We start from the raw sequence: 256,482 nt of genomic DNA, 5'->3' as shown, positions 1-256,482 counted from the left end.
CCCTTGGTCTCAGGGGGCGGTGGGGGAGGCGGTGGCGGTGGCGGGGGCTGCTGGTGCTGGCCGGCCTGGATCAGGCCCAGCGGCTCTGTGTTCACCGTGGATGGCAGCTCAACCGGGGTCTTGCCGGGGTCCAGGCCCAGCCCGGGTGGCTCGGGACCCCCACTCGGCCCCCCAGGGCAGTAGGGACCATAGGGGTCATAGGCGGGTGGCCCCGGGGGGGCGGCTCCACCGCCCCCTCCTTTAGGGTCGGCCTCGTCCTCCGGGGGCCCAGCCTTGGCGTAGTCATCGCCGGTACCCCCGCCGAACATCTCCTCCATGGTGGGGAAGAAGCTCCGTTCCTCATCCTGGAGCAGCGAGTCGGGGAAGCAGATGGACGTCAAGGGCACAAAGCGGGGTGCCTTGGGCCCCTGTGGGCTGGGGCTGCGGTAGGCTCCGGCCGGGTCCTTGGCCTCTCCCGGCTGGGGGCCGCCCGCCTCGGTGGGGGGCGGGGGCAGGGGCTCCAGGGCACCCAGCAGGTCCTGCATGGCCCCCGGGGCCTCGAGTCCCTCGTCGGCCCGCAGCCGGGGGCTGGGGGAGGCCTCGAGGCCCGGCGGGCCCCGCAGGTGGGCCTCTAGCTGGAGAGGTCCAGGATCCCGGGGGGCCGGCTCGAGGAGGTGTACGCCCACCTTGCGGGGCGGGGGCGCTGGCGGCGGGGCCGGGGGGCTGGGTGCATGGCTCAGCACGGAAGGCAGAAGCTGGGGCGGGGGTGGGGGCGGAGGTGGGGGCAACACCAGGGGGAGCTCAGGGGCCCCCTCCAGGAGCAGGCTGTGGTGGGGGGGAGGCGGCGGGGCGGAAGCCGTGGGGGGGGGCGTCTTCTGCAGGTAGGCCCCCAGGTCCTTGGCCCCGGCCCCGTAGTGGACCACTGAGGTGGCCAGGGCCTCGGGGGTGCCCGCGCCCCGCTCGCCGCCGGCCGCCTTCTTCTTGTCCTTGAGCCGCCCCAGCCCCAGCTCGAGGGTGGCGCCATCGTCCAGGCTGGCGCTGGTGCGGATCACGCTCTGCAGGTGGTAGCGCTGCTGCTCTTCCTTGGCTAAGTCATAGGCGGCGGCCTTGGGGCCACCTGCGCCACCCGGTCCCTCGCCAGCCCTCTGCTCCTCGCACTCCAGCCCGTCGGGGCCCGAGCCCCGGGGCGGGCTGGGGGCCTGCAGCAAGTGCTGAATGAGGAACTCCTCGTCGTCCGTCCGCTGGCCCGTCCCCCCGCTGCCCGGCCCCCCCAGCAGCTCCCCTCCGTCTCCTTTGCCCTTGTAGCCCCCGGTTCCCCCCGCCCCAGGGTAGCCGCCGCCACCCCCGGGGGGGCCCAGGAAGGTGGGGGACGCCAGCACAGAGCTCAGGTACTTCCCAGGGGCGCCAGGGCTGGCCACTCCGGGGGGGCGGCCCCCCGCGGCTGGTGGAGACTGCAGGGGCCGGATGATGTGCGAGGGGCTGGCCTCCCCCCCGCCCCCCGCCCCCAGGGAAGCTGACGTGTGGCCCCAGGCCCCGCCGTGGCCCGAGAGCGCCGGGGAGTGGCCGGTGCTGTAGCTGAGCGAGGGGCTGGCCGTGGGCAGGCCCTGGGAGTGGGGGGCCGGCCCGGGGTAGCCCTCGCCCTGCACCCCGTAAGGGAGGCTCTGGAGCTGGTCGGGCGAGTAGCTTTGGCAGGTGGTCAGGCTGGGGGGAGGCTGCGGGGGGGGGCCGCCCGGCTGGGCCTGGGGAGGCCCCGCCGTGTAGCTGGGCCCCTTACTCAGGTCTTGGGCCTGGCTGGCTCCGAAACCCTGGCTATAGGCCTGGGGCCCAAGGAGACCCTGAGGCTGGCCTGGGGAATAGGCTTGGCCGCCCCCACTGCCTCCCCCGCTGGGCTTCCCGGTCCCTGTGGCGTAGCCCCCACCCCCCAGGCTCTGGCACTTGGGTGTGGCCGTGGAACGGGAAGGGGGGGGCCGCCCCGCCGCGGCCCCCGCCCCGTAGCCCCCCTTGGCCGCCTTGTACCCAGGCGACTGGATGATGGGCCGGTAGCCGCCCCCCGCCGCCCCGGCCCCCTGTCCCCCAGTCCCCGGCCCAGCCTCCGGGCCGGCCGCCCGACCCCCAGCCCCCGCGGCCCCCGCGCCGGCCCCCTGCCCGGCCTTGGCCGCCTCCCCGGCCCCAGGGGAGGGCTCCCCGCCCAGGGGGCTGCAGGCCAGGCCGGCCCTGTGGCCCATGGTGGGGGGCGGGTAGCTGCCCCCGCAACTCAGGTAGTGCTGCAGGGAGTGGGCCGCCGGCGGCGGGGGCGGCTGGGCGCTGGCCGGCCGCTGGTAGTGCTTGATGACGCTGTCCTGCCTCGGCAGGGCCCGCTCGGGAGGGGGCCCCGGAGGGGCGGCCCCCGAGAAATTGTACAGCTGCGGGGACGACTGCTCCGAGGACGACGACGCCAGCAGGTTGAACTGCGTGGGCAGGTGGCGCGGGGGCGGCGGCTCCGGGGGGCCCGGCCGGTAGGGGGGCGTCTGTGCCGGGCCCAGGCTGGCCGGCCCCAGCACGCCGCCCCCCGCCAGCCTCTCGAAGCCCAGCGAGGAGGGCACCGCCGGTGCCTGCGAGGGCTTCAGGTGCAGCACGTCGTGCGGCGACAGCAGCCCGTTGGCCGGGGGGCTGAAGGGAGGGTCCTGGAGGCTGAGGGACGACGGCACCGGGAAGGGGCGGCCCCCAAACGACGCCGGGTGCTGGTAGGCGGACAGGGCCGAGGACGACGGGAAGGTCCCCGAGCCGGGCAGGGCGCCCGAGATGAACAGCTCCGTGGGGCCGGGGGTGTGCATGGCTGGGGAGAGGGGCCGCGGTTAGGCAGGAAGAGGCGCCCACCCCAACCTCCCCTGCGGCCGCCGCCCGCCAGGCTACCTGTCTGCCAGGACGGGCTCCGGAACTGTGACAGGAGGGAAGAGGCGGACGGGCCCGGCTGGGGCGCCCGGGACTCCAGGGCCGAGATCAGGTTCATGACGGAGGCGTCCGGGCCCGCGGAGCCGGCGTGGTGAAGGCCCGTGTCAAACAAGCCGGAGAGCCCTGCGGAGGCCGAGTGAGTGAGGGGCCCTGCCCGGGCGCCCGGGGAGGACGAGGACAAGGAAGGCAGGCAGGTTCTGGGGGGTCCCAGAGACCTGGAGAAGTCACCTTCCAGAGGCTTTGTCCCAGGCACCCAGAGAATGGCAGAGGCCTGGGAGGACGGGGAAGGGAAGGCCGGCTCTCCGGGAACGGAAACCAGGAGGGGAAGGCCGCCCTCAAGAAGCGCCCATCGCCCTGGTCCTCGGAGGGGAGAATGAAGGGGACGGGACGGGTCAGCCAGCCCAGCCCTACCCTACCTGCGGGGTGATGGTTGGTGGCATAACCCTGAAGAGGGTGGGGGGCCGCATAAGCCTGTCGATGTAGGATGTCCGTCTCCGGGTGGGAAGTCCTGGAGCCGCCATATACCAAGCTGGGGAGGGGGGAGAGGCTGGAGAGTCATGGGGGCGCCGTGGGCCAGGAGCCCAGGAAGCCACTGGGGCTGAGAAATGCCCAGGGTGGAAAGCAGCAGGCCCCCAGCACAGGGGAGGGCCCGGATCCCGGCCCCGGGCTACACAATAGGCCCACTGTCACCCAGAGGCAGGAGCCGGCCCATCCCCTGCCAGCCCACAGAGACCCTTCCACGAGTCCGAGGCCGGAAGGCTCCAAGGGGCACCAAACAGGTGGCTGGGCAGCACCGCCCCCGGGCAGTGCCAGGCCCCCGGCCAGGGGAGAAGGACCGCCTCACGGTTGGTGACCCACAGGCCCTGGGAGCCCGCAGGTAAAGGTCACGGACACAAAGCCCCCGCTAGGGCTCCCACAGGCCCCCAGAAGCCTCCCTGCCTGGGGACAGATCCTGAGGCCAGCCTCCAGAAGGCAGCAACCAGGCAGGAATGGAGAGCAGAGGGGGCTGCTGGGAGCAGCCCATGTAAACAGGGAACAAGGCTGCTCCCACATGGAAATGCCAGCAAGGACCCCCAGAGGAAGCCTGGCCCCAGGGCCTGGGCACCCCAGAGTCCCGATTGCTAGGGGGAGGTGTGGCTGTCCTGGGGGGGCCTTCATCTGGGGCATGGAGGGAGTAGCCCAAGGTGGGGCCAGAGGCCTGCCTGCCCACCCTGCACTCACCCCTTCATAGTCTGGGGGGGCGGGGTCGCCCCGTCCCAGGGGGGGTGCGGGTGCCCGAACAGCGGCCAAACAATAGACCTGGGGGGAGGGGGTGGGCAGGAGGTGGGGGGGCTGCTCTTGTATTTTCTGGCATTCCGAAGATGTGCACCCCTAAGTGGGGACACGAAGGGCGAGGGGGGAGGGGAGAGGAGAGTTGCTGCCTAGGCAGCGACCAGGCCTTGGCCGAGATGGGGGGGGCCCAGTGGCTCCAAGCGACCCCCCCTCCCGCCCTGGGCCCGGCCCCGACTCCTCCCTGGCCTGGCTGGGCCTGGCCCGCCGCGCACCCCAGCCTCCTTACCTAGCTTTGGCTGACCTCTCGTAGCTCCATCCCGCCCCGGCGCCGAGCGGGTCCCCGAAGCCGGCGCTCGGGTAGTTCCTGTCCATGAAGGGGCCGCGGTGGGGGCGGGCGGGCCGGGATGGGGGTGGGAGGGGGAGGGGGCGCGGCGCGCTCACAGCCGCCGCCGCCGCCGCCGCCGCCGGGGGCCCGGGCCCGGGGCCTCTCTCCGCCGCCGCCGCCGCCTCTGCCGCCGCCGCGGGACCCGCGCCTACAGGGCCAGGAGGGTAGGGGGAGGCGGGGGGGGGGGGGGGAGGAGGAGTAGGAGGAGGAAGGGGAGGGGGAGGGGAGGCGGGGGGAGGGGAGGCGGGGGCCCGAGGCTCCCCGGGGCTCGGCGCGCTGCGGGGGGCGCCCCGCGGATCGGGGCCGGCCGCGCGGCCGCGGGGTACTGGGCGCTACGCTGCGCGGGGCCGCTGCGGGCGCTCTGTGCCGCTCGTCCGGCGACACCGCCGCCGCCTCCTCCTCCTCCTCCTCCTCCTCGCTCACCGTGCAGCCATCTTTGCACAAGGCGGCTGGCTGCGGGGAAGGAGGAGGGAGGAGGGAGGAGGGGGAGGGGAGGAGAAGGGGGCGGGGGGGGGCAGCGGGCGGGAGGGCTGGCTGCGCTCCGCTTCCTCCCACAATCCCGTGCAAATGCAAATACCCAAAGAGCCCGAACCCGAGAGCCGAGGCTGGAGCGCGAGCGAGGGAGCGAACAGCCCTCGGCGGGCGAGCGGGCGGGCGGGGAGGGGAGGAGGGAGGGGGAGGGAAGGAGGGGCCGGCCGGCTGGGCTGGAGAAAGGAGCCCCAGCCTGGCCCGCCCCTGCCGCAGCTACCGCGCAGCCGCGGCCCTCCCGCCCGACGTGCCGGAGCGAGGACGGCCTCTGCCCGAGCCCTTCTCCCACTGGGCCTGGGGCGAGCCGGCCCCTCCCCTCCCTCGAGCCGATTGGCACAGTCCAGAATCAGGCTTCGAGGCAAGGGGGCCCGGGCGTATCAGAGAAGTGGCAACACACCTAGCCCCCCTCCACGGGAGACTGGCAGCGGCCTCTAGGAGGATGGGGCGGGAGCGTCAGGAGATACGATGGGCACGGGCGGATATCTGGCCGCTCGCACCTCGGCCACTGGGGCAGCGGAGCTGGGATACGTGTGCACATTCGTGCCCCTAGTGCTCTAGGGAGCCTGTCAGGGTGGCCGAAGGGGGCCGGGGCCCGCGGGGGAGGGCAAATCCTTTCCAGCCCCGTCCGGGGCGGCCAGAGTAGCGTGGACTGGCCTGAGGGAGGGGGAGGTGGTCTTCTCCGCGGGCCCGCCGAGTGCTGGGGGAAGGGGAGGAGAAAAAGAGGAGTCAAAGGCGCGCCCGGGAGGGGCTTTCCGCGCCCAAGGCTTCTCCTCCAATCCCTGGTTGCCCTCACGGAGGCTCCGCCCCCGGGAAAGATTTCCTTCAGGCTCCGCCCCTTCGTGCAGGTACCTCTGATAGGGTGGGGGGGGCGCGTCGTGCACCCCTGAGGCTGCCAGTGCTTGTTCGTAAGTGGGGAGACCGGGGGGAGGTGGCAAGGGACTCAGGGGCAGCTCCTCCGTCACCAAGAAGGCTCTGTGGGTTGGCAGAGACACAGGATCAGTCCCAGGGTGGGAAGACCCCAAAGCAGAAGAGTTGGGGAGAGTAAGATCGGCAAGTGTGGCCTCTAAGAAATGTGGAAAGGGGTGATAAAAGATGGTAAAGCCTCCAAAGACGAGAGGAGAACACAGGCGGGCGGAAAGTATTAGTGAGTAAGAGCTGTGACATGGGGCGGTGGGGAGGGGGACCAAATGGAGGCTGAAGGAGAAAAAATGAGCCCTCCTCTCCCCAGGCTCTCACCTTTGAGGAGAGGTCCCGGGGCCTCGGCCCAACTGCCTCTGCCTATGCAGATACCAGAGTGTGCCCAGGGCTGCCAGGAGCAACACCAGTAGGCCAGCCCCCAGCCCCACAGTCAGCGCTGCTACATCCACGCGTCCCTGGGCTGTCAGAAAGAAAAGGCCACTGAGTCTCCCTTCACCAGGCTCTGAGCTCTGCCCCTTTGCTAGGGCACACACTTCCTTAAGATAAGGCCACTGCCGGCTGGGACTTCCCGGTGGCCTTCCAGCCTCCCCAGGCCGTGGCTTCCCATGAAAAGAGGGAAGGGGGGGTGAAAAAAGAATGGCTCCTCACCTCAATGGAACCTGTGCTTAGGAATGGGGGGGAGGTTCACCCTGGGGTGCAGGCTTTGTCAGCCTCTTTAGTCTCCTTACTTCCAATGCTGGGAGGGGCCATCTCTGGGCTTTCTCATTGGCTCACTGCTGCCTCCTAGAATCCCTGGCTCCCCCCAGGAGGTTCAGGTCCTAAAGGTCCTGCCTGATTCTGACACCTCCTCCCTTGTTAGTCCCCTCCCCAAAATTCCCCCTATTTTGCATAAAGGCTTGTCTACACCTGTATTATCTCTCCTGTTCTGCCATCTGCTCCCTCTCACCAGCGCCTGTTGTTATCTTTATTTTTCAATGAACCAGCATTTAAGTGGCAAGATGGGGCCAAGTCCTAGGCCAGGAGGAGGCCAAGACAGAAGGGCCAGGACGGTGTCTGCCCTTGAGAAGGGTCCCTGGCCAGAGGTGGACACAAAGTGTCTCTAAGCCGATTTCCCAAAGGTCTACAAAGTAAATGGGAATGGATACAGAGTAGATGCACTAGGGCTACAAGTGGATACAAAAGGCCCAAGCAAACCCAGGGGCTATGCCCTGTCAAAGGGACACACCAGCTGGAAGGATGGGAGAGAGCTGAGCTCAGCTTCCTAGGAGACTAGGCACCCGACAAAGTGGAGGGGAAGAGGAAGTCCACCCCCAGCCGGGAGGGCAAAGACAGGAAGCAGGATGTTACCCAGGACCACAGTAAGAGGGCCAGTTGGCGGGCCTGAGAATGGAAAGTGGCCGGGGGTGCGAAGGGTCTCAGATCTCCAGACCCAGGCTTGGCACAGAGTGAGGGCAGGGCCAGAGCAGGATTGCTAAGGAAGGGGAGGGCGCTGGGGTGTGGCTCCGCATGGGGTGGGATCCCCAGGTGTTAACCCAGAACTCACCAGCGCCGCCCTTCCCATTGTAGGGATAGGTCTCCCAGAACTTGTCCTGGAGCAGAAGCAGAGGCAGTTTCAGCCCCACCCTCTGTCCTGGCAGGCCTGCCCACTTAGTGCCACCCCCACTCCACTCCGGCCCATAATCTCCACCCCCTGCCAGGTTCTGCTCACCCAGAGTTTCAGGTCAGCTTCCACCTAGACCCTGGAATCAGGCCCCTCCCCTCCTGCAGACCTTGAAGAGCCCCAGATCCCCCCAACCCCCAAATGGATTTTCTGTCTTCTTCAATGACCCCTCAGAGGCCAGGTCTTTGCCCCACTACAGTGCCCACCCACTTTCTGGCACCTCTGCTCCCTACACTCACCGATGTCCCAATCCCTCCTTTCCCCATTCTCATCTAATGTTGACCCCTACCCTTTACAAACCCTGGTTACAAGCCTAGCCCTCCAGCTGCCCTCAGACCCACAGAGCACCCTCCCCCAAAAGTCACCCTAGTGAGAGTCAGTTAACTATCCTGCCCCATCCTTAGACATCCCTGCCTTTCCCCCAATTCCATCACCTTATCCCAAACTAAACTGACTTCAAAGTCCCAAGTTCCCTAGACTCGGGCCATCAAGGCCTGGACCCCACCCCCACCCTTAAATCTAGCCCATCAGGAGCGGAACTCTAGAATAATGATCCACCACTGGCGCTCGGCTGCCACTCCAGGGACCCTCCAGGCTCAGGTTTAAGGCTCAGTGTGCCCAACCCCAACTTCCCTCACATACCGTCAAGGCCTTGTTTTCAAAGACCTCCCGGGCTTCTTCCCAGGAACAGCGTTCCTCTAAGCATTCCCGTTCCAAGTTCCCAGGAGTTATCAGCTCCAAATCCCAGTGATTAGCCCGGGGAACACGCCTGGGTGCAGGCCCAACCCCCAGGAAACTCTGGGCTCTGGGGGCGCCTAAGAACACATCTGTGGGGTCTGGGCCAGCATCAGGACCTGAGGTCAGACAAGGCACTGTGAATACCTGGCCTGGGTCTCTGGGGAGGGGGTGGGGACGGTGGCAGAGAGCCTGGGAGCCTAGATATCTATTCAAGTGGCCTGGAAGGTAAAGGCATCTACTTAGATCTCTTGTGGGAGAACGGGGCTAGGGACACAAATGACTCCATATCTCCAGAGAGAATGGGGAGAAACCAGACATTTGCCTGTCTGTGATGAGGGCAGTGGCCAAAAAGACCTGAGAATTCTTCAGGGGATCCACTGTACAACATGGTCAAGGATCAGCTACTGGGACTCCAGAGGAGGGAGATCGCTGTGTCTGTGTCCACCCTTCCTCTCCCCTGATCCTCCCCCAAGCACTCACCATGACTTTTCCTCAGATCAGGCTGGGGAGCTGGAGAAGTCAGCCCAACATATAGCAGTAGCAGGAAGGGGGAGCCCCTCATATCGGGGTGGAAAGGACCAACCTAGGGAGCCCCCAAAAGGCAGCAGGTCATTCTGGCGATAGGGTTAGTGTCTGGGCTCCTGCACCTGTACACCTGAGTAGCACCAGAAGGAAATCCCCACTAGGGGGCCTCAGGGCCAGGGCTGAGCGGGCTGGCAGGCAGGCTTGCTGGCCGGCTGGCGGGCTGGCAGGCGGATCAGAGCCACTGGCTTCCAGCTCAGCCTCTCCACCCCCAACTCGGAATTCCCCGGACCTTGCTCCCTGACCCAGAGTCATATATCGCATCTCCTACTTGAGGCCAAAGATGAAGGGAGAGGCTCCGGCAGGGAAGGGCTCAGGAGTCAGAGGGACAAGCTTGGATACTGAGTCCAGGGACTTGCCTGACCAGGGAAGAGATGGCCCCTGGGTTCTGAGAGGGCTGGGGTCAAGGGAGAGCTCCTGGAAGGCAGGAGCTGAAGGCTCCAAGGTCTGGATTCATTTCGAGGAAGAGTGGAGGCAGGCAGGTGTCGGGACACCTAAGCCCCTAAGGGATGGAGGTGAGGAGTGTCCCCAAGGGGCGTCTCCCTCGTTCCCTCCCTCCCTCCTGCCCTCTCCCTCACTCACCTGCCCAGAGTAGACCCCCCGGACCCAGGCTGTGGGGGCTGGGTGGCCAGGAAGGGAGGAAGGGAGGGAGGAGGTTCCCAGTGGCCGTAGGTGGCCTGCCCAGCTGGGAAGGGGCGGGTCCCCCGAGCTCACCTAGGGGGCGGAGTCAGGGTGAACCCAGGTGCTTAAAGGAACCGCCCAGGAGACTGACCTTAGCCCAGATCATGACCCTGAGGGGGCGGGGGGCGTTTCCCAACACTAATGGTTCCCAGGCCAGGGGAGGAAATTGAGGCCGGATTGGCCCCGGGCCCCTAGCTCAGCACCCGCTGCTCCCCCAGAGCTACATGGGTCCCCGAGGGAAGAGGCGGGGCTGGGGGCTGCAGCCCCGCCCCCGCTTCCCGGAACTTTGGAGGCGTAGGCCACGGACCCGGGAGGACTGAAGCCAGAGGGGACATGTGGCGGAGGCTCCGGGGTAGTGCACTTCCGGGAGCGCCGGAAGTGGGCGGCCGAGCTGTAGGGGCGGGGTTGGGAGCGCCGCCGGGGCTTCACTTCCGGCCCTTAGTTGACGCTGGAATTGTTACCGGGCTGCGGTGAGAATAGGATTGCCTAGGCCTCCGAGCCGGTGCTTAGAGATCCCGGAACCAGGTGAGCGGGGTGCCCAGGACCTCCTCGGTGTTTGGAGATCCCCAGAGTGAACGATAGACCCTCGCCCTGTCAAGCCCAGACCCCGCTGGGGTGTCGGGTTCTTTGGGCGCTGCGGTTTGGAGGAATATAGAAGGCAAAAGGGGTGACAGGCTGGAGCGGGGGGATGGGACTGGGAAGGGAGAGGTGGAAGGCGCGGGGAGCTGAAGGGGGGGCAGCAAGCTGGATCAGGGGGAGGGGCGTTGGGGTGCTGGAAGGGGGGAATTGGGGAGACTGGAGCAGAGAGGGCAGAGGAGTGCTGGGTGGAGGGTGATGGGAGGGGGCGGGGCTATAGGGCAGGTGAGGAAGGGGCTAAAGAGAAGGATGGAGTTGTAGGGGCGCTGAAGGGGAAGGGGAGATGTGGAGGAAGCAGGGGTGTGTCGCATGGGGGCTCAGCCAAAAGGGACATTCCTAGGGGAGAAACTGGAGCCCTTTGGCCAGGAGGTGAGAAACCTTAGGGAGGACATGACGAACTGGGTCAGATGTTTGAAATTGGACTGTCCCTGAGACAGGGAGACTTCAGAGGAAAGTACCAGGAGCACTGGGTGGAAATGGCAGAGAGGCAAACTGAGGCTGTCAGGAAAAGCTTCCTGACTCGGTGTGGCATTGGCAGAGCATCCCTGAATCCTTGCTTCAACTCCTATGAAATGGGGGGGGGGGGGGGCAGATGGAAAGGCACCCGTGGGAACACCTAGGTGGCTCAGTGGATAGAGGGATAGGAACCCAGCCAGACTTGGATTTAAATCTGGTCTTAGATACTTCCTAGCTGTGTAACCCCAGGCTTAACCCCCATTGCCTATACCCTATTGCTCCTCTTCTTGGAACTGCTTCTTAGTATCTATTCTAAGACAAAAGGGCTTTAAAAGGGGAGGGGGGGGTTGGAGGTTGGTTCCTGGGCCTGTCAATGGTAAGATAGAGCAGAGCCCCTGAATGTCTCCCACATTTTCAGACTGGATGAGTTGGAAATCCCAGTATTTTTTTTTAAGCAAACAAAAAAAAATTGATGGTGGTGATTCAGGCTATCCCAGGGTGGAATGGGCTGCCTTGGGAAGCAGTCAGCTCTTTGTCATTCCAGATCCCCTGCCTTCCCCCATTTTATTGTGGGGTCCTTTATGACCCCATTTGAGGTTTTTTTGGCAAAGACCCCAGAGTCATTTGTTAATTCCTTCTCTGGTTCATTTTGCAGTGAGGAAACTAAGGCAAATGGTATTGAGTGACTTCCAGCATCACACAGACTCTGTCCATTGGCCATCTCTCTGCCCTATACTGGAATTTTAGAGGAGAGAAAACCCAGAACTTCAGAGGGCAGCCAGGCCAGTCCCTGCTGACCTGGGATCTCAGTAGCTTTGCCAGTGAGTCATCAAAGCCCAAACACCTCTGGGCATGAGAAGGCAACTAGTCCCCAAAGCTGGGCTGGTTCCCAGTTGGAGCCCAGAGCTGTCCCTCAGGCCTCACATTACTATAACACACCAGGTCTATGAGATAGGTAACTCAGGACCACAAACCTAGCACTGGAAGAGATCATGGAGGTACTCCAGGTTGAGGCACTCAGATTAAGGGATTTACCTGAGGTCCCAGGGCTGGGAAGTGGCAAAGGCAGGATTTGAACTCAAGGCATAGAGTTGGGAAGCCTTGTGTGAGGGACAAAACAAGGGAGGTTCCAGTTAGGCCATAGTGATTTCATCTGGTTCCCAAGCCTTCTTTGGGCTAACTCTGCCTCCTTCCTGTTGGCCTACTGGACCAACCACAGGTTTAGGGGCAAACCTGAGCTGAGCCTTGAAAGGGGCAAGCTTTGAGTAAAAAGGAAAGGAAATGCAGAACAGCTGGAGCACTAGAGGGAGCAGAAGAGGCCTGCTAGGGAGGTGAATGTCCAGGATGCCTGCTTGGGGGCCAGGAGGGGTTTCCTTAACAAAGGTGGATGACCCACAGGGCAAAGCATGAGACTGGGAAGTGGAGTGTAAAAGCCCTAAGTGTGGGACATTGGAGAAACAGGAGAGCCAGTTTAGGCAGGGAGGTGAATTGAGTTTGGGTCTGACTGAGTGAAGACCTGCCAGGATGCTTAACAAGCAGAGGTGGAGACCTTAGAACGAGGGCGAAGAGATTCAGTGGAGAGGCCTTTATTAAGTGGGCTGCACACAGTGCCAGAGACTGTACAGAAAGGAGGCTGAGGGAGGGACAGCCCTGCTCGAGGTGTGAAGGGGAGCAGCCAGAGAGATAAAGGGCAGAGCCAGGGGACTCTGATATCCTGGAAACAAGAGAGGAGAGCAGATGCAGCAGGAGGAATGAGGAGGGCCTGGGGGAAGGAGCTCAGTGGAGATGGTGAGGGCAGAGGGTCAGCCAAGTGGCCACAAGTGAAGCCAGCCTGAAGAATGAGAAGGACCGGTGTGGGCAAAACCTGGAGCTGGGGGGAGAGGCCCTGAGCCTCCAGAGCTGCCTCTCGTGATTTGTCTGCCTTGCTTTTTCTTCACTGAGTACAGTGACCACTCCTGGAAGGCAGGGACCACTGTGAAGAGAGAATTAAACTCTCCCTCTTTAATGTGAACTTTTTTTAAGTAAGTGACTTGTGAACTCTTATTGAGTGACTTAATAAGTGTTAAGTAAGTCACTCAATAAGAGAGTTCACAAGTCACTTACTAAAAAAAAAAGTTCACACCCGCAAAGGCCACAAGCACTGCCCCCAGCTTGGGCAGTGCTAGGCAGCTTGGGAGGCTGTGATTGGTTCACATGAGGTAGGAGAAAGACAGGAAGTGACATGGAAAAAGGACTAAAAGATGAGACGGAGGAGAAAATTGATTCCTTCCTTCCTTGGCTCTTTGACAAGGACTCTCCTCTCTCCTCTCTCTCTCTCTCAGTTGACGCTTCTCAGTGTGAGCTTTGGTGAGGTTCGTGGCAGTCTTAGGCTCGAGCGGGTGTGCTGGAGATTCTTGGTGGATTTTTCAGCATCTCCTGGCTCTTAGGATTTCAGCTTCCTAATTAGGACTTTGGAGCTGGTGAGATTCTCCTTCTGATCGGCTTTTGTGGCCTGGAGCCTTGAGGATTAGGATTTAGGTGATTTTTTTTTCTACCACTTTCCCATATTTCCTACCTTAGCATCTCTACCTTGTAAATAAAAGCTGCTTACAGTCATTTTCACTGGAGAAGTTAAATATTTTTAGAACATTTTTTAAAAATTCTTATCCGTGTCAAACCCATTTTTAATTGTTACACCACTGACTTTTCTGTCCCTGGTGTGTGTTGTGTCCACAACACCTAGTGGACATTCGAGGCACTTAATAAGTGCTTCTTGAATTGGATGTTGGAGGAGAACTGGAGGCCTTCTGATACTAAGACAGCTGTCGGGTCACAAAGGGCCCCCGAGCAGGAGACACAGATGTCTGCTGGGGTGAAGCCACCCATCATGGTGGTCAGGCCTGAGCTGAAGCGGCCGGCTCCCCTCCTCTCGCAGGTGCCCGTCTGCACCATTGTAGGGAAGATTCTTAGGCAGGAAGGAGAGACGGAAAGGCCTTGGTGGTCCCTCCTAACGCAAACTCTGGAATTCTCCAACCCACCCCCAGCCCTGAGCCTCTTCTCTTTCCTCCCAGGATGACACGCCACGGGAAGAACTGCACAGCAGGGGCTGTGTACACCTATCACGAGAAGAAGAAAGACACTGGTAAGGGGGACGGGAGCCATGCTAGCACCTTTGCAAGCCCCTCGGTGGTTCTGGGTCTGGGCTTCCTTTCCAGCCCTCACCCCTTTCTCCTCTTCCAGCTGCCTCCGGCTATGGAACCCAGAACGTGCGCCTGAGTCGGGACGCTGTCAAGGACTTCGACTGTTGCTGTCTGTCCCTGCAGCCCTGCCATGACCCTGTTGTCACGTGAGCCTCCGGGGAAGGGTCGGGTCTTAGTCCTTCTCTCCATTCTGTGCCCAGCCCCTAGCCCAGAGTCCCTCCAGTGGCACTCAGTACTCACACGCCCTCCCCTGTGAGCCCGCAGCCAGTGCATGGAGGTGGGAGCTGCCCCCTGCCCCTCCCAGCACGGTCGAGGCCCTGCCTGTGCTGTCTCTGAGGTGGTGGTGGGACGGGGGCCCTTGAGCATCCTGCTCTGTTGGGGGGGGGGGGGGCGAGGCTGTGCGTGGCCACGGGAGCTCCGGGGCTGACACTACCTGCCCACGTTCCTTGTAGCCCTGACGGCTTCCTGTATGAGAGGGAAGCAATTCTGGAGTATATCCTGCACCAGAAGCGAGAGATTGCCCGGCAGCGGAAGGTAAAGGGTTGCTGGAGGGTCCCCCAAGAGTGGAAAAAGGGGACCTGGGTCGGCGGGGGGGCAGCCAAGCCACGAGAAGAGGACTTGCACTTGTGGCCTGAGGATAAAGCGGTCTTCCTTGGCCCTCCTCACCACAGGCCTACGAGAAGCAGCGAGGGGCCCAGAAGGAGGAACGGCGGGAGCTGAGCCGAGCGGCTGCCCAGGACCAGCTCCGGGGCTTTCTGGAGAAGGAGGCGGCTATCGTCAGCCGGCCCCTCAACCCTTTCACCCCTCGGGCGGGAGCCAGCCCAGGTGAGCCCAGACCCCAACCCGCACCCTGCCCGGCGGAGCAGAGCTCCTCCACACCCCACCAGGGCAGCCTTTCTTCTCATTCCAGGAGAGCCACAGCCAGGGCCTACCTCGGCCCCCGAGGCAGTGGACAAGGACAAGGCCAAGGAGTTACCGAGTTTCTGGATCCCATCCCTGACCCCTGAAGCCAAGGCCACGAAGCTGGAGAAGCCGGTGAGAAGCCCGACCCCCTGTCCTCCCCGTCCCCAGGCCCTCCCCCGTGACCCCCACTGAGGCCGCCTGTCCTGTCTCCCTGTGTGTGGTGTGTCTGAAGCAGTCTCGGATCGTGACGTGCCCGATGTCAGGAAAGCCCCTGCGCATGTCGGACCTCATCTCTGTCCACTTCACGCCCGTGGACGGCTCCGTGGACCGCGTGGGGCTGATCACCCGCAGCGAGCGCTACGTCTGTGCGGTGACCCGGGACAGCCTGAGCAACTCCACCCCCTGTGCCGTGCTGAGGACCTCGTGAGTTAGGGGCGGCGTGGTGGGGCCGGGCAGGCCGGGGTGTCCGGCCTGGTCTCACCGGCCTCCTCTCCCTCCTTCCCAGGGGGGCCGTGGTAACGATGGAGTGTGTGGAGCGTCTGATCCGCAAGGACATGGTGGACCCCATAAGCGGGGTCCCCTTGACAGACAAGGACATCATCCCACTGCAGAGGGTAAGAGCTGCTCCTTGCCCTTCTCCCCTGGCCCCTGTGAGGCCATTCCCCCAACAGCCCCTCACCGTATCCCCGATTTCTCCTCTCCCCGTAGGGCGGCACCGGTTTTGCAGGTTCCGGAGTGCAACTGGAAGCGAAGAAGTCTCGCCCCGTGATGCAGGCCTGAAGGGGCGCGGGGCGCGCGGGGGGGTGGGGGCGGGGGGTTTGCTGGAGCAAACGGATAATAAACGTCCTGGCATCTGGTTGTAGTCCCCATGTGTCGGGCCCACGCATCCCTCCTCTAAAAGAGACAGACTCCAGGAGCTTGAGGCCTCAGCTTTTATTCCAGCCCCCGTCCCGCCCATCCGTGGGCTCAGAACATGGGGGTGCGGCCTCAAGGGAGGCATAAAGAGAATCGGTTCTTCCTGCCAGGTCGGGCTCAGATTTCCTACACTCGTGACTTTGGGGGTCCCAGTGCTCATCCTGACAGGCCTGGGAAAGGCTGGGAGGAGCCGGGAGGGGCCCGGACTTCTACACCCTGAAAGCTATGGTTGGTGGCTCCTGGGGCTCCCAGGATTGGGGGGGACAGACGGTCCCCAAGGAAAGCCCTTGAGTGAGGAAGGATTTTGTGGGGCTCCGTACCATCAGCCCCAGCCTGGCACAGCTGAGTAAAGGATATTTTGCCGAGTGGTGCGTGTCGTGTTATTTCTGGTCTTCTCTATGGGTGGGGAGGGAGAGTGTAGAATCGAAAAGAAACTCCATAAAAGGGGGAGAAAGTAGTCACTAAGTGCTGCTGGAGTCCAGGGCTTGGGGACTCTGGCTGGCTGGCTTCATAACCCCCGCCTTCTATCTTACAATGGATATGAACTTTGGTCCCACGGCAGTGGGGGTTCAGTGGCTTGGCCAGGCTCACCCAGCTAGGAAGTGTCTAAGGCTAGATTTGAACCCAGGACCTCCTGTCTCTAGCCTGGCTCTCCATCCTGTGAGCCACTCAGCTGCCCCCCCACGTTTGAGAATGCTGGGGAGCCCTGAGCTACGGGCGGGCGCGGAGGCGCTCAGAGCTCATCGTGGTGCCGTGTCAGATCCTCGCCGTAGTTGGTGGCCTGGCTGCCCACGAACATGTTCCAGTTTCCCAGGATCTCCTGTTTGCTCAGGCGCCCATCCTGGAGGGAGGTTTGGCTGGGCATCAGGCTCCAGTGCCCAGGGCTCCCCCCACCCCCACTGACAGGGCTCCCCCCACCCCCACTGACGGGCCTCCCCTGTGCCCCCTACCTTGTTGGTGTCGCTCTCCTGCAGCAGGTGATTGGCCTCAACCAGCGGCTGGTCCTGGGCTGGGGGCAGCACCCAGTGCCCCACCTCACGCCCATCCAGGTGCCCGTCCCCATTCAGATCCCGGAAGTCTCGGAATTGTTGCCGCTCCGTCTGTACCCAGGCCGGTTCCTCACCTCCCTCCGGCTCCGGGGAGTACAGGTCCGCTGGGCGGGTGGGGAGATGGGCAGAGGAGGTCAGCCTCCCTCCAGCACAGGGCCCGTTCCATTGCTCCCCAAGGTGGCGGCCCCCTCACCTATATACTCGTCCACTTGCACGTAGCCGTCTCCGTTCTTGTCCAAGTCCTCCATGGTCTCCTGGGGGGAGAGAAGGAGCCACGCTTAGGAGGCCACAGAGCTGGAATCGGCCCGAGGAGGGTCCCCAGGGAACAGGCACCCCGGGGCAGCCCGTGGGATGGAGGGAGAACAGCGGGACCCTCACGGCAATAACAGTGTCTCGCATGTGGGGAAACTCCTCTGGGTGCAGAAAGGCCGTGAACTCCTCCCTGGTGGCATGCAAGTCCCCGTCTTGGTCAGCCGCCCGGAACCGCCTCTCATCCCGAGCCAGCAGTTTCCTGTAGGTCTCGGCATCTTCCACGTCGGAGAATTCCTCTCCTGGGATGGGGGACGGCGGGGAGGAAACCGAGTCAGGGTTCCCAGGCTCCCCCCTTGGGAACGCCAACAAGGGAAGGCAAAGGAAGCCTCCAAAGGCCGGGCGGGACTCCATCCTCGGGCCACAGCCCAGAAGCCCGAAAGCGGGGGGCAGGGGTGGCGGCCAGGGCGAGACCCCAGGCAGGAGGGGCCGAGGGCACAGCCAGGAGGGAGGCGGCAGGAGCAGCCCAGGAGAGTGGGGCTCTGGGGCACAGCTGAGCCCTGCCCGCTCCCAGGTCCTCCATCCCTGGGGGCTTCAGGAGGATCTACCCTGTTTTTCATGGAGGAAGCCAGCCAGATTGAGCCAGTCAGGAGAAGGAGGTTCCGGTCCTGCCGGAGGGTGGACAATCGCTTCTCCGGTCTGTGTGCCTGGTGCGCGCAGGCAAGGGGGCTGCCCTGAGCAGGAGATCCGTGCACGGAGCCCCACTCCAGGAGCAGCTGGGTGGCTCATGGATGGAGAAGGGACCTCAGACCCTCTCCTGCCTGGGAGCCAATCGTGATTCTAAGACCAGGGAAGGCTTTAAAAGGGGGCGTCGCGGGGAAGGGCCTCACCAGGCTGGTAGTGGCCGTAGGTGACGTTGCGCAGCTCCTCCCAGCCCACGCGGCCGTCTCGGTCCGTGTCGTAGGTATCCCACGCGCTGGTGACCGAGTCTCGGATGTGGCGCTGTTGAGTGTGAGCGATCCAAGCCCGAAGTTCATCCAGGGACACCCAGCCATCCCCGTCCCCATCTCGGTCCATTCGGTCTACGATCCGCCTGCAGCAGGGGCGTTGCGGAGTCCAGGAGTCAGCCCCCCCCACGAGGGGCTCGAGCGCCCCAGGGTTCCACGAGGAGGAGGGAGGGAGGCCCCTTGGGGCCAGACTCTGAGGGGAGTCAATGGCTTCCCTGTGAGCGGGCTCCAGCCTGGGGCCTGGTTCTGCCCCCCCCCCCCTCTGAGGGTAAACTTCTCCTTCTATGGCCTGAGCCTCACGTCCCCACCCCCACCGGGAGTCCTACCCGAGCCCGGCTTTGCTCTCCTCCGGGCTGAGCTGGTCAAACTCAAGCGCTGCCTCCCTGCCCAGGAAGGCTTCGTGGTCAAACTGGAAGTCTCCGTGGGAGTCGTCGTGCTTGGCCTCACTCAGCGGCGCCTGCTGGTGTACCCGGCTGGAGAGGGGGACCCCGGCGTCCGGGGGGGGCTTGCCCCAGGCCCCTTGGCCCAGGCCTAGCCCTAGCAGCAGCAGCGACCACAGCCACGTCATCCCTGCAGGGAAGAGGCCAAGAATGCCTGAGCACAGCCTCCAGGCCAGTGGGGACTGCAGAGGGCCCGAGGGAAGGAAACGAGCCGGGGCCCAAGGGGCAAAGAGCCAAGGCAGAAGGGAGCCGGTCAGATGGGCCGAGGGCAGGAGAAGGGCCAGGCCTTGGGTCAGAGATCAGGAGACGGAGAAGCACCAAGAAGGAAATACCGGGATGGGGACTGCCGGGAGGCCCAGTGAGCAGGGAAGCGGACGGGTGTCCGGGATGAGGCTGGGGTGGGCAGGGGGGGGACAGGGTACCAGGGGAGGCCTGGACCAGGTTAGGGTGCATCGGGCCGGACCAGAGGGCTGGGCCAGGTCTTGGAGCCGCTAAGAGGGTGCCTGGGGTGAGTGCTGGCAAGAGGAGAGCCGGGGGCGCACCAAGAGGAGCTTCGGAGGAGCAGGTCAGGGACACGCCGGGCGGAAGATGGGCGAGAGGCAGAGGGGATGGCATGGCTGGGTGGGGGCGGCCCAGGGAGAGTCTGGGCCCAGAAGCGCTGAGGGACGGCAGGCGGGGCGCTGCAGCAAAGGGGCACAAAGGGGCAGGCGTCGGAGCAAGAGGACTGGCACGGCCCGGGGTAGAACAGAGAATGGAGGCCCGGGGACCGGAGGATGGAGGTGTGTTCGGGGCCCAGACAGAAACCGGGGGATGGGCTGGGAGCCAGAGAGAGGGTGGCCGATGGCCTGGGGGCACAGGGGGGGGGCGTGGGGGATGGGTTGGGGCCAGAGAAACGAGGGAGGACAGGCTGGGGCCCAGAAAGGGACAGAGGGAGGGCTCAGAGAGGGGCTGCCCAGAGGAGCCCTGGACGGGGAGGGGTGGGGGGTGCAGGGGCTCCGGCTGGTCCTCACCGCCCCGTCCCGTCCCGTCCCTCGGCGTTGGCTCAGAGGCAGCCCCACTCCCCTCTCCCTAGCTTCATCCCCAGCCTGAATCCCTCGTGGCTCCGCCCCTCGACCAATCAAGATGCGCAGGCTCCGGGCGGGGGCGGGGCCTAGTCCTTGTCCGGCGCTCATTGGGCATCCGACGCCACGTCCGCAGGGCGGGAGCCGAGAAAGGCCCGCAGGAGGAGCAGGGTCCGCGCGGGGCCCCCTCCCCTTCCCGAGCGAGCGTGGGCTCGCGCCCCGGAATTCAAGAAACTACAGCTCCCAGCAGCCCAGGGGTCGGGGGTGCAGCAAGGGATCCGGCCCCGAGGCGGTTGGGCAGGAATCCTGGGAGCCCCGCCCCTCTCCCCCTCCCCGCTGAACAGTCACGGCCGCGGCGGTCAGCGGCTTAGACTCGGGGAAGATGACCCTGCGGAGCTCCCCCGACAGAAACGCTCCTTTCTGGTTCAAGGACCACCCCCACTCCCCACCCCAACCCAGAATCTGGAAGAGACGGAGACAGCGGTGTTCTGGACCCAACAACATCTTGTTTTGTTTGCGGACAGGGACAGAGTACACAAACATTTCTAAACTGTCAGAATGAAATCCAGGAGGGCTGCCTGAAAGGGGCGGGGGAGACAGTGTCCTGAGGTCACAGCAATGAGCTAGAGCAGCAAGGGTCCACAAAAGCCAGGGCGTTGGACGGCAGACAGGCAGGGCGCTGGCTCTTAGGAGGGGCTGGAGTCCTGGAGGGGACCTGGGGCTGAGAGCAGGGCCCCCACATCGTCTGCTGCGCGGCCCCGGAAAATCCACGGTGCTAAAATGGGGAACAGAGAGAGAAAAGAAGGAACTGCATGAGACGCCGCTCAGGCTGGGAGTCTCGCTGGCTCGCGGGCTGGCTCAGGGTCTCTGGCCGCGGAGGCTTCCTTACCAGGCCGTCCTCTCTTCTTCCACATCACTAGGGCCACCACGGCTGCTATGGGCAGCAAGATGAGCAAGCAGGCCGCCACGAGGCCACCTATGACGGCCAGGGACAGGCCTGACGCCTCTGCGGGGACAGCAGAGACGAGGGTCAGCCGGCATCAAAGGTGCCCCGGGGCCCCCAAGAGCCCTGGGCTTACCGAAGCTCACGGTGAGGGGCGTGGCCAGGGCGGGGTGCCGCACCTCGCAGCTGTAGCGGGCCTCATCCCCCCGCTGGACCTGCAGAGTGGCCTGGGAGTGGAAGGCGCCATCCCTGTTGGGCCAGGGCTCGGCTCCCTTCTCAGGCTCCGGCACTGGCTTCCCCTCCCTCAAGAAGGTCAATTTCACTTCCGGTGGGAAGAAGGAGAAGGCCTGGCACGTGAGGGTAGACTGGGCGTCCCCTGGCCCGGGGTGGCCTCCAGCTCGCACCTCGGGGGCCTCTGAGGGAAACCGAGGAAAAGCGGGCCCAAGTCAATGGCCCCCCAGGCCCCTCGGGCTCCACCCCCATCCCCTGTGGATCCCGCCCTCCTCCCCTCCTCCAGGCCGCTGCCCACATGCCTTTCCACTGGAAGTTGCCCTTGCCGTTCTGCAGGTGACTCCGCAGCTTCTCCGGGCAGGTGGTGAGCAGGAACTGGGCCTCTCTGTCAGCCCGATGGGTCTCGTTGGCCCAGTGTCTCCTCACGGCCTGGGCCCCCTCGCTATTGCCCAGCCAATCTCTGGCCACGGGGTCAAAGGTCAGGAAGTCCATCCCATCCAGGGCGAATCGAGAAGTGGGATAAGCTGAGTTGTTGGGGTTCAGCTGGCAGCCCACCAAGCCCTGAAAAGTCTGGGCCCCTGGGGGAAGCCCGATGAGGCAGTGAAGGAGGGAAGCCCCCCTCTTGCCAGGAGCCCCCTCCAGCCTGGCCCGGCCCCCCGGGCTCACCCTTGGAGAGCCTCAAGGCTTCCTGCAGCAGCCGCTCTTGGGTCTTCAGGTACCACGTCTCCTTCTCCCAAAACCAGGCTTCCTGGTGCTCCCAACGCCAGGCCCCCCACGGCTCGGCGCTGCCCCCCGAGCTGTAGGTCAGGAAGAGCTGGGGCCCCAGCCACCCCGAGGCCCAGAAGCTGGGCGTCCCCGGGGGGGCGGCCGCCACCGCGGTGAGCTGGTAGAACAAGGACGGGGTCCCTGGAGGGCCAAGCACAGAGATGAGGCAGGAGAGGAAACAAGGGGCATCGGGCTAAGGGGGAGGGAGCTGCGCCCGGAGCTTTGGGGGCCCCGCTGCCCCCCTCACCTGCACTCAGCACTCTCAGCAGGGGCAGGAACAGCGCCAGGCGGAGGGGGAGACCCTGGGGGCTAGGAGAGGCGCTCCCCATTCTGAGACCTGCAGAGAGAGACTGAGTCAGGGGGGCGGGCAGAGGCCCTCCAGGCCAGGACTCCCAGGCGTCCAGGCCCGCTCAGCTCACCCTGGCTGGGGAGTCCCGTGACTGGCCCCCACCAGTTCCTCTGCAGCATCCTGCCTCGTCCCCCTGCGCCTAGCCCACCCTGGCTGCTGCTCGGGCCTCCCCTCGCTTCCGCTCCATCCAGAGGCTGCCCCTTGTCCCACTTTTCCGGCTGGGCGGGAGGAGACTGGCGAGCCCGCCCCGGGGCAGGAGGGGGCCAGGGACAGGGCGGGACCCTGCCCTGCGGTCAGCCAATCGGCCTCCAGGAGGGGAGGGGATCCGCCCTGTCCCTGGCCACTGGGGGGTTCGCACTCACAAAAACACCCCCCCCGGGTGGGGCGAGAGCTGCCTCCTCCTCCAGGGGAGGGATTGCCGCCGCCCCAGAGGAAACACCTGCGGGGTAGAGACTGGGAAGTCCCTGCTTCCCCAAAGTGCTGGCTTGGGGTGCGGGGGCTCCTCTGGGCCCTGTGCCGGCCACGGAGAGCCCCATCAGCCGGTGAGCTGCTGCGGGTCAGGGACTGGCTGCCTTTTTCTAGCCGGTCCCGGGTGTGAGCCAGTGCCCGGCACCCCGGGCAGCGAGGGGCTGCCTAGGGACGCACTCGGGGCCTGGAAGCAGGAAGCTGTGGGTTCCGATCTGACCCCTGACACTTCCCAGCCTCCGGACTCTGGGCAAGTCACTTCACCCTGTTGGCCTCAGTTTCCTCATCTGTCAAATGAGCCGCAGAAGAAAATGGCCGACCGCTCCGGATTTGTGCCCCCAAACCCCAAAAGGAGTCAGAGAGGGCAGAGCAGCCCCAGGGAGCAACAGCTAAATGTTTTCTGGAATGGCTGAATGGCTGGGCGGCTGTTTGATTGAATTTTCTTTTGGATCCAAGCCCTTCCCTGCTCTGGCGCTCCAGGCACTTGGTGTCCCCAAGGCAAAGAATAAACAGATACCAGGGAATGTAGATGATGTGGATGTGTGGTTTTAGTCATCCTCATTATCCCAGCAGAGCTCATCTTCCCCCAACGCCTGCTGCTCTGCCAAACTTGCCTCTTCATTCTACCTCCATTTGTACCTTCGCTTCTCTGGCATCCGTCCCCAGACAGCTACACTGAGCCGTGCATAGCACTGGACTTGGAGTCAGGAAGCCCTGGGTTCAAATCTAGTGGCACACACTAAGTGGGGGATCTGGGGTGAATCTCCTAACTTCTGCCTTAACTATAAAATGAGGACAATAACAGCATCTGCCTCGTGCAGTTGTTTTGAGGATCCAATGTGCGCTTAGCCTAGTGCCTGGCACATAGTAGGTGCTTAAGAAATACCTGCTTCCTTCCTTTCCGATTAGTCTTCTCATTGGTCTCTGTGCCTCCCCCACCCTTCCCACTCCCAGAAGGCTTTTCCTCAGACACAAATGTCCCCCCTGTCTGGAGTGCTCCCTCCTCACCTCGGCCTCCCACAGACTCTTGGGTTTTCTTCAAGACTCCGAGCAAGCTGCACTTTCTTTGGTGGGAAGCCAAGGGCTGGTAGAGGCTCCTAGCTCAGCCCTTAGTCCTGCACCATCTTAGCTCCAAAGACCCAGCCAGCCTGTCCTAGAAAGACTCCAAGGGCAGGAAACTCACTACTTTTTTAATAGATGACCCAACCCAGGCAGTAGAATTTTCTTTGGTTGGTTGGTTGGGGAGGGTTTGCTTACATCAGTGGGGCTCAAAACTGCCTCTTTCCAACTTCCCCTTGTTCGCCCCGCGCACACACACAGGACAAATGGACCAATATCCTTTTTCCACCCATCAGCCCTTGAAAAAGTCCAGCTCAGCAATTATGGGCGTCCTTGGACAGTCCCACCCTTGGGCTTCTCTTCTGCAGGGTAAACGTGCCCAGTTGCTTCAAGCATTTTTCCTATTGCCTGGCTGCGTCTGCACTCCTTTGCTGTCACCCAGCTCTCAACCGTGGCTCCAAGAAGCTGTAGTGTGGCCAAGTGGCCACATCCTGGTAAGCCATCTGGTGTTGAGGGTCACCGACGGTGAGTTCAAGGATGTCTAACCGGAGCATGAAAAGACTTCCCTTGGGAGAATGGGCACGTGAGAAGGATTTCTTCCAAGAGCCTCGAAGGTAGCTGAAACAGGCTGCCCATCGCTTGGAGCTTGGCCAGACACGGACCATCCATCCACTGCAGCCCAAGCCACCACCAGCCAACTCGACTCGACTTTGTCCTGCCACTAGCCTTGGTGAGGCCAAAGACTGTGCTCAGTAGGCTTACTTCAATCCAATTTATGTGCAAGTTAAAAGGTATCCCCCCAGGGACAGCATTTGGGTTCTCTTCCACTACTAAGGACAAAAGCATACCAAGCAATACCTCCTGGACCCCAGCCTGGGCCAAAAGCATGGTGGGTGGGGGGCGGAAAGGCCGTGACAGCCTAGCTTTTCAATATCTCTCGTAAGCCACAGTGCCCAGAAATGAGTACAGTGTCCTACAGGAAGTCTACTGAGGACAGAACATTGGAGCCCAACCTTTCTCAGCTACCATGTTCTAGAATTATGTTGAGGCTGCTGTCCACTAGGACCCCAGATCTTTTTTTAATTTTTTAATATGACCTGTTCTCTAGTCTCTCTGACCTTGTACTTGGGAAAGTGGAATTTTTTTTTTACTGCTGCCAAGTGGTTTATTTTTTATTTGAAAAAAAGTCTTTATTTAATTAATTAATTTAGAATATTTTCCCATGGTTACAAGATTCATATTCTTTCCCTCCCTTTTCCTCCCCTCCCTAGGCAACGCACAATTCCACTGGGTTTTCCATGTGTCATTGATCAAGCCCTATTTCCATATTATTGATATTTGCACTAGGATGTTCATTTAGAGTCTACATCCCCAATCATATCCCCATCAACCCATGTGATTAAGGAGGTGTTTTTCTTCTGTATTTCTGCTCCCACAGTTCTTCCTCTGGATGTGGATAACATTCTTTCTCATAAGTCCCTCAAAATTGATCTGGATCATCTCATTGCTTCTAGTAGAGAAGTCCATTACATTTGATTGTACCACAGTGTATCAGTCTCTGGTTCTCCTGGTTCTGCTCCTCTCACTCTGCATCAATTCCTAGAAGTTGTTCCAGTTCACATGGAATCCCTCCAGTTCATCATTCCTTTGAGCACAATAGTATTCCATCACCAACATATACCACAATGTGTTCAGCCATTCCCCAATTGAAGGGCATCCCCTCATTTTCTAATTTTTTGCCACCACAAAGAGCGCAGCTATGAATATTCTTGTACAAGTCTTTTTCCTTATTATCTCTTTGGGGTACAATCCCAGGGCAGACAGTCTTTTATCGCCCTTTGGGCATAGTTCCAAATTGCCCTCCAGAACAGTTGGATCAATTCACAACTCCACCAGCAATGCATCAGTGTCCCAACTTTGCTACATCCCCTCCAACATTCATTACTTTCCATTGCTTGATATCATATTAGCCAATCTGCTAGGTGTGAGGTGATAGCTCAGTTATTTAGATTTGCATTTCTCTGATTATAAGATTTAGAACAGAAAGTGGAATTTTTAAAGGAAGGGGAAGACTTTAAGTTGACCAGGTTGAATTTTGATGATTCCTCTAACGTAGGTGCTCTAGCAGAGGTACAGAGTGAAACATACCCACGTCTTCTCATCCTCTATCCATGTCCTTCTGTACCAAGATTCCACCCATCATTCTGAATGACTTCCTCTTTTTCTCTGAAAGATGCTCAGGCACAAATCTGGCCTCATATTCTTCCTAACTGGGTGACCCTGAGCAAGTCACTTAATTTCGATGGCCTAGCCCTTACCCCTCTTCTGCCTTGGAACCAATACACAGTATTGAGGCTCAGATGAAGGGTAAGGGGTTTTGTAAAAAATGCGTGGACATGAATAGCAAACCTGGTCTCTCCATCAGTTATCAGTCTATGGACTTCTGGTCCATATCCTTTTCCTGGCACATACGATCCCATGGCATACATTACTATGCTATTTTCCTGTGTCATTTCTCCTTAATGATGTTTCTCCATGCTCACCCCCACCATGAACAATAATTACTGAAAAAAAATGTATAGGGTTGCCCATTCACACAGGAAAAACCAGATGAAAAATGCCTACTGTACAAACTAAGATATGTTTTTGATAGATAGTACATAGTGTTCATTTATACTTGTGAAAGGAAATTCTTGGTTCTCTTTTTCTATTCTGAGTTTACACTTGTGAAAAGCGAAACCGGTATTCTCTTTGCCTAGCTGGAGTTAAAACTTTGGTTAACACTAACTTAAGTACCTCACTAGATTGTGAAGACAAGGTTAACTCTCCTTTGTCTACCTTTTGATTGAATCAACACAAATTTGAACTAGGTGGAGGAGCTCACAAAATACTGAGTGAATTCACACCCTATCTAGTGCTAGGTGTGAAACCAGCAAGATACTTGGAGAACTCCACCCTTTTTTCTAACTCAAACAGCCAGAAACTTTCAAATTCTTTCAAGAGTTCATATAGTCAGAAAAGGAGGAGAGTTAACACCTTTAGAGGTGAGAAGTCAATCCCACAGACACTGCCCCTGGGCAGTGCTGGACAATTTGGAAACTGTGATTGAAAAGGCTGACTCCTTTCCTAGTTTCCTAAGAGAGTAGCTTCCATCTTGGAGGAGGCCACATGGTTATTCACTATTCCTGAATGAGGACTAGTATAGGTATTTTCTCTAATCTCTTTCACATTGATCTACCTTATTGTTTCCCCTCTATTTTGGTAAATAAACTTCTGACCTGAGGTATAATTTTGGCGACCATGTTATTTCATATAATTTAAGTCCAACCATTAAATTTAGCCTTTACATACTCTTATGACAGGACATAACAAAACTGGGCCCAGAACAGAATAAGAGGAAGAGAGAGCCTTTGAAAAATTACATAGTGTTTCTTGAGACAAAATAGGATGAGCCTAACACTGGAACATTTAATTTTTTAAATTCATATGGATGACATTTGCCCCTACAGCATCCTTGCCTATTGGTGAGTTCTTCCCAGATCCTCCATTTTGAGGAAGTACTCAGAATGACTATATTTCATTCTTTGAACCATCCCATTCCCTCAGCATCTCTCCATCTCCCCCTTTTAATATCATATATTCATTAAAATATAAGCTCTGAGAGTAGCTAGGTGGTTCAGTGGATAGAGAACCACGCCTGTAGGTGGAAGATCCTGTGTTCAAATAGGAGCTCAGACACTTCCTAGCTGTGTGACCCTGGGCAAGTCACTTAACTCCCATTGCCTAGCTCCTACCACTATTATCTGCCCTAGAAACAATACTGACTTTGATCCTAAGAGAGAAGATAAGGGGTTAAAAAAATACAAACCCCCTTGGAGTAAGAGACTGACTTTTGGTTTCTCCAGCACAGTCGTTTCTTGATCTCTGTCCCTTCAATGAACACTACCCCCAGAACTTGTAATAAAGAAAAACTATTCAGCAGAACTGGACCAGAGAGAGCACATCTGCTCATGTACAAAACATTCAACATTCACCCCGAGTGGAAAACACTCTCTGTGGTCAGCTTTGGTGCATTGTTTTCATTTATATAATTAAAATGGAGAAGGTACAATATAAGCTAAGTGTATATTTGGGATTGTTGCAGAAACAATAGTAGCCCATACCTGGATCCTTTTTTTAATTTTTATTTTATTTAGTCAATTTCAAACATTATTCCTTGGTTACAAAAATAATATTCTATTCCTCCCTCCCCTCCCCCCACCCTTTCCATAGCTGACAAGAAATTCCACTGGGTATTACTTGTGTCCTTGATCCGAACCTATTTCCATGTTGTTGATGTTTGCACTAGGATGTTCATTAAGATTCTATATCGCCAATCATATCCCCATTGACCCAAGTGATCAAGCAGTTGTTTTTCTTCTGTGTTTCTACTCCCACAGTTCTTTCTCTGGATGTGGACAGTGATCTTTCTAGTAGATTCCTCCAAGTTGTTCAGGATCACTGCATTGCCACTAATGGAGAAGTCCGTTACATTGGATTGTGCCACAGTGTATCCATCTCTGTGTACAAGGTTCTCCTGGTTCTGTTCCTTTCACTCTGCATCACTTCCTGGAGGTTGTTCCAGTCTCCATGGAATTCCTTCAGTTCATTATTCCTTTGAGCACAATAGTATTCCATCACCAACAGATACCACAATCTGTTCAGCCATTCCCCAATTGAAGGGCATCCCCTCATTTTCTAATTTTTTGCCACCACAAAGAGCACAGCTATGAATATTCTTGTACAAGTCTTTTTCCTTATTATCTCTTTGGGGTACAAACCCAGCAGTGCTATGGCTGGATCAAAGGGCAGAGTCTTTTATCGCCCTTTGGGCATAGTTCCAAATTGCCCTCCAGAATGGTTGGGTCAATTCACAGCTCCACCAGCAATGCATCAGTGTCCCTACATTGCCACAAGCCCTCCAGCATTCATGACTTTCCATTACTGTCATGTTAGCCAATCTGCTAGGTGTGAGGTGATACCTCAGAGTTGTTTTGATTTGCATTTCTCTGATTACAAGAGATTTTGAACATTTTTTCATGTGCTTATTAATGGTTTTGATTTCTTTAACTGAAAATTGCCTATTCCTGTCCCTTGCCCATTTATCAACTGGGGAATGGCTTGATTTTTTGTACAACTGATTTAGCTCTTTATAAATTGGAGTAATTAGACCTTTGTCAGAGGTTTTTGTTATGAAGATTGTTTCCCAATTTGTTGCTTCCCTTCTAATTTTGGTTGCATTGGTTTTGTTTGTACAAAAACTTTTTAATTTGATGTAATCAAAATTATTTATTTTACATTTTGTGATTTTTTTCTAACTCTTATTTGGTTTTAAAATCTTTCCTTTCCCAAAGGTCTGACATTTATACTATTCTGTGTTATCCTAATTTACTTATAGTTTCCTTCTTTATGTTCAAGTCATTCACCCATTCTGAGTTTATCTTGGTGTAGGGTGTGAGATGTTGATCTAAACCTAGTCTCTCCCATACTGTCTTCCAATTTTCCCAAATAGTGGATTTTGGTCCCAAAAGCTGGGATCCTTGGGCTTATCATAGACTGTCTTGCTGAGGTCACTTACCCCAAGTCCATTCCACTGATCCTCCTTTCTGTCTCATAGCCAGTACCAAATTGTTTTGATGACCACTACTTTATAGTTTAAGATCTGGGACTGCAAGGCCACCTTCCTTCACATTTTTTTTCATTTTTCCCTGGATATCCTTAATCTTTTGTTCTTCAAAATGAACTTTGTTATGGTTTTTTCTAATTCAGTAAAAAAGTTTTTTGGCAGTTCGATGGGTATGGCACTAAATAAGTAAATAAGTTTGGGTAGGACCTAGATCCTTTCTGTAACCTACTGCTTGGCAGGCTGTCACTTAATTAATTATCCAGCAAGGGAGTAGGATATCATTTACCCACCAGGTGGTGCTATACTCAAGCCACAAGCCTAGGAGTTTCATCAGACATCCTATGGGTTTGTATGGGCTTTCTCAATGGCTATATTATCTCTACTGCATAAAGATCTTGCCTGCTAACTCATAGGCTGGTTTCTCCAAAGCAGTCTTTCTCCAAAGCTTTCTCCAAAGCAGTCTACTGCTTTGGACTCCTGGAGTGACCTGACTGGATTCAAAATTACAAGTAGAGGAAAGGAAATGGAACATCACTCTAAAAGATGGGAATCAGTGATAGTCTCTCGGTGATCGAGAATGACTATTGTCTTTGTGCAGTTTCATCTACGGTGTACCCTCATGTGGCTTTGGAGTCCAAAGGCTGAGGCGCAAATTTTGTGGCACATGGGGCATGGAACTCCAGTTGTTACGGGAGGTGCGGTTGTGGACTGGTGTCGCGTTCACGCGCAGCAGCAAGACGTCGATGTCGCTCATCTTCAAAGGTGGTGGTGGCATGATTAATGTGGGTTCGCCAGCTGCTTCTGTCAGAGGCAGCGAGTTCTAGTTGCTTTGGTGTAATGCCAGCCCACTTCAAGTTGGACTTTAGCTGATCCTTGAATCTGTTCTTTGGTCGGCCTTGTTTCCTGAGTCCAGCTGACAGTTCACCATAGAATACCTGTCTTGGTATTCGCTGTGGGTCCATGCGGATGACGTGTCCAGACCATTGTAGCTGGGTTTTGAGGACCATTACTTTGATGCTGGTGGAGTTGGCTCTGTCGAGGACTTCCTGATTGGTGATTCGGTCCTGCCATTGGATCCTCATGATTGACCGGAGGGAGCGTTGGTAGAATTGCTCCAGCTGTTTCATGTGCTTCCGGTACAGTGTCCATGTCCAAGGTTGTGACCTTACAGGAGCAAGCTGAGGACCATTGTGGTATACACTTTGAGCTTCGTCACAGTGCTTACACCTCTGTGTTGGAGGACTTTGCAGTACAGCTGCCCGAGTGCTTGGCTGGCCTTTTGGATCCTGGCATTGATCTCGTGGTCTAGGGACCCGTCGTTGGCGATGGTGCTTCCCAGGTACTTAAAAGTGTTGACATTAGAAAGCTGCATGCTGTCGATTGTAATGCATGGCTGGTTCGTTGGCCTCCCTGGTGTAGGTTGGAACAGCACCTCTGTTTTGCTGAGGCTGATAGTCAGGCCAAAGAGTTTTGTTGTGGTGGAGAACCTGTCCACAATGGTTTGGAGATGATTTTCTTGATGGGCCATGAGAGCACAGTCATCTGCGAAGAGAGCTTCCAGGATGAGTCTCTCTGTTGTCTTTGTTTTTGCAGTCAGGCGGCGAAGGTCAACTAGTGAGCCATCCAGTCGGTATTTGATATAGATGCCCAGGTATAGATCCATCACAGCATGTCGTAATACTTGGGTGAAAAATAGGTTGAATAGAACCGGAGCGAGGACACAGACTTGTTTCACGCCATTGGAGATGTTGAAGTGATTGGAAGTCTCTCCACCAGATAGGACTTCCCCTGTCATGTCGACATGAAAGAGCTGGATCAGTTTGACAAATTTTGCTGGGCAACCGAGCTTGCTGAGGATCACCCACAATGCGTCCCTGTTCACTGTGTCGAATGCCTTTGTCAGGTCTATGAAGACAATGTAGAGACTCAGGTTCTGCTCAAGGCATTTTTCCTGCATTTGCCTCACTGTGAAGACCATGTCCATGATGCTGTGATCTGGTCGGAAGCCACATTGTGATTCAGGCCTTTGTTCTTGTATAGGGCTACAATGGAGGCATTTCTGAGTTCTGGGGGCATGTTTTCCTCTTCCCATATGCTGGTCAGCACTATGTGGAATGCCTGGAGTGCCTTTCCATCTAAGGCCTTGTACACCTCGGTTGGGATCCCGTCTTTACCGGGTGCCTTGCCTGAACTCCTTTGTTCAATGGCTTTTTGGACTTCCTCTATTGAAGGAGGGACATCAAGTTGTTCAATGGTGCGGTTTTGGGGGATCTGGTCAAGGGCGCTTTGGTCGACTGAAGAGGGTCGGTTGAGAAGCTGACTGAAGCGTTCTTTCCACCTGTTGCTGATGCCTTTTTTAACTTTTATGAGTGTGTCACCATCAGAGGATAGCAAGGGAGCAGTGGTGGGTTTTAATGGCCCATAGACAGTCTTGAGGGCACTGAAAAATTGTTTGTAGTTTTTCATATCAGCAAACTGCTGGATTTCTTCTGCCTCTTTTTCCCACCATCGGTCTTGCATCTTCCTGATCTCACACTGCGCCGTGGCTTGGAGAGACTTGAATCTGTCCTTTTTAGGAGCAGAGTTTGGGTTATTTTACCACTCCATAAAGGCTTTGTTCTTCTTGCTCAATAGGTCTTCAATAGCAGTGTTGTTCTCGTCGAACCAGTCCTGGTGGTTGCGTTGTTTTGGGCCTAGGACTGCCTTTGATGTTTCCTTCACTGCGTCTCTGAACTGGTTCCTTTTCTCGATTGAGCTTCCAGTGAGTGGTTCCTTGGCAGACAGCTTGTCATCCAGGCAGGACTGGAGTGTTTGCAAATAAGATGGATCTCTAAGATGACTCAAGTTGTAAAATGTGCGAACTGTCTGGGCTCATTTTGGATGGCGAGGCGCAATGCGCATTTGAAGAGTCACTCTAGCCAATCGGTGGTCTGTCCAGCATTCAGCTCCTCTCATGGCTCTGGTGATCTGTACATCCTGGATGTCTCGCCGGCATACAATGATGTAGTCAATGAGATGCCACTGTTTTGATCTTGGGTGCATCCACGTTGTTTTATATTTGTTCGCCATTCTGAACACAGTGTTTGTGATGGTGAGTTTGAACTCTGAGCATTTGCTGAGTAGCAGTTGTTCATTTTGCCCACACCGTGTTTGCTGAGCACTCCTTTCCATCTTTCATGGTCCTGGCCAACGTGGGCTTTGAAGTCTCCCAGTAGTATCAGCTTGTCATTTGTGGGCACTGAGTGCAGGATGGCACTCAGGTCAGAGTAGAACTGCTCAGTGGTCTCCTCTGTGCTGGTCAGTGTTGGGGCATATGCGCTGATGATTGTGGCATACCAGTCTTTGCTGAGAGGCAAACGGATCTTCATGAGCCTCTCGCTGATGCCCACAGGCAAGTCTGGCAGCTGTTTGAGCAAACTGGTCTTGATAGCCAGACCAACACTGTGGATTCTGTCTTCATTTGAGGCTCTACCTTTCCAGAAGAAGGTGTATCCAGTGGTGGGTTCACTGAGTGATCCCTCTTCTGGTAAGCGTGTTTCGCTTAGGGCTGCGATGTCGATGTTATATCGCTCCAGTTCTTTACCGATTAGAGTTGTTCTTCTCTCAGGTCTTGGGGTATTCTCTCTGTCAAGTAATGTCCTGATGTTCCATGCTCCCAATAGGAGTTTCTTTGTATTTTTTCTTTGATTACGACCACTTAAAGGGGATGACCTGCCAGCTGCGGTGTGCTGACCGGGTGTTTGTAGGGCAGGCAATGTTTGGGACACCTTTTCTAGTCCCCTCCCTTGATTAGGGTGAGCAGTGCTGTCCTAGAGAGGGCTGCTCAGTCGCCCCGGATGCTGCCGAACGTCCCTGCTGCCCACAGGGCCGAGGGACCACTGGTCCATGGGCCGCCTATGTGCAGGATCGTGACTACAACTGCCAGTGGTCACCTTCACCTGTTGCGTCGCCCCTCTCCCATCACTGTAAGTCTTGAAGAGGGTGGACGGGGTCAGGATAGATGAGTGTGCAGAAAGATACTTGTGCGTGAAGGAGATTTAAGTGGAAAAGTCGATGCACAGAGACAGTCCCACTCTCTCAGCGTTGGAAGCCTTGGTCCAGTGGCACGAAAAATTGTTACGTCTAGAGACTTCCTCAGCTGCATTGGATGGCTGTGTTGTCCTTTGTGCTCCAACACGCCCTAAGCACTCCACAGTGCTTTGCTGCGTCGCCATCTCAGCTGTTGAACCTTCTTATTGGTTTCTTCTGTCTGTTCCACCAAAGCAGTCTTTACATGCTGGGTGAGCAAAGCCCTGGCTCACCGGGGGTCGATGACCCGATGGCTACCCTCATAAGGTTTGGCTGGCCTGTCGAAGCCTTTGCCCGAGGTGTGGCTGCTGCCGCATACTAGCAGCTACTGGGAGCCACAAGTGAGAGCTGGGTGTCAGGTGGGGGTCAGAGGCTGGAGAGTTGCCCTAGGAGGGCATGACAAGCCCTCCATACCAGAGATATTACCCCTCCCTGAGCACCCCATACACCCCATATCAACAAAACTGTCATTATCTCTGCCCTCCCTGCACATTTGGGAACTCTTGTGCTCTCAACCACAAGTTCTAATAGAAAAAGTATTGATTCTCAAGTCAGAAGATATGGGTCCAAATCCTGACTTTGCCACTTACTAGCAGTATGACCTTGGAGAAGTCTTTAGCAGATAAACAAGCATTTATTAAGTGCCAGCCACTGGACTTGGCACTAGGTATTGTGACAAGAAAATCACTTTTAAAAGACTGATATATAATAATTTAAGGTCACCAAGGAATTAAGCTATGTAATTCCTAAATGAAAACTCAAGTCAGCAGTCAACCTTTTATGGAGTTTAATTACAAACAGGAGGAAGAAAGGTATTAGAGAGAGAGAGAGAGAGAGAGAGAGAGAGAGAGAGACAGAGAGAGAGACAGAGAGAGAGAGAGAGAGACAGAGAGAGACAGAGACAGAGAGAGACAGAGACAGAGACAGAGAGAGAGAGGGAGAGAGAAAGGGGAGAGAAGGGAATAGGGCTTAAATACCCCTTCTGTTTAGGCTGGGCCAAAAGGCCCAAGCCCTTAGATAGCTGGGGCAAAGAAAAGAGATCACTCCCTATTACTCATGTGACCAAAATGAAGAAACAGTCTCAGCGGCCCCCACCTCCAGCTTCCTTCAGAGCAAGCTTCTCAGAGCACCTCTCCAACCACTCAGAGCCAAAACTCTCCAACCCCCTCCCAGTCCTCAGACCCCTCTCTCTTTAAGGAAACCATCCAAGTTCCCTCCCCTCAGTTCTCACATCTACCAATCACTGTCCATCAATTTCCCTGTGCCAATGGTGGCTCTAGCTTAACCCAGGACCGCCCAGAGGTCTGTGGCTTTGCACATGTCTGTTGAAGGTCATATTCTCAAATAATTAAATTTTGATCTATGCTGCAGCCCTTCCTAAATCCTGTTAGGACTGAGTGGGGTGGAAATTGTATTTTCCAAGACCTGATTCTGTCATTCCAAGTATCTCTATTGTATCAATTCTAAAATCAATCATGACTCAAAGAAATTCCTGTTCTATGCTTAAGCATAGGTCAAAGCCCTTTCCATTGTTCAGCAAAAGGTTTCTGTCCTAAAGTAATCTGAAGAAGGGAAGAGAAGGAACCTCCCATGCCAATGGGGTTCCCATTCCAATAGACTATCAGTAAGAAATTTTCCAAGTATGAAATATCCCAATGGTGAAATTTCCAACATTTATAAGTCTAAGAAATTTTAAGGTTTACAGTATACACATGCAAGCAAAAAGAAAAAGGTCCTTGCCCTCAAGGAGCTTACATTCTAAAGGGGCAAGATAAAACACAGGGAGAGTCATAACGAGGGGGTGAGTAAAGACATCCATAGGGTAGTAAAGTGTAGCCATTCAGCAGCATGACTGGGAGGGAAATGAAGGTGAACCTGGGTTGGAACTGGGTCTGACCTTAGTTCCTGGACTCTATGGTCCCTTGTAGCATCCCTGCTTCCTTGTCCCTCCGTGATGAGATTCAGAAAATGAACTTTGGCGTGGCTACCTGCTTTACTGAAGCACAGTAGAGGGATGATGGAGGAAGGGGCTATGACCCAGGAAGCCTTACATGAACAAAAACCCAAGGAAAGGCTTTTGTGGTGGCATCCCGCCCAGATTGACACTGTCTGCAATCGAAGGGGCCTGGCCTTTGGAATGGGTCTTCCAGCCCAATCCAAGCCATTTTCTGGGGAAAGCTAGTTGGTCACCTGATCCCATCTGCAGGGTCTTAATAATAATCAAAAGAGAGGGGAAAGAAAAAAGGTTCTTTCAGTCCAGTGAGCAGAGCAAAGAGAGCCAGACTCACACCTGGGGCACTTTACCCAAAGCACCAGCTCCGAAAAAGAGCCCCGCAGTGGGGGCGCAGCCAGATTGATCTCCTGAGCCTCCATACCTCCCATGAGGTCGGAACGTGAACGGATGCTGGGAATGTAGCCCCAGCTCTGAGGTCCCCAGAGCCCCGGTCTTCGGGGTCCTTCCCCCTTCCCACTTCACTGTGTGGCCGCCAACCCAGCAGTGGCATGGGAGAAAGGGCCAAAATGCAGTCTGTTGGAGAGGAGGACCCCGTCGTGGTTCCCCACCCACCCTCTGCTCCTCCACTCTTTCCAGCTTGCTCTGCTTCAGGCCCAGCAGTATTCTCCGGCTTGGCTCGTCTGAATTCCTCCTCTCCTCTCCTGACCACCAACCATCTCAGAGGAGGAGGGAGACAGCCTGGGACCTCGGCCTGGGCTGCTGTGACCTGGGAAAGCCAAAGACCCCTCGGGCAAGCAGAACTGGGAGAGTCGGGGCACGGGGTGGGGAAGTGCCTCCCAGGAGTCTGCCTGCACTCCAGAATCACAGCTTATGGGGGCAGCTGGGTGGCTCAGTGATGGAGAGGCAGGCCTAGAGAGGGAGGTCCTGGGTTCAAATCTGAACTCAGACACTTCCCAGCTGTGTGACCCTGGGCAAGTCACTTAACCCCCATTGCCTAGCCCTTTCCACCCTTCTGCCTTGGAACTTGATACACAGGATTGATTCTAAGATGGGATGTAAAGGATGTACTTTGTTTTGCTATCACATTAATGTCTAAATCAGACAGTCTGCCACCCTCCCCCTAACCACTGAGCTACCCCCTTGCAACAGAGTAAAAGAGGGGAAAAAAGGCACTTCAACAAAACTAATTAACCTCCAGGTGTGACAGCCACCCACACCCATAGTCCTTTGCTTCTGCCCGCCCTTACTTCTTTCTTGGCTGCTATTTTCTTAGCGCATTCACTTCTGGTTTCTGGGGATACTTCCTCCCCCCTTGACGCTGGGGCAGGCTGCCTTCTGGCTCTGCCCCTCCCTCCTTCTCAGTTCCATCACCTTCATGGACCAGATCTATTCCATCATTTCCTGGGGCTGGGCAGCTCCCTGGCTTTCATTTCTGATACCACATTGGGTGGTCCGCAGGGCCTTTCTGCCCTTACTCTCTTATACATGGCTAGTCAAGTCAGGCTTATGGGAAATTTAGTTATTTTTAGTTATTTTAGAAGCTGCTGGGTATTGATGTAGAAAAAGTGCCAGGTCTGGAGTCAGGAAGACCCAAGTTCAAATCCAGATATGGGCATCTGCTGACTATGTGACCTTGGGCAAGTTGCTTCTCCTCTGCCTCAGTTTCCTCATCTGTAAAATGCAGATAATAGCAGCATCTACCTCAAAGGATTCTTGTAAGGGTCTCCAGAGATAATAAGTGTAAAGCACTCAGCACAGTGCCTGGTACAAAGTAAGTACTACAGGCAGCTGGGTAGTGCAGTGGATAGAGCACTGAGCCTGGAGTTCAGACACTTCCTGGACAAATCATTTCACCGTTTGCCTCCTTCCTTCCTTCTGTCCAAAGTCAGGGGGGGTCACCAAATGGCGGTCAGCTTGGCGCCCATGAAGCCACGGCCCTCACCTCTCTCCTTGGATCCACCCGCCCCCTTGCCAGCTGGGCATCTCTGCCCTTCCTGAGCTCTCCAGTTCCCGTCCTGGCACTGCGGGGGAAGCAAGGGACGGCGAGCGCCTCACCACTGGCTGGTGGAAGGAGGTCCCTAAGCAGACCTGACTTCTCCAGTGAGGATGACAGCCTCCACTAGAGCATCAATCATGGCTTTTTGTCCTCAAAACCACTCCAGGGAGGCAGATGCTAGTAGCATCTCCCCCAGCTAGGTCCAACAGAGATAGAACAAAGCTCTGTGATTCCAGGCAAGTCTCAATCCTGTTTGCCTCAGTTTCCACATCTATAAAATGGAGGAAATGACAACCCACTCCAGTACCTATGCCAAGAAAACCCCAAAATGGGGACCTGAAGTAGGACGCAACCTTTGGGTTCCAGCCCATGCCCACTTTCTGCCACCCAAGGTCTGTGGGGAGGGCAGAGGAAGGGCATGCAGGCTGTGCCAGGCGCTGGGCAAAGAGGGCACCACAGGGTGCTAGAGAACTAAGGCCCTTTGGGGACAGGTGAAAAGGGGCTCTGAGCAGTTAAGAGACCAGAGTTGGGGGTGAGCAGTGGGGATGGAGAGCTCTGCTCAATGCCCCACTCAGGAGGGCGAGGAGGCTGGCCAGCCAAGTCAGATCCACTTTCTCCGAGACTCCTCAGGGTCTTCTGTCCCAAAGGTCTCCCTTCTTCGGGCCTCTCTGGTCAAGGCGGCCCCAAGGGTGGGGTCCTCCCACCCCCCCCTGCATCCTGAGCTGTTTTGGGGAGGTGGAGGGCGGGGTGTGGGCCAGGAGCACTTCCTGTGGCTCCCCAGGCTTTGATGTGGCCCCTCAGCTTCCTCTCACAGGAACCTGCCACACCCCCACCCTGGGCGGGGGTGGCAACGGATTGGTGTGGGGGGACCAGCTTAAAGGTGCTCCCGGGCCAGCAGCAGCAGGAACCCAGCCTGCCTCTGCCCAATCCCTCCGGGGCCCCTTCTCCCAACCCTTGTACCAGAGTCCATCAGAGACCCGGTACGGGCTGTGGGGGACGGGGAGTCGGGGCTGAGCCACCCGACCCAGGTCCTGTGATGCCACCTGCTCTGCCAGCATCCACCCTGAACATCTCTCTTCGTGGGCCCCTCCTGGTCTGCAGGCACCCAAACACGGCCTGTCCCGGCTGCTGTGAGATGGGGCTTTGGGGGGGGGGGGGGAAGACCCAGCCTGGGCCCTTGTGTCCCCAGATTCCCACCCATCAGGGTGGCCAGAGGGTTGGAGGGTTGGTTCCCAGGGGAAGCCACCTATCTGTCCTACCCCAGGGAACCTCAGGCATCCTGCAGGCAGAGCAGAGCCAGGAAGCCCCTCAGGGGTGGTGAGGGGGCAGACAAGCAGGGATGGGGGGGGGGGGGGGGTGTCCCAGGGCCTGGGGGGGTTCCACACAGCACACAGACACCGTGGCTAGGGGGTAGATGTCTTTATTAGCAGAATGGTGGGTCAGGGCACAATCAGTGCCCATGTGCCCACCCGCCTGCCAAGGGGAAGGGCTCAGAACTTCTGGAACTGCTTCTTGGTCCCTGCTGCCTTGGTGACCTTCAGCACGTTGAACCTCACAGTCTTGCTGAGAGGCCGGCACTCGCCCACAGTGACAATGTCTCCAATCTGGACGTCTCTGGGGGCACAGACAGAGGCTGGTCAGCAGGGACCCTCCCTCACTCAGAGATGGTGCCCGATTCCCTTCATCCCAGCAAAAGGGGAACTGAGGCTGAGAGAGAAAGGAAGCTCCGGGGGACAAACACTGTGGTGACCTCTTTTCTAGAATAACCTGGGTAGATCAAGCCCAGGAAAAGAAATGACGGTACAGCCACACTCATTTAGTCAGGGCAGGATTAGAACCCAGAGCACCCAGCTAGTGACCCAGAGGGCTGAACCTGGGGAAAGAGTTTCTGAAAGAAAACCTTGTATTTCATCCCCCTACCCAGGTGCTGGTGTGACCTTGGACCAGTCCAGCCCCTCCCCCAAAGCCTCACCTTGTGTTGGCTCCAAGGCAGAATAGCATTAAAGACTAGGCAGTGGGGGTAAAGGGATTAAGTGACATGCCGAGGAGAAGTGTCTGGGATTACATTTGAACCCAAGACCTCTGCCTTAGCTCTCATTCCTGTCAAACTAGCCTGGCTGTCCCCACGGAGCTTCTCCAGCCCCCACACCTTTGTACAATGCTGACACACTCGGCCCAGGAATCCCTGGCTTGTCCCGGAGCTCAGCTCTTACCGGAAGCAGGGGGACAGGTGCACGGACATGTTCTTGTGTCGCTTCTCGAAGCGGTTGTACTTGCGAATGTAGTGCAGGTAGTCTCGGCGGATGACGATGGTCCTCTGCATCTTCATCTTGGTGACCACACCTGGGGGGAGGGGAGAGATGAAGGGGGGCGGCGGGATGGGGCGGGCCTGGGCAGCTGCCCCCTCCCCCTCACTTCCCCCACTCACCAGACAGGATCCTGCCGCGGATGGACACGTTCCCGGTGAAGGGGCACTTCTTGTCGATGTAGGTGCCCTCGATGGCCTGGGGGAAAAGGGGGGGCGGATTAGCATGGGGAGGGGAGAGGGGGCGGGGGGGATCAGCCCGGGAAGGGGGCCCTCACCTCCTTGGGTGTCTTGAAGCCCAGACCGATGTTCTTGTAGTAGCGGGGCAGCTTCTCCTTGGCCGTGTCCCCCAACAGCACCCGCTTCTTGTTCTGGAAGATGGTCGGCTGCTTCTGGTAGGCACGCTCTGTCTGCGGGGTGGAAAAGCACACCTGGGGACTCAGCCGCGGGGCACACTTACGAGGTAGTAGGCTCTGTCCGCGGACGCGGCTCCGGGAACAGAGACCGACCCCATTCCCGACTCCCGGGGACCCCGCTGCCACGTGTGTGTATGTGTGGGGCGGCTAAGCAGCTTCCTTCACCCCCGAGCTCCGAGCCCACGCATGCGCGTACCTGAATGTCCGCCATGGCGCCGCTCCGATCGGCTTTCACTCTCCTCACTCAGGCGGCAGGACTGGAAAAGGCCGGAAAAACGCAACCAGGGGCTCCTTAAACACGAGGCGAGGGCCGCGCAGGAAGTGACGCGCTGCGCCGGCGCCGGTGGGCGGAGACCAAAAGTAGCGCCGGGCTGGACTTCCGGGCAGGAGCGGGAAGGGAAGGGGCATCACGTGGGCGGGACTTCCGGCGAGACGCAGGCCCTCCGCCAATCAGGGCACGACCGTCTTGAAACGTACCAGTGGCTGCTACGATGGGGACTTCAGCACAAGGTGTCTCTTGGGCTGGGAGAAGAAAAGGAAAGGGGCCACAAAGTACGCCGACGGACATAAACTTGTCCCTTTTTACAGATAAGGAGGCCGATGCAGAAATTGAGTGACCTGCCTAGGGTCCCAGCTGGGATGGGTCTGATCCGGTTTTGAACTCGGGTCTTTTTGCCTGGGCAGCTAAATTAAAAGCCAGGCTCTGGGTTCAAATTCAGCTGCCCTCATGATTGGGGTGTGTGTGGGGGGTCTGATAGTGGTGCCTGGCGGTAGGCATGTGATCCGGGAGTCCTTGTTTACTTCCCAGAGAGTATGGGCAGGGAGAAGACAGCAGGGACACCCCTGGGCTGGCGCTGCCCCTCAGGAAAGCCCCCGGGTTCAAATTCAGGCTCTGATAGTGCTTAGCTCTGTGACCCAGATCTACTCATGGAACCTCCCACAACCTTATCTGTAAAATGGGGTAGCAATAGCGCGGGCCTCCCCGGGAAGTTAGGAGGATCCCATGAGATTAACCTGGAAAGCTACACCACCTCTTGCCTACCCCGCCCCTTACAGCCGGTACTTCTCACCCTCCCTCAGTCCCGAAGCCAAAGCCCTGCGGCATCGCCCCTCTGGTGTGCTTCACCCCGGCACATCCTCTGCACCCCTCCCCACCTAGTCTATGGCCATCGCTGCCGGGAGTCTACCTGCCGCTGGCCCCCCCCCCCCCCCCGAACCTTTATAGCAGATCCGATGGCTGCCCCCCCCCACTAAACTCTAGTGGATCCCCATGGCCCCCATCCGCTGCCCCACAGGCGCCTCACTGCCTGTACCTCTTCTAACCCATACCTTCTACTTGAAGAGAGAAGAGCGCTAAGGGCTGGGCAAAGGAGGAGCAAGTGACTTGCCCAGAGTTCCACAGCTACAAGATCTGAGGAGCACTCTTGGATCGGAGCTCCTCTGCCTCGGAGCCTTCCCTATGCAGTCCCCCGTGCCCCGAGAGCTCTCCCTCATCTCCTCGGCCCCCAGCTTTCCTGGCCTCTCTCAAGTTACCCCCCAGAAAACTACTTTGTACTGGAAGCCCTTAGCAAGCCCTCTGCATGCTGGGGTCTTCCCAGGGTTCATCATTCACCCTGTTCATAGCTTGTTTGTCCCCTAGACTGGGAACTCCTTGAGGCCAGGATCTGCCTTTTGCCCCTCTGTATCCCTAGCACTTAGCTAGGTGCCTGGCACAGAGGTGCAGCTCAATAAACGTTTCTGGAGTGACAAGAGCAGCCTGTGTTAGTGAATGCTGGGAGCCTCTGAAAGGCCCTGCCATGCCTGGATGAGGAGTTCCAACTGCTGGCTGAAGTCAGACTGCAAAAAGCTGAGAAACGAGTGAGGGGAAATGGAGGCAGGAGGCAGAGCTTTCAGTGGTCACAGGCTCTGAAAGGTAGGAGCTAGTTTTATTGACAGAGGGGAAGGTTCCAGTAGCCAGGGAGAAAATTGAGAACCAGTCACTCGCCCTCCTCCTCCTCCAGACCCTGGCTCAGTCTTTCTATCCAGCTCATGCTGGGAGGCAAACCAACCAAACTGCTGCTCCCTCAAACTCCCCAGCCTCTGACCCTCCATATAGCTCTCTAGCACACTTCCTTTGGGTCCTCATCGAGGTTCCAAATTCCTCCCCGTTGACATTCAAACCGGTTACCCCTCTGTCCTGTGGCCAGCACGGCTATAAATGCCCACTTCTGTAACAGAAAGCTCTTCAGCAGCAGCTCCCTGTCCCTTCCCGTCTCTGAACCTTCTCCCCCTTTCCCAATCTCAGACTGGCTGGCCCACCTCCAGCCTCCCAGCCACCACTCTCCATCTGCTCTCCACATTTTCTTCTCCCACTCATCACCTCCTGAACCCCAGCTACTAACTTCAACTCTGGAAACCAGACTTCATTTGACAGTTAAAAAACTGAGGCAAAATTAATGACAGCAAGCAGAAGTCAGATTTGAAATTATAAATATTCCGGAGCCCAAGCAATGCAACCTAGTCATAAGTTACCCATACTGTCAATGAGGGCCAAGTGTCAGTCCCTTCCCTCTCTCCATGATGTGCCCAACCCTTTTCTATGCAGATTGATGGATCCAGCCCCTTCCTCACCTCAGCCTGCCACCCAGTGCTAGTTCAGGGCTTGTAACTCCAGGGATCCCCCCCCCATATGGATGCCATTGCAGTGAGGGGCCCAAAGCAGAACACAATCAGTTGCCTCAGGGTCACTCCCCTCTCCCTATGCCTTCTGCCAGTACAGTAACTCCTTCCCTCAGATTTCTTGTCACCAGAGGTCCTTCCCCTTAAATATCTATGGAACCCTCAGCCCGAACCAACTCTAGACTCCTGGTTGGCCACCTTTCTGCCCTCTGACCATCTCTCTGGACTCCCTACTTCCAGAATAAAATGACACGGACCTGCTGGGTTCTTTAAAGGGAAGACTACCTTCCCAATTCCACTTGCCAGTGGCTTCCCAAGTACTTGTTTTCCTTCCCTTTTGAAGGCAGACTAAGGGAGTGCTTCATGTTTGTACCCTACAGCTGGGATAGCACCAGGGAAGGGGCTCACATGGTGCCAGTAGGAAGGGCAGGGTGGGCCTTGTTAAAGGGTCAGCCTGGGAAGGCAGCTAAGAGAAGGCCCAGAGCACCATGAGCCAGCTTCCAGGAGTGGGCAAATGAGCAGGGACACTCTGGGGCCAGAAAGGGGAGGATGAGGATTCCAGAGATCAGGCAGCAGATTTTGTGGAAACCAAGTCTGATAAGGAATTTACAGTGAACTAGGGCTTTTGAAGACCCATGAGGAGGAAACGGGCAACACTGGGCCTTTTTAACCAAAGTATGCTTTAGAAGATTCAACGTTTTATTTATTAAGCACCTAGGCTGTAGGTACAAAGCAGCACCATAAAACAAACTGTCCTCAAAGGTTTTTTGGAGACCGAGAAGGATGGGGATCTTCCCTCCCTTCCACCTCCAAAGTCCCTTTCCAAAATCCCAGGGTCTCTCATCACAAATTGGAGCTATAGACCCATCTATAGTCTAGCCCCTCTCTACCGCCTTCCCAATGGTCTACTTTATCCCAGGAGGGGAAGCCACTCCTCAGAGGCAGGAAACCCACCTCCAAGCTTAGTGAAGGACACGCCCATAGCATTTAAAAGTCCTTCCCAGGCCCTGCCATTTCTGGAGGGGCTCCCAGAGGGCTCCCTGGGCCCACTTGAGGGAAACACTGGCCGAGGAGACAGAAGGAGGACCCAGGAGTCCAGTGGCCAGGAGAGCATAGACTTTATTGGACTCACACCAGCAGCCCGTGCTTCTTCAGCACTTTTGTATATTTGTGGATTTTGCCTTCCACATTCTTCTCTGCTTGCTTGCGTAGTTTCTGTGGGAGAAAGAACACAAGTTGTGACTGCAATTCAGGGAAACAGGCAGAAGAGCCAGGGCCCTCTTCCCACTCCTCCTGGCATCAGCTGAGCCTTGTGGCTTTGTCGGCAGGTACCCTTAGGCATCCGAAGACCATCGTGATGACAAACATCATCTGCCAGGTGCTGGCCCCCACCCCCAGGACCCAGATCTCACCGTGAGCTTCTTCTTCTTTCTATAGTGAATCTTGGCTTTCTCCTTCCTCTTCTCCTCTAATGTAGCAGTCACTGCCTGATACTTCCAGCCAACCTCATGAGCTAGGCGCCCCAGATAGGCAAACTGTGACAGAGGAAACAGATTAAAAACTTTTACCTCAAAAGAATAGGGTTCTGAAAGGAGCACTCCATTAGGAAAGGGAGTTCCCTTTCTTCTTGGACTTATACCCGCAGCACAGCCCCCAGCCCCCCTACCCAAGCCAGTCCCTTATTGGCACTTACCTTTCTAGTTGGCTTCAGCCTGACTACTTTGAGAGCAGCTGGGACAACCATGCGCTTTCGCTAAAATAGAGAAGGAACCAATCAGTGGGGATGCTGGGAGATAGGAAGGAGACAGAATGTCAGGGCAGCAGGCAATCTCCCTCTAGGGATCTAGTAGAAAGCGTCTCAGGCAACAATGTTTTCTCAGGGAGATGTCAAACAATGTAGGTAAAGGAGACATCACAGACGCCAGGGCAAAGGGCCCCCGGGATGGGCTCACCTTGTCATAGGGAGGAGGGATGCCATCGAACACCTTGAGGCGCTCCAGGGCGGCCTGGCCTCGCTTGGTCTTGTGGGGAAGCATCCCTAAAATAAGAAATCACATTCAAAGACAAGCCTACCCTGTTTCAGGCCCAGCTTAGAACCTGCCTGAGAGCTCAGATGGAGGTGCATGGAGCTTTTCATCTCATGGTCGCCAAACTCGAACGTGCTTTGGTAAGCATTATCATCACAGTCTCAGGCCCTAGGTTCCCAGATTGGGGGGGAATGAGTCCTCACCTCTCACAGTCCTCCAGAAAATGCGGCTGGGAGCTCTGAAGTGGTAGGGACCTCGAGATGGGTTAGTGTTCATTCGCTTCCGGAGGAAGGCCAGGTACTTCACTGAAAGACAAGAAAGGCGTCTCAGGGGCCCTGGATTAGTACTCTACCCACCCCCCCTTCGGCCCTAGTTGACATCGGCATCAGCTAAGCCCTGAGGCAGATCAGCAGTGACCCCAAGGGGGAGCCTCTGAAGACCATCGTGAGAAAAGCCATCACATGCCGCCTGCCCCAGCACTAACCCCTTGCGGGCCCTGCGCTGCGCTCCTGTTCACGCCTCCCCCCCCAAGTTGTTAACGGAAAAATTCGCACAAACTCACGTTTATTTCTGTAAAAATTGCCAGAAATGTTGATGCCCTCGCAGCGGACCACCACCACCTTCCGGCCTGGAGGGGGTAAAGGGTAGGGGTCAGCGGAGAGGAACGGGAAGGGAAGGGAGATGAGAGATTGGGTCCCCAGCGGGGGCCACACCGGGCCTCAGAGCGGTGCATGGTTTGGTCTCATAGTCGCGAGACTCGAACGAAAGATGGTGAAGATTCCTCGTCACCGGCCCGGCAGCCCCCTTACCGAGCCCACGTGCACTTACCCAAGAGAACTTGCTTGGCCACGATGGCCGCCAAGCGGCCCAGCAGATGGCCCCGCCCGTCGATCACCAGCACCTGAAGCCCAGCAGAGACACGGGATTTCAAGACCGGCCCGAGACCCCGGGCCACGTGACCCGGCCCCGAGACCTCGGGAGCCTCTCTCTGGCTCCCTCAGCCCAAACCCCGCTGCTCCTCACTGCCGGCAAGCCCGAACACAGCCGTGCGGAGCCACATTGCTGCTAGCCGAGGCCCCGGACGAGCAAGGGCCCGCCGCGAGGTTGGAGCACTAACCTGACCGTCTGCCATGGCCGCCGCCGCCCGGGAAAAGAAGGACGCGCTCCCAGTCGGGGCCTCCTTATCCACCTCGCAGGGGCGCCGGAACTGACGTAAAGCCGCCGAGGCTCCCTATAGGTGGAGAAACCCCTCGCCCCTCCCCTCACAGGCTTCGGCACTTGCGAAGAGACTGTGAGGCGCTGGACTTTGGCGCAGGCGCAAAGGCAGACGCTTCAGCCTAGGCCGACTCTTGGGCCTCTGATGGGGCGGGTCCCAGGACAGTCACGTGGTCTGCAAGCCTACAAGTTGGTGAAGGGCTGTTTCCGGGCGAGCTCCTGCCATCTTTGTGAGGGGCGATCTGCTATCCTCCGCGTCCGGGATCCCTACGGGCCTGCGACTTTGCCTTCCCGCTCCCTTTCTGGCCCCTCCCGCTCAGCCCTTTAGCCCGGCGTTCAATGCCGCCCACGGGCCGATCACCAAGCTCAGAGCCTAGTTACCAGCGCTGGGCCGGGAGTGTGGACGAGTTACCTCTCCCCCCACGGGCCTCAGTTTCCCCGTCCCCATTTTGCAGGAGACACTTCCAGACCTTTCGTGGGACCTGCCTGACCATGCAGCCTCTGTTGAAACCCTCCCGAGACTAGGAGCTCATTACCTGTCCCCAGGCTCAGTCTCTTCCCCTGGAGCCACAACGCAGGGGCGGGGCTGGGCAAATGGCCCCCTCCCATCCCCAGGGCCCGCCCCTCGCCCCAGGCCTTTTCTGCCCAGATCAAACATCCCTCCCCTTGGCCCCCCTTCTTCCTGGGGGTGTGTCGCCCGCTCCCACCCCTCCAACCCACACCCACCCCCTCCCCCCACGTGCCCTCCACAGATTCCACCCAACGAAAGATATTGGAAAACGTTTTATATACATCCTCAGGGCTGGCTCTGGGGGGCGCAGGGGACACTGCCAGCTCCCCCGTTCTGGAGGACAGAGAAGGGGCATCGGGTGCCTGTTGCCAAGGGCACCAGAACCCCGGGAAGAGAGGCACTGGGGCTTGCAAGAGATGCCACTGCCGCTGGTCTGAACTTGGGGGGCTCTTGGAGGGCTTCCTGCAGGTGACCCCAGCTCCTGGGCTTGGCCTTCAAGGTCCACCAGACACTGACATCTTCTTTCAAAGCACCATCAGCTGCCTTTCCTGGGGGACAGAGTCTGGGGGGCTCTAGCCACGACCCCCCAGCACGGGGTCAGCTGCTGTTTGCCCCCACTGGGGGCACCAACCTTCCTCCCCCCACTGAGCAGAGCCAAGCTCACCTGGGGTACGGGGGACATGGGGGATCCTGTGGGCCTCTGTTGCCTCTTCCTTTGCTTCCACCTCCAGGCAGCCCCCAGGATCAGGAGCAGCAGGATTGACAGCCCCCCCAGGGCCAGCAGAAGGAAGGTGGAGTGTTTGAGGGGGGCTGGAGTGTTTCCCAGGGCCCCGAGACCTCCAGGGGAGGGCGGTGTGGACTCGGTGGAGGGCTCTGTGGGGAGGCAGGCAGGGATGCTGGTGAGGGGCTGGAAGGGGCCCCAGGGAGCCCCCTACTCCCCTGTGGGAGTCTCAGGCCGGCCAACTGGCTGGGCACCTCACCTGGCTGGCAGCGGAGCCGCCGGCAGGGCCCAAAGTCCTGGCTGCTGATGAGGGGCTGCAGGGCCTCCAGGTGGCTGGAGATATCCAGGAGGAGGTGAGAGATGTTGGCCTTGCGGAAGTGGAGGCAGCCAGGAAGGGCCTGGGGAGCCGCGGACAGAGGGGTGGGGGTCACATGCCATACGGACCCCCCTTCCCAGGGCAGCTTCCTCATGCCTCTGAGGCCGCCCAGCCCCTTCAGCCACCCACGGTCACTAGGGAAGGCCAGGGCCCGGGCCCAAAGAGCCTGAGGCGGAGGCCGGAGTCCCTGGCGAGGGACTGACCTCGGAGAAGCATTTCCTGACAAAGCTGATCTCAGTGCACACTTTGTCCAGGAGTTTCTTCAGCTCCTTCCCGGCCACCAGCTCCAGGCGGTCGAGAGTCTTCTTGGCCAAAAACAGGTGCCACAGGGCCCGGCAGCGCTCATCCTGGGGACCGGTGCTCTTGAGGGAGGGCCGAGAAGCCCGGGGGCCCTGGGGCTGGCCGGGTCACCCCCCAACTCTCTCCCCTTCTCCCACCAGACTCACCACCTGGAGGTTATCAGGGACTTCCACAGGGTAATCCGTGAGCAAGTAGTCAGACTGGAGGGAGAGAAAGCAAGCTTTCAGGAGCCTGGGAGGCAGAGGCACACAGAGGCTGCAGGGGCGGGCCCTGCGGGGTCTGGCTCTCACCAGTCTGCCGATGGCCTGGAGGAACGTGGAGCTGATGGGGCTGTCAGGGAAGGTGCAGCTCGGAGGCTCAGCGGCCCTGCTGGGGTCCCGGGGCAGCAGGAGCAGGAGGAGCAGCAGCGTGGAGGCCTGGGGCGTTGGGAGACAGCATCCGGAGCCTCCTCAGCGCCCACATCTGTCCCCCTTCTGCGCTCTCCCATCCCTGTGTGTTCCCTTTCCCTCTCCGGCAGTGTGCATCCTCCTCTCATCCCTGCCCGCCTGGCCCTGTCTCCCATCCTCCTCAGGGCTGCTGATGCTTCTCCCATTGCTCTTGTCCCCACCTCCCACAGCCATCTCCATCTGTTGGGAATACGCACAGTGAGGGGCCAGGCTGGGGCTGGGCTGGTCATCTTGAATTGGGGCCCCTCATGCCGCTGCCGGGCCCTGGGGGGGACAGAGCCGGCTCAGCCAGGGACCCAGGCGTCCGGGTGCCCTCCCCCAGCCCCTTCATGTGGCTAAGTTTCCTCCCCCGCCCTGCTTCCTGCCCCTACCTCATTACTGCGAATTATGCCTAAGCTTCCAGGAAGGCATCCCATGCCTCAGTTCCCTTGGCAACCCCCTTTCTCAACCCCCTTGGAGAGCCAGGCATTCCCTCCCCCACCTCCCTCCTCAGGTATCCAAGCATCCCCCAGCCCTAATGGAGATCTAGGCAAGCCCTCCCTATCTTAGCCCAATCAAGAACCCAGGCACCTCCTCTTGGGGGCCTAGGTGTCCCCTCCCCCAGTCCCTCTGAGACGCAGACATGCTGTCCCAGCCCCGTACCAGGCATCCTGTCCAGGCTGGGAAGGCCCAGGGCAGGTCTGGGCCCAAACATCAGAGATCGAAAGTGAAAGATGATTTGGGGGAGAAAGTTTGGGAATCCAGGGGGGGAGCCCTCTGGTGGCTCTGAGTTGAGCTGCAGGAAGCAGGGGATGCCTGGGTCCTTCCTTAGGGTTGAATCAGCTGGGAGTCTGAGAGGTCCGAGTTCTAGCCTCTGCAGTCCCTGTTCCCAGCCCTATCCCAGGCTCTGTCCTCTTCCTGGAAAGGAAGGAGGTTGGACTGGGGAATTTCTCAAACCCTTGAAGCTCTGTGGGTGAGGCCAGAGGGAAAGTGACCAAATGGGCAGAAAGGGAAGTCCGTGAACTCTGGTCAGCAAGATGAGCGATGGCAACAAAAAAATAACAGAGAAGCAGTATAGATATTGCCATGGAGAAATAAACACATGACAGGAGATTCACTTAAAAAAACTAGGAGGGAAAGAGGCAGAGAAGGGATTATAGCCTGTCCAAGCCTGAATGCCTCCATATCATTTCTCTAATGAAATATGCAGCGGTTTGACATTTCATACCCTTTCCATTCCACTGGTACATTGTTGGTGGAGCTGTCAAACAGTATAACCTTCTGGTGAAAGCAATTTGGAATCACACAAACGAAACAAACCTTTTGACCCAGCCAGTACATTCTAGGCTTATACTCTAGGGAGGTCATTTACATACACCAAATTATTTCTAGAAACTTTTTATATTGGCCAAGAACTGGAAACAAGGTAGGCACTTATAGGTTAGGGAATAGCTAAACACTGGTATCTGAATGGAATGGAAGATCACTGTACTGTAATAAAGGCTGAATTGGGAATGAATTTGGAGAAGCCTGGAAGGATGTCCATGAACTGATGCATATTGGAGTCAGCAGAGATGAGAAAATAGACACAGTAACTCCAAAGATGTCAACAGAATTACCATAAACAGACAGATGGGAATCAAAAGAGAACGTAACAAAACTACAAAGCATGCATCAGGGTAGAAAGGAGAGATGGGAGATGATGTCCTGCTCAGCTCACCATCGTTTTTAGACTTTTTCGCTGTATTGAGCAGTGATTTCCCCCTTTTTGGGGAGGTGTGTAAAAATAGCAGTACTTGTTCTATGAGTCAGTTTCCTGGGAAGGTGATGGATTCTGGAGTAAATAACAGTAAATTATTTTTTAATTCATCAAAGACTTCATGAAACCTCCCAGCTCCGTCACAAACTGGATCCAGTTCTTGCTCTTCCATCTTTATTACACCTCACTCTTCTTTCAGGCATTATGTCCCAGCCCAGATGGCCTTGTTGCTCTTCTCCAACATCCCATCTCCCACCTCTATGCATTTGCATGCCCCGTCCCTGCCACTGTAGCCTTCTAGAGGCTATAGCTCCCTTTGGAGCTCAGCTCAAATACTTTGTATAGAAACATCACCTGCCACCCCCTTCCTCTCCCATCTAGAATGAGAGTTCCTAAAGGGCAGGGTTAGCTTCATCCTTGTGGGTGTTCCCAGGCTCAACCCAATGCCCAGCACTTAATGGTCATATTAATGGACATAAGTCAGGCCAAGGAGCCCCCAGGAAGTGACTAACTCTTCTTGGCAGGGTATGGAATGGAGGAGCTCAGAAGAAAATGGATTTCCACGTTGAGTCTTCTGGCCCAGAGCCCAAGCACAAAGAAGGGCCCTTTCCCCTCGAGCTGTCCAGAGCCCCAGTTTAGGAAGGGCCCTGAGTAGCTGGGCAAGGGGCCATACAGAGATTTAGGAACTAGCAAAGCTCAGGCTGCAGGAAGCAGGAACTCAGGAGTGGGTTTGTTTGGCTTGACACCAGGGGGCACCCTGAAGAATGCAGGGGGTCTCGGGGACCAGTGGCAGGGGCAGCCAGAAGAGAAGCTTCTCCACAGCTGGAAGAATGGACAGGCAGCCCCTCAGAGAAGTGAGTCCCCCCGCTGCCCAAGGAAGGAGGCCTTGAAGTTCTTGGAGCCTCTGAGGTTCCCTGCCCCATCCCCGGCCCATTCCTTTCCCCTCAGAAGCATATTAGGCATAAGTTAGATCATTTATTCAGCTGGAAGCCACGATTGGGGGTCAAGCCTGGGCTCCCTGGGCCTTTGGCCTTGATTCTCGCAGAGGCCCCACAGCACTGGGGTGCAGGAGTGGAAGTCGAGGCTCAGATGTCTCCCAAAGACAGCCACAGTGTCTTAGTCCGGGCTGCCCGAAGGCACAGCTCAGGTCCAGCCCCCTCTGGCTCTTGATCCCACGATCGGCTCTGACCCCCATTCACCCATATTGCCTTTAGGTTCCCGGCTGAAGCCCATTCCACAAACTGGGAACCCTGGGAAGAGAGAGGCTGAGGTCACGCAAGGCCAGGAGCGAGCCTGGGGCCTGGGCTCAGGATCCCCCTGGCTGGCTGCCACCTCCATGACAGGCCTCTGGGGATGGGGCTGGGGGACAGGGAGGAAGGGGGAGTACCTGGGCAGAGCCGAAATACCACAGGGCAGGCACGTCCTGATGAAGGGCCAGGCAGCGAGTGAGGTGGTCTCGGTCCCCTGGCACCACGTTCACCAGCCCTGGGGGGAGCAGGGAGGCCACATCCTGGGAGGGAGAAATGGGGACTAGAGAGGGATACGGCTATGGCTGAGGCACCATGGCGACAACCCGGGAAAGGACAGGAAAGCTGGTAGTTACGGGGGGAGTCGGGCCCCAGTACCTGCCAGTGGGCACGGGGGGATTGGGACCCAGTACCTGGCAGAACTGGAGGGCAGGCAGCGGGCAGGCCCCACTGGGCACCATTACAACTGCATTGCCGTGGGCCAAGGCTGGAGAAAGGAGGGACACGAAGGCGAGCAGGGGCCACTCCTCTGGGCAGATGATGGCTAGCACTCCCAGGGGCTCTCGGAGGCGCAGAAAAGGGCCTTGGTGCCCGGCACTCTGTGGGGGGGAAGGTCACCAGGTCAGGCACTGAGCAGGCCGGGAGGGCGAAGGATGGGGGCGGGAACGGACACCAGGCTTACGTGCAGGCCGGCTCCTTGGGCATGGACCCGGGCTCCCCAAGCCCGGAGCCGGGCAATGCTGAGCATCACTTCAGTCTGGGCTTCCGTGATGCCGACGCCCATCACCTCCGTCAGTTGTTCTGCCAGCACCTGGCTCCTCTGGGAGAGCGCGTCGGCCAGAGCCCACAGCATCGATACCCTCTTCCCTGGTGCTTGAGAAACCCAGCTAGAGGGCAGGGAAAAGAGAGCTGGGTAAGGGTGGCCTCCCCGAGGCCGGGTCAAGCCGGCCACCCGCGCCCGAGGCTACACTCACAGGGCCGCGGCCTGGTGGGCGGCTTCCACAGCCGTGCGGATATCCTTGGCGCCCCCCTCTGCAACGTGGGCGTAGACGGTCCCGCTGGAGCCCAGGATGGGCCTCGAGCTACGGCTGGAAGGATTCTGGAAGCGGCCGGCCAAGAAGATCCCGTATGGGGCAGTTTGGCTGAAGAGAGAGGCTGTGGTGAGGACCCCTGGCCTAGCGGGACCCCCTCGGACCCCATTTCCTCTGGGCGTCCCCCCTCAGCAGCCCGAGCAGGAGGAACTGACCTGGGAGGGGAGGTGTCGGGGCCAGAGGGCAAGACGGGTGGCGCGGACAGGCCAAACTTGTTGTAGTCCATGGCCTCTGGGAGCGCTACGGGCCGGGGCAGGAGGCCAGCAGGCCACAGATACTCGTAGAGTCCCTGTGGGGCCAGGGGGAGTGTCAGCAAGGGCACAAGGGGGAGGGCGGCTGGGAGCAAGGCCAGCAAGAGGGTCACTCACATCAGGGCCGCCGTGCCAGGAGGATCCAGTCTCCTTGCAGCCTCCCACGGGGGCAACCGCATCCTTTAGTCCGTGGGAGTTGATCCATACGGTGCCCATTCGGACCCTGGTGGGACAGACAGATGGGGGGTGGGGGTGACCAGGGGAGCGCTAAGCAGCCAGACTCGGGGCAGCCTGAGGCCGGATTTGCGGTTCTGGAGAAGGAGCGAGAGGGAGGGTGGCTGGCTAGGCACTAGCTTTGATCTCATGGGAGGGAGGTGGGGGCTATCATTGGACAGAGGAGGAAACTGAGGCAGGCAGCAGTGGAATGGCCATACCCATAGGCCAGGTCCAGGGCCAAGGTGATCCGCTCACTCCACACGCTGGCATTGCCCCCTCTCGGGGTACCGTTGATCATAGCCAGCGCCTCCTTTGCTGTGCGGAATGGGGAGATCACGACCACGGGCCACGGCACCTGCAACCACCACGGGGAGACTGAGAAGCCGCAGGCTCCAAAGGACCCAGGCCCTCCCGCCCCCCGCCCCAAGGGGCTCGCTCACCTCTCTCTGGGTGCATGGGCTTGCTGGGGCCAGACCCAGGACCAGCGTTGGGGGAAAGAAAGGGCTCTTTTGGGAGGCATTTCCGACCTGGAATACCTGCACAGAGGAAGGAGGCTGGAGCCTCGAGCTCCTCGGGGGGCTCCCCATCCCGGCAGGGCCCTCAAGCTCCTCGGGGGGCTCCCCATCCTGTCAGGGCATCAAGCTCCTTGGGGGGCTCCCCATCCCGGCAGGGCCCTCGAGCTCCTTGGGGGGCTCCCCATCCCGGCAGGGCCCTCGAGCTCCTTGGGGGGCTCCCCATCCCGGCAGGGCCCTCAAGCTCCTTGGGGGGCTCCCCATCCCGGCAGGGCCCTCGAGCTCCTCGGGGGGCACCAGGCGGCCCTCCCACCCCCCAACCCACGCGGGCTCCTCACCTGGGCTCCCTGGTTCTGGGCTTCCTGAATGTAGCTCTGGGCTTTCTCCCAGGCAGAGGTCCCCGGGCTGCCCATGTCCATGCCCCAGTCCAGGCTCCGGCCCTGCCGCAGCCCGCCCATGCGGGCCTTGAGTCTCCACAGCGTCCGTTCCCACTCAGACATCTGCACCAGCAGCCGCAGCCCACCCTGAGGCCCCCAGGCCACGGTCAGCGGCCGGCCCGGAGGACTCTGCCTGCCGCCCACCCCTTTCCCAGCCATCCACTCGCTCCCTGGACATGGGCCGGACACGTGCCGGCGTCGGCCTGGGGACCACTCACCGAGCTGCGGTCAGACCAGACCGCGTCCACCACCCCTTCCACCGCCGAGTCCAGGTCGGCCGTGTCTGTGATCACCATCAGAGACTCTGCGCCCAGGTTCAGGGACAGGTCGGCGCCGCTCCCGGCCAGGGCCTTCCGCAGGGCCTTCCCTTCCTGGGGGGGGCAAGCGCTCAGCGCCTCACCCAGGCCCAGACCTGGACCCGGCCGCCCCCCGCCGGGACACCGGGGTCCCCGCCCACCCCGTACCTCCACAGTCCCACAGAAGGAGATCTTGACGACGCCGGACAGTGAGGGCAGCAAGGTCTCCAGGGAGGTGGCCCCCATGACCACGTTGAGGACGCCCGGAGGCAGGCCGGACTCTTCGCTCAGCTGGGCCACAAGGAGTGAGGTCACAGAGGTTGGGCTGCCGAGGACCACCACCGTACACCCTGGCATGGAGGCCGGAAATCAGTCAGCCGGGCAACAAGCCTTTGTGAAACAAGCAGCTATTACAGGCCAGGCCCGTCCTTGTGACCTCTTAGAGCCTGGATGTGTGAGGAGCTACCGAGTGCCTCCAGGCAGACAGGCACAGGGGAGGTCCTGGCACATGAGGGGCTGCATGGAGAGAAAGGGAGGGAGGGAGGGAGGAGGAGGGACGGAGGGAGAGACGGCGGGAGGGAGGGAGAGAGAGAGGAGGAGGGAGGAGAAAGGGAGGGAGAGAGGAGGGAGGAGGAGGGAGGAGGGAGGGAGGAGGAGGGACGGAGGGAGAGATGGCGGGAGGGAGGGAGAGAGAGAGGAGGAGGGAGGAGAAAGGGAGGGAGAGAGAGAGGAGGAGGGAGGAGAAAGGGAGGGAGAGAGGAGGGAGGAGGAGGGAGGAGGGAGGGAGAGAGGAGGGAGGGAGAGAGGAGGAGGGAGGGAGGGAGGGAGGAGGGAGGGAGAGAGGAGGAGGGAGGGAGGGAGGGAGGAGGGAGGAGGAGGGAGGGAGAGGGGAGGAGGGAGGAGGGAGGGAAAGAGGAGGGAGGGAGAGAGGAGGGAGGGAGAGAGGAGGAGGGAGGGAGGGAGGGAGGAGGAGGGAGGGAGGGAGGGAGGAGGGAGGAGGAGGGAGGAGGGAGGGAGAGAGGAGGAGGGAGGAGGGAGGGAAAGAAGAGGGAGGGAGAGAGGAGGGAGGAGGAGGGAGGAGGGAGGGAAAGAGGAGGGAGGAGGAGGGAGGGAGGGAGAGAGGAGGAGGGAGGAGGAGGGAGAGAGGAGGGAGGGAGAGAGGAGGGAGGGAGGGAGAGAGAGAGGAGGAGGGAGGAAGAGAGGAGGAGGGAGGGAGGCAGAGATGGCAGGAGGGAGGGAGAGAGGAGAAAGGGAGGGAGAGATAGCAGGAGGGAAGGAGAGAGGAGAAAGGGAGGGAGGGAAAGAGGAGGGAGGGAGAGAGGAGGGAGGAGGAGGGAGGGAGGGAGGAGGGAGGAGGAGGGAGGAGGAGGGAAAGAGGAGGGAGGGAGAGAGGAGGGAGGAGGGAGGGAAAGAGGAGGAGGGAGGAGAAAGGGAGGGAGAGATGGCAGGAGGGAGGGAGGGAAAGAGGAGGGAGGAGAAAGGGAGGGAGAGAGGAGGAGGGAGTGAGGAGGGAGGGAGAGAGGAGGGAGGAGAAAGGGAGGGAGAGAGGAGGGGGAGAGATGGCAGGAGGGAGGGAGGGAGAGAGGAGGGAGGAGAAAGGGAGGGAGAGAAGAGGAGAGAGGAGAAAGGGAGGGAGAGATGGCAGGAGGGAGGGAGAGAAGGGAGAGGAGGGAGAGATGGAGGGAGGGAGGGTTTCCAAAGCCAAAAGGAAGCCTCTAGAATGTACTAAGTAGGGGTGGCTGGAGGACGGCCTGGAGTGGGGGAGCCTAGAGGAAGGCACACTATGGCGGCAGTTCAGGTGTGGGCTGATGGGGGCTCGCACCAGAGTACGGGCACAAACGTGGAATCACACGCCTTGGCTACGCCTCGGATGTGAGACGTGTGAGAGTGAGGAATCCAGGATGACTCCTAGACTGGTGACCAGCCTGAGGGACTTATGTTTCAAAGTGGTTAGAGTGCTAGCCATGAAGACGACGACGACTATGGGAGGACCCAAGTTCAAATCCAGCCTCAGACACTTACAAGGTCTGTGTCCTGGGCAAGTCACTTACCCTGTGTTTACCTCAGTTTCTCCCACTGTAAAGTAGGGATAATAAGAGCCCCCCCCCCCCCCCCCCCCCCGGGTTGTGGTGAGGATGAACACGGCATTTCTGTAACGTGCTTCACACAGGGCCTGGCAGAGGAAGTGCTGCAGAATACTGGCTCTCCCTGCTGGGAGGATGATGGCAGGGCCTCGACTGTACCGGGGAGCTTCCGAGGGAGGAGGCTTTGAAGGCAAAGATAACTAGCTCGGTTCGGGGGCGCTGTGGTACCTATGGGCCATCTGGGCTGAAAGACAGAGCAGGGCTGGCCACACGGATTTGGGTTCACTGAGATGGAGACTGAGTCCAGAGAACTGATGAGATCACCAAGGGAGAGCAGACAGAGAGAGAAGAGGGCCCAGGACAGAGTGCAGGATGGAGGGAAATCCAGCAAGAGGGACTGAGAAGGAGCAGTCAGACAGGTAGGAGGAAAACCAGGAGAGAGGGGGGTCCTGAAAACCTAGAGGAGAGAGCAGGCAGACAAGGGGGTCACCACCAGTGCCAAGGATGGAGGGAGGGAGGGGTCAGGAGGAGAAGGGGCCAGAAAAACACTAAGATTTAGGGGGCAGCTGGGTGGTTCAATGGATTGAGAGCCTGGTCTAGAGGTGGGAGGTCCTGGATTTAAATCTGGCCTCATACACTTCGCAGCTGTGTGACCCTGGACAAGTCACCTGGATAAAAGTATCACTTTTCTGTTTTGGAAAAAATACACAGTAGTGACTCTAAGACAGAAGGGAAGGGTTAAAAAAAAATAGAAAGATGGTTTGGCTACCAAGAGGTCACTGGCTGCCCTTGGAGTTAAAGAGTGAGGCTGGAAACCAAACTAGGGAGAGCTTGGTAAAAAACTAGAGGAGGGGGGAAGGAAGCAAAGGGGAGACAGCCTTTCTTCGGTGGTTTGGCTGAAGAGGGAAGAAAGGATCAGAGAGGAGAGTCTGAGGAAAACTGAAGTGTCAAAGTAGGAAAAGGGGAAACGGTTCTGGTCTCATCTGGTCTAGTCCTTCCCAGGACCGGGCCCTGGGACACAGGGAGACCCAGTGACTTGAGAGAAGGGTGGGATGGGGGCTTCGGATCACCCAAGAGGCAGGCAGGGTAGTGGTGGTGGGGGTGAGACATCCCCAACCAGGCCCCAAGGGCTCACGCGCTAGACCTGACTCACCCACGGCCAGAGCCGGGCTGACCCTCCACATCATCTCGATGAAGGAGAATGTTGGCGGGAGCACAATGACGGCCACTCCTGGGAAAAGGAAGGGCAAGGCTGGCAGAAAGCACAGTGGGGGGGGCAAGCCCGGGGGGAAGGCCTGGGGCAGGGGCTGGGGTCTCTCACCTATAGGTTGCCATCCCGACAGGGCCTGCTCCTGAGTCTGAGCCCAGCACGCATAGTACTGCAGCAGCTGATGGGCCAGAGGGATGTCCCCATCCCGGATCTCACGCACCACTCGGCCTGATGCGAGTGACTCAAGAGTCCACAGAAGCTTCTGGTGCTTATGGATGGCATCTGCCAGCCTGGGAGATGCAGGGGACGGAGGAAGTCAGCCTCTGGTTCATCTCCCTACCCTGCCTCTCCCTGGCTCCCCCAGAGGCTCATGGAAGAGGTCTCGTTCCAGTGGAATGAACAGAAGCTCCTCGAGGGCAGCAGCTTTGCTTCTGGTCACTTGGTATCCCCAGAGAAGGGCTTCTGGGCTCCCCAGGGCTGGCCATCCCAAAGGGGGTGGGGGGCATCTGGGTCTTCCCCACCTCCCCTCACCTAATCAGGTGCTGGGCACGAGTGGCCCCAGAGAGCTGGCTCCACTCTTCAAAAGTCCTCTTCGCCACATCCACAGCCAAAGCCACATCCTCATTCTTGGCCTGGAAGCAATTGGCCAGGAACTCGCCTAGCCACAGAGCTCTTAAATTCTATAGGAGATGATCAGGCCCCTGCCTTGTCCCCCAAATGGGGCATCCAACACCCGAGGACCAGAGGGGGCCAAGCTGGGCCTAGGACCCAGGGCTCCTGGAGGGGGCAGGGGGGACTCATGTGGGGCCCAGGGCCCCTGCTACCTGAGGATGGGTCCCTACAGGTGATGGTGCCTTGACCGTCGGGTTTCAGCCATTTCCCGTTCACAAAGTGGCCCAGGTTTGGGCCCTGGGTTTCCAGCCAGGCCTGAGTGAAATGGGGCATCGTCAGGGAGGATCCAAGCTTCCCAGACCCCCGCCCCGCCCCCCCACCCCACCCAGAGGCCCTCAAAGAGACCCAAGCATTTAGCACCTGGAGGAAAAAAGCAGAGTCCAGAACCTTCCTCCCTGAGGGCAGGGGTGGAGAAGGTTCTAAAGGTTCCAAAAGGAGCCAGGCCCTCGGTGAAGGACAAAGTCTAACAACCTCAAGGCCATGAGACCCAAACACTGAGATCGGGGGAGGAAGTTCAGGCCTCTGGGTCTGCAGAGCAAGAATGGTGCAAGTGCCCTGGCAGCAGCACAGGCTGCTCCCACTAGGTCAGGACAGCGCCTGCAGGGCAGGCTTTGGCAGGCCACACAAGCCCTGGCACCCAGCCACAACTCATGGTGGGTGCGGGTGGAGAGCAGGGGTTCATCGCCGGATATCCCAAGAGCCTGAACGTGTTGCCTGGGGACAGGGACTGGCATCGACCAGGGCAGGAGAATGCAGGGCTGGGGAAAGGAGCAGCTGACGCCGAGCGGGCAGCCACAGATTTCTGGGGAGGATGCCCAGGGCAGGGTCTGCAGGGGTGCCCGAGGCCCTCAGGGCAGGGCTGGCGTCCTGGACCGGGGCAGCCAGGGGCAAGCAGGGCTCTAGGGGACACGGGGAGAGGGGACCCAACGGTGGAGGCCGGGACAAGCAGGCTCGGCTGGGCCACAGAACAGCGGGACAAGGCTGGGGGGCCGGGGGAGCGCGGCTAGGGCTCACCAGCGCCGTGGAGGGGCTCTCCGGCGCAGGCCCGTAATCCAGGGAGAAGAAGATGGACTGGACGCTGGACTTCCCCATCGACTGCCCGGTCGCCGCTTCCCCGGTGACCGCCTCCCCCGCCCCCGTCGCTGCTGCCGCCGCCGCCGCCGCCGCCGCCGCCATGCCTCCCGCCAGCTCCAGGCCAGCCGCCCGGGCTGCTGCCCAGGGACACTGAGAGTGGCTCCGCCGGGCTCCGCCTCCCTCCGTTGCTCGCCCCGCCTCCCTTGCCCGCGGCCGCCTCTCATTGGCTCCCGGAGACAGACCGGAAGTGTGGCGCCGATAGCGGAGGGCGGGGCCTAATACAGGAAGTGTGGCCTAGTGCAGGAAGTGCTGCTTCCTAGGTGACGGCCGGCCTTGCTAGCCAACGAAGTCCGGGTCGTCCAGGGCTACGGTCTGAGCCGTTTGTTCGTGAGTCCCGCCTCCCCCCTCCCAGCCTCCGGTTACCCGGTCTGAAGGATTGGAATCCCCAAGAGTTCTTTATTCGGGAGCCCCTGGGATGCTGGGAAGGGGGCGGACGTCTCCCCCAATTACTCCCCCCCAGGAGTCCCATTCTACATCCCTAAGGCTCCTTTAGTTCTGGAACCAATGAGGATCTCTAATTTGTCCTTTACGTGGGGACGGGCAGCTTCCCCCTCCCATGGATCGCCAAGCACCCTTTGAACCCGACCGGGGAGGGGAGGAAGCAAGAGCTGGTCCCTTGGGGGGAGGGTCCCCAGAGCCCCTGGTGTGTCCAGCTAGAGGACCTCTGAGGGGGCGGTCCAGAAAAAGGGGGACGTCCCCACCCGCACCCCCGCGCTCTGTGTGAGCCCTGATCCCCCTGGTGTGTCCTGCAGGAGGTCTAGCTCTAAGTCCTTTCTGGGGCTGGCTGGGGCCTAGAGGATCTCTAAGCACCACAGCACCCCCCACCCCCCAGGACCATGGCTTCAGGCTCAGGCCCAGGCCGCGACAGCTCCTTGCTGGCTGCAGAGCTGAGGGAAGAGGCCCAGGCAGAGGCTGAGGAGGAGAACAGGGGCCTGTGTGAGGAGATGCTGCTGCAGGTGGGCAGGGGTCCAGGGAGGAATTGTGGGGTCCAGGTGGTGGAGGTTCAGGCCAGGTGACTCTGGGGTCCGTGTCCCCTCAGGCCATGCAGAAGATCCTGGATGCCCAGTCACCCATGCCGGACTCCCGGCAGATCCAGCCCAAGCCTGGTAAGGGGGGAAGGACCGGGCGCGGAGACAGGAAACATGGAGCAGGGGTGCAGGAGACCAGAGATCTGGCCACATAGGATGCCAGGAAGGGAAGGAGCACAGACACAGGTACAACAGAGGCAGGATCTAGGCTGGGGGCCGCAGCCCACTGAGCTGGGACTCCCCAGTCAGTATTTCAGTTTGCACATATTCTTTGCCTGTCTGTGCCTCTACCTGAACCGGTTTGAGGGATGGTCTCCAGCTCCCTGCCCCTTCCTCCGTTTGGGCACCCGCCTTGGTCTCTCTTGCCAGGTTTCTGTGTCAAGACTCGCTCCCCAGAGGGAAAGGTTTTCATCAACGTCTGTCAATCAGACTCCATCCCAGCCCCGGCCGATCTCAGTGAGCAGGAGCTGCTGTGCGTGCTCGAGGGAGACCAGGCTGCCTTCCGAATCCCCATGAGCCTAGGAGAGCCCCATGCAGAGCTGGACCGAGGTGGGCCTGGACCTCAGCCCCTCCCAGCCTCCCTCCCTGGCCCTGGCCTCTGCTCCCCAGTCAGGCCCCTCCCAGCACCTCCCAAGAACTGTGGGGTATCTCTGTGTCCCATCTGTCTGTCTCTGGTCTGGGTGGTTCTTTCCTTTCATCTCTGCCTCTTCATCCTCTTATCTCTGTTTTATTGCCCCAGGTCTCTTTATGTCCTCCCCACCCCTAGATCTCTGCCCTAGGCTTGTCCCATCCCCACACCTTTGTCTCTCTTGGTTCTCGGGCCAGGGCTGGGGGAGGCCTCACCCCTCAGCCTCCATCTTCCTCATCCCTGCTAGGAGGGAACGGCTGCACGGCCTATGACGTCGCCATCAACAGTGACTTCTATAAGAAGCTTCGGGTACGGCCAAGGGCTGCAGAGTGTCTGCAGGGTTGGGGGGGGGGGGCAGAGGAACTGTAGGATTTCAGGGCCTGGGGAGCAGGGAGGAGCAGGGGCAGCAGAGCTCCAGAAGCACCTGAGGGGTGCAGGCTCGGAGGAATGGCTCTTCTTCTTTCCCCAGAGTAATGACTTCTTCTTGGAGTTTTTTGTCACGGTGGCAATGGAGGGCTTAGAGGACAAATATGGGACTCAGCTCAGCCGAGGTGAGGCCTTCCTCTCGGGTCTGGGGTCTGGTGTTTACGAGGGCTCGGGGGAGGCCAGGCTCTGCCCCCTGATGCCCACGTTTCACTGCCCACAGAGTGGCGCCTGCTAAAGTACCGGCCCTTCCTGGGTTCCATCTCCCAGCAGAACATCCGAACCCAGAGCCAGCCACGGCCCCCGACTATCCAGGAACTGGGAGATGGGTGAGAAGGGCTGCGCCTGGGCACAAGGGACCCCCTGCCCGCACGCAGCCTGCTCCGTTCAGGCCTCCCGAACACCATCCAGGACTGGGCTTTGCTTGCCGTCCGTGCCTGCGGCGGGGGTTTTGTGAGGGGGCAGATGACAGGAGGCGGATCTGGGGAAAGAATGGAAGCTCTCTGCAGACAGCGCCTGTTCCATCTTGGCCTCTGTAGCCCCTTGGTAAGTGCTTGTGGATTGATCCATCCGTCTCTTCCCACCCCCAGCACTGCCGCTCCGCCTCTGAGGCTCTGGCTGGAGGCCCCAGACTTGCTCCTGGCTGAGGTGGTCCTGCCCAAGGTGGTAAGTGCACAGGGTGGCGCCTGTTTGGGATGGGGAGACGAGCCCAGAAGCCTCGGGGGCAAGGCCGGGACGTGTGTCTGTCTGTTCCAGGCCTCGGCCCGGGAGCTCTCACTTCAGCTGGGGGGGGACCGACTGATCTTGGGGGCACCAGGCGCTCCCTATCACATGGACATCTTTGTCCCCCATGACATTGACCAGGAACAGTGCCGAGCTGCCTTCAACCAGAAGAGCAAGGTAGGCCCCTGAGCCACTGGGGCTAGAGGTGGGCTGGGCTGGGCTCCAGGCCCTTCAGTGGCTTCTTCTCTCCTCCAGACCCTGATGATCTCCATGCCCCTGCAGACAGCCTGCGCCTAAGCAGCGGGACCGGGCCTCCGCGGAGGATTGCTGGGCATCGCCTGCAAGCTGCTTCTCCTTCCCCTGACTGAAATAAATTATTTTATCTGGAAGATCCCTTGTCTGAGTTGGGGCTGAGGCCTAGACAAGCAGGCCTCTTGGGGGGCTAGGAGGAAACCCCAGGGCAGGGGGGTGGCAGAGTTCAGGGACCTGCGGTGTGCCAGACCCGGTGAGGTCCCGGGAGTCCTGCCCTTGGGCACTTTTTATTCTCCTGGGGTCTGGGGAGACCCCAGAGACAGTCCAGTGAATGGAAGGTGTTTGGGGAGAGAAAGCCCTGATGGGAGGAGAAGACGAGGCAGGAAGCTGTGAGGAGGAAACGAATCTTCCAAATGGCGGTTTGTTAAGCAATTGTGCCAATTGTGACCAGCCGGAACACTAGGGGAGACACACAGTCTCCACACAGGGAAAGCAATCCGAAAGGCCCGTAATTAGAGGGAGACGCCACACGAGGGCTCTGGTTTCTGTTTGGAGCAAAGGTCAGGGACTGTCCGAGCTGGGGGTACAATTCCCTGAAGCCAGGAAGCGGTCTGAAGGACCTGGGAGCCATACCTGGTGGGTCCTGGGCCAGTTTCCAGGTAAGACAGATGGGAGACACACCTTGATGTTCATCTTTGGGCCCTCGACTCGGGGTCTCCGAACAGCAGGCGCAGGTGGCCCGGTTTCCCAGCCACAGGGCAGGGTTCAAACGATGCCACAAGCTTTCCTTCCAGTTCTCACAACTGAGGACACTTTCCTCAAGGCAGGACTCCGCCCAGGCCCATCGCCGAAATGGGGCCCGAGTCACGCCGAGGAGTCAGTGGGGTCCCCTTCTTTGCCATCTCGATCCCCTCGCTCCCTTCAGCTCCCTCACAAATGGGAGGCCAAGCCAGAGCACCAGGTGGCCAGCACGGAACAGCCTGGGGTGGGACGGCATGTTGGGGGAACAGCCCTGGTGCCAGCTTGGTTGGAATGTCTGGGAAGGGGGCTGGAGCTAAGACTCCAGACGGGGGGGGGGGGGGGGGGGGGGGCTCTGTTTTATCCTGGAACTAAGAGGGAGCAATGGATGGCTCCTGAGCGAGGGAGTGCCACAATCACACTGTGCTCCCCATTGCACCAGTCCCTTGGGCCTTTGGGAGGCCAAGTAGGAGGCTCTTTTAACACAGCAGGAGTGATGAGGGTGGGCCGGAGTGGAGGGAGGAGAGAGGAAGCGGGAATCTCAGAAGGCACATGGGCTGGTGAAGGGAGGCAGAGGAAGGAGGCCGGGGTGTGGGCCTGAGCGTGTGGAGGCTGGCTTCTGTCCTCTTTGGGACACAACCAATTGAAGATGCTGCTGGGTGGCCCCAGTGGGTGGATGGAGTTGATGATGGCCCACGTGAGGATCTGGGCTTTCCACTTGAGGGATCCTGGGACCCTGGAAGTTCTCCCAAATGGAATGCACTGGTCCAGGGGTTCAAACTTCCCTTTTGGCTTGCCCTTTGCGTTTGGGATACATTTCACTTAGTGGGCAGAGCTGCTTGGACCGGAGATGTCGGCCAGTCGTGTGACTCCAGGAGTTCGCCGTTCTATCTGCTTCTACCACTCACCGTCCCTAGCTCTGTGTCTTCCCTTCTTCTGTAGACAGAGAGGGGTTGAGAACTTGAGCAGTCCTTGGGTTCAACTTCCTCATTTTATAGTTGGGGAAACTGAGGCCTAAGAAAATAAAAGTGTTTGCTCCATTAGTCACACAATCAGTATGTAGCAGAGATGGGATTGTAACTGTGGATTGGACTCTAGACCCTGTGACTGTGAAAATGTGGGTTCAATGACTGTGAATTGCCTAAACTGTAAAAATAATTTTACTGTCTTGATTTTATAACAAGAATAAGTGGTCGCCATGGGAAAAATTCCCAAATATGAAATACCCAAGTCAGCTGGGTTTGTATGGAGATTTTAATTAATATGAATGAAGGAATTAAGGAAAGGGAGAGAGACAGAGAAAGAGGAAATAGTAGGAAAAGACCTAGGGCCTAGGCCAAATGGCCTAAGCCTGTCTCTTTAAGAGAGAAAACTAAGGCAGTCTTTTATCCACTCACCACAAGATTTTGTCCCAAGAAAAACTCCAACTAATTTCAGAGGCCCAGCTACTCCAACTAGTCTGAGATCCAACTCCCCCTAAGTTCAGAGAGCCAGCTCCTTTAAAGAAAAATTTCTCTTATGTCACCTCCCCTAAATTTTCACATCTACCAATCACAGTAGATGTTGCCCCTAGGACTGACCATTCTTAATTCACATCTTCTTTTGTTAATCACCTTCCCTGAGTAGACTAAAACTTCACACCTCTTGCTAAGCTTGCCCTTTGTAAGTTGCTTGACCTTTTAGTGATTAATTTGACCTTTATAGGTACTTAGCACCCTTTTGTATTAGATCTAAAAATAGACCTAGCTTAAGGTTTTGGCCTCACTATAAGTATGACTTAGGGACTTTTTCTCATTGTTCCATCATGAGTTTACAACTTCATTTTCCCCTAAAGTATGCCTAAGTATGGGTGGAGTCATGTTAAAATTCCCAATAGTTCCTGATCAAGTACTTCCATTGTTTAAATGGGGAATAGCCTTAACCAAATGTTCCAAGGTAGAGTCTGAGCAGTTTTAAGATTCACAACCCAGAGGATCTGAGCTGAGGAAGAGACTGTGCAGGTGGAAAACCTGCCACAGCTGAGCTACATTCCCAACATCCCTTTAAGTTACGTCCTCATTTTACAGAAGGAGGCTTGGGAGAGAAATCTGGCTGCACCCCCACTGCCAGGCTCTTTTTTCAGAGCTAGTACTTTGGGTAAAGTGCCCCAGGTGTCACTTGACTGAAAGAAGCTTTTTTCCTTTTCCCTCTCTTTTGATTTATTATTAAAATTTATATATATATATATATATATATATATATATATATATATACACCATTTTTAAAATTTAATTTCATTTTTTTGGTTACAATGCTCACTTTATTTCCCTCCCTCCCCTCCACCCACCCTTTCCACAGCCAATGCGCCATTTCATCGGGTATTACTTGTGTCCTCGATCAGAACCTATTTCCATGTTGTTGTTTGCATTAGGATGTTCATTTAGAGTCTCCATCCCCAACCATATCCCCTCAACCCATGTATTCAAGCAGTTGTTTTTCTTCTGTGTTTCTACTCCCACAGTATTTCCTCTGGATGTGGATAGTGTTCTTTCTTGTAAATCCCTCCAAGTTGTTCAGGATCACTGCATTGCTGCTAGTAGAGAAGTCCATTACATTCAATTGTGCCACAGTGTATCAGTCTCTGTATACAATGTTCTCCTGGTTCTGCTCCTCTCACTGCATCACTTCCTGGAGGTTGTTCCAGTCTCCATGGAATTCCTCCACTTTATTATTCCTTTTAGCACAATAGTATTCCATCACCAACATATACCACAATTTGTTCAGCCATTCCCCAATTGAAGGGCATCCCCTCATTTTCCAATGTTTTGCCACCACAAAGAGTGCAGCTATGAATATTCTTGTACAAGTCTTTTTCCTTATTATCTCTTTGGGGTACAAACCCAGCAGTGCTATGGCTGGATCAAAGGGCAGACAGTCTTTTAGCGCCCTTTGGGCAGTTCCAAATTGCCCACCTCAATGGTTGGAACAATTCACAACTCCACCAGCACTCACAAAGTGTTCCCACTTTGCCACATCCCCTCCAGCATTCATTACTTTTCTTTGCTGTCATGTTATATTTTTAAATACTAGGAGTATTTATTCATTTTTACTCCTACAATTTTTTGGCAACCACAAAGGGATTTCAGAACTAGAAGAACCAGATTTCTTCTCCTGCTATGGTTTTCCCTCTCTCCTCTCCCTTCTTCCTTCTCCCTCCTGGAAACCCTTCAAAACTTTATCAGGCTCATTGTATACACCGGCCCACCAGGAGAGCCAGGTAGCTGGGTCTCTTCCTTGCAGAGGCTGTTCCTGCTAACTCCTTCTGCTGTTACTGCTGTTTGCTGTTGCTGCTACTGGTAAGCTTTAAACCCCTTGCCCCAAGCCCCAGCCCAGTGGAGGGGGATCCATTTTCCCTTTTCAGGGGGTGGGTTCTGGTCCTCTCTCCTAAGTCCTTTTCCAAAACACCCAACTCAGCTTCCTATACTCCCTCTTAGGTAAAACAAAATAAAACAAAAAAACAAAAAACCTCTTCCCATTCCAGCTAAGAGGAGTCCTAACTCTTAAAACCAGCCCATAATCCTTGACTGAAACCTCCTCACCCCTGCCACTACAGGCTAGTATTGAGCACTCAGTTTTGTCTTTTTATTCAACTGTTAATAGCGAATGCTACTCTACAAGAAACCTTTTTGGCTTTCCTTCAGTTGGGAACCTTTAAGTTTTCAGAATGCCTCCTTCTCCTTATGTTGTTGGGAAATTTTCTTTATCAATTCTTAAATATTAAGGCACAACAGATTATGATGCACAAAATTCAAGCTAAAATGCAAGCTGACATTCAATTTCAACTGGACAATTTTAAACATTTCTTAAAAGGCAATTCTGAGAGACCTATGAAAAAGAACACCATCCACATTCAGAGGAAGAACTGTGGGAGCGGAAACAGAGAAGAAAAACACCTGCTTGATCACGTGGGTCGATGGGGATATGATTGGGGATATGATTGGGGATATAGACTCTACGCAATCAGCCTAGTGCAAATATCAATAATATGGAAATAGGTCTTGATCAATGACATATGTAAAACCCAGTGGAATCGTGTGCCAGCTATGGGAGGGGAGGAAAAGAACAAAAATCTTGTAATCATGGAAAAATATTCTAAATTAATTAAATAAAAATTTCCAAAACTTAAAAAAAATTAAATGGTCCCAATGGAAAATGAAGATTCCATCCAAAATATATCTGATTTTTCCAAACCTGTTCTTAAACTACTGAGAGAGGAAAATCCTATTTCTCCTGAAATAGCAACAACGTCTTGGATAGAAAACCTCCTCTCTCATATTGAGCAACTCCTGGCTAAACCTCCCTCCCCTGCTTCTTCTCCCAATGCCCCGTCCTACCCTGTCCCTTCTCCTACCCCATGACCAACCTTAGCTCCAAGGAATACTTGTCCTCCTACCATACAGATTCCTACCTGTATTATCTCAGTATCAACCTTCTGTTAATAATGAAAAATTGACTATTAATTTTATTTGACTCTTGATTGTGATAAGACTTGCCTATTGCTGGATCTGTATTATTTTGTTGCACTGGATTTGATCCTTCTACTTGAACAAATTGCCCTTATAGAATGATACATATATTACCTCAAAAAAGCAACAACAACTAAATTAGTGACCTATGTTGACCTGATGTGCCTTTTATAACATTTTGTACTTTCTGTAATTTTTTTTTCTCTTGAATGTATTATTGCTGCTATACCTCCATTGCTTTATCTACCTCATTTGCACTCATACTGCAGATCATGGCAAGTTAAAGAGGAAATGAATTTTATTTTTCACCAAGTAACCTCTATATTTTACCTCTTTAATTGTGAAATATATATAATTTTGATATTTTTTCATTATTGTTTTACTTCCTGCATGTGCAATACAGCATTTGATTTTTTTAATATTTGAAGCATGTCACCAATATTGAAAAGATTTTTTTAAACTGTTTTACTTTTTGCAATAGAATAAACTAAAATGTCCATTTGCCTAGCATATAGATGTATACCCAAAAAGCTTTGGACTATTGTAACCTGCCACTAACTTATATCACAAGACTTTTGCTCAATGAATATGTCTGAAGCAAGGCAAAAACAGACCACAAAGGAGCACAGAAGTTGACCTACAAAATGCTGCACAAGCACAAAAGGTAAAAAACCAAACCAATTCTGCAGGGATTGATGACATTCTGCACATAGAGCACAAGAACTTGATCATGTGTGAGACTAAAGGTTGTGGCTATTTAACATGTGTTAAATGCAGAACTTCCTTGTACCACACTCTTTATCAAGTATATAACAGCAATTGTTCTGGCTCCATTAGCCTTAAAAAAAAGGGGGGGGGGTCAAACAAGGGAATGCTATTTCCCATTTGTTTTGAGAGCTAGTCTTTTTTTTTTTCTATTTTCTTTCATGATGTGACAACTTACTATAGTCCAGACTGCTAAATTTGGTTAATGATTGTTGTTGCAGGCTTATGGAACATGGATTGCTACAAGAACCTGTTGTGATTTGTGAATTTTTTTCCTTTTTCCTATAATTTTTTCATGTTTTTGATATTCTATATTTTACTCAGAGGTTATTTTTTAATCTCTTTGGATTCTTTGATGTTTTTGATAATTGATTCATATGCCTTATGAGTTGACCAGGTATCCTTGTATCCTCCTCAGTGGGGGAATGTGTTGATATCCTCCTCAGGGGGAATTTTTTTTTTTTATTTTGTAATGAAAAGTTTTAAGTTCCTTTTGAGAAAAAAAAATTTTAAGGGTAAGACATTTGCTGCCTCCTCGAATCCAGAGCCTGATCTCCTTGTGGAAGATTCCATGGAGATGCCCATGGAGACCAAAACTGAATGTGCAGAATTGAACTTTAGGGGGTTGAATACATTTGTTTATATGTACTTTGTTGTACCAAAGGGGATTTCCCCCTAACTGATTATGTTCATGATTCCCTTTTTATTTCCATATCCCCAAGTTGTTGCATTTTCCCTGGGTAAAATTGTATGTACCTTAGTTAATTATATTTCAAATGATCCATTGGAGAGATCCGTCCTTGGATCACAGGGGGAAATGTGCAGGTGGAAAATTTGCCACAGCTGAGCTACATTCCCAGCATCCTTTTAAATTCTGTCCTCATTTTTCAGAAGGAGGCCTGGGAGATGAATTTGGCTGAGACCCACACTGTAGGGCTCTTTTGTGGGAGCTGGTGATTTTGGTAAAGTGCTGCAGGTGTGTGTCTCTGGCTCTTTGCTCGGCTCACTTGACTGAAAGAATCCTTTTTCTTTTCCCTCTCTTCTGATTTATTATTAAAATCCTTTATATTTTTACATACTAGACATATTTATTCATTTTTACTCCTACAAGACATAAAAGTTAGCGACAGAATTGTAGGAGTCAGATGCATCGAAGGACCCCTGTTTCTCCCAATCCACCACTTCTGCAGTTTCCAATGACGCGGGTCACTTCTAAAGCCACCAGCTTTTAGTGGCGCATCTGCACCTGGCAGGGGTTTCACCAGTGCTTTGAAGACTTCCTATTCATTCAGATTCTCTATTTGTTCGGTCCTCTCTCGGAGATGAGCACCTACTTGGCTTCCATTTCTTTGCTCCCATCAAATTCCTCTGTAAATAACTGTGGATGTGGGAAGCCTTTCATCCACTTGGGACACGGACTTTGTGGTATGTAGTGTGCCAAAAGGCACCGCCATTATAGTGGCTTCTTTGGTCAACTTCCCAGCCATTGGACAGACCATCTGGGTCCTGTTGCTGCTGCCCCAACAGGGCATTGATGTGCCCGTCTTCTGGCAGCCCTTCCAGCTGTTGTCATCTTCCCCTTGGGTCAACTTGGCCAATGTGATGGATGTGAGAGTCTGTAAGGACATCTTTTTCTCTTACTGTCAGTGCTGTAGGATTGGTGGCAGCCTGTGTCTCCTCTTTCAGAAAGTTTCTCTTCATAACTACGGATCACTTACCATTTGGAGAAGCTTTTTTGAAGATTGTTGAACCTGGAAGAATTAATGAGATTAGTTAGAAAGCAAGCATAGAGTAAGAGGAGAAGAGGATCCAGGACAGATCTGTGGGAGGCACTGGTGATGAGCCAGCAAGGCGACAGAGAAGGTACAGTCACTCATAGACCTGAGGGATCCTCACCATTGCTGTTGAAAGACCTCCAAGGACTGAGAAGGCCACCACTGCTTGAGGTGGCCCCATCCCACCTTGGGATCATTCTCATTATCAAAAAAGTTTTCTGGGGGGCAAGCCAGACGGCTCAGTGAATGGAGAGCCAGGCCTAGAGATGGGAAGTCCTGGGTTCAAATCTGGCCTCAGCCACTACCTAGCTGTATGACCCTGGACAAGTCACTTAACTCCCATTGTCTAGCCCTTACCAGTCTTCTGCCTTGGAACTGATACACAGTATTGATTTCAAGATGGAAGGGAAGGATTTTTTAAAAAAGTTTTCTAATATCAAGTCTAAGTTTGTATCCATACAACTTCTACTCGCCACCTATTGTTTTTCCCTCTGAGGGCACAAGATAGTTCTTTACATACTCAAGGGCACCTCTTGTGTGCCCCCTAACTCTTTTCTTTTCCACACTTAAACAACTTGGTCCCTTCCTATGTTATTTACTCAAAGTCTTTTTCCATTCTGGTAGCTTCCTCTGGATACTCTCTCATCAATGTCTATTCCTTCCTTCATTCTTTTCTTCCTTCCTTCTTTCCTTCCTTTCTTTTTCTCTCTCCCTCTCTCTTTCTCTCTCTTCCCCCCCTTCTTTTTCTTTCCCTTTATCTTCTGTCTTAGAATCAATACTAAGGATCATTTCCAAGGCAGAAAAACAGTAAGGGCTAGGCAATTAAAGTTCTTTCTTCCTCTCTCTTTCTCTCTCATTCTTCCTCTGTCTCTCTCTCCCTCCCTCCCTCCCTCCCTCTTTCTCCTTATCCCTCTCTCTCTCTCTCTCTCAGTGCTTACCTTTCATCTTAGAATCAATAGCGTATACTGGTCCCAAGGCAGGAGAGCAGTGAAGGCCAGGCAGTGGAGTAAAGTGACTTGCCCAGGGTCACCGAGCTAGGAAGTAACACCGGACCTCTCATCTCCAAGTCTTGCTCTCAATCTACTGAGCCACCTAGTTGCCCTACAAACTATTAACAGTTACTCTGACTCCTACCTTCCACCTTAATGATCTAATTTCACTATTATCCGGTCCATCTTCTTCATGAGAAAACTAGGAGATACTTTATCAAAATTTTGTATCAACAAAATGTATCCATGGCAGTTCCTCAGCTTAGTAGTACTGCCACGAATTTGAATGAGGTTGGTCTGGCATGACCTGTGCTCACTGAATCTGGGTTGGCTCTTCGGAATCGCTGCTGCCCTTTTTAGGCGTTTGATGACCATCTCTTGAATTATCTCTTCCAGAACTTTCCTAGGAATCCAAGTCCATAAGCTTATCACGGTTGGCAGACATATGTTCTCTTCTGTTTTTCCAGGGGAAAAAGGGCAACATTTACTGTACTCCCTCCTGCAATCTCATGACACCAAAATCCCTCAACTGTCCCTGACGGTGACCAAGTAATGATGCTTGTCAGTACTCTTAGGACCCAGGGATGAGGCTTATGTGGAACAGGAAATCTGAACTCCCCCAAAGAAGGGGAGGCCTCTCTGACTATCTCCTTACTCATGTTGGGGACCAACTCCCCATGAATCATGTTTGTTCTGGCATTTCCAGGACAAAGATCATTTTACTTGGCAGCCATACCCGAAACAAAACAGGAAGTTCTCTTTTCTGCATTTGCATTTATTAGTTTCCTGTCCGTTCCAAGCAAACTTTGTCCCTTCTCTGCTCATTCCTCCTTTTTATCCCCCTCAAGAAAGACAGCTGGGTAACATAGTATGGAGGGTAGATCCAAGTTCAACTTCTACCTGAGATCCTAATGGTGTAAGCTTCAGTAAGTCTCTCGTCTGCTCTCAGGCTCCTCATCTGTCAAAAGGGGATTATAGGACACCCCTAAGGACAGTGTTGTTGTTCTTGAGATGTTCCAGTTGCGTCTGACTCTTCATGACCCCACTGAAGGTCTTCTTGGCAAAGATACAAGAGTGGTTTGCCATTTCCTTCTATGAAGGGATTGAGAAGCTCAGGGCAGCAAGTGGTTAACTGTGAGATATGAGTGAGCCACACCGACTCCAATTTGTGGCTCAGTTCCCTTTTCATTCAATGATGGGCCCCTCTGGTGAGAAAAGTGTGTTCAGTTGTAGGAACTGAGAGAAAACCCAGCCCTGTGTGGCTGGGAAGTCAGACGGTCTGTGCATGGTGTTTAGAGACCCTAACCAAGAAACCAGGCTGTCTTGGCCAGAAATGCAGTCAGATCCTAAGACTGATTGATGCAAGGAGCTTCCCCCTAATTGTACAGGGCAAGCAACCCAGGTCTGATCAGGAAACTGGCTTGCCACAGATCTATCAGCGATTGTTTCCATGTTCCTTTGATTGTGTACAGATGCTGGGGGGAGGGAGGGCGGGAGGGAGGAAGGGAACATCTCTTTTCCTGAATTCAGGGAGAATGATGCCTGCTCATTCTCCCCCACCAACTTGGAAAGTCCCTAATCTCTCTCCAGTTAGAAATCAGATGACCTGATTTGTATTGTTTCCTTTTAATTATCTAGTTTTATTTGAGCATTTTAAAATATTGATTTATTTTTAGCATGTTTAATTCATAGAAGTCTGTCTCCTCCTGTAGTCCGGGTCCAGCTCTAAACTGAGGAAGGGCCCCTGTCCCGATTTGTTAGGCAATTGGCACGCATTGCTTAATAACTAAATAAATGCGCTCAGAAGAGCAGACCTCTGTTTCCTCAGTCATTTCATCTTTTGTGGGTTACATTTCTCCAGTTCATTTTACAGATGATGACCTGAGACAAACAGGGTAAAATACTTGCCCCTGGTCACATGGCTAATATGAGGCCGGATTTGAACTCGGGTCTTTCACTCTATCTGCTGTACCACTTAGCTAGGATCATTGTCACATTACATAATAAAACAATGTATTTAGAAGACATTTTTTAAAGCCTACCCCTTTTTGAGATCCTTAGTTGGCTCCTTGAAGCTCAGCTCATTCTGAATTTTAGCATCTTTTTTTTTTTAACCTTTGTGTCTGGGTTCCAGGGTAGAAGAGCAGTAAAGGCTAAGTAATTAGGGTTAAGTGACTTTCCCAGGGTCACACACCTAGGAAGTATTTGAGGCCACATTTGAACTCAAGACTCTAGGCCTGGCTCTATCCACCAAGTTGCTTTTTTCCACAAACTCTTTAAAATCTGCTTTCCCAGAGTCTAGAGATTCTCTCTCCTTAATAAAATAAAAATGGTTCTTCCATTGACTGAGGGATGAGATGATCGTTGGGACAAGCCAAGACTGTTTTTGGCGGAAAAGAGAGAGCAGCTGCGTGGAAGAGCCCAGCTGCTCGGAAGGCTGTGGGGAATGGGATTCCCTGGGAGCTGGAGAGCCTCCTTGTTTGGGGACCTCGTCCTGGTTGGCGCCATCCCCCTTTGCGCCACCAGGGGGCAGCAGAGGCTCTGATCCTCGTAACCTGGGCAACAGCCTCATCCCTGCAGCATCCTGGACCAGGCCGCTCACCTGGGAGACCCAGGGCACTGCTGGCATCCTCCTCTGCTTCCCGCTGATTGTTTCTCTGAAGCTCCTCTGAGACGCCAATGGGCCTGGTCGTCTTGGGTCTGCTGAGTCATGTCAAGGATGCCTGCAGCCACAAGTCAGGAAGACCCAAGTTCCAATCCAGCCTCGGACACTTGCTGGTTGGGTGACCCTGGGCAAGTCACTTTTCCTCCATCTGCCTTGATTTCCTCAGCTGCAAAATGGTTTAATAACATCTCCTACTTTGGGGGGGCTATTTTGAGGTTCAAAAGCACAAACCCCAGCATCTACTTACTGAACTCACTAAATCAGTCAGTTGTTACTTCCTAAAGGCTCCTTCCATCCTCTCCCCTGAGGGGCCCCGAGGACTCCTGCCCAGCAGAAGTGGGTCACACCTGGTCTCAGGGAGGCAGACAGACTCCAAGGGAAAGATCTGATGCCTGATTGGCCCGAGCTGAGCCGTGCCCTTTGCAACGCTTCCATGTCATTCAGGTCTGCGCCTTGCCTTCCTCGGCAGTTCTCTCCACACCCTTTACCTTCTGTTACCTAAACTAAGTATATGTTCCAAGGCAGAAGAGTGGGAAGGGCAGACACATAGGGTTAAGTGACTTGCCCAGGGTCACACAGCTAGGAAGTGTCAGAGGTCGGATTTGCACTTGGGGCTTCCTGATTCCAGGTCTAGGCCTTTGTGCATTGTGACTCCCCTTAGTGGCCTCTCTAATTGTCACCCGCATCAGAACTTGGTGCTTAGACAAAAAAAAGGGCGGCCCGTCCATTGTGTTGTCCTCCCTCTCTTGGCATCTAGGAAGAACTGAGAATCTGTCGGGGGGCAGGAAAGCTGGCCTCAGCCCCTGACCCAGACTTAGCCTCCTTCCTTGAGCATAGGGCATCCCACTCCTCAGTTTCACTGAATGAGCATCCCACTTTGGGACGGGATCAGCAGCCTTCTGTGGGTCCTTCAAGGCCTGAATGCAATCTGGGAGGCCTGGGAGGAGGCAGTGACTGATGGTCTGGGGGAGGCACACAGAGAAATACAGGCACTGGGCTGGAAAGAGAAGAGTAAAAAGCCTCTTGAGGGCTGGCGCTCTACGGAAGAGGGAAAACACTCAAGCTAACCTGCAGGAGTCACTCCTAGTTTGGGCGTGCGTAGGGAAGACCAGGAATTCTGAAGCAAAGAAGACATTCCAAGAGGTGAGGGCGGAAGGAGAGACTTCCAAGCATGGGGGAGGAGGATGGTCAGTGCGAAGACACCGTGATGGGAAACCGTGGGCCAGGGAGAACCCCAGAGAGCACAGGAAGGGAAGGGACGTCTGAATCTGGCTGTAGAACAGCAAACAGAGTCTAGATTCCAACCTGGGGCCGGGGGGTCTCCTGAGCAGGGATGTCCACCAGGATTACCACTTGGGCACTTGTGAGGAGCACTGAAGAGGGGAGATCGGAGGCAGGCGGGCCAATAAAGTGGCTTTTGATCAGACCAGGAGAGGGATGAAGCCCTGAACTACAGTCGTGGTCTTATCACTAGAAGGGATGGGGGTGAAGCCAAAGATATGGTGGAGGAAGAAGCCACATTTGGCAAGTGGCTGGCAATAGAGGGGGAGGAAGAGGGAGGGAGGGGAGAGCAGAGGCCCTGGAGAGTCTGGGGGCAGAGGGAGCACTTGGTTCAGTGGGGAGATGGTTCCAGAACACTGAGCATGGGGTTGCCCCTGCCCACAGCCCCTCCCTACCTTTTTTGCCAGGCTCAGCTCATCCTGTGGGTCCTACATTCTTCTCTGGGGACTCACATGCTCCTCGGCTCATCTTTAGGGTCTCTTCTTTCCTCCTCAGTACGACCCTCCTCGTATCTTTAGAATTTCATCTCGAGCATCTCCCATCCCTCGGTGCTCGGTTCCCCTCAGCGGTTTATTCTTTCATTTTTTTAAACCCCACCTTCCGTCTTGGAATCAGTACTCTGTATCGGTTCCAAGGCAGAAGAGTGGTCAGGGCTTGGCAATGGGGGTCAAGTGACTGGTCCAGGGTCACACAGCTGGGAAGTGTCTGAGGCCAGATTGGAACCGGGACCTCCTGTCTCGAGGCCTGACTCTCCATCCACTGAGCCCCCCAGCTGCCCCCCAGCAGTTTAGTCCGTGGGATCCTCCCTTTCTTTTTCCCTCTGAATTCTTTAGCATCTTGAGGGCATATCAGGCTCTCCCTAGCTTTCCCCTCCTCCCTCCCTCCGGTCCAGGATTCCTGTCATCTGCACATCAGCAGCAGGCCCTCCCGTTAGTAGGCATCAGGGTAGACTGTCTCCCCCTGCTGAAGGAGAAACTGACCCCTGGGGCAGACGTCTGCCCCTCTGCCCCCTCCTCTCCTCTGGACTGAGGCACTACCAAGGGCTGGCAATGGGGAGCTGCAGCGGCTGCAGGAGCCAAGAGTCCTGAAGGGGCGGCTGCTGCAAGTGATGCTCCTGGTATGCGCCCGCATCCCTTGGGGAGGCTGAAGGTGCTGGGCATGGGTGCGAGGTTTGCCCCAGGGCAGCCCGCTGAGGCAAGCCTGTGAGCCTCCCCATAGCACTGAAAGGCCTCTGTGGGCTGCAGGGGGCCACCCTGCCCTGTCTCTGGTCTTGAAGACCCAGGAGGCTGGAGAGTGCACTGGGCAGCCCAGGGAGGAGAGGCGGGCATGGCAAGCCTGAACTCCACAAGCAGCTGGGCCTACTTAAGCCGCTTCCCCTTCTTACCAGCATTTCCTCTCATTTCCAATTGCCTTTTAGTAACTTCCACTTAGTCTACCAAACTGGTTTGGGGGCTCTTCTGGGAAGGAAAAGCAAAGACATGATGGGAGCCCCAGCCAACGGGGAAGCACGGAGGGCTATAGGAAGGCAGGAGGCTGGCGGAGGCATCTGGGAGCCTGTGCCCCAATGTGGAATAGAGGCCAGAGCTGGAAGGGACCCCAAGCTAGCTAGGGCAACCCCATCCTTTTACAGATGGGGAAACTGAGGCCCCAGTCTCAAAGGTGTGACCTAAACTCTCCCCGCCTGCATCTCTGATGAGATTCCTCCTGGGGTTGGCTGTGACTCTCTGTGGTCCCCCGTGATGCCCATTGAGATCCCCCTGCCCCCCCCCCAGCCTATCAGGGCTCCCTCCTGGGCTCCCTCCGCCTCTCTGGGTCTCTGAGCCTGGCACTATCTCTTTCCAGTCCACTCCCTCAGTTTGGAAGGCCCTGGGGAGCCCAAAGGGAAGGAAGTGCAGCCAGGTCGGAATCAAGACCTGAAGAATGAAGTGATGGGGCTCCCAAGCTGGTCATCGCCTCCATGTATGCCTCAGTTTCTCACTCTCTGCTCCCTCCCACCCTACACGGGCTAAGAGTCAGGAGACCTGGGCACCGACCCTGGCTCTGCCACCTTTGTGGCCCTGAGCCAGTCGCTTCACCTGCCAGGCTCACAGTTTCTTCTTGGGTAAAAAGAGGCTCTTCAAGGACCTGGGATCCCATGGATGGGGGCGGGGGAGTGAAGAGGAGAAAACTACAACTCCCAAACGGCCCTGGTCAGCCTAGGCTTTTCTCAGGGCCTCCTCTGCCCAAAGGCTTCATGGGAGTTGTTGTTCCGTCTGTTCCTCCCGGCTTGGGAAGGTTTGGGAGGGCTGGGATCAGGAAGAAGAGGCGAAAACTGCGTGTGTGTGTGTGGGGAAGGTAGCACTTTATTGGGGACCAGCCCCACGCGGGCCGGGGTTGGGGGGCGTCACTCACACGCCAGCTTCCCATCGAAGCTGGACAGGCAGATGGCGAAGGCTTGGAGGGGACAGAGGGGGAATCGGAAATCCATGGTGAACGTGTCCGGAGACACGCGGCCGAACTGTAGCACCAAGTAGTCAGCTGCAAGACAGGAAAAGCAGCTGCGGAGACCCGCGGCCCCATCCCGACCCGAGGGACTACAACACCCAGCAGCCATCGCGGCCATCTCGGAGCGGGTCAAAGTGGGAACGGCGCCGGCTCTGCCGCCAGGGCTTCTGGGGGCTGTAGTCCGGGCCCCATCCCGGCCCAAGGACTACGGGGAGGGAGGTGGCGTCGAGAAAGGTGTGGCGGCGCTAGGATCTTGGGCTCATCCCAGGTTGGGGATGATATCCGGGCTCTCTTCCGGCCCCAGGGTTGAGGCCCTCGTTCTCTCTCCTAGTCAATTCCTGGAATGCTGTCTCCCTCCTCGTTCACCTTGGCTTCCTTCGAGTAAATTCCACCCTCTGCAAGAAGCCCTTCTTGATGCTAGTTGTGTCTTCCCTTTCTCCATTATCCCCGATGGATCCTGTCTCTAGCTTACATGGACGGAGTCGTTTGAGGGTAGCCTGGCGCTTTGCACTGGGAGCTCCTCCAGGGCAGGGGCTGCCTCCTAAGCTTACTAAGCGCTAGCTGACTTGACTGCTGTGCTGGCCCCATCTTCACTCTCCTGGCTCTTTTCTTGGCTCCCCGCCCCCAACTCCCGTGGTCCCGCCCCGTCGGCTGGCCCCGCCCCGGGCTCACGGTCATCTGGATGTACAATCTGGAAGTTTTTGACCGAGGCCCGAGTCACCCGCCCGTGGAAGTTGAGGACGTAGGCACCGCTCTCGTCACTCCAGGACGGGGCCTTGTTCTGCAGAAGGACCAGGCCCTGGCTGGCCCCTCTCTGCAGGCGGCTCAGAAGGGAGTCCTGCTCCTGGAGGAAGACAAGCACCGTCGGGTCAGCGGCAGCTTGTCCTCAGAGTCCAATCTCACTCGGGGGTGCCCGGCCCTGGGGGCCTCCCAGCTTCCTCTTTGGGGCCCCTTGCCCTTGGGATTTAATGGCTGCGTGTTCAGCCTCAGCCCTCAGGGACCCAGGAATCTGCCCCTTCCAGCGCTGCGTCCTCACATTCTGGGGCTGCACTTTAAGCCTCTGGTTCTGGGAGTCAATGCCGGGGATGATGACGGTCATCTTCCGGGGGCCCCTGAAGCCCAGCACATTGGTTTCCTGTGGGAAAGCCCCAGGATTTGTCTGTGCCCATTTCTGGCCTTCTTCCCTCTGCCCTCCCGGAGCAAACCTCAGCTCTCACATAGCACACAGCCCCCAGCTCTTCCCGGACCCGGGTAGACTCCGGCATGAAGGTTTTCCGCTCTGGGTTCACCCCATTGTCGAAGATGGTGAACTTCGTGCCCAGGACGTTAGACCTGCCAGGAGGACAGTACCTCTGGCAGTCTGGGCAACTGTCTCAGAAGCACTTCTGGGGACCCAGGCATCCCCTTCCTCCAGCCTCCCCCCTTAGAGACCCAGGATCCCCTCTCTCCAGCCTGTAGAGGGAGGGACTCGGGCTTCTGCCTCTTCCGCCCTGGCCCACCTGACTTTGCCCACAAAGTTGTCCCCATCTCGGGACAGGTCCGTGGGGTCCAGGGAAATGAGGTAGTTAGAAGTTTTGCTCCTCTTCCTCTTGCGCCCAGCCAGGAGGAAATGCTAGGAGTGGGGGTGGGGTGGAGGTCCTCAGTTAGATGTCTCAGCGTCTGCCTCCCCCCCATACACACACACGAAGGGCTGACGCTCCATTCTGGCCTCTGAGGATTCATCTCTTGGGGGCCAGGGGCTGGGAGGTCAGGGGTGGCACTGCTCAGGCCCAGGAAAGCCTGTGGGTGGCCCCAGGGAGGGTGCTGGTGAAGTTCCCAGAATCACGGGGTTAGGACTTTAGGGGAGGGGCGCCGCTGCCCACGGGGCCGGGGCCGGAGCCCGAGAGCTCTTGTGCTCACAAAGGGAAGAATCCCTAATTTGGGGCCGGTGCTCCCGAGGCACACCTTTCGGCCGTCCACCGTCTCCAGGTAGAGGTAGTAGAAGGGAAAGATGCCCTTGTCCACGCCCCGCTTGTCTCGGCTAATCCTGCACTGCACGGTCCGGCCGCGAGAAGCCGGCCGCAGCACGTAGGCTTCCATGTCCTCGTCGGGCCGCGGGGCAGGGGCGCGGGGCGGGGAGCGCGGCGCTCTTCCTGTGTCCCCTGCTCCAGCCCTGGTCCTGGGACCCTCGGGAGACTCCAGCGCCAAGGTCGCAGCCCCCTCCTCCTCGTCCTCCTCCTCATCCTGTGTGTTGGCCTAGGCGTGAGCCCCGCCCCGCGCGGACTGCCCTCCCGTGGGCCGCCCGGGGACCCTGGCTCCCGGCATCTTACGGCTATAACAGGTTAGGGCACCTGAGGCTCAGAGACGCACCCTACTTCCCTAATGTCGCACAGGTAAAGAGTGCCAGATCGGGGGCCTGCGAGGTCCCTGGGCTGGGCCCGCCCTAGCGCTCCCTTTGCTCACAGGTCCCTGGCAATGTCACTCCGAAGTTCTCCTACCCAGACACACCCACCGTAGCCCCGCCTCCTCTTCACTTAGCGCTCTGCATCTTGATTGGCCAAGAGTACAAACACTTTAAGAGTTCCGCACTCTAATTGGCGCTTTCCCGCCCCTCCGAGCTCTAATTGGCCCCTTCGTCCACCAGCCCCTCTTCAACTCGGAGCTGACCTTGCTGGACACCGAGTCTCCGTGGTCCCGGCCCCGCGGCAAGCTGCGTTCTATTCCCGAGTCCGAAGCCTCGTAGCTCCTGCTCTCCTCTCCGTCCGCCACCTCTGCCTCCTCTTCCTCTTCCTGCTCCTCTGGGGGCAACGGTGGCGGCGGCAGTGTCGGTCCTTAGCAGGCGGGAAGAGCACTGGGGGCTGGGACCGCTGGGTCCGGGACTCCCGGGACCTCTGGGTTGGGGCCTCCCAAGTCTGGGGTCCCGGAGGGCGCTGAGGGCTGGGGCTCCTGGGTCCAAAGAAGGACCCAAGGTAGCATCCACGAGCTGGGAGGCGCCATGCCGGGGGTCCGGCTTTCTGGGGCATCAGGATCCCAGCTCAGTCCTTCCCTAAGGGGCTGGCCAATGAGAAGCGCTCCAGCTGCAATGGGAGGCCTGGGGCTTGGGGGGGGGGGCAGGCGTGGGCGGCCCAAACGCGAGGCTCCTTCTAAGGAGCAACGGTGTGTGTGTATGTGTGCATGTGCGTGTGCGCGCGCTTGTGTGTATGGGGTGGGGGTGATGACGGAGTGGCCGCCGCCACCTGGCTTCGAGCTTACCTGGCCCCGAGGGCCTACTTTTCTCTGTCAAATCATTCTGGGATCCTTGGCTACCTCCCAGGCTGGGCTCTCGTAGCTCCTCGTCAGCGGTCTGGGACTCTGTGGGGCTTTCTAGCTCTGCCCAGGAAGACAGAGAGGCGACATCGGGGTTCTGGCCTGGAGCGGGGAGGGGCCGTTGGTGCTCCCTCAGCCAGAGCCCGCCTCCCCTCCCCCCCGGGCTTCCTCACCTTCCCGCTCCTCCTCCGGCGTCACCGCCTTCTCTTTCTCTGCTGTGTGCACCGGAGTCTTCGCGGACCTGCCTTCCCGCAGACTGTCTATTCTCCCTAGGGAGGTAGGGGTGCGAGGTAACCAGGGACCGCGGCCTCGGGTCCAGTGTCTCCGCCCTCCCTCCGGAAACGCCCTCTTCACCTTGCCGCTGCCGGGCGGGCCATCCGCGGCGCCGGGTCCCAGGCAGCTCCTTGCTGGGAGGTGGGGAGACCGGGCTGTCCTCCACCGAGACCTCTTCCAGTTCTGGGTCCGAGCTGTCTGTAAGCACAGAGTAAAACGTGAGAGCTGGAGGTTGGGCCGCCGGGATCTCAGACTGATGGAGTCCAGGGTCCTGAGCGGGAAAGAGCCCAGGACAGGGGCACCCTGGGGAAACGGCCAGTGGGGCTCGGGGGGAGGCGGGTCCCAGGAGGCAGAGGCAGGTCTCAAGGTTGCCAGGAGGAGAGATCTGGGTGGCCGGGACTTACCAGCCCCAGCTGGGACCTGGCGAAGGGTGCATTCGCTGCCACAGTCGCCACCGCAATTAACATTGCTCTGGATGCTGCGGATGCCCGCTCGTAGGTGTGCCTCAGGCACGTTCTCCAAGAGAAAGGGGTTCCCGGGACCTAGAGGAAGACAGTGGGTCTGCCACAGGCCACAGGCCGAAGAGCTATGCCCAGCAGGCTGCCCTCCAGACTCCCCTAGTTAGCCCTCACCACTCTCCCCCGGGCCGCGCTCCTCCCGCCGTCGGGGTCGCCGGGGCCGCAGGGAAGCATCGGGGTTGGCCTGGACCATCAGTGGCTCCTGGCGCTTGCGCCGCTGCTTCTTCTCAAACAGGCGCCTCTGAGGGAGGTCCTCAGGCGCTTTAGAGATCCTCTAGTCCTGAGGCTCTCACCTTGTCCCTCCCATTTCACAGAGGGAAAGACTGAGGCCCAGAGAGGCATAGTGGCCACTTCGAGGTCACACAGCAGGCAGGGGCATGGATTTGTCTGGAATTGGGAACAGGGAAAAAGGGAGGGGACTCTGTACCTGCTGCTCCAGCTTCTGCTGCCTCACAGCAGCCAGCTCATCACCCAGACTCCTGAGAAGAGAGACATGGAGATGGGGACAGGCTCTCCAAATCATCATCTGACTGTCTCCCCCACCCCACCTAAGCAGATCTTCTGTGAAATCACAAGGAAAAGAGCTCTGGTCACTGCCCTCTGGTGACCCAGGAGTCCCCTTGGGGGCTAGGGAACCAAGTATCTGTTCCTCCCCCAGGCTCCCCTTTCTCTAGCCTACTCCGTAGCACTAGGACACAGGCTTATGGTCTCTAGCCCCCCTCCCTTTCCCGGACCCCTGCAGAAAAAGGAGCAACTCACGAATCCTTCCTCCACATGTCACTGTCCTGAGACATCCTGGTGACATAGGGATCAGGCCTCAGGATATAGGATCCCCTATTCCTGAGGTCTGACCTCCTCCCTCAGTGACCTAGAAATGCAGCCCTCCAGTGCAAGCCTCCGGAGAAGCCAAGAGCATGGTCCTGCCATTTGAAGCCCCCTCAGGACCCAGGAATATGGCCTTCTGGTCTCAGCCCCTTTCAGGATGTGGGAGTGGGAGTGTGGCATCAGAGTTTTGGCCCTCTCAGATATGACATCAAGGCATCAGGACCTCTGTCTGCCTCCTGTGGAGGCCCCCCAGCCTTGACCCCCTACTTTGCTTTGTGCTTGTCCTCTGTTGATCTCCTGGCTAATCTATTTCGAGGCTGGAGAACAGTGATTAAGGATTGAGGCTAGAAAAGTACTTCCTCCTTCCTCTGCAGCTGGATGGGAAAGCCTTGGCTTTCAGCCTCTGGTCCTAGACCCCAATCACAGCTTGCTCCTTGCATCCTCCACTCCTATCTCCTAGTCTCTCCATTTCTTTCTCTGGGACCCTCTTTTTGTCCCTCAGCCAATGTGCCTATGACCTCTCTGCCCATTAGCTGCTTTCTCTCCTGACCTGGAAGGGAAAAGGGTGCTCCATGAGACGGGAGGGGCTGGGAGCTGTTCCAGGGGCAAACTCATAGTTCCTTACATGAACTGGAGCTCAAGGGTTTGGATTCTTGAGGTCTGGGAACTTTGCCCCAAGCTTGTGAGTGCTAAAGCAGATGGGCTGTGACAGCTGAATCCCAAGGGGGATGGGAGAGTGGGGGAGGGGCTCAGAGTCTTGGGTCCCTAAAACCGCAAAAATATGTGGGATTGGGACTGAGTCTCACTGAGAGTGGGAACTGGGAGGAACCAAATTCAGGGTTCCTGAAAGAAAGGGATATGTAGTCTGCTCAGCTCCTCTTCTGTCCTTCCTCCCTCATACCTGGCTTGCTCTCTCTCCCAAGGCCGGGCAGGTCCCTGGGTGGGGGGCTAGGTGCTAACTAGCTTCCCAGATCCTCTGAGCCCCAGTAGGGGTGATCCCCCCCAGGACCTGCCCCGCCCCCCACCCCCCGGCCTACTCCTCCTCCTCTTGGTCCCCACTACCGGGCTCCCTGGCAGCTACTGAGCCCCCCTCCCCTGTCCGCTGCCCAGCAACTAGCTCAAACTTCCAGCTTAGAATAGGGACGCCTAGGTTCCTTAAAGGGACCCCAGCTCCCCTTGGGAAGGTAAAACCAGATATACTACAACTCCCAGGAAGGCTTGCAGAGAAACACCCAATGGAAGCACAGAAAACTCCATCGTGCAGCCTGCTAGGAGTTGTAGTTGAATAGCCATCTCCACCCTCTTCAACCGGTTTTCCTCTATTAAGGCGACGAGGCGGGGCCAAAACTGGAAGAGGAGACTCCGCCCGGCTCACGCTTGGAGGGCGGAGCTCAAGCCTCTGACATCGCCACATCGCCGTTGGTCCTTTCGATTGGCTAGTTTGGAGGCGGAGGCGGGACGAGTTGAAACCCGGGGAGCCAACGAAGAAGCAGGAGACTGACCTTAGGCCGCAGTAAGGACTTAGAGACATCCTACTGGGCTCCCTCCCCCTCCCCCTGCTCCGAAATTGCTGAGAACCTCTGTCGACCTCCCGGCTCCTGTAGAGAGAGATGTAAGCAACTGGGAGCAGGGGTGTTGGGGTCGCTGTGAAGGGAGGGCTGGAGAGAAACGAGAGAGGCCGAGGCGTTCCCTTCGGGTTCTCCCCGGCGGTGTCAGGGTGGGACAGAACTACATTTCCCGGCAGCGCCGGGGACTCATTGGTAGTGATCCGCTGCGCCTCCGCTAGGAGGCCTCACGGGACTTGTAGTTTTTGCATCTCCAGGGCACGTGGGACTGGGGCGGGAGAGAGGTGGCAGAGGTGGCAGAGGCCGAGGCCCTGGGAAGGAGGAAGGCCTTGATCCCCAAGCCCAAACCCCCCCTGATTCTGTTCACTTGCTCTGGGTAGCCCGCAACATGTTGCTTTGGGGCCTGTGGGCCGCCTTGCTGCTGCTTCTGCTACCCCCACCTGCTCAGGTAGCACCCCTGGACCGTCCAGAGCCCAGGAAAGATGAGGCCCCTCCTTCGGTTCCAGAGACCCCGGTGAGACAGAGTTCGGCCCACCCCTTTGCTTCTGGAGAAGGTTGGAACTACAACTCCCAGCAGGCTTCTCAAGGTTTCCTGGCCTCCTGGGCACCTTAGTTTCACAGAGGCTTCTGGGAGTTGGAGTCATTCTGGGGTGGGGGCATGGATCCTCGATGGGAAAGCAAGGACCAGAAGCCAGGGCCAGGGCCACCATAACCATGGGACCTCTGGCGTCTAAAGTTGTAGTCAGGGAGGAAGGCTGGGCTCTCTCCTTGTGGGGATAGGGAGTGGGGGCAGGGCGTGGAGGCAGAGCACCCCCCTGGAAACTTCCGATGACTCCTAGGACACCCTTGAGACTTGGGCCTGGCCAGAGCCACTCTGAGTGTCCCAGGCTGGCCTTCTCTGGGCCCCCGGGGCAGGCTTGTACCCTCCGGGACTTCCTCTCTCCTTTGGAAGCCCAGCGGCCTCTCCAATGTCTTCCAGCCGCTATTATGCATTGTCAGATGTCCCTGGCTGCCTGGGCCCATTGGAGGTGAGCCCAGTGGGGAAGAAGGAAGGAGGGGGTGGCCGCTGGGCTCTCACCTCCGTCCATGCATCTGTCCGTCTTCTCAGGACACGGGGCTCTACTACCATCGCTACCTTCAGGAGGTGATCCAGGTCCTGGAGACGGACGGCCATTTCCGGGAGAGGCTGCAGGCAGCCAATGCCGAGGACATCAAGGTGGGCAGGGGCTGGGCGGGAGCCTCCGGCATTGGGCCGCCCCGTGGTTCCGAGCTGGCCCCCCCGGGACCCCTCTCATCGGCTTTTCTCTCCGTGTCTCCCCGCGGCCCAGAGCGGGAAGCTGAGCCGTGAGCTCGACTTTGTCAGCCACCACATTCGCACTAAGCTGGATGAACTCAAGAGGCAGGAGGTGTCCCGCCTGCGGATGCTGCTCAAGGCCAAGATGGATGCTTCCCAGGAGCCTGGTGAGGCCCGGGTGCCGGGGAAGGGGCCAGCAGCCCAGCTCCCTTCCGTCCCTTCTGAGCGTGTCCCTCTCTCCTGGGCTCCAGAGGTGCAAGTGGACCACCTGACCCTGCTGAAGCAGTTTGAGCACCTGGATCCTCAGAACCAGCACACATTTGAGGCCCGAGACCTGGAGCTGCTGATCCAGACGGTGAGACCCCTCCCTGGGCCCCGGGCCTCTGGCTTCCCGGCCTCACAAGAGGAGCAAGTGCGAGGCGGGGAGGCCAGGCCCACCTGACAAGGGCTGGGGATGTGCTGGCTCGTGGGGCCGGGCCAGGCTTCCTCTTCTGGGCCTGGGCTCACGGCCTGAGGCCGCAGAGAAAGCCAGGAGGCAGCAGAGCCCCTTTGACGAGCGATGGCGGGTCCCCAGGCCACGCGGGACCTGGCTCAGTATGATGCAGCCCACCACGAAGAATTCAAGCGTTACGAGATGCTTAAGGAGCACGAGCGGCGGCGCTACCTGGACTCCCTGGGCCAGGAGCAGCGGCTAGCAGAGGAGCGGAGGCTGGAGGAGCAGAGGCAAAGGCATCGGCAGCACCCCAGGCTCAATGTGCCAGTGAGGGCAGGGCCCTGGGGGTGGCCCGCGGCTCCCCTCTCCCCGGCACTGTCCACCCCCATTCTGGGCATCCCTGGGAGGCCTGGGGGTGACCTGCGGCTCCCCTCTCCCATTGCCCCTCCTGCTCCCGTCCGAGGGCCCCGGAGTGGCCCTTGGTCGCTAGCCCTGACTCTCCCTGGGCCCCACAGGGCAGCCAGGCCCAGCTGAAGGAGGTGTGGGAGGAGACGGATGGCTTGGACCCCACTGAATTCAACCCTAAGACCTTCTTCAGGCTGCACGGTGAGTCCTTGGCAGGACACCTCAGATCCGGCCCTTGGTACCCTGGAGGCCGGGGAGGCCTGGTCAGGCGGGGCCCCTGCTCAAGCCTCCCCTAGAAGGGATCCCCCTGAGGCCTGAGCCTCCCTGAGCCTCGGGCCTCCGTGCTGCCTCCCCCAGACACGAACAGTGACAGCGTCCTGGACGAGCAGGAGCTGGAGGCCCTCTTCACCAAGGAGGTGGGTTGGGCCCGGGCGGGCATGGGCGGGCGGCTGCCAGGCTCTGGCGCCCTCTGACCGCCGCCTCGGCCCTGCCCACGCAGCTGGAGAAGGTGTATGACCCCAAGAACGAGGACGACGACATGCGGGAGATGGAGGAGGAGCGGCTGCGGATGCGGGAGCACGTGATGAAGACGGTGAGCCCAGGAGCCCCGGGGCGGCCCCCGCCATCCCCGGCCCTCACTCACACCTAGCCCTGCCCCTTAGGTGGACACAAACCAGGACCGGTTGGTCACCCTCGAGGAGTTCCTGCTGTCCACACAGAGGAAGGATTTTGAAGAAGCCGCGCCGAAGGGCTGGGAGGTGACTGGAGGGGTCACACTGGGGGGTGGCGGGTCCCCTTGGCCAGCTTCCCCATCCCAGCGGGGCAGGCACAGGTGCTGGGCTGCCCCTCTGGGCACTCGCTTCCGGCCTCGCCGCTGACCCTTGGTGTGAGCAGCAAGGGCTTGGGGTTCCCCCCTGGAGGGCCGAGGAAGGGTGGCTCGTCCTCACTCTGCCCCCCCAGACCCTGGAGGAGCATCCGGCTTACACCGAGGAGGAGCTGCGTCACTTTGAGGCGGAGCTGGTGGCGAGGGAGGCCGAGCTGGCGGCGCAGGCCCAGCGGCTGAGCCAGGAGAGCCAGGCCCTGGACCACTCTCAGGGGCTGCTGGAAGCCCAGAAGAAGGAGCTGCAGCAGGTGCCGGGCTCATCCCCGGAGGCTCCCGGTGGGGCAGGGCATCCAGGCCCCCGGACCAGCTCGGCCCCCAACGCCCCGTCTTTGCCCCCCCTCTAGGCTGTCCTTCACATGGAGCAGAGGAAGCAGCAGCTGTCCCCAGACCCGCCGGTGCCAGGCCCCGAGGGGCAGCTCCTCTTCCAGCCCCAGACAGGTGCGCCTGAGCCCGCTGGCCCTTCCCTCCCTCCCAGGCCCTCCTCCTGGGCCCAGAGAATGGGGGGGGAGGGTTCCAGAGGGCGGGGGCTGGCGGCCAGGACGCCTGGGTCCAAATTTCCTCTCCGCCCGCCCTTGTATCCACAGAGATGGGCGCCCGAGCAGAGCCAGCTGTGGAAAAGGAGGGGCTGGCCCCGGGCCCAGACTCCCCCGCACCCGACTCCCAGCCCTAGTGATCACCGAGCCCCCAATAAAGGCTTTCTGGGCAGCGCCGCTGTCTCTTGTCTGCTCTACCCGGGCACGGAGGGCGGTTCTGGGGTGGCCTCCTTCAGGGCCTTTTCCCTCCACGTCTCCTCCCCCTCCCCCAAGTACGGCCTCTCTGCCTCTGGTCGGCTGGCTTTCTCTGGCTCTCTCTCCCTTTGGGGGGACCCAGGGTGGCCCCTTGGTGGGTGGAGGGAGGCAGCCTGGTTTCTGCCCACTTTGGCGCACTCGGTGCCTTGGCTCCAGCCTTCTCAGGCCTGGGAATGTGGAGGGAATCCAGGGCTGGGCCTCTGGGAGAGCCAAGGCCCCTTGGCTTGGGACGGGATTCCTTAAGGGGGACAAGATGGAGGAGCTCAAGCCTGGCAGCCTGCAAAGCTGGACACATGGAGGCAGGCTAGAACGTTCTGGTCAGCCCAAGAGGGCACCGGGTTTTAACCCCTCACCTTCCTAGGCAAGGGGGGTGATGTGACTTGGCCAGGGTCACACAGGCCCCGTTTGAACCCAGGACCTCCTGTCCCAGCGGCCTTCTATGAGCCTTGAGCACCAGGCACTGACCTGGCAGGCTGGAGCCTGGAGCCTGGAGGGCCGGTCCCAGGGCGGTGGGAGGGGCCTGAGAAGATGTCCGGGGAGAGCCCGGATGAACAGGGCTGGAAGAGGAGTGGCTTGGGGGAAGGGAGTGAGCGGCCTTTCAGGCAGGGCATCCAAGGGGCCTGTCTAGGCAGCTGGGGGGGCTGGGCTGGAGGGGGCTTTGGGGGCTGCCCCCGGGCCGGCACGGAGTGGAAGGTCCTGGGAGAGGAGGCTGGCGGGCCTGCTTGGTCACTAAGTAAGGGGAATGGACCGTGTGGAGCCTCCAAGCCTGCCGCATGGGTGGTCCGGGGCCGCCGAGCATGCTGGGAGGTCTGGAAGGGCGCTGCTCGGGTGGGGGCGGGGGCGGCTCCGTCTCTGGAGCTGGTCCGGGTTCGCACTTGGCCGCCACGGCTCCATTGGGTCGGCTGGAGCTCGTCGCTCCTGTGGTGTCACGTTCTTTAGTTAGGAGCAATGCGGGGAGAACCCTTAGGGCAGCAGCGGGGGCCAGAGGAGGCAGGACCTGGGTTCAAATGTCCCCGGGCAGGTCGCCAGCCCTGGCTGCTCTTCGGGGCTGAATAGGGCCAAAGGGGGCCGTGCGATCTCGGGCGGGGCTCCCGGGAAACAAACAGGCTTTTACATAACGGCTCCCTCCCCCAGGGCGGCCCGCGGCCTGGGCCAGCCCCACTTCCTAGGCTACCTCGCCTTCCCCGGCGGGACTCGGAGCCAGACGCTCCCACTGCCGAGGGCTGGAGGCCGAAGCCCGCGGATAAGGAAGGAGCCTCCGAGATGGCCCGAGCTCTGCGCTGGGGCGTCATGTCCGCCGGCCTTATCTCCCACGACTTCGTCACGGCCCTGAGGAGCCTGCCTCGCTCCGAGCACCAGGTCACGCCGCCTGCCCAGGCTTCCGGCGGCTGGGGCCGGGGACTTCCGGGTGCCTTTGGGGCGGGGGCTGGAGCTGGGGAGGGGGCGCCTCCGGGCACCGAGCGGAGGTGTCCTGTATGAGGGTGGAAAGGGATCTCCGTCCCCAGGTAGTAGCCGTGGCCGCCAGGGACCTTGGCCGGGCCCAGGACTTTGCCAGGAGGCATGACATCCCCAAGGCCTATGGCTCTTATGAGGACCTGCTGCGGAAGGAGCCCGACGTGGGTGAGGCCCGAACCTCGGCCCTAGGAGACGAGGAAGGGGCTGGGGGCGGGGCCCAGGGGGGGCCTGTGGACCGGGTCTCGCAGTTCCTCTTGGGGCGGGGCTCCTGCTGGGCCGCGGGGGCGGGGCCTCCAGGGAGGGCTGTCCTGGCCTCGCTGATTGGGGGGAGCTCTACGCGGCCCCGCCCCTTAGTTGGACGCTGGTCTCCACAGACGTGGTCTATGTGGGCACACAGAACCCGCAGCACTTTCAGGTGGTCCTGCAGAGCTTGGAGGCTGGCAAGCCGGTGCTGTGCGAGAAACCTCTCGGGGTCACTGCGGCTGAGGTCCGAGAGATGGTGGCGGCCGCCCGGGCCCGAGGCCTCTTCCTGATGGAGGTCAGAGGCAGGCCTGTGTGCAGCGTGGGGGTCGGTGTGGTGACTCCCCGGGGTTCAGGGGCGCTTCCCTAAGTCCTCCGCCCCCGCCTCCTCCTGCAGGCCATCTGGACCCGCTTCTTCCCCGCCACTGAGGCGCTGCGGGCTGTGCTGGCTCAGGGCACCCTCGGGGAGGTGCGCCTGGTCCGCGCCGACTTCGGAGTGCGCCCCGGATTGAATTTTCCGGCCCGCGTAACCGACTGGGCCCAGGCAGGGGGTGGGCTGCTGGACCTGGGCATCTACTGCCTCCAGTTCGTGTCCCTGGTGGCGGGGGCCCAGCGGCCGGAAAAGATCCATGCAGTGGGGCTGCTTCACGAGAAGGGTACGGCCTCGGTCTCCAGGGGGGCGGGGCAGGGGGGCGGGGTCTTTAGAGGCCTGGTGGCCTTCCCGCTGCAGGTGTGGATGACACAGTGACGGTGGCCCTCCAGTACCCCAGCGGGCTCCAGGCCTCCTTCAGCTCCAGCATCACCACTGTGCTGCCCAACTCCCTCCACGTGTTCGGAACCCAGGGCCAGGCGCAGGTGAGAGAACCCCAGCCCGGGGGCCCACAGGACGCCTGGGAGCAGAGGGGGGCCCAGGGAAGGCCGAGCCCTGGCCTGCGCTGCCTCCTCCCAGATTCCTTCCACCATGTGGTGCCCCACTGAGCTGCTCGTGAACGGGGAGCGCGCCGAGTTCCCGCTGCCCGCCGTTGCCAACACAGAGACGTTCAATTACCCCAAGTCCATCGGCCTGGTGTACGAGGCCCAGCACGTGCGGCAGTGCCTGCTGCAGGGTGAGCCTGGGCAGCTCGGGGAGGAACATGCCGGGAGAGCCAGGCTGGCCCGCTCATGATCCTCGGCCTCGGCCCCCTCTTCCCAGGTCTGAAGGAGAGCTCTGTCATGCCCCTGGCAGAGAGTGAGCTCCTGGCAGACATCCTGGAGGAGGTAAGGAGGCAGATCGGGCTCCGCTTCAGCCAGGACAGAACCTGACCTGCCAGACTATTCGCCAGAGAAGATAGCTGAGCGACTTCTCAGTGGACTGGGCCAAGGCCTGCCCTGCCTGCTGCTTCCGTAGTTTCCACACGCTCCCTCCCTCAGTTTCCTTATCTGTAAGATGAGGGAACCGGGAGGGCTATTGCTAGAATTCTTAATGAAGCACGATAAAGCCAGCTGGGTCCTGGGAAATTCTGCAAATGCTACCAATGGGCCTTGATTGCTTGTTCTGTTGATTGTTTGGACCTAAGAAAGTGGTGAAGAAAATGTTAATGATGCTGATTAAATGCTGACCAGCATTTTCTTGCTGTGAGCCTTTTGTTCAATGCAGTCAGGATCATTGAGATCCTAGAAAAGGGAAAAGCTTTTGAACTGATAAAATTGAGGCGGTTCAAATGAGAGAAACAGTTTTGGGGGGGGGGGGGCGGAATCTGCCTCCAGCATCCGGAGAAAAGTCCACCATCCAAGAGTCACATTCTGGGATTCCATGATACAAAGGGATCCCTGAGCATTCCCCAGGCTGGAGCCATTCCCCAATCCATTAGGTAGATGGAGAATGTAAACAGGAAGTTTTCCAAATAAATACAAGGTTTCAACTACCACATGAAAGAATGCTCCCAGTCAGGAATAGCAAGAAGTACAAATGAATGTTTTACCTCAAACCCAGGGCAGCTGGCTGGCACGACGATGGGTAGAGTGCCAGGCCTGGAGCTGGAAGGACCTGGGTACAAATCTGGCCTCAGACAACTTCTTGGCTTTGTGCTCTTGAGTGAGTCACTTAACCTCGGTCTTTACCCCTGGTCTGCCCTGGAATTGATACTGAGTTGAATTCAAAGACAGGAGGAAAGGGTTTAAAAAAAATAGGGGGCAGCTGGGTAGCTCAGTGGATTGAGAGGCAGGCCTAGAGATGGGAGGTCTTAGGTTCAAATCTGGCCTCAGACACTTCCCAGCTGGGTGACCCTGGGCAAGTCACTTGACCCCCATTGCCTAGCCCTTACCTCTCTTCTGCCTTGGAGCCAATACACAGTACTGACTCCAAGACGCTAGGTAAGGGTTTAAAAAAAAAAATTCACCTCAAACCCATCAGGTTGTCAAAGATGTCAGACAACGTGAGAGAGATTGAACTGTCTTTGAGAAGACAGGAATGCTCATACATTATCGGTGGAGCGCTAAATTGGTGTTGCCATTCTGGAAAACATTTTGGAGTTATAGGAAAATGATTCATCTGTCCTTTTGACCATTGATAATAAGCATTGTTAAGCAAATGCCTCAAGAAAAGCAAAGATAAGAGTAGAATACCCATGTAGGCAAACAGATTTCTAACAGCCCATTTCATAGCAGGGAAGACCTAGAAACAAAATAGGTGCAAGTCAATGTGGAGGATGGCTAAACAAATTGTATACACACCCCCCCCCCCATCCTTTCTCTAGCAGACTGCCCCCTCTATCATCCCCTCATTTCGCTTCATTCTCTCTTTTCTCCCTCCTCCTTCCTGATCTCTCTGCAGCCTTCGCCGCTGTCACTCACTGTCTTTTCATCGCCACTCTCCCTTGAATCTAGGTTTTCTGGGCACCGCTCTCCCCCGGTCTCCGAAGTGGCCATTCCTCCGTCTCCACTGCTGGATGTTCGCCCGGGTCACCGCACCGATCGGGGATCCCCCAGAGCTTTGCCATGGGCCCTCTTCTCTTCTCCTTCTAGAATACCTCGATGGGCCACCTCTCCAGCTCCCCAGGGTCGGAGGATCATCTCCAGACTGACGATTCTGAGATCTCTCGTCCAGCTCTGACCTTTCTCCGGTCTCCAGGCTCCCTGCTCTGGCTTCCTAGAAGACATCTTGAACTGGATGTCCCCAGGAAACGTTAAACCCAAGCCATGCGCCTTCCCGGAAGCCCTCCCCTCTTCCTATTTATTCTAGCAGCCAACCAATGGAGCAGGCGAGACCCTTCGCTCATAGGCAGTCTGTTTCCAAGGCCTGTAGATTTCCCTTGTCTCTTCCTCATCCCCTCCCCACTGGACTACTGCAGGAGCCTGCCGGTGGGCCTGCCTGGCAGGAGGGTCCCTTCTCTCGCCTCTCCTCTACGAGGGTGTCAGAGAGCTTCGTTTTTCTGCTTTATCCAAAGATATTTGACTTTCCATCCTTGGAATAGCAATTTTCCACGTGTGTTTTCTGAAGTTGCAAGATCCAGATGGTCTGCCTCTTTCCCTCCCTCCCTTCCTCTCCCCCTCACAGATGGCACCTGTATTGTGGAGCACCGTGCAAAACTGGTCCTTGTTGCGAGGGAAAACCAACGCCGTAGCCGTCCGGAGAGGAGAGTCTGCTTGGCTCTGGCTGCGGCTCCAGCGGCTCCTTCTCTGGAGGTGGGCAGCGGTCTGTCTGGGCCCTCGTACGGCTGATCGTGCCCCAAGATTGCCCTTGCAGTGCGCCTGCTCTCAGGTTCTGCTCATTTCAGTCCGCATCACGTCATGGAGGTTTTCGAGCCCTTTCTGAATCGTACAACAGCATTCCGTCAGCACCGTGTACCGCCGTGGGTTCAGCCATCCCCCAGCTGACGGGCAGCCCTTGGGCTACCAATTCTTTGCTGCCACCCAAAGGGCAGCTCCAGATATCTTTGTTCACGTGGGTCCTCGTCCCTCCCTTTTAAAAAATCTCTTCGGGATGAGCAGTGGTCGTGCTGGATCGCCGGGTGGGCCCAGTTTTATAGTCTTTGGCACAGCTCCGAATCGCTCTCCAGAACTGTTCGATCAGTCCAGAACTCCACCAGGAGGGCATCAGCGTCCCAATTTGGGCTTGTCCCCTCCGACGACATTTATCATTTTCCTTTAATGTCAGCCTGGCCAATCTGAGAGGTGTGAGGTGGTACCTCACGTGCATTTCCAGCTCTGACTATGCCACCCTCCCCTCTCCCTCAAACACTCCCAGTGACTCCCTGTTACCTCCTGGATCAAATTGAAACGCAAATGGCATTCAAGTTCTTAATAACCTGCCCAACTCCCTTCACATCTAGTCTTCCTACCCTTTGCCTGCCCCCAGCCCCACTCAAGTACTCTTAAAACACACACACACACACACACACACACACACACACACACAACCATTACCTTCTGTCTTAGAATTGATATAAAGCAGAAGAGTGGTAAAGTAAGAAGAGGTAGGTAATTGGGGTCAAGTGACTTGCCCAGGATCACACAGCTACAAAGCATCTGAGATCAAATTTGAACCCAGAACCTCCAGTCTCTGGGTCTGACTCTCAATCCACTGAGACACCTAGCTGCCTGCCTTGTACTTACTCTTAAGTCCTGGTGCACAAGCCTCAAAATGTTTCCTTGAACAAGAAACACCATCTCAAATCCAGGCACTTTTTCTTTTCTCTTTTTAAAACCCTCACCTACTGTCTTAGAATCAATACTATGTATTGGTTCTAAAGCAGAAGAGCAGTAAGAGCTAGGCAATGGGGGTGAAGTGACTTGCCCAAGGTCACATAAATAGGAAGTGTCTGAGGCCACATTTGAACCCAGGACCTCCTGTCTGTCAGCCTGGCTCTCCATCCACTGAGCCATCAAGCTGACCCTCACCCAGGCACTTTTTATTAATCCCGATTTCATATCCTTTACAGCTCATAGAATTGACTCCAAGACAGAAGGTAAAACCTTTTAAAATTATTTCAATGAGTTTAATAGTAGAAAACTGCTAAGTGGTTGTGTGACCCTGGGCAAGTCACTTTACCCTCATTGTCTAGCCCTCACTCATCTTCTGCCTTACCTTTTGTCTTGGAATTGATACTGAGTCCTGGTTCTAAGACAGAAATGTTAGGCAATGGGGGTGAAGTGACTTGCCCAGGGTCACATAGCTACAAAGTGTCCGAGATCACATTTTAACCCAGGACCTCCTATCTCCAGACCTGGTTCTCAATCTGCTGAACCACCTGGCTGCCCAGTAAGGCAGTAGGTTAGTTGGTTTTTTCAATAGTAGTCATCAGATCACATCTCCACAGGGATGATGAATGTGGGGAGTGGGCTGACCACAGGAAGGGGGTGCTGGTCTGGGAGATGATGCCCCTCTGAGGAGCTTGGATTTGCCTGCCCATGGGTGAGCTCTGTGAAAAGAAATTCTTGGTTCTCTTTGTCTATTCTGAGTTTATACTTGTGAAAAGGGAATACTTTGTTCTCTTTGCCTAGTTGGAGTTAAAACTTTGGTTAACACTAACTTAAGTACCCCTACTTAGTACCTCACTAGATTGTGAGGACAGGATTAACTCTCCTATCCTATACTTAACCCTAAAATAAGGGAAGTCCACAAACTTACTACAGGACTTACTTACTTACACTTACTTACACCTCCAAAAGGAAGACACCCCTACTTAAACTTAACTGGGGGAGATCTGCAACCCACATGCCAAACTGGGTGACAACTCAGAAACATGTGAATCCTAGGAGGAGAGTTAATACCTTTAGAGGTGAGAAATCAATTCCACAGACACTGCTCCTGGGCAGGGCTGCACAATATGGAAACTGTGATTGGCCTCTGTGAAGAGGGGCAGGGACACCATAAAAGCCATGAAATCCTTGGGCTGGGGCAGTCTGGTGAAGTTGAGTCTCCTGGAGATAGTCTTCAAGGGAATTTCACTGATTGTGACTTGGATCATGACTTCAACTTAGACTCCTGGACTACTTGGTTGGGTGAGAGAAAAGGCTGACTCCTTTCCTAGTTTCCTAAGAGACTAGCTTCCATCTTGGAGGAGGCCACATGGTTACTCACTATTGGCCCTCCTGGATGAGGACTAGGATAGGTATTTTCTCTAACCTCTTTCACATTTATCTACTTTATTGTTTCCCCTCTATTTTGGTAAAGAAACTTCTGACTTGAAATATAATAATTTTGGCGACCACGTTATTTCATATAATTTAAGTCCAACCATTAAATTTAACCTTAATAGCTCTCACTAATCTCCTCAGTCCAGTTCCCTCAGGGCATTTTTAGGGTCTCTAAGACAAGACTCCCAGGCAGGGAGAGATGACTTGGAGAAGATTCTTGGTCAGTCCTGGGGTTAGGACTGTAAACCTTAAAATTTCTTAGACTTGTGAATGTTGGAAATTTTACCATTGGAATGTGAACCCCATTGGCAAGGGAGGTTCCTCCTCCTCCCTTCTTAAGATTACTTTAGGACAGAAACCTTTTGCTGAACAATGGAAAGGGCTGCAGCATAGATCAAAATTTAAATATTCCAATCTCCACCCTACTCAGGGTAACAGGATTTAGGAAGGGCTGCAGCATAGATCAAAATTTAATTATTCCAATCTCCACCCTACTCAGGGTAACAGGATTTAGGAAGGGCTGCAGCATAGATCAAAATTTAATTATTCCAATCTCCACCCTACTCAGGGTAACAGGATTTAGGAAGGGCTGCAGCAAAGGATCAAGATTTAATTATTTGAGAATATGACCTTCAACAGACATGTGCAAAGCCACAGACCTCTGGGCGGTCCTGGGTTAAGGTAGAGCCACCATTGGCACAGGGAAGACATGGACAGTGATTGGTAGATGTGAGAACTGAGGGGAGGGAACTTGGTGGTTTTCCTTAAAGATAGCAGGGTCTGAGGTTGTGCTCGGAGAAGCTTGCTTGGAAGGAAGCTGGAGGTGGAGGCCCCTGAGACTGTTTCTCCATTTTGGTCATGTGAGTGATAGGGACTGATCTCTTTTCTTTGCCTCAGCTATCTAAGGGCTTGGGCCTTTTGGCCCAGCCTAAACAGAGGGGGTATTTAAGCCCTATTCCCTTCTCTCCCCTTTCTCTCTCCCTCTCTCTCTCTATCTCTAATACCTTTCTTCCTCCTGTTTGTAATTAAACTCCATAAAAGGTTGACTGCTGACTTGAGTTTTCATTTAGGAATTACATAGCTGAATTCCTTGGCGACCTTAAAATATATATATCAGTCTTTTAAAGTGATTTCCTTGTCACATTGTGGCTGACCACATGGGAGTCTAAAGAATTCCCTCAATAAACTTCTGAAATTCCTTGCCTTTTTACTCTACCGTCTCACCACTTAGTCCCTTTTAACAACAAACTTGGCTTAAAGACACAGCTGCTAGAACACGTGAGTAGAAAAAATTTTTTCTCTCTTCTCTTTTCTCCTTAAGTTAAATTGGAATCAGCAGTTTTTCTTTTTCTTCCCTTTAATCTTAAGGGCCAGCCAAGTAGCATAGTGGATAAAGAGCCAGGCCTAGAGACAGAAGGTCCTGGGTTCAAATCGGACCTTGGATACTTCCCAGCTGTGTGACTCTGATAGTTAGATAGAAAACAGCTGTTTTAAATCTCAGCAACAGGACCCTAAAGTCCTGGCTGGAAGAGCTGTTTCTAAATATCCTTTCCCTTAAGGAACAACTTCCTGGATTAAAAAAAAACCCCTGTGGAAAGTTTGTTGCTTTGCCCTGCTCCCCACGTGTTTTGTGAAATTACAAAATATATATATAAAAATGAGTACTACATTCTTTGACAATTATATGGCAGCTGAAGAATTAGGGGCATTGAGGAATGCAGGATACCTCCAAATTTTTATATTAATAGGTACTGTCATTTTTGTACTCCTCAATACTATATTTAGAGATGCTAAAATAAAAAAAATTGAGGATAAAATAGAAAAAAATGAGGATAAAATAGAAAATATTGAGGATAAAATAGAAAATATTGAGGATAAAATAGAAAATATTGAGGATAAAATAGAAAAAATGAGGATAAAATAGAAAATATTGAAGATAAAATAGGAAAAATTGAGGATAAAATGGGAAAAATTGAGGATAAAATGCAAGCCCAATTAGAAGATCTAAAAAGTTTCTTACAAGATCAATTGGCAAACACCCACTCTACCAGAAACAGACCTGTTTCTGAACCTTTGAATGAGGAAATTTCCTCCCCTGAAATAGAGATGGAAAACACCTTCCCTATAGCCCAGTTAACAGACTGCTTTTCTCATGCAGTGCAAATCTTGACTGAATTTAATCCCCAAAACCCTTCCTCTGCAATCCCAGTTTTTCATGTTCCCTCTCCTACAGAAAACCAAATTTCAACGCAAAGGAGATCTTGTCCTCCTAGAGAAACCTGTCCTTGTCAAACTGACCCACAGGTACAAAATTCAACTAGAGGCCTGTTTCCTCTAAGAGAAGTACCTGAAATAGGACGGAATGGGGATGTGGTGACTTTAAGACATAGGATACCGTTTACTCCCCAAGAAATAAATGAATTTACATGAAATATCCCCACATATGAACAAGATCCTTTTCAAGTAACAAAAAAGATGGGAGACATATTTTTTCAGTATAATCCATCTTACAAGGACGTTGAGAACTTACTACAGGCTTTTTTAAGTGAACGTGAAAAAAATAAAATAATTGCTCATGTCAACAAAACCCAGGGGCGTAATGCAGCACATTGGCCATCTCAGGATCCCGAATGGGACTATAACAATCCTGAGGATTATCTACAACTATACCGTTGTAGAGAGGCCATCCTCACGGCAATGAAGGAATGTGCAGACAGTACAGATAAGTGGATGGAACTGGAAAAAAATAAGCAAAAGGAAGAAGAATCACCCTCCAGATTTATGGATAGAATAATGGAGTTTGGGGACAGATACTTAGATTGGGATCTAACTAAAGAGAGTAGCTTAAGACAAGTTAGAAGGATCTTTGTAAATAACTCTTGCAAAGCAATTAAGAATTATTTTAGAACACAATGCCCAAGATAGTCAGATATGGACCTTGAAGAATTGTGAAAAACAGCTATATATGTTTTAAAGGGAAACAAAGAAAAGGAGGAAGAAAGGAATTAGAGAGAGAGAGAGAGAGGGAGAGAGAAAGGGGAGAGAAGGGAATAGGGCTTAAATACCCCCTCTGTTTAGGCTGGGCCAAAAGGCCCAAGCCCTTAGATAGCTGAGGCAAAGAAAAGAGATCAGTCCCTATCACTCACATGACCAAAATGGAGAAACAGTCTCAGGGGCCTCCACCTCCAGCTTCCTTCCAAGCAAGCTTCTCCGAGCACAACCTCAGACCCTGCTATCTTTAAGGAAAACCACCAAGTTCCCTCCCCTCAGTTCTCACATCTACCAATCACTGTCCATGTCTTCCCTGTGCCAATGGTGGCTCTACCTTAACCCAGGACCGCCCAGAGGTCTGTGGCTTTGCACATGTCTGTTGAAGGTCATATTCTCAAATAATTAAATCTTGATCCTTTGCTGCAGCCCTTCCTAAATCCTGTTACCCTGAGTAGGGTGGAGATTGGAATAATTAAATTTTGATCTATGCTGCAGCCCTTTCCATTGTTCAGCAAAAGGTTTCTGTCCTAAAGTAATCTTAAGAAGGGAGGAGGAGGAGGAACCTCCCTTGCCAATGGGGTTCACATTCCAATGGTGAAATTTCCAACATTCACAAGTCTAAGAAATTTTAAGGTTTACAGGACACAGCCCTTGGCTGAGGGAAGGTGCTGAGCAGAGCCAGGAGAGTGACATATATAGGGTAATGACAACATTATTGTGGAGATAAACAACTGGGAAAGGCTAGAGCTCAACCCCACACTGGCCAGTGGGGGTTCAGAGGACTGGCTGGGACTTGTGCTGCTCCTCCAGAGATGGAGCCCTTGGGGCCACTGGGGCCTTCGGTTCTGGCCTGTCCAGGAGCTTGTTTGTCAAGCTGGGAACCCAGAACTTGGTACTGGGATTCAAGACTTGAAGGAGAGGCCTAAGCTTTAGTGGGTGAATCTGGGGCAAGGGTTATGCTTAATGTAGCTGTGTGGTCTTAAAGAGTCAGTACCTTACTCCAGGTCTCAGTTTACCCTCCTGTAAAATCGGGGTAGGTTGAGGTTGAGGTTTAGATTGCCTGATGGCCGCAGCCCCACCTAGCTGACTTTCTTCCCATCTAGGAGCAGCTGCTGGAAGTTACTGAAAGGCAGATTTAGGCTTGAGATCAGGGAAAACCACCTAACCTTGAAAAGCATCCCCAAAGCAGAATCAGCTGCCTTCCTTAGTCTCTTAATAAACATGAATGAAGTATCTACTGTATGCCAGGTCTCCTCCTAAGAGCCAGGGATGCCAAGAAAAGCAGAAAATATTCCCTGCCCTCAAGGAGCTGCCTTCACAACCAAAGGGTCACCTCCCAGCCCATCTCTCTCTCCCTCCTCAGAATCAATCCCTGGTTTCATTCCCAACCCTGCTTAGGTCCCCTGCTGACTCCTTTCTCCACACAATTGTCTTTTCTGATCTGCCATGGGGCTGGTGCTCCCTCCCCTAGATTAGCTTCCTTTTCTTCTTTTTCTAATCACTCCCTCTCTCTAAATTATATATACATATATATATATATATATACATACATATATTTATTTATAAATGCCCAATTCCATGCAAAAACAATTTTAACATTAATTCTTAAGAATTTTGGGTTCTGGATTCTCTTTCTCTCTCCCTCCCACCATCCTTGAGAAGGCAAGTAATTTAATATAGGCCACACAAATGCAGTCATACACAATATATTTCCATAGTAGCCATATGGTAAAAGGAAATACAGATCTCTCTCTCTCTCTCTCTCTCTCTCTCTCTCTCTCTCACACACACACACACACACACACACACACACACACACACACACATGCAAACAATGCAGAAGAAAAGTAAGGTGAAAAAAAAAGTCTGCTTCCATCTGCCTTCATGCTCCATCACTTCTTTCTCTGGAGACAGATGCATTTCTTTGGACTTGTCTGGGATCATTGTATTGCTGAGAAGAGCTAAGTCTCTTACAGTTGATCATCAGACAATGCTGCTAGTATTGTGTAGTGTTTTGGTTCTGCTTATTTCACTTTGCATCAGTTCATGAAGGTTTTTCCAGGTTTTTCTGAAACTACCTTGTTCATCATTTCTATTATTATTATTATTACTATTATAATATTCCCCCAATGACTGAACAAACTGTGATATATAATGGTGCTGGAATACGATTGTGTTATAAAGGAATGATGAACTGCTTAATTTCTATAAGAACTAGAAAGATCTGCATGAACTGCTGCAAAGTGAAATAAGAACATTTCACACAGTAATTGAAACATTGTGGGACGATCAAATATGATTGACTTTGCTACTATCAGCAATGATCCAGGACAATTCTGAGGGACTTATAAGAAAGGATACTATCCACATCCAGAGAAAGAACTGTGGGAACGGAAACATAAAAGAAAACTATCTGTTTATTTTTATTTTTAAGTTTATTTTTAGTTTAAAAGATTATTCTATTACAAAAATGAATAATATGAAAATAGGTTTTGAGTGATAATACATGTATAATCCAGTGGAATTCCTTGCTAACTCTGGGAGGAGGGAAGGGAGACGGGAGAGGGACAACATGAATCATGTAACCACAGGAAAAATTAAAAAATATTAAAAAAAAAACAAAATTATTATATTCCCCCATTACATGGAAACAGAATTTTAAAAATTGTTTTCTGACATTTTGCAATCCATGATCTTTCCCTCCCTTCTTCCCCTTTCCGCTCCCCAAGATGGCAGGCAATATGATGTAATATATGTTATCATATAATACAGATTTCTACATTTATCATGTTATGAAAGAAGACATATCATTTATATTAGGGAAAAAAACTCATGAAGGAAATAAAGTAGAAAATGGTTTGCTTCAATCTGCATTCAGACTTCCTCAGTTCCTTCTAAGGCAATGAATAGCCTGTTTTACCCTTGGAGTCCCTTGGAGGTGTCTTGGATCCTTGTCTTGTTGATAATAGCTGTCATTCACAGTTGATCATGCATTATTGCTGTTACTGTATACAAAGTTCTCTTGCTTCTGCTCACTTCACTTTGTATTAGTTTATCCAAGTCTTTCCAGGATTTTATGTGAACCTCTTGTTTGTCATTTCTTATGGTACAGCAGGGTTCCACTGCAAGTATACATACTACAACTTGTTCAGTCATTCCCTCACTGATGGACAACCCTTCAGTTTCTAATTCTTTACCATCACAAAAAGAGCTGCTAGAAATATTTGGCATAAGTAGGTCCTTTTCTCCTCTCCTTGATCTCTTTGGGATATAGACCTAGTAGTAGTATTGCTGGGTATGCACAATTTAATAGCCCTTTGGGTATGGCTCCAAATTGCTCTCTGGAGTGGTTGTTTCTGTTCACAACTCCACCAACAATGTATTAGTGTCGCCAAATTTCCACCACCCCTCCAACTACTCATCACTTTTTATAGCACAATAGGATCTTATCACAAACATAACTCATTCAGCCATTCCCCAATGATGGGCACCACTTCAATTTCCAATGCTTTGCTACCCTAAAATGAGCTACTATATATATATATATATATATATATATTTACATATAGATCCTTCCTCCCCACCCTAACCCCCACATCTTTGGAATATAGACCTAACAGTGGCATAGCTGGGTCATAGGCTATGTACAGTACATACCCTTTGGGGCATGGTTCCCAATCGCTCTCCAGAATGGATAGCTCAGGACACAGCTCCACCAACAGTATATCAGGGTCACAGTTTTCTCACACCCCCTTCAACCACAGTCCTTTTCCTTTTCTGGCACATTCAGAGCGATAGTTTTGGTTCCTTGTTGCTTATTCTAATTCTTTCAGTTTCTTTTTCTTCTCTTGTGAATATAGGCAGCATCCCCAGTCCAATACTGAATAACAGTGCTGATAACAAGCATCCTTGCTGCATCCCTGATTTTACTGGGAAGGCTTCTAGCTTTTAGGGAGAGAATGTTTGCAGATAGTCAGAGAGAGATACTGCTTATCTTTTCAAAGAATGCTCCATTTATTCCTATGCTCTCCAGTGTCAAAAGCTTCTTCTGCATCAATTAGGTGGTCGCTGCTTTTGTTATTGATATGCTCAATCATGCCGATAGATAGTTTCCCCAATATTAAACCAGCCCTGCATTCCTGGTGTAAATCCCATGTTCAGAAAGAGCCTGAACATAGATCTGAGTTGATCAGACTTTATTGTGAGCTTGCAAGTCACACTCAGTCAGAGGTTTACACACCCAGCATGCCCCGAAACCCTGATCATTGTAGTTGACAGATATTTATAGATTCAAAAAGACATTACAGGAAGAGAGTTTATGTAAAAGACTTTCATTTCCCAAAGGGGTGAGGAGGTACACTTTTTGCCCAGGTTTCCCCATCTAGATGTATGTGATCTGATAAGATAGATCACAGAAGGACAACGAGAACATGATAAAGCCATAGAAAGTTTGGTCTTTGCACCAAGAAGCTTAGGCTTTGTACTAGAACTCAACTGTTTCTGTACCAGATCTTGGGGTGTAATTTTAAGGTCATCTTTCCGTGTGTCCCAAGATGCTGTGGCAAGACTTCAGGTATTTGTTAACAGACTCAAGCAACACTATGGCCTGTGGGTGTTTGTAAGGTCTGCCATCCCTCTCAAGGTCAGAGATTATAAAGATCAATATTCATATGTACTTAATTATCCTTACTATTCGATTGAATGACTTATGGTAACTTTCACAGTCAAGGAACAACTGAAACTATCACTTGCTATTAAATCAACAGTTATAACTCATCAACTTTCAACTAGAATTTATTGGATTATATGAAAAAGGGCTTAATTGAAACAATGATTATAATCCAGCTTAAGCTAATTTAATGAAGTTATTCTTTTTGCTGACTGGGTTATACTATATGATCCTTGTGACAGATTGCTGTTATCTCCTTGCTAGTATTTTATTTAAAATTTTTGCATCAATATTCATTAGAGAAATTGGTCTATAGTTTTCTTTCTCTGTTTTAGGGCTTCCTGGTTTAAGTATCAGAGCCCTTTTTAGAAAAGGAATTTAGTAGGACTCCTTTGCTTATTTCCCCACAAAGCTTATACAGTGTTGGAACTAATTTATTCTTTACATTTTTGGTAGCATTCAATTGTGAATCCATCTGGGTCCTTAGGGAGTTCAGGGATGACTCATTCAATTTCTTTTCTTAAGTCAACGTTATTTAAGTATTCTATTTCCTCTTCTATTTATCTGGGCAATTTATATTTTTGTAAATATTCATCTGTTTCACTTAGATTGTCACACTTATTGGCACATAATTTGGCAAAATAGCTCCTAATAATTGCTTTCATTTCCTCTTCATTGGTTTTCTTTTCAATCAATCTATGAGGAGCCATTCAAAGGCGTATCGATTTTATTGATTTTTTTCATAAAAACAGCTCCTAGTTTCATTAATTCACTGGGTTTTTTACTTTCACTTTTGCTCATCTCTCCTTTGATTTTCAAGATTTTCAATTTGATGTTGAAACAGAGATTTTTAATTGTTCTTTTTCCACTTGCATGGCCAATTCCTTATTGATCTGCTCTCTCTGTTTAATTAATGTAAGCCTTTAGTGATATACACCCCTCCCCCCTTGGTTACATCCCATAAACGTTGGTATTTTGTCTCAGGGTCAGCATCATTCTCTTTAGTGAAGTTATCTATGGTTTCTATGGCTATCCTTCTTTAGGATTATCTCCTTCAGTTTCCAGGAGTTTGTTATCTAGCTCTCCTTGACGTCATCTTTGCTGCATTCTCCCAACGCTGCGTTGGGCTGTTGCTCTGAGCTGGGGTCCCTGGGCCAATTCCCGCCTCCCCCTCCCAATGGAAGGGCCTTCGGGGTCCTGGAAGGTCCATCCTCCTGACCAGACCTGGAGGTTCAGGGTCCGAGTGCAGATCGGGGCAGGGCCTTTGGTCCCCGCAGAAGTCTTCTGGTGGCATCCTGGCTTCTGGGAAAATATGGGTTCTTCGTAACCTTTCCCCTCCGGGCACCTCCAGCGTTTATTATTCGCCTATTGCATGCCTGGTGTACAGAGGAGAACGAGCCCGGCCTGGCCACAAGGGCAGAATAGCCGGGCTGGGAGCTAACTTGGGAATGTTAGCCCCACGGGGGGGGGGGGGGGGGTGGCCCAGCACCTGGCCCACTTAAGGCACTTGTGGGATGCTAGTGGGAAGCACACGGATTGTACTGTACCCGGTCCCCGCGTGTGGGCTTCTCTGGGAACCTGCGAAAGGGGTGAGAGGGGGCGGTGACAGCGAACAAAGATGCGACCCCTTTAAGAGGAAAGCGCGGGAGCCCGAAAGGGGCGGGGCTTCCATAGACACGTGCGAAGTTTGCTTACCAGGGGCCGGGCGTGTCACGTGATAGGGGCGGTGCGCGGGCAGGGATGGGGCCGGGCTCGTCACGTGACGGACGGTGGGCGGGACCAAAGGGACGCTTTTGCCTCCCGGGCGCGCCCGGCCACAGGCGGCGGCAGCGGAGGCAGTGGAGCGATGGACGGCTCCGGAGAGCAGCCGCGAGGCGGGGGTGATCTGGGTACGGACGCGCTGGGGCAGTGGGGCCAAGGAGAAGCGAGGACAGGCCGCGGGGTCGGGGCTCGGTGGCTCCTTGCCGGGGTCCAGCCTCCGGCCCCTGCCCAGGTTGGGGCCTGCCCGGACTTGCCGCCGGATAGGGAGGGAGCGAGTCGGGGCCGGGCCGTCCCTCGACCCTCGCGTCTTCCTTCCGCAGGGGCCACAAGCTCGGAGCAGATCATGAGGACCGGAGCCGTGCTGCTGCAGGGGTGAGCGGGGAGTCCCGGGCTGGGGCGGGGCCGGGCCCGAGCGAGGGACCCGGGGGGCTCAGCGCCCCCTCCTCTACCTACAGGTTTATCCAGGACCGGGCGGGCCGAGTGGCGGGGGGTGCCCCCGAGCTGCTCCTGGACTCCATGGGGGACTCGGCCCCGCTGCCTTCAGACCCCAGGACCAAGCGGCTTACCGAGTGCCTGCGGAGGATCGGGGACGAGCTGGACAGCAACATGGAGCTTCAGAGGTAGCTGGCCCCTGGGGCCCCCTCAATGCTACCGCCCCCTGTGGCCTCCGGAGCTCGAACGTTGCCCCCCAGCCTTGCCCCGCCCCCTCTGCCTAGCCCTCCTGGAGTGGTACCCCCCCAGGGCCCCTCTCCACGTTGCTCCCCCTCCAGCCCCGCCCCACTCCCCATCTCAGTCCCCCGGGCCCCCTTCAGTGTCCCCCCCCCTCGCCCCAGGATGATCGCCGCGGTGGAGACCGACTCCCCCCGGGAGGTGTTCTTCCGAGTGGCAGCCGAGATGTTTTCCGATGGGAACTTCAACTGGGGGCGGGTGGTGGCCCTCTTCTATTTTGCCAGCAAGCTGGTGCTCAAGGTGCGTGTGGATGGGGGCGGGGGGCGGGGCCAGGGTGGGCCGCGCCTCTCCGCCTAACCCCTCACTCACGCCCCCAGGCGCTTTGCACCAAGGTCCCGGAGCTGATCCGAACCATAGTGGGCTGGACCCTAGATTTCTTGAGAGAACGGCTGCTCACCTGGATCCAGGAACAGGGTGGCTGGGTGAGCACCCGCCCCACCCCCTCTTCCCTCCTTCCTTTGGCCTCCCAGTGACCCCAAGTGCTGGCGGCCCCCCTCCCCTTCCCTCTTGGCCCTCGACTTCCTGGTAATCTCGAGGCCTCTCCCCGCAGGACGGCCTCCTCTCTTACTTCGGGACACCAACTTGGCAGACAGTGACCATCTTCGTGGCTGGCATCCTCACCGCTTCCCTTACCATCTGGAAGATGTCCTAGGGAGGGCTTGGGGGCCTGGCTGCCCCCACCCTCATGCGGGCTCTCTTTGGACTGTCTGTTTTTAGGCTAAATTATGGGTTTTCCAACGTGGGGGGAGGGGAGGGGAGGGAGAGAGGGAGGCACATTTTTCTTACTTTTGTAATTATTTTGGGGAGTGTCCCAGGGCCTCTGGTAGTGCCCCAAAGGATGTTTGGGCTAAGGGGTGGTGCCACGAGTGTTAACCTTGGCCAATAAACATCAGCTTTGGAGCAGGTTTTGCCGAGGTGCTTCTGTTACTGTGCTCCTGGGGTCCAGGCCTCAGTTTCCCCTTCTGTAAAAGCAGGCAGGGTGAGGCCAGGAGCTTTTCCTGCATCTGGGCCTGGACCAGTTCACTTCCCTGTTGGCACCTGGCTCCCGTGTGGCTGGGGCAGGAAGGTGGGGCCTGGCTCTGGTCAAAGGCCGTGCAGGAAGGTCCCTGCTAGGGCTGAGTGGGGGAGTTGGTGAATGGATAAACCGAAGCCCCCACTGACCCAGCTTAGAGGCAGCGGAAGAAAACTGGGGAGATTCTGGGGGCTCCCAGAGGCCAGACACAGCAACTACCAGGAAGAATTGAGGGGTCAGGCAGCCAATCAACAAACACCTGTTAAGGCTTCCTGTGAGCTAGGCACTCTGCTGAGGCAAGGAGATAAGAGTGCGAGCTCCCATTCTAATGGGGAGACAGCAAAGCCACAGCTGCGCCTATGATACACCGAGTGCTACATAGGGCAGACCGGCCGGCAGCCTGGGAGGAGGAGGCCATCTCTCCCCTCCATCGGATCAGCGTCCCCACACAAGGGGAAGTTCCTACTAATGAGGAGTCACACACCCCCCCCAGCTGCGCTGGGCATGACTCAGCACTGTCCCCTCTGTCCTGAGCTCAGCATGACTCAGCTCACCCCCCCCTCCATCCCGAACACATCAACAACAGCCCGGGGCTAGATCCAGAAACCCCTCATTCCCCACGGTCCTGGGGCCATGGCTACAGCAGAGACCCAGGGTCTGTGTTCAAGTTCGGCCCCCGGTGCCCACTGTCTACTTTCGGACAGTTCCCGACATTCTGGGTCTCGGTTTCCATTTGGTCCCATAAGGGACCATTTAAAGGTGGAGGGGGAAGAGCAGCCCTACAGAGTCCGTCTGGCCAGCCCCATCAATCCTTTCGTTCACCCCGCCCCTCTGGAGGTCTGAACTTGGCCCGGACCCGCACGTGACCGTCCCCCTCCTCCCCCCCCTCTAGCGCGCGCGCAGTCCCTCTCCCCGCTTTCCCGCCTCTAGTCCGGAGCAGCCCGAGCTCCTCCATTGGCTGCCTGTTCCCCGGATTCTCGCTCTGCGCTTCGGGATTGGACTGTGGCCCGCAGGCCCCGCCCTCGCCCCGCCCCATATATGGAGCTATAAGAACTCGGCCCCGGGCTACTGCTTTACACCGCGTTTCCCGGATCTGGTTCTTGCTTCAACAGTGTTTGGACGGAACCTATCCGGAACCTCTCGTCTTCCTGCAGCCCACCATCCCCTGGGGCTCCAGCCGTCACCAGCTTCCGGGACCAGCTGCCACTAGCATCCGGGACCAACCCCCTCTCCGCCGTCGGTGCCATGAGTTCCACATCCCAGATCCGCCAGAACTACTCCCCCGAGGCCGAGGCCGCTGTCAACCGCCTGGCCAACCTCTTCCTGCAGGCCTCCTACACCTACCTGTCCCTGGTGAGGCTCGGGACGCCCTTCCCCTAATTCCTCGGCCTGCGCGCCACCTTGGGCCCCGCGGCCAGGGCCCTTGCGCCCAGCACCCACCAGGACTGCGCATGCCCGAGCCCCGCGCGCGCCCCTCGTTCCTACGAAGCTCCTGTTCCTCTGCCGCGCGCCCTTTGTTCTTGTTTAGTCAGGGAGGAAAAATCGCGGGGGTGGCTGGAGTTGGCGCGCAGGCGCGCATCCCCTCCTTCCCTGCCACCCACCGCTTTGTTTACCCTAGGGTTTCTATTTCGACCGGGACGATGTCGCTCTGGCCAAGATGTCGAGCTTTTTCCGGGAACTGTCCCGGGAGAAGCGCGAGGCCGCTGAGCGCCTCCTCCGCCTCCAGAACCAACGTGGAGGCCGCGTGCACCTCCAAGCTGTGGTGGTAGGTAGCTGGACTACCAGCCTCAGGGGCCCCCAAGGGCTTTTGGGTAGTGAAGTTCCTTGGGCACTCCTGCTTCTAACTCCTGTCTTCTCCTCAGAAACCTGCCCAAGATGAGTGGGGCGGCAGCAGAGATGCCATTGAGTCCGCCCTCAACCTGGAAAAGGGCCTGAACCAGACCCTCCTGAAACTGCACGCCCTGGCTTCCAGCCAGGGGGATCCTCACGTAAGTAGCCCAGAGGCGGGCCTGGCAGGGTGCCCCACCCCCCTTTTCCCTCCATCCCGCTCATGGGCTCTTATCTCTCATAGCTCTGTGACTTCCTGGAAAGCCACTATCTGGAGGAGGAGGCGAAGCTGCTGAAGCGTCTGGGTGACCACCTGACCTCCCTGGGTCATGTGCAAAGCCAGGGCGGCCTGGGCGAGTACCTGTTTGAGAGACTGAGCCTGAATGACGACTAGGGGGGCTTAAGCAAAGGGGTGCAGTGCCCCCAAATAAAGCTCATTAGTTTGCCCTCAGTGGGGTGCCACCCGACCTGTGTGTTCTTCCTTGGGCTGGGCAACGCCCCTGTTTATAGTCCTGCCTGGGGCTCCAGATCAGATCCTAAGCCTTTGACTACAGCCGCTGGCCAGATAAGCAGCTCTGGCAGCACTCCGGTCTTGGGGTGCCTGGGCAGACGTGTGGGGGAGGGCAGCCACAGGTGCTGAAAATCCTTTTATTTGTTCCTTAAACATAGAAGCCTTGTCCAGGGATGGATCCATCAGGGTGAGAGGCCCCAGGCCACCCAAACCCCACCCTGCCCCTGGTTTGGGGCTGCCACAGGCACACTCAGCCCTCCATCACAGCCAGGGCTCTGGCCCTGAGCCAGCTTAAGGGGCCCAGGGTGGGGCATCTTCTGGGAGTGCTTGATAGCCAGCAGGGAGAGGGAGGCAGACCCCAAACTCAGGGCTCTGGAGTGTATGACTGGAGCTGCCAAGCAGGAGAAGAAAGAGGACCTCTAAGGCAGGGCCCCCCAACTCCCAGGCTGGACAGACCAAAGGTGGCAAAGCCTGGGAGGGAGGCTGTAGAAGGGGAGGCTCCAACTAGTTGCGCTCCTCCCCCAGAGAGCTGGCAGGGCTGAGGGGTTCGCTGGGGGTGCTGGGAGAACTGGAGGGGGCCGTATCAACAGAACCCCGTTTGGAGGCTGAGGCCCGCCGTGACCACTCAGGGGCCCGAATGTTCCTCCGGTCCTTCTCAGCCTCCTCTTCCTCGTTGTAGCGCTCGCTGTCCTCATCGAAGCCTGAGCTTCGGTTCCCGTTCTCCTCCCCTTCTTCCTCTTCCTCCCCCTCGCTCTGGTGGGGGCTGGAGTGGCGGGACAGGGATGGTGATGGGGGCACTGAGGCTGGGCGTGGGTAACGGAAGCCCTGCGTCTGGAGAACAAGAGAGTCCATAGGCAAAGGTCCTCCTGCAGGTACCCAGCCCCTTCCCCAGAGGCCCCTCCGCTACTCACAGCATCAGCATCATGAGGCTCATACGTGAAATGATCCGGGAAGGCCCTGGCCAGGGCCATGTGGCGGGCAAACATGTAATACTGGGGAGGGGAGGAGGGTGGGTTAGGGGGTGGCCAGGGATGCGTGGGCCCCCTCCCGACCTGGCCCTCTGCACATGTGGGCAGGGCCCCCCGGACTGTCATACCCGGCCCAGGTATTTCCAGTCCAGCAGGTCTGAGAGCCTTTCTGTGCGGTTCCGTTGGACAATCCGTTGTCTCCGGCTCTGCTGGCAGAAGCTATAGAGGAACGAGGTCAGTTGGGTGCACGAGTCATCCAGGCTTCGGAACCTCCGGTCCAGGATGTAGATGCCTGCAGAGCCGAGGGGTCACCTGGGAGCTTGAGGAAGGGGTGCACGTCCTCCCCCACTTCCCCCGGCAGTACCCACCATAGGCAGAGGGGTCCGCGATGTGCTCCTCCATGAAACAGCCGAAGCCCGAGAGGTTGGTGGAGATACTGGGGATGCCCATGACGGTGCATTCGGCTGGGGATGAGGACGTCAGTCAGGGAGCCCAGAAGGTGCCCCAGCCCCACCCACAACACCCAGCAGGTTCCCCATACCAGGCGTGTAGCCCCAGGGCTCGTAGTAGGAGGGGAAGACCCCGAGGTGGCAGCCCCGAACAAACTCTTCATAATCCACGGGAAGCAGAGGGCTGGTGGACGAGAGGAACTCAGGATGGAAGATCACCTGGAGGTGGAGAGGTGGGGACAAGGCTGGGCCCAGGGCCTTTCCTTCCTCAGAAGCCAGGGAGGTTTCCAGGAGCCTCCCCTCCCCAGCCCCTAACTGATGTGAGGGGATGAGGCAGCCCCCTCCCTGGCCCGGGCTCCGGCCTGGCCTCACCTTCACGCGGTCGGCGCTGCTATTGAAGAGGCCGATGCGTCGGATGGTGGTGAGGATGGGGTCCGAAGAGTCATCCAACATGTTGTGGGTACACACAGGGGGGAAGGACTGCCGCTGAGGAGAGCAGGGGCAGGACAGGTCAGGGGTCTGGGGGCCCGTCCCGGATGCCCCCCAGCACCAGACACCGCCCTACCTGCGTAGCAAAGATGGCTCTCTTCATCATGGTGAAGTCCTCCTTGTCCAGCATCTTGTTCATGTCTGGGAGGCTGCCACTGAGGGAGGCAGGCGGGGGTCAGGGTGCTGGGGGTGCTAGGAAGGCCCCCACCCTCCCGCCTGTCCTCCCAGCACTCACACCAGCAGGGACTCGTAGAGCTTTCTCCCAAACTTCTCCTTGACAGTGTTGGCAGTGTCCCTGGGTGAAGGGAGGGCAGAGGCTGTCATTTGGGGGCCCAGAGAAGGTGCTCAGGAGGGAAGGGAACCTGGTGGCGGGGGCCCAGACCAAAGAGGGCCCCGGGACAGGAAGCAGCAGAAATGCAGGCACTGGGGAGGGCTGGGGGCCACGGGGGGGGGGGGGGGGGGACAGGCCTCACCAGAGCTGCTTGCGCACGGCCTGGCCCTTGAGGGTCTCCACATTGAAGTTGTTGGTCCGTGCCGGCATGATGAAGAAGGCCACCACAGTCTGCTCGCTGCCATTCACCTGCAAGGGGGTAGGGAGTCAGGTGGCGTCTCTCTGGGCGAGCCCCCCTCCACGATGCCCCCCAGGTGCCTGACCCTGAGCAGGTAGTTGAGGCGAGCCAGGGCCTCCAGGAAGACATCTGCACCCTTGTTGGAGAACTCGTAGCGGCCGGCGATGAAGAAGTACAGGGTCTTGTCCAAGTTGAAGTCCAGGTGGCTGGTGAGAGGACTCCCTCGGTCACCCCTCCAGGGCTGGCCCCTCCCCTGGCCCTTGGCACCTCCCAGAGGCCCAGTGTGTGCCCAGCTCAGTCCCTTGGGGAAGGCCCCTCACCCATAGAAGTGGCCCCTCACAAACTCCTGGATTCGAGCCTTGCTCTGGGCGTGCAGGTTCTGGAACTCATGCATGGCCGAGAACTTCTTCACATTGAGCCCATTGGGGGTGACAATATCTGGGGCAAGGAGGAGGGGGCCTGAGGCTCCAGGGCCAGCCTCCCAGGCCTGGTGCCCCCCCTACCCCCCGGCCCAAGGGGAGCCCATCAGAGCCAGGCTGGGGGCTGGCTGCAGGGCCCATGGCCTCTTGGAGGCAAAGGACAAGGACTATGGAGCACTGGGCCCCTATGGTAGCCCTGGGAGCTTGGGCTACCGTGAGCCCCATTTTACAGCAGGGGAAATTGAGGCAGATGGGAAGGGTTGCTGAGGAGGGTCGGACCTCAGGCCTTTGGGCCTCTTTAAGGCCAGCTGGGCACTTCACCTGGCTTCCTCTTCAGCAGGTGCTGAGCCTCGATGGCCGTGATCTGGGACACGGTGGTAAAGACGTGGGCGCAGTGGGCAGCCGCCCGCTCCATACAGTAGCGGTGATAGATCTGCCGCTCCCCAGCCTCCTTGTCCACATTGAACTAGAAGGGAACAGGGGCCTCAGAGGCCCTGCCTTGTCTCCTCCCGACCCCCCCCCAACCCCCACTGGGGGAGCCCCTCACATTCTCCAGGTTGTTGTAGAAATCCACGGCCCCAGCACACAGGTAGCGGCCCAAGAGCGTGGCGTGAGTGGTGAAGATGGTGGCCACGGGTAGCTTCCGGGCCCGACATAGGCATAGGCCCACACCGGCCAGCCACTCGTGGAAATGGCCCACAATGAAGGGCTTCTCATCGCTCTGAGCCCAGAACTGTGGAGGACACAGAGGGGCCCCCAGGAGTTGCCATCTCTGCCCCCCTCAGGGCCCCAGGGACACCCACCCACTATGGCTGCCCCCTCAGGGCCCCAGGGACACCCACCCACTGTGGCTGCCCCCTCAGGGCCCCAGGGACACCTACCCACTATGGCTGCCCCCTCAGGGCCCCAGGGACACCCACCCACTGCGGCTGCCCCCTCGGGGCCCCAGGGACTCCTGTGGGGTGGAGGCATTCGGGGGGCAGGCAGGGAGTCCCTACCTCTCCCAGGAACCAAGTGGTGAGAAAGCCAAAGAGGACAGCGTCATTGGCTTCGCGGTCGTACCAGGGGACCCCAATGCTGCAAGTGTCCCACAGCTCGCCCTTCCAGCGCTCCAGAGCCCAGGCAGCAGCCCCCACGTCCAGCAGCACCACTGGGGGGCCGCCCTCAATCAGCCAGCGGCCAAAGTACACCTGGGGGGTGCAGACACGTGGCTGGGGTGCCCAGGGCCCCGCCTCCCCTCTCAGGGGCATCGCTTCCTTCCCACCTAGGGTAGTTCCAGCAAGCTCCCCACTGGGTCTGTCAGTCATCTCAAGCAGGAGAAGCCCTCCTGTCCCTCCTTGCTCATGGCGCCCCTACTGGCTACTGGCCCTCTTCTGCCCGCCCTTCCCCCCGCCCAGCGGGAAGGCCAGCAGCCCCTCCCCCTCCCAGCTGCTTGCTGCCCTTTCTGGGGGGGGGGAAGGGGCTATTCTTAGGCTGTGACCCTGCCCTCCTCCTGTCACATGGGCAACACTTGCCAGGGGTGGGTAGGTGCACCCTGGGGTTCTCCTGGGGTCAGGCCCAAGGCTGAGGCCCCTCACATTAGCCACCCCGGCCCCCTGTGGGCCCCAGCTCAGAACTCAGAAACACCCCGGCACAGAGGTGTGGGCACGGCCAATGGGGGCCCCAAAGAGGACGCGTGCCGAGCCAGCCCTTCTCCTCAGTGTTCGGGTGACCTTGGCCATGTCCCTGCCCCCCCGGGCCTCCTTTCCTCCTCTCGCTCGTCCTAGGGGTCTAGACCAGACGGCAGGGCAGGCCTTGGCAGTGGGACCCTCCTACCTTGCAGCCTTTGCTGTTCATGGAGTCCAGGGTCCTGCGCAGGGCTGGGGTGGGCGGCTCCAAGAGCTCCACCTGGGTCCGCACCCCCTGATCGGTGTAGGGCCCCACCAGGTAGTAGTTGTCCCCCCACTCATCTCCGGTCACTTTGGCTTTGGTCTGAAGCACCGTGTAGATGCCCCCCACTACCAGAGAGCCCTGGGTCAGCCCCAGCCATCCTGGAGGAAGGGAAGTGGCCCCCGCCCCGGGCTTTCCAGGAGACCCCCTTCCTCTCCTCCATTCCCTCCTGCTAGGCCCCAGCTTCAGGCTCTCAAAAGGAACCTGGAGAGTCCTAGGCAGGAGGGACAGGAGGCATTCCCCACAGGGACCTGCCAGCCCCCCCCAACCCCCCTGGCCAGGTGACCTGCTTTCCAGGAGGGTTTCCCCTCCTGTGGCCAGGCCCTTGTCTATCCAGGGGGTCCCCTCAGAACCTGGCCAGTCACTCCCCAGCTTTGAGGGGCTCTCTTTGCAGTAACTGGGAGTCCTCTGGGACCTTAAACTCGGAATACCAGGGCTGCCTGGGGACTCCCAGAGGTCAAATTGCCCTCATCCCCAGCGACCTGTGGGACTCTGGAGTCCCAGTTACCCAGCCTGGGGACCCCCTGATACTAGGTCTTGGCATGTGGAGCACCCCATCAATCATATTCCATGGCTTGGGGCTTCTTGATGGAAAGGTTGGCTTCCTTTAGGCAACCTCTCCCTTTCTTTTTAGCAGTCTCGGCTCCTACTTTCTAAACTGTGAAACTGGTGGTAGTGGAGCCACCCTCACCTCAGGGATGCCCAGCTCTGAGGCCTGGCAGGGCCCAACTTCCTGCCTCCCAGCTCCCTCGAGCCTGGGGACTCTGAAGACCCCCACCCCCACCCCGGGGTCCTGGGCCTCTGAAGTGACTGGGTCCTCTCTCTCGTCTCTGGCCAATCTCCCCAGCTATCCACTGTCCTATCCAGGAAATACAGATCTATGCCTCCCTAAGCTCTGCCTTCTTCCCATGAACCCCGAGATCCCAGCCACCAGGACCCTCACTTCTCAGTCCCCCCAACTCTTCCAGATCAGGAACTCTGGAGGCCCTCTGGTTCTCCAAAGCTGTTGTGCCTTCCCTACCCCCCACTAGGTGTGCCAACACTGGCTCCCCAGCCGGTCCTTCCACCTTCACTTTCAGCCCATGGAGCCCCATTTCCCAGCTTCCTCCTGAGTTGCCCAGTAACCCCTCCATCCCAGCCACTTTCCCCAGATCAGAGGCCCCAAGGCAGCCATTCCCCTCCCAGCCTGGGAACCCACTGTTTGAGCTACTCAGACTGACCCCCTTCCCTCACCTGAGGGGATCCTTCCATTCTGGGGGCCCTTGCTTCCCCTTTTCCTCAACCTAAAGCCCTCTCAAATGTCAAGGGTTCCAGACTCCGGGAGGAGTCAGGGAAGCTGGGCCACTTGGCATTCTTGGGGTGGGAGCAAGGTAGGGGGATGGGTCTTCGGTCCCTCCCCAACATCTCGGAGGGTTCTTGACTTGGGTCCCAGGGGTCCTGCCCCAAAGACCCCAGAACCACAGGCCTTTCACTTTCAGCTGGGGGGGGGGGTGCCACCCTTGGAGGAATCATTTTGTCTTTCTGGGGGGAAATCATCCTGCCCTGCCCCCTTCTTAGTCACCCTACAGAGTGGGTGCCCCTTATGGTGGTGTCATCCCACCCAGTCCCCTCCCTGGGACAGATGTCACCCCTCCCCCACCATGGAAGTGACACACCTATGGGGTGTGTCATCCTACCCCCTTCCTGGGGTGTCCCCCCTGCTCTTTCCCTGTGGGGCTGTCACCCCCTCCCCCTTCCCCTCCCCTCCCTTCCCCCTTCCTGAAGAGGATGTCACTCCACATACTGCCTCTGACCCCTGCGTGGGATGTTCATCCAACTATGGGGAGGGTGTCATCCCACCCTGTCCCCTCCCCAGGGTGTTGTGCCCCCCAGTCTTTCCCCTCCTCCCTACCCCCTCCCTGGGGTGTCACCCCTCAGGGATCTCCTTACCCCCCCCCCGCTCCCCCGGGGGTCCGCCTCACCCTTATTGGCCACCTCCCAGGCCACCTCGAAGAGGACAGCGTTGTCCAAGTCCAGCTCATCTTCCCAGTCCTCCAGCCCGGGCAGCGACGACACGGACAGGCTGCGGCTGAGCGGCATGGCGGCGGGTCAGCAAGACTCGGGGCGGCCTGGGCGCAGACTGAGGCGGAGGCTCTGAGCCCCGGGCCGCAGCCGCAGCCGGACCCTTCGGCTCTCCGGCGCCTCGCCCCGCCTCCTCACCCGCCATTGGGGCGCCCCGGACGGTGCCTCCTGATTGGCTTGCCTCGGTCCTCTCGCTGGCCCGGGCCAGATCGAGCCTGCATGGGAGGGGAGGGGGAAACCGAGAGCCCTGATTGGTTAGAATCCTGGCTCGGGGCCCGCAGGGCGGGGCCGATACCTCCCGCTGTGGGTTCGTGCACCCATTGGTCGACTCCCGTGTCCATCTCTGGAATGACAGCCCGGAGGAGCTGCAAGTACCCAGAAGAGAGCAAGGACGCGTGGGGGACGTGCAGCTCTTAAAGGGGAAGTGTCGACATTTTCCGGCTTGCTGGAGCTCTGGGCTGCACCCCCTCCCCCTTCTTCCCACATTCTACAGAGATGAGCTGGAGGACCACTTCAGCCTAGAGTCGCCGAGCAACTACGGCAGGGCGGAGTTAGGGGACGCTTCCGCTTCCGGCCCAGTGGCGGATGAACGGCGGTTGGAGCGCGACATGGCAACCACGGTGCGGCTGGGCTGCGGGGTCCGGGGGACTGCTGGGGGCTGCGGGCCGGGGGCGGGTGTGAGAAGTAGGGAGCATCCCGGGGAAGGGGCAGGTCCAGAATGGAGAGAGGCGTGTATGTGTGTGCGCGCGCGCGTGTGTGCATGTGCGAGATCCACGCACACTCGGGGGCGGGGCGGGAGAGGCAGAGTGCTCTGCAGGCATCAGCTGGCATCTCCAGCCAACGTGCCTTTACCCAGGCTGTTCCCCCACTCCCCGACTGCCACTTCTGGGAGACCCAATCCCCTTCAGAGCGGGCGAAGGTGCTACCGCCTCTTATGGGAATGCCCGGAAGGCCTTGGTTACTTAAGTACTCACTGGGCCGAGGGCGGGGAGCCCCCCCGGGTGCATTCACTGTCCGATGGGGGAGGAAGCCCCTAGAGGAGGTGCCAGCCTTTAGGCCTAGTTCCTATGGATCTAAAGGGCCGCCAGCTCTTAGTGGACGCCGTTTATTTCCGTGAAAAAGGCCGTGATTTCCAGAATTGTATTATTAGTGGCAGCTCTGGGGTGGGGTTTGGCCTCTGTTCTAGAGGTTCCCACTTCCATCTTTACTGCCTCCTTGGGGAGGTCCTGAAAACCAGAAAAGGTGTCTCTGGGGCTACAGCCTCTCCTGGCCTGGAAGAAGAAAGCCCCTTGAGGATGGTGCTGCCTTGGTTTCTCCAGGCTCACAGGGCAGTGCTCCCCTCCTCCATTGTAGGGAAAGACCTTTGGGAGGGCAACTCAGAGACCCTCATTATTTTACTCTCCTCTTCCGGCCCCAGGCAGCGACCACCAAGGTTCCTGAGGTGCGGGATGTGACTCGGATTGAGCGGATTGGTGAGTGGGGTGGGGGGAAGCTTAGACTTTGGACACCCCAAGCCCTCTTCATGAGGACCCTGATCCCCAACCTCTGATGCAGACATCCTGCTTTGAAGGGTCATCAGAGGTTTTAGGGAATGGCCTCTGAGGGCCTTGCCTGCTGGTGTGGCAGTGCCCTCTCAGGGCTGCAGGGGGCACCGAAGGGTCTGCCTCCATCTCCACAGCCCACTGGCACCTCTGACTCACCTTTCATTTTGCCCCTCAGCCCACCCCTCTTCCCCCCTTTGGGCACTCATTACTTGATCTAATCCTTGGAGCTGGTTTTGAGCCTCTGTTATCACCTGCCAAGAGCTACCATGTTGCCTCGACCTTGCCAGTAGATCTAATAATGATAATAACAATGATAGCTATATTTGATAAAGAACCACAAACTTTGCAGACTGCTTTACAAATATTATTTATGTGTATGTGTTATTCCTTTTACAGTTGGGCAAACTGAGACAAACAGGTTCAGTGACTTGCCGAAGGTCACACCTCTAGAATGTGCCTGAGACAGGATTTGAACTCAGATCTTCCTGACTCCAGGCCCAGCCCTCTAATCTCTGAGCCTCCTGGGTTCTAACAGGCCTTCCTGATCCTTCTCTCTTTCCAACAATCCTTTGTGGGCCAGAATACAGAAAGCTTTCCTGCTGTTCACATCTGGTTATGTCTGTCTTCTGCTCACAAGTCTGAAAGGACTCCCTCCTATCTGGCCACTCTCCCTGATTTCTTTGCCTTACACGCCTGGTCTGTGTTAGCTGACACCACCTGAGCTTTCATCCTACGTCTCATTTTTTTTTTAAACCCTCACCTTCCATCTTGGAATCAATACTGTATATTGGTTCCAAGGCAGAAAAGTGGTCAGGGCTGGGCATCAAGTGACTTGCCCAGGGTCACACAGTTGAGACATGTCTGAGACCAGATTTGACCCAGGACTTCCCATATTTAGGCCTGACTCTCAATCCACTGAGCTACCCAACCACCCCCTATGTCTCATTTTTAAATGTTTCTTTTGCTGCAGTTTGCAGTCTATGTCACCAACGTGTTTCACTGTCCCTCACCTGCCCCCCCCCCAGAAGAAGAATGTTCCCCACCAGGAGCTGACCCAGAAAACAGCACTGGGTGCTGAATGTTGGGGCAAGGAATGGGGCTGGGGCAGCATGGAATGAACTCCACCTTTTTCTTCCCCAGCTCCATCTGGGATCGTCACTCCCAGGGAGCCTTCCCTGACTCCTGCTCCCATCCTGTTCAGTAATGAACTTCTCCTTTTTAAACATTTTTCAATCCTCACCTTCTGTCGTAGACTCAGTGCTGTGTGTTGGTTCCCAGGTAGAAGAGTGATCAAGGCTAGGCAGTAGAGGTTAAATGACTTGTCTAGGATCACACAACCAGGACGGGTCTGAGGCCAAATTTGAATCTAGGACCTCCTCCCTCCAGCTTCTGTAGCTGTTCCTTCACCATTTTAAAAAATCATAGTTTATTTAATTAATTAATTTAGATGATTTTTCCGTGGTTCCATGATTCATGTTCTTTCCCTCCCCTCTTCCCACCCCCCTCAAAACCAACAAGCAACTCCACTGGGTCTTACTTGTATTATTGATTAGGACCTATTTCCATCTTATTGATATTTGCACCAGGGTGATCGATTAGAGTCTCCATCCTCAATCCTATCCCCATCGAACCTTGTGATCAAGCAGGTGTTTTTCTTCTGTGTTTCCGCTCCCACAGTTCTCTGGGTGTGGATAGCGTTCTTTCTCATCAGTCCCTCGGAATGCTCCTTCACCTTTGTGTCTTACTCCCCAGGCCTATCTGGATTAGAGGGATGGGTATGGAGGTGGGCAACCTCTGCCTGCTGGGGCTGCTGGGTTCTGTCTTCAAGCAGTGTGTGTGTTGTCTCTCTGCCCGCCAGGTGCTCACTCCCACATCCGAGGCTTAGGGTTGGATGATGCTCTGGAGCCCAGACAGGTAGAGGAGGAGGGGCAGCAGGGGCTGGGTGGGGAGGGGTCCCAAGAAGGCCTCTTTGTGGGCCAGGGGTATTGTCTGCCTTCCTTTCCTCTTGCAGGTGTCCCAAGGCATGGTGGGACAGCTGGCCGCCCGGCGGGCTGCTGGTGTGGTGCTGGAGATGATCCGGGAGGGGAAGATAGCCGGTCGGGCCGTGCTCATAGCTGGGCAGCCTGGCACAGGGAAGACGGCCATTGCCATGGGTAAATGGGAGAAGACAGGGCCAAGAGGAGGGGGGAGCCTGAAGTTGGGAGGCAGAGCTGGAAGGGCCTTAGTGGGGCCTCAGGGTTATGAGGCTTGCCCAAGGTTAGGTAGTGAGTGAGGCACAAGGCTGAGCAGGCCCTAGATCTTGTGACCCCCGGCCCCCCCAGCCTTTGGCTCTTTGCACTGCTCACAGGGGCGTGTGGCTGGCATCTGGGTTCTGAACTGGGGAGGGAGCAGGAGCAGTGGCAGCAGTTCCAAGTTCTCTCCTCTTCCCTTCTCTGAGGCATGGCCCAGGCCCTGGGACCTGACACGCCATTCACCGCCATTGCTGGTAGTGAGATCTTTTCTTTGGAAATGAGCAAGACAGAGGCCTTGACCCAGGCTTTCCGCAGGTCCATTGGGGTCCGAATAAAGTAAGTGAGCCCCTGGCTGTGGCCTGCTGGTCCGCTTCATCCCAGGGCAGCCTGTGCTGAAGCCTGGTTGGAGCAGCGGCTGTCTTGGGGAGGGAAAGGGCTACCTCAGGCCTTCCCAACCCTCCCCTCCTTCTGCCTGCCAGGGAAGAGACTGAGATCATTGAAGGGGAAGTGGTGGAGATCCAGATTGACCGGCCTGCTACAGGAACGGTGAGTCTCAGCCTGGGGACGATGGCTGTGCAAGGAGAGGTCAGCAGAACATTGGAGGTCCTGGATGATTGTGGAACCCCAAAGCTGAAAGGCCTCATAATTCAGGCCACCCCACCCCACCCCACCATTTTAAAGGGAAGATGCCAGCAGGGACAGAGGAGAAGTGGGGATGGGAGGGGTCCCCCAGGCTTTTCCTTACAGGGCAGGGACTTCGAGGATGGGGTGGGCTCAGGATGCACTGTCTCCTCCCAGGGCTCCAAGGTGGGGAAGCTGACCCTGAAGACCACAGAGATGGAGACCATCTATGATCTGGGCACAAAAATGATTGAGTCCCTCACCAAGGAAAAGGTCCAAGCAGGGTGAGTAGGGGGCATGCCAGGGGGTGGGAGCAAAGATGGAAAGGGCCAGGGGAGCAGGGTCGAGGGTCCTTCCCCATGTCTTTCTTTCCAGAGATGTCATCACCATCGACAAGGCCACAGGCAAGATATCGAAGCTGGGGCGCTCCTTTACCCGGGCCAGGGACTATGACGCTATGGGCTCCCAGGTAATCCCGCTAGTCCCCATCTCTAGCCCTCTAACCCCATCCTTGCCCCCTGGGCCGTGTTCTGGAATCTCCAGGCTACCACTCAGGAATGTAGATATGCCCCCTGGCACCCAGCCCCTCCTTCCCTCCCAGGCTCTCACACCTTGCATCCCTCCCCAGCCCTGTTCTCAGCCATCCAGTGCCTCTAGCCTCCTGGCTGTTCCATGAATGTGACCCTCCATCTGCAGACTCCAGGCCTTTCTCTCTTTGGCCTCCTCCCTCCTCACTTCCCTGGACCCCTTCAGGGGGCCCTGTGGATTCTCCGGTGCCTCCCCTCTTGGATCGTGTGCTCCTTCAGGGCAGGGACAGCTGCCTATTTTGTGTGCCCAGCGTTTAACCCAGTGCCTGACCCATAGTAGGTGCCTGATATACATGTTCGTCCATCAACAGGCCCTCCAGGGACTTTTCCTCCTCTGTCCCCCATAGCTCCCCTGCATACTTCTTACACTGAGTCACCCCCTAGGACCCAGTGGGGCTGTCCCCCCTCCCGCCAAGGCCAGGGAGGGGTAACTCCCCACCTCCATCCACATAAGGTTCTCATCCTGGATCCTTGAGGACTCTGGGGCAGGACCAAGGTTTGGCCTTGGGCTGGGCCCCGGTCTGCCCACGTCTGCCTCTGTCTCCATCCCTCTGACTGGCATTTCCTGCTGACCCCTCTGACTACAGACCAAGTTTGTTCAGTGTCCGGACGGGGAGCTTCAGAAGAGAAAGGAGGTTGTGCATACGGTGTCTCTCCATGAGATTGATGTCATCAACTCCCGCACCCAGGGCTTCCTGGCACTCTTCTCAGGTGGGCATCCTCCTCCCTGGCCCTGGCATGGGGTGGGCTGAGGAGCCCCTGGGGCCCATCCTGGCTCACCCTGAGCCCTTCACAGGTGACACCGGGGAGATCAAGTCTGAGGTGCGGGAGCAGATCAATGCCAAAGTCGCCGAGTGGCGAGAGGAAGGCAAGGCCGAGATCATCCCCGGGGTGAGTCCTGGGAGCTGAGGGTGGGCACGTGGAGGGAAGCTGCTGGTGGGCACACTGAGCCCCACCTGCCCTGTGCCCCAGGTGCTATTCATAGATGAGGTTCACATGCTTGACATCGAGAGCTTCTCTTTCCTCAACCGGGCACTGGAGAGTGACATGGCGCCTGTGCTCATTATGGCTACCAACCGAGGCATTACCAGGTTAGGGGGCAGAGCAGGCTGCCTGGGGAGGGGGAGGCTAGCCCTGGACTAGGGGAGAGTTGAATGTGGTGGTTTCTCCCCTCCCCACAGAATCCGGGGTACCAGCTACCAGAGTCCCCACGGCATTCCCATTGACCTGCTAGATCGGCTGCTCATCGTCTCCACCACTCCTTATAGTGAGAAGGACACAAAGCAGATTCTCCGGATCCGGTGAGAGAGGGAGGGCTGGGAAGGGCCCAGCAGGAGGCCTCTGGCTGCCAGACCTAGGCAGGACCTATGGGGAAGCTGATTTGTGGTGATGCCAAGCGCCAGTTGGGGAGCAAAAGCTTCAGGGTCACAGACTAGAACAGTGTTCTAGGCACGCCTGGCCTTGTTCTTGGGGCGCCCCTCCCTCTGAGGTGGCCTTGGGAGTGCTCTCCACTGTCCCTTCTGTGGGCGGTCCTTTCTCCTGCCTTGTGTGCCCCTCCTGGCACAGGATGTGGCCTCCCTCAGGCCTTGGGCCCTCAGTGACCTACCTGGTGTCCCGATAGGTGCTTGGTTGGCGTGGGAGAGAGGGACCTTGGTTCCACCACTTTTGCCCACTCCCAACTGTTACCCAAAGCCACTGAGTGTCATCCTAGCTGAGGAAGCTGGGGCAGAGCCTGGCATGGAGCCCAGGGGCCCTGACTGGAGAGGCCCCTGTGGGGGCTCAGCTGAGCCCTGGCTGGCCCTGCAGGTGTGAGGAGGAGGATGTAGAGATGAGTGAAGATGCTTATACGGTGCTGACCCGAATCGGTCTGGAGACCTCCCTTCGGTACGCCATTCAGCTCATCACAGCCGCCAGCCTGGTGTGCCGGAAGCGCAAGGTGGGTCCTCGAGGCCTGCTGGCCCCTGGTGCGAGAGCCCAGCTGCCCCCTCTCCCCTAGCCTCAGGAGGCTCTGATGGGCCGGCCTCTTCCCCCAGGGCACCGAAGTGCAGGTGGACGACATTAAGCGGGTCTACTCTCTCTTCCTGGACGAGTCTCGGTCCACGCAGTACATGAAGGAGTACCAGGACGCTTTCCTCTTTAATGAGCTAAGTGAGTGCCCCCTCCTCTGTGCTGCTGCCTGGGGATTCCCGCTACCTGTGGCCTCTTGCTGATCCCCTCTTCCCCTCCTTGTTCCACAGAGGGTGAGACCATGGACACCTCCTGAGCGGCCGCAGACGCAGACTCCTGAGCTCCTGCCCCACTTTTGTACCTGAGTTGTGACACTGACTTTCTATAAAATTGTTCTGGAAACCTCCTGCTTTGTGGTTTTTTTTTGGGGGGGGGGCAGGAACCAGGAGAGAGCTGGGCTATTCCAGGGTGCCACCCCTGATCCAGGCAGACAGGACACCAGAGGCCAGATGAAAAACCTTTATTAGGGGTGAGGGGGAGCAAGAGGGTGGAAAAGAGGCATGTGAGAAAGGAAGGTCTGGAATGGGGGGGGGGGGAGGCCGGGCCTGGGCTCTAGAGGAGGCGGAGGCTGAGGTGGGGCCGGGTGCACAGGTGGGGTCGGGCCCGGGGCCCCCCGCAGTCTGAGTGGCTCAGGCGGCAGGATCCACAAGCACAGCTGAGGGCCACGGGGAAGGAGAAGATGGGGTCCACTCCAGGGGGGCATCCAGGCAGCCGGATGGAGGAGAAGGTCAGCTCCCTGTATGTGCAGACCAGCTGAGGGCCAGGAGGCAACGCGGCTGGCAGTACCCGCACCTGGGAGGGGAGGAATGGGATGCCCGGTGATGAGGCTGCCCGCCAGAGAGGCCCGCCCCCAGTCCCAGCCCCGGCCTCACCATGCTGGGGCAGTAGCCAGCACAGATGGTGGTGGTGAAAGTCACACACACTGGGCAGGCGTCGCTCTCCGCAGCCAGGGTGGCGTTAGTCGGTCTGCACAGGGGGCGGAAGGAGCCGGCTCCTCCGGAGCCCCCCTCCAGCAGCAGCAGCAGCAGCAGCACCGTGAGCTCCTGGGGGGAGCCAGGCCTCTGAGATCCCAGGGACTCTGGAGCTCCCTACCTCGCCCCTTCTCCCACACCCCATCCCGTGCCCCCCTGCCCTCCTGGGCTTCCTGGTGCCGGCCCCCTCTCCCAACCACTTCCCCCACGGGTTTCCCGGGTGTCTCGGCTCTGCTCCCGGAGCCCTTCGGCCGCCCCCTCCACCAGGCTTCCCGGGATCCTGGCTCTGACCTGGTACCTCTCCATCCTGCGCTGCCCCCTCGCCAGCAGCAGCCAAGGCCCCTTATAAGTTCCAGGCAGTGGGGGCGGCAAGGCCACCAGGCTCTTTGCTCCTGGCTGGGTAACCTGGACACTAATCCCTGGGGCTGGCGGGGGCGGGCCCAGCCGAGGTCACTGAAAGCCCTGTGCATGGGCAAGGCTTTAGGTGGCTTTGGGGTTCACAAACAGCCCTGAGGTGTGGGCAGGCCTCGAGCATTCTCCCTAGGCTGGCCCAAGGCCAAGGCCAAGGCCGCGGGCAGCCCCGGAACAGAGCAGAAGCCGGACCTCTTGTCTTGGGGGAAGGGGGGGCTCAGTCTCTAGAGGTTTGGGGGAGAAGGACCAACCCATCCAGGAAGTGTGCACCCCAAGATGTGCTTCCCAAGCAAGGGCCCGGCCACCCCCCTGGGGAAGCAAAGGAGGTGTGTTGGGGGAGAAGGGCGGGGTACAGCAGCCTTGGCTCCCCTGGGCAGGCCATCCATCTTCAGCCCAGGCCTTCCAACTAATGGGAGGCCTCGCCTCTCTCGGGGGTCGGGGCGGCCCGGGGCAGGATGGGAGGTGAGCCTCAGAGGGAAGGACCAGGCCTGCTTGGGGGTGTCCTTGAAGGCTCTGCTGGGGCTGGGGGCTGCACCCCAAGCAGAGTTCAGACGAAGGTGGGCTTCAGGCTGCCGTAGCGGGAGCTTTCGGTCCGGTAGAGGTGGGGCATGTTCTGCAGGCTGGGTATGGCCTGCCTCTGGGCCACCCAGGGAGCTTCCAGCGGGCAGAAGCGGTCAGGCAGGCTCATTGGGTGCTGGGGGGCCACGAAGGACTCCTGGGTCAGGGACAGGGCCCCGCGATGGGGGACTCTGGTCTGGGTCTGGCTGATGCCCACGGCGCGGGGCAGAGTCTTGACCGTCCTCCGGTTGAGCTCGGCGCAGCTCTGCTGCAAGGTCTTCTTCACGCTCTTTGGGCGGCAGATGCCCAGCTGCTTCCTGCCCCGCCAAGGGAAGGAGCCCAGATCAGAAGGGGGGGGCACCCAGGGTAGGGGACCAGACCCCGCAGGGCCCGAGGGTGCCGGAGCCCTTCCCCAAGCCAGGGCGATGGCGCGGCGGCTGGGGGAGGTGACGAAGGCTAGAGGAGGCCGCCGGCCGGGGCTGGGAAGTCCTGGGTCCTCGAGGGGGCTCACTTGGTGAAGAGGCGGTGGGCTCGGGCCGTCGTGGTCATGTAGGGCTGCTGGCGGTCAAGCACTCCCTGGTCCGAGATGTGGAAGGGCTTCCCGGCCAGCACCGGGTTCTTGGTGGTGGGGATCATGGCCTGGAGGGCAGGGGAGGGCGTCGGACTCAGAACCCCTCCCTCCCTCCTCCCGCCCTCCCCCTCCCCCTCCCCGGGGGCGGGGCCTCGAGCTTCACCTGGCTGGGCCCCTGGGCGTGGTGATCGGCCAGCTCCCAGGGCTGCGGGCCCACCCTCAGGATGGTTTCGGGGCCCAGGTTGGGCCAGCCTTGGTACTTGTCGCGCGTCTCGCTTTTCTGGTACGCCATGGACAAGGGGCGCCGGAAGGGCCGGGCCGCGATCTGGGGGCGACGAGGAGAAGCGGCCGCTGCAGCCCCGCCGCCCCGCCGCCGCACAGCCCCGCCGCCCCGCCTCCGCGCCGCCCAGCCTCCCCGCCGCCCCGCCGCCGTACTGCCCCGCCGCCCAGCCTCCCCGCCGCCCGGCCACCCCAGAGCCTCACCTTCTCTCCCAGGTCCTTGATCCCCACCGCACGTTCGATCATGGGCGTGAGCCGGTAGGAGGGCTGCCCGTAGATGTCCCCGTGAGTCTTGGGCACATACGCAGCGCCCGACGTCGTCTCCCAGCGGTTGAGGAGCTCATCGAAGTCCAGGAGACAGGAGTCTTGCTCGGCCGCTGGCGGGAGGGTCTCGGGGACCGTGCTCTGGGGGCGGCGGAGGGGGAAGGGGAGGCCTGAGGCGGAGTGGAGGAGTCCGGCGCCCGCCCCCGGCCCCGCATCCCCTCCCTCCCATGGCCCTCAGCCCCGGGAAGCCGGCGGGCCTGCTCACCCGCACTATAGGCGGGGGGAAGGGAGCGACGCTGCCCGACCCGGGGGGGACGCCCACACCGCTGCTGAGTTGTCGCCAGTCCGGCCGCGGGGGCCTCCGACCGCCGGGCCCCTCGACGGGACTGCCCAGGGGGCCGTAGTGCGAGGGCCGAGCGAGGCCCGCCATGGCCTCTGGCCTTCTCCGCGGTCGCCCTGCTCCACCGCCCCCTCTGTTGATGCCGTTGCCCGGGAGACCTGCCTGAAGCCTAGACTGGCCAATGGGGCTCAGGGGGTGGGGTGGCCCGAGCCTGAGTCCGCGGAAAGAAGGGCCGAGAGTCCCGGGACCTAGAAGGAAGGCAGGGAGGCTTCACAGCGTCCCCGCGGCCACAGCCCGAGGCCGAGAGGAAACCTCGAGGGGAGGAAGACCTGGGGGCAGGAGCAAGACGCACGGACCGGACACCGAGACCCCTGCAGGACGCTGCTGCCGCCCCCGCGGCCGGCCCCAAGAGGACGGAAATTCTCCCAGAGGCCCGCGCAAGAAGACCAGGCCACGTGGAAAGGCCAGAAGACACTAGGGCCCTCGGAAGCGCACGGAAAATGCCCCGAGAGGACCCGAGAAATAGACACCCAGGGGCACAGTCTGGCCCCGCCCCCAGCCACCCTTCCTCAGCCCCAGGGGTGTGGCGCCCCGACTCACTAGCGGCTTCGTGGCCCTGGGCTGGTCCCGTTCCAGGCAGAATCCAGTGCCCCTTAAACTGGGCGACGGAGGGCACGAAGACTGCGGCTTTCAGCTTCTGCCCCCTTTGAGTCCTCCGCCCCATGGCCCTCCGGACGGTCCGCCCCCTTGGCCTGGGATGTGCCCGGCTCCCACCGGCCTGGCCCAGAGCTGGGTCTCCACTCAAACCTCACAGAGATGGGGCTTTAGAGTATCCAGTCCACTCTCCCTTTGCCCAGTAGAAGTCTGCCACTCAGCCTCTGTGGAACACTTCCAGGGATGGGGGACTCACTCCCTCTCCAAGCATCCGGGCTCCTGGTGGGACGGTTCTGAGTGCTGGCGATGCTGCACCCTCTGGGTCCTAGTTCTGCCCTCAGGTGTGCCCCCAAGTCTGTGCCTCTGTACTGGGAACATGGTGCATTGGAGGCTAAGCGCCTCCAGCTCCCAGAACTTCACCTGGGCTGGAGACTCCACACAGGAGCCCTCAGTTCAGCCGGGTGGCCCCCAGATCGAGCAGTGTGACCTTGGGTAAGTCCCTTTCCCTTCCAGGACTTCAGTCTTCCCCTGGGACGCAAAGCCTACGATCCGAATGGAGATCCGAGCTTCCGACAGCCCCGGGGAGGCCTGTGCCCACGGTCAGCCCGCCTTAGGCGCGCCCGCCCTCGGCGGCCCGGCTGAGCAGGGTGCACACACACGCCGTGTCGATGCGGATCCACCTCCAGCCCACTCGGCCCTGGCCGTCGGCAGTCAGCGCGCGCACGTAGGACTGCTTGGCTTTGCACTCCGACACCCAGTGCCTTCGGTCCACGCCCCGGCAGCCTGGCCCGCCCTCCGGGCCCTCGGAACCCGCGGCCGCTTTGCAGCGGGTCTCGAAGAAGTACTGGCGCAGGGGCCCGCCCCCGGCCGCCGGGACCTCCCCCAGCACCTCCACCTCGCGGCCTCGCAGGTCCACGGCCGTGCGGCGGTCCGTCACCCAGCTGCTGACGGCGTCACACACGGCCAGCTCGCCCCGACGGCCGGCCTCCCGCCGGCTCCGGCTCCTGTTGGCCGCGACCGCCGAGGCCGGGGCGGCCTCCAGGAGGAAGAGGAGCGGGGGCCCCGAAGGGGCCCCTCGAGACAGGGCCACCCGGGGGGAGAGCAGGTCCCACTCGGGCCCCGGGAAGGGGGGAACCGGGAGAGGCTCCCGGAGGGCCGCGCGGAGAGGGAGGCCCCAGAGAAGAAAGAGGAAGGGCCAGACGAGCCTCGGAAGCATCGCTGGGACCGCCTAGGAAAAAAAGAGCCGGCAGTCAGAGGGGCGGATGGCGGGGCTGCGCTGCCCCTAGCGACGCCCCCAGACCCCCCGGATCTGCAGGCCCCCTTCCATCACGGCGGGGGAAGGGGAGGGAGCCCAGTAGGGGAAAGGCTCGGGCTTACCGGACTTCTCAGGGCCACCTCCTCCTGGGCCCTGGCCTGGGGGATCCTGGGCTCTGAGGGGCCCCTGTCAGGGTCTCCCGGGTCCCCCTCCCGGCCATCACTCCCAGGAGAGAGAGAGGAGGGCGACCACCTGGGGGGAAGAGGAGGGAAGCTGAGGAGCGAGTCTCCCCCACGGACCCCCGAAGGACCCAGGCATCCCTTCCCCCAGCCCGGGGCCCTCTGCGCAGGCTCCTTCCCAGGTGACGGGAACCTGGCCGCGATGGGAAGCAGATGTCGGGGAGGGGGGGGGCGGCTGATGGATGAGGCTCGAGGGCTGGAAAAGATTATGTCCCTCACGGCTCATCCATCTCCCAGACAGAGGAGGGGGCTGGGGGCCAGGAAGCCTGGGTCCTGGGGGGCGCAGGGTGGGGGGAGGGGGCCGCCAAGGTCCCTGAGTGGACGGGACTGGGGGCGAGGAGCTCTAGGTTCCTGAGACCACAAGGAGGCGGGGGTTGGGGGGTCGGACGCCCGGACCCCAAGGGGGCGGGGGCTGGACTCTAGAGTCCCCCGAGGCGTCTTCCAGGAATGTTCCCTCCGAATTGGGACAGGCCAGGACCCGCCCAGGACTTCAGCTGCACATACCTGGAGCAGCCGCCCGGGCGGAGGCGGGCAAGGAGTCGGGGAGGGAGGGAGGGAGAGACTGGGAGACATTTCTAGTTCTCCCGGGGGGACCCCGGCGTCCGAGACTCAGCCCCCGCCCTTTCAGGGACCCAGGCAGCCTGCCCCAGCTAACGGGAAAAAGGGAGAGAGAAACAAAGCGGCTCTCGGGCCGAGCCTCCCCGCGCGCCTGAATACTTCCTTGAATTGTCTGCCGACGAGGATGGGCCCTCTCGGTTCCTGCCTCAGTTTCCCCGCCGAGTCCTGCCCGCGAGCTCCTGCGGAGCCCGCCCCCTCGGACCGAGGGCGGGCCCGAACTCCTGAGCCCTCCCCCCTCCCTCCTTCCCGACATTCGGCCTGGGCCTTACTTGGGCACCCGCCTGGGCTCGGGGCTCTGGCGGCCGCTGTTCCCTGGCGCCCGGGCTCCGCGCGCCGCGCGGCCCGCTCGGGGACAGGGGGCGGGCCCTGCATGGTGTCCGCCCACCTGGGGGAGTGGCCATGGGTCCCGCCTACCTCTCCATCTACCTTTGCCGTTCTGAGCTCCCGACCGCAGCTCAGAGGTCTGGCCTCAGGCACCGCCTCCCGCTTCACTCCCCTCCCCTCCCCCTTCTTGGACCCAGGCGTCCTCCTGTCCCGTGCCAGAGAAGTGTCAGCGGGGGCAGGGCGTCCCCCAGCCCCACTCCGGGCCTTTCCCAGAGGGAGACACAAACCAGGCGCCCCGGGAAAGATAAGGGTCCAGACAGAGACAGAAGTGGGGAGCCAGGAGCCCCATTTCCCTGGCCCAGCCCCAGCCTCAGCGTCCCCCAGGGCCCCCGGCTTGGGGGGCCGAGGGGGGGCGGGGCAAGAGAGAAGGCCAGAGAGGGCCGGACCGCAACAGACATGAAGATGGAGCCACACAGCTTCGTTCAATTCAACCAGCTTTTATTAAGGGCTCCTGGGCCGGCGTGGGGAGGCCCTGGCCGCCAGGGACTCACAGTCAGGGGGGTGGGGAGAAGATCCGTCATATCCATGGCTTAGAGATGGGGGAGGCAGAAACACACGCAAAGATGAGGAAGAGACCCCCATCAGAGCCCATCCCCCACCCCACCCCCAGCTCCAGGGACAGACAGACAGGGACTCCTCTCCTCCCTTCCCCCTCCGGCTATTTTTAGGTTCCAGACACCGGACACCCTGGCCTGGGGGCCATCCCAGCCCTAAATTTAGGCCCGGTGCAGGCGGCTGGGTGTCCCCAGGTTGTGGTTCCCACCCCCCCACCCTCAGTCTGGGTCCCCCTTCCTCTTCCTGGCCAAGGCTAAAGCTGTTTAGTTGGAGATCTGGGCCCAGCAGAGCCCCTCCCCCAGCCCGGTGCTCTGTCCCAATCCCGGAGAAGAGAGCTTTGGAAGAGCACCGCGGCCTGCTTCTCCCTGCCTCTCTCCCTCTCCCCCTTCTCTCTGACTCGGCCTTTAAGTCATCTTTTTTCCCTCTCCGCCTCCCCATGCTGCTCCTGGCTGGGCTCGGGATCACTGAGGGCCCTTGGCAATGGCCAGATGTCTGAGCCTCTGGGACAGAAGGCTGGAAAGAGCTCTCCGAGGCAGAGTTCCTCAGGGAGTCCTAGGGGCAAGAGGGGCCAGAGCTGGAAGAAGCAAAGGGGCGCCACAGCTTGAAGAGGCAGCTCAGGACAACTCTGCAGCCCAACCTGGTGTCATCCAAAAGGCCATCGGCATCCCGAGGGAATGGTACACAGACCCCAGCAGAGCCTGGGGGAGGCCGAGGCAAGCAGCACTCCACTACTTACACACCCATGCCTCCCGCAGCGCTGCACAAGCACAACAAAACAGGATGTCCCACACTGAAGAATAGGGAACTGGGGGGCTGGAAGGCCCTGTGTGCGCCACTGCGGCTCGCAGAAGGAAAGCTCAGAGACTGGAGCGGCAAAGATGGCCCTGGCAGCCAGGTTCTCCTGCGGCTCAGCCCAAGGGGCTCTTTGTGCAGCCACAGAACAGCCCCGGCTCCTCCACGGCCTCACCACCTCCCAAAGCAACTCAACCTGTCCAGGCCTCACACAAGTCAACATTCAACTTCTTCCCACTGGATGAGACCCTCCAGAAATCCCATGAAGCCACAAGACCATTGCAAGCCAACCCAAGTCATGGTGGAGGAGATGGAGGGATGTGGACAGTGCCAGGGATGCTCGGAACACTGATGGCCAGCGGAGCCAAAAGAGTTGTGACAAAGAGATCTAGCTCGCCAATACAGCGTCCCAGGGATCCATCCCCCGCCCCATGCTATTTGGTTTTTAATCAATGACTTGGATGCTTATTTTCTGATGATACAAAAACTAGATAAGATGGCTCAGCCACAAAACAACTGAGACTAGAGAGCTCACAAGACCTTGAAGGTTGAATCTAATAAGACCAAAATGAACAAGGACACGTAGGGGTAAAAAGTCAGCTATCGAGGTCCAGGATGGAGGAGATGTGCCCAAGCAGCCATTTTTAGGTGAAAGAGTTTTGTGGGTCATAGAGTGACTGCAGACGGACCATGAGTCAGCAGTGTGCCAGGGCCTTGTCCAAATTTTAGATCTTGGGCTGCATTAATAAGGGCAGGCTCCAGCCTCCTATTTTCTGCCCTTTTCCCACCATAACAAGAGGCTTGCTGTCAGGTCCACAAGGATGCTGGGCCTGGGAGAAGATTGGAGATCACATCATAGCAGGATGAACTGAAGGGACCAGGACCTTGTGCAGAAGAGAAGACTTGGGGGACATGGAGACAGTCTCAGAATATTTGAAGAGTTTTTCAAGAAGGAGAATTCAACTTACATTGTTTGTCCCCCAAAGGCAGAAAGAAGTAGGAGTAATGGGAAGATGGCATTCGAGCTATTGAAAAGTGGAATGGGCTTCCTTTTGAGGTAGTGAGTTTCCCTGAAAGTCTTCAAACAGAGGCTAGATGAACACTTTGTGGGGATGGCATGGAGGAAATTTCTGCTCAGATACAAGTTAGATGAGATGCTTTTTGAGGTCTCCTTAAGCTCTGAAATTGAATGATAACCTGACTCACCCCAATGTGAGTCACTACAAGGTTCTCAGAGACTCATTCAAGATGACAACCAAAAGCCAAGCAGAGACCAGTCAACTCAACAGAACCACGAGCTCCTGGCCCTCCAAGACTCATGCAATACAGGAAAATAAAAAGCCCAAGGCCCCCAGACACATGGCACAATGCCAGAAGCACCAGAGAGACCCACATGACCTGAACACATCGCCAGCCCCAAATATCTCCTGCCTTCTCAAGGTTCAATGCATTCCTCACAACTCCTGCTTCAGTCAGTTGTATGGCCCCCCCTGACATACTCACATATCCCGGCAGGACCTAATTGCAACCCAGAAGAATCTAACATGACTTGGGAGAATCCAGTGAAACTCAAGATAAGTCCCTTTGGGGCTCCTGGAATCTGTAGGCCAACATGAAAGAATCTCAAGCCTGCCATGCCACCTAACTCAACCTGGCTCCAACCCAACCCTACTTACTGTATCTTTGCATTCCTTTCTTCCCTCCACTCTGATTTCCTCCCCCCCACGCCCACCCCAGACTGGCTCCCTTATACCTCTGTGACCAAGTGCTTCCCACTACCCCCAACTAGCCCATTAGCCTTGCCCTCGGGGGCCTCGGGAGGGCAGCAGGGCTGTGTGGCCACATGCCGGTATCGGCCCATGTCTTCTCCTTCTGTTTCCCGGTGGTAGAAATAGCTGAAGTTGGAGACGATGACAGGTACAGGCAGGGAGATGGTGAGGACGCCCGCAATGGCACAGAGGGAGCCCACTATCTTGCCACCCATTGTGGCAGGCGCCATATCCCCATAGCCCACGGTTGTCATAGTCACCACGGCCCACCAGAAGGAAGCAGGGATGCTGGTGAAACCAGAATCAGGGGGCCCATCGACCTCAGCAAAGTAAACAGCGCTAGAGAAGAGGACCACCCCAATGAAGAGGAAGAAAATGAGCAGGCCCAGCTCTCGCATCGATGCCCTCAGTGTCTGGCCCAGGATCTGCAAGCCTTTGGAGTGGCGGGAGAGCTTGAAGATGCGAAAGACTCGCACCAGGCGGATGACCCGCAGAATGGCCAGGGACATGGCGGGCTGCCCCACGCCTCGCTGCCGGGCCAGCTCGGTGCCCAGGGCCACAAAGTAGGGTAGGATGGCCACGAAGTCAATAAGGTTCATGACATTCTTGAAGAAGTCTGCCTTGCTTGGACTGGCACCCAGGCGCACCAGGAACTCGAAGGAGAACCAGCAGATGCACAATGTCTCAACCAGGAAGAAAGGGTCGTCAAATGGGGTCCTCGGCGGTGGAGGAGGCACTGGCTGGGAGCCATTGGGCCGAATTGGCAGGAGCTGGGGGAGGGAGCAGCTCAGTTGAGACAGTGCCCACTCTGGGGAGTGAGTCATGGCTCCGAGGGAGCCTATAGGTCTAGGCCAAGGTCAAGGGTCTGGCCTGCTCACTGAGGGTACAGACAGGGGTGATGAAGGCAAGGGGAGAGGATGCCAGAGTCCCTGGGGGCTGCTGAGTGGAGACTCGATGCCAGGGTGAGAGAAATCCTGAGGGAATGACCCGAGTCTGTGCTGGGAAAAATTCCAAGGGGTTTCAAGGACTCCCCTATAGGAAGGAGGCTAATTCCATTCCCCCAGCCTCCACTTAGAGACTGAGAATGGATGGGGAGGCATTGGGGCTCTAGGGGTCAGCCTCTTCCCCTGCTCTGTCTCCCCCCTCCCTTTCAGAAACTATTAACCCCCATCTTACCCTGCCCTTAATTCAGCCTGGCGCTCTGAGCCAGGGTTCTTTGGTTTCATTCCCTCTAATGTCCTGTACCCCTCTCCCCTCCTGCTCTGGCCCCCTCTGCCTTCTTCAAGCCCCTTCCACGTCCCTAGCCTTCCCCTGGTCCCCTCTGGCCTTCCTCACCCCTCTCTGCCTGCCCCCCAACTCCTACCTCCAGAGGCGCCCTCTCTCCGCCATTGCCTCCTCTCCCCCTTCATGCTCGGGCTCCGTCTGCCCCCTGTTCCTCTACCCCTTTCCCAGCCTGGGCTGATCTTTTTTCCCTCCCTCTGCCGCTCTGACCCCTTGTTTCTCCCCTTTCTTCCCTGGCCACCTTTCTCCCTCCCCACTCTGGCCTTGTCCCAGCCCCCTGTGACCGCCGGTAAACCCTCTTCCTTTCCCTAGCCTCTCCCTCCCCTCCTCCAGGCCCCTTTGCCCAGCTGCCCCCTCTGCCCTTTGCTACCTCCACCGGGACGCCTGCCCTCTTCCAGTCCCCCTTGTTCCCCCTGGCTCCCGCTGACCTCCAGTGCCCTCTGCCCTCTCCCAGCTCCTTCCTCCTACTCCCCTCTGAGCTCCTCCAGGCTCCCTCTGCCCTTTCCCAGCTGCTACCGTCCGGCCTACTCTGACCTCCTTCAGTCCGCTCCGCTCTGTCCACCCCCCTCCCCTGCTGCGCCTCGGTTTCCCGCCACTCACCGGCCCCGGGGCAGCCCCCGGCGAGCTATCTCGCTCATCCCGGAAGTCGGGCAGGGTCTCCAGGCAGAAGACCACGATGGACACGAGGATGACAAGCACAGACACGACGGCCACGACCCGGGCGGCTGCTGAGCTCTCCGGGAACTCGAAGAGCAGCCAGAGCTGGCGCGCGAACGGCCGCCGGGGCAGCTGGCGCTCGGGTTCGGCCGCGAAGCCCTCGTCCTCCCGCAGCTTGGCCAGGGCGTCAGCACCCAACTCGTAGAAGGCCACCTCGTCCAGGAAGACGTCCAGGGGCACGTGCGCCGGCCGCCGCAGCCGGCCCCCGGACTGGTAGTAGTGCAGGATGGCGTCGAAGCTGGGCCGGTGGCGGTCCAGAAAGAACTCGCCGCGGGTCGGGTCGTAGAAGGCGCGCCGGCGCCCGGGATCGCCCAGCAGCGTGTCCGGGTAGCGGCCCAGGGTCCGAGCGCGCGTCTCAAAGCGCAGCCCAGCTACGTTGAGCACCAGGCGCTCGCAGCAGCCGCAGGGCTCGGCCTCCATGGCCCCCGGGGGCTGGCGGCTCGGCCGGGGAGCGCGCAGAGGACGGCCACCGACGCCGCAGCCAGCCGCCCGCCCGGTGTCCGATTGCCCGCGCCGGTATAAATAGCCCGGGGGGGTGGGGGCAGCTGGCCCGGGGCTGGGGGCGACCCGGGGCGCCCTCTGCTGGGGGGGGGACCAGCCACCGCCTCCGGGACCCTCTTTGCCTGCAGCCCGCCCCTCCGCGCCTCTGCGGGGGGCCACCTGGCAGTCCGGCTCGGAAGGCTCAGCAGCCGCCTGTCCCCAGCTCTGCCGGCACTGCCAAGCGCCACTTGCTTGGGGAGGTGTGTGTGTGTGGATGGGAGCTGTCCATCCGTCTGGCTGTGGTTGTTTGTGTCTGGCGGTCTCTGGGCTCTGTCCCCTGCTCTCTGGCTCTGGTTCCCCACTGAAACGCTCACCTGTCCCACGCCGTCCTTAGATCTCCCTGTCTGCATTTTCCTGCCTCTCCCTGGGCCCCTGCCACTGGCTCCGGGTGTCTCTCAGTCCGTCACCAAAGAGGGTCAAAAGCGGGCCCTTCCCGGGTCTCTCAGCCCTCCTCTGTCTCCGTCCCGACGGGGTCTGCCTCCGCAGCCTCTCCGGGCCTCTGGCAAACAAACTCCTACCTGCTGAGGGGACTTCAGGGCTCCAGCTCGCCTCCCTCGCCTGCTGCCTCCGTTTGGTTCTTAACCTTTGCGGCCGTGCAGAGTGCTGGCTCTCAGCCCGCGGCACTTTCTTTGCTTCCCCTCCTCGTTTCTGCCTCCGGGCTTTCCTGCCATTCTTCAAGTGCCCGCTGCGGCGGAGAGCCTTTCCCGGCCTCCTTAATCTCACTGCTGGGCTTCTCCCACATTATCCCCTGGAGAGCCCCTTCACCCCACCCCCAGCCCGGGCTCAGAAACTCTAGAGCCCAGGGACCCGCCTCGCGCGGTGGCCCCGGCACATAGTAGGTGCTTCCTGAGTGCTTGGCTGGCGGGAGGAAGACGCGGCACCCCGAGCCCCTCCTCGCTCCCCAATCCCCAGCACACCCTCTGGGCCGCTCCAAGCCTCAATGGCTCTGGTCTCATTGGCCTTCCTTCGAAACCTTGACCTTAGCACTGACCAGTTCACGCCTACACGTCCTTCCAGATCGCGGGTTCCTGATTCTTTCTTTGCTCATACCTTGACAAGCCCTGGATGAGGGCCGGCTCCACCGGGCTAGATGGGGAGGGAGCGATGCGCTGCCGGGACCGACAGTCAGTGTGCATTATGGAATAACTAACCTCAGCCGCATCTTTCTCGGAGTCTCCCCCGCCCCAATCTCAGGCTTTCTCTCTGTCTCTGCCTCTCTTCCATCCCTCCCTCCCTTCTCCTCTCTCTTCCTCCCATTCCCTCTCCATCTCTCCCCTCCCTTCCCTCTTTTCCTTCCCTCCCTCCATTTCTCTCTCTCCCCCATCTCCTTCCCTTCTTCATTTCTTTTTCCCTTCCCCTTCCTCTCCCTCTCCCTCCATCTCTCCATCTCTCCTCCCTTCCCTCCCTCTATTTTCCTCTCTCCCCTCCCTTCCCCCTTCTTCCCTCCCCCTCTCTCCTTTTCTACCTTTGTCTCTTTCCCCTCCCTCCCTCCATCCCTCCTTTCTTCCTCCTCTTTTCTCTGCCTCTTCTCCCTTCCTCCTCCTCCTCCTCCTCCTCCTCCTCTTCCTCCTCCTGCTCCTCCTCTCTCTCTCTCCCTCCTGTGTTTGGTCTATTTGTCTCTCTTTGGATGGATCTCTTCTCACTGGGGCTGCAGATGCCATTTCCAAATACTGTCTCTGGATGTGTTTGTGGCTCCTCTGAATGAATCCCTGTAGGTCTGTTTGCTGCGCCTCCTTCCCCGAGTCTGTCTCTTGGGGTTCATGTCCCTGTGGGTCTCTGGGTCTTCCTTTTCCAGGCTCGGCTTTCCAGGACGCAGGGTCTCTCTCCATCTCCATCTCCATCTCCATCTTCATCTCAGTGTCCTGAAATGAAGACCAGGTACAAAATGCAGCTAGTTTAAAGGGAGACTCAGGAGGACTCATCAGACTGGCTCTTGGGAACACCGACTCCATGTTGGGCTGCCCCCTGTATTCTCCGGGTTGCTGTTTCTTTCATTTGTCCATGGGAAGGTGGAGTGTCTAAACCCCCTACTGTTTCATGGGTGCCCACCGATGCAGCAACGCCACATCTTTTCCCTTTATGAATAGAACATCTTTGGACTGAAGCTCACTTTCTCCTTTCCAGCTTGGAAAGTCCCTCAACGTCCCTCCGATTAGAAAGACGATGACCTGATTTTCTATCCTGGTTAACTGTGTTGGTCATAATTAATCACACTCATTTGATTGTCTTTGTGCATAAAAATCTGCTTTACTCTGGCCTTTGGATTAACTGGGGAGACCACTGGCCCATTCTTTCTCCTTATGCTCTTATTGGTTCCTCCCTTATTATCCTTATTATTATTATTATATTTTTAGAAACCCGTACCTTATGCATTAGATCCACTCTGTGTATCAGTTCCAAGGTAGAAGGGCAGTAAGGGCTAGGTAGGCAATGAGGGTTAAGTGACTTGCCCAGGGTCACACAGCTAGGCAATGTCTGAGGCCAGATTTGAACCCTGAAAGTCCCATCTGTAAGCCTAATTCTCAATCCCCCAAGCCACCTGACTGCCCCCTCCTCACTTATTATCCATTAACCATTAGACTTCTATAAATCTCAGTGCCCCTCTCAGTATCTGTCTCTTGGTCTCTGCCCATTGTGTGTGTGTCCTTCTCTGAGTCTTTCCATCCTGATCAGAGGTATCTAGGGGGTGAAGTAGATTGAGTGTTAGGTCTGGAGTCAGGAAGACCCAGGTTCAAGTCCAGCCTCAGACACTTCCTAGCTGTGTGACCCTGGGCAAGTAACTCAATTTCTGTCTTTTTCAGTTTCTTCAAATGTAAAATGAAGAGAATAAGAGTATCTGTCTTCCAGGAGTGTTGTAAAAATCAAGAGAGATAATATTATAAATGCTTAGCTTGGTGTCTGGCACACAATAGATGCTTAAATGGGCAGCCAGATTGTTCAGTGGTTAGAGAGCCAGGCCTGGAGCTGGAAGGACCTGGGTTCAAATCCACCCTCTGGCACTTTTTAGCTGTTTGACTCTAGGCAAGTCACTTAACTCCCCAATGCCTAGCCTTTAGAGAACTTCTGCCTTGAAACAGATACATAGTGTTGTTTCTAAGACAGAAGATAAGAGATTTAAAAAAATAATATAAATGATTGTTTCCTTCTTTCCTCCCTCCCTCCTTTCCTTCTTCCCTCCCTTTCTCCCTCCTTGCCTTCCTCCCTCTCTCCTTCTCCCCTCCCTTCCTTCCTTCCTCCCTCTCCCCTTCCCTTCCTCCCTGCCTTCCTTCCTCCCTCTCTCTTCCTTTCCCTCCCTCCATTCCTTCCTTCCTTCCTTTTTCCTTCCTTCCTTCCTTCCTTCCTTCCTTCCTTCCTTCCTTCCTTCCTTCCTTCCTTCCTTCCTTCCTTCCTTCCTTCCTTCCTTCCTCTCCCTCTTCCTTCCTCCCTTCCTTCCTTCTCTGTTCTGTGTCTATCTGCCTGTCCTCTATCACACATCCCTCTGATGCCAGGAGCATCCCTGTGTCTTTCTCTAGATTGGGCTGCCCATCCTTCTTTGAGTCTGTCCTTATGTCCTGTCCCTGGGTGGGTGCCACAGGCAAAGTCCACCCTTGCTCACAACTCTAGGGTTTCCCGACAGGTGACTAAGGATCAGTCAACAAAAATAACAAACAGAAGACAGATTAATCATAATAGCCATGGGCTTGCTTTGCATCTGACAGCTGCTTCTCCATCCTGATGTCTGTTTTTTATTTTTTATACCTATTTTCTTGGCATGCAGATACACAAAATCAAAGAGAGATAATTGGGAAAGCGATACATTAACTTTTATTTTTTTTATTTTCATTCATTCATTCATTCATTCATTCATTTTAAAACCCTTACCTTCCACCTTGGAGTCAATACTGTGTATTGGCTCCAAGGCAGAAGAGTGGTAAGGGCTAGGCAATGGGGGTTAAGTGACTTGCCCAGGGTCACACAGCTGGGAAGTGTCTGAGGCCAGATTTGAACATAGGACCTCTCATCTCTAGGCCTAGCTCTCAATCCACTGAGCTACCCAGCTGCCCCAGATACATTAACTTTTAACAAATCACTTGATTAACATTCTATATTCTTATATTGTGATTCCAGACAGCACACAAGATAAATGATTTCATCACAAGTGGCTTAATTTTCTTATTACCCTGTGAGAAGTTTTGAGCTTACAAACAATCAAGGGAAACTACTTATTACTTTTAATAAAATAGAATAATTAAATCAGCAGTTCTTAAAAGACAATTCAACAATCATATCATTGAGGTTGAGGGGTACTGGGAACATAATTCAAATTTAGTATTAGACTGGTCATTTCTCAGGGTTCACTAGGGAGTTCCTGAGTTACTGGTTTGTGAAGTTGAGTCACTGAGGCATATTGAAGCTTAGTGTACCTGTACTTATTGTATGGGCCTCTATGATTGATTGTGTGCTGGCTTCCTGAGAATAGGCTTCTGTGAGTGGGATAGTTCTGGGCTTGGCCTGTAGCTGCCGTTTTGCTGGGAATTATGTCCCTAAGTAAAAGTTAACCCATGATAGTCTTTTGGGGTTGGGTTTGAGGGTCTGATCTTTTGGTGAGGTATTGGGGAATTAGGGTCCAAGTGTTTTGCTCTTGAGTTATTTCTTTTGAGACTAGGGGGAATAATAATCGTGTCAATTCATAGGTAAGGGGCATTGATGAAAGAGGTCATGCAAGGGGGATTGAGTGGGCAGTCACATCTTCCCAGGGACCACTCTGTGGTCTCCCCAGCTACCACGTGTGACTCTGTCAAGGCGTCGGGGTCTGCTGGCTCCCAGCAGGTGGGGCTGTCTATCCCTGCGTGTACTTTCCTCTGGGGCTCAGGCTTTCTGACGTGATCCTCTCTGGGTCTGTCTGGGTGCTCCTCTGGGGGCTTCTCTTCTGGCCCGAGGCCCTCCCTAGCTCAGCTCCTTCTGTTACATCTCTGTGGTGGCATGTCAATGCTTGCTGCGCCTCTCATCCCCTGGGTCTTTCTCCAGGTTTGTCTCCGTGTGCTTCTCTTTATACATGTGATATGGGGCTGGTGTGTTTAGACAGCAATTGTCCTGGCATGTGAGTCAGCTGTGCGATATGGCAGTGATAAAAGCTCAGGGTGTGGGCCTTTGTTAAGACTGGGAAGGTAAGAGTCTTGATGTCCCCTGCCCTTGTCAGACCTCATCTGGAAAACTGGGTTCATTTCTGGGTACTATGGTCTAAGAAGGACACTAAAGGGCAGCTAGGTAGCAAGATGTCTGGAGGTCCTGGGTTCAAATCTGGCCTCAGACACTTCCTAGCTGTGTGATCCTGGGCAAGTCACTTAACCCCCATTTCCTACCCCTTATATTGCTCTTCTGCCTTGGAAGCAATACATACTATTGACTCTAAAACAGAAGGGAAGGATTTTTAAAAAAAATCGTAGATTGTTGTCCTTGGAGGTCTTTGAACAGGAGTTTAGAGCTGAAGCTTCCCTTCTGACTTAGTTCAGAAGAATGGCCCTCCCTTGTCCAGATCTCCCCCTTCTGGATTTCTCTGCAGCCTCCTGGCCCTGCTCTGTCCTGGTTCTCCTATCTCCCAGCTTTTCTCTCCAGGCACCACCCCACCTTGTGTTCCTCAGGGCCCAGGCTGGGGTCCTCGTCTCTTCCTGCCCGTTGGATTCCATCCATCATCCTTACTTGGCCCTGACTTCTCTGCTGACCAGCTGCCAGATGGCCTTCTCACGCTGGAAGTCCTGTAGACCTCTTGAGTACAACAAGTCATACCTTCCCCTTGTCCTCACTTCTCTGGAACCATCCAGGGTGCCGCCGTCCTTCCAGTCCTCCCGGCTTTCAACTTGGGCGTCATCCCCACTCCTTACTGTCATGGCCTCCCTCGGTGACCGGTGTTTCCGTGTCCTGCACACGTTACCTTCACGGCATTTCTAATGCGTACGTGCTCCTTCCCACTTGACGCTGCGTCCTGTTAGGCCCCCTCCACCTGCTGGCTCTCTTTCTGCTTCAAGTTTCTCCCCACTCCGGGCCTCAAAAGTTCAGGTCTGACCACGTCACCTGCCTACTTGGAGGGGTTTGCTCTTAGCTCTCCAATCAAATACTAAATCTTCTGGTTAGTGTTTAAAGCCCTTCAGGGGACAGGTAGGCAGCTCAGTGGATAGAGACAGGAAGTCTTTAGTTCAAATCTGGCCGTGAACCCTTCCTAGCTGGGTGACCCTGGGCAAGTCACTTCACCCCAATGACTATGACTCTTCTGCTTTGGAATCGATCAATTCTAAGACAGAAGGGAAGAGTTAGAAATAAAACAAAAAAGGAAACAGGACAGCTCTGAGGACTTGGGACAAAGAATGCTCTCCACCTCCAGAGAAAGAGCTGTTGGAGGCAGAATGCAAATGGAGCCTATGATGTTTCACTTGTTTAGTTGGTTTTGTAGGATAATTCACGTATAAAAATGAACAATATGAAAATATGTTTTGCTTGACAATACTCATAACCCAGGTGAATTTGCTTGTCAGCCCCCGGAGTGGGGAGGGAAAGGAGGAAGGGAGACAGTTTGAATCATATCGCTTCAGAAAACTTATATGGAAATTTGGTATTATGTATAATTGTTAAAAATAATAGAAGGGTGGGGGCAGCTGGGTGGCTCAGTGGATGGAGAGCCAGGCCTAGAGACAGGAGGTCCTGGGTTCAAATCTGGCCTCAGACACTTCCCAGCTGTGTGACCCTGGGCAAGTCACTTCACCACTCTTCTGCCTTGGAACAAATACACAGTATTGATTTGAAGATGGATGGTAAGGGGTTAAAAAATAATAGAAAACCCTCCAACAAAGCCCTTTATCACTACCACCCTATTTCCCCAGACTCTTAAACCTTATATAACCCTGCCCTCCCCCTCATCCTCTTTGATTCCGTAACACTAGCCTCTTTGCTATGTTCTAACAAGACTGTATCCCAGATGAGGCATTTTCATGGCTTATCCCTCATGCCTAGAATGCTCTCCCTCTTTATCTTTCCCTGCTGCTGTAAGAAGCCTTTCCTCATCCCTCTTAATTCTCTTATCTTCCCTTTGATGACTGTCTTCAATTTATATTGTATAGAGATTGTACATGATTGTTTGCATATTGTTTTCCCCCTTAGACTGTGAGATCCTTGATATCAGGGACCCTCTTTTACCTTAATATCCCCAACTTTTAGCAGAGCCCTTGGAACTGGGGGGGGGCAGCTAAGTGGTATAGTGGATAGAGTGCCAAGCCTGTGGTCAGCAAGAACTTATCTGAGTTCAAATATGGCCTCAGACACTTCCTAGCTGGGTCACTCACTTAATCCTGTTTGCCTCAGTTTTCTCACCTGTCAAATAATCTAGAGAAAGAAAGGGCAAACCAACTCCAGTATCTTTGCCAAGAAAACCCCATGAAGAAAAACAACAAGCAGTAAGCCCTTGATATTTATTGACCAAATGCCTGAATGAACCTGGATATCACTTAACTTTCCTGGGCCTCAATTTTCTCGTGTGCAAAATGGGCATCTACCTTACAGGATTTTGTGATCAAATGAGTTTACATTTGTAAAATAGTTTGCAAATGTCAGTGTTATATAAATACTAGATATTATTTATTAGTCTTTAGAATTCCCAACACAACACAAGAAGGACTTGCCCACAAATTGTAAGGGTTCAAGAAATGCCTAAGGGTGGGGGGTTGCCACTTCTACCTTTAATTCCCATGTGGTTCTGTGATTAGATTTGTCTCAGTGTTTGTTCTTTCCTTTTAGGTGAAGGGAGAGTGAGAGGCATGCTACACCTAAACATGCACTTAGTAGATCCATGTTATGCCAGTGTGTGCCAAGTCGGAGCTCATCTCCCCAGGGACCAAGATGGGATTGGACACAACATGCTTATTCCTGCTTTAACTTTAATAAACATCTCTGTGAAAGTTAAAAGAAAGGAAATATCCTATTTGTCTTTGTTGCCTTGTCTAGGTGAGAACACATTTTGATTGAATCAGGCCATCGAATTGGGCATAAATAGAACCTAGAGGTCTTCTGGAATGAATCAAAGACAACGTGTGGCTTGATAAATGGAAGAAGTTATCTTTCAGACCCTGGATTGGCTTTGCCAGTCTGGAGCCCTGCTGGGGTACTGGGACCATCAGAAGAAAGACCCAAGAGCATCGACTCTCTACTTAGAGGGCCTGTTTCCCTCCAGGCTATACCCCTACTGGAAGCATTCCTGTGCCATGACCACATGGGGCCTTTATGATGAAGGGGCCGTCAGGCACATAACAGCTCAGCCTACGAATGGTCTGGACTGGGGGCTCAGAGCTACGATGGCATATATGGGTATGTCACGGCTATTGTCCAGGGAACGAAGTCTCAGAGGGCCCAGACGAGGGCGCCATTATGTAAGCAGGGAGCACTGGTTCTTTCACTTCAACTTTCCAAGGATGTTTCTCGGCCCCGCCCTCTGGGTCACATGGAAGATCCAAACCGCGCCCCGTCATTCTTTCCGTAAAATGGGGTTGGACCGTAATGGAGGGCCCTGTCACATGGCGTACTCTTTTTTGGCGGAAGGATACAGAAGGATGGGAGAAAAAAATTCTCGTGGAAGGCGGCAGTTGATCGAGTCCCAAAGAAGGGGAAGGATAAAGCAATATACGCATGCGCTCTGGGGGGAGCCGGCAGGAAAAGGGCAAGAGGTCTGGAGCCGAGGGCGGGAAGAAGACTAAACGCATGCGCTTTGGATCTTCCCGGCGCGTCCTGCCTTCGACGAGATTGTGCGCGTGCGTAGCGCTGTGCAGCGCGCAAGGATCTTGGCGTAGCTCCGCCTCTCGCAAGTCCGCGCTCGCGCCGAGCTCTCGCGAGAGCCTCTTCCCTCGGTCGGTGCGTCTGTCGCCGCCTGGCCGCGCGGGTTCCTGTGTGAGCAGAGAGCGGACGGACGGAGGAACGACTGAGTGACGGAGCGAGCCCCCCCGAGGCCCCAGCGACGCGGGCCCCGCCGCCGCCGCTCTCGGCCCCGGCGCGCCACGAGGCCTTCGAGCCCCGGGAGGACGACGACGACGAGCCGCTGCCGCCGCCGCTCCTGCTGCCGCCACCCGCCCCGGGAGCCCCGGGAGCCCAGCCTGGCCGAGGGGGCCGCCGCCGCCGCCGCGCGGCCGGTGAGTGCTTGCGGGCCGGGCGAGGCCGGCGGGGACCCCGCTGCCTACCCACAAGCCTTTGCGCCCTCCGGTACACCCCCCCTACCCACAACTCTCCGCGCCCGCCGAGACCCCCCCCGCTACCCATAATTCCCCGCGCTCACCGGTACCCCCATCCCCCGCTTACCCACAATGCTTTGCGACCGTCGGGAGACAACCTCCCCCCTCCCGTTACCCTTAACTCCCCACGCCCTTTGGGACCCTCCTCCTTTACCCACAACGCTTTGCGCCTGTCGGGACGCTTCCCCCCAAAACCCAAACTCCTTGCTGAGACCTCCATTACCTACCAATCTCATCTCCCCTCCCCCTCCCCTCCAATTTCTGCATTCGGCTCCCTTTCATTCCTCACTCTTTGTGATTGTCTTGACCCCTAGGTTATCCATAACTCCCAGGGGCCTGAGTATCCCCCCAACACTTCTGCAGGAGCTGAACTGGGAGTGGGGGGGGCAACACTACCCATAGCCCTTTGTGGCAGCCTGTGCCCTCCTTTTACCCCAACTGCTGCTGCTGTTGCCACCGCTGCCTGCTGTGCCCCTCCCCCTCCCCTAGGGTTCTCTGCCCTCTAGGCAGTGCTCCTAGTGCCACTGCCACTCTAGGCTGTGAGAAGTTGTTGGGGGGGGGAGGGTGACCTCTTTGTCCCATGAGGATTCATTTTCCCCTTTCTGGGGCTTGGGCCCTCCAGCCTGTGACGGGCTTCTTTTCTGCCCTGCAGACCCGGCATCATGACGCAGTTCCTGCCCCCCAATCTCTTGGCCCTCTTCGCACCCCGAGACCCAATCCCCTACCTTCCACCCTTGGAGAAGCTGCCCCATGAGAAGCACCACAACCAACCCTACTGTGGCATCGCCCCCTACATCCGGGAGTTTGAGGTGAGGAGACACTGCAGGTCTGCCGCCGCAACCCCCCCCCCCCCCCCCCCAATAGGACCAGAACTCACCAGCTGACTTGCTTGTCTGCCTGCTGGGGCAAAAAGGATCCAGCATAGTGATCACAAAGGAGTTAAAGAAAGAGGAGCTGCTTGATCCTGGGCTGCCCTCTGGTTCTTTCTTTAGGAATGAGGCCAAAATTCGTTGGAAAAAGAAACCAAATTAGTTACTGAGGTGGCAGTGCTGAGCATTTCTAGAGTGAGACCACTTGGTCACCCATGAAGCATGCATCCCAGCTGACCTGGTCCAGCTCTGCCACTCTTGGTGGCCACATAATTTTTATAGATTCTTCCTTTGGAAAGTGAGGACTTTGACTGAACTTGATTTAATTCTGGAATTTAAATTGTGTGATTTCTGTGGCTATCCCCCTCCACACACACACATTGCTGGTAGTATTTGAAAGATATGAGGGAGGAACTCGAGTTCATGCTAGAGTTTTGTAGGATTGGCAAAGGGCAGAAATGGAGTGTCAGCCATGTGCCAAGCAGGTTGGCCTCTTCCTAACTGGCTAGTAAACAGAGAAAAGGAAGAAGTGATCCCTAGTTTGTTTGCTTTTATTGGCAGACCAGTCAGCCTATCTTCTTTGGTCATAGCATTGTTAGAATTGCAGTTTTGAAGAGAGACATAGGTATAGTTCACTCATTCTAGTAAAGACCTAGGTGAGAGTGTCTTCTGTTATTCTCTTGGAAAAAGACTGAGATGCTGTGTAGAGCATTCCCCAAAGGGTAGTCTTGAGTGCTTCTGTTTGATCTTGGAAGGAGATCTCAAGTTGGGGGCTCCAATCTTTCCCAGTGACTTGGATGAAGTCATAGATACATTGCTAACCAGGTTAGCATAACTAATATATTGGAAGACAGGATCCAAAAAATCTTGATGAGTTTGGATATTGGGTTGACCAAAGTAAGATAGGAATGAGGATCAGATATCTTGAATTTGTTTTGAACAAATCGGCTTCAAAGCACAAAATGTGAGGGAGGTGTGACTGGGCAGCACTTCCTGGAAAGAAGTGGGCATGCTATCAGTATAGGAGAATAAGCACTGACTTGGTAGCCAAGAAACTCATTGAAGCCTTAGACTGTACAGAGGCCCAAGACCAGTTACTGAGGCCAGTGAGCCAAGTGAGTCTCTGCTCTGGTCAGGCCAGTCTGGGCAGACAGGATCACTTTCTTCAGGTATGTGAAGGACTTACTCATGGTGTTCAGAGATCAGAGCCAGGAGCCCTGGAGAAAAATGGGAACAAGGCCTCTAGAGGCTTGATAAAAGGAAGAACTTGCTGTTCAGTTTCCCCAAAGTCGAGAAGTGAATCCCTCTTTCATTGAGGCCTTCAGACAGGTTGTATGACCACTTGGGATGGATATTGTCATGGGCATCCTTATTTTGATACGTTTGGATAGTCCCTGAGATCTCTTTCTAATTGTCACTAGAATTTATGATGCACATAAAGGTTTGCAAAGTGCCTTACAAAAACATATTCGTAGATTGTCACAACCCCACGGGGGTGAGGGCGGTGAGGGAGGTAGATGGTCTTACTGTCCTTATTTGATAGATGAAGAAATTGAGGTGGATAGAAGTAAAGTGACTTGCCCAGGGTCATATAATTGTCTGATGCCAGATTTTAATTTGGGTCTTACTGATTCTAGGTCTAGCACTCCCCACTATGTTGTTTTCTGATTGAAAGTAGAATAGCAGATGGTACAATGTCAGGACTTGCAGGGTCCTTGGACTGCTAGTCCAATGCGCTTGCTTTGTGTCCAATTGAGCGAACTGCAGGATGAGAGAAGGAAAGGGATTTGGTCAAGGCCAGGCAGGTGGTTAGACAGTTGAGAGATGCTAAGCCACTCTATAGAAATTCAGGGAAGGGTGTTTGAGGATGGAGAATTTTGAGGGAGTGATAAAAAAGTTAAGTTTCTTAGTGAATCTTTTTGGCGTCTCAGTTTAGTCTTGCTTCCTCTGAACCTCTCTTTTTGTTTTTAGGACCCTCGTGATGCCCCTCCTCCAACCCGAGCAGAGACCAGAGAGGAGCGGATGGAAAGAAAGGTATATGACTCTTTGGGCTTGGTGGGTGGCAGGAAGAGGAGAGGAAGGAAGGATGGCTATGCAGGTTCTTCCTCTTGGAATTTTGGACTTCAGAGAAAGACGGAATCTGTTTTTGAGTGGGGCAGAGGAGGCTTCTGGGCCAAGCTTTGAGCTGGGTTGAACAAGGCCTTAGAGGGAGAGTGTCTGTGTTCAGGGGCCAGTGAAGGAACCAGAGAAGTTTGAGAGAATGAAGTGAGCAAGGGACTGGGGGCTGGTAGGAGGTTTGGTAGGGGATCAAGGGCATGGTGCAGCCTAGTCTGGGAAAGCGGCTGAGAAGGAAGAGCCGATGATGTGGAGGTCAGGCTCTTCTCCATGTCTGTTCTTCTTTCCCTTCCCACAGAGGCGGGAAAAGATAGAGCGGCGACAGCAAGAAGTGGAGACAGAGCTGAAAATGTGTACGTCTCGCAAGGATTCCTCCCTGGCAGCCCTGGTGCTCAGCCCCTCAGGATTTTGTCCTTGCCCTTGCCCCTACTCTCCCAGGCATATCCTGCAGGATTCCAGCTGGGCCAGAGGGCTTGCTCTGTTCTCAGCTCTTGCCCCAGCCCACTCATGCCCTGTCATGTGCCCCTCTGCCCTTCTCTACTTGGACTCTTAATTCTCTGCTTCTTCCCTCACAGGGGATCCACACAATGACCCCAATGCTCAGGGTGATGCTTTCAAAACTCTCTTTGTGGCCCGAGTGGTGAGCACTGACCCCTTGTACTTGTTGGGGGCAGGGGGGAGCAGTGGAGAGCCCCGGTGGGGGGGGGGGCATCAGGACTGGCTCTGGGGCCTTGGGCAGCTCTTTGCCCCAGTATATGCTTGCGATGAGTCGCTGGCGGCTCGGCGCACCTTACACTCTGAGCCTCGACCTAACTCTCTGTCTCTTGTAGAACTATGACACGACAGAATCAAAGCTACGGAGAGAGTTTGAGGTGTACGGACCCATCAAGAGGGTGAGCAGCCCGGGAGCAGGGCTGGGCTTGTTCCAGGGGCCCCTCACCACCTCCCGGGGTGCTGACATTTGTGTCCACACTGCAGATTCACATGGTCTACAGCAAGCGGTCTGGGAAGCCTCGAGGCTATGCCTTCATCGAGTACGAGCACGAGCGGGACATGCACTGTGAGTGTCTCCCTCCTTGTCTCTTCCCTCCCGTCCCTGCCCTCCGTCCCCCCTCACTTCCTCACATCAACACTCATTCCTTATTTTGCCTCTGTCTCTTATATATCTTTTTTTATATATATATTTAAAAAACCAAAACTCCCCTCAACGTGTGTGTATGTGCGCCCGGGGGGCCGGGAGAGGTAAGTGCCACACGTTGACTCTGAGGGGGATGGAGGTAGCCTGGTGGCGGGGCTGGCCGAAGGCCGAGGGGAGGGGAGGGAAGGGGGCTCGAGTGGCTGTGGGAGCCGGAGTGGCTCGGGGGGCCGGGCTCGGATCCCTGGCCTGCTGTGCCCGCTCCGCTCCGCCTTGCCTTGCCTTGTCTCCCCGCGACCTTGTCGGGGAGCCCTCAGCCACCTCCCCCCCCCTTCCTCTCCCTCCTTCCCACCCCCTCCCCTGACCCCCGGCAGGGCCACCTTGGGTGGGTGGGGGCCATGCCCGATGGCCGTGTCTGTGGTTTTTGTCTGTGTCTCCTCGATTTCGGCCTGACGTGGTTGCAAAGCCCCCCCGAGGGAGATTTGTCCTGTGCTAAGTGACAGCTGGGTGGGGGTGGCGGTGAGGGGGGTGTGGCGTGTGGAGGGGCCGGCGTATTAATTGTATGTTCTTATTATTGTCACTGCAGCCACCACGCAGCTGGCTTGCAGCTGATGCTAACGCTCCCCTTACAACATCTCATTTTATGGTTGGTATAAGGGTTTGTATCATGGGTAAGATCACTCGCCACAGCACACCAGCCTAGCTTAGCCAGGCAGCTTAGGAGCAGAAAGGCCCCCCTCCCTGAACCCCTCCTCTGACCCCATTCCCCAGCCCCCCCCAACTCCTGGCCCCACTCCCCCCTCCCCCCGGCCTCCAGTTGCCCAATTGCTGGGCAGGGGCAGAGGAGGCTGGAGGAGGGGGGGGGGCGGGGAAAAGGCAGACTTCCCATGGAAGGGCCTTGGGGGAAGGGCCTTCTCACCCTTCCCCTCCCTCTTTCGTCCTCTCCAGCCTCCTGCCCTGCCTCTCTGGAGGTCAGGAGGCAGGGTGAGCCAAGGCAGCATTTCCAAGCATCTCTCCTGCTCGGGGCTGGGCCCGAGTCCACCCCGCAGGGTCTAGAGATGCTGTTTTCAGGGGTGGTGGGAATGGCTGTCTGGGAGCAAGGCAGGCTACTGCCCCCTCCCTGCCCAGGAAGAAGAGAGGTCATGGGTCTAGGAAGCTTCTTGGGGGTACAGGTGGCCCCGCTCCATCCCGGGCCCAGGGCCTTGGGGCCTAGCATTCTGTCCCTGCACGGAATTGGGGGGAGGCCAACAAGTTAGTTGTGTTGTGACCTTCAGTTCAATCCTGTCCCCTTGTGGAAACAGACAGACAGACAGAGAGAGAGAGGTGCTGAGTTCATGGCATAGACACACACCACACTTTCTTTTCGCTGTCTCCCCTGGTCTGGGCTTTTTGGGGTTCTTGTGCGCTGAGCTAGCTGTGGGTCCTTGGGGCTTTGAGGAGAGGGTGTCCTGAATTCCTCCAGCCTCCCTAGCTGGGAGCCAGGGGCCGAGGGCCCTTTTCTTCCCCCCAGAGCCATGTTAACCACTCTCTGGGTCCCTCCCTACCCCTCCTAGCATCCTGGTTGGGGGGCACAAGTGTCGTGTGTAGGAGATAGGGTGCCTGGTTTGGTTGTGACTTTGGGGGCACAGATGGGCCTCTGCAGATTTTTGAGGCCCCGTCTCCGGGCCTTTTGCTCTGGATGACTGAAGTTCTCCCCCGCTCCCCTCAACTCTTCCTCTTGCAAGTCCCCCCCCGGGGCCATCCCTCCCTCCCCCTGTCTCCAGGCGGTGAGGCATGTCTGGGTCCCATAGCCGGGGCTGCTTCTCTGTCCCCCTCCCGTAGTGTAGCTGCCCTGGTGGGTGGGGGGTGGCAAGGGGGGACCATGCGCGCGCTAAGGGTGCAGGTAAGCATGGGGGCTCCAGGTAAGCTGCCCTGTGTCCCCCCCCCGGGAAGCCTCCTCCTCGCCAGGCCCCTCAGGAGGACCGAGCCCCCCCCATCCCGCTCGGTTTGGTCGGACGCTCGCAGAGCCGGCATTGGTAAATTGCACCTTTTCTCTTCCTCTGTTATTTTTGGGGGGTGGGGGTGGGGGTGGGGTAGGGAAGCTAGTGGGGGGGGGGTGGCTGGTCAGGGAGGGACCAGAATGGGGCGCCCAAGAGCCGCCCTGCCCCTCGCCCCTCGTGGCAGCAGATGCCCATTCGGAGGGGAGAGATGAGGTCTGAAAGCCGGAAGCCTGGTTCCATGCTGGGGGTGGGAGTGTTGAGAGGCTTGAGGGCCACCAGGTAAGGCAGGGCGGAATATCGCATCCAGCGCACGTCTCCCACCCGCCTGGGAGGGGCCCCGAGCAGGCCCCCCAGTGCCCGAAGTCCCTAGCTCCCCCCAGCTGCCTTTCCACGCTCTGGATCTCCTCCCCTCCCTCTTCTCACTGTTGGCTCTGGTCTCTGTTCCCTCCTGACAGACTGATGGCTGTAACTAGGGGCAAAGGAGGGGCGGTGCTGAGCTGGGCATCTGGCCCCTGCTGACTGCTTCAGGTTGCATGTCAGGGACCCGTCTGGGTCTGAGGCCGGCCTGGGCCAGACCCCCGGCCCCCGGCCCCCTCCCCTGAAGAGACCAGCATTCACTTAACCGTTTTCTTTTGCAGCAGCGTTTGTTGGCGGGGCTGGGTTGGGAGGGGGCTGCTCCGTCGTGGGGAGAGGGCAAGGGAGGGGTATCCTTGCCCCTACCTTGGGGGGATCGGGGGTGGTTGAGAGGAAGGGGGATCTGATGGAGCAGGCCCTTCCACCCCCAGGGATTGGGGGCCGGGTGGGTGAAGATGTCTGGCTGTTAAAACTGCCTGGCTGGCTGGTAGGCAAGTGTGTGTGTGTGTGTGTGTGTGGGTGCGTGCGTGCGTGTGTGGGAGCGCGCCCTGGTTGGGGAGGGAATGAGGGATGCCAGGGTTTCCGGCCTGGTTCTGAAAGGAGGCTCCCCCCGGGGACTCGTCTCTGCCCCCTCCTCTGTTGCAGCGGCTTACAAGCATGCAGACGGCAAGAAGATTGATGGCAGGCGGGTGCTGGTGGATGTAGAGAGAGGCCGCACGGTGAAGGGCTGGAGGCCCCGCAGACTTGGTGAGAGGGTGGGCTTGGAGGCAGGGGCTCTGGGTTGGTCCAGGACCCTGTGACTGTCCCCCGAGGTACCGGGTCTGCCCTCTGCATGGCTCTCATCTGTCTCCTCAGGGGGTGGCCTTGGGGGCACCAGGCGAGGCGGGGCCGATGTCAACATCCGGCACTCAGGCAGAGACGACACTTCGCGCTACGATGAGAGGTGAGGGCCTGGGGGGGTGGAGCGCCCTGGGCGCCGCCATGGTCACTGCGGTCTGGGCTTCAGCTCAGGATCGGCACCCGTTCCTAGGATCGTTTTTCTTTTCCTCTCTTGGCCTTGTCCTCCAAGGGACCGGGACAGGGAACGTGAGCGGGAGCGCCGAGAGCGGAGCCGCGAGCGGGACAAGGAGAGGGACCGGCGGCGTTCCAGGTCCCGGGACCGCCGGCGGCGCTCCAGAAGCAGGGAGAAGGAGGAGCGGAGACGCTCCCGGGAGAGAAGTAAGGACAAAGAGCGTGAGCGGAAGCGGCGGAGCAGCCGGAGCCGAGAGAGGGCCCGGCGAGAGCGCGAGCGCAAGGAGGAGCCTCGGGGTGGGGAGGGCCCTGAGCCCCCAGAGGCAGGTGACGCTCCTCCTGATGATGGGCCCCTGGGGGAGCCCGGCCCTGATGGACCAGACATCCCCGAAGAGAAGGGCCGGGACCGGGACCGGGACCGACGCCGCAGCCACCGTGGTGAGAGGGAGAGGCGGCGGGACCGGGATAGAGATCGCGAGCACAAAAGAGGCGACCGGGGTGAAAGGCGGGATGAAGCCCCCCGTGGTGGGGGTGGCGGCGGCGGCGGCGGCGGTGGCGGCCAGGACAACGGGCTTGAAGGGCTTGGGGCTGATGGGCGGGACCTCTATTTGGAGGCCGACGCTGGCGATGGCTATCTGGCTCCTGAGAATGGCTACCTGATGGAGCCAGCGCCAGAGTGAGCAAACAAGAATGACCCCCCTCCCCCCCAAAAAAAGAAAAGAAAAAAAAGACCACCAGCCCTTTTTCTCCCAATCACGTGAATGTGTCCCTGCCCCTGCTTCCCCTACGGCCCTCTCTGTCCAGACCCTTCTGATTATTCAATAAAATGGATTTCCTGCGGAGGTTGCGTGGGTACTGTTTGGAGGAGCTCTTCCCCCATTGACTGCTGGGGGGGGAGCCCGGACTTCAAATGCAAGGCCTCCGCTTGGAGTCTTCGTGGAGGGCCTCGGTCCAGCTGTCACATCTCTGCTTGTCCGGGTTGGTAAAGTAGGAGGGATTAGGCCAGGCGCTGCTCTCAAGGTTCCCGCTCTGACCTAGTGAGTGGTGCTCTCCGGGGACGCTGGGGGCTTAGCTTCTCCAAAACCATTCATGTGAAAAGGGTCTTCCAAAAGGGGAGGGGAGGGAGACGGAGTTGTTGCAGACATCGGTCTTTGTCGAAAGGGCTCCTTACCGGTCATTCGGAAAAGGAAGCGATTACCAAGGGCCCAAAGCTTCCCTCCGACCGAGCAGGGTGGCCACACTGGCTTGCTTTAGTTGGGTTTGTGTTTGTTTTTTGTTTTTTTTTTTTTTAAATAAAGGGACAAGTCAGGAATGCTATCAGTGTAGCCTAGGTGTTACTTAGGTAGGAAAACGAGCCGTGTCTCCTGGGCGAAAGTCCTTGTGGACGAGGTGGGTTAGATGATGGTAGGATTCATTCGGTTCAGATTTGGTCTTGTGGCAGACCTCAGTAGTAAAAAAGCCACTAAGAGTTTGATGTCAACATGGAAGGTCTCCAGTGCGATGCCTCCAGGGAACTGTACGTGGCCCTGTGCTGTTTCATATTTTTTTAAATAAAATTGTATTGATATGTTTTGTTTTTACGTTGCCTAAATTTCTCCTTGTATCCCTACCACCCCCCTCCCTTGAGAGCCATCTCCTGCAGCAGGGAGCCAGAGAAATCTGAAAATGCAGAGATGTTCCACCCCTCGGGCCAGAGGGGGCCTCTTGCTCTCTGCAACATGGAAGCTCAGCTCAGCGTTTTTCTCGGGGTCTGGGACAGACATAGAAAGCTGCCTTATCCAACTCACAAATGGCCCTGAGCCGGAAGGGATGGCTGGCTTACACTGCATTGGGCTTGTGATAGCTGAGGGATCCAGGGTTGTTCCAGGATTCGGGAGTGAGGGAGGGGAATCTGGTGTCATGTGCTTGGCTAGGGAGCCCAGGTGAGCCGGGAAAGGCCTTAAGATGCTCCATAGAGGAGCTGGCTGTGATGAGGCAGCTTTCGCCCTGCAGAAGGAAGGACTGCCCCGGGTGGCAGGGATTAGCCTGGTCTCTCTTGGCCCCTAGGGCGGCGCATCCAGGAGTACCAGGGAGAAGGTCATGTTTATGTCAGTTGTGGGGAAGTGGGCTGACCTGGACTCGAGGGGGGTCTCTGAGACCCCCACGGGCCTGTTGGAGGTCCGTGTGTTGGGGTTGGGGCAGGATGTGGCATCCCTTTGCAAGGCCTGGATGACGCGCACTTGTGCTGATTAGGAGCTTGGAAAGTTCAGAGCTGGAGCAGGCGGCACCTAACCCCACCTTTTTAGAGCTGGCTTCACAGGGGATTCTTTCTCAGGTGTGGAGTTAGGTTCTTGAGGTTCCTTATCTCTCCTGTTGCCCAAATTCAGAATTTGGCCTCTTCTGGAGGCCTGTGGGAGCAGGGAATCATGGTCTTGTCTCCCAGTTCTATTATGGAGTGACAGACATAACCAATCTAATCTCCCCTTCGGATTGTTGGAGATGGCATGGCTGTCGGCTCCTCCTTGCTGCCCGTTTCCTTTGACTGACTGCACTTCCTGTATTAGGACCCCCCTGGCTCTGTTCCTAGAGGTTTTCCAGGTCATGGGACATCCTTGTTCTTGGACACTCGATGTAGTTGAAGAGCTCACTAACTCTTTACTACAGTCTGCTGCTGTTGGGATTTTTTTTAAGCACCCACCTTTCTTCTGTGTGCTGGTTCCAAGGCAGAAGAGCCCTAAGGGCTAGGCCATGAGGATTAAGTGACTTGCCCAGGGTCACACACCTGGGAAGGGTCTGAGGCCACATTTGAACCCAGGACCCCTTGTCTAGGTCGGGATCACAATCCACTGAGCAGTTTTATGGTTCCAGTCCTATCTGCCTCTGGCTAGGAAGTAGATTTTCTAAACCCAGGTTCACCAGATTCCCTTTGGATCTCGACGCGTGCCAAGTCCCCATCCCAGTTCTTTTCCCAGCCTTAGACAGCAGGTGTCAGCCTGTGGGGAGAGGCAGCAAATGCCTCCCTGCCAGGGGGAGGGATCAAGGCGGGGAAGAGCTGATAGGTGCCTGCCGGGGGGCCTTTTCTCATAGCCAAGGGTCTGTCAGCCTCCCCTTTGAATCAGGAGAACATTTAGGAGGAATTGGGGAAAGTGATGGGTTTCCAGCTGAATGAGGGGATCCTGGGAAGTGAGCTCCAGAGGGATGGGCTGAAGGGGTCCGGCCCCCCGGGGCCTGGGAGGTGGGTGATCTTGGCTCGCTCATGTCGTCTCGGCCGTGCCTGCCCGGGCTCTGCGTGGCACGGCCATCAACACTGCTAGGAGTCTGTGGAGACTGAACCCAGGAGGAAACCAGCCCCATCAACTCCCGGGCGGGGAGTTTGGCCTGGGCCACTTGGAGAGAGGCAGCGTAGGGAGGGAGCCTCTGTTCCCAATGGCAGGGGCATCGCTCCCGAAGGGGTCCTCAGCACTCTCCTTGTCCGCCAGTTTCCCTTTCTCAGACTTGGATGCTTCTGCGCCCTCAGCAAGCTTCATCTTCCTCCAGATGTGGCCCTGGTGGGCCGCTCTCGGGCATCTCTGCAGGCTCAGTCTCCCTTGGAGCTATAAAGACCAGACTTGACCCTGGAGGGGAGAGGAGGCCCTCCTCGAAGATAAGGGGGGAGGAATATTGCACAACGTCAGACTGGGCCGCTGCTGGTGAGTTTTGCAGCACTATTTTCTCTCCGATTCTGGAGCGTGGCTCGGGTGCATGGTGGGAAACGGACAACTGTGAAAACAAGAGGTGAAGAATCCTTTTCTAAAGGCCCATTCTGGGGGGCTCAGTGGATAGAGCCAGGCCCGGAGACGTGAGGTCCTGGGTTCAAACCTGGCCTCTCAATCCACTGAGCCCCCCAGCTGTCCCCTTCAGATTAAAAAGGAAAAGACTGCTGATTCCAATTTAACTTAAGGAGAAATGAATGAGTAGAGAGAGGGTGTTTTATATCCACCTGTTCTAGCAGCTGTGTCTTCAAGCCGAGTTAGCTGTTTAAAGGACTGACTGAGTGAGGAGGAAGTAGAGTAAGAGGCAAGAAAATTCAGGAAATTTTTGAGGGGACTCGTCACAACCTATGTGGTCAGCCAGACTGTAAAAACTGTAATATTTGAAATTACTTTTAAAGACTGATTATATTAATTATTGGTCACCAAGGATTTCACTTATGAAAATCCTAATGAAACACTCAAGTCAGAATGGAGTTTTATGGTAATTTAATTACAACGGGAGTAAGAAATTATTAGAGGGAGAGAAAGAGGGAGAGAAGGAAGAGGTTGATTCAACCTCCTGGCAGAGCCATAGGGAGTTTTAGGCCTTGGAGGGCCAAGGCAGGGAAGGGAATCAGTCCTTTCACTCATGTGACTGATTTGAAGGGAAACTGTCTGCGGGCCTCCTAGCCCTGTCCACAGGAAGTGAGCAAACTCCAGAGGCTGCTCTCTCCGTCACTTCCTGTGCCTCACCGTGCCAATGGTGGCTCAAGCTTGGCTTAGGACAGCCCAGGGGGGCAGTTAGTTGTTTCTGATTTGTCATTAGCTAGCACATGCCCATGTAGTGTGGGTGTGCACATGTCTGGGTGCTAGACCAAGCAAGATGGAGAGAATTTAAAAATCACAGCACACACAGCAAACCCTTCACAGGATCAATATGGCGGTAGAGGGACGAGGGAACCTGGATGGATGGATGGGTGGACAGAGGGAGGGAGGGATGGACAGATGGACAGAGGGACTTCTGATAGGTTATAGGGAAGTTGGGAGAAGGGTTGGAGCTTGAGGAGTTGAGTTCTATTTGCCAGGGGGACAGTTGGCCAAGAAGTTCATAAAACAATACTGAAGTGAGCAGAGGGATCCAAAGATCGGCTTATCATCAAATTGACCATGGAAGCGGATGAGAATCTCACGGGTGAGTGGAAAGAGAAGAGAGCCCCGGGGCAGGGGCTTTGGGAGACGTCCAGCCTGACTGGGTGGGAGTTGGGGAAGGACCTGGCGAGAGTTTGGAAGGAAATGAAAAAAGGTAGGAGACGTGAGAAAGCCAGAGGAGCCATGCAGATCCATTGTTGGTCTTCTCGGAGAGGGTAAAGATGGGGTCAGCAGCCATATGGTCAGTGATTGTGAAGGGAGTGGGGACAGGCCTAGAGACAGGACATCCTGGGTTCAAATCTGGCCCCAGACCCTTCCCCTTCTGGCCCCAGGCGAATCACGTAACCCCCCTCTTGCCCAGCTCTTGTCCCTCTTGCCTTGGAACACTCCACAGTATTGCTCTTAAGAAGGAAGGTTTAACACCCCCCCCCCCCCCAAAGAAGTGAGTGGGCAGGGTATGGACGGCCCTTTCTGGAGAGTAGCTGTGAAAGGCAGAAGAGCGGAGCAGGGCCTCAGAGGGAGCGAGTTCTGGCGGGCACAGATGCTCTCCCCTTGATTTGGGTTCAGGTGTGATTCCAGGCCCAGGCGGCAGCAGGGACAATGAAGCCGTCCCCTGGCATCCCAGGTGTGGCGCTTGTCCTTCTGGGAGATGGAGAAAGCTGCCGTTCCTGCGGGGAAAGCAAGGCCCTGGTGGTGGGGCCTAGGACCATCCCTCCCCCCTCTTTGCTCAGTTCAGGGGGAGCCGAGAGTCCAGGCCCCTGCATGTTCCAGCCCGCTTGTTCGGAGCTTGCTGCCTTCCGGCACTCCATTTCCGCACGTGGCCACGGCTGGGCTCTTCCTCAGACTTTCTCCTCCATCTCCCTCCATCTCCCCCTCATTCCCAAGCTCAGCTCTTGGGGCTCGTCCATCCCCACTCGGGAGCCTCCAGGATGGAGAGAGAGGAAGCTCGGCTGTCCTTCGAGGCCTCCCTCTGTAGTCCGCGTGGCTCCCCATCCCTGGCTGGGTCCCCACCGCACTGGCCAGTTGGCTGCCCCCTGAGCAGGCCTGACTTCCTGTGAAAGCTGTAACATCCCAAGCATATCCACATCTAGGAAATATAAATGATGGTCTGGTTACTGTGTCTTCAGACACGCGGTGATACTCTGATACTTGTGGGCAGACTCCCGACCCAGCCATGCTGCCCTGTCCAAGGCAGACTCATTACCGTTTGGTGCGGAGCCCAATTCCTTTGTAAAAGCGCCCAAAGGTGTCGCCATTGCCTGCCCGTCCAATCTGAATTATCCGTGCTGCGTTACGCATTCCTCGAGTACCTCCCAAGCCTCGCTGTCATAAACGAGGGAGGCAGCCCGCCATTTCTCCTCCTGGTCCTTTTTCCTCTCTGGGCTTTGCAGTCTCGCTCTTGATACGCTTAGTCACTTCCACGTGTCCCATTGGAGAACATCATAGGGGTTTGCCTGCCCTATCTCAATACTGACTTGTCTGTGCCTCTCATTCTTCACCCGGGTTCTCAGACTCCCTGCCCCTCCTAGGGTCCCAACCACAAAGGAGAACCCCTCTTTGTAGCCCCTGCTGGCCAGGAGGCTATTAAAGCAGTCGGCCCTCCTCCCAGCCCTGGCTGCGTTCTTCTCCCGGCAACTCGCACTCTCTGCTCCTCTTGTCTTCTCCCACCAAGTCCAGTCCCACCCTTGCTCACTCCCCACCGGCTGGCCGTCTTGCCACTTCCTCCCTCTCATGGCTCGCCTCTTCCGCCTGCCATGTTGCTAGGAGCAGCCGGGGCAGGGGCAGCACCTCCCTCTTTCTACTTCTGCCCGCCCCTCCGCCAGAACACGAATTCTGATCTTCAAAAGCTCCATCCGACTCTCTTCCACGGTATCTAAAAAGCATTCCTGAGCAGGAAATAGAATCGCGTCCCCGCTTCCCTGCTCGATGGCACCGTATGCACGCACAGTCTGCACTTGGACCTGCTCCAGTTTTTCCCATCTGTAAAATGGGTGCCTTTGTGAGGCCCGTTTGCCATTGTCATCATTTCCACCAAGGGGCCACCCTCGGCTCCTTGCACCTGGCAGCTCTGTGTTCACAGAAGATGGTGGTGACCCAAAGGCACAAGGCTTCGGGGCGTCTCTTCTTTCTCCTCCCTCCCCCCAACCCGTGCTTTTGTGTTTCTCCCCAACCTCACCAAAGGGCTTGTCTGTCAAGGTGCCAGGTGGCACAGCGCCGCTCATCTTGCCCAGTCCAAATCCAGCCGCAGACTACTATGGTCGTGTGACCCTGGGCAAGTCACTTCACCCTGTTTGCCTCAGTTTCCTCATCTGTTAGATGAGCTGGAGAAAGGAACAGAAAACCACTCCAGGGTCTTTGACAAGAAAGCCCTTAAAGGGGTCACAGAGAGCCAGGCGGGACTGAACAACAAATGAAAATTTAAGTTGGAGAGTCCTCTTGGGTTCTTTGTAACATTTCTCTAACATTCTCCTCAGCAATGTAAAATGGAGATTTGAACCCTAGACTTCAATCCCCAGAAGTCCTTGGTATTTCCCAGAATTCCCTATAATCTCACTGAGTCTCCACCTGGGCAAGATCACAATGAGTATTTAACTGGCTCTCTGCTTCCCACTCACACACTGCTCAGCCATTTGCAAGATGTAGTAAGTAAGCTTTGAATGGGCCAATCGGCCCTAGGCACGAGGTTTTCTTTATTCCTTGATTTCTAATAATCTTTAATAAAACTAAAAAAAATAATACTTTTATTACTAGAGACTAATTTAATTTTTACAGCAACCAGTATTGAGGTAGAAGCTGTCGCTGCTTTTATGTCCTTGGAGCCTTAGTGAGTCTAGAGGCGCCTCTTACCTCCGCATCGCCGTAGGAGATGATTAGAAATCCCACAAAGCAGCGGAAGAAGGGAACGAATTCATCCGGTTTTTAATCAGAGAGAACTTCCTTTCCCAATTACATGGAATAACAATTTTCAGCATGTTTTCCAAAATGGGCAAGATCCGAATTGTGTCCCTCTTTTCCCTTCTCTCCCCTCTCTTGGAGACGGAAAACAGGCTGGGTTTGACATGTGTTCCCTGTCGTAAGACGATACTCGTCACACCTCAAACCTCAAATAACGCCAGAAATAACTAAGGTGAGAAATCGTCAGCTTTGATCCTCCCCCAACTCCAGCAGCTCTTTCTCTGGAGATGTTCTTGGGCACAAGACCCTCAGAATCATCCTGGATCATCGCATGGCTGAGAGCAGCCAAAGCTATCGCCGGGTCCTGTGTTCTGGTTCTGCTCATTTCCCTTTGCACCGCTTCCTGGAGGTCTTCCCGGCTTCTTCTGAAATCAAACTGTTCATCAATTCTTTTTTTAAACTTGCTATATTTATTTAGTGATAGTGTAACAAATAGCACAAAGATAGAGTTTACACAATGCATCAGTGTATCCCAGTGAGAAAGCTTCCAGCCAAAGTCATCTCTCACCATCAGCTACCACTGTTAACTTCTCTGCAACTGGAAGTAGAGCCCCACCATTCAGCTCTCTCTGTGTGGTACTCCGTCTCCCAAGGATTCTCTTTAAGTTACATTCCCCAACAGCCTAATAGTTAAACTCATTTCTCTCAGGAAATAGCTCTTCGGTCTTTGTGCAACTTTCAGGTTTTTAGGAAAGAGGTTCTTTTATTTATTTATTTTAGTTTTATCTCGTGCAAAACCCACTTCCACGGTGGTCATTGTCGTAGGAGCACACTCCTCCGCAGACGTGAAAGGCGGCTCCAACGGCTCTTTCTCTGGAGGTGGAGAGCATTTCCCGGCAGAAGCCTTTCAGGATTATCCCAGATCACTGCATCGCTGAGAGCAGCCAAGTTTTCACGGCTCGTTGCTGCTATTGTGTACCATGGCCTCCCAGTTCTCTTTACTTTGCTCTGCCTCAGTTCCTGCAGATCTTTCCAGTTTTCTCTGAAATCATTTTGCCAATCACTTCTTGTAATAGTATTCCATCACCACGTATCACACTTTGTTCAGCCATTCTCCAATTGGCGGACATCCCCTCAAGTGCCAATTCTTTGCCAGCACAAAAGGGGCAGCTAGAAATATTTTTGTACATATAGGTCCTTTCCCCTTTTTATTACCTCTTTGGGGTACAGACCCGGGAGTCGTATCACCGGATCAACAGGAACACAGTTTTCTAGCCCTTTGGGCATGGTTCCAAATTGCCCTCCAGAATGGTGGGATCTGTTCACCACTCCACCAACAATGCATTAGTGTCCCAATTTTGCCATGTTGGCCAAACTGATAGGTGGAAGATCATACCTTGGTGTCCTCTTAATTTACTTTGCTAATCAAGAGGGATTTAAAACGTTTTTTCATGTGACTGTCAATCGCTTTGACTTCTTTATCCGAGAACTGTTTATTCCCATGCTTGGACCATGTGTCAGTTGGGGAATGGCTTGGATTCTTAGAACACTGACTCAGCTCTCTGCCATTTTGAGAACTCAGACCTTTATCCGAGACGTTCGCTGTCAGAATGTAGCGGCATCACAGGACCAAAGGGCAGGCACGCTTTTGTAGTCCTTTGACCCTGGTTCCAAACTGCCCTCCAGAATGGCTGGATCAGGAAGCGAGTGGTCTTCAGCAAAAGCACTCACTTTCCTTTCCTTTGCCCCTACTCTCTGCTCTCCCACTTTCTTCCCTCCTCAGGGCACCGGCCCTCACTGTGGCTTGGTTCAGGGCCTTTTGTCCCAGCATTAAATGAAAATGTCACTGCAAATGCCCCAGTGGCTGAGGGTGCTGCTGCTGGTGCTGCTGGTCGTCCAACCTCTCAGGCCTCATCGTGGGCTGCTTCTCCTGCTTTCTTTGGGCCTTGAGGGCGGAGGCTCCCACAGCCTTTTGGGGAACTGAGGTCAAGCCTAGCTGGGTCACGCAGCCCAGGTTAGCTCTGCCCGCTGCCTGGCCAGTGGAAATTACGGATCCTGACGCCTTCTCCAAAGCGCCTCCTGACGGGCCCCAACTGGGGCCACAGAGACTCCGTCCTGCCTTTCTGGATTCCCTGCAGACCCTTCCTCCTACTTGGCACTTCTACCTCTAGTCCTGAAAATCAGGAGGGGGCCGAGGGCAGGTGGAGGAGAGCCAGACGTGCAGCCTGAAGGAAGTCTCGGCATCCCCATTGCTAGCCATAGGGAGTTCCACTTAATGCTTCCTAGGATTTGTGGGGTGCATTTATTAAATCAAGAGCTCCTGGGGAAACAGACTCTCTTAATTTCCCTTATTAACATCACTAGCTTCAAAATTTCCTTGTCGAGGGTCTCCATCGAGATTTCCTTGGCAGGATTTTGGTCCGAGGAAGCCTCAGCCATCCGGGCTCCCCTCCTCCGCCTTCCCCTGCCCCAGAAGAATCGAGGTACCTCGGGGTAGGGACTGTATGCTTCTGGACTGGGATCGAATGGAGTTGGCGCTTGGGAATGGGGCGTGAATGTCCAGCGAGGCCAGTCCTCGCCTCTTTCCTCTCTCGGCCACTCTCAGAGGTCGGGCAGGCACCGGTTCCTCCAGGTTGGCGAGCCCGATGTCCAGGGCGGTCGGTGCGTTCTCATGGCTTCTCCCACCTCTGAAGGATTCGCTTGTCTTGGAGACCAGGCGAGGAAACCTAGTGTGAGCCATGGCAGGGGTCCACATCCCTGGAGTCCCTTATCGCTATGGCATCGCGCCCCCATGCCAGGCTATGGATCTGTCTCTTGGCCTCCACATAAGTGTTTATTGGGGAGAAGGGAGGTGGTTCAGGGGACACAGCACCAGCCTGGATATGGGAGGTCCTGAGTTCAAATTTAACCTCCGACCCTTCCTTGCTTTATGACCCTGGGCAAGTCACTTAACCCCCATGGCGTAGCCCTTAGGGCTCTTCTGCTTTGGAGCTGAAGCGCAATGTTGATTGTAAGAAGGGAAGGGTTTAAAAAAAAGAAAGTGTACATTGGTTTGGATTGGCCCCACCACCATCCCATTCCCTTTCAACAAGGTGTAGCCCAGCCTGGGCCTGCCGAACATGGCGGTCACCAAAAAGTCCAATTGCCCACGTTCTCCTTAGGAGCAGACGGCTGGAGTTTGTCTGCAGTCTCAGCGCGGGGAGAGGCGAGGAGGGGCTGCTATGCTTCGGGGCAGCCTTGGGCACAGCTGTGCTGGCCTTCTTTGGCCTCTTGGCTCCTGGAGCGCTTGGTGCCTAGGACCCAAGGAAGGCGGCGGCAGCTCCAGAGTCCTGGAGGCTGCCCGAAAGGTGCCATCATCAGGACGGAGGACGGCAGAGACTCGGAGGGGCAGCTACTTCGCCAGGTCCTCGGGCCTCTGTCCCCCAGGCAGCAAAAAATACGGATGTCTTAGGGAAGAGACAGGAGGTGCGGGGTTCAGATCTGACCCCATTGCCCAGCCCTGATGACTCTTCTGCAGAAAACAGTCTATGTCTCGTCTCCCCACTAGAGTGTGAGGCTATTGGTATTGCCAGTGTTTGGCCCCTCGGAAGTGATTAGTAAGTGTTTTCATTCATTCATTGGGAAATGGCTCTCGCGCTCATGTTTACTGCAGTCCAGTCACCTGTGTATCCTGGCTGTCAGCAGACCCGTATCAGAGACATTTGTTCCAAGGGATTTTTTTCCCCAAATTGTTAACTTTCCTTCTTAGCCTGTCTGCATTGATTTTGTTCATGCAGAAGCATTTCAGTTTCCCGTAGTTGGATTTATCCATTTGGTCTTTTTGGATCGCCTCTGAACCAACCTTCTGGACCATCCAGAGTTGTGGGGAAGCCTTTTCTTACCCAGTATTTTTCAACGTAGGACCTTTAACATTTCTGTAAGATCTACCCATTTTGTAAATAGCATAATACAGAGTGCCAGGCCACAGTCAGGAAGACCTGAGTTCAAATGTAGCCTTTGACATTTTCTAGCCATGTGACTCTGGGCAAGTCGCTTAACCTTGTTTGCCTCAATTTCTTCACCTGTAAAATGAGCTGGAGAAGGAAATGGCCAAGTAGCTGTGCTGAGAAAACCCAGAATGGGGTCAGAGTCAGGCACAACTGAAAAATGACTGAATGATAACCAGCCTAAACCAGAAGTATCATGAAAGACTCTGGAGGATAGCCTAAGCCATATTAAAATGAAATCAGGAAATTTTTAACAACAACATAAAAAAAAAAGTACAATATGGAGGATGCTAATTTGGTTTTCTATATCAACATATGGCCCACAAAAATCCAATTCCTTCCCTCCCTCCCTTCTTTCCTTCCTTCCTTCCTTCCTTCCTTCCTTCCTTCCTTCCTTCCTTCCTTCCTTCCTTCCTTCCTTCCTTCCTTCCTTCCTTCCTTCCTTCCTTCCTTCCTTCCTTCCTTCCTTCCTTCCTTCCTTCCTTCCTTCTTTCCTTCCTTCCTTCCTCCCTCCCTCCCTCCCTCCCTCCCTCCCTCCCTCCCTCCCTCCCTCCCTCCCTTCTTTCCTTCCTTCCTTCCTTCCTTCCTTCCTTCCTTCCTTCCTTCCTTCCTTCCTTCCTTCCTTCCTTCCTTCCTTCCTTCCTTCCTTCCTTCCTTCCTTCCTTCCTCCCTCCCTCCCTCCCTCCCTCCCTCCCTCCCTCCCTCCCTCCCTCCCTCCCTCCCTCCCTTCCTTCCTCCCTCCCTTCCTTCCTTCCTTCCTTCCTTTCCTTCTCTCTGGAGGGGGAGACCATTCAACATCATGGCTCCTTTGGGATTGTCTTGGATCATTGTATTGATCAGGGTAGCTCAGTCTTTCGCAGTTAATAGTTGTTACGAAATTGCTCCTACAGTGTACAATGTTCTGGTTCTGCTCACTTTGCTTTGTATCAGTTCATGGAAGACTTTCCACATTTTTCTGAAAGCATCCAGCTTGTCATTTCCTATGATAACACGACAGTATCCCATCACAAATATGGCCAGTTAGAGACCACAGTGGATAGAATCCCAGGCCTGGAAAAAGTGTCCTGAGTACAAATGTGGCCCCAGACACTTACCAGCTGCGTGAGCTTGGGCAAATCACGTCACCTTGTTTGTCTCTATTTTCTCATCTGTCAAATGGGCTGAAGAAGAAAATGGCAAACCATTCTAGTATCTTTGCCAGGAAAACCCCAAATGGAATCGGAAATTGTTGAACACAGTTGGAAAATGACTGGACGATGACAACATTCCATCACCATCACATACAGAACTTGTTTGGTTGATAGATAACTCTTGGTTTCCATTTCTTTGCCACCACAGAAAGAGCAGCAGTCTCTATTTTTGTTCAAATGGGTTCTTTTCCTTCCCTTTGATCTCTGGGATACAAACCTTGTCAAAGAGGATGCAGAGATTTATAGCTCTTTGGGTATAGGTGGAGAAAGCTTCCATCTGGAAAGTCACAGTGTGTGTTAGTTGTCAGTGGCCGGGAAGGAATGAGCAAGTTCAAAGAGTCTAAGAAAGAAAAGATTATGATCGAGAAGACAAGGTCCCTGAAGAGATGGGTGAGAAAGGAAGGGATGGAGATCAGAAGTCGAGGGACTGACCTTGATTTAGTTTTTATTTTTGGAAAATTTTATTTAATTAATTTAGGATATTTTTCCATGGTTCCATGATTCATGTTCTTATCCTCCCCTCCCCCCAGCTGACATGCAATTCCACTGGATTTTCCATGTGTCATTGATCAAGACCTATTTTCATATTATTGATATGTGCACTAGGGTGATCGTTTAGAGTCTACATCCCAAATCATGTCCCCATCGACCCATGTGATCAAGCAGTTGTTTTTCTTCTGTGTTTCTACTCCCACAGTTCTTTCTTTGGATATGGAGAGTGTTCTTTCTCATGGATGACTGACCCTGATGAAGAGGACTACCTCTAAATGGGAGAGCAGAGCCCTAGAGGAGGCAATGATGGGGTCACACGGATTGGTGTCCTACCAGAGTCTTGAGATCTACAGTGGAGAAGAAAATGGAACTCCTAGTGGGATGCTTTTTTTGTAATGCCAACTAGGAGTTGAAGTCCTGGGTTAAGAGAGGGAGAGAAGATTGTGAGAGAAGAGACAGGCTTTGGATCACTCACTTGGGAAGAAATAAAAGGAATTGTCTTGCACCAGTGGATTCTGAGTAATGCCATTGGTTTTTGTGAGACTTTCTGCAGCATCAGAGCAGCATGTGAAGGGGAGCAAATAAAGAGGATGGGGGAGGTAACTCAGGGCTAGTTTTTGCAAGGGATGACTGGTGATGGGCCATGGAGGTAAGAAGAGCACAAGGAAGGGTTCCTATGGAACTGAACTGGTCAACAGTTCAGCAATGGTCAACAGGGGTGGCCTGGGAGAACAAAAGGCAGAGGGGAAGACTAGAGGCCATGACAAAGTTGAAGCCCCTTGGGAGGAGAGAACTGTTGAACTTCAGAATCTCCAGAGTTAGAGTCCAAGCCAAGATATGGCTGCTCTGATGGATGCCAGAGGCTGTGGGAGTTGAACAGGCTAATAAACTGGTAGGCCAAGGTGTTTGAGGGAACTTCCATGGTAAGACTGAAGTGGGAGTACAGGGTTTAGGAAGAAAAAGACTGATCAAGATATTAAGCTTAAAGTATCAGAAATGGGATGGAGGAGGGTGATCCTTCCTTCCTTCCTTCCTTCCTTCCTTCCTTCCTTCCTTCCTTCCTTCCTTCCTTCCTTCCTTCCTTCCTTCCTTCCTTCCTTCCTTCCTTCCTTCCTTCCTTCCTTCCTTCCTTCCTTCCTTCCTTCCTTCCTTCCTTCCTTCTTCCTTCCTTCCTTCCTTCCTTCCTTCCTTCCCTCCCTCCCTCCCTCCCTCCCTCCCTCCCTCCCTCCCTCCCTCCTCTCTCTCTCTCTCTCTCTCTTTCTCAAACCCTTACCTTCTGTCATAGAATCAATACCCCGTGTGTTGGTTCCAAGGCAGAAGGCAGTAAGTGCTGGAAAATAGGCATGAAGTGACTTGCCAGGATCACATAACTAGGAAGTGACCAAGGCCAGCTTTGGACCCAGGACCTCTTATTTCTAGATCTGGTTCTTGATCTGGGGTGGTTCCTTTTTCTAGAGTTTTTGAGGTCAGTAATATCGCAGAAGAGAATCTTGTCCTAGTAGTGGCTGGGCTAGCTGTCCTTCCAATGGGAAGAGTTTGGGGATTTTGTGACAGATGGGCAGAAGAAAGACAGGAAGGGAGAGGGCAGAAAGAGGGGGGATAGGGGAAAGGAGAGGACAAAGCGAGAGGATGGAGGTCTGTAGGGTGGGGGTGGGGGAGACTGACAGACAAGATGAAATTTAGAAGAATTTGGAGTGACAAAGGGAGGCCAACGGCCAGGGTGGGAAGGGAGAGACCAGGATAAAGAAAGGAGACATGAAGGAGAAGACAAGCCTGGGGGAAGCAGATAGACCCAGAGAGGGAGAAGAGCAGGAAAGAACAAGTCACAGTGCAGAGACAAGAAGCTGTGGAATGAATGAATGAATGAATGAATGAATGAATGAATGAATCAAGTGGGGACTGTGTCTTCTGTGTCTGGCTCTAGATTGATGAGTCCGAGGGGATACAACACGCCCAAAAAGGGAGAATGACAGAGAAAGGGAGCAGAGAACTCACCTGGAGGTGGAGAGGGAGGGAGGGAAGGAAGGGCTCCGGAGGAGGAGGAGGAGGAGGAAGGGGAAGGAAGGAAGGAAGGAAGGAAGGAAGGAAGGAAGGAAGGAAGGAAGGAAGGAAGGAAGGAAGGAAGGAAGGAAGGAAGGAAGGAAGGAAGAGGAGGAGGAGGAGGTGGAGGAGGAGGAGGAGGAGACAGTGTCCATGAGGAGAGTGTGGGGCAAAGGGAGAAAACTAGAGGGAACCGGAGGCCAGACTTGCACCTCGGGAGGACAGCGGGGCGAGGAGATGGCCAGAACCCGGGATCAGCTCGGGCCTGGACAGACGGGGGCGTTCATCGCCTCGGGGCCTGCTCCTTTCTATGCTGGACAGCTCTGGGCGCTGCAGGGCTTCCCTGGCCTCAAGCCTTTGCCCTCCATCCCTAACGCTGTCTTTCCCCGCTGGGGCCAGGCCCGAGAGAGCAGACGAAGATGAGGACGGACAGACTGAGGCGGGAGGCCGATACAGCTCCCGGGCCAGTGAGGAGTGGCGGAGAGAGAGAGGGAGAAGAGGAGGAAGGATCCGGGGAGAGAGGGAGGACAAGCTGCGGAGAGGGAGGCGGGGGGGGGGGGGGGGGGGGGGACATGGAGAAGTGGGGACAGGCAGGGTGAAGAGAACGGACCGCGGGGAGGGAGGAGGATAGAGGGAGGAAGGGCACAGGCAAAGGGGAGAGGGGGGACAAGCAGGAGGAGGGACAGAGGACGAAGAGTGGGAGCAGGCAGCGGGGCGGGGAAGGGGGAGGGACAGGCAGGGGGAAGAGGGTGACACTCAGTGGGGAGGGGGGCCCAGGCAAGGCGGCACGGAGGAAAGGCAGTAGTGAGAGGGTGACCAGCCCCAGGCCGGCTGGGCTGCCAGGGGAGGGGGGGAAGGGGGGCGCTAAGGAAAGCGGTGGGCGGGCAGCATCCCGGGCCGGGGCGGGCCAGACCGGCTAGTGGGCGGGGCTTCCTCCTTAGCCCCTCCTTCCCCCCCATCAGTCCCTCCATCCCCGGTCCCGGGCGGGCGGGCGGGGCCCGGCGGAGGCGCAGACATGGCCGCGCTCGCGGAGCCTCTGGGGCTGGAACGGGGTAAGGCCGGGCTGCGCTGGGCCGGGCGGGGGCGGGTCAGGGGTCTGTCCTCGCGGGGGTGACACTGGCAGCGGGAGGCCTTTGGGGCCCCGCGTTCCGCTCTGCTCTGCTCTCTTTGTGTCTCGGTGTACCTGCCTTTCCCGGTCTCCCGTTCTCCCTCCCTGGCTCTATCCATCTCCCCCATCTCACCGTGTCTCTGCCTGTCCCCGGCTCTTTCCCATCTCTGGTTATCTCTCCCTGTCTCTGCATCTCTCTGTTCCTCCTCCCGCCCTGTTTCGTCCCGGGTTCCCGTCTCTGGCTCGCTCGTTGCCCTTCTCTCGTTCCGGGTGCGTCTCTCCGGATCCACTTGTCTTTCTGTCTCCGTCTGTCCCTCGCTCGTCCCTGCCTCCTCCATCCGTCCGCTTGTCTCCCTCTTCCGCGTCTTTGCCGCCCCCAGCCCTGTCCCTGCCTCCTCCATCCTTGTCTGTCTCCCGCACCCCTGGCTCTGTCTTCCTCCCGCCTCCCCCGTTCCTGTCCCTGTCTCCTCGAGTCTCTCCCTCTCTCTCTCTCTCTCTCTGCCTCCCCCCGCCCCCCAGCAGACGTGTCCCGGGCAGTGGAGCTCCTGGAGCGCCTCCAGCGCAGCGGGGAGCTGCCCCCCCAGAAGCTGCAGGCCCTCCAGCGAGTCCTGCAGAGTCGCTTCTGCTCAGCCATCCGAGAGGTGAGCAAGCTCTTGGAGCCGGCCAGCCCCTCGCGGGCCGGACTACAACTCCCAGCAAGCCCCGCGCCCCGGGCGCCCCCTCCCCAGCTTCTTCAGCCCACAGACTGCTGGAGTCCGTAGTTTCTCTAGCTGCCTCCTGGGTCGTGGGGCGCTGCTTGGCGTCCCGCGTGATGCCCTGGTCAGGGAACACCTCGGTCTGCTGTGGACTGCAGGGAGGAGAGACTTCTGAGTTCAGGACTTAAGACTTCTTATCAGCTGTCATCCCGGACAAATCACTTAACCCTTGTCTACCTCAGTTTTCTAAACTGTAAAATGGGCACAATAATACCTGTTACATCCCAGGGTTGTGAGGATCGTATCTGTGAAGGTGTTTAATACATGCTCGTTCCCTTCCCCTTCCAGGAAAGGTTCGAGGAGTGGGGACACCTGCCATCCTCAATCCTCCACCTCCCCTTAGTGCCAGAGGAAGGAGCACTGGCTATGTAAAGCCCAGGCCTGCTTGACCATTTGTTGGCACTGTAGTTTCTAGGGGTCCCTGAGGTCCTAGAGTGAGCTGAGGGCTGGGTCCCGGGCTGGGGCCCTGGGCCAGGGTCTGAGGCCTCCCACTTCCTCAGGTGTACGAACAGCTCTATGACACTCTGGATATCACCGGCAGCGCAGAGATCCGGGCTCACGCCACAGCCAAGGTGAATCCAGGCCTCAGATACCCAGAAATCCCCTCCTCTCCCTTGGGCCCCTCTCCTCTGGGCTACCCAGGAGTCCCTCCTCTGTGTCCCTTCCCCCCTCAGGGACCCAAATGTCCCCTTCTGCACCCCCAGCTCCTCAGGGACCCAAATGTCCCCTTCTGCACCCCCAGCTCCTCAGGGACCCAGGCATGCCCTCCCAAGTCTCTCCCTCCCCCCCAGGGGCGAAGGTGCTGCCTCCTCTTTGGAGGAGCTTCCCATCCCCTTTGGGGGTCCCCTCCCATGCCACAGCCCCTGTTCCCTCAGGGACCTTGGCCTCTGGCTCCTGTCCCTTCCAGGCCACGGTAGCGGCCTTTGCTGCCAGCGAGGGCCATGCCCACCCCCGGGTGGTCGAGCTGCCTAGGACAGATGAGGGCCTGGGCTTCAACATCATGGGGGGGAAAGAGCAGAACTCCCCCATCTACATCTCCCGAGTCATTCCTGGTGGTGTGGCTGACCGACACGGCGGCCTCAAGAGAGGGGACCAGCTACTCTCCGTCAATGGAGTGGTGAGCTGCCCACAAAGCCCTGGGCCGGGGGAGAGGCTTGGGATGGTCTGGGAAGCTGGGAATAAGACAGGGAGAAAAAAAACCAAGCACCCCCAGCCTTTCACCAGTAGGACCCCAGAGGGGAGAGGTGCACCCCAGCTTCCCTTGGGAGGCAGGAGCCAAATCAGGATTTGTAGCCAAGGTTCCCAATTGTAGTTCTTGTAGGAAGGCTCCCAGGAGGAGGAGGAGGAGGAGGTCCACGGGGTTGAGGAAGGCTCTTTGGGGAGCCTGGAACTGGCCCTCTGGAGGGAGGCAGCAGCAAGGGGAGGGCAGCATTGGGGAAGGGTTCCAGGGAGCGGCCTGGTTGGATGGGGATCTCCCCGGACAGAGTGTGGAAGGAGAGCAACACGAGAAGGCCGTGGAGCTGCTCAAGGCCGCTCAAGGCACCGTCAAGCTGGTCGTCCGGTACACGCCCCGCGTGCTGGAGGAGATGGAGGCCCGGTTCGAGAAGATGCGCTCAGCTCGGCGGCGCCAGCAGCATCAGAGCTACTCGTGAGAGGCAGCTATTACCGTTCTCGTAGCCTCCCCAGGCCCATTAGCCCTTGCCAGCTGCCCCTTAATCCTGCCCTACTGCTTTACCCTTGCCAAGCCCCTCTGCCCCTTACCAAGTCTTCCTTAGCTCTTGCCAAGCCTCCTAACCGTTCCCAAGAGGAACCAAGCCCCCATTGTGCCCCTTAAGCCTTCTCACGTCCCCTGATCGCTGTTGGCCTGCCAAGTGTTCGAGAGCCCCCAGGCATAGCAGTACCCTGCATCTACCATTGGACAGCCATTATTTCATTTGCTTGTCCCAATTAGCCAGTGAGGCGGGCACGGAGGTCACTCAGTCGATTGACTAGCATTTATTTATGGGCCAGGCACTGTCTTAAGTGCTCAGGCTGCAACAAAACACAGGCTCTTGCTTTCAAGAAGGGGCCGTGCAAATACGGAGGGACTTTGTGGCCCATTTTACAAAGGGGAAACCAAGGCTCGGAGTCACGAACACCTGTGTGTCCAGCTAGTAAATACTGGAGGAGGGCGTAGAATGCAGCTCTCTGTTTCTGCCAGAACGAAGGCTCTGGGCCTTTTAAAGGGTGTGTCACTGACCCCTTTGGCCCTGGCTGCTAAACTCATTGACCCCTCCGCAGAGGCATGCTTTTGGCTCACACGTACAATGGCAGGACGTACAAGATTCCAGCAAGAAGGCAGTGAAAAGAGAGATGGAATTTAGGGTTCCTCGCCCAAGTCAGGGGCTCGGGGGTGTCCATTTGTGGGCCCCAGGTTAAGATCCCCTGGTCTAGACTGTGCTGTCTTTCCTCAGCCATCTGAGAGCTTCCAGAACCCCTGAGAGTCCCCTGAGCCCAGAGGAGCCAGGGGACATGAACCCAGAGAGACCTGAGCATGAATCTGTCATAAACACCAGTGATCTCAGTGGTTAGGGGCAAAGCACTTCATATCTCCCCTGAGCACTCAAGGTCAATGGCTAGTAGTATCTACCTTGGGGGGGGGGGGAGGCTCAAATGGCCCTAGTCGTGCAAAACACTGTGCACACTTGAAGAGCCCAGCTAGTCACCTTTCTTGCCCCTTGGACCTTACAAAGCTATTTGGGGTTTACAATGCTCTCTCTGCTTACACTCTCTCTCTCCGTCCCCCTCTTCTCCCCACACAGGTCCCTGGAGTCTCGAGGCTGAGCTCTCCTGGACTTGGTTCCTGGTCCTCAACCCTTGACTATGAGCCCTCTCTCCCGCTTAGCCCTCTCTGGCCCCTCTGTACAGTATTATTTATTGACCCAGTCTTTCCTTAGACCCTATTTAAAGCTCTTCTTTCCCGGCTCCGTGTCTGCCTGTCTATCCTTTCTGCCACAGGATCAGAGGGGGACAGTCCCCAGGTTTTCACCAGGAGGCCATAGTCCTAGGGAGAAGGGCCCGAGCTGGAAGCAGGGGGTGTTTCAGGGAGAGGGGTCAGAGTCTCATGGGAGAGGCTATACTGAGGAGGAGGCCCTGAGTAAGTGAGGGGGGAGGACTGTGGGAAGAGGTGCTGAATGGAGGTGTTGGAGGTGGGGAACACCTTGGAACAAGGGAAGAGGCTTGGAGTAGCCCACTGATAGAGGGAGGAAGCCTCTGGTCTGAGGGGGAAACCCCCAGGACCGTAGGAGGGGACCTCCCTTCCCCCGTCCCGGGTCTCCCTCAGCATCCAATCAATGTCCGTGCCCTCGGCTCCCCGCCCAGACGGAAGATGCTGGTGGGGGGTGGGGAGGGGAGCACGCAGTGCATTGTGGGCGAATCTCCGCACCTTCCCCTCCTTCTTCGCCCCCGCCCCCGCAGCGCGGTCCCGAGCTCTGCGAAGGAGGGGCTGAGGGAGCCTCGGGCTCGCGCGCCTCGGCGGTGACATCATCGCTTCGGCTCCGAGCGGAGCCACGCCTCCTGAACATGGTCATTGGTCGGTGCCACCCCCACCCCCCGCCCGCCCTGCCGAGGGGCGGGTCCCTCGGGCTCGCCGGGCCCAGTGCTACCCCCCCATTGGCTCGAGCTCGCCGTCCGTCAGGCGGCTGTTAAAGGGGCCGCGGCCCCGGGAGTGCAGGGAGGGGGCTGCTGGATTTTGGGGGGAGCAAGGGGGGCGGGGGAGGGGGCGGCTGCGGCCTCAAGGGGGGAGCCCAAGCCGGGGCCTAGAGACAGAGACAGCAACCCAGAGACAGAGACAGAGACGTCGAGACCCAGAGACAGCGCCGGGCGGGCGGCGAGAGCAGAAGGGAGGGAGGGAAGAAGGGAGGGGAGACAGCGAGACCTCGAGCCGGGGAAAGAGGGAAAGCAGGAAGGCAGGAAGACAGGAAGGCGGGGGCCCCTCCCGGCCTCCTCGGGGCTCCCGCCACCCCCGCCCCCGCCGCAGCCCCAGCGCCGCCACCCGATCAGGTAAGAGACGGAGTCCCGGAGACCCCGGAGACCCCGGAGTCCGGGCCTCGCGACGTCCCGCAGAGACCCTGGCGTCCCGGCTATCCCCCCCCCCCCCCGACGTCCCGCAGGGACCCCGGCATTCGGGCACCCCGCAGGGACCAGGACGGCCGGGCGTCCCTTCTCGCTCTGACATCCTCCAGAGATCCAAACATCCCGGCCTCCCCCACATCCTGCAGGAACCTGGGCCGGCGTCTCTACTTGCCCCAATGCCCCTCAGGGACCACGGAGTCTAGGCTTCCTGGGTCCCCTCTCAGGGACCCAGATATTTTGGACTCCCTGAGAATACGCTGGGGACCTAGGCATCCAAGCCCCAGCCCTTGTCCTTTCGGGGAGCCAGAAGTCCCTTCCCCCAGCCCCCACTGTATAGCTCCCCCGCTTCCATCTTTCCCTTCTCCGGGACCCATGCGTCCTGGCTTCCCCCCGAGCCGCACCCGCTTCATTCATCTCCGCCCATCTTTGGCCAGCGGCCCCATTCTAGAACCCTAGGCTCAGGCCCTTAGGCGGGATCATCTGGCCGGTCCCAGGCTCTGGCCTCAGGCCCAGGCTTGGAGCTGTCCATGGTGAAACCGGCTTGGCTAGACCTTCCCGTTCCCCCAAGCTCCCAGTCTCTAGGCTTGTTTTGAGCCATCCAGGACCCAGAGGTCTGGACTGCAGCCACCTGCCCCCCTCAGGGAGACAGGCGTCAAAGCCACCGTTCCTTGTTTCCTTAGGGACACAGGTATCCCCTTCCCCCAGGCCCCTTGCCCTCTGGGGGAACTAGATGTCCTCTCAGGACTGGCATGTTACAGAGGCCCAGCTCCAGGTGCTTAGGGTCTGAGTGATGGCCATTGGGGCTATGGCCTCACTCTAGCCAGCATCTCTCCTTCACTCAAGGCCTTTAAGGGATGTATGTGTGTGTGTGTGTGTGTGTGTGTGTGTGTGTGTGTGTGTGTTTGGGGGGCAGATCTTCGGGACTGAGCCATATATGTCTATGTTTTGAATGTGTTCCACCCACTTTTTGTGTTCTAGACTCAGCTAGCCATATGCTCTGCTTTATATATGTTCCAGCTGTGTGCCATATTCTGGATTTGTCCCAGGGCTCTGGCATGTTCTAGGCATCCTAGTTATGTCCTGTGTTCTAGATGTACTCCTGCTGCATGCATTTTATATGCTGGGTGCTCCAGGACAGTAGATCCCAAGCTGTCCTGTTTCCAGGCTGACTCTATGGGCTTCTAAGGCTCCAGAAACCTTTCTCAGGCTGGCCTCCTGAGTATCTTGGGACAGTCCACCTGTCTCAGGCCTGTCTGTGTTCTGCTTACTGAGCTGGAAGGGAGTGTGTATAAGTTCTATTCTTCGGTGCTGTTTGATGGAGATGAGGAGGAGGAAGAGGATGGCAGACTCTAGCTGTCTGGGACCCAGCTGCCACCCCACTGGGGCACAGGCATTCCTTCCTCTCACTCCAACCTCCTCAGAGATCTAACCTGCAGATGGGGCAGAACTGGCCCCTGGGACTCCCCAAACCAGTTAAACTGCTGGGGAAAAGAACAGGCTGAAAGTGTTGGCCTCCTCCACCCTCCTGCCCTCCAACCAGACCCGTCTGACCTGATGCCACCACAGGGAGGATAGACAGGCTCACCTCATTCCCAAGGCCACACCCACTACTCCCTAGAAGGGCCGCCCCTTGTTTCCTTCCTACTGGGTCCCTGAGGGAGCTGGATACCTGGAGAGTGAACCTGAAATGATCAGAGCAGGATTAAGAGGATCTGGGTTCAAATCCCCGTGCTAGAATTTACTGCTGGGATTTGAATCCAAGAACACATTCTACCTATATGCTCTTGGGACAGTCCCTTTTCTCATTTGTAAAATCAAAAGATCAGACTGGATACTCTCTGAAGTTTTTTCCCCCCAACTCTCAGCTTCTCATCTGATGGTCCTGTGATTTGATTATGTGAAATCACAATTTGTCATAATTAATATACTGCCCTCTTCTCTGTCCCATTGTGCCCCCCCAGGATTCCTCTTCCTTATTCTAAGACCACCCACGGACTGAGCCTCCTCCACTGCACTTATTCCAGCTTCTCCCTCCTTAGTGCCCCCTGTTGGTGGGTCTGGCACTGCCACCATGATGTGTGAGGTGATGCCAACCATCAGTGAAGATGCCCGGCGTGGCTCAGCCCTGGGCCCAGAGGAGGCAGGAGGGGCAGCGGGTGGTGAATTGGAGCGTCTCATGGTCACCATGCTCACAGAGCGTGAGCGCCTCCTGGAGACCCTTCGGGAGGCCCAGGATGGACTGGCTACAGCCCAGTTACGCCTTCGAGAACTGGGGCATGAGAAGGACTCACTGCAACGGCAACTCAGCATAGCATTACCCCAGGTAGGGGGCCTTGGTGGGGGCCCCAGAGGGACAGGGCTTGCTGTGGTCTTGGCTGGCTGCAAATAGTTGGGGGAGAGCATTCTCCTGCAAGGGAGAGGCAAGGATCCCCCTAACCAGGTTGGCTTTCGTGATGGGCTAAGAGGAGGGTGGCAAGCCCTGGCTTTGAAGCAGCAGGTCCTCTCGCTGGGCAGGACTGTTGTGGGCTTTAAGGGAGCCGATCGGCCAGATTATTTCTAAGTAGCTGCCCTCTTTGCAATCCTATGATCCCTTCTGCTCAGACGATAAGACCAGGATTATGTCAACTAAGTCTGAGAGGCAGCTCGACTTGGTGGAGAGAGAGCTGGCCTCAGCCTGGAAGACCCAGGTTCAAGTCTTGTCTCTGACCCCCGCTGCCTGCTGTGTGACCTGGATTCAGGCAACTCTCCAGGACTCCAAGATCCTGAGGAAGTGCTGGCCTGCCTTGATAGAGGGACTTTTCTTACCGGGAATTCTCTATGTGCCTGAGATCCCAGGGCCCAGCCCGATTCCTCTGACAGGCAGCAAAGGGCGAACAGGAAATGCACCAAGCCGGCCAGGATTAAGGGCAGGGACTTGGCCAGGAACTGCCCCATCTTGTAGCCAGCTGGCCATGTGGATGGGGCACCGGGAGGGAGCCAAGGGGGTCAGCAGGGGGCGGAGTCTGAGGGGACGCGGCCAGACCATAGACCGGAGGGACTCGCTGCTCCCCCAGGAATTTGCTGCCCTGACCAAGGAGCTGAATCTGTGCCGGGAACAGCTTCTGGAGCGGGAGGAGGAGATCGCCGAGCTGAAGGCCGAGCGCAACAACACCCGGGTAGGGCTGCAGGATCAGGCGGGGGGCACCCCTGGGTGGGGCTGAGATGGGTTGGAGGGTGTCCTGTCTCCACTTCAGGGGGAAGGTCCCTGCTCTGACATCTGAACTCACGGCCCCCTCAGCTGCTGCTGGAGCACCTGGAGTGCCTGGTGTCCCGACACGAGCGCTCCTTACGCATGACAGTCGTGAAGCGCCAGGCCCAGTCCCCGGCTGGGGTCTCCTCTGAGGTCGAAGTGCTCAAGGCCCTCAAGTCTCTGTTCGAGCATCACAAGGCACTGGATGAAAAGGTGGGCGGGACCAAGGGCCACGTGGGGGCGGGGCTAAGACAGTTCGGCCCCCGGGATGGGGCGGGGCGGGGCGGGGCCTAGAAGGTGGTGAAAGTAAGGGGAGCCCCGCTCATAAGACGGCGAGAGGCGGGGCCTAATGGAGGGCGTGGCTGAGGACAGACGGAGCGGCCCTGCCCCAGGGTGGGGGAATGGAAGCTCAGCCCAGGGGCGGGGTTAATGGAGGGCGGGGCTAAAAAGAGAGGGGACAGGAGGGCAGTGTTTGAGGGTCTGGTGAAGGAGAGGCGGGGTCTGACCTCTATTCATTCCCCAATCAGGTGCGGGAGCGCCTCCGACTGGCCCTGGAGCGGGTGGCGGTGCTGGAAGAAGAGTTGGAGCTGAGTGGCCAGGAGGTGGGGGCGGGGCAAGGGTCCAGGGGCAGGTGGGAGCAGAGCTTGTCTGGGATGACGCTAGGCTGGGAAAGCGGATGCGGCAAAGGGGAGGGGTGGTGCATCACCCTACTGGGACTCCCTGACCCTTGCACCTCTCTTCCAGTCTCTAAACCTGAGGGAGCAGCTGTCTAGGGGCCGGCGTTCCGGCCTGGAGGAGGCGGGGAAGGAAACAGATGGGCAGGTGAGGCCCCCTTGGCCCCCAGGTCACATAAGCGGCGCCCACCCCCCTAATCCTACTGACCTCATCACCGCGCCCAAGTCTAAATGACTCCGCGCAGCGGGGCCCCCCCCCAGTCTCTTCAGATTCTTTACCCCATCTTTGCCTATTGCATCTCCTTTGGCATCTCTGCCCTCTCTCCATGTTTCTGCTGCTCTCTTTGACTTCTCCGGTGTCTCTCTCTTGCTGATGTCTCACCCCACTTCCCTGTGACCCGCTCTTGTCTCTCTTCTTCTGGGTCTTGGTCCTCCTTGGGCACAGTCTCTGGTGAACGGGCTTGTGGGGGAACCCAACCGCCGAGTGGTGGAGTTGGAAGAAGCCCTGGAGCGACAACGGGCCGAGACTGGGCAACTTCGGGAACGCCTGGCTGCCCTCTGCCGCCAGATGGGACAGCTGGAGGAAGAGCTGGGGGCCGCCCACCGGGAGCTGGGCAAAGCCGAGGAGGCTGGCCTCAAGCTTCAGCGCGACCTTAAAGAGGTGAATGAGTCTGGGAAGTGGGGGTGGGGTGGGGTTCTGCCTCTTTTCCTCCCTCCCCGGCGGTTGGCAGCCAGCCCTGAGCTCAGCCAAGCATGCAGTTTAGCTATTCCCAAAACAGCCCTGTGGACTGGAGCTTCTAAACTCTTGGCCCAATTCACTCTTGGCTCCCTCTAGAGGCAGAATGGGGGATTACATTTTCCATGATAGTCTAGGAAAGGGTTCCAGGATTCAGGGGCACCATTTCCTGTGATGCCTCAAGCTGGTACTGTAGAATCCTCACCTAGGCAGCTAGGTGGTGGTGGGTCTGGAATCAGGAAGATGACTTCAAATCCAGCCTTAGGCACTTACTAGATTGGGACCTTTAGCAAATCCCTTGAATCCTCTGCCTTAGTTTCTTGAAGTGTAAAATAGCTCCTTCCTCCCAGGGTTTTCCTGAGGATGAAATGAGATATTTCTAAAGTGCTTGGCACAGTGCCTGACAAATTCTTTCTCCCTCCCTCCCTTCTTTCTTTCTCTCTCCCTCCCTCCCTCCTTTCTCTTCCTTCCTTTCTTCTTCCTTCCTTTCTTTTTTCTTTCTTTCTTTCTTTCTTTCTTTCTTTCTTTCTTTCTTTCTTTCTTTCTTTCTTTCTTTTTCTTTCTTTCTTTCTTTCTTTCTTTCTTTCTTTCTTTCTTTCTTTCTTTCTTTCTTTCTTTCTTTCTTTCTTTCTTTCTTTCTTTCTTTCTTTCTTTCTTTCTTTCTTTCTTCTTCCTTCCTTCCTTCCTTCCTTCCTTCCTTCCTTCCTTCCTTCCTTCCTTCCTTCCTTCCTTCCTTCCTTCCTCCTTCCTTCCTTCCTTCCTTCCTTCCTTCCTTCCTTCCTTCCTTCCTTCCTTCCTTCCTTCCTTCTTTCTTTCTTTCTTTCTTTCTTTCTTTCTTTCTTTCTTTCTTTCTTTCTTTCTTTCTTTCTTTCTTTCTTTCTTTCTCCTTCATTCCCTCCTTCTCTCCCTTCCTCCTCCCTCCCCTCCCCTTCTTTCTATCTTCCTTCCTTCCTTCCTTCCTTCCTTCCTTCCTTCCTTCCTTCCTTCCTTCCTTCCTTCCTTCCTTCCTTTCCTTCTAAGAATTGATACTAAGTATTGGTTTCAAAGCAGAAGAGTGGTAAGGGATAGGCAATTGAGATTAAGTGACTTGGTGAGTTGCCTGGGGTCACACAGCTAGGAAGTGTCTGAAGTCAGATTTGAATGCAGGATTCCCTGTACTCCAGGCCTGGTTCTCTATCCATGGAGTCATCTAGCTGCCTGGGACCACATTTCCCATTATAAGAGCCCCTTGATTCAGGGTCTTGGCTGCCCCAGGACTTGATAGAAGTTATGGTCACCAGAATCTCCCAAGGAGATTTATGGGATGGCTAAGACAGTGAGAGGTTCCATTTTCCAAGCCACTTCTGTCCCCCACAGGCGTTGGCACAGAGAGAGGATATGGAAGAGAGGATCACAACGCTGGAGAAGCGGTACCTGAGTGCACAGCGGGAGGCCACCTCACTCCATGATGCCAATGACAAGTTGGAGAATGAGCTAGCCAGCAAGGAATCTCTGTACCGCCAGGTGGGACCAGGAGGCAGGGCCTCAGCAAGGGAGGGGTTAACTCCTGGCTGAGCTTGGGATGGCAGGAGGGGGCTCTGTCTAGGATAAACCCAGACCAGGACTCAGATTTATCCATGGAATTCCTGTTCATCTGGTTTGGGGCAGTGATGGGGCCTGAATATGTTTGCATATCTCCAACTCACAGTCTCTTGCTCCACAGAGCGAGGAAAAGGGCCGCCAGCTGGCAGAGTGGCTGGAGGATGCGAAGCAGAAACTAGCTCAGACGCTGCAGAAGGCGGAAACACTGCCCGAGATTGAGGCACAACTGGCGCAGAGGGTAGCAGCCCTCAGCAAGGTGGGGAAGGGGCTCTGGAGGGCAGGATCTGGCCTGGGAGGTGGGGAGGGGGCAGACCACTCAACTGGTCCCCGCTGCAGGCGGAGGAACGCCATGGGAACTTTGAGGAGCGCCTGAGGCAGCTGGAAGCACAATTGGAGGAGAAGAACCAGGAGCTGCAAAGGGTGGGTACTCCTGGCAAGGCAAGGCTAGGGAGAGGAGGCAGTGGGCCAGGCCTCCTGGAGGAGGCTGGTGGAAGTGGACGAATGGGAGGAGGAGGGAAGAAAGAAGGGAAAGAGGAGGAGAGGGAGGAACGGAAGCAGTTTGCTCGCTCGCAGGCAGCTCACCCAGGGGCTCCGGCCCCTGCCCCTTCTCCAGGCCCGGCAGCGGGAGAAGATGAATGACGAACACAACAAGCGTCTCTCTGACACAGTGGACAAGCTGCTGAGCGAGTCCAATGAGCGGCTGCAGCTGCACCTCAAAGAGCGCATGGGGGCACTGGAGGAGAAGGTGGGTAGGAGGCTCGCCCTATGCTTGCAGGATCTGTCAGAGGACAAGCATTTATAGAGTGTCTCCTGTGCTAGCCACTGGGGATACAAAGCCAGGGCCACAGTCCCTGCCCTCGAGGAGCTTGCAGTCTAGGCACCCAGGCAGGGGAATCAAGCAAGGTCTCCTCCGAGAAGGCTTCCTTCAAGCAGCCCTGAATGAAAAGGAGGGTTCTAAATCGAGCAGGTTAGGAGGGAGAGCACAGAAGACCATCAGGGCTGAGGCTCCCCAGTGGGAAATGGAGGGTTCCCTAGAGACAAAGAGAAGAAGCTCCTTGTGGATGCACAGTCGGGTGTGCCTCTGAGGGGGAAAGGGGGCCAATCAAGGAGATTTCAATGCCGCAGGAGCCGCTTTATCTGTTCTTAGAAGCACTAGAGAGTTTACTGACAGGGTCAGAGTCCAACTGAGAAAAACGTTCCAGCTCCCAAAGTCTGTGGAGAATAGGTTGGAAGAGATTGGACAGAGGCAGAGATAGAGTCAGAGACACACGGAGAGTCAAAGATAGAGTTAGAGACTCGAGACAGAGGCAGAGGAAGCAGGGAAAGTCATGAAGTAGAGAAGGTGAGAGGCCATCAGGTGGGGTAGGAGAGGGGAGTTTCCAGGAAATCCTGGGGCGATAGTAAGGGCTGGCTGGGCAGAAGCATAAGGAGGTTGTGGGTCCCCACTCCGGAAGATCCTAGGCAGCTCCAGGGAAGTGTGCCTCCTTTCCACAAATCCCGTTCTCCCACAGGATAGAATGGCGGGTTCCAAGAGAAAGGGGGCCAGAAGCCTTTGCCCTTCCTAGTCCAGGGCTCCACTCTCCCCCCACCCCAGCCCCACTCCTTCCCAGGACTCCAGGGCTTTGGAGACCCCATGGCCAGGGATCTAGAAATGGGCTCTGCCTTGACTTTCCCAATTTTTCCCTGGGGGCTCCAGTTAACGCCCTCGTTAGGCTCCAAATCCCAGGCTGGGGCGTCCCTTCCCGGAGGCAGGTTAAAGAAGGGGCCCTCAGCGGTCCACATGTTCCACGTTTGGAGCCTCCTAGCCCCGCGTGTTAACCTTTCTCCTCCCAGAACACGCTAAGCGAGGAGATTGCTAGCATGAAGAAGCTTCAGGATGAGCTGCTGCTCAACAAGGTGAGGCTGGGGGCGGAGCCAAGAGAGGGATGGGGCTTCCTGGGAAGTGGGCGTGACCTCAGAGCTACCAGGCGGTTGAACACAGGACTGGTACAGGAAGAGGCGGGGGAGGCGTGGCCTGAGCCAGGGACAGAGGTGGGGCCTAGACGGGGGAGGAGCTTCGCGCTAAACCTCGCCCTTCGCGCCTCCCTCCCTGTCCCCCAGGAGCAACTCCTGGCCGAGATGGAGCGGATGCAGATGGAGATCGACCAGCTGCGAGGGCGGCCGCCTTCCTCTTACTCCAGGTGACTCCTGGGAACCCCACTGGGCCAGTGGTGGGGGGCTGAAATGCCTGTCGCATTGGAGGAAGGGGGTCTGGGTGGGAGAGGGAAAAGGCAGCTTGGGACCATGGAGGCCCAGCCTGTTCCCAAATTCTTTTTTTCTTTTTTTAACCCCTCACCTTCCGTCTTGGAGTCAATACTAGGTATTGGTTCTAAGGCAGAAGAGGGGTAAGGGCGAGGCAATGGGGGTCAAGTGACTTGCCCAGGGTCACACAGCTGGGAAGTGTCTGAGGCCAGATTTGAACCCAGGACCTCCCATCTCTAGGCCTGGCTCTCAATCCACTGAGCCACCCAGCTGCCCCTCTGTTCCCAGATTCTGAAGGACTTTCATGTTTCTTCTGCCTGGAGTTTTTTCTGGGCCTCAGTTTCCCCAACAGGTGGGGGAAGACAAGGAGTTGTGTCAGGGGAACCCAGAGGCTGCTGGGAATCCTTGGGGCAATATCTTTGTTCTGGGAAAGTCTAGGCAGTGGGATCCAATGACCTGGGCGATGCGCTTGTGCACTCCTGGCTTCCTGGGCTGGCCTGGAGGATCTCTAAGCCCCTTCTTATTCTTATCCCCCGCAGGTCCCTCCCCGGCAGTGCTCTGGAGCTGCGCTACTCTCAGGCCCCAACGCTGCCATCGGGCGCTCACCTGGACCCCTATGGTGCCCCTGGAGGCCGGGTCAGCAAGAGAGGGGGCCGCTGGCCTGGCACCAAGGATGAGCCAGCCAAGGTCTGAGTCCTGGGGGACAGCTTGGAGGCGGCGGCCCTGGGGGTGAAGGGGAGGGGCTGCAGGACCAGCACCTCTGGTTCCTTTCCTGAGATGACCAGCTGGGGAGCCTAGGCTAGTGGGGGTGGGTCTTGGGGTGCTGCCAGGTGCACATTGCACAGACCATTGGAGGGTTCCTTTTTCCTCAGGCTCAGGAGTGGGCAGACCGAGTGGCGGGCCGGGAATCTTCCTCCGGCTCTGGAACTGGGCCAGGTTCTGGTGCGGGACCTTTCGAGGCAGACCTGGAGGGCTCTGATGAGGACGAACCTGAGGGTCTGTTTGGACCGGAGCTGCTGTCACCCAGTGGGCAGGCGGATGTGCAGACCCTCGCTATCATGCTGCAGGAGCAGCTCGAGGCCATCAATAAGGAAATCAAGTGCGAGTCTGGGCTTTGGGGTTTGGGAGTGGGGCTGAGCTCTACCTTTCCCTTGAGGATGCCACTGCCAGGAAGTCGGCCGGACTGAGCCCTGATCCTGGGCCCCTGTGCTCCTCTCCTCCAGGCTTATCCAGGAGGAGAAGGAGACAACGGAGCAGCGGGCAGAGGAGCTGGAGAGCAGGGTGTCCGGCTCTGGCCTGGACTCCCTGGGACGCTACAGGGCCAGCTGCTCCCTTCCGCCTTCCCTGACCACATCCACCCTGGCCAGTCCTTCGCCCCCTAGCTCTGGCCACTCCACCCCTCGCCCTGCCCCGCCCAGCCCTGCTCGGGAAGCTCCAGCCAACAGCACTAGCAACACTGCAGAAAAGCCTGTGAGTGCTTGGCTCCCCTTGCCCCCCAGAAGGGCCCATGGGTGCCACACACACCCAGTGTGGCCTCTCTCTCTAGACTGGCTGGCCTGGGAGGCCAGACAACCCTTGAGATCAGGGAGAGCCCCCCTACTGAAACGGATCAGCAAAGACCCTCGTCCCCACCTGGGGCTCTCTTTTGGATCACAGACTGTCCCCATGGGGGCCCTGGGGCGGGGGCTGTCAGGAAATGAGTCCCCGGCCTTGGGACCCAGAAACCTGCAGGTGCCCCCCTAGTGAAGCAGCCAGGCTTTCAGGGAGTCAGGGGTAGCTCAGGTGGAGATGGGCGAAGTCACAGCAAATTCTGACTGGAAGGACGGGAAAGCCCCAAGGAACCCAGGGAGCCCTGCACGGCTGGGCTGCGGTCAGGAGGAAGTGACCTAGAAAGAGAATGCTGCCTGCCTGGTTCCTTCTCCCCGAGTCTGGGGTTCCCAGGAGCCTCAGAAGAATGAAACGGGCTCGGGGATCCCAGAGGGCCGGCCGGTCATTTGTCCGAGGTCCTGGTGTTAGGCCTAGATTCCACCACAGCTGGGGCTTCCAGGAGACCCCCCTTGGGGACTCTTTGAGGCCCACTGACCTCGGGTTCCAGAGGGGAACGGCCGCTCTGGGTGAGCAGGGATTCCTCTCCAAGACGTGAGCTCCCAACTCCCTCCAAAGGGGTCCCCTGTGAGGCAGCATGGGCCAGACTGGGTCCTGCAGCAGCATCAGGGGCAGGAAATCCCGGACAATAGAGAGCCCTAGTGAGCCACGGCCAGACTGGAGGGGTGGCCGCCCAAGCCCCTGTCTTGTCCTAGGAGTCCTGGGTGAGGGCAGGGCAAGTGCCTGACGCTGGGGGGGTTCCTTTCTGTCTGCAGAACCACGTGCCCAGAGAGGACGGTGTGGTCTCTGGGGACACGCCGCCCCCCACGCCACGATCTGCCCGCCTTGAGAAGATGACCCAGGCCCTAGCTCTGCAGGCTGGGGGCTCCCTGGAGGACGGGAGCCCTGCACGGCCCAGGTCAGCTTCTCCGAGGCCAGGGGACGGGGCACCATCCAGGCCACACAGTGTTCAGACCTGGGCGTCCGGCTCCCGTCCAGGGTTCAGAAGCTCCCCCAGAGGGCCAGGCAGGGACACGTCCAGTGATACAATGGAGAGGCAGGGCTCATGCTGCTCTCCAGAGAACCTCCGGACTCTTCCTGATTATTCCCTCGCCACTCTAGCCCTACTGTGCGCCTATGGCAAAGGGGCCTATTGTGCGGATGTGGAAAAGGCATTTAGCTAACAACTCGGCGAAGGCCTTTGGTCGGGAGCTCACAGGCTCATAGTTTTAGAAGCGACAGAGTTTTGAGGTCCTTCAGAGAACCCCCACCCCAGCCTCCCAGCATCCCTCTGGTCTCCAGAGGGCAGGACCTGGAGGCCACCCAGTGTGGCTGGGATGGAGCTGGGACTTCAGAGCATGGAAGACCCAGGGGAGCCCTTGAAATCTGGTCTGAACTCCTATTTTATAGCCAGGCAAACTGAGGCCCAGGGACTGGGAAGAAACTTGCCCAAGGTCACAGGTTAAGTTAATGGCAGAGAGGAGCCCAGAACCCTCACTCTATAGCTGCTTCCTCTCGATGGCAGGGAGGACTGGGCCTGGGAACTGCCCTCATCACACCGCTTTCCCCTCCTTCCCACAACAGCGAAGGGGCCCCAGACCCCCTCCATAAGGCCCCCAAGAAGAAGAGCATCAAGTCCTCCATTGGCCGCCTCTTTGGCAAGAAGGAGAAGGGCCGCCTGGGAGGCCCTCCAGGCCGAGACGGGCCCTCTCTGGGTAGGTCCAGGACCCTCCTTGGGATTTCCTGTGGGAGTTTTTCTGTTCTGGGAGAAGTCCAAGGCCCAGGCTCACCCTCCCTGTCCTTCCTGGTCCCCCTTCTCTGTCCCAGCCGGCACCCCCTCCGACGAGATGTCCCCTGCTGACCCTCTGGGGCTGTCAAAGCTCACAGGGCCTCCTGGAGATAAAGACCGAAGGAACAAGAGGAAGTGAGCAGGGCTTGGGCTGGGGGGCCGGGGAGGCCTGAGGCTCTGCTTGGCTTGGCTCCAGGGGGTTGGAGGGCCGGGGAAGCCCCAGACAGGCTCCTCTGGGGAGCAGCACCAAGGACAGTTCCCTGGCAATTCTCTCACCCTGGGTCTTTGAACCTCCAGGCATGAGCTCTTGGAGGAAGCCTGTCGACAGGGCCTGCCCTTTGCCGCCTGGGATGGACCCACCGTTGTCTCCTGGCTGGAGGTATTGGCCCCCCCAGACGGACCCCAGGTCGGGAAGGCTGGGGAATACTGGCCCCGGGAGACCCCGGCCTGGGGACACACCCCGCAGCAGGAGAGGGACGGGGAGGCCAGGGCTCTGAACGCTGTCTCCTTCCTCTGGCCTCCCTTCTCCCTTGACTCTTCCCGTCTCTCCCGGGCAGCTGTGGGTGGGGATGCCAGCCTGGTATGTGGCCGCGTGCCGGGCCAACGTGAAGAGCGGGGCCATCATGGCCAACCTGTCTGACACGGAAATCCAACGGGAGATCGGCATCAGCAACCCCCTGCACCGGCTCAAGCTCCGGCTGGCCATCCAGGAGATGGTGTCCCTGACCTCCCCTTCGGCACCCGCCTCTTCCCGAACGGTGAGCCCGCCTCGGAGCCCCTCGGGGGCCTGGCCTCAGGCTCGGCTCCTTCGAACCCAGAGCTCAGCCCCTCCCCCCAGTTGAATAAGAAGAGGTAGAGACAGACAGAGGCACAGACACAGACAGAAACACAGACACAGGCGACTGGGTGTTGGGGACCCCACTAGCGTCCCTGGCCCTCCAGCTACAGTCAGGGATGGTGTCATCTCAACTTCCCAAGTGCCTTTAGGAATATCTCAGTGGGTGCTCTTATTCTTCTCGCTTTACAGTGGAGGAAACTGAGGGAGAGGCTAACCGCCTTGCCCAGGGCGGGTCTCGCAGGCGGGATTTGAACTGAGGACTTCCTAACTGCCGGCACTCAGAGAGAGCAGACACAAGTCTTGCGCCTGCCACTTTCCCTGCTTCCTTTAAGGCCCTTGACCTCCCTGTACCTCAGTTCCCTTAATTGTAAAATGAGGGGTTCGGTCTGGGAGGTTCAGAATCCATGATCCCACTGAGGCCCAGGGAGAGCCCGAGATGCCAGAGCCAGAGGGCCACACAGGGTGACCATGGTAGACACAAAGCGGCAGGAACGGTGAGCTCAGCGCTCTCCCACCCGTCCCACTAGGTGCGAATCCTCCTGGAGCTTTAGGGAGCCGCCAGGGTCCGCCCCCTCCCTCCTGGTCCCACGCCGCGGTCCAGGGAGGGGCCTGGCCTGCGGGGCTTCGCTCCTAATGCCACTCCCACCTCCTGCAGTGCACCGGCAACGTTTGGATGACCCACGAGGAGATGGAGTCACTCACGGCCGCCACTAAGCCAGTGAGTGTAACCAGCACGGAGAGGGCGGGGACAAGGGAGGGAGGAAAGGGAGGTGACCGGTCTCCATCCCGGCCCCTCCCGCGCCGTAACCCGCCCCCTCCCCTTTTCTCGCCTCTCCCCTCGCGCTCCCCGCGGCTGTGGCGCCAGGAGCCCAAGGAGATCAGCTGGGAGCAGGTGATCCCGTCTGCGCCTGCGCGGACTGCATGGCTCCTTCACTTTCTCCCCGCTCCTGCCCCTGCCTGAGCCGTTCCATTGTCATCGTGGGCTGGGGGGGAACAGGGGAGGGAGACGCTCTGGATTGAACCATTCTCATCAGACTCTGTGTGCGCCTGCGCTGGCTGCATTACTGCGCCGCGGAACGTTCCATTACCGTCGAGGGAGGGGGAAGGCTCACTCTGGGTTGAACCATTATCACCGCGGGTTGCATGGTGCCTGAGCTCTGGAATGTTCCATTATCATCGCGTTTGGAGGGGGAAGAAGTGCTGGGAGGAACCATTGTCAAGATCCTTCCTGTGTAGTAGATGAAGGTTGTTTCCATTGTGGGGGAGGGAGGAGAATTGAAGATTAGCTCATTCTCTCGATAGCGAGCTTTCCTACTAGGGGTTGAGGTTGAAGAAGAGAGGGAGACTATCAGTTGTACTATCCCATTCTCCGGATGGGGGAGTCGGCGGACTTTTCCATTAGGTATGAGGGGGCTTAGCTCAAGGATAGTTCCTTTGCGTTGAGATGGGGGAGTTCTTGGAAGGGGCCAATGCAGGAAAGGGAGAGATGTTGGACCTCTCAATATCTCATCCTTGTTCCTGAGTTTGTGCACTCCCCACTCCCCACCGGCCCCAGATCCTGGCCTACGGCGACATGAACCACGAGTGGGTGGGAAACGACTGGCTGCCCAGCCTGGGGCTGCCCCAGTACCGCAGCTACTTCATGGAATCCTTAGTTGACGCTCGCATGCTCGACCACCTCAACAAGAAAGAGCTTCGAGGCCAGCTCAAGATGGTAGACAGCTTCCACAGGTGGGGGCCGGCCTAGGCGTGCCCCTGGGGAGGCGATGGCCAAAGAAAACTAGCTCTTGGGAAGTCCCGCCCACGGGAGGGTACCATGGCCGTGGGGTGGGCAGAATACAGTGTCCACTGTGGGGAGAGGGGAGATGCAGTGGCCAAGGGCTTTGGTGGCCAACCTAAAGCACAAGTTTTCGGGGAGTACCCGCCCCTTAAGGGATTTGGACCTTAGCTCCTCCCCACTGCCATACTTAACCCAACCACTCTTCTGGCCCTAACCTCCACAGAGTGAGTCTCCACTATGGGATCATGTGTTTGAAGAGGCTCAACTATGACCGGAAAGACCTGGAGCGGAGGCGAGAGGAAAGTCAGAGCCACGTGAGAGGTGCGACTGGGGGACTGGTGCTGGCGTTCAGGGCTCAGACTCCCTTCCTCAAAGATGTGGGCTGGGTAAGGGTAAGGACCCAGCCAGGAAAGAGCTGGAGGGAAATCTGGGGTTCAGCGTTAGTATTCAGAGCTCCTGCCACCCGCCATAACGGTGGGGTCCAATGAGCTGAGCAGGGGCGGTGGGATTGGTGTTGGCAAAGGCTCTGTACCCCTCCCCTCAAGGGCTCCCTATGGATGGGCTGAGAGGGTTGGGTCGGTGTTGGCATTCAAGGCTACCTCTCCTCCATTTTCCTCAGACGTGATGGTGTGGTCGAATGAGCGGGTGATGGGCTGGGTTTCAGGCTTGGGGCTGAAGGAGTTTGCTGGAAACCTGTCTGAGAGCGGCGTGCACGGGGCCCTGCTGGCCCTGGACGAGACCTTCGACTGTTCAGACCTGGCCTTGCTGCTGCAGATCCCGACACAAAACGCACAGGTCGGGCTGACTGCCAGCCTGGGGGGTGGCGGGTGCGGCCGGAAAGTATGAGGCAATGCCAGCCTGCTCACCAACGCTGTCTTCCCAGGCCCGACAGCTGCTGGAGAAAGAGTTCGGGAACCTCATTTCCATGGGCACTGATCGGAGGCTGGACGAGGTAGGCGCCTCCCAGGCTGGGTGCTCGTCTGGAGGCGGCGGGAAGGGGAGCCAACCCCTGCCAGCTCAGGGGCTGGACAGTAAAAGGCTCTCTACCTCTTCTCCTCCCCAGGACAGCGCCAAGTCTTTCAGTCGCTCCCCGTCGTGGCGGAAGATGTTCCGAGAGAAGGACTTGCGCGGAGTCAGCCCAGACTCTGCCGAGATGCTGCCCCCCAACTTCCGCTCGGCGGCCGCGGGAGCCCTGGGCTCTCCTGGCCTCCCACTGCGTAAACTGCAGCCCGACGGTGAGTTCTCTATCAGCCGTTGGGGCTTCAAGCGGAGATGGACTGTCCCGAGGCACCCACCAGGTGGCGGAAAAGCCCATTATCCGCGGAGGGACATGGATCTAGGGCGGGTGGATTGTGGCGGGCTGGGGGCGTTTGCCAGTGGACTCCTCCATTCTTAGACGGGGAGGGGAGGAAATGGGGTGTGGAGGAGGGGACCTGGTACATTCCTGGAGCCTAATCTCTGAAAATTATCAGTCCTTTGGGTTAAGGAGATAGTGAAAGTAGGGATTGACGAGACAAGGAAGACAAAGAAGGGGCTGCCCTGGAACCTCGAGGTTGGGAAAGGGGCTCCGGAGGAATGCAAATTTGCAGGCTGAGGAAGACTGCTGTCCCGCGTGTGGGAAGATCATAAGGAGATGCATGGGGGAGGTTTTTTTTTTTTTTAAGGATCTCCTTTGTAATGGATTTTTTTACTCGCTTCTCGAGGAAAAGGGAGGACAGCCTTCGTTCTCTCCCAAATTCTGAACTCCTTGCTTTTCTAGTCTTCAGAGGTTCTTGCATACAGCTGTTAATTAATAGAGTTGCTGACTGGGAGGGGGCGGGGAGGAATAGAAATGGATCAAACCAAGTGGCTCTCTCCTTGGCGGAAGAGAGGTTCCACCTGACTTTATCCCCTGCCCCAATCCTAGGCCCTCCTTCGGGGAGCCCGCGGGCGGATGGCGGAGTCTCCGTGCGGACATACTCCTGTTAGTGCTCAGCCAGGTGAGGGGGCCTTCCGGAGTACCGGAACTACGGCTTTCCGAGCTTCCTGACCTGCCCTCCCCCCTCCTCCAGTACAGGTGGGCGCGCCCAGGAGGAGCATCAGTAGGGGGAGATGAAGGTCCGCCTCTGCTCCCCGCTCCAAGAGAATGGACTCATCCGCGGAAGGGGCCGGGTTCGGAGGGACTAGTGAGTCTCTCTGGACTGAACCATTTTGTACAGACCAGGAGGGAGAGGCGTGGTCTCAGCCTCTGGCCAATCCACGTGAACTGGATTTCGGGAAGGGAGGGGGCAGTTTGGAATCTTCCTCCTCCCTTTTGCTACTTTGTAATTTATTTCTGTTTCCGAGTGAGGGGAAGAGGGAGCTCAACCTCGCCTCCTCAGGGGCCGCATGCTGGGGGCGGGGCGTGACCCGCCCCTTGCTCCTACCTTCCCACAGTTCTCCTTCCCCTCTTCAGTCCTGGGGCCCCAGTCCTCCCGGGCGCGCCCCCGCGGGGGACTCGCTGCTACAGGCCCCGCCTCCTCCTCTCTCCCCCTCCCTTTCCTTCCTTGGGAAAGGGGGGGACGTGGAAGCCTCGTTTTTTCCGATTATCCGGGCCGCCTCAAAGTCCCGATTATCCAGGCAGGCATTTTGGGGGTGGGGTTTGGGGGCCCCTTTCCCTGTCCGTGTGTCTCGCGTATTCTGGATCTCGTCTTGCCCTCCCCCTGACCCGTTATTCCGGGGAGTGGGACGAAGGGAGAGGAGGAACCTAGGTGTCCCTTCCCTGCCCAGTCCCCGGTCTTCTCCGCGGGCTCCGGTTTGTTTTGTTTTGTTTTGTTTTTTGTTTCTGTTTTGCATGGGAGAATCCGCCGGGGCAAGGGCGGGGGAAGGGGATGGGCCCCCTCCGTCCTCGTGCCCCCACCTCAGATGTCAGTGATCTTGGTGAAAGAAAACTGTTTCGAAAGATCCGCCTCCTCTCATTTATTTCCTAGAGACCCCTAGGTTCGCCCCTTCCTCTCAGGGGTCAACCTAGCCCTCTGGGGCGAGGATTACCCAGATGGTCCTTCCAGCTCAGAATCCCAGAAATCCCTTGCGCGTCCCAGGAAGGATCGAATTTATTCGAAATAAATAAGCGAGCGGGGCCGGAAGTGGGGGTGGGGTTTTTGTCCAGAAGTTCATCACGGCTCTGGGGTTTCCACCATCTCCGCCAAAGCCCTGTTGGGGAGGGGAGGGTTAGAGGGAGGGGAGGCCGGTCCCTGCCCCACCCCCAATCTGCCTCCACATACACAGTCCCGGTCTCATTCCCACTTACTGAAACAGGTTGGATGAGAAGTGGTCCACATAGCCTCCTAAGGGCGACAGGCGGATAGTGGTCAGCGTCTAGACACCTCTGGCCCCGCCCCCAGGAAGGCTTCTCCCGTGAGGCCCCGCCCCCTGAGAAACCTTGGTCCCAGAAATCAAGGGGGCTGTTGGCCACGCCCTCGGGTAGGCTCCTCCTCCCGGAGGGTATCTCTTACGGGGATCAGTTAGCGTCTGGCCCCGCCCCCAGAGCAGCATCCCACCCCCCGCGGAGGCTGGCTCCTCCCTAGAAAGTCCCGAGGTCTCCTGGGTCCGCCTCCAGAGTTGCCCCGCTCCAGAGGCTCCTCCCCAGGACCGTCAGACACCTGGCCCCGCCCCCAGGAGGCTCCACCCCCAATGCCCTTGCTCACCAGGGGCACAGACGGTCTCGCAGAGCAGAGGGCAAAGATAGCAGAACTGGCAGTGCTGGTGGAATAGAGACAGGGCTGTGAGAGGAGCGGGGTCTGCCCCGGGGGGTGGGGCGGGGGTGGGGGCTCGGAGGTGGGCCTGACCTTGCAGTGGTCGCAGTGCTCGCCCATGTTCTCTTCGTCGCAGCGGCAGGACTCACACTCCGTACATCTCTGGGGGGGGGGGTAGGAGTCACAGAGGCACCGCGTCAGAGACAGATTCCAAGAGATACGGAGCCCCGGGGAGCCCCGGAGAGCCTCATGGGAAGGCTCAGAGCGGAGACCCCTCCAAGTTGCCCCGCCTCCCCCTCCCCCCCAGTTACCTTGCAGAAATCACAGTAGTGGCACAACGAGCCTGGCTGGTACTCCTCTGCCTCCCCCTCGTCCTGGTCTGTGGAGACACGCAGTCAGAGCCGTCCCGGTCCTCCCCCCGCCCAATCCCCCGCTCCGAGCTCACCCTGGCCCCTGGCTCTCTCCTTCTCCTCCTCCTCTTCCTCACTGTCGTCTTCCAGGCTCTCATCTCCAGGCACCCTGCTGGCCACTTTCTCAAAGCTCTCTCTGGCCTCCACCTCGGCAGCCTCTGCTTCTTGGTCCTCTCCGGGGACCTCAGAGCCCAAGACTTCTCGCTCGATGGAGACTTCCTCCTGCTCAGCCTCCTCCTGGCTTCTCTTGTGGCCTTCCTCCTCCCCTTCCTCCTCCTCGTCCTCCTCCTGCTGCTGGGCTGGGAGCCTCAGACCCCCCCAGGGCTCTTCCTCCACACTGGCATCCTCCTCCTCCTCCTCCTCCTCCTCCTCCTTCTCCTCCTGCTGCTGGGCTGGGAGCCTCAGACCCCCCCAGGGCTCTTCCTCCACACTGGCATCCTCCTCCTCCTCCTCCTCCTCCTCCTCCTCCCGGCTCCGAGGCCCATGCTCATGGGCAGTAGAGACCCTGCTGCCCTCCTGCCTGTGGTCCTCTTCAGCAGACTCCTCTTCAGATTCCCTGGGGCTCCGGGGGCTCCCCCATCCGGGAACCTCAGCAGACAGGAGTTCATCTCCCGCATCCTCTTCCTCTTGGTCTGGAGGCCCCTGGCTGCCTCCAGGGCCTCCCCAGTGGCTGTGCTGGGCTTCAGAGTCTTCCCCTTCCTCCTCCTCGTCCTCCTCCTGACCTGGAGGCAGTGGGCCCAGGTCCTGGTCTATGGAGTCACCTCTGGGGCTCCCCCAGGCCCCCAGCTCTGCTGCTGGGCCTTCCTCCTCCTCCTCCTGCCCTGGGTGGTCATATTCCTCAGGACTGTGCTCCAGGGAGATGCCCTCCTCCTCCTCCTCCTGGGCTTGGGGCTTGGGGCTGCCCCATGGCTCCTCCGAGGCACTCTCATCCTCATCCTCATCCCCCAGGCCTCCGGCCCCCTGCTCCTGCTCCTGGGAGTCATCTTCCTCCTCTTCTCCCCCCCAGTGCCCGTGTTCCACAGACCCGTCCTCAGGGCCGCTGTCTTCCTCCTCCTCCTCGGGGTGGCCGAAGCCCGGGGCCCCCCAGAGCCCAGACTCAGCTGAGGTGTCTTCTTCTTCCGGGGGGCCCCCTGGACTGTGGCCTGGAGCAGCTGCCGAGTAGGGAGGGCCTCCTGGGGGGTTCAGGGCAACATCCGGGAAGTCCTGGGCGGTGGAGAGGCCCTGGGGGGGCCTGGAGGTTGACAGCAGGAGGAAGAAGAAGGCACAGCGGAGGAGGCCGGGCCAAAGGGACCCCATGATGTCAGCCAGACCGTGGGCCCAGCGTGGGCCACCCGGTCTCTGCCTGTGCCGGCCTCTGTGCCTCTGTCCCTTCTCAGGCTGCTCGGCTCTCCCAGGCTCTCTGCCTCTCCCTAGGCCTCCTGATGCCCTCTGAGCTTGGCCCTGGGGCTACTGTCCCCCCCCCCATTGGGCTAATTTTACCTCCAAGGCAGCAGCTATTCTGGGACTGGCCCCAGGCCCTGCCCTCCCCTCTTCTCCCTGCACATCCCTGCTGGGCCTCTGGCTGGGCCAGCATCCAGGGGCCTGGGGGGGGGGGTCTCTTGGAGCCTCTGCTGAGGGAGGGGGGACACTGAGGCCAGGGCAGAGCCTGGAGCCCATGGGGGCATGGGTTAAAAATACCCAGAGCATGAGGGCAGGGGCAGCTGGGCAGGGTCTGGTTACAGGGACTCAGCTGTTCCCTTCCCTGGCCTGGGCCTGGACCTCGGCCCCTCCGTCTGTGTCTGCCTGTTCTGGTGCAGTGGCGCTGGAGTTAGGAAGACCCGAGTTCAAATTCTGCCGAAGACACTCCTTGGCTGTGACCCTGCCAGTGCCTGCCTCAGTTTCCTCTCCGGTAAAATGAGGATAAAAACGGCACGTACTGCCCCAGGCAGTATCGAGGTGGATCATCTGTGCAAAGCCGCTGGCACAATGACTGGCACATCCTGGGCACGGCTTGCCTTCCCCTTTTCTCAGTTTTGGCTGCACTTTGCACCCAGAGCCATCCAGGGGCACGCTGAGCTCTGAGAGGGAAACTGAGGCCCGGAAGCCTGGAGCGGGGGCAGGTCTCGGGAGCGCCACGCACCCCTCCTTCCGCTCCCCGCTGCCGGCTCCCGGCTCCCGGCTCCCAGCGTCTCCGCCTCTGCCTCCTCTCCCCGCGGGTCTGGGGCTCCAGCTCTGAACGCCCCGCGTCCCCGCGTCTCGGACTTTGCTCTGGAGCCGCCCCTCCGCCGGGTCTACGATGTGCCGGGCACGCCCCGCCGACCCCGGCCCCGCCCCCTGGGAGGGCGGGAGGGAGGGCTGCGGCCGGAGCCGGCTCGGGTGGAGTGGATTGTGACAGAGCCGGTTCTGGGCTGGGCCGGCGGCTGGAGAGGGAGCCTGAGGCCGCTGCGGAGAAGCAGGAGACATGGCGGGGCCCGAGAAAGAGCAGGTACTGGGCGTCTGGACCCACGCTCCCGAGACGCCCCCGGCCCCGGAGGGAGGGGAGCGTGTGAGGGCATGGATGTCGGGCCAGGGGCGACCAGGAGAAGCGCCCGAGCCCGGACACCTGGGTCCCCTCAAAGGCGTGCGTGGGGGTAAACAGGGGAAGCGTCGGAGCCCGGACACCTGGGTCCCCTCAAAGGCGTGTGTGGGGGTAAACAGGGGCAGCGCCGGAGCCCGGACACCTGGGTCCCCTCAGGGAAGGTGGCCTGCCTGGGGCCGGCTCCCCCAGAGGGCGGGGATGAATCCGAGGACTCGAGCCGCCTGGATCGTTGGGGTGCATGGAGGCTGGGGGAGGGCTTCCGGGCTCCCCGAGGCAGCCAGGGAGGTGCGGAGGCCGGAGGGTCCCAGGGCTCCTGGCCCCAGCCTGTGTGTGTCCGCAGCGCTGGATCCCACGAATCTTCAAGAAGAAAACGTGCACGACGCTTGTGGCGGACCTCAGCGACCCGGGGTAAGGCTGCGGGCTTCCCGGCGCTCGGGCTCTGGGTGCCCCGGAGCTCCGAGGTCCTGAGCCCTCCCTCTGGCCCCCAGGGGCAATCGGTGCCAGTGCGGTCGGCCCCGGGGGTCACACCCGGCAGTGGCTGTGGAAGACGCCTTCGGGGCTGCGGTGGTCACGGTGTGGGACGGGGCCATCCACACCACGGAGCAGCCCACGGATGCCTACGGAGACCTGGACTTCCACGGCGGGGGCAGCGGATTCAGCAAGGTGCCATCCCCCAGCTTCCCAGCAGCCCCTGCTCTCCCCACGCTGTCAAGGCCTGGGACTTGGGGGGACCCCTGAACCAATCAGGGCGGGGTGGAGGGGGGGGCGCTCCATCCAGCCCAGGCCTCTGTCTCCCTGGGCAGTTCCTCCGGCTGTCTGACCGCACAGACCCAGCAGCAGCCTATGCCCTGGTCACCCGCACCTGGGGCTTCCCGGCTCCCAACCTCGTGGTGTCCGTGCTGGGGGGCTCCGGAGGGTCCGTGCTGCAGCCCTGGCTCAGAGACCTGCTTCGCCAAGGGCTGGTGAGGGCTGCCCACAGCACCGGTGAGCCCCCCTGCACTGCCCCGGGGCCCCTCCTCCCCTCCTGCTCTGTCTGTCAGGGAGCCCCAGGACCCCCCATTCTTCTGTTTTGTCTTCTCAGGGGTGGGAGCTGGAGGAGGGGAGGGGGCTCCTGAGTGGGCCATAGTCAGGGTGGGGGGCGGGCTGCTCGGGGCCCCTCTGAACTTCCTCCCCCCCAGGAGCCTGGATTATGACCAGTGGGCTCCACGCCGGCATCGGGCGCCATGTAGGGGTGGCCGTGCGGGACCACAACATGGCGGGCACCGGCTCCACCAAGGTCGTGGCCATGGGTGTGGCTCCCTGGGGTGTTGTCCGGAACCGGGAGGCCCTGGTCAACCCCAAGGTGAGGCCCTGCCCCAACACCTGGCTCCTGCACTTTGGCCCCTGGAGGATTTGGGCTCAGGGAGAGGGCTTCCGTTGGGAGGAGGACAGAAAGGGGGGGCAGGGACGGAAGGAGGGCTCTTAGGGGGGTCTCCCCTCTCCCAGGGCCTGTTCCCTGCTCGATACCCTTGGCGTGGAGACCTTGAAGACGAAGTCCAGTGCCCCCTGGACTACAACTACTCTGCCTTCTTTCTGGTGGACGATGGGACTCACAGGCGCTTTGGGGGCGAGACTCGTTTCCAGGCCCGGCTGGAGTCCTACATCTCCCAGCAAAAGACTGGGGTTGGAGGTGAGCCCTGGCCCTGCCTTCTCTGGCCCGCTGGGCTGGGGGGCTGGCAGAGGTGGTGGTGGCCCCCTCTGCAGGGGCTGGCTGGGGCCCCAGGATTCCCAGCTCCACCTGCTGTCACCCCTCCTCAGGCACAGGAATCGACATCCCCGTCCTCCTTCTCCTTATCGATGGAAATGAAAAGATGTTACAGGTAAATGAGACTGGGGACCGAGGTGCCTGGGTTCCTGAGGGGGGAGGACTGGGGAGAGGGTGCCTGAGCGAAGGCTGGGCCAGAAGCCGGTCAAAGGGGACTGATAATAGATCCTTGATGGGGGGACAGTGGGAGCTGAACTGAACATGGAAGAACCTTTCAGCCCCAAATGCACTCTCCCCAGAGGGTAGAAGATGCCACCCAGGCTCGGCTGCCCTGCCTGCTGGTGGCAGGTTCTGGCGGTGCTGCCGACTGTCTTGCTGAGACATTGGAGGAAGCCCTGGCTTTGAGGGGCTCCCCGTCCTCCTTCATCAGTGATCGGATCCGGCGCTTCTTTCCCAAGGGTGATCTTGAGGCCCTAGGGGCTCAGGTATGAGGAGCCAGTGGGGCTCAAGGGTGGGGGGCTGGGGGACTTAAGTATGAAGTGCTGGGGGGCTCACAGGTGACAGACTAGGGGTTGGGTGTGAGGGGCCGAGGGGCTCGGGTATGAGGAGTCAATGGGGCTCAAGGGTGGGGGGCTGGGGGGCTCAGGTATGAGGAGTCAGTGGGGCTCAGGGGTGGGGGGCTGGGGGGCTCAGGTATGAGGAAATGGGGCTCAGGGGTGGGGGGCTGGGGGGCTCAGGTATGAGGAGTCAGTGGGGCTCAGGGGTGGGGGGCTGGGGGGCTCAGGTATGAGGAGTCAGTGGGGCTCAGGGGTGGGGGGCTGGGGGGCTCAGGTATGAGGAAATGGGGCTCAAGGGTGGGGGGCTGGGGGGCTCAGGTATGAGGAAATGGGGCTCAAGGGTGGGGGGCTGGGGGGCTCAGGTATGAGGAGTCAGTGGGGCTCAAGGGTGGGGGGCTGGGGGGCTCAGGTATGAGGAGTCAATGGGGCTCAAGGGTGGGGGGCTGGGGGGCTCAGGTATGAGGAGTCAATGGGGCTCAAGGGTGGGGGGCTGGGGGGCTCAGGTATGAGGAGTCAGTGGGGCTCAGGGGTGGGGGGCTGGGGGGCTCAGGTATGAGGAGTCAGTGGGGCTCAGGGGTGGGGGGCTGGGGGGCTCAGGTATGAGGAGCTGGGGGGCTCGCAGATGATGGACTAGCGGTTGGGTGTACAGGGGGCTGGGAGTCTAGTACCAATCCCAGCTCTCCATACACAAATGACCTTAAGCAGTTGTGCCTTTCCTGAAAGCTAGGCATGATCAGTTCCGTTTGGGGCCCCCTGAATTTCCTGCCTTCATGGCACCCAACAGATCCAAGCCATTTTGGGAGGAACCCCAGCCTGTTCCATAGGCCTCATGGGTGAAAACGAACATCTCCCCTCTGGACGCCCATGCTCTGGTGGTTGGTGGGGGCTCTTTGGGGAGGTGATCGGGGCAGGGCCCCAGGGCCAAGGCTCTTGGCTCCCATGCCTTCCCTTTCATCCTGAACAGATAGAGAGGATCATGAGTCGTCGGGAGATGCTGACGGTGTATTCATCTGAGGACGGACCCGAGGAGTTTGAGACGGTGGTGCTGAGGGCTCTGGTGAAGGGTGAGGCATCCTCAATACTGCGCAGAGGGGCTCCCATCGCCCCCTGTGCTCCTCCCTTCCTTGGGCTCCTGGGCCGGTCCCATTCCTGTTTCGGATCCTGGCTCTCTCAGCCCTGACCCCCTCAGTTCCAACCCCAAATCCTCCTCGGTTCCTGTGTCTCTTCTTTACTCAGAGCCAGCTGTCATCCATTTTTGGAAAACTTGTGCCATGCCAATGACTGAACCTGGTACTCCATTCTTTGAATCGGAGTGGCCCTCCCAAGAGCCATGGGAAGGCCCAATGCCTGCCACCATGTTTTCTCTAGTCGTGCCTCTTTAGGGTGAATGACAGCCTCCTCCACTCCCTCCCCTGACTAGAAGCTGGGTCTTAAAGTTGGCCTGACCCCTTCCTCTTCTCTCTCACCCCGGCCAGCCTGCGGCAGCTCAGAGGTATCCGCGTACATGGATGAGTTACGGCTGGCTGTGGCCTGGAACCGTGTGGATATTGCACAGAGCGAGATATTCCGAGGGGACATCCAGTGGCGGGTAAGGCAGGCAGGGGAAGGCAAGAAAAATGAAAGGAGGTGGAATTATGCAATGGAACCTTCTCCCCTCTGAAACCTCTGTTCAAAATGGACAGAGAGCCCCTGCACTAGAATCAGGAAGACCGCAATTCAAATCCAGCCTCTGACACTTACTAGCTGCATGACCCTGGGCAGGTCACTTAATTTCGTTTGCCTCAGTTCCTTCATCTGTAAAATGGGGATAATAGCAGCCCCAATGTTGTGACGATCAAGTGAGATGGTATTTTAAAAGTAATTAGCATGATACCTGATACATAGTAAGTGCTTTGCAAATGCTAGCTGTTCTTATTGTTATAATAATTATTATTATCATCCATACTTAGTTGTTTGTGTGGTCCACCTCCTTTGCCCTTCCCCCTTCTCCCCTTATCATATTTGATAATGATAATGATAATGCTGATCTCTCCATCGAAATCTGAGCTTTTCACTGTCCATCTATCTCACTTTTCCTGCTCTCTGCCCAAGCCTTATGTGTGTCTGTAGATGTACGTATATATGGAAGACATACACACAATGCACACGCAGATATCTCCATCTTTCTGTGTCAGCTTCAAGTGTCCATTTCCTTCTCCCTGGACTTTCTGTCCTCTATATATGTCTGTCCATCATCTGCTTGCTTTTTCTCTTTCATGATTCGTTTGGACCATTTATCCCTGACATTTTCTGGTTTGTCTATCTATCCTCTGATCTTTCTGTCCATCCATCCATCCATCCATCCATCTATCCACCCATCCATCCATCGAGTGATTGAGCAATTGATTGATCCATCCATTCATCCACTTATCCATTTATTTATCTATCCATCCATCTATTTATCCATCCATCCATCCATCCATCTATTCATCCATTGGAGTGATAGAGCAAATGATTGACCCATCCATCCATCCATTTATCCACCCATTCATCCATCTATTGAGTGATTGAGCAATTGATTGATCCATCCATTCATCCACCTATCAATCCATTTATCTATTCATCCATCCATCCATCTATCCATCCATTGAGTGATAGAGCAATTGATTGATCCATCCATTCATCTACTTATCCATTCATTTATCCACCCATTCATTTATCTATCCATCCATCCATCCATTCATCCATCCATCCATCCATCCATCCATCCATTGAGTGATAGAACAATTGATTGACCCATCCATCCATCCATCCATCCATCCATTTATCCATTGAGTGATAGAACAATTGATTGACCCATCCATCAATCCATCCATCCATCCATCCATCCATCCATCCATCCATTGAGTGATAGAACAATTGATTGACCCATCCATCCATCCATCCATTTATCCACCCATTTATTTATCCACCCATCTATTCATCCATCCATCCATCCATGAAGTGATAGAGATTGATTGATCCATCCATTCATCCATCTATCTATCCATTTACTGAGTGATAGAGCGATTGATTGATCCATCCATTTATCTACTTATCTATTCATGTATCCACCCATTCATTTATCCATCCATCCATCCATCCATCCATCCATCCATCCATCCATCCCTTTGTCTCTCCTCTGATGGTCTGTATAGTCCTCTCTCTGTCCTCATGCCCTCAATCTGCTCATCCCCAGGGCATCTCCATTCAGTCCTTATCCATCTTTCTGTCTGCTCCTTATTAATCCATTTCTGTCTGCCTGTGCTTCCTTTTCCTCTTCATCCTTCCTTCTTTTTGTCTCCTGGTCCATAGTCTCATCTCTATGTCTATCCTTCTTTCTGCCCACCCCTTTTCTGTCTTCTTGTCCCTGGTCTGTCTATCCTGTGTCTATCTTTCATTCTGTGCATCCTTAACCCTAACCAGCCATTCTTGACTTTGCAGTCTGCACACCTCGAGGCCTCCCTTATGGATGCTCTTGTAAATGACCAGCCAGAGTTTGTGCGCCTCCTCATCTCCCGGGGACTCAGTCTTGGGCATTTCCTGAATCCAGACCGGCTCGCTCAGCTCTATACAACTGCTCCCTCAGGCTTGATGGTTCGACACCTCCTGGACCGTATAGCCCCTGGACCCGGAGCTGTTGTAGGCCGCAAAGAGGTCTCTGCCTCTGGTGTCCCCCCAGCCTCACCACTCCGAGAAGTGCGACTGCAGGATGTGGGGCGGCTTCTTCGTGACCTGCTTGGGGATACCTGTGCCCCTAAGTACCAAGCAAGAACTTGTGTGAACAAATTGGAGCCAGAGCCTGATGGGGGCCGACTAGAGAGTGTAAGGGCCAGATGGAATGGGGGCAACCCAGTTTAAATGGGGCTGGACTTGGAATGAGGATCCTGGTGTCCATTCCCAGCTCTTCTAATATCCCCACATGACTTTGGGAAGGTCATTTAATGAATGATCTCTGAAGTCTCTTCATGTTCCACATCCTCTGGCCTAAGGAAGACTCAGGCCTCAGCATTCACCTCCTTTGAACCCATTTTTTCCTACCTAGACATGCCTCCTGATGGATCCTACATCAGATGCCACCTTTGGGCAGGCCCCCTGGATTGATCTGCTGATTTGGGCTCTGCTTTTGAATCGGGCTCAGATGGCTGTGTACTTCTGGGAGATGGTGAGGCCAGGATCTTGGGCCATGGGATCTGGGTTGGGGGAGGTGTTTGAGGGGCCTGTGACCTCTGACTTGTAAACTCCCTCTTCTAGGGTAGTAACTCAGTGGCTTCTGCCCTGGGTTCCTGCTTCCTGCTTCGAGTCTTGGCCCGCTTGGAAACTGAGGCTGACGAGGCTGCCAAGAGAAAGGAGCTGGCAGCCAGATTTGAAGGGCTTGCCATGGGTATGTATGCATCTCTGGTGGTATGGTGTCTCTGAGACTGAATGGGAATACTTTGGATGACAGAGACGGAATTGTGCATATGAGGATAGGCACGAACATTGGGAGCCTCTGTAGTAGGCACTAGAATAATGATTCTCTCATTTCTTGGTTAATTTTTTAGATTATCACTGCTATTCCTCCTTGTAGGACTAGGGGCAAGATCCTTGGCCTTTCGGCCCCTCAGTTTACTTGGCTATTAAATGAGTGGTTCACATTTGAAGACTTCTAAGGTCCTTTCTGCCTCTCAATTTCATCTTCCTAATGATTCCTGGACCATGCATGGGAGGATCTGTTTTGGGGGGCATCTCAAAGGCTCATGTTCCTCTTGGGATAGGGGTGCAATGGAGGCATCCCACCCTTAGCCCCAGCCCCCATTTCTTTCCTTAGGTCTATTTTCAGAGTGTCACCGAAATAGTGAGTCCCGAGCCACCCGCCTGCTCCTGCGCAGGTCCCAACTCTGGGGGGGTGCTACCTGCCTCCATCTGGCAGCACAAGCTGATGCCAGGGCCTTCTTCGCACAGGATGGGGTACAGGTAAATGGCATCAGGACTCAGTCCAGCCCCGTGGAGAAAATCACACCCTCTAACCCTAAGTATTGTATGTCCCACTCCCATACTGAGGATGGCCTATCTGTCCACACAGAAGGTTCTACCCCCCTCTGTGTGGCAAATCCTACTCCCCGGGACACAATTTAGTTCCACAAATATTTATTAAGTATCTACTACATGCCAGGGACTGGGGTTACAAAGATATAAAAAAGAAATAATGCGTGCCCTTCACAAGCTTACATTCTGATGGGAGTATAGAGCCCAGACACGGAGAAGTAAATAGAAAATGACTTATGGAAAGAGGATACTTTCAACTGGGGATGTCAGGAAGGGCCTGATGTAGAAGGTAGTCCTCAAGCGGAGTTTCAAAGGGGCCTCAGGCTCCCACTAGGCAGAGGTGAGAAGGGAGCGCAAGCTCTTGGCATGGAAGAGAGACGATGCAAAGAGAGAGATGGAGGCTTGGCTAGAACTCTCCATTTGGCAGATGTTGGGTAGGGTGTTCAAACTGGAACGCATGGAATGAAGATCTTGGAAAGGAGAGGAATCTGATAGAAGATTAGAAAGGCGGGTTGGACTGAGGTTGTAGAGGGCCCAAAAGAGGGGATATTGCAGCCTGGAGGAAGCCAGGGATCCATCTCCCTTGGGCCATTTTGTCTTCACAGTTGGGTTTTGATTGTGATGGACAGAGACTGACATTTGGGGATGGGAAATTTGAGTCTTGAAGGACACTTAGAGGAAGAACTTGGTCAGAGGAAAAGAGGGGGAAGGAAGCTAGTGAGGCAGGGGTAACGGCTGTCAATGTGAAAGACTTTGGGAGAAGAGTGGGGACTAGAGTCTGAGGCTACCATAGCAGTTGCCACAGTCATTCAGTCAGTCCATCGACATTTATTAAGTGCCTACTGTGTGCCATGTGTTGTGCGAAGTGAAGGCTTAGCAGCTCCTCATAGAAGGTGGCCACAAGAACAGGTAGAATGGGCAAGGATGAAGATCTCACTTTCAACAAATCAGGAGATTGGGTGGAGCCAAAATGGCAGCTTAGTAACAGCAAAAGCTGGAACTGTTTCCCAGAATCCTCTCAAGTCTGGAGTGTAGAGAGAACTCACAGGGATCTGAGTTCGGGATGTTTGTATTTCTGCCAAGTGTCTCCTGTCTATGCTCAAAGGGCAGTTTGGTCTTCCTCCTGGCAGAGAAGATAAAGGGGCTTCCTTTATGGTGGCTCTTCACTTTGCACGGCATCAGGGAGAGTGTCCTGTGAAAACCTGGAGAAAGTATTTCTGGTTGAAAACAAAGGAAGATTCCAAAGGAATCCTGAGTTGGGGCCTGGGGAAGAGAGGGACAAAAGAGAAAACAAAGAGGGTTAGGGAGCTAAGAAGGCCCTTTCCAAAGAATAAGGAGTGGGACATTCCAAGGAGAAAGCATCATTGGTCCCTCAAGGAATGACTGCACTGATACCATCAGGTGAATAATCTCCCTGGTGACCTACCAGGGCCAAGAGCACCTCCCAAGGGGCATCACAAATCGACGACTTCCCCACTTCTGGTGATGTACCTGGCCAAAAAGAACCCAGAAGGCGATGCAGAGGATTAGGATGTGGTGGGTGAAACAGTGAAGACCTGAGTGGCACGGGTGGTGCCCATCACTGCTGCCACCAAAGACAAGGGGCACGAAGAGAGAGGCTGATTTGGGATTTGCATTCTGGACCATGGCTTAAACTGTAGAGGTGACAACTCCAGGCCAAGAATCTGTGGGGCTGGCAAAGAAACCTACATTGATGGGAATCCTTGGAAATCTACTCAAAATGGCTTCAAGCCGGACAAGATGAGGGCTGGGGGAAACGGTCCAATATCTATATACTAAGGATGCAGGAAGTGTGGCTTCAAAAGTTCAGAACAAACAACCTCTAAGAAAGGAGCCATAAATAACAAACAGGGTCTTTAGAGGGTGCTTTGAACTTTTCAAAGCACTTCACAAGGGTCTCATTTTATCTTCACCCCCCCCCCCCCAGGTGCTATTCTTATTCTCACTTTATAGTTGTGGAAATCAAGGCAGACAGAGGCTACTTTTGGCCCCTGGACTGCATTTCCTTTTTGTGACCGAGTTTTCTGAGTGGTGGATCAGAGAAATGCTGACGATATAGTTTTGTTTGGTAAGAGAAAGTCTTTTGTGATATCCTTGTGGACCAGTGGAAGAGATGTGGCTAGACCAAAGTCTCCAGTGGAACCCGGGGGGTGGCGCTCCAATAAAGAAAGCTATGTTTCAAATCTGTAAACAAGACAAAGCCATGGGGGCAATAGGGAGCACATCAGTGGACAGAGCTAGGATTGATGGGATACGGGCTGGCAAGAACATTGGGCTGGATTTGATGGGGAGGAATGTCAAGTCCCAGCTTTGGAAGGTGAGCAAGGCAAGCTATAGGATATATTTTATAATGTCTTTGCTATAATTAATCAATTAAAGACATAGTTAAGAAGACGTAGAATGTGGAAATCCATCATTGGGTGATTCAGAACATGGAATCAAGTTCTTCCCTGTCCCCAGAGGACTTCTTAGTTTCTGTCCGAGGGGATGCCATGGATTGCATTGGCCCAGGAGGGAGGAGCCCCGAGGCCTGGCTGCAGGTCTTGGGACACTCAGGAGCTCAATCGGGTGGCTCCGGGTGTAGGCTGAGCAGCTTCCTGGAGGACGCCAGGGCCCATTCTCTCCCTTTCCTTGATGGGGCCGCCTGCCGTTTCTTTTCTGCCCTGACCTTCTGTCTTGGAATGGATGCGAAGTCTTGGCTCCAAGCTAGAAGAGCGGTCAGGGCCGGACGATGAGGGCTAAGTGACTTGCCCGGGTCCCCCGGCTGGGCAGCATGTTGTATCGGTCATCTAATTTTAGAGCCAGAAGAGGCTGGAGGCAGAGACAGCTTCCCGTGCCCCCTCCAAGGTTTTCTCGGCAGAGATGCTGGGGGCATCTGCCATTGCCTCCTCGTGCTGGAGGAGGGTTTGGCGGAGGACCAGACGAGGCATGAGACATCTCTGTCCAACAACTGAAGGACCTGAATGCCAGAGCCAGGAGCATGGCAATGAGTTCTTGGGGCCACGGTGGGAAGGAGCTCCAAGGCCGCAGGCGAGGTTAAAGGATCCGCCCAGGATGGCCCAGCGCGGGCATGGTCCAGGCCAGTGTGGAGGGATGGAGGGAGAGAAGAGTGGAGAGATGGGAGGACGCCGGGCAAGATGGACAGAGTGGCGGGGATGTAGCGGAGTAGAGTCGAGGTAGTGTGAGGGCAGGATTGAAGGGGCGGCCCAGAATGAGAAAGGAGGCTTGGCTGGATGGGGAAGGCTCACCTCTTTTTCAGAGACTGGGAGAAAGTAGAGGAGAGGAAGGGGTGGCGTTAGGGGCCCGAGAGATGAGGGGACCTACAAGGAATGGCCTCCGTTTTCTCATGAAAAGTGCTACTGGACACAATGAGGTGACTTGGTGAATAGAGAGCCAGATGGGAGGTTCTGGGTTCAAATCTAGCCCCAGACATTGCCTTGCTGTATGACCCTGGGGAGGTCACTTAGCGCTTCCTGTTCTTCTACTTTAGAAGTGATATACAGTATTGATTCTAAGATGGAAGGGAAGGGTTAAAAAGAAGGCACCATGGCCCGTGGGATGGAGACTGAATTCCGGTGTTGGCTCCTTCCTTTGTGTTTAAGTCTCTGGGACCCCATTTAGGGTTTTTTGGCAAAGAGTCAGAGCTTTGCCTTTTCCTTCTCCAGCTCATTTTACAGATGAGGAAACGGAGGTTGAGGCTGGCCCTGGCCGTAAGGGTCAGAGGCTGGACCTGATCCCTTCCTGATTCCAAGCCCGGCACTCTGGCCTCGGAGACCGTTAGGGAGGATCCAAAGGAGGGCCTCGATGCTGTCAGGGCTTTTCCTCTCCACCTCCGAGAATTCTCCTTATTGGGGGGCTTGGCCAGGGCGTGGGGGGCCAGGGCTGTCCTAACCCTATCCTGTGCCCCCAGTCCCTGCTGACGGAGAAGTGGTGGGGAGACATGGACAGCAACACCCCCATTTGGGCCCTGGTCCTCGTCTTCTTCTGCCCCCCGCTCATCTACACCAGCCTCATCACTTTTCGGTGAGCCCGTCCTCATCCCTGCCAGGGCGCCCCCAGCCCGGGCTCTCTGGGTCCAAGGTCGCCCCCCACGCCCAGGATTGCTCTGGGCGAGCCTCCGTTCTCCCCTTTGCCCCCGCCTGCAGAGCCCTGGACGAGGAGCTGCCCAGGAAGGAGCAGTGGGAGCCAGACGCCGCCGACGGAGTCAACGGAGACAGCTGCACCAGGTCAGGGTCCGCCAGGGCCACGGTGGGGAGGGCCGGCCGCGGGGCTGGCCTTGACCGCCTCCTCACCGCGCAGGCTGACAGACAAGCTGAACCTGAGGACGCAGACCCGCGATGAGGGCCGCTGGGGCAGAGGGCGCTGGAACCGATGCCTCCGGCGCTGGTGCCAGTTCTGGGCGGCCCCCGTGACGGTCTTCCTGGGCAACGTGGTCAGCTACCTGCTCTTCCTCCTGCTCTTTACCCACGTGCTGCTGCTGGACCTCCAGCCCACACCGCCCACCGCCATGGAGTTCCTGCTCTACCTGTGGGTCTTCACCTTGCTGTGCGAGGAACTGAGGCAGGGTCTGTCGGGGGGCTGGGGGAGCCTCGGGGCCGGCACCCCCCACGGGCCGGGGAAGACGCCCCTCCGCAGGCGGCTGCGCTTCTACTTAGCCGACACCTGGAACCAGTGTGACCTGGTGGCCCTCGGCCTCTTCCTGCTGGGCATCAGCGGCCGGTAAGGGACTTCAGGCAGGGGCTGGCACCCCTTCCCCGGAGCTCAGCTTCCAGCCACGGAGCCTTTGCTGCCGAAGCCCGGCATGGCGGCTCCCTTCTACTCTCGAGGGCCACATTTAACTTCTCGGCCTCGAGGGTGGGCAGCCCCGAGGGGCGCCGGGCGGCCCGTAGGTGTAGCTACCCCGATCTCGGCTGACGCTGCTCCCCGCCCCCCCCCCAGCTTCCGCAGACCGCCCTCACCCCAGAACCCCCCGGGCCGCGCAGCCTTGGGGACTTGGGCGGACGCGTTCTCCCCTCCGGCACAGGCTCTCCCCGGGGCTGTACCAGGCGGGCCGGGCCGTGCTCTGCCTGGACTTCATGGTCTTCACGCTGCGCCTGCTGCACATTTTCACCATCAACAAGCAGCTCGGACCCAAGATCGTGATCGTGAACAGGATGGTGAGCCGCGGGCCGGCCGGGGAGGGGGAGGGGAGGGGAGGCGGGGCCCGGCGCCCGCTGACCCCGCCCCCTCCCGCAGATGAAGGACGTCTTCTTCTTCCTCTTCTTCCTGGGCGTGTGGCTCGTGGCCTACGGCGTGGCCACCGAGGGGCTGCTGCGGCCGCAGGACCGCGACCTGCCGGCCATCCTGAAGCGGATCTTCTACCGGCCCTACCTGCAGATCTTCGGGCAGGTGCCGCAGGGAGACATGGACGGTGAGCCCCCTCCGCTCCCCCGCCGCCCCCGGCTCCCCGGCCCGCGGCTGACTCGCGCCTCTCTGGCCCGCAGCGACCCTGATGCAGCCCGAGAACTGCTCCTCGGAGCTGGGCGTGTGGGCGCACACGCCGGGGACACCCACGGGCTCGTGCGTCTCCGTCTACGCCAACTGGCTGGTGCTGCTGCTGCTCGTCGTCTTCCTGCTCGTGGCCAACGTGCTGCTGCTCAACCTGCTCATCGCCATGTTCAGGTGCCCGCCGGCCTCTTGTCCATCCATTAAGGGGGCCCGAGCTCCAGGCTAGCCTCAGGCCCTTGTGGCCGGGCGACCCTGGCCAAGTCACTGCACCCCCTGCGCACCCTTCAAGGTTCGCCCCCTCCCCCTGGATAGGGCAGAAGGCAGGGATGGGAAAAGAAAAGGGGCCATCGGGCAAACTTGACCTGCCCCCAGGGAGCCCCCAAACCTCTTCCCTCCCCATCGTGCCCTCCGGCCTCCAGCTCCCACCGCTCAACGGGCTCATCCCAAAGGGTCTGTGCCTCCGTTTCCCCATCCGTAAAATGCGGTTCCTGCCTCAAAGACTGTCTCCACAGGCTCAGCCTTAGCAGAGGCCCAGAAGGGTTTGCCTGGGGCTGTTGAGGGGGCCGCCATCTTGCCAGTCTCCCACATCCTGAGCCTCAGCTCCTTGCCTTCTGCGGCCTCTCTGCCTCTGCCTCTGTCTGCCTGTCTGTCTGCCTCTCTGTCTGTCTGTGTCTCTGTCTGCCTGTCTGTCTCTCTGTCTCTGTCTCTATCTGTCTCTGTCTGTCTCTGTCTCTGTCTGCCTGTCTGTCTGCCTCTCTGTCTGTCTGTGTCTCTGTCTGCCTGTCTGTCTCTCTGTCTCTGTCTCTATCTGTCTCTGTCTGTCTCTGCCTCTGTCTGTCTGTCTGCCTCTGTCTCTGTCTCTGCCTCTGTCTGTCTGTCTCTCTGTTTCTGTCTATCTCTGTGTCTCTGTCTGCCTCTGTCTCTGCCTCTGTCTGTCTCTCTGTGTCTCTGTCTCTGTCTCTGCCTCTGTCTGTCTGTCTCTTTGTTTCTGTCTATCTCTGTGTCTCTGTCTGCCTCTGCCTCTGCCTCTGTCTGCCTGTCTGTCTGCCTCTCTGTCTGTCTGTGTCTCTGTCTGCCTGTCTGTCTCTCTGTTTCTGTCTATCTCTGTGTCTCTGTCTGCCTCTGTCTCTGCCTCTGTCTGCCTGTCTGTCTGCCTCTCTGTCTGTCTGTGTCTCTGTCTGCCTGTCTGTCTTGTTTCTGTCTATCTCTGTGTCTCTGTCTGCCTCTGTCTCTGCCTCTGTCTGCCTCTCTGTCTGTCTGTGTCTCTGTCTGCCTGTCTGTCTCTCTGTCTCTATCTGCCTGTCTCTGCCTCTGTCTGTCTCTCTGTGTCTGTGTCTCTGTCTCTGCCTCTGTCTGTCTGTCTCTCTGTTTCTGTCTGTCTCTGTGTCTCTGTCTCTGCCTCTGTCTGTCTGTCTCTCTGTTTCTGTCTGTCTCTGTGTCTCTGTCTGCCTCTGCCTCTGCCTCTGTCTGCCTGTCTGTCTGTCTATCTGCCTGTCTGTCTGTCTGCCTGCCTCTCGCTCTTTCTGTCTGTGTTCTGTGCTTCCAGAATGTTCCCCCGGGATGAGGGTTCTCTGGGCGCTGCCCCCCACATCCAGGATCTCAGCCCCATTCTCTTTCCTGGCCTCGCTTGCTGAGGCACATCTGACCGTGTCAGACTGTGCCTCCTCTGCTCAGGGGCTCTCTGTTGCCCCCAAGGGCCTGGCATTTGGGGTTCTTGGCAGTCTGGCTCCCCGCTTTCTCCCAAAGGTCTCCCCAAAGTTTCCCATTTCTTAGACTCATTTCCATTCTTTCCAGCCAGATTGGCCTGGGCTGGCCTCCCTGCTTTTGCCCAGGCTCCATCCCGGGCCTCGGTTCCCCTTCTTAGAAGGCCTCACTTCCTCCTGGGCTCAGGCCGGGGCTGCTCCAGTCGGGGTGTGCTCGGGCCGGCGCAGTGCCGGGAACCTGACTTCAATTGTCCTCGTCCTCCCGCCGACTGCTCCAGATTCCTTATCCCCTGACCCGGGCTTGTCTCGAGGAAGTGGTCACCACGCTGACCTCTGACCCCTGACCCCGGCCTGGCAGTGACCCTTGACCCCGATGCCCGGTCACCCCCGCTGACCACAGCCCGTGTCCCTGGCTCCCTCTGGCCCCACAGCGACACCTTCAGCAAGGTCCAAGGGAAGAGCGACCAGTACTGGAAGTCTCAGCGCTATGGCCTCATCCGGGAGTTCCACAGCCGGCCTGCGCTACCTCCGCCGCTCATCATCATCTCCCATCTCCTGCTCCTCATAGCATTCCTGGGGCGCAACCGGAGCCAGCGGATGCGTGACTCAGCGGAGGACTTCAGTGAGCCGGGGGATGGGGGCCAGGGGCTGGTCAGCTGGGGGGCCGGGGGCTGGGGAATGGTCATCTGGGGGGTCAGGGGGCCGGGGGCCGGGGAATGATCAGCTGGGGGGCTGGGGGCTGGGGACTGGTCAGCTAGGGGGCCAGGGGCCAGGGGCCAGGGAATGGTCAGCTGGGGGCCAGGGACCAGGGGCTGGTCAGCTGGGGAGTCAGGGGGCTGGGGGCCGGGGGATGGTCAGCCGGGGGGGTCGGGGGCTGGGGACTGGTCAGCTAGGGGGCCAGGGGCCAGGGGCCAGGGAATGGTCAGCTGGGGACCAGGGACCAGGGGCTGGTCAGCTGGGGAGTCGGGGGGCTGGGGGCCGGGGGATGGTCAGCCGGGGGGGTCGGGGGCCAGGGGCCAGGGGCTGGTCAGCTGGGGGGTCCGGGGGCTGGGGGCCAGGAGCTGATCAGCTGGGGGGTCGGGGGCTGGGGGCCGGGGGCTGGTCAGCTGGGGGGTCGGGGGGCTGGGGGCCAGGGGCTGATCAGCTGGGGGGTCGGGGGCTGGGGGCCGGGGGATGGTCAGCCGGGGGGTCGGGGGCTGGGGACTGGTCAGCCAGGGGGCCAGGGGCCAGGGAATGGTCAGCTGGGGGGCCAGGGGCCAGGGGCTGGTCAGCTGGGGGGTCGGGGGGCTGGGGGCTGGTCAGCTGGGGGGTCGGGGGGCTGGGGGCCAGGGGCTGATCAGCTGGGGGGTCGGGGGCTAGGGGTCAGGGGATGGTCAGCCGGGGGGGTCGGCTGGAGGGCCGGGGGTTTGGGGGCTGAGGGATGGTCGGCCAGGGGATGGTCAGCCTGGGGGCCAGGGGCTGGTTAGCCCGGGGGCCAGGGGCCAGAGGATGGTCAGCTGGGGGATGGTCAGTTGGGGGGCTGGAGTCTGGGGATGGTCTCCTGGGCCCGGGCTGAGCCACCTCCTGCCGCCCCGCAGGATTTCGGATGTCCCACAAGGCAGAGCGGGCTCTGCTGACGTGGGAGTCGGTGCAGAAGGAGAACTTCCTCCTTGGCCAGGCCCGGGACAAGAGGGAGAGCGATTCGGAGAGGCTCCGGAGAACGTCCCAGAAGTGAGCGTGGGAGGGAGGGATGACTCTCCCCCAGGCCTTTTGGAAGGAGGGGTGCCCCCGGGGGGCATTTCTGAGGGTGACTCCTGCCCCCCAATACAGGGTTGACACAGCCCTGAAGCAGCTGAGTCACATCCGGACTTATGAGCATCGTCTGGTAGGGTTGGAGCAGGAGGTAAGAGGTGGGGGCTGGGGGCTGGGGAGCCAGGGAGGGCTGGGGGCAGGCTGGGGGGCTGGGGAGGGCTGGGGGCAGGCTGGGGGGCCGGGGAGGGCTGGGGAGCCAGGGAGGGCTGGGGGCAGGCTGGGGGGCTGGGGAGGGCTGGGGGGCTGGGGAGGGCTGGGGGCAGGCTGGGGGGCTGGGGAGGGCTGGGGGCAGGCTGGGGGGCCGGGGAGGGCTGGGGGGCAGGCTGGGGAGGGCTGGGGGGCAGGCCGGGGGACCCAGGACCTCATCCTCACCCTCCTGCCTCGGCCAGGTCCGTCGCTGCAGCCAGCTCCTCAGCCAGGTGGTGGAGGCCCTGAGCCGCTCTGAGCTGATCCCCTCGGGGAAGCCGTCCCCCTCAACCCTGACAGGTCAGTCACCCCATCCCCGGGCAGGCCATCCCTGCTCCCCTCGCGGTGCCTGTCCGTCGCTCTGTGTCCTTGTCTTTGTCTTCCTCTCCATCCCCGAGGAGCAGCGAGTCTCCATCTTTCTGGCCCGATTCTTTACTGTCCATGCCCACTAACACCTTCCTCTTTTTCTACAGAATGAGCCCTTAGGGGCTGGACACTGAGAGACTCTCCTCCCCCCCGAAACCCAGGACTTGGGGCCCCCTCTGTGCCCCTCGCCCCCACCTCTGTGCCTCCTGTCCCAAGGGACCCTTCTTGTGCCTCGGGGGCTCTTCAGGGGTGATCTTCCACTCTCCCTGGGCAGGTGGCCATCATGGGTCCCCCAACCTCATTCCCAGTGGTCCAGTTTAACATGATTCCTGCCCTGGGCCAAGGGTCAGGTCTAAGAAGGGCAGTCAGGGCCCAGGCCACTCATGGGCTGTGGGGATCACCTCAGGGAGCCAGGCCCAGGGCAGGACCCAGGATTCTGCCCCCCCAGCGTCTTAAGTCTGTACAGACTGTAAATAAAGACCAATTTGTAAGATGTTGGGAGCAATTTCCATCCTGTCCCCCGACCCGGGATAACTCAGTGGACAGGCAGATTGGGAAAATGCTGTCCATTGTCTAGACTTGGCTGATTCTCATGGAGAGACGGGGGCTGGCAGAGAGTATGATGGGAAACTCAGTACTCATCGAAGGGCCAAACCCAAGGAACAGTTGGCCATGGTTTGGCAAGCTCTTGGAGGGGGAATCTCTAGCGGGTGCCCCTGGATCTAAGCTCGGCCCGGGGCCACTGAACCATCTTATTGGTGACTTGGATAAGGGGTAGATGATACCCAACTGAGCAGGACAGGCCACCCAGCAGCGACCAAACTAGGATCCAAAAAGAATTTCTTGAGAGACCAGAGCAGCAATGGCAAACCTTTTAGAGCCCGAGTGCCCAAACTGTGATCTTCATGCCTTACCCCAGACAGGGGAGGGAGGAAGTGCCCCCATTGGGCTTCTGGGCAGAGGGGCGGTGGTGGGAGAAATGTCCAGCCTCTCCAGCATGAGTGCCGGAGGTTTGCCAACACAGGGCTGCAGCATTAAGCCACTCAAAGAAGATGAAATCAAATTGGGATAAATGTCAGCTCTTTGGCAGTTTCAGAAGATCCACTTCCCAAATGACTGTGGTGTGACTGGATGATGGTTCGTCTAAAAAATGCCTGACGGTGGCCTCTTTGGTCCTTATCTGCCCATTTCTGGAGTTCTGACTGCCCCCAGCCCTCCGGGCTCCAGTTGTGAGAAAGGGGGTGAGAAGAGCTACAAGGAAAGAGAGTTTCCAGGAACAGTGTGGCGGGAAAGGGGCTTTGCCAGACACAGTCTCTCCCGTTGGGAGGTCGAGAACCCTCGCTGCCTTTGGGCCTCCTCAGAAGTCCCTCCGCCAAATGTCTGATCTTACAACACAGATCCGTGCTCCCCCTGGCAGCAGGCCCCCGTGGGATCTCCGGCTCTTCCGAGGGCCCCTGCAGTAAGAGATCACGTGCCTCTGGCAGTGCCCAAGGCTTGCCCCAGTTGGTTTTCCCTGGCTCCCTTGGCAAAGCCTCCCTTTCTGGCTGAGCTGTGCCCCCCTTAGAGGCCTTGGGAAGGGGCTGCCAACTCTTCCATAAAGACAAAATAGGGCTTCACTTTGAGCTTCGCCTCTGTGGATCCCTCTGCCAGGCAAGGCTGACTTTCCATCAATTAATAAACATATGAAGCGCCTCCTGTGTGCCAGGATCGGGCCCAAGCATTGAGTAGACCATAAGAAATAAAGAATTCCTACCTCAGGGAGCTGCCCATCTAGTACGGAGGAGGCAGTAAAGAAAGGCCTGAGAGTCGGGATGCGTCTGCCGCCTCCCAAGGGCCGTCCTGGGAGGCCCGAGGATGCCTTCTTTGGTTAGCAGGGCTGCTCCAAGGCAGGTCTGCTCTGTGGTAGGAGAAGCTGCTTCCTCCTGGGGATCCCAGCCCAGCGAGCCTAGCATCACGCTCTCATGCCCCCCCCATAGGAGGTGCTTAACATGTGGGCAAGAACCCGACTCCTGCCCTTTTGGTCACGGCCCCAAGTGGGCTGTGCTTCTGCCAGGGGCGTAGATGGGCCCCACAGACAACTCTAGGTTTCCGCATTGGTCTTGACCCCAAAAGGGCAGCCCCAGAGATCGTCTTTTGCCAATTCGAACCCTGTGTGTAGTCCTGTTCCTGGCACCTAGAAGGCGCTAATAAATATTGATCAGCTGACACGAAGGGGCCGTTCTTGGGACCCAGGTTCGAGGTTGGCTTCGGTGGGGAGGCAGGATGCCAGCAGCTGCCCCAGAGGCCTTGCTCTCTGGAATAACCATCAGCTTCCTGGCACACTGGGCTGGAGGCTCCAAGCCTGAGTGCCCCGGAGAAGGGGCGGCAGTCAGAGCCCGGAGAGAGGCTGGCCGGCCGGCGGGCCGCACAGACGCCAGACCAGAGAGCTCATTTCCTTGTCCTCGTGCTCATTACCTTCAGCCACGAGGGCCCACCAAGCGTGCGTGCCTGTCCTTGGGGCCGGGCTTCCGTCGCCCAGGACCCACGTGCGCACAGCGGTTGCCGGTTATACCGGGCGATCACGCAGGGGAACGGGCTCTTTCCCATAAAAATCAGTCTTTCCTCTCACGTTAAACCTTCCTGTAGCGGGGGCTTCCCGGCTGTCACGAGCTTCCGCAGAGGCCCGAGCCCAGAGCCGGCCGGAACACCCAGCGGATGAGCCTAGGCTCGTGGTTGGGCTGGCTGCAAGATGGCTGGTAGGGTTGGTGGTGTCACGCCCCCCTGGTTGTGTGGAAACCACGTGACTGGGCACCAATGAGAGCGTGTGGGACTGAGGCTACAGGACAGGGCTGGCCGCTGAAGACTGGATGAGCTCCGGTGAGGAGGTCTGGGATCCTGTTTGTCCGAGGGGCCCGGGGCCCTCTGATAAGTCTGTATCAGCTCAGAGCTCTGCCTTGCACGTTTTATGGCAGGCTGGCCCAATTTCTAGCACTACACATGACTGGGCAGGGTTGAACGACCCATGTGCTCTCTGTGAAGAGTCAGTGAGTTGGTAAAATGTATTAAGCACCTACTATGCGCCCAGCACTGGGGATGCGGCTCCTGGTGGAAGCCAAGTCCTCTGTCTGTCGGGAAGGAAGACGGAGATCCTCTTTCTGTGGGAAGCAGAGTCCTTCCTAGCAGTGGCTGCTTCCCCGGGCCCTGGACTTCCTGGCCAGACATCCCGGGGAGCCGTCTTGTGGCATCGTGCCAGACTGTTGTGTCCAGTCAGGAGAGCACAGACAGCCTCTGAGTGGGGAGAACTTGTTCTTGGCCTTCCACAGACTCCCTTGCTGGGCTGGCCTAGGTGACAGAAGCCCTGGATCTCTGGGCGAGGAATCTTGAACCCCTGGATGGAAAACATCAGCACGTATCCTTTGGGTCTGGGAGGAACATAAAACAACCTGATAACCAGCTGCAGGTCAGACAGTTGGGTCAATGGAGGGGCAAGATGAGAAGTCCTCTGGGCCTATTCATTACAATTTCATAAGGACAGGAGGCAGCTGGGTGGCTCAGTGGATAGAGAGCCAGGTCCGGGTTCCAATTTGACCTTGGACACTTCCTTGCTGCATGACCCCGGGTAGGTCACTTAACCTTGGTCCTTCCTAGTCTTGGAACCCTGTACATAGCATTAGTTCTAAGACAGAAGGTAAAGGTTTAAAAAATTCATGAGGAGAAAGTCTAGATCTTTTTTTTTTAATCCCTTAATTTCCATCTTGGAATCAGTATTGAGCATAGGTTTCAAGGCAGAAAGGACTGGGCAGTTGGAGTTAAGTGACTTGTCCAGGGCTACACAACTTCTGAGGCCAGATTTGAGCCCAGGACCTCCAGACTCCAGGTGTGGCATTTTATCCCCTGAGTTGCCTAGCTGCCCCATAAGGCCTGGATCTTTTGTTGTGTAATTCTGGGGGGGACTTACACTCCTTAGATGGATAAATGAGGGTTGCTAATGACATTGACACAGACCAGAAAATACTTTTCAAAAAATGATCTCAATTGGTCTTCACAACTACCTTGGGAGGTAGGTAGTAGTATTATCCCTATTTTCCAGACAAAGAAACTGAGGCAAACAATACCCCCTACTTCCCCTCATTTGTTGTTATTCAGTCCGGTTTATCGTAGGCGCCATATTTGTTGTTCATCCACATCTGGACTCTTCGTGACTCCATTTGAGGTTTTCTTGGCGAAGGTACTGGAGAGGATTGCCACTTCCTCCACATTTGATGAATGAGGAAACTGAGGCCAGCAGGATGAAGTCTTCTTAAGTCCAGACTAGTGCTCTCTCCACCATGCCAGCACGCTGCTCATCCTTAGGACTGTGGGAAGTGTTTGGTCTTCCAAATCCAGTGTCAATCTGTAGTTTAGCTCTTGTTTTGAAGGGTTACATCTCGTGCTTCCACTGGCCTTGCAGACGCGGGACCTTGAAGATTCCTTTCAGGCCTGGGCCTGTGTCACTCTTGCCAGTCACTGCAGGGAGGCAGCCTTAGGCTGGGCTGGGAATGAATTCTTTTTCTGTCTTTTTTTGGGCATTTTTTCCAATAACCTATACTCTTTTTTTAAACCCCTCCCTTCCATCTTAGAATCACTACTAAGTATTGGCTCCAAGACAGAAGAGCGGGAAGGGTCGGGCAGTAGGAGTGAAGTGACTTGCCCAGGGTCACCCAGCTAGGAAGCTTCTGAGGTCAGGATTGAACCCAGGATCTCCTGTCTCTGGCCTGGCTCTCCATCCACTGAGCCACCCAGCTGCCCCAATCTATACGGTTTTTAATATTCTTTAGAAAAACAATCTGAGTTCCAAATTCTCTGTCTTCTTCCCTCTCTTCCTCAGTCATTGAGAAGCAAGTAATCGGCTATGGCTTACACATGTGCGGTCATGCAGAAAGCCTTTTCTAGGAATGAATTCTTTCCAGATCCTCTTACTAATGGCAGTATTTGCTTTTCTACAGGGTTCCGCCCTTCCTGGGTATGTGCAGACCCCCCCCCCCCCAATCTTATGTAACCAAGGCTGGCCAATGGGCCCAGTCCTTGGGAGCGTGGACGGTGTTCTCTGCTGATGCAACGCCCACGTGGACTGGAACATGCCCAAACCATCTGTTCCTGGCTCAGCCACTCGCCATATGACTGGGAGGAGGAAGTCTGGGCTGCATTCAAAAGGTATTAGTCAGCCGCCGGGGTCTGGCTCTGGGATGGAGGCCAAGGCCGATCCCTGGTGGGGAAGAGAGGCCTGTAGTCTTCATCGGTGGCCCAGGAGCCCTTCAGGATTTTGACCAATGCCAGCAGAGATGGCTGTGATCCTGAACTCTAAGAAGTCCACAGAACGTGCCTGCAGGAGCCTGGGAGTGATCTCCTTGGCCAGTATGGAGGCCCCAAGGAACGAGCTCCAGGACTCAGATTCCTTCAGACCCTACTTGTGAAAGTGAGCATAAAAGATCTGAGCCTTCTTCCTTTGGTCCAGGGTGGCCCCCAGGGCTGGGGGGAAACGCCCCAACATATATTCTTGCCAGCTCTTCACAGGGAATATGGAGCTGTGAAAGGGATCAGGAGGGGTGAGAGACACACCAGAATGTCAGGGGGAGGTCGTTAGGCTCACCTTGGGAAAAGTGACTCCAAAATCATTGCCGCAATTAGAAAAGGCGACATTTGGGTACTTGATGAATCTGTCTGTGATTTTCCAGTCAGTCGTCTACTAAACACCTACTATGGGCCAGCCAGGCACTGCACTAAGTGACGGAGAGGGGAAAAAAAGGTAAAAGACAATCCCTGCCCTCCTGGAGTTCTCTGTCTAATAGGGGAGAAAACATGGAAATAACCCCTGGAGGTATGGCTAAACACGGGACCGAGAGGCCGTAATGAACAGAGGTAAGGCCGAGGGATTAGGATTGGCTGGAGCTGATGTTCTGTGCCCAGGAGGATGTTAGCTGGAACCTGAAGGAAACCCCAGAAGCCGGGTGACAAAGGTGAGGAGAGAAGGGCCTTCCAGCTTTGGGGGATGGCCAGAGAAAATGCCTGTGCCCAAAACATGGGGAGAGCAAGAATGGAGTGTCACTGGATGGAAGAGTGTGTGTGTGTGTAGTGGTCAACGTAAGGCTGCTAGACAGTGGGGGAGGTGTCCCATCATAAAGGGCTTCAAACACCAAGTACAGGGTTTTCAATTTGATCTTGGAGATTACAGGGGGTCACTGGAGCTTATGGAAAAGGGGGCTGACACTGTCTGACTTTGACTTCAGGAAAATCACTTTGACAACTGAGTCTCGGAGGATGGATTGGAAAGGGGAGAGACTTGGGGCAAGGAGACCCATTAGAAAGCTATCACAGTAGTCCAGGAGTAAGGCGATGGGGGCTTGAACCAAGATGGCGCAAGCCATCAGTCAGTCAATAGACATTTTTTCAAGAAGCTACCAGGCACATTGCTAAGAACTGGGTGACAAAAGACAGTCCCTGCCCTCAAGGAGCTCCCACTCTGTCAAGGAGGGGAGGGACATTTTTTTTAGATGCTGAGAGATGTGCCAAGGTGAAATCACACGCCTTAGCAACGTCTTGGAAATGGGGAGTGGGAGATAGTGAGGAATCTAGGATGGCTGGAGCCTGGAAGGATGGTGTTCCTCTGGAGGAGTGGGATCACGGGGAAAGATCATGAGCTCTGCTTTGGACATGTTGAACTTCAAATCTCTCCAGATCATCCAAAACGGGGTCATGAAGAGTCCCATACGACTGAAACAACAACTGGACATCCATTTGAACCAAAGTTCACCTGCTGTCTCTGTGATGGACTCCAGACAATGGCTGGCGCTCACGAGCCTGGAGATCACAGATACTCTAGACACCCACAATAGGAATTGGCCCATTACCCAGGGAAGTTCTGCTACCTCTACTGTGGGCTCAGGAGTGTCAAGTGACACCGAAACTTTATCCCAAGGCATTTGGGTGTCTCCGTCAATGGTCCAAGTGTTTAACTAGAAGAGGGGGGAGGAGGGGCTGTGTCATATTCCTTTTTCTGCATGAAGCCTTCCTTGATTCCCTCACCCATCATTGCTGTTCTCCCCCGGCCCCAGTCCAGCTTGGACTTGACTCCTCGGCCTCTGTTTTGTCAAAGAAAAACATAACCGACACTGAGCCTGCAGTGCTGGCAGAAGTCCTCCAGGACAATTTTATTAATTTGATACGAACGGAAATCTCTAGAGCTAAGTGTTTCTGGCTGAGAGAGAGAGAGAGAGAGAGAGAGAGAGAGAGAGGAGAGGCAGAGAGAGAGAGAGAGGAGACAGACAGACAGCAGAGAGAGGGAGAGAGAGAGAGAGAGAGAGGGAGAGAGAGAGAGAGAGAGAGAGAGAGAGAGAGAGAGAGAGAGAGAGAGAGAGAGAGAGGGGGGGGGGGGGGAGAAGAGAGAGAGAAGAGAGAGAGGAGAGACAGACAGACAGAGGAGAGAGGGAGAGAGGGAGAGGGAGAGAGAGAGAGAGGGAGAGAGAGAGACACAGAGAGAGGGAGAGAGAGAGAGAGAGAGGGAGAGGCAGAGAGAGAGAGAGAGGAGACAGACAGACAGCAGAGAGAGGGAGAGAGAGAGAGAGAGAGAGAGGGAGAGAGAGAGAGAGAGAGGAGAGGAGAGAGACAGAGAGAGAGGGAGAGAGACAGAGTCAGAGATACAGAGACGGAAAAAGAGACAGAGAGAGGGAAATACAGAGTCAAAGAGACAGAGAGAGGAGACAGACAGACAGCAGAGAGAGGGAGAGAGACAGAGACAGACAGAGACACAGAGATAGACAGAAAAAGAGACAGACAGAAGAGACAGAGGAGAGAGGCAGCAGAGTCCTCTTATGCCCTTAGACCCCCAGACAATTTAAATAGGGATTCTTTCCAGCAGCCTTGAGCAGGGCAGGATGTGTTTCCATGCTCCCTGCTGCTGTATTGCTTGAGCTCGGGAGTGGGTGTACATATTCCAATATGGTGACACCCGTAGGGTGAGCCCCCAGGAACTGTCTCAGGAAGAGAAAACTGGTCCAAGCTGTAAAAAAAAATGAACAGGCAGATATCTCAGTAGTGGAAGCAAGACCTCAGAGGCCAGTGAACTTTTAGCCTGGGGAAGTTGAGGGAGCTAGATGGTGCCATGGATAAATCTCCAGGTTTGGAGTCAAGAAAACCTGAGCTTAAATCCAGTCTCAGATACTCAATAGCTGTGTGACCCTAGACAAGTCACTTAACCTTCTTTGCCTCAGTTTCTTCAGCTGCAAAATGAACTGGAGAAGGAAATTTCAAATCACTTCAGTATCTTTGCTAAGAAAACCCTGCAAAGGGTCACAAAGGGTCGGGCACAACTGAAAAACGACAGGACAAAAATTGGGAAGTTTTCTGGCCCTTCACTTGGAAGGTGGCCACCTCCCCAAGAGCCAGTACGGCTTCAGAAATGGCCAAGGAATGGGCTATATGGCGTTTGCTGCCTGCCCACCCCAGGAGAAACGCCAGGAGCAGAGCTCAGGTCTATGGGTGGCACTGGTCAATCTGACAAAAGCCTTTGATACTGTCAGCAACGAAGGCTTGTGGGAGATTGGGACAAAATGTAGCTGCCCGGAGGAGGTCATGAATACTGGGCAATGTTTGCTCCATGGTGGGCTCTGGATCCTGGACAATGACTGCTCTTGTGCTCTCCCAGTCACAACGGAGTGCAGCAGGGCTGCATGCTTGCTTCTGTGCTCTTTAGCCCGATGTTTCCAGGGATGCTGCTGGAAGGACAGAAGCAGCCGTTGAGGTCAGCTTTCAGCCCTTTGGGTCTTTGCCTTGATCAGAGTAGCCAAGCTTTTCCCAGTTGATCATCTTTACAATATGGCCATCACTAAGGAGACGTTTCTCCTGGTTCTGCTCACTTCACTTTGCATCAGTTCATGTAGTTCTTTCTGGCTCTTTCAGAAATCATCCAATCACGTACCACAATTGATTCAGCCATTCCCCCCCCTCCCCCTGGGCATCCCCTTCAATTCCCAGTTCTTTGCCACCACAGAAAGAAGTGCCCAAAATATTTTGAATAAAAGGTACTTTTCCTTTAAAAAAATCTCTGGGGTTCAGACTCAGTAGTGGCATTTCTGGGTCAACGGGCACACGCAGCTCGATAGCCCCTTGGCCACAGTTCCAAGTCGTTCTCCAGAATGGCTGGGCCACTCATGAACATATTTTCAAAAATATTTTTGGAGCTGTAAATATTTCAACATGTTGGCTGCCTTTGTAATCCTTTTCATTTTATTGTTTGCATTTAAAGACATGAGTCTGAGAAGGAAGGAGCCCTAGGCTTTACCACACTGACTGCCCAAGGAAGTTGAAGTGGCCCTAGTCTAGAATAAGAGTCATTGACTTTCTTCAAATGACTGGATTCCTTTATTGGGTCCTCTTTTCAAGGAATGTAAGGGCTTCTTCCCTGTGATTAATACCCTGATCCTTTCTTTTATTATTTTTTTTAACCCTTACTTTCTGTCTTGGAATCAATACTGTGTTATTGGTTCCAAGATAGAAGAGGGGTAAGGGCTAAGCAATGGGGGTCAAGTGACTTGTCCAGGGTCACCCAGCTAGGAAGTATCTGAGGCTAGATTTGAACACGGGATCTCCTGTCTCTAGGCCTGGCTCTCAATCCACTGAGCCACCTAGCTGCCACCCCTGACCCTTTCTGAATGGAAAACTCATTTCATCAGCATCCAAACAACACATGGCGATTTCTGTGAGTGATGCAGGGATTCTCCTGGGTGTTCCCATCTACGATCAGGCCAGCTTTCCTATTTGGTGTGGGGGCCCAGCTCATAAGAGCAAGGCAAGATGACATCCTGTCTGGCTCTGGCTGGCTGCTGCTGGTTGATGGGGGTGAGGGCAATAGAAGTGCAATGATGACGAGCATTCCTAGCCCACTCTTTGAATAGGTTAGTTCCCCACAAGCACTGGTGGCGAGCCAGCCCTGGAGTAGGAAATGGCACACCACTCGAGTATTTTGCCAAGAAAATCCCCAAATGGCGTCAGAGAGTCAGAACCAAGGGAACAATAGCAACACCCACATGGGAAGGTGATAGCACTCACTTCCTCAGGGAGTGCTGAGCATCTTGATGTATGTCAAATGCTTTGTAAATCTTAAATCACTTTGTTTGCTTTTTTATGCTGGGCAGCCAGACTCGGGCTCTCCTCCAAAGGCACAGTGAGAAATGGTGGCAGATTTACAGGTGCAGAAAGATTGAGGGCAACCTTGAACCTGTTGCCAGCAGTGGCTTCTTATGTCTTAGAAGTGTTGGGGGGGGGGGCAGCTGGGTAGCTCAGTGGATTGAGAGCAAGGTCTAGAGATGGGAGGTCCTGGGTTCAAATCTGACCTCAGACACTTCCTAGCTATGTGACCCTGGGCAAGTCACTTGATCCCCATTGCCTAGCTCTTACCAATCTTCTGCCTTGGAACCAATACACAGTATTGACTCCAAGACGAAAGGTAAGAGTTTTAATTAAAAAAAAAAAGTGTTGGGGGTTGCATCTATTGGGGAGGAAGGGCAGGGCGGGTCTCTACAAGTAAACTTCGGGCAGACCCTCCTTAGAGGTTTTAGGATCCTTGGTGGTGAGAAGGGAGAACAGAGGCAGATGGGATCCACCCTGCCCGCCTCCAGAGTAGGGAAGGGCAGAGGAAGTCATCTTACATACTGACTGTAAACTGAAACTCACTGAAACCCAATACCCTCAAGGTGTCTCTAAAGGACATGTGAAAACAGGGCTGGGCGTTCTCTTGTGGGTCAGCCTGGGCCAAGAGCACCGCGCCACTGGAGAGGGGTCGCCAGCTGATGTTGATCCAGAGAGCCTGGGGACAGAAAAGGAAGCAGAGCCCCAACTTGGGGCCAAGAAGGAACATACATTCAGGAGAAATCTGGGAGAAATGGCTTTGGGACAACCAGAGAATTCCCAGCCTCTAGCCCTTCCTTAAGCCTTGGACAGGTCTCTTCTTGCCTGGTGGAGGAATGTCACAAGGGTGGAGGGGGCAAAGGAGGCCTGGTCTAATCCTTCTTTGTTTTGTGGTGGCAACCATCATGCTAGGTTTTTAAAGGGCAGAAATAACTGGCTTGATTAATACCTTTCTTCCTAGCTGGGGCTGGAGAGCACAGGGGATGTGAGGACTAGGGTTTTGCAGGATTTAGGCCCAAACCTAAATGATTCTGCCTTTGGAAGGCACCCACCTTGTTGGCTCGCTGAGACTATGGACAGCCAGATCGGAGCTTGGTTCTGATTTGCCTTCTGTGGTTCTGAAAATAGAGATGGCTACTCCCATGAATCTACCTCCTAGGGCCCGGGGCTGATCATGCCACTCCAACTCCTCTGTAAACTCCAGTGATTCCCTGTCCCCCTCAGGACCAACTCTAAAATCCTGAAAGAGAAATCCTTTTCAAGCCCAGCATCCCACCTCCTCCATCTTCTGCACCCCACCACATAATCTGCCATTGATGACATCAAAGGCCACCATACCCTTCCATCTCCTGTCTTGGGACTTTTTCACTGATGGTACCCTTATGCTTGGAATGCTCTTCCTCTCCCTCCTCTCCTAGGCCTCCTGATTCCCTTCATTTCCCAGCTACCATTGCTCCTTCTATGAGAACCTTTCTTGATCTCTCTCAATTTCAGCACCTTTCCTCAATGGATTAATTCCAATTTCTCCTGTCTAGGTACTGTTTGTATCCACATGTTTGCACACTGATTCCTCCATTGGACTTTGAGCCCCCTGCAAGCAGGGACTGATACCTTCCTTTGTATTACCAGTGCCCTAAGAGATGCTCAAGAAATGTAGACTGAGTCACTGATTTCCCAAATGGTCCCTGCCCAGGGTCTTATCCTTTGTATCTTGCCTGGCAAAGGTCTCTCTTCTCTCCTAACTGAGTGTGACAAAGGGCTGAGTAGAAAAGGAATGCTGATCAGAGAGGGTCCTGTAGTCTCAGAAAAGGCTAGAGAACCAGGCAGGGAATGCCTAACTTAGCAAATGGCCACTGCACCAGCACTAAGGGGGTCAGGGAAGCCCCCGAAAGGGAGAATGTCCATTAGACACCAAGCCTCAGAGCAGTATTTGGGGCAATTTATAGGCCAGTTTGGATAATGGTGGCTACCATGGGAGCAACAATGATGTGACTGTGCTCTTGTCTTCCCTTGGTGGGGAGGACCTGGGAGAGGACCACTGGCTAGTACGAGGTAGGTCCCTATGTCTGGTACCATCTGATTTCCCAGGATGCTCTCCTCCTGAGAGATAAAGTCCGATGACCATCCTTATGTGCTCTCGTTCTTGCCTTCACTTGCCATCTCTTCTCCGTTAGTTCTCTAGCCTCTGGCCTGGTGGGCCAAGTCTCTGCATGTAGAGAGCCATCCACTTCTCCTCAGTGGCATCCTTTCTCTTATTTGGGTAAGAAAGACAATGCTCTTCCCTAGCCACAAATTCCTGTAGGTGTTTAGGCTGTCCAAAAGTTTGGGGGGAGCCCCAGGACAAAGGCAGCTACAGCTGCTCCCCTGGGAGTCGCCGACGGGCTGGGTCACCAGTGCCGGATGGCCTTTAGAAAATTTCCCTAAAGAGTATTCATTGAAAAACAATCTGTTAACGACACAGAATTTAAAGTAGACACCATTTGTATTTTTAAATCTTTGTATTGGGAAGACACGTATTTTGTGGTTCAGTATTTCAATGGATTCTTCGTGAGCCCATATGGGATTCTCTTGGCAAAGATACTGGAGTGGTTTGCTATTTCCTTCTCCGGCTCATTTAACAAATGAGGAAATGGAGGCAAACAGGGTGAAGTGACTCAGCCAGGGTCACCCAGCTAGGACTGAGGCCGGATTTGACCTCGAAATGTATCTTCCTTTCTCCAGGTCCAACCCCTTGCCCTCTGGGCCACACATCTGCTACATAATAAAAGTAAACTGGAAAGAAAATTTCTCTCAAACGAGTTAGATAATTGGCAGGAAACTCATCTTTATTCTGTTGAGCCTCTGGAATCTTTCCCCACTCTGAGGACGGATGACCGAGACGGCACTGGGCATTTCCTGCTGGCCCTGGGAGGATTTGGGCACTTAGTGACATTAGTAAGTCGTTCCCTCGCCGTGGCGGCCCCTGAGCTAGTTAGAGGAGCCCCTCTACGCTCAGTCTGGGAGAAGATGGGCTCCCATCTGAGCAGGCCTCGGGAGCCCCGGACGCCCCGCTGTGACCAGCCCTCCACAGAGGGGCTGCGGTCGTTGAATCCATGTCATTGGCTCACTATCGAGCAGTGGGTTTTTGTAACTGAGGAAGAGGGCAGCCGGTCCCGGGGCCCCTTTCTGCATCCCCCCCAAGGAACAGAGTCTCTCGTTTGACCCTTCATCCCCCTCTTTCGTTCTTTTTAAGCTTCTGGCAGATTCTCTGGCTTATGAAGGAGGCTTCTTGTCAGGCTCGTGAGCGCTGGCCAGTGTATGGAGTCCATCACCGAAAGGCAGCAGGTTTGTGAACTGGCTGAGGATCCCCCCGAGGTGCTACCCCGATTCCAGGGCCCCCTTTCTACCACAGTCTCTTCAATCAATACTTAGCACATGTTGACGACGGGGTAGCCCAGGTGAGCAACAGCAGGGCTTGGAGGGACAGTGGAAAGAGTTTCATGTAATTTGCCTCAACTGTCATTAAATGGGGAGCTGCTGCGGTGGCTCCGAGGATTGAGAGCTGGGCCTAGAGGCGGACTTTGCTTTCTTCTCCTCCTTTTCCCTAGTTTCCCAATGACTATTCTCAAGAAATAACAAGCCCTCCAGTTCCCCCCCCCCTTCCCCCAAGCCATCATTAAAACCCTGCCCTGATTCCACCAAGCTCAGCTAACACAAAACAAATCCATCCATCGACCACGGCTGAAGCTCTTGTACATCTAAGCCCTCACCCGAGAGACGGCAAACGGTATTGATTCATCATTAGTCTACTGGCGTCATGACCCGGTCCCGAGGCGCAGCGCTCCCGAAATTGCTAGGAAAACAGTCTAGTAGGAATTATGTTTAGAACAGTGACTCACACCGAACGAGATAGAAAGACATACGTCGGCGAGACGGGCTCAGTTGAAATAGCTTCTGATGAGAAATCACACCCCGCAGGTCTGCGATGAGAACCAACGTTAAAAATACCTCTGCCGATTCTCAGGGAGCACAAAGAGGGGATGGATGCCCAGAGACACAAATGGAGTTAACGCAGAGTTTGAGGAGACGTCACTTGGGTGATGAGATGGGGCCCTGATTTCAGGGAGTAGGGGAGACAGAGACAAACAGAGAGAGACAGAGAGACACAGAGACAGAGAGAGAGAGAGACAGAGAGAAAGAGAGACAGACAGAGACAGGAAGAGAGACAGAAAGACAGAGAAATAGAGACAGAGAGTGAGACAGACATAGAAATGGAGAGAGACAGACAGACAGAGAGAGACACAGAGACAGAGAGAGACACAGAGAGAGACACAGAGAGAAAGAGAGACAGAGAGACAAAAAGACAGAGAAATAGAGACAGAAAGACAGAGAAATAGAGACAGAGAGTGAGACAGACATAGAAATGGAGAGAGACAGAGAGACAGAGAGACAGAGACAGAAATAGAGAAAGAGAGACAGACATAGAGAGACACAGAGAGACACAGAGACAGAGAGAGACACAGAGAGAGACACAGAGAGACACAGAGAGAGACACAGAGAGAAAGAGAGACAGAGACAGGAAGAGAGACAGAAAGACAGAAATAGAGACAGAGAGTGAGACAGACATAGAAATGGAGAGAGACAGAGAGACAGAGACAGAAATAGAGACAGACAGACAGAGAGACAAACAGAGAGAGAGACAGACAGACACAGAGAGACACAGAGACAGAGACAGAGAGAGACAGAGAGAGACACAGAGACAGAGAGACAGACAGAGAGAAAGAGAGACAGACATAGAGAGACACAGAGACAGAGAGAGAGAGAGAGACACAGAGAGACACAGAGAGAAAGAGAGACAGACAGAGAGACAAACAGAGACAGGAAGAGAGACAGAAAGACAGAGAAATAGAGACAAAGAGTGAGACAGACATAGAAATGGAGAGAGACAGAGAGACAGAGAGACAGAGACAGAAATAGAGAAAGAGACAGACAGACAGAGAGACAAAAAGAGAGGGAGATAGAGACAGAAGGAAAGAGGGGGAGAAGGAAAGAGAGAGAGGAAGGGACAGAGAGGGAGGGAGAGTCAGTCAGTTAGAAAAGAGAACTCGGGGCAGTTTGCCAATATTCAAATGGCTTCTCAATTTAACAAGACTTAGTGAAGTGAGCCCAGAGACACTTCATTAAGAAATTCAGTATGACTAGGGAAGAGTTTCAGCCAGGAGTATTACATGGTGAGGTAGTGGCAATGATGATAATGAGCCACAGAGGATTAAGAAATGAGATTTATAATTTATAGAAGAAAGCAAAAAAAAAATACTGGTCTGTGAAGGAAAAAAGCAATCTTGTTACTGCCTTGAGAAATTTAACATACATATATTTCTTTAAAAATTGCATACATGAATTCAGTGTCTTAGGCAATTCTATTTCTCATATTTTTGTATTGAAATGTTTGTGTTTCTTGATGATTAAATTAATAAAAAAGATAAATGTCAAAGAAATTCAATGTAAAAATCCACCTTCTGTTCTCAGAATTTCCAGATGCATATTTATAAACTATTTGTTATCTCCGTATTTTCTTCCATGGTGTCATAAACCATGCTCTCATCATAAATCGCACGGGTAAAAATAATTGTTCTTATTTAGTTCCCATCATATCTTCCGTGAGCAGCTAGCAGGCACAGTGGATAGAGCCATAGGCTGAGGGTCAGAAAGACCTCAGTGCAAATTCAGTTTCAAATACTTCCTTTATGACTCTGGGGAAGCCACTTCACCTCAGTTTGCCTCAGTTTCCTCATCTATGAAATGAGGATAATAATAGTACCTATCTCCCAGGGGAGTTGTGAGAATCAATTTAGATAATTGCTAGTAGGCAATATATAAACGTTAGTTATTGTTTTTATTATTATTATGCTTCTTGGCAGAGTGCTTGATACATAGTAGGTGCTATATAAATGTTAGCTATTATCAGTATTATTATTAAAGTTGGAGAAAGAAATGGCAAACTACTCCAGTGTCTCTGCCAAGAAAAGCCCAAATGAGTGAAGAAGAGTCAGATATGACTGAAAACTACTGAACAACATTGAAAATCACAGTGCCTGGCACATAGTAGGCGCTATACTAATGACGTTGTTGTTTGGTCATTTTCAGTCATGCCTGACTCTTCCTCTCTCATTTGGGATTTTCTTGGCAGAGCCATTGGAGCCGTTGGCTATTTCCTTCTCCAGCTCATTATACAGATGAGGAAACTGAGGGAAACAAAGTGAAGAGATTTGCTGAGGGTCACACAGCTGGTCAGTGTCTGAATCCAGATTTGAACTCAGGATGATGAGTCTTCCTGATTCCAAGCTCAATGCCCTATCCACTGCACTCCCTGGTTGTTAGCTATTATTATTATTAAATTTCTTAGCACAGTGCCTGGTACCTAGCAGATGCAATATAAATATTGGCAATTATTATTATTAGCCCAGTACCTCTCACTTAATAAGCAATACATAAATGCTTGCTATTGTTATTATTGTTGAAGTTCTTAGTACAGAGCCTTGCACACAGTAGGTGCTATAAAATGTTAGCAGTTATTATTAGCATAGCACCTCTCACTTAATAAGCAATAATAAATGTTAGCCATTGTTATTATTATTATTAAAGTCCTTAGGATAGAGCCTGGCACATAGTAGGTATCATATAAATGTTAGCTATTATTAAAGTTCTTAGCACAGAGCCTGGCACATAGTAGGTGCTACATAAAAGTAGGTGCTTACATAAAATGTAAGCAATTATTTATAGTAGCACAGTGACTCTCACTTAATAAGCAATACATAAATGTTAGCTATTATTGTTATTATTATTAAAGTTCTTAGGACAGAGCCTGGCACATAGTAGGTATCATATAAATGTTAGCTATTATTATTAAAGTTCTTAGCACAGAGCCTGGCACATAGTAGGTGCTACATAAAAGTAGGTGCTTACATAAAATGTAAGCAATTATTTATAGTAGCACAGTGACTCTCACTTAATAAGCAATACATAAATGTTAGCTATTATTGTTATTATTATTAAAGTTCTTAGGACAGAGCCTGGCACATAGTAGGTATCATGTAAAATTTATTATTATTAGCACAGTGCCTCTCAATAAGCAATAATAAATGTTAGCTATTATTATTGAAGTTCTTAGTACAGTCCTGCACACAGTAGGTGCTATAAAATGTTAGCAGTTATTATTAGCATAGCACCTCTCACTTAATAAGTAATAATAAATGTTAGCCATTGTTATTATTATTATTAAAGTTCTTAGCACAGCGCCTGGCACATAGTAGGTGCTACGTAAAATGTAAGCAATTCTTGCTACTAGCACAGTGCCTCACTAAGCGATCCCTAAGGTTAGCTCCTACTGTTATTCATGATTATTTTTGCCACCTCAGAAGGAAGGAATGGACCGAGCAGATGAAGTCGCTGCTCCCCTGGAACTCTAGTTCCAATAGGGCAACTCCGGGGACTTTCGCTTCTGAAAACAAGAGCAGCCACTACCAGCCCTCCAGTCCCCCTTCGGCTGCCTCCTGTGTAGGCGGCGGGATTTCCCTCCACCTCTCCTCCCGGAACACGCTTCGCCGTCTCCCAGCACCACGCCCGCCCTCCTTGCTGGGCGAGGGCTCGCTTTTCCCTCGGAGGCCGTTTCCATGACAACGCTTCTTTTCGGCCTACCCAGAAAGCTCCTGGGCGGCCCGCCCGGGCTTTTCGAATCGGTTCTGCGGAACTTTTCGGCAGTCCCAGAGTGAAACAGCCTGGGCCGGGCTCTGGGCTGGTCTTCCGCCTGCTGAGAACGCCGCGGCCTCCCCGCCATTTCGGGAGTTGTTTTTCAACCGGCTTCTCCGAAGACGTTCAAAGAGAGCGTTGCTATGGGAACCAAGATGTCTGCCGGGCGGTGCTCGGAACTCGGAACTCTCGGAGCGCCTGCCCCGGAGCGGCGGGACCCCGGGAGCGGGGTCTAGAGAGGTTAGCCCTCTACGAGCCGGGGCCCCTTTCCTTTAGCCAGTTAACCTCGGGCAGCTCGAACAAAGGGCCACTTCGGAGGTTTCCCCGTCGCCCGGAGGCATGCTCTTTCGACGGCACTCAGGGCTTCCTGGGTCCCTGGAGGGAGCGGGTGCAAATTGAGCAAAGCTGTTGTGTGCCCTGATGGGAATCTTTCATTGCATTTAATTAGTGATTCATTCCTCGTGGATACTCGGAGGATCGCTTTGTAGTAATGCGAACTCACTGACTCCGGGAATGATGGGAAGGAAGCCTTTGGGCGTTCCTGCGGTCGGGAAGCCGTTTGTAGAAAGAGAATTTGGTACTGAGGCAGAAGAAAGGCTGGCCAATGCAGTACAGTGCCTACTGTTTTTAAATCCCATTTTACAGTTGAGGAAACTGAGGTAGACAGTCCAATCAAGAGACGTGCCCAGGTCACCCAGCTAGGAAGTGTCTGAGGTCCCATTTGAACCCAGGACCTGCTCTCCATCCACCAAGCCACCCAGCGACCCCAAGTCGCCTTACTCTGGACTCCACTGAAAGTCAGCCTATTGTGAGCCCTCTTAGTGCAGTCTAAACTGTCATCTGACGCAGTTTGCCCTCGGAGTCTTTTAAACTAGATTTGTTTGCCGCGCACTCCTGTTTGGGGGCTGAACTCTGGACTCTAGAGCTGTTTGGGAACCTTAGCTAGGCGGGATTTGTGGACGGAGATAACGTTAGGTCCCTTTTGTTTGTTTGGGCGGCTTCCCTTAGTGTGTTGAGTCTCCTTCCTGGAGCCCAGTTCCGGAGTTTGACCCTCGCCTTTGAGGGGCTGTAGCTGACCCCTAGGCCATACCCCTGAGGCTGGCTGCCCAGAGGTTTGCACCCTGTTTGTGGCTTGTCTCTGCAGCAGATTCTCCAGAGGGTATGAGAGACCCTCCCCCCAGCCGTGTCTCTCTTGGGAGTCAGCACTTAGAGGGTGTTTTCTCCCAGGTCGGAGTTGGCATCAGAGCTGGCATTAGCGGGCGCCTTCTCCCGGGGATACCGTCCCCAGAGTCCCCAGGGTACCGTCCCTGTATGATATTTAGCACTGGATTCTGAGTGGTGGCCAATGTTGGGCCCTATCCCTTTTCCTGATTAAAGACTTGGGTTTTTCTGACTTCTTTGGTGCTGGAGGCCATCATACCCTGACTGGATGATAAGGTCACAGTCTGAGGAAATGGGGTCCACAAAGCAGCCCTCAGAAATTGAGGCCCCTGCAAACCTCCTTTCTGTGACTTCTCTCCTCAACTTCCCCAACTAATGGACTTGCTATGATTACTAATCTCTCCCCAATACAGGAGAAATAATATGAGAGCAAATACTTATAGGGTCAATAAATATATACCCCACTTTAGTCCCCCTAGATTAGTACCCCCAAAAGATTGCAATTACAGAATCAAAGCCCAAAGATCATTGCACCGAACCCCTCCTTTCTCAAGCACAACACATGCTTCAAGGCCTTACAATAAACACCGGCCAAATGCTTGAGCACCATAATAGATCTTTCCCTACAGTTATCACACTCCATTGAATTGGTTGATGAGCAGAAACCAAGCAGCATTGCTAGGCACTTCCAAGTAACACAAGAAAAACAGAACTTGTAAATTGAGGAAAACCCCCAAACTGGTCTACTTTAAGTCCTCGAACCTAGATAGGAAGAAGTTTTGTTATTCATCTCCCAAGCAATTGTGATTGATAGTGAAAGCTGACCAAGAGCAAAATGATCCTCTCATCGGGTCAAGGGCTACTAACCTACAAATGGCTTTATTCACATTAATCATATCTATCACAGAGTGTTGTAGAAATACAGTAAATGATCACAGAATTCTTCGTTGTAGTAACATCACAAGGGTGTTGTTTAGGTGATTTGATAATATCCAATTAGAATGTAGAATGTCACATATGTAAAAGATTGATTGCAAAACAAACCATGGCACTATGGCAGATCACTGTGTGTGATGCCTGCATATGTGGGTTGAATGCATGGTGTTTCTCATCTTATTCCGGCTGGGTCGTCACATCTGGGCATAGAGACCTTGGATCCTCAGAGAGCTGGATGGACCTCACTACTTTGGTAGTTCTGTGTTATTTCCAAGTTAACAGGCCAGGAGTCAGGAAGCCCTAGGTTCAAATCCAGCCCCAGACATTTTCTAACTGTGTGCCCCTGAGCAAGTCACTTAATTTGACTATCTACCTTAGTTTTCTCAACTGTAAAACGGAATAAAAACATTTCTCAAGGATTGTGGAGATCCAGTGAGATCATATCTGGAAAGTTCTTGGCACATAGTTGGTACTTAATAAGTAATACTTCCTAATAAATGTTGGAGGGGATGAGGCAAAATTAGGACACTAATACACTGCTGGTGGAGTTATGAATTGATCTAACCATTCTGGAAGGCAATTTGGAACTATGTTCAAAAGGCTTTAAAAGCCTGCCTGCCCTTTGACCCAGTCATACCACTGCTGGGTTTGTATCCCAAAGAGATAATAAGGAAAAAGACCTGTATGAGAATATTCATAGCCACGCAGTTTGTGGTAGCAAAAAAATTGGAAAATGAGGGGATGCTCTTCAATTGGAGAATGGCTGAACAAACTGTGGTATCTGTTGGTGATGGAATACTATTGTGCTCAAAGGAATAATGAACTGGAGGAGTTCCATGGGAAATGGAATGACCTCCAGGAATTGATGCAGAGCGAAAGGAGCAGAACAAGGAGAAATTTGTACAGAGACTGATACACTGTGGTACAATTGAATGTAATGGACTTCTCTACTAGTTGTAATGCAATGATCCAGGACGATTCTGAGGGACTTGGGAGAAAGATGCTCTCCACATCCAGAGGAAGAACTGTGGGAGTAGAAACAGAGAAGAAAAACAACTGCTTGATCACAGGGGTCGATGGGGACATGATTGGGGATGTAGAACCTAAAGGATCACCCTACTGCAAACATCAACAACATGGAAATAGGTTTTGATTAAGGACACATATAATATCCAGTGGAATTGCACGTCGGCTACAGAAGGGGTGTGAGAGGAGGAGAGGGAAAGAACATGAATTATGTAACTATGGAAAATAGTCTAAATAAATTAATTAAATAAACTTAAATTCTTAAAAAAAAACAGCAATGCTTCCTTCCTTCCACCACATGCCTTTCTTGAAGCAGGATTTCCCAGACTCTTCCAAGAAGGGATTGCAATCAACAACTTCTCCCGGTCCCTAACATTTGTTGGAGTAACTAGGCCTGGATGGATTAGGGGGCTGAGGTAGGGAAGGGACTCTACCATTAAAAACAAATCTCAACCCTGCTTCAGCAATTTCATGTTTGGCATTTTGACTGATGAAGAAACAATGGAATCATTTCTGTTTGCTTGAAGGTCTTTGACGGCTGTTTCCTCCCATTTTCTTTCAGGAGTCCTTGAGTAGTTGTGCTTGACCGACTGGTCATCTTTTCCACATTTTCTCACACAAATTAGAGTTGGCTGCCCATTGTTTATTCTGAATCATTGGCCCTTGGGACTCCAGAGCCTTTTCAAATGCTTGATTTTGTCCTGGTCTAAGCTTCCCTCTATTGTGTGTGTGTGCACACACGCGCGTGCATGCACACATGTAGGCTATTCGCATGTGAAAAAATCCACGTGTTCCATAGCTGACATGTCCTGGGGTTGTCATGCCTAAACATATGATGTCCCTCTTTCCTCTGGCAAAACTTCTAGCTTCTAGGATTAATTTCCTACAAGTTTACATTCAATAGTAGGAGATGCGAAGAGACTAAGGAAAGAGATTTTCCTCTGTAGAATTGGCTTTCGTGGTCTCAGCTGCAGCCTGTTACAGGATTTACTTTCTGTCTAGAAGAGGAGTAAAGATGATTTCTAACATTCATTTTTAAATACCCTTCCCTTCCATCTTAGAATCAATCATGTGTATTGGTTCCAAGGCAAGAGTATAGTAAGGGGTAGGCAATGTAAGTGACTTGCTCAGGGTCACATAGATAAGAAATATTAGAGGCCATATTTGAATCCAAGACCCCTTGATAGACCTGACTTTCATCCACTAACCACCTAGATGCCTCCTTAGCATTCAATTTTTAAATATAATTTTATTTTAAAGATATTTTCCCATGGCTACATGATTCATGTTCTTATCCCCCCCCCCCCTTCCCTTCCTTCTCCCAGAGCTAACAAGCAATTCCACTGGATTATACATTAGCATTTAATTTTTTAAAAACATTTTGAGTTCCAAATTTTCTCCCTCCCTCTTGCCTCTTACCCATCCATTGAGAAGGCAATCAATATGATACCATTTATACACATGGCATCATGTAAAACATATTCTCATATTAGCAACACTGTGGGAAAAACACACAAGAAAAAGCAAGAAACATAAAGCATATGAAAAGAAGATGTTCTTCCTTTGGAGGTGGAGATCATTGTTCATCATTGGTCCTTTATAATTGACTTGGATCATTGTCTTGATCAGAGTCGCTGTCTTAATTAAGCACTCTTACAACTGTGTGGTTACAATGTATTACTCTGTTCTGCTGGTTCTGCTCAATTCTCTTTGCCTCAGTTCATATAATTCTTCCTAGGCTTTTCTAAAATTAGAAGAGACTGATATAAGGAATGTGAAAAAAAAATTTAAAAAATAAATAGAGAAATCTAGAAGAGAAAAACTGATCAGGGTTGGGTGCCATCTTGAATTTTATCTCAGATTGTGCCTCTGTCTCATAAAATAGAAGGGAAGAATGGAAAGGAAAACTCCCTATCTGTGGGATCAGGAGGTTTGGTTACCAAGGCAGCTCTGATTATCACTCAAGTTCACTGGCATGTTGGGAGAACAGATTATGAACAAGTCTCAGACGTGGCTAATGGCTCCTAGACTAGCGACATGTTTCCATTTAGCCTCCATCAACTGAAGAAATAGCTAAATTCATACTAGCATGGAGATACTCTGCAACTATTTGTATTTTTTTTAACTTTCAACTTCCACCTTAGAATCAATAATGTGTATTGGTAAGGCAAAAGAGTGGTAAGGGCTAGGCAATGGGAGTTAAATGACATGCCTAGGATCACACAGCTAGGAAGTGTCAAAATCCAGATTTGAACCCACAACCTCCAGTTTCCAGACCTGACTTTCAATCCACTGAGCTACTCCAGGACCATTTGTATTAAAAGCCAATCCATACAAAGTTGGGATGAATAGTGAAGAGGAAAAGGGAAATGATCGTGTTCATCATTTTCAGTGAGATTATTCTTCAGTCTGCTCAGTCTACCCTTTTGGTGAGAGGATGCATTGCTCTTGACCTGGTATCTTTGACATCAGCCTGACAAGTACATGCAGCGTCTTCCCAAAAACCTTAATGGCATTGGTGATGGGGTGTGTGTATGTGTACAGGTAAATTTTATTTTCTGTTTTATTCTGAATTTAACAAACATCCAATGAATATTTCTCTATATAAGTAGATTATTTAAAAAATACTTTTATTTTCCATCTTAGAATCCATATTGTGTATTGGTTCCAAGACAGAGGAGAGGTAAAGGCTAGGCAATAGAATTTAAGTGACTTGATCAGAGTCACAGAGCTAGGAAGTATCTGAGGTCAGATTTGAACCCAGAAACTCCAGTCTCTAGGCCTGACTCTCAATCTCCCCTGAAGTAGATTTTTCAGAAGAGGATTGCACATGGGGCTGTGAATCTCCATGACGTTAACCCTGATTTTCCTTTTAAGCATCTGAAAATTTTAACATGTGACCTTCAAAGTTAACATTGTGTTTCCTTCTGCTTTTCCTTCTGTTCTTTTTTGGGCATTGAAGAAAACTGCTTCAATGCCTCTCTTTTTGAGATCACCAGCCAGGGCCCAGCTACCCCAGTAGGTGCAGCATGCCAGGAAACAAATTCCTTTGATAACTAATAAAAAGATAAAATGGATCCTACAATTGGAATTCCAAAGCCAAAAGGGATTCTTTCCTTCCAGTGGGGTAACTTATGTATTATTATTATAAAATTCAAAGTTTAAATTCTTTTGAGAGTAATTTTAGGTTAAGAAACATGCTACCTCTCCAAATCCACAAAGTGAACTGTTTGGAGAAGACACCATGAAGATGCCTCCACAGACCACACACTGCACCAGAAGATCAGAGTGAATTTTGGGATGTGGGGATTTGAACTGTGTGGGGTTGAATGCATTTGTTTTGCATGTATACTCTTAGGCCAAAGGGGACTGCTCCCTAACTGGCTTTTTGTCAATGCGCCTATCTCTTATCCTTAAATTATTGTAATTTTAAAGTTGGTTATGTTTATAAGATCCATTGGAGAGACTAGTCTTCCATGGATCTCAGGAAATATACTTGAAAATCCGTTACCCTAAAGAACTACATTTCCCAGGAGCCCACTGACTTTCTGTCATTATGTACTTCCTGTAGACAGAGGATATTAGCAAGTGGGTGGTCCTCTTGGGCCTTTTTCTTGGGCTTGCAGCCAGCATGATGGTGGTGGTAAGCTAAGCATGGGGATTTTAAATGGACTAATCAGCCATGGGTACATGGTCTTTATTTTGTGTCCTCTTTTCTCCTTGATTTCTAATGATTGTTAATAAATCTCCTAAAATATATAATATTTATTATTAACATTAATTTTAATTTTTACACTGAGCAAGCCATCTGTCATTTCCCTTTCCAGGCCCTAACCTTTGTCTTTAAAATGTTTTGGGAAGGAGTGGGGAAGTCCTCCACTTTGGAGGTATTTTGCTGGTAAACTTGCGAGCAGCTAGAATCACTACTCACTAACTTAGCTAACTAACCCTTTGATTTAGCTAGAACCCACTTGAGTACTGATGCTGGGAAATCTGGCATGAGGAGCTAATTCCAAGGCCTGGGAGACTGCTCTTGTGAAAATACTAAGTCTGACCGAATTCATGGCTCATATCAAAGCTTCAATATCTTGGAGCAAAGGATTATAATCCCTCAAGGAACCTACTCTGGACTCTGTTCTTGTTGCTGGTCATCCTTTGTTTTCAAAGAGGACTGGTGACATCATGGGGTGTCTTGACTAGGACATGAATGGGATTGAAGTGAGGCAGAATTGCACAAAATTGACAGCCTCACTCTTTCTTCCAGAATCATAGCAATCCAGCAACGAGACAAAAATCAAGATGGCTGGTGATGACCCAGGATTCAGTGGATGACCTTGGCATCTTCAACATCAAGCTCCTGGTGCTTCTTGGGGCCTTCTTTGGCTACCTTCATGACTATTGGAACAAGCTATTCTCATCTGCCCCTTCCACAGTGGGGAGGTCTTCACATACTTGGGATAGACATTCTCCAAACTCACCAATGGGATCAAGACCCATCAGTTATCCTCAACCTGGTTTTAGTCCCTCTGCTGAGGCAGTTTTCCTGAGATGTGACCCACAGTCCACACTACAGCCTCTTGGAATTCCAGGTAAGAATTGGGTGCGAGGTGAAAAATGCTGGTTTTAACATTCAACAGGTTTGTTTGTAAAATCAGAAGTCTGTTGGCTCTGTTTCTCTCAGGCTCGGAAGGCAAGATAGCTACCCTAAAGCCTGGAGCTCTCAAAAATACAATCTGACTGAATTGTATAATTGTTAACAGCAGGTTTAATGAAGTAAAACAACAAGGACTGGGTGAGGGTGAAGGGCCAAGCCTCTCTTTTTCTTCCAAGCTATCTCACACCCTTCCTGACTGTGCTATACCCCAAAATATCCCTATCCTAGCTTCCTTAGTCTATAGCCTCTCCAAAACACTTTTCAGTAAAGGTAACAGATCAAGTTGACTGGGTCAGGGGTTGGGGACCAAATAGCCCCATCACCAAGGCTGTAGGCTAGTGCCTGTGGAGGTTGTAGTAACAGGTCAGTCAAGTCAAGCTGGGTTTCTTTCCTTGACATCTCCCAGGTAGAATTAAACCAGATCTGGAACTGGCTGGAATATCTCAGGAAGGACAGGAACCAAACTTAGGATTATACAGAGAATCACAAGCAGGATCCAAGGGAGACCAACCTCCAGAAGCCATGAACTCTCTCACTGTTCCCCAACTGCTGCTTAGGGCTGGCAGTTCACTCCCCAGAAGTCTCTCTCTCAGAATTCCAAGAGACCCAGGAACATTCTTTCAGCTTCAGCTTAAACTCCTCTCTTTCCCTCTTTTTACATTCTCTTTGGAACTCTTTCCTGTTGCATTCCAGCCAAGAACTTGGGTTTTTCACCCTGAAAATCATTGCACTTTTCTTTATCTCTCATAGGTAGACATCAGAGGTGGATGAACCCTGAACCAGAGGTTCTAGTCCTTCCTGAACACCCCATAAATCCATACACTTTGGAATCTACGACATAGGAAAAGGTATAGACTCAGACCCTAGAAACATGCAAGTCGGAGGATGATGTAGTCAATGACTGCTGTAGCAGGAGGGGCTCCCTACTCCTTTGATACAATAAGGTGATGAATGGGGATACAAGCTGAACACGAGCCAAATGACATCAGGTACCCTGGGACACTTGGCTCCTGGAGGACTGCTGCTAAAGATGAGGGGAGCAAAGCTGTCATTGGAGGTGCCTGGGCCAATGTTCCCAGAGCCATGGCTGGAGCTGTCCATTCCTATCCTGTGATGAATTGAAGAAAGCAGTCTAAGTCCCTCCTAACTATAGATGGTTCACCATGAAGGGCGCTCCACCAGGCTTGGCATTTGAGACACCGACCCTGGGGAATTCCAGTGGTCTTTCTAATCCAACCAAATCTGGTTGGGAGAAAAGCTGGGAAAAGCTCTCCGAAAAAAACGAGGCCCATTGGTTGGGGTCCATTTTATTAGGTGATAGAACCAGTATGTTAATTCTATTGGCTGGAGGAAAATCACAATTACTTCAGGGCCCCAGAGACAGAGCAATTTGGTCCATCTAGTTGGCATTTTAGTAAGGTGAAACTTCATTCTTCATACTGTGCCAATTCCTGGGTCAAGCACAGATGCCATGCAGATGATAGGTTTTCACATTTTCTTTGTTCTTAAGAATCCCCAGGGTGGCAACTGGGCAATTCAGTGGATTGAGAGCCAGGCCTAGAGATGGGAAGTCCTGGTTTCAAATATGACCTCAGATACTTCCCAGCTGTGTGTCCCTGGGCAAGTCATTTAACCCCCATTGCCTATTAAAAAAAATCCCCAGGAATGACTTCCTTTTTAACAGAATTTGGTTTCTTTTTTTAAAAAAATTATTTATTTTAAAGTATTTTTCCAAGGCTACATGATTCATGTTCTCTCCCTTACCCGCCCCCCCAGAGCTGATAAGCAATTCTACTGGATTATACATGTATAACCACTCAAAAACTATTTCCATACTATTCATTTTTGTAATAGGGTGATCTTTTAATCCAAATTCCCAAATCATATACCCAAATAAACAAGGGATGAATCCTATATTTTCCTTCTGTATTTGTGCTCCCACAGTTCTTTCTCTCAATGTGGATTGTGTTCTTTCTTATAAGTCCCTCAGGATTGTTCTTGATCATAGTTTTGCTAATAGTAGCAAAGTCGATCACATTTGATCATTCCAGAAAAAAAATAACAAAGTACATTTGGAAGAACAAAGGATCAAGGATATCCAGGGAAATCATGAAAAAAATGCAAAAGAAGGTGGCCTTGCAGTCCCAGATCTTAAACTGTACTATAAAGCAGCGGTCATCAAAACAATATGGTACTGGCTAAGAGACAGAAAGGAGGATCAGGGGAATAGACTGGGGGAAAGCGACCTCAGCAAGACAGTCTATGACAAACCCAAAGATCGCAGCTTTGGGGACAAAAATCCACTATTTAATAAAAACTGCTGAGAAAATTGGAAGACAGTGTGGGAGAGATTAGGTTTGGATCAATATCTCACACCCCACACCAAGATAAACTCAGAATGAGTGAATGACTTGAATATAAAGAAGTAAATTAGGTGAACACAGAATAGTATACATGTCAGATCTCTGGGAAAATAAGGATTTGTAAGATGAAGCAAGAGTTAGAAAAAATTACAAAATGAAAAATAAATCATTTTGATCACATTAAATTAAAAAGGTTTTGTACAAACAAAACCAATGCAACCAAAATAAGAAGGGAAGCAACAAATTAGGGAAAACACCTTCATAACAAAAACTGCTGACAAAAGTCTAATTACTCAAATTTATAAAGAGCTAAGTCAATTGTACAAAAAATCAAGCCATTCCCCAATTGATAAATGGGCAAGGGACAGGAATAGGCAATTTTCAGATAAAGAAATCAAAACTATTAATAAGCATATGAAATAGTGTTCTAAATCTCTTATAATTAGAGAAATGCAAATGAAAACAACTCTGAGGTACCACCTCACATCCAGCAGATTGTGAAAGCAAAGGAAAGTAATGGATGCTGGAGGGGATGTGACAAAGTGGGGACATTAATGCATTTCTGGTGGAATTGTGAATTGATCCAACCATTCTGGAGGGCAATTTGGAACTATGCCCAAAGGGTGATAAAAGACTGTCTGCCCTTTGATCCAGCCATAGCACTGCTGGGTTTGTATCCCAAAGAGATAAGGAAAAAGACTTGTACAAGAATATTCATAGCTGTGCTCTTTGTGGTGGCAAAAAATTGGAAAATGAGGGGATGCCCTTCAATTGGGGAAAGGCTGAACAAATTGTGGTATATGTTGGTGATGGAATACTATTGTGCTCAAAGGAACAATGAACTGGAGGGATTCCATGTGAACTGGAACAACCTCCAGGAATTGATGCAGAGTGAAAGGAGCAGAACCAGGAGAACATTGTACACAGAGACTGATACACTGTGGTACAATCGAATGTAATGGACTTCTCTACTAGCAGCAATGCAATAATCCAAGACAATTCTGAGGGACTTATGAGAAAGAACACCATCCACACCAGAGGAAGAACTGGGGGGGCAGAAACGCAGAAGAAAAACAACTGCTTGATCACATGGGTCGATGGGGATATGATGGGATGTAGACTCTAAATTATCATCCTGGTGCAAATATCAATAATATGGAAATAGGTCTTGATCAAGGACACATGTAAAATCTGGTGGAATTACATGTTGGCTATGGGACGAGGATGGGAAAGGGAAGGGTAAGAACATGACTCTTGTAACCAAGGAAAAATATTCTAAATTGGCTAATTAAATAAAATATTAAAAAAAACACATTTAATCATTCCAGAATGTTTCACTTTCTGTGTACAGTATTCTACGGGTTCTGCTCATTTCATTCTGCATCAGTTCATGGAGGATTTCTAGTTCATATAGAATTTGTAGGAGTTCATCATTCCTTTTAGCACAATAATATTCCATCACCATCAGATACCACAATAGAAGGGCATCCCCTCATTTCCCAATTCTTTGCCACCACAAAAATGGCATCTATGAACATTTTTGTACAAACATTTTTTTATTATCACTTTGGGATACAGACCCAGGAGTAGTATTGCTGGATGGAAGGGCATGAATTTTTTTAAATAGTCCTTTGGCTATAATTCCAGATTGCCCTCCAGAATGGTTGAATTCATTCACAAGGCAGCAATGTATCAGTTGACAATTGTTTTCTGTCATTTTAAGATTCAGATTTTCTCCCTCCCCTCGGCCCCCACCATGGTAAATAGTCGGATATACTTCATGCAGCACATATTTCCATATTGCTCATGGCATGGTAGGAGATTCACATCATATATACAATAAAAATCTCATGAAGGAAATAAAGTGGAAGATGGAGTACTTTGACCCGCACTCTGACTCCAACAGTTCCTGCTTTGGCTGTGGACAGCATTTTCATCATGAGCCCCTTGTTGTTATCTCGGAGCCTTGCTTTGCTGATGAAGGTTTTGTCCCTCCCAATTGGTCCTTGTATAATATTTCTGTTACCGTATACACTGTTCTCCTGGTTCTGTTCACTTCACTTTGCATCAGTTCATAGACGTCTTTCCAGGATATTCTGAACTCATCCTGTTCATTGTTTCTTATGCCACAACAGTATCTATTACAACCATATACCACAACTTGTTCAGCCATTCCCCAAGGGATGGACAACCCCTCAGGTTCCAATTCTTTGCCACCACAAAAAGAGCAGCTAAAGAGATTTTGGTAGAGGCAGGTCCTTTTCCTTTATCTCTGATCTTTTTGGAAATCAGGCCCAGTGGTGGTATAACTGGATCAAGCATAGTTTTGCAGCCCTTTGAGCCTGCTTCCGTGTTGTTGTCCAGAATGGTTAGATCCATTCACAGTTCCACCAACAGTGTATTAGTGTCCCAATTTTCCCATTACCCCTCCAACATTTATCGTTTTCCTTTTTGGTCATGCAGCCATCTCAGAGTTGCTTTAATTTTCATTCCTCTCATTAAAGGAGATTTGGGGGCAGCTGGGTGACTCAGTGGATGGAGAGCCAGGCCCAGTGATGGGAGGTCCTGGGTTCAAATCTGGTCTCAGACACTTCCCAGCTGTGTGACCCTGGGCAAGTCACTTAACCTCCATGGTCTAGCCCTTACCATTCTTCTGCCTTGCAACCAATACACAGTATTAATTCCAAGATGGAAGGTGAGGGTGAAAAAAATTAAAAAAAGAAATAAAGGCGATTTGGATCATTTTCTCATATGACTGTGGATAGTTTTAATTTCTTCCTCTGAGAACTGCCTGTTCATATCCTTTGGCCATTTTTCAGCTGGGGATCGCTTTGTATTCTTACACATTTGACTCAGTTCTCTCTAGATTTGAGGAATGAGGCTTTCATCAGAGACACTTGCAATAAATCTCCCCCAAAATTTGTTAGTCTTGGCTGCTTTGGGTTTGTTTGTGCACCATCTTTTAAGTGGAATGTAGTCACAGTTCTCCATTCCATCTTTGCTAATGCTCTTCATATCATGTTTGGGCAGTCCTTCCCTTATCCGTAAGTCTGATGGGCAAACTTGCCCATCGGATCTCCTTTTAACGAGCAGTTTTCCAGTGAGAGAAGTCTTGGGATGGTCAAGGGAGCGCTGGGTAATGAGCTCCTAAGACTCCATTGATTGAGCCGCCTGCCTCACTCCGATTCAGGGGTCTCTGGTCATTAAGAGAGGATCCTTGCCTTCTGTCACTAATTGGTTATGACGCTGGCTATAATGAACTGGCATAATCAATAAACTGATGTTTCTTAGCCCAAATCAGGTTCCGGAAATAACTTTAATCCTAGCAGTACGATCATGAAATTGTGTTTCAAGTATTTCTTTTTTTAAAAGTATGTTTCGGAGGATGGCTGGGTGGCTCAGTGGTTGGAGAGCCAGGCCTGGAGATGGGAGCTCCTGGGTTCAAATGTGGCCTCAGACTCTTCCCATCTGTGTGACCCTGGCCAAGTCACTGCATCCCCATTGCCTAGACCTTACTGCTCTTCTGTCTTGGAGCCAATACACAGTAGTGAGTCTAAGACAGGAGGTAAGGGTGTAAAAAAAAAGTGACAGAGAGAAGATGGGGGAATCCAACCCCACTTCAGGTGGCTAAAAGAAAAGACTCTGGGAAGACCCAAGAAGAACCCAGTCTCCATCATGGCCGGGTTCTCAGCTTGCCACGCTGGAGACTTTGGGATGGGTGGACTCTGGGGAAGTCCAGGTCTTTCTCTCTTGGTCGAGCTGAGTCATCTTGCTCCCAGTGGGCAAGTTCCTTCCTTGTCTAGTGTCCTTATCCTTCTATATATGCTTCTCCGGTTTGCTTTGCTACAAATTTGGATGGATGGATTTCTGGGCCACCTACCACGTGTGTTCGTTGTGGACCTGGCATCCCATGTGATGGGAAAAGGGCTAAGCCTTGGATACAGAGCTTGGGGTTCTCCTCCCCCCAGTAAGGACATCCCAATGAGAGACCAGATGGAACCTGACCGTACCCCTTAGATGAAGAGGGGCAGGGAGATATAAGGGAGGCTCGCTACCACTCTCTTTCAGAATATCCCAGTGGCCTCTAGCCCCAACTTTCTGCTTCTCTTCCTGGTAGGATTTCAAGTCTCTCTTAGACAAGGAGAAGAGGCGAGAGCCAGCTCTTTTGGAAAGGAGTCCAGCGATTTCTAACCAAAGATGGACATAATGGACCATGCTTGGCATTTGAGGCAACCACCCTTCAAGAGCTGCCCTTCCAAGCCCCTCATTGACCTACTGGGCTACAAGTAGTGGGGACAATCCTTGCCACAGGCTGGGGCCTCCCTGCATAGATGGATTGATTCTCAGACTCACGGAGGGCGATCTTTTGTAGTTAGAGGAGGGAATGGGCATTTACATTGCTGACGCCATATTTCTGAGCTTCTCAACATTCCTGGGAGGTGGAGGCTCTTAAGATCCCCATTTTACCAAGGAGGAAACTGAGGCTGTAAGGGACTTGCCCAAGGTCACCAGGGAACCCAACCAGCCGATGTGAGTACAAGTTGGGGAAGAGTCCAGAAACACAAAGCAGAAGGGAAGAAGCAGGAATGATAGTTTTTTAGAGTCTGGCAATGTGCGGAGCTCTTCACAGCTATTATTTCATTGGATCTCGTGACAATAGATGCTCCCCCAGGTTACAGTTGAAGAAACAAAGGATCAGAGCCTCTCTCAGGGTCATCCAAATTTGAACTCAGGTCTTCCAGACCCTACACCCCGCCTTCTATCCACCTGGTGCTGCCAACCACCTCCATTAAGGAGATTCTGTGGGATGGCCATCATCCGATTTCCCAAGAGCCATCTGGGCGCTTCTTCCGGCCGTCGCTCCTATCCCCAAGAAATGGAGCCAATGGAATTGTTGATCTGACCAAAGCCCGCTCCCAGCCCCTGCCTCCCTGAGAGGGAGGGGGAGAGGGTCCGGGCAATATGAAAAGCCAAAGAGATCACCAAGCACAATTTGGGAAACCCAAGGGACCGGTGTGATTCCGCGAGAAATCGCGAGGCAGGTGAGGGGCGTGGCTAGCCCTGGATGTGCAGAGGCAGCTGCGGAACGCTATATTTAAGGGCCGGCGGTGGGCGGCGGGCGGGTTAGAGAGGATTATGCACGAGGGAAGACAGTCTGGGAGACTACAGGTAAGATTGGTCGCAGGCTCCTAGGGTCCGCATACCTTGACTGAATGAACCAATGGGTCAACCAATCCCCCCTCCATCTCTCCCTCCTTCTCCCCCCTCCGGCTCCTCCAGCAGCCAGGCCTGCCTGGCGCGTAGGAGGGGGGAGGCAGAGGGCGGAGCAAGGTCCGAATCCTGCCTCTGCTCCTTTCTCGCGCCCTACCCGCACGAGAATGGCCTCAGCTTCTTCTGTAAAATGGCGGTCATTTGCCAAAGCGTGTCACCGGCCTCCTTTCCCCAAAGGGACGGGCGTTGCTCCCCAGGCTGTCGCTTGAGCGCTAAATCTGTCCAGTTGGCCACAGGTGTGAAACTTGCGCCCGGGGATCTGTAGAGCATCCCGGGCTCCGCGGGCGGGGGTGGGGGTGGCGGGACGAAGGAGAGGAGCAAAAAGAGTTAAGAAAGGGATTCATCCATTAGAGACCGAAGTCCTTCCAGCTAGGTCGAGTTGAAAGGGGAGGAAACGTTTTGAGTGCTTAGAGATCCCCTCGGCGGAGCAGAAGAGGGGGCGGGAAACAGCCCGCGTGGTCCACCGACTTTTCGGAGCCCCGCCCCCGGGCCCGGGCCCCGCCTCCGTAGCCACTCCCTGCCCCCACCCGTCCAAAGCTTCTAGAGGAGGAGGTGCACGAGTCCCACCAACACCGCTCCTCCCTCGTGCTCCCTGACCAGTACTGGGACCCGGCAGGTGGGGGGCCCCCGCCGAGGGTGCTGAGCGCAGCAGCGGGTGAGGTGTTCCCCCCTCAGCCTGGGAAGGGTGGAGGTTTGGGGGGTGGCCCGGGAGCTGGGAGGACCCCCCTCAGGTTCTAGGTCTGGGTTCTGGGCTTCCTCAGGGCGGAGGGGCCCTTAGTGGGCCGCCGGGATCCCGGACTGGGGCCAGGGCTAAGCCATGTGGAGCGGCGGGTTCTAGGCCAGTGTTTCCAGTTCTCCATCCCGACGGACGAGGGGCCAAGGTCCGGGATCTCTGGGGCCCCTCATCTAGGCCCTCTGGGCCTTTGGGGTGTCCCTCTCAGCTCCGGTCCTAGGTTAGAGCCGGGAACAGGCCATGGAAAACCTGCTGGCCCAGCCCTCCAGGCACTACGAGACCGACTTCGTCCTGGCCCAGCTGGGCCACTCTGTGGGCTTGGCGGCCTTCTGGAGGTTCCCTTACTTGTGCCACGAGAACGGAGGCGGTGAGCGCAGGGTCTGGATGGGCGGTCCAGGAGCAGAGCAGAGCGGGCAGGGCTGGGGCAGGGGGAGGAAGGAAGCCAGAGGGCCTTTGCCTCGGTTTCTCCGGCGGCCAGGTTCCTTCATTGTATCCTACGTGTTCCTGCTTTTCGCCATGGGCTTCCCCCTGATATTCATGGAGATGGCTCTGGGGCAGAACCTGCATTTCAGTGGCTGGAAGCAGATCCACCCCCGGATGTGGGGCTTGAACCTGGCCACCTGCCTGGTGAGGCTTGGGGCCCCTCCGGGCTGCTCTCCCTGGGGTGGTGGCCGAGGAGCCCAGCCTGGCTGAGGCCCCGCCCCCCCCCCCCCAGATATCCTTCATGCTGCTCCTCTACTATAACGCCGTCATCGCTTGGAGCATCTTCTACCTGGGCAACTCCTTCCTGTGCCCGCTGCCCTGGAGCCAGTGCCCAGTGGGGGCCAACGGCACCAGCGAGGGTGAGCCAGCGGCCTGGGGCGGGGGGCGGGGCGCGCCCCGCTGGCCACGCCCTCCCGCCCTGAGCGCCCCCTTCCGGCCTGGCTCCCCAGTTCTCGAGTGTGTCCGGACCAGGCCGTCCATCTATTTCTGGTTCCGGGAGACCCTGATGGTGACGGGGAGCATCGAGGAAGGCGGTGGCCTGGTCTTCAGCCTCACGGTCTGCCTCTTGGTGGTTTGGGTCTCCATCCTATTCATATGGCTCCAGGGCTTACAGGCCAAAGGGAAGGTAAGGGGCGGGGCCCTGGGTGCACAGACTCCACCCCCCGCCCGCCCCCGCCCTCGCCGAGCGCCCCCCCCACCTGCCGCCCTCCAGGTGCTCTACCTGTCCGTGCTGGGCCCCTACGTGGTCCTCATGTACTTCCTCATTCAAAGCTGCCTGCTGGAAGGCTCCATCTTTGGGATGCTCCACTTCATCCAGATCAAGGTGAGGCCCCGGCTCACATCCTGGCTGCAAGGGCTGGGCAAGTCCCCTGGGCCCTGAGTGGGGCCTCAGTTTCCCCTTCTGGAAAATAGGAGATACTATCCCCTGCACTCCTTAGTGTCAAAGGGCTAAATAAGGGTTAAAATATTGACTTGGTGGCCAGAGTGCCAGGCCTAGAGGCAGGAAGCCCTCAGTTCAAATCCTGCCTCAGAAACTGACTAGCTACACAACCCCAAGCAAGTCACTTCACCCTGTTGGCCTCGGTTTCCTCATCTGTCAAATGTGCTGGAGAAGGAAAGGGCCAACCCGCCAGTCTCCTCGCCAGGAAAAGCCGGGCTGGGATCGGAGAGAGCGGGACAGGCCTGAGACGGCTGAACCACAGCAGCCGGGGTTAAAGAAAGGATGTCCGAGGAGCCCCTGTCCTCAGGGGCTCAGGCTTACTCCTCTAAAAGTCCCTGGGGAGCCCCCCGCCCGGCCCTGCTCGGGACACCCCTCCCCCTTTCCTGGGGGCCGGCCTCTTCCCTGCTCTGCAGCCGCCCTGGTCCTCCCGCAGAAGTCCCTCATCACCTCCACGAAGGTCTGGAGGCAGGCGGGAGCCCAGATGTTCATCAGCACGGGGCTGGGCATCGGCAACATCATCTTCCTGTACTCGTGTGCCACCAAGAACAACTGCGCCCAGGACGCGTTCATGCTCACCTTCACCCACATGGCCTCCTGCCTGCTCACCACCCAGGTGATCTTCAGCATGCTGGGCTTCCAGGCCGCCATCTTAACTCGAAAGTGCGTGCTGAGGTGAGGGACGGCCCGGCCTGGAGGGCAGAGCGGGGGCGCCGCCTCCCTGCGGGATCCCACAAACAGCCTCAGCTAGCCCGACGCCCCATGGGCTGCCCAGGCCAAGGCCTTCTTGTGCTTGGAGCACATTGGGGGAGGGTGCAGCGAGGCCAGGCTGATTGAGCTCTTTCTAGTCAATCACCTGGTGCTCTGCCCCGGAGAGAACCTAGGTCTGTTCCAAAAAGAGGCGAGTGAGAGCAGCAAGGTCACCCGGAGTCAGCCCCCTCTTTTTTCTCTCTCCCCAGCCCACATCCACACCCCTACCCTACTCTGCATTCCAGCTAGGGCCAGAGTCACAGCAGGCCCTCACACCTCTCTGCCAGTCTGGGGCAAGAAGGAAAGAGGAGAGGAAGGGAGGGGGGAGAGAAGGAGGAAGGAAGGAAGGAAGGAAGGAAGGAAGGAAGCAGGGAGGGAAGGAAGGAAGCAGGAAAGGAAGGAAGCAGGGAAGGAAGGAAGCAGGGAGGGAAGGAAGGAAGGAAGGAAGCAGGGAAGGAAGGAAGCAGGGAGGGAGGAAGGAAGGGGGAAAGGAGGGAGGGAAGGAGGGAAGGAAGGAAGCAGGGAAGGAAGGAAGGAAAGGAAGGAAGCAGGGAGGGAAGGAAGGAAGGAAGGAAGGAAGGGGGAAAGGAGGGAAGGAAGGAAGCAGGGAAGGAAGGAAGCAGGGAGGGAAGGAAGGAAGGAAGGAAAAGAAGGAAGGAAGGGGGAAAGAGGGAGGAGGGAAGGAAGGAAGTAGGAAAGGATGGAAGGAAGGAAGAATGGATGGAAGGGAGGAACGCAGGAGGGAGGGAAGGAAAGAAAGGAGGGGAGGAACGAACGAACGAATGAAGGAAAAGAAAGAAGGAAGGGGAAGGAGGGAAGGAAGAATGAATAGAAGGAAGGGAAGGGAGGAAGAGTGGAAGCGAATGGAGGAAGGGGGAGAGGAGAGGGAAGGGGGAGGTGGGAATGAAGGAGCAAAGGAAGAAAGGAGGGAGAGAGGGAGAGAAGGAAGGAAGGACGAATGGATGGAAGGAAGGGAAGGGAGGAAAAGTGGAAGTGAAGGGAGGAGGGGGAAAGGGGAGGAGGGAAGGAAAGAAAGGAGGGAGGGAAGGAAGGAATAAAGGAGGGAGGGAAGGAAGGAAGGAAGAAAAAATGGATGGAAGGGAGGAAGGAAGGGAAGGGAGAAAGAGTGGAAGCGAAGGGAGGAAGGGGGAGAGGAGGGGGAAGGGGGAGAAGGGAAGGGAGGAAGGAAGAAGGGATGGGAGGGGGAGGGAAGGGAGAAAGGGAAGGGAAGGAGAGAGATAACATTCAATCTCTTGAGCTAGGAACTCTTGGAAGCTGTTGGATCTGATTGCAAGAGGGGTACTGCCCTTAGAGGCAACACCCCCCAAAGACCTGAACAAGAAGGCAGTCCAAAGCTACGCCATGTGGCTAGAGCAGCTTAACAGTGATCTGAGGAAGAAGGTTTTGGAGCACGTGGCAGAGTGCAACATGGAGGATGAGCTCAGACGTGTCCGTGTGGTCAGGGAAGGGAGGGAGTTTCTGGGGGGATGTTGGCTGGTCGGGGCAGGACCACTGGGACTGCTCAAAGTGCCCCCACTGAATCCCAGATCAGGGAGACAGGATGGGGGAGCCTCTGGGGAGGTGGGGACCCAGGCCAGCTTGCAGTCAGTCTGGGCATCCCACGTCTTCCACTGACCACAGAGCAAGCAAGGCCCTGGCCTGGTCTTCGTAGCCTTCACGGAGGCCGTGACCAGCTTCCCCGGCTCCTCGTTCTGGGCTGTCCTCTTCTTCCTGCTCCTCATCAGCCAGGGCTTGAACGTTTCAGTGAGCCAGCTGCAGGGTACTCTGACCCTTCTGCAGGACATCTTCCCCAGCCTGAGCAATTTCTCTTTGACCATCAGTGGTAGGTGCCACCCTGACCCCTGAGCTCTGACCGGGGTTCTGTGGATCCCACCAGCACTGATTAAGCTCTGCCCTGGGCCAGCAGGCTCTGGGCCAGGCACCAGGGGCACAAAGGTGACAGAGAGGCAATCCCTCCCCTGAAGAGCGTATGTGAGCACAAAACCCTTTGAGAGGGACCAGGAAAGGCTGTGAGCTGGAGGCCTGAAGGAAGTGGGCCGGGGCTTCTCTGTTGAGAGAGGAAGAGCGCACGAAGCACGGGGTACAGCCTCCTTGCAGGGAGCAGCAAATGGGTCAGCTTGGCTGAGACACAGAGTGAGGAACAGCTGTGGGTCAGCCAGGGTCAGGGCAGAGGGCTATGAATGGCCGGCTCAGGAGTCCATCACATTGGATCCAGTTGTCCCATACCCTAGAAGCCATAGGGAGCCACAGACGGTTTTGGAGCAAGGACATGACACGATTGGACCTGGGCTCTGGGAGTATCACTGGCAGTTGAGTGGAGGAGGGGTCAGAGGGATAGTTGAAAGTATTAATTAAGAGGCTCCTGTCATAGATAAGGCAGGAGGTGGTGGTGAAGGCCTGAAGGGTGGCTAGTTGGCTAGAGGGAAGGGGATGGTTGTGAGAACTGCTGTCGAGGCAGAAATGGTGAGGCTTGGAAACTGAACAGAGGGGATAAGTGAGAATGAAGAGCTGAGGGGGACGGCAGGGTGGGACCTCTGGCACTGGGTTCCCTCAGAGTGGCAGCCCTGGGCTTACTCAGCTCCCTGGCAGAAGGAGGGAAAGATAGAGCGTCTCTGTTTGCCAACTCTTCCCGTTTCACGGCTTATTTCCCTTGAAGGATCTCATCCCAGCTCCTGCTGACCATCTTAGACATTTGTCAGATCTCCATATTTGTGGGCTATGCCATAAAGAGACAATGACCATTACCCATTAATCAACTTGGGGTTCAGGATTTCCCAGTTAAAAAAAATAAAACAAAACAGCTTTGATGTGATAGAGCTCTGGGCCTGGAGTCAGGGAGGCATGAGTTCAAATTCTGCCTCAGCCACCTTCCTAGCTGGGTGACCCTGGGCAAGACAGCCCCCACTGCCTCGCTGTGACCGCTCTTCTGCCTTGGAACCAATGCCCAGTGTTGAGCCTGAGACAGAAGGCAAGGGTTTTAAGAAAAAAATCGAGGGGGAAAGTTTCCAGGAGGAGGGGGCATCCACAACCCAGAATGCAGAGTTCAAGATGGAAGGCCTGAGAAAGGCGGGCACATTTGGTAATTAAGGGCTCGCTGGTCACTTTGGAGAAGCCGAGAGTCCAACTTGAAGTCTTGGCCTTGGGGATGAGGAAGGTCCCCGAGTCGTGGGAAGAGAGGGTGGGGGATGATGTCAGGCTTTGAGATGTGATGGGAGAGGAGGCAGCGCATGGCCAGTGGCCTTCCCCGCTTCATCAGCAAGGTACCAGAGGAAATTCTTAGCTAGGGTCCCATAGGTAGTTGAGAGAGGGAGTCAGGGAAGAATAAAAACCATCCATTGGGCCTTTGCCTAACCTGAGATCAACTTGGCTGATTGCTCTGGCCCCTGCCCCAATCCACTTCTGGATGCAGTGCCCATGCATCTTTGACCTCTGGCTTGCCCCGGCTCATGCTGACATGTTCTCCTTCCCCAATCAGTGACCTACTGCTGCCTGGGCTTCCTATGCAGCCTCCTCTTCACCCAGCGCTCTGGCCTCTACTTCCTAAAGTTGTTTGATGAAATTTTGGCTACACTGCCTCTAATTATCATGATATTCTTCGAGACCGTTGGTGTGGCCTGGATTTATGGAGCCAAGAGGTGACTATGAGCTGAGATTACTTAGCAAGACCCAAGGGGGCCCTCAGAGACCTGAAGAAAGCTAGAGAAACCAAGAATTCCTCAGGAAGAAGCGGGGAACCCAGAAAGAGGGACCTGAGGAGACCCAGATCAAGCCAAAGAGCCTAAGGGAGACCCACAGCGACCAAAGGAGATTCAGGAAACCAAGAGACAACCAAGGGAGACCCAGAGAAAACCAGGGGGAGTTAGATAGACCCGGTAGGAACTGGGATGCCCACAGACTTGATGGCGGCCAGAGAAAGCCTTGGGGATCTAGGGAGATTCAGAAATCGGGGCTGGTCAGGGATGCCCTTCTGCTCTGTGGGTCTCAGTGCCCTGGGTGTGACCACCTCCAGGTTCCTGGATGAAGTGTGGGCAATGTTAGAGTTCAAAATCAAGTTGATGCATGAGTATGTGCTGCGTTATTACACCTTGCTGGGGGTAATGATCCTGATCATAATCAGTCTGCTGGACTTCATAATGGAACAGCCCACCTACCAAGCCTGGGACAGTAGTACTGTGAGTCCCCCAGGACTCCCCAAGCCCCTGACCCTCAGGCACTCGGGTGTCATCTCTCTCGTCCTCTGCCCTTTTCAGGAACCCAGACATGCCTTTCCCCAATCCTTCTCCCAGGGAACCCTCTAGCACCTCCCTTAGGAACCTTGTGTTCTTTCCCCATTCCTCAGCCTTCTGAGAGAGACAATCTTCCTCCCCTCTTCCCAGAAATCACCCACTCTAAGGCCCCCTCCAGACACAGCATCTCCAGGGTCCAATCTTGAGCCACTGGTACCTGAGTGATTGTCTCTGCCTTTGTCTTCACAGTCCAAACAGAGAGTGATTTCTTTCCCGCCATGGAGTATGGCCCTAGGCTTTAGCCTCGTCTCCCTGACCATCCTGCCCATCCCGGTGGGCCTGTTGATTTATCCAAAGAAGGCAATCGTATTACCAGTCTCCCAGGATGCTCTCTCTTGTGACCAGTCTGTAGTACTGGCCCAGAATGCTATCTCTTGTGACCAGTCTAGAGCACAGACTCTCTCTTATGACTACCCTGGTACACTGACACAGGATTCTGTCTTTTATGACTACCCTAGTACACCGACCCAGGATTCTCTCTCTTATGATTTACCTGGTAGGCTGACCCAGGATTCTCTCTCTTATGATTTACCTGGTGGGCTGACCCAGGATTCTCTCTCTTATGATTTACCTGGTGGGCTGACCCAGGATTCTCACTCTTTTGACCTACCTAATGTTTGGATCAGAAAGTAATTTTCTCACAGGCCCTCCCGTGGCTCAAACTTCAAGGACTAAAGTTCAATAAAGGAGGCCACTGGGCCACTGATGGTTTCTGCTGTGTCAGCCTAGGACAGCTGGGCCTCTTAGCCCCCTGAAATTCCATAGGTCCCAGGTGCCCAAGCCCTCCCTCCCCTACCAAGAGGCAGAGTCGCCAAAGCCTAGAGCTCGAGAGTCTTCCCAATGGTCTAGGCCAGCCTCTCCCTCCCTTCCTCCCTACCCAGGAGCATCTCCCAACAAGGGGTCAGCCAGTCCCTGCCTCCGGCCCTCTAGTGAGTGGCCGACACCCCACCCACCCACTTCTGTGGGGTGGTTCTCCTTGTAAGTTTCCCCCCAACGCTATGACTAACCTGGACTCTGTGACTTCTCACCTTGGCTTCTGGACCCTTCCTTCTGGGGACAAAGGGAACAAGGTGTCCATCCTCTATACAAGCATCAAGTACTAGACAACGGCATTATAGTTTCTGCTGTCTCCCCCCCCCACCCATTTTCCCCAGTGTTTCTATTGTTGGTACAGGACACGATCACTTCTGTTCTCTAGCCAGATTCACTGAATTACAGCCTCCATTTGTGAGACCAATTCAGCGGAATGGCAATTGCCGAAAGTCCTGCCAAAATAGCCCATTGGCCTAGAGATATACCACTCCTGTACAATTCCCCGCCCAGCAAAGAATGTGCCGCACCTGCAATTCAGCCCAGGCACATGGATCTGGTTCTAAACTGGAGCCATAAACATGATCTAGTCTATAGTGTAATCAAAAACAATCATTGCAACCCCACAGTAGACATACAGGTACCTAGGACAGCAGCATCCATATCAGAAACAAATACAAATATAGCAGCTAAGTGGCTCAAGACCAGAGGTCCTGGGTTCAAATCTAGCCTGAGAAACTTCCTACCCATGTAATTCTGGGCAAGTCACTTAACTCTAGTTGTCTAGCCCTTGGCACTCTTCTGCCTTAGAACCATACAGTATGATTCTAAGATTAGGGACTAAAAAAGAAGATGGTAGATTTATAGTCCATGCCAAAAGACAAGGCAAAATAATCATCGACAGCCCCGGGCCTGACCAGAGACCAAGTGCAGAAGGCACTTACCAGAAAGAACACAATAAAATGAGACTTTATGATTTTTGAAATGCTTTATGAATGTAAGGAAGGACATTGTCCTCCTCCTCACCACCGATGTGGTCATGGAGAGCCCCAAAGGTACTCAAACTGTAGATAAGGCATTTTCCTCTGCCTCCACAATAGGCACTATCCAGGAAGCATCTTATGGTTGCCTGAAAGAATCAGTCATGCCCTTGGCACTAAGTTGCCTCTGTCGTGTTGCAGTCCTTGAGGCTATGGAAAGCGATCTTGGAAGGAGCTACCTCAGGAGAGAGTGAATAAACATTTATGAAGCACCTACTACAGCTCTGCAACTGTGCCAAGTGATTTGCAGTGGTTTATCTCATTTGAATTGAAGTACAGTCCCTGGCACATAGTAGGTGCTCAAGCAATACTTTGTGGTGGTTGATTGATTCCTAGATCGTGGTTTCCCCACAATGGTGGTCTTCAGACAAAGGCTCGGTCTAGTATAGCTCCAAGGGGACTTAGTTGGCCATTGGGATCTTTCCAACTCTAGAATTCTGTAAGTCTCAATGCAGCCAAGGAGCCCACAAACATTTTTGCCTGCCATCTTGCATAGTTGGCTCATATTGAATTTTTAGTCATTGACCTTCCCAGGCTTCTTTGGAGGGGAGGCTGTTGTAGACTATGTTGTCTTCCATGGGATCCACAAAGCAAGTGTGCCTCCCAGAGGTCAGGGCTCAAATAGATCTTCAGAATGCTACCTGGGTAAACCAGCAGATGGAACTCCAAGCTTAAAGTTCACCGCCTCCACGGCCCTTTGGGGGCATGACACACTGCCCCAGCCTTTCCTCTTTTGCTGAAGGCACCAGAGATATGGAAATTGGAACTCATTTGGCTCAGTTTACTTCCACTCCATTTGAGATCTTTATCTCTTTCCTAACTTGGCCTGACCAGAAAGAATTCCCCACACACATTATAGATTTGGAAGCATTTACTCAACTGAATGGAAGTTAATAGACCACTAAAAGTCACTAGTGCCACAGCCGGGCTTCTGGCTTGTGGCCAGGCACGCCAGCACCTATAGGCAAAGTCTCCAGGGGAAAGGAAAAGAGCTTTCTCCCTCCCCTCCATTGCTGGCCGACATGCCAGAGAGAAACTCCTCTTACTCTTCCCAGAAGTGGAATGAATGGAAATTGGAGAGGAGGCAGGCTGGATCTCGGATCAGACAGAGCTGTCTAGCCATGCCACCCATTAGCCACATCCCTATACTATGCATGAAAGTGATTGTTCTTACATAAAATTAATGCATCCAGGATTTTATAAAAGGAAATAAAAGGAGGAAAAAGAAAACAATCAACAGGGTGGGAGTGTTTGAATTAAATATGCTTGATATGAGTCTTCTTTCCAAAATATTACAGAGAAGACCAGAGCCCAATCCAAACAGAGCTATGATAAAAGGATATTAAGTTTTCGAAAGAAGAATCACAAAATGTAATTACATGAAAAATGCTCTAAATTATTCAAAATAAGAGAAATGCACATGAAAACGACTCTAAAGTGTCAAGCAGCACATTGGCAAATAGGCTAAAAGACAATAATAGTCAATGATGGAGAAGACATGGAAAAAGACACACTCATGCATTTAAAATTTTAATATTTAGGGGGCAGCTGGGTAGCTCAGTGGATTGAGAGCTAGCCCTAGAGATGGGAGGTCCTAGGTTCAAATCTGGCCTCAGCCACTTCCCAGCTGGGTGACCCTGGGCAAGTCACTTGACCCCCATTGCCTAGCCCTTACCATTCTTCTGCCTTGGAGCCAATACACAGTATTGACTCCAAGATGGAAGGTAAGGGTTTTAAAATTTTTTTTTAAATATTTTCCCAATGACACATAATGGCAAACTTTAACATACATTTCTCCAAATTATAAAGTCCAAATTGTCCCCTCCCTCCCCTCCCCTTCCCCTGGAGATGGTGAGCAATTTGATCTAGGCTATTCATGGATGATCAAGCAAAACATATTTTCATATTGGTCATGTTGTGAGAGAGGACCCATATAAAACTCAAACTTCAAAGTAAAAACACACAGTAAAATAACGTGAGAAATAATAGGCTTCCATCTATAGTCAGACTCCATCAGTTTTCTCTGGAGGGGAAGAGCATTCTTTGTCATAAATCCTGCAGAAGTGACCCAGATCTTTGCATTATTGCGGGGATCTAAATCATTCACAGTCGATCATTGTGCAGTATTGCTGCTACTGTGTACAAAGTTCTCCTGGTTCTACTTGTTTCTCTCTGTATCCGTTCATGTAAGTCTTTCCAGGTTTTTCTGAGGTCATCCTGCTCATCGTTTCTTCATCTAGTGCAATAGTATTCTATCTCCAACATATACCACAATTTGTTCAGCCATTCCCCAATTGATAAACATCCCCTCAATTTCCAGTCCTTTGCTGCCACAAAAAGAGCTGCTATATATTTTTTGTACAAACAGGTCCTTTTCTCTAAAAAATAAAAAATCTCATTGAGATGGAGACCTAGAAGCAGCATTAATGAATGCAGTTTTATCGCCTTTTGGGCATAGTTTCAAATTGATCTCCAGAATGGTTGGATCAGTTCATAGCTGCAACAATGCACTACACTCATGCACTTGTAACATACAGTATGGTAAATACTGGTGCTTCAGAGGGAGATGGAAACCAGTAAGAATTCTCATCATCCTTTCCTAACTTCTTCCCTTGGTCTCTGGAGATGTCATCAGTTACAAGGTTACAATAATCAGTTCATTTTAACCAAAGCAATATGATGGACTATTAGGACCACAAGGTTCTCTCTTCTCCTTTAGGAAGTTTTTATTAAGTTAGGAATAATATCATTATAGCTCAGAGCCCCCAGTTTGGCAGCTTGCTAGCATTTAGCCAGAGGTTTAGTTTAGTTCTTCCCTAATTTAAACAGCTTATATGTAGGAACCCATTTGTGGAATATTGGATTTATTCCTGGTTGCTTCTCTTTTAAGAATTTGCTTTATGATATTTTAAAAAGCATTGAACTTGGGGCAGCTAGGTAGCTCAGTGGATAGAGAGCCAGGTCTGGAAAGGAGAGGTCTTGGGTTCATATCTGGTCTCAGACACTTCCTAGCCTTGTTTGATGCTGGACAGGGCACTTAACCCCTATTGCTTAACCCTTCCCATTCTTCTGCCTTGGAACAGATACTCAGAACTAAGACAGGAAGTAAAAAAAAAAAAGAATGTGAG

The 256,482-nt window shown here is 55.5% G+C and overlaps 28 protein-coding genes, 1 long non-coding RNA gene and 6 other non-coding genes across 73 annotated transcripts in view; 13 read left to right on the top strand and 22 right to left on the bottom strand.

The window, feature by feature from the left end:
* The window catches only part of PRR12 (proline rich 12), a 10,395-nt gene extending 5,700 nt beyond the window's left edge, over positions 1 to 4,695 (bottom strand). For both annotated transcript variants that reach the window (XM_056796778.1, XM_056796779.1), the window contains exons 1-4: positions 4,469 to 4,695; positions 3,327 to 3,439; positions 2,872 to 3,033; positions 1 to 2,794 (exon numbers count right to left, since the gene is read on the bottom strand). The exon at positions 1 to 2,794 is cut by the window's left edge and continues 529 nt beyond it. In XM_056796778.1, coding sequence (XP_056652756.1) covers positions 1 to 2,794; positions 2,872 to 3,033; positions 3,327 to 3,439; positions 4,469 to 4,554 — 3,155 coding nt within the window. In that variant the 5' untranslated portion in view covers positions 4,555 to 4,695. The remainder of the gene's footprint in view (positions 2,795 to 2,871; positions 3,034 to 3,326; positions 3,440 to 4,468) is intronic.
* A 640-nt stretch (positions 4,696 to 5,335) lies between these two features.
* Positions 5,336 to 16,128, top strand: NOSIP (nitric oxide synthase interacting protein). 8 transcript variants are annotated; one of them, XM_056796796.1, is made up of 10 exons: positions 5,336 to 5,940; positions 11,422 to 11,587; positions 13,817 to 13,887; positions 13,986 to 14,091; positions 14,398 to 14,479; positions 14,617 to 14,770; positions 14,856 to 14,980; positions 15,084 to 15,271; positions 15,354 to 15,462; positions 15,557 to 16,128. In XM_056796796.1, exons 3-10 carry the CDS (start codon positions 13,818 to 13,820, stop codon positions 15,626 to 15,628), a joined length of 906 nt encoding a protein of 301 aa, XP_056652774.1. In that variant the 5' UTR covers positions 5,336 to 5,940; positions 11,422 to 11,587; position 13,817; the 3' UTR covers positions 15,629 to 16,128. The 8 variants fall into 8 exon arrangements, with proteins under 8 accessions (XP_056652774.1, XP_056652773.1, XP_056652775.1 ...); XM_056796795.1 differs by lacking the exon at positions 11,422 to 11,587 and adding an exon at positions 13,088 to 13,283 and having other exon boundaries at positions 5,512 to 5,940; XM_056796797.1 differs by lacking the exon at positions 11,422 to 11,587 and having other exon boundaries at positions 5,789 to 5,940.
* PRRG2 (proline rich and Gla domain 2) lies at positions 5,642 to 10,001 on the bottom strand. Of its 2 annotated transcripts, none has more exons than XM_007492660.2 (7): positions 9,576 to 10,001; positions 8,892 to 9,495; positions 8,316 to 8,527; positions 7,557 to 7,602; positions 6,332 to 6,473; positions 5,945 to 6,067; positions 5,642 to 5,792 (listed from the first exon to the last, which is right to left on the bottom strand). In XM_007492660.2, exons 2-7 carry the CDS (start codon positions 8,971 to 8,973, stop codon positions 5,642 to 5,644), a joined length of 756 nt encoding a protein of 251 aa, XP_007492722.1. In that variant the 5' UTR covers positions 8,974 to 9,495; positions 9,576 to 10,001. The 2 variants fall into 2 exon arrangements, with proteins under 2 accessions (XP_007492722.1, XP_007492724.1); XM_007492662.2 differs by having other exon boundaries at positions 8,892 to 8,994.
* On the bottom strand, positions 15,767 to 19,635 carry RCN3 (reticulocalbin 3). Of its 2 annotated transcripts, XM_056796793.1 has the most exons (8): positions 19,519 to 19,590; positions 19,051 to 19,188; positions 18,395 to 18,638; positions 17,952 to 18,154; positions 17,191 to 17,363; positions 17,006 to 17,066; positions 16,714 to 16,916; positions 15,767 to 16,604 (listed from the first exon to the last, which is right to left on the bottom strand). In XM_056796793.1, exons 2-8 carry the CDS (start codon positions 19,121 to 19,123, stop codon positions 16,497 to 16,499), a joined length of 1,065 nt encoding a protein of 354 aa, XP_056652771.1. In that variant the 5' UTR covers positions 19,124 to 19,188; positions 19,519 to 19,590; the 3' UTR covers positions 15,767 to 16,496. The 2 variants fall into 2 exon arrangements, with proteins under 2 accessions (XP_056652771.1, XP_056652772.1); XM_056796794.1 differs by lacking the exon at positions 19,051 to 19,188 and having other exon boundaries at positions 19,519 to 19,635.
* A 420-nt stretch (positions 19,636 to 20,055) lies between these two features.
* Positions 20,056 to 23,477, bottom strand: FCGRT (Fc gamma receptor and transporter). Of its 3 annotated transcripts, none has more exons than XM_007492664.3 (7): positions 23,331 to 23,477; positions 21,756 to 21,845; positions 21,410 to 21,649; positions 21,046 to 21,321; positions 20,649 to 20,927; positions 20,459 to 20,575; positions 20,056 to 20,344 (listed from the first exon to the last, which is right to left on the bottom strand). In XM_007492664.3, the coding sequence occupies exons 2-7, from the start codon at positions 21,835 to 21,837 to the stop codon at positions 20,256 to 20,258; spliced, it is 1,083 nt and encodes a 360-aa protein (XP_007492726.1). In that variant the 5' UTR covers positions 21,838 to 21,845; positions 23,331 to 23,477; the 3' UTR covers positions 20,056 to 20,255. The 3 variants fall into 3 exon arrangements, with proteins under 3 accessions (XP_007492726.1, XP_007492725.1, XP_007492728.1); XM_007492663.3 differs by lacking the exon at positions 23,331 to 23,477 and adding an exon at positions 21,928 to 22,103; XM_007492666.3 differs by lacking the exons at positions 20,459 to 20,575; positions 23,331 to 23,477 and adding an exon at positions 21,928 to 22,104.
* A 14,530-nt stretch (positions 23,478 to 38,007) lies between these two features.
* Positions 38,008 to 38,076, top strand: MIR150 (microRNA mir-150). Its single transcript, NR_034979.1, has one exon. It is a non-coding gene; the product is annotated as a microRNA mir-150 (primary transcript).
* Positions 38,077 to 38,468: 392 nt separating this feature from the next.
* On the bottom strand, positions 38,469 to 40,122 carry RPS11 (ribosomal protein S11). The gene is made up of 5 exons (XM_001363101.4): positions 39,982 to 40,122; positions 39,648 to 39,779; positions 39,493 to 39,568; positions 39,278 to 39,407; positions 38,469 to 38,678 (listed from the first exon to the last, which is right to left on the bottom strand). The coding sequence occupies exons 1-5, from the start codon at positions 39,994 to 39,996 to the stop codon at positions 38,555 to 38,557; spliced, it is 477 nt and encodes a 158-aa protein (XP_001363138.1). The 5' UTR covers positions 39,997 to 40,122; the 3' UTR covers positions 38,469 to 38,554.
* A 3,420-nt stretch (positions 40,123 to 43,542) lies between these two features.
* RPL13A (ribosomal protein L13a) lies at positions 43,543 to 46,272 on the bottom strand. The gene is made up of 9 exons (XM_001363184.5): positions 46,222 to 46,272; positions 45,588 to 45,868; positions 45,299 to 45,371; positions 45,033 to 45,098; positions 44,674 to 44,775; positions 44,396 to 44,481; positions 44,137 to 44,196; positions 43,856 to 43,978; positions 43,543 to 43,658 (listed from the first exon to the last, which is right to left on the bottom strand). The coding sequence occupies exons 2-9, from the start codon at positions 45,600 to 45,602 to the stop codon at positions 43,572 to 43,574; spliced, it is 612 nt and encodes a 203-aa protein (XP_001363221.1). The 5' UTR covers positions 45,603 to 45,868; positions 46,222 to 46,272; the 3' UTR covers positions 43,543 to 43,571.
* Positions 43,734 to 43,819, bottom strand: LOC130454185 (small nucleolar RNA SNORD35). The gene has a single exon (XR_008911858.1). It is a non-coding gene; the product is annotated as a small nucleolar RNA SNORD35 (small nucleolar RNA).
* Positions 44,295 to 44,367, bottom strand: LOC130454177 (small nucleolar RNA SNORD34). Its single transcript, XR_008911850.1, has one exon. It is a non-coding gene; the product is annotated as a small nucleolar RNA SNORD34 (small nucleolar RNA).
* Positions 44,547 to 44,633, bottom strand: LOC130454176 (small nucleolar RNA Z195/SNORD33/SNORD32 family). Its single transcript, XR_008911849.1, has one exon. It is a non-coding gene; the product is annotated as a small nucleolar RNA Z195/SNORD33/SNORD32 family (small nucleolar RNA).
* On the bottom strand, positions 44,847 to 44,936 carry LOC130454186 (small nucleolar RNA SNORD35). The gene has a single exon (XR_008911859.1). It is a non-coding gene; the product is annotated as a small nucleolar RNA SNORD35 (small nucleolar RNA).
* Positions 45,184 to 45,266, bottom strand: LOC130454175 (small nucleolar RNA Z195/SNORD33/SNORD32 family). The gene has a single exon (XR_008911848.1). It is a non-coding gene; the product is annotated as a small nucleolar RNA Z195/SNORD33/SNORD32 family (small nucleolar RNA).
* Positions 46,273 to 46,455: 183 nt separating the features above from the next.
* Positions 46,456 to 50,600, bottom strand: FLT3LG (fms related receptor tyrosine kinase 3 ligand). Of its 2 annotated transcripts, XM_007492668.3 has the most exons (8): positions 48,682 to 50,600; positions 48,237 to 48,303; positions 47,884 to 48,009; positions 47,740 to 47,793; positions 47,497 to 47,640; positions 47,177 to 47,315; positions 46,861 to 47,069; positions 46,456 to 46,768 (listed from the first exon to the last, which is right to left on the bottom strand). In XM_007492668.3, the coding sequence occupies exons 2-8, from the start codon at positions 48,267 to 48,269 to the stop codon at positions 46,721 to 46,723; spliced, it is 753 nt and encodes a 250-aa protein (XP_007492730.1). In that variant the 5' UTR covers positions 48,270 to 48,303; positions 48,682 to 50,600; the 3' UTR covers positions 46,456 to 46,720. The 2 variants fall into 2 exon arrangements, with proteins under 2 accessions (XP_007492730.1, XP_056652755.1); XM_056796777.1 differs by having other exon boundaries at positions 46,456 to 47,069.
* A 139-nt stretch (positions 50,601 to 50,739) lies between these two features.
* ALDH16A1 (aldehyde dehydrogenase 16 family member A1) lies at positions 50,740 to 59,025 on the bottom strand. The gene is made up of 17 exons (XM_056796776.1): positions 58,808 to 59,025; positions 57,946 to 58,048; positions 57,653 to 57,779; positions 57,233 to 57,411; positions 57,065 to 57,142; positions 53,996 to 54,177; positions 53,750 to 53,902; positions 53,433 to 53,618; positions 53,023 to 53,118; positions 52,801 to 52,937; positions 52,484 to 52,589; positions 52,271 to 52,404; positions 51,999 to 52,166; positions 51,707 to 51,911; positions 51,438 to 51,623; positions 51,165 to 51,287; positions 50,740 to 51,027 (listed from the first exon to the last, which is right to left on the bottom strand). Exons 1-17 carry the CDS (start codon positions 58,967 to 58,969, stop codon positions 50,863 to 50,865), a joined length of 2,490 nt encoding a protein of 829 aa, XP_056652754.1. The 5' UTR covers positions 58,970 to 59,025; the 3' UTR covers positions 50,740 to 50,862.
* Positions 59,026 to 59,099: 74 nt separating this feature from the next.
* PIH1D1 (PIH1 domain containing 1) lies at positions 59,100 to 62,118 on the top strand. 2 transcript variants are annotated; one of them, XM_007492670.3, is made up of 10 exons: positions 59,100 to 59,254; positions 59,680 to 59,883; positions 59,967 to 60,033; positions 60,325 to 60,504; positions 60,831 to 60,892; positions 61,053 to 61,134; positions 61,230 to 61,335; positions 61,597 to 61,672; positions 61,763 to 61,906; positions 61,985 to 62,118. In XM_007492670.3, exons 2-10 carry the CDS (start codon positions 59,764 to 59,766, stop codon positions 62,024 to 62,026), a joined length of 879 nt encoding a protein of 292 aa, XP_007492732.2. In that variant the 5' UTR covers positions 59,100 to 59,254; positions 59,680 to 59,763; the 3' UTR covers positions 62,027 to 62,118. The 2 variants fall into 2 exon arrangements, with proteins under 2 accessions (XP_007492732.2, XP_007492733.2); XM_007492671.3 differs by having other exon boundaries at positions 59,101 to 59,254; positions 59,760 to 59,883.
* Positions 62,119 to 77,017: 14,899 nt separating this feature from the next.
* Positions 77,018 to 83,412, bottom strand: TULP2 (TUB like protein 2). Of its 8 annotated transcripts, XM_016422438.2 has the most exons (16): positions 82,986 to 83,412; positions 82,635 to 82,849; positions 82,019 to 82,054; positions 81,687 to 81,738; positions 81,374 to 81,500; positions 81,146 to 81,283; positions 80,823 to 80,939; positions 80,642 to 80,737; positions 80,415 to 80,570; positions 79,830 to 79,993; positions 79,128 to 79,406; positions 78,683 to 78,795; positions 78,389 to 78,515; positions 78,220 to 78,318; positions 77,856 to 78,027; positions 77,018 to 77,216 (listed from the first exon to the last, which is right to left on the bottom strand). In XM_016422438.2, exons 2-16 carry the CDS (start codon positions 82,697 to 82,699, stop codon positions 77,083 to 77,085), a joined length of 1,875 nt encoding a protein of 624 aa, XP_016277924.1. In that variant the 5' UTR covers positions 82,700 to 82,849; positions 82,986 to 83,412; the 3' UTR covers positions 77,018 to 77,082. The 8 variants fall into 8 exon arrangements, with proteins under 8 accessions (XP_016277924.1, XP_007492734.1, XP_016277925.1 ...); XM_007492672.3 differs by having other exon boundaries at positions 78,401 to 78,515; positions 82,635 to 83,412; XM_016422439.2 differs by having other exon boundaries at positions 79,830 to 79,960; positions 82,635 to 83,412.
* A 617-nt stretch (positions 83,413 to 84,029) lies between these two features.
* On the top strand, positions 84,030 to 87,369 carry NUCB1 (nucleobindin 1). 2 transcript variants are annotated; one of them, XM_056796773.1, is made up of 12 exons: positions 84,030 to 84,677; positions 84,758 to 84,865; positions 84,978 to 85,110; positions 85,195 to 85,298; positions 85,518 to 85,703; positions 85,892 to 85,982; positions 86,139 to 86,197; positions 86,281 to 86,373; positions 86,444 to 86,539; positions 86,742 to 86,912; positions 87,009 to 87,102; positions 87,249 to 87,369. In XM_056796773.1, exons 1-12 carry the CDS (start codon positions 84,618 to 84,620, stop codon positions 87,332 to 87,334), a joined length of 1,281 nt encoding a protein of 426 aa, XP_056652751.1. In that variant the 5' UTR covers positions 84,030 to 84,617; the 3' UTR covers positions 87,335 to 87,369. The 2 variants fall into 2 exon arrangements, with proteins under 2 accessions (XP_056652751.1, XP_016277929.2); XM_016422443.2 differs by having other exon boundaries at positions 84,036 to 84,163.
* A 136-nt stretch (positions 87,370 to 87,505) lies between these two features.
* On the top strand, positions 87,506 to 90,751 carry DHDH (dihydrodiol dehydrogenase). 2 transcript variants are annotated; one of them, XM_056796774.1, is made up of 8 exons: positions 87,506 to 88,185; positions 88,587 to 88,811; positions 88,958 to 89,072; positions 89,282 to 89,445; positions 89,545 to 89,803; positions 89,878 to 90,002; positions 90,097 to 90,253; positions 90,340 to 90,751. In XM_056796774.1, the coding sequence occupies exons 2-8, from the start codon at positions 88,716 to 88,718 to the stop codon at positions 90,447 to 90,449; spliced, it is 1,026 nt and encodes a 341-aa protein (XP_056652752.1). In that variant the 5' UTR covers positions 87,506 to 88,185; positions 88,587 to 88,715; the 3' UTR covers positions 90,450 to 90,751. The 2 variants fall into 2 exon arrangements, with proteins under 2 accessions (XP_056652752.1, XP_056652753.1); XM_056796775.1 differs by having other exon boundaries at positions 87,506 to 88,811.
* A 13,874-nt stretch (positions 90,752 to 104,625) lies between these two features.
* BAX (BCL2 associated X, apoptosis regulator) lies at positions 104,626 to 106,319 on the top strand. Its single transcript, XM_007492680.3, has 6 exons — positions 104,626 to 104,813; positions 105,006 to 105,057; positions 105,141 to 105,305; positions 105,519 to 105,654; positions 105,732 to 105,836; positions 105,965 to 106,319. Exons 1-6 carry the CDS (start codon positions 104,771 to 104,773, stop codon positions 106,064 to 106,066), a joined length of 603 nt encoding a protein of 200 aa, XP_007492742.1. The 5' UTR covers positions 104,626 to 104,770; the 3' UTR covers positions 106,067 to 106,319.
* A 1,013-nt stretch (positions 106,320 to 107,332) lies between these two features.
* On the top strand, positions 107,333 to 108,720 carry FTL (ferritin light chain). The gene is made up of 4 exons (XM_007492681.3): positions 107,333 to 107,779; positions 108,045 to 108,191; positions 108,289 to 108,414; positions 108,498 to 108,720. The coding sequence occupies exons 1-4, from the start codon at positions 107,672 to 107,674 to the stop codon at positions 108,645 to 108,647; spliced, it is 531 nt and encodes a 176-aa protein (XP_007492743.1). The 5' UTR covers positions 107,333 to 107,671; the 3' UTR covers positions 108,648 to 108,720.
* A 167-nt stretch (positions 108,721 to 108,887) lies between these two features.
* GYS1 (glycogen synthase 1) lies at positions 108,888 to 115,828 on the bottom strand. The gene is made up of 16 exons (XM_056796764.1): positions 115,549 to 115,828; positions 113,474 to 113,655; positions 112,657 to 112,848; positions 112,206 to 112,391; positions 111,980 to 112,124; positions 111,560 to 111,677; positions 111,325 to 111,445; positions 111,144 to 111,250; positions 110,906 to 110,965; positions 110,747 to 110,825; positions 110,554 to 110,667; positions 110,274 to 110,400; positions 110,101 to 110,196; positions 109,861 to 110,024; positions 109,676 to 109,756; positions 108,888 to 109,595 (listed from the first exon to the last, which is right to left on the bottom strand). The coding sequence occupies exons 1-16, from the start codon at positions 115,664 to 115,666 to the stop codon at positions 109,269 to 109,271; spliced, it is 2,217 nt and encodes a 738-aa protein (XP_056652742.1). The 5' UTR covers positions 115,667 to 115,828; the 3' UTR covers positions 108,888 to 109,268.
* Positions 115,829 to 116,100: 272 nt separating this feature from the next.
* Positions 116,101 to 122,980, top strand: RUVBL2 (RuvB like AAA ATPase 2). Its single transcript, XM_007492682.3, has 15 exons — positions 116,101 to 116,268; positions 117,066 to 117,120; positions 119,051 to 119,106; positions 119,204 to 119,345; positions 119,630 to 119,759; positions 119,903 to 119,969; positions 120,222 to 120,328; positions 120,420 to 120,513; positions 121,219 to 121,342; positions 121,428 to 121,522; positions 121,604 to 121,722; positions 121,813 to 121,932; positions 122,438 to 122,567; positions 122,665 to 122,779; positions 122,869 to 122,980. The coding sequence occupies exons 1-15, from the start codon at positions 116,257 to 116,259 to the stop codon at positions 122,892 to 122,894; spliced, it is 1,392 nt and encodes a 463-aa protein (XP_007492744.1). The 5' UTR covers positions 116,101 to 116,256; the 3' UTR covers positions 122,895 to 122,980.
* A 102-nt stretch (positions 122,981 to 123,082) lies between these two features.
* LHB (luteinizing hormone subunit beta) lies at positions 123,083 to 123,925 on the bottom strand. The gene is given in 3 exon segments (NM_001032971.1): positions 123,083 to 123,430; positions 123,511 to 123,681; positions 123,901 to 123,925. Coding segments are annotated over 3 exon segments (426 nt in total). The 5' UTR covers positions 123,916 to 123,925; the 3' UTR covers positions 123,083 to 123,190.
* Positions 123,926 to 124,564: 639 nt separating this feature from the next.
* Positions 124,565 to 127,259, bottom strand: SAXO3 (stabilizer of axonemal microtubules 3). Of its 2 annotated transcripts, none has more exons than XM_056796768.1 (6): positions 126,633 to 127,259; positions 125,958 to 126,280; positions 125,633 to 125,833; positions 125,313 to 125,474; positions 125,090 to 125,217; positions 124,565 to 124,895 (listed from the first exon to the last, which is right to left on the bottom strand). In XM_056796768.1, exons 1-6 carry the CDS (start codon positions 126,754 to 126,756, stop codon positions 124,568 to 124,570), a joined length of 1,266 nt encoding a protein of 421 aa, XP_056652746.1. In that variant the 5' UTR covers positions 126,757 to 127,259; the 3' UTR covers positions 124,565 to 124,567. The 2 variants fall into 2 exon arrangements, with proteins under 2 accessions (XP_056652746.1, XP_056652747.1); XM_056796769.1 differs by having other exon boundaries at positions 126,195 to 126,280; positions 126,633 to 127,257.
* Positions 127,260 to 127,287: 28 nt separating this feature from the next.
* Positions 127,288 to 129,709, bottom strand: NTF4 (neurotrophin 4). The gene is made up of 4 exons (XM_007492684.3): positions 129,674 to 129,709; positions 129,068 to 129,183; positions 128,064 to 128,193; positions 127,288 to 127,914 (listed from the first exon to the last, which is right to left on the bottom strand). The coding sequence occupies exons 1-4, from the start codon at positions 129,707 to 129,709 to the stop codon at positions 127,297 to 127,299; spliced, it is 900 nt and encodes a 299-aa protein (XP_007492746.2). The 3' UTR covers positions 127,288 to 127,296.
* Positions 129,606 to 135,160, bottom strand: KCNA7 (potassium voltage-gated channel subfamily A member 7). Its single transcript, XM_007492683.3, has 2 exons — positions 134,180 to 135,160; positions 129,606 to 133,068 (listed from the first exon to the last, which is right to left on the bottom strand). Exons 1-2 carry the CDS (start codon positions 134,714 to 134,716, stop codon positions 132,277 to 132,279), a joined length of 1,329 nt encoding a protein of 442 aa, XP_007492745.1. The 5' UTR covers positions 134,717 to 135,160; the 3' UTR covers positions 129,606 to 132,276.
* An 8,686-nt stretch (positions 135,161 to 143,846) lies between these two features.
* Positions 143,847 to 153,124, top strand: SNRNP70 (small nuclear ribonucleoprotein U1 subunit 70). Of its 3 annotated transcripts, none has more exons than XM_056796766.1 (10): positions 143,847 to 143,982; positions 144,734 to 144,890; positions 146,922 to 146,984; positions 147,364 to 147,418; positions 147,641 to 147,705; positions 147,896 to 147,958; positions 148,044 to 148,125; positions 151,179 to 151,280; positions 151,389 to 151,476; positions 151,603 to 153,124. In XM_056796766.1, exons 2-10 carry the CDS (start codon positions 144,744 to 144,746, stop codon positions 152,222 to 152,224), a joined length of 1,287 nt encoding a protein of 428 aa, XP_056652744.1. In that variant the 5' UTR covers positions 143,847 to 143,982; positions 144,734 to 144,743; the 3' UTR covers positions 152,225 to 153,124. The 3 variants fall into 3 exon arrangements, with proteins under 3 accessions (XP_056652744.1, XP_056652743.1, XP_056652745.1); XM_056796765.1 differs by having other exon boundaries at positions 151,389 to 151,477; positions 151,589 to 153,124; XM_056796767.1 differs by lacking the exons at positions 143,847 to 143,982; positions 144,734 to 144,890; positions 146,922 to 146,984; ... (2 more) ...; positions 147,896 to 147,958; positions 148,044 to 148,125 and adding an exon at positions 148,824 to 150,215 and having other exon boundaries at positions 151,389 to 151,477; positions 151,589 to 153,124.
* A 14,781-nt stretch (positions 153,125 to 167,905) lies between these two features.
* LIN7B (lin-7 homolog B, crumbs cell polarity complex component) lies at positions 167,906 to 171,833 on the top strand. Of its 3 annotated transcripts, none has more exons than XM_056796762.1 (6): positions 167,906 to 168,058; positions 168,637 to 168,755; positions 169,370 to 169,441; positions 169,777 to 169,986; positions 170,354 to 170,517; positions 171,671 to 171,833. In XM_056796762.1, exons 1-6 carry the CDS (start codon positions 168,022 to 168,024, stop codon positions 171,690 to 171,692), a joined length of 624 nt encoding a protein of 207 aa, XP_056652740.1. In that variant the 5' UTR covers positions 167,906 to 168,021; the 3' UTR covers positions 171,693 to 171,833. The 3 variants fall into 3 exon arrangements, with proteins under 3 accessions (XP_056652740.1, XP_056652741.1, XP_056652739.1); XM_056796761.1 differs by having other exon boundaries at positions 167,969 to 168,058; positions 168,634 to 168,755; XM_056796763.1 differs by having other exon boundaries at positions 167,951 to 168,058; positions 169,777 to 171,833.
* Positions 171,834 to 172,671: 838 nt separating this feature from the next.
* Positions 172,672 to 190,354, top strand: PPFIA3 (PTPRF interacting protein alpha 3). The gene is made up of 29 exons (XM_056796758.1): positions 172,672 to 172,910; positions 174,944 to 175,305; positions 176,036 to 176,137; positions 176,260 to 176,424; positions 176,739 to 176,813; positions 176,956 to 177,033; positions 177,331 to 177,546; positions 178,978 to 179,124; positions 179,324 to 179,458; positions 179,539 to 179,622; positions 179,816 to 179,947; positions 181,036 to 181,098; positions 181,303 to 181,382; positions 181,983 to 182,130; positions 182,316 to 182,542; positions 182,667 to 182,913; positions 183,804 to 183,946; positions 184,612 to 184,742; positions 184,855 to 184,951; positions 185,114 to 185,195; positions 185,374 to 185,574; positions 186,310 to 186,372; positions 186,520 to 186,546; positions 187,210 to 187,385; positions 187,658 to 187,755; positions 188,054 to 188,229; positions 188,318 to 188,386; positions 188,498 to 188,669; positions 189,341 to 190,354. The coding sequence occupies exons 2-29, from the start codon at positions 175,054 to 175,056 to the stop codon at positions 189,400 to 189,402; spliced, it is 3,648 nt and encodes a 1,215-aa protein (XP_056652736.1). The 5' UTR covers positions 172,672 to 172,910; positions 174,944 to 175,053; the 3' UTR covers positions 189,403 to 190,354.
* On the bottom strand, positions 176,255 to 179,424 carry LOC107649095 (uncharacterized). Of its 4 annotated transcripts, none has more exons than XR_008911703.1 (5): positions 179,307 to 179,424; positions 177,895 to 177,978; positions 177,165 to 177,537; positions 176,718 to 176,780; positions 176,255 to 176,391 (listed from the first exon to the last, which is right to left on the bottom strand). It is a non-coding gene; the product is annotated as an uncharacterized LOC107649095 (long non-coding RNA). The 4 variants fall into 4 exon arrangements; XR_008911705.1 differs by having other exon boundaries at positions 177,165 to 177,390; XR_008911702.1 differs by lacking the exon at positions 179,307 to 179,424 and having other exon boundaries at positions 177,895 to 178,291.
* Positions 190,355 to 190,356: 2 nt separating the features above from the next.
* On the bottom strand, positions 190,357 to 193,718 carry HRC (histidine rich calcium binding protein). Of its 2 annotated transcripts, XM_056796760.1 has the most exons (6): positions 191,593 to 193,713; positions 191,459 to 191,526; positions 191,241 to 191,309; positions 191,100 to 191,154; positions 190,703 to 190,739; positions 190,357 to 190,605 (listed from the first exon to the last, which is right to left on the bottom strand). In XM_056796760.1, exons 1-6 carry the CDS (start codon positions 192,851 to 192,853, stop codon positions 190,569 to 190,571), a joined length of 1,527 nt encoding a protein of 508 aa, XP_056652738.1. In that variant the 5' UTR covers positions 192,854 to 193,713; the 3' UTR covers positions 190,357 to 190,568. The 2 variants fall into 2 exon arrangements, with proteins under 2 accessions (XP_056652738.1, XP_056652737.1); XM_056796759.1 differs by lacking the exon at positions 190,703 to 190,739 and having other exon boundaries at positions 191,593 to 193,718.
* Positions 193,719 to 193,897: 179 nt separating this feature from the next.
* On the top strand, positions 193,898 to 211,508 carry TRPM4 (transient receptor potential cation channel subfamily M member 4). 4 transcript variants are annotated; one of them, XM_056796754.1, is made up of 25 exons: positions 193,898 to 194,021; positions 194,455 to 194,522; positions 194,603 to 194,777; positions 194,918 to 195,098; positions 195,293 to 195,456; positions 195,600 to 195,783; positions 195,912 to 195,973; positions 196,158 to 196,343; positions 197,380 to 197,479; positions 197,891 to 198,003; positions 199,878 to 200,258; positions 200,479 to 200,598; positions 200,688 to 200,817; positions 201,244 to 201,389; positions 205,393 to 205,505; positions 205,628 to 205,708; positions 205,782 to 206,201; positions 206,506 to 206,638; positions 206,718 to 206,892; positions 206,966 to 207,143; positions 209,104 to 209,294; positions 210,250 to 210,382; positions 210,482 to 210,554; positions 210,853 to 210,949; positions 211,123 to 211,508. In XM_056796754.1, the coding sequence occupies exons 1-25, from the start codon at positions 193,998 to 194,000 to the stop codon at positions 211,125 to 211,127; spliced, it is 3,633 nt and encodes a 1,210-aa protein (XP_056652732.1). In that variant the 5' UTR covers positions 193,898 to 193,997; the 3' UTR covers positions 211,128 to 211,508. The 4 variants fall into 4 exon arrangements, 3 of the variants coding, with proteins under 3 accessions (XP_056652732.1, XP_056652733.1, XP_056652735.1); XR_008911700.1 differs by lacking the exons at positions 210,250 to 210,382; positions 210,482 to 210,554; positions 210,853 to 210,949; positions 211,123 to 211,508 and having other exon boundaries at positions 206,966 to 207,258; positions 209,104 to 209,241; XM_056796755.1 differs by lacking the exons at positions 209,104 to 209,294; positions 210,250 to 210,382; positions 210,482 to 210,554; positions 210,853 to 210,949; positions 211,123 to 211,508 and adding an exon at positions 208,764 to 209,097.
* Positions 211,509 to 245,146: 33,638 nt separating this feature from the next.
* Positions 245,147 to 248,493, bottom strand: LOC130454030 (uncharacterized). Its single transcript, XM_056796753.1, has 2 exons — positions 246,232 to 248,493; positions 245,147 to 246,116 (listed from the first exon to the last, which is right to left on the bottom strand). Exon 1 carries the CDS (start codon positions 248,440 to 248,442, stop codon positions 247,468 to 247,470), a length of 975 nt encoding a protein of 324 aa, XP_056652731.1. The 5' UTR covers positions 248,443 to 248,493; the 3' UTR covers positions 245,147 to 246,116; positions 246,232 to 247,467.
* On the top strand, positions 245,264 to 254,602 carry SLC6A16 (solute carrier family 6 member 16). 4 transcript variants are annotated; one of them, XM_056796751.1, is made up of 11 exons: positions 245,264 to 245,394; positions 245,506 to 245,654; positions 245,743 to 245,869; positions 245,960 to 246,135; positions 246,223 to 246,333; positions 246,884 to 247,122; positions 248,460 to 248,646; positions 248,839 to 249,040; positions 250,694 to 250,853; positions 251,228 to 251,390; positions 253,415 to 254,602. In XM_056796751.1, the coding sequence occupies exons 1-11, from the start codon at positions 245,268 to 245,270 to the stop codon at positions 253,445 to 253,447; spliced, it is 1,674 nt and encodes a 557-aa protein (XP_056652729.1). In that variant the 5' UTR covers positions 245,264 to 245,267; the 3' UTR covers positions 253,448 to 254,602. The 4 variants fall into 4 exon arrangements, 3 of the variants coding, with proteins under 3 accessions (XP_056652729.1, XP_056652728.1, XP_056652730.1); XM_056796750.1 differs by lacking the exon at positions 253,415 to 254,602 and adding an exon at positions 251,694 to 252,215; XR_008911699.1 differs by lacking the exon at positions 253,415 to 254,602 and having other exon boundaries at positions 248,460 to 248,644; positions 251,228 to 251,364.
* Positions 254,603 to 256,482: the final 1,880 nt, after the last annotated feature.

Source organism: Monodelphis domestica, chromosome 4 (assembly GCF_027887165.1).
Source record: "Monodelphis domestica isolate mMonDom1 chromosome 4, mMonDom1.pri, whole genome shotgun sequence".
NCBI classification, from domain to species: domain Eukaryota; kingdom Metazoa; phylum Chordata; class Mammalia; order Didelphimorphia; family Didelphidae; genus Monodelphis; species Monodelphis domestica.
Note: the sequence above shows the minus strand (reverse complement) of the source record. Positions and strands in the feature narration are given on the sequence as shown.

Bases quoted from the DNA above. Each gene is read 5' to 3' on its own strand.
- PRRG2 (XM_007492660.2), bottom strand. From the start codon at position 8,973: ATGAGGGGCTCCCCCTTCCTGCTACTGCTATATGTTGGGCTGACTTCT. The intron at 8,528-8,891 runs GTGAGTGCTTGG...GTCTGACCTCAG, and splicing joins TGATCTGAGGAAAAGTCATG to GTCCTGATGCTGGCCCAGAC. The intron at 6,068-6,331 runs GTGAGAGCCTGG...GCCAACCCACAG, and splicing joins CCCGGGACCTCTCCTCAAAG to AGCCTTCTTGGTGACGGAGG.
- NOSIP (XM_016422437.2), top strand. From the start codon at position 13,818: ATGACACGCCACGGGAAGAACTGCACAGCAGGGGCTGTGTACACCTAT. The intron at 14,771-14,855 runs GTGAGCCCAGAC...TTCTCATTCCAG, and splicing joins TCGGGCGGGAGCCAGCCCAG to GAGAGCCACAGCCAGGGCCT. The intron at 15,272-15,353 runs GTGAGTTAGGGG...CCTCCTTCCCAG, and splicing joins TGTGCCGTGCTGAGGACCTC to GGGGGCCGTGGTAACGATGG.
- RCN3 (XM_056796793.1), bottom strand. From the start codon at position 19,123: ATGCCATCCCCTCTGCCTCTCGCCCATCTTCCGCCCGGCGTGTCCCTG. The intron at 18,639-19,050 runs GTGCGCCCCCGG...TCTTCCCTGCAG, and splicing joins CTCCTCCGAAGCTCCTCTTG to GGATGACGTGGCTGTGGTCG. The intron at 17,067-17,190 runs GTGAGGGTCCCG...CTCTCCCCCCAG, and splicing joins TGCGAGACACTGTTATTGCC to GAGACCATGGAGGACTTGGA.
- FCGRT (XM_007492663.3), bottom strand. From the start codon at position 21,976: ATGCTGCAGAGGAACTGGTGGGGGCCAGTCACGGGACTCCCCAGCCAG. The intron at 21,846-21,927 runs GTGAGCTGAGCG...CTCTCTCTGCAG, and splicing joins CACGGGACTCCCCAGCCAGG to GTCTCAGAATGGGGAGCGCC. The intron at 20,928-21,045 runs GCATGTGGGCAG...GGTTTCCCTCAG, and splicing joins GGGCAACTTCCAGTGGAAAG to AGGCCCCCGAGGTGCGAGCT.
- RPS11 (XM_001363101.4), bottom strand. The intron at 39,569-39,647 runs GTGAGGGCCCCC...CTTTTCCCCCAG, and splicing joins GCTTCAAGACACCCAAGGAG to GCCATCGAGGGCACCTACAT. The intron at 38,679-39,277 runs GTAAGAGCTGAG...CTGTGCCCCCAG, and splicing joins CACCTGTCCCCCTGCTTCCG to AGACGTCCAGATTGGAGACA.
- RPL13A (XM_001363184.5), bottom strand. The intron at 45,099-45,298 runs GTAAGTGCACGT...TACCCCCTCCAG, and splicing joins GGCCAAGCAAGTTCTCTTGG to GCCGGAAGGTGGTGGTGGTC. The intron at 43,659-43,855 runs GTGAGATCTGGG...TTTCTCCCACAG, and splicing joins GAAAGAAGAAGAAGCTCACG to AAACTACGCAAGCAAGCAGA.
- FLT3LG (XM_056796777.1), bottom strand. From the start codon at position 48,269: ATGACCAGCCCAGCCCCAGCCTGGCCCCTCACT. The intron at 48,010-48,236 runs GTGCGTATTCCC...CCAACGCCCCAG, and splicing joins CCCCAGCCTGGCCCCTCACT to GCCTCCACGCTGCTGCTCCT. The intron at 47,794-47,883 runs GTGAGAGCCAGA...CTCTCCCTCCAG, and splicing joins TCCAGGCCATCGGCAGACTG to TCTGACTACTTGCTCACGGA.
- ALDH16A1 (XM_056796776.1), bottom strand. From the start codon at position 58,969: ATGGCGGCGGCGGCGGCGGCGGCGGCGGCAGCAGCGACGGGGGCGGGG. The intron at 53,119-53,432 runs GTGAGGAGCCCG...TCCTCTGTGCAG, and splicing joins CCCAGAACCAGGGAGCCCAG to GTATTCCAGGTCGGAAATGC. The intron at 52,405-52,483 runs GTGAGTGACCCT...CTGGCCCCACAG, and splicing joins CCTGGCACGGCGGCCCTGAT to GGACTCTACGAGTATCTGTG.
- PIH1D1 (XM_007492670.3), top strand. From the start codon at position 59,764: ATGGCTTCAGGCTCAGGCCCAGGCCGCGACAGCTCCTTGCTGGCTGCA. The intron at 60,893-61,052 runs GTACGGCCAAGG...TTCTTTCCCCAG, and splicing joins ACTTCTATAAGAAGCTTCGG to AGTAATGACTTCTTCTTGGA. The intron at 61,907-61,984 runs GTAGGCCCCTGA...TCTCTCCTCCAG, and splicing joins CCTTCAACCAGAAGAGCAAG to ACCCTGATGATCTCCATGCC.
- TULP2 (XM_016422438.2), bottom strand. From the start codon at position 82,699: ATGAGTTTGCCCCTGGAACAGCTCCCAGCCCCTCCCGTCTCATGGAGC. The intron at 81,284-81,373 runs GTGAGGGCTAAC...GTCTTCCTCTAG, and splicing joins GCGCGGCCCGGGGGAGAGTG to GTCCCGGGAACCCCTTTCTC. The intron at 80,940-81,145 runs GTAAGTCCCGGC...CTGTGCTTACAG, and splicing joins CCAGGTCCCAGCTGGGGCTG to ACAGCTCGGACCCAGAACTG.
- NUCB1 (XM_016422443.2), top strand. From the start codon at position 84,038: ATGTTGCTTTGGGGCCTGTGGGCCGCCTTGCTGCTGCTTCTGCTACCC. The intron at 86,198-86,280 runs GTGGGTTGGGCC...CTGCCCACGCAG, and splicing joins AGGCCCTCTTCACCAAGGAG to CTGGAGAAGGTGTATGACCC. The intron at 86,540-86,741 runs GTGACTGGAGGG...CTGCCCCCCCAG, and splicing joins CCGCGCCGAAGGGCTGGGAG to ACCCTGGAGGAGCATCCGGC.
- DHDH (XM_056796774.1), top strand. From the start codon at position 88,716: ATGGCCCGAGCTCTGCGCTGGGGCGTCATGTCCGCCGGCCTTATCTCC. The intron at 89,804-89,877 runs GTACGGCCTCGG...TTCCCGCTGCAG, and splicing joins GGGGCTGCTTCACGAGAAGG to GTGTGGATGACACAGTGACG. The intron at 90,254-90,339 runs GTGAGCCTGGGC...CCCTCTTCCCAG, and splicing joins GCGGCAGTGCCTGCTGCAGG to GTCTGAAGGAGAGCTCTGTC.
- BAX (XM_007492680.3), top strand. From the start codon at position 104,771: ATGGACGGCTCCGGAGAGCAGCCGCGAGGCGGGGGTGATCTGG. The intron at 105,058-105,140 runs GTGAGCGGGGAG...CTCTACCTACAG, and splicing joins GGAGCCGTGCTGCTGCAGGG to GTTTATCCAGGACCGGGCGG. The intron at 105,837-105,964 runs GTGAGCACCCGC...CTCTCCCCGCAG, and splicing joins TCCAGGAACAGGGTGGCTGG to GACGGCCTCCTCTCTTACTT.
- FTL (XM_007492681.3), top strand. From the start codon at position 107,672: ATGAGTTCCACATCCCAGATCCGCCAGAACTACTCCCCCGAGGCCGAG. The intron at 107,780-108,044 runs GTGAGGCTCGGG...TGTTTACCCTAG, and splicing joins CCTACACCTACCTGTCCCTG to GGTTTCTATTTCGACCGGGA. The intron at 108,415-108,497 runs GTAAGTAGCCCA...TATCTCTCATAG, and splicing joins CCAGCCAGGGGGATCCTCAC to CTCTGTGACTTCCTGGAAAG.
- GYS1 (XM_056796764.1), bottom strand. From the start codon at position 115,666: ATGCCGCTCAGCCGCAGCCTGTCCGTGTCGTCGCTGCCCGGGCTGGAG. The intron at 111,678-111,979 runs GTGAAGTGCCCA...TCCTTGCCCCAG, and splicing joins CCTGCTGAAGAGGAAGCCAG to ATATTGTCACCCCCAATGGG. The intron at 110,826-110,905 runs GTGAGTGCTGGG...TGCCTCCCTCAG, and splicing joins CTCTACGAGTCCCTGCTGGT to TGGCAGCCTCCCAGACATGA.
- RUVBL2 (XM_007492682.3), top strand. The intron at 117,121-119,050 runs GTGAGTGGGGTG...TCTGCCCGCCAG, and splicing joins GACTCGGATTGAGCGGATTG to GTGCTCACTCCCACATCCGA. The intron at 119,760-119,902 runs GTAAGTGAGCCC...TCTGCCTGCCAG, and splicing joins TCCATTGGGGTCCGAATAAA to GGAAGAGACTGAGATCATTG.
- SAXO3 (XM_056796768.1), bottom strand. From the start codon at position 126,756: ATGGGGCGGAGGACTCAAAGGGGGCAGAAGCTGAAAGCCGCAGTCTTC. The intron at 125,218-125,312 runs GTGAAGCTCGAG...CCTGCCCTCCAG, and splicing joins ACGCCCAGGGGCCCAGCCAG to GCCATGATCCCCACCACCAA. The intron at 124,896-125,089 runs GTGAGCCCCCTC...TTGGCGGGGCAG, and splicing joins GCCCACCGCCTCTTCACCAA to GAAGCAGCTGGGCATCTGCC.
- NTF4 (XM_007492684.3), bottom strand. From the start codon at position 129,709: ATGGATATGACGGATCTTCTCCCCACCCCCCTGACT. The intron at 129,184-129,673 runs GTGAGTCCCTGG...CCACTCCCCCAG, and splicing joins TTCTCCCCACCCCCCTGACT to GTGGGCGGACACCATGCAGG. The intron at 128,194-129,067 runs GTAAGGCCCAGG...TCTTCCCCCCAG, and splicing joins GAGCCCAGGCGGGTGCCCAA to GTGGTCGCCCTCCTCTCTCT.
- KCNA7 (XM_007492683.3), bottom strand. From the start codon at position 134,716: ATGGAGGCCGAGCCCTGCGGCTGCTGCGAGCGCCTGGTGCTCAACGTA. The intron at 133,069-134,179 runs GTGAGTGGCGGG...TCCCTCCCCCAG, and splicing joins CGGGGGCTGCCCCGGGGCCG to CTCCTGCCAATTCGGCCCAA.
- SNRNP70 (XM_056796765.1), top strand. From the start codon at position 144,744: ATGACGCAGTTCCTGCCCCCCAATCTCTTGGCCCTCTTCGCACCCCGA. The intron at 144,891-146,921 runs GTGAGGAGACAC...TTTTGTTTTTAG, and splicing joins CCTACATCCGGGAGTTTGAG to GACCCTCGTGATGCCCCTCC. The intron at 151,281-151,388 runs GTGAGAGGGTGG...CTGTCTCCTCAG, and splicing joins CTGGAGGCCCCGCAGACTTG to GGGGTGGCCTTGGGGGCACC.
- LIN7B (XM_056796763.1), top strand. From the start codon at position 168,022: ATGGCCGCGCTCGCGGAGCCTCTGGGGCTGGAACGGG. The intron at 168,059-168,636 runs GTAAGGCCGGGC...GCCCCCCAGCAG, and splicing joins GCCTCTGGGGCTGGAACGGG to ACGTGTCCCGGGCAGTGGAG. The intron at 169,442-169,776 runs GTGAATCCAGGC...TGTCCCTTCCAG, and splicing joins GGGCTCACGCCACAGCCAAG to GCCACGGTAGCGGCCTTTGC.
- PPFIA3 (XM_056796758.1), top strand. From the start codon at position 175,054: ATGATGTGTGAGGTGATGCCAACCATCAGTGAAGATGCCCGGCGTGGC. The intron at 182,543-182,666 runs GTGCGAGTCTGG...CCTCTCCTCCAG, and splicing joins GCCATCAATAAGGAAATCAA to GCTTATCCAGGAGGAGAAGG. The intron at 182,914-183,803 runs GTGAGTGCTTGG...TTCTGTCTGCAG, and splicing joins GCAACACTGCAGAAAAGCCT to AACCACGTGCCCAGAGAGGA.
- HRC (XM_056796759.1), bottom strand. From the start codon at position 192,853: ATGGGGTCCCTTTGGCCCGGCCTCCTCCGCTGTGCCTTCTTCTTCCTC. The intron at 191,155-191,240 runs GTCAGGCCCACC...CTATTCCACCAG, and splicing joins AGCACTGCGACCACTGCAAG to CACTGCCAGTTCTGCTATCT. The intron at 190,606-191,099 runs GTGAGCAAGGGC...CCTCCCCAACAG, and splicing joins CGAGACCGTCTGTGCCCCTG to GGCTTTGGCGGAGATGGTGG.
- TRPM4 (XM_056796754.1), top strand. From the start codon at position 193,998: ATGGCGGGGCCCGAGAAAGAGCAG. The intron at 194,022-194,454 runs GTACTGGGCGTC...GTGTGTCCGCAG, and splicing joins CGGGGCCCGAGAAAGAGCAG to CGCTGGATCCCACGAATCTT. The intron at 205,506-205,627 runs GTGAGCCCGTCC...CCCCGCCTGCAG, and splicing joins ACCAGCCTCATCACTTTTCG to AGCCCTGGACGAGGAGCTGC.
- SLC6A16 (XM_056796750.1), top strand. From the start codon at position 245,268: ATGGAAAACCTGCTGGCCCAGCCCTCCAGGCACTACGAGACCGACTTC. The intron at 245,870-245,959 runs GTGAGCCAGCGG...CTGGCTCCCCAG, and splicing joins GGCCAACGGCACCAGCGAGG to TTCTCGAGTGTGTCCGGACC. The intron at 247,123-248,459 runs GTGAGGGACGGC...CTCTTGAGCTAG, and splicing joins ACTCGAAAGTGCGTGCTGAG to GAACTCTTGGAAGCTGTTGG.
- LOC130454030 (XM_056796753.1), bottom strand. From the start codon at position 248,442: ATGTTATCTCTCTCCTTCCCTTCCCTTTCTCCCTTCCCTCCCCCTCCC.